This window comes from Bos grunniens, chromosome 11, assembly GCF_055505025.1.
Source record: "Bos grunniens cultivar Pamir isolate PY7600 chromosome 11, Bosgru_T2T1.0, whole genome shotgun sequence".
Lineage (NCBI taxonomy): Eukaryota > Metazoa > Chordata > Mammalia > Artiodactyla > Bovidae > Bos > Bos grunniens.
This window is the reverse complement of record NC_141175.1, coordinates 39,788,946-40,032,738: the sequence shown is the minus strand read 5'-3', so window position 1 is coordinate 40,032,738 and position 243,793 is coordinate 39,788,946. Positions and strand designations below refer to the sequence as shown.

At 41.7% G+C, this 243,793-nt stretch overlaps 2 protein-coding genes across 29 annotated transcripts; both read right to left on the bottom strand.

Annotated features, from left to right (window-relative positions):
- Positions 1-2,650: 2,650 nt before the first annotated feature.
- Positions 2,651-31,573, bottom strand: NFU1 (NFU1 iron-sulfur cluster scaffold). 4 transcript variants are annotated; one of them, XM_086326252.1, is made up of 8 exons: positions 31,498-31,573; positions 28,897-28,997; positions 25,306-25,441; positions 19,440-19,506; positions 17,690-17,804; positions 13,012-13,072; positions 8,176-8,350; positions 2,651-2,825 (listed from the first exon to the last, which is right to left on the bottom strand). In XM_086326252.1, exons 1-8 carry the CDS (start codon positions 31,557-31,559, stop codon positions 2,781-2,783), a joined length of 762 nt encoding a protein of 253 aa, XP_086182378.1. In that variant the 5' UTR covers positions 31,560-31,573; the 3' UTR covers positions 2,651-2,780. The 4 variants fall into 4 exon arrangements, with proteins under 4 accessions (XP_086182378.1, XP_086182380.1, XP_086182379.1 ...); XM_086326254.1 differs by lacking the exon at positions 19,440-19,506; XM_086326253.1 differs by lacking the exon at positions 28,897-28,997.
- Positions 31,574-43,309: 11,736 nt separating this feature from the next.
- On the bottom strand, positions 43,310-215,064 carry AAK1 (AP2 associated kinase 1). 25 transcript variants are annotated; one of them, XM_086326220.1, is made up of 22 exons: positions 214,840-215,064; positions 214,152-214,540; positions 141,622-141,740; positions 122,285-122,393; positions 120,681-120,823; positions 109,969-110,090; positions 108,564-108,645; positions 107,932-108,064; positions 104,877-104,980; positions 103,126-103,205; positions 98,617-98,771; positions 96,897-97,186; positions 92,696-92,956; positions 88,421-88,653; positions 86,740-86,897; positions 85,162-85,266; positions 79,005-79,100; positions 68,151-68,252; positions 66,978-67,079; positions 65,486-65,596; positions 63,807-63,917; positions 43,310-53,316 (listed from the first exon to the last, which is right to left on the bottom strand). In XM_086326220.1, exons 2-22 carry the CDS (start codon positions 214,315-214,317, stop codon positions 52,202-52,204), a joined length of 3,897 nt encoding a protein of 1,298 aa, XP_086182346.1. In that variant the 5' UTR covers positions 214,318-214,540; positions 214,840-215,064; the 3' UTR covers positions 43,310-52,201. The 25 variants fall into 25 exon arrangements, with proteins under 25 accessions (XP_086182346.1, XP_086182347.1, XP_086182348.1 ...); XM_086326221.1 differs by having other exon boundaries at positions 88,421-88,650; XM_086326239.1 differs by lacking the exon at positions 43,310-53,316 and adding an exon at positions 58,948-62,897.
- Positions 215,065-243,793: the final 28,729 nt, after the last annotated feature.

The following is a 243,793-nucleotide window of genomic DNA, read 5'->3' as shown; positions in this document are numbered from 1 at the left end:
AGAACTTTCTAATAGACTTTCTCTTTCAGTTCACAGGCAGAGCTGGGTCATGTATCCATACTTAAGAGGCTTCTCTGGTGGCTCAGCTGGTAAAGAATCCACCTGCAATGAGAGAGACCTGAGTTCTATCCCTGGGTTGGGAAGACCCCCTGGAGAAGGGACTGGCTACCCACTCCAGTATTCTGGCCTGGAGAATTCCATAAATTGCATAGTCCATGGGGTCACAAAGAGTCAGACATGACTGTGTCCATACTTAGACTAATGACTGGCAAAGAAAAAAGGAGTTAAGATGTACTGAGTTAGACTAGTCATAATTTATCCCCTGGGACTGAGCTGAGACCTATCTTCCCTGGGCACAGGGCAAGCAAATGGTAACTGAGAAGACCTCTCAGTCAGAAGAAAGCCTCAGTGTAAACTCTCTGGCTGAAAGAAGGGTAGGCAGCCAAGAACTTCTACAGTGCTGTCCGCACAAAGCACTGCCTGCCTCTGCCCCATTCCAGCTAAGGCCTTCCTTCCACTTCACACTCAAGTCCTACTTAGCTTCCTGCAGTTCCCAAATACATCTCACAGCTTCCAGATTCTGATTACAACACTTTGTGTGCTGAGAACGTTCTCCACCTTTCCTCCTTGTTCCTCATGGCTGCTCTGTTTTGTAGAGAATCTTTCCAATAACTTGGCCTCTCAGTTCTGTGAGTTCCTATATTCCAGTAACTGAATCTCCCACCCCCACTCAGCCACTTATTTTGTGGCCAGACCCAAGACTGATTAACTGCATCTCCTCCACAATTTCAATTTCCTGTAGCTTCAGCTAAAGGGCAGGTTACTGTGCCTAGCTTACAAAGTAATTCCCAAAGTCTAACCTAAATTCATCTATAATGGCTCCTGCTGCTGCTAAGTCACTTCAGTCGTGTCCGACTCTGTGTGACTCCAGAGACGGCAGCCCACCAGGCTCCCATGTCCCTGGGATTCTCCAGGCAAGAACACTGGAGTGGCTTGCCATTTCCTTCTCCAAATGCATGAAAGTGAAAAGTGAAAGTGAAGTCACTCAGGTTGTCTACTTGAAAGTTACACAGTCGTGTCCGACTCCTAGTGACCGCATGGACTGCAGTCTACCAGGCTTCTCCATCCATGGGATTTTCCAGCAAGAGTACTGGAGTGGGGTGTCATTGCCTTCTCCGCTATAATGGCTCAGGAAACAAATTCTCCAACCGCAATGCCCGGTTCTATGAACCAAAAGAACAAAAATAAAAACTTCTCTTTCCACCACTCACAAATGCTGGAGTTCTTTTTGTTTCCATCCCTATGTTAATCTCCACACTTTTGGGGAAGAAAGTTCCAAAGATCCAACGTACTTATGTTTCCTTTCCTGGTACTGTCTATGAACTGCTGTCTCTGAATTCCTATAGAAAAATAAGAAGGTGAAAGTGAAAGTCACTCAGTCCTGTCTGCCTCTGTGACCCCATGGACTATAGCCTGCCAGGCTCCTCTGTCCATGGAATTCTCCAGGCAAGAATACTGGAGTGGGTAGCTGTTCCCTTCTCCAGGGCATCTTCCCAACTGAGGAATAAACCCAGGTCTCCCTCATTGCAGGCAGATTCTTTACCATCAGAGCCACCAGGGAAACCCCATCAAAAACAAGAGAGACGTGTAATTTGCTATTTGGGTCATCTGAGAAAAGTTACCCCCATGGCGTAGAAAGTTGTTCTTGTTCAGTTGCTAAGTTGTGTCTGACTCATCGCAACCCCATGGACTGCAGCAAGCCAGGCTTCCCTGTCCTTCACTATCTCCTGGAGTTTGCTCAAATTCATGTCCATTGAGTTGGTGATGCTGTCTAACCATCTCATCCTCTGCTGCCCCCTTCTCCTTTTGCCTTCAATCTTTCCCAGCATCAGGGTCTTTTCCAATGAGTTGGCTCTTTGCATTATGTTAATAGAAAGATAACTGTCGAAATTTCTGGCATGGCACACTAAAGCAGTTTTTCTCAATTCAGCCTGCTGTCTTGTAATCAATAGAAATTTTGTCCACATTCTAGGACTTAGTTCTTTATCAGTTTTCAGCATTGTGATCCTTTTTCTTTTTTTTTTTTTTTGGTCTTTCAGTGGGAAGTTACATGATACTACGTTGGGAGCTACTAGCCAGATACCATTTTTAAAAAATATTTTATTTATTTGGCTGTATGGGGTCTTGGTTGCAGGACTTGGGATCTTTCACTGTGGCATGCAGGCTCAAGTGCTCTGTGGCACGTGGGGTCTTAGTTCCCTGATCAGGTATCCAACTGCATCCCCTACGTTGCAAGGTGGATTCTTAATCACTGGACCACCAGGGAAGTCACCAGATACCATTTTAAAACTAAAATTGTTTAGCGTTTAACAAGGTAAAAGTTCAGTAAAAATAGTTTAAAACGTCTCATAAAAAGTGAAGCCATTTTAGAATATCTTAAGATTCTCCCTATTTACTTCTGTATTTAAAGAGTAAATAACTCAGATTGGGGGTAGGGAATGTATTTTAAACTGCTTCACACATTATGCAAAGAAGGAACCATGAGAAATGAAGAACAAAAATAAAAATATCCCTGGACAAAATCCACGTGTACAGAAGATGATTCAGGATGTTATAAATAACTCATATGAGGTAAAGCAAACATGCAATATTTATATATCATTCTCTGAAGAAAGGACATATTTTATTAATCCTCAAGTTGCTTAGCAGATTAATAATAAAAGCTTAGTACATATTATCAACAAGTCCAACTGCAGGGCCCACAGAAAACTCAAATGAGTTTAAGGTGAGTTTGCTTCTTTTTCATCTGATTCATCATCCATAACCTAAAACAAACAACAAACAAACAAACAAAAAATACAGAATTAAGGAGTAGAAATTGCTATTTTCATGATTTTAATATTACTTGCTTACCTAAAATACTCTGCAACAGTACATACCAATCCAGTAAGAATAAATCTATCAACAGCCCCAAAGCACAAGGTTTACATAAAAATCTGATATTCTAGCAACATAAAAGCAAACTGAATATTCGGTTCAGTTCAGTTCAGTCGCTCAGTCGTGTTGACTCTTTTCAACCCCATGAACCGCAGTACACCAGGCCTCCTTGTCCATCACCAACTGTTGGAATCTACCCAAACGCATGTCCATTGAGTCGGTGATGCCATCCACCCATCTCATCCTCTGTCATCCCCTTCTCCTCCCGCCCTCAAGTTTTCCCACCATCAGGGTCTTTTTAAATGAGTCAGCTCTTCGCATCAGGTGGCCAAAGTACCGGAGTTTCAGCTTCAACATCAGTCCTTCCAATGAACACCCAGGACTAATCTCCTTTAGGATGGACTGGTTGGATCTCCTTGCAGTCCAAGGGACTCTCAAGAGTCTTCTCCAACACCACAGTTCAAAAGCATCAATTCTTTGACACTCAGCTTTCTTTATGGTCCAACTCTCACATCCATACATGACCACTGGAAAACCAATGCCTTGGCTAGATGGACCTTTGTAGACAAACTAATGCCTCTGCTTTTTAATATGCTATCTAGGTGGGTCATAACTTTTCTTCCAAGGAATAAGCATCTTTTAATTTTATGGCTGAAATCACCATCTGCAGGGATTTTGCAGCCCCCCAAAATAAAGTCAGCCACTGTTTCCACTGTTTCTCCATCTACTTGCCATGAAGTGATGGGACTGGATGCCATGATCTTAGTTTTCTGAATGTTGAGCTTTAAGTCAACTTTTTCACTCTCCTCTTTCACTTTCATCAAGAGGCTCTTTGCTTCTTCTTTACTTTCTGCCATAAGGGTGGTTTCACCTGCATATCTGAGGTTATTGATATTTCTCCCGGCAATCTTGATTCCAGCTTGCGCTTCTTCCAGCCCAGCGTTTCTCATGATGTACTCTGCATAGAAGTTAAATAAGCAGGGTGACAATATATAGCCTTGACGTACTCCTTTTCCTATTTGGAACCAGTCTGTTGTTCCATGTCCAGTTCTAACTGTTGCTTCCTGACCTGCACACAGATTTCTCAAGAGGCAGGTCAGGTGGTCTGGTATTCCCATCTCCTTCAGAATTTTCCACAGTTTATTGTGATCCACACAGTCAAAGGTGTTGGCATAGTCAATAAAGCAGAAATTGATGTTTTTCTGGAACTCTCTTGCTTTTTCCATGACCCAGCAGATGTTGGCAATTTGATCTCTGGTTACTCTGCCTTTTCTAAAACCAGCTTGAACATCTCGAAGTTCATGGTTCACATATTGCTGAAGCCTGGCTTGGAGAATTTTGAGCATTACTTTACTAGCATGTGAGATGAGTGCAATTGTGTGGTAGTTTGAGCATTCTTTGGCATTGCCTTTCTTTGGGATTGGAATGAAAACTGACCTTTTCCAGTCCTGTGGCCACTGCTGAGTTTTCCAAATTTGCTGGCAGATTGAGTGCAACACTTTCACAGCACCATCTTTTAGGATTTGCAATAGTTCAACTGGAATTCCATCACCTCCACTAGCTTTGTTTGTAGTGATGCTTCCTAAGGCCCACTTGACTTCACATTCCAGGATGTCTGGCTTTAGGTGAGGGTGAGTGATCACACCATCGTGATTATCTGGGTCGGGAAGATCTTTTTTGTATAGGTCTTCTGTGTATTCTTGCCACCTATTCTTAGTATCTTCTGCTTCTGTTAGGTCCATACCATTTCTGTCCTTTACTGAACCCATCTTTGCATGAAATGTTCCCTTGGTATCTCTAACTTTCTTGAAGAGATCTTTAGTCTTTCCCATTCTGTTTTTTTCCTCTATTTCTTTGCATTGATCACTGAGGAAGGCTTTCTTATCTCTTCTTGCTATTCTTTGGAACTCTGCATTCAAATGGGTATATCTTTCCTTTTCTCCTTTGCTTTTCACTTCTCTTCTCACAGCTATTTGTAAGGCCTCCTCAGACAGCCATTTTGCTTTTTGTATTTCTTTTTCTTGGGGATGGTCTTGATTCTTGTCTCCTGTACAATGTCAGGAACCTCAGTCCATAGTTGGTCAGGCACTCTGTCTATCAGATCTAGTCCCTTAAATCTATTTCTCACTTCCACTGTATAGTCATAAGGAATTTGATTTAGGTCATACCTGAATGGTCTAGTGGTTTTCCCCACCTTCTTTAAGTCTGAATTTGGCAATAAGGAGTTCATGATCTGAGCCACAGTCAGCTCCTGGTCTTGTTTTTGCTGACTGTATAGGGCTTCTCCATCTTTGCCTGCAAAGAATATAATCTATCTGATTTCGGTGTTGACCATCTGGTGATGTCCATGTAAAAAGTCTTCCCTTGTGTTGTTGGAAGAGGGCGTTTGCTATGACCTGTGCATTCTCTTGTCAAAACTCTATTAGCCTTTGCCCTGTTTCATTCTGTACTCCAAGGCCAAATTTGCCTGCTACTCCAGGTATTTCTTGACTTCCTACTTTTGCATTCCAGTCCCCTATAATGAAAAGGACATCTTTTTTAGGTGTTAGTTCTAAAAGGTCTTGTAGGTCTTCATAAAACCATTCAACTTCAGCTTCTTCAGTGTTACTGGTCAAGGCATAGACTTGGATTACCATGATATTGAATGGTTTGCCTTGTAAACAAACAGAAATCATTCTATCATTTTTGAGATTGCATCCAAGTACTGAATTTCGGACTCTTTTTGTTGACTATGATGGCTACTTCATTTCTTCTAAGGGATTCCTGCCTACAGTAGTAGATATGGTCATCTGAGTTAAATTCACCCATTCCAGTCCATCTTAGTTCACTGATTCTTAGAATGTCGATATTCACTCTTGCCATCTCCTGTTTGACCACTTCCAATTTGCCTGGATTCATGGACCTAACATTCCAGGTTCCTATGCAATATTGCTCTTTACAGCATCAGACCTTGCTTCTTCACCAGTCCCATCCACAACTGAGTCTTGTTTTTGTTTTAACTCCATCCCTTCATTCTTTCTGGAGTTATTTCTCCACTGATCTCCAGTAGCATATTGGGCAGCAAGTTAATTAAAACATTGGTCTGTGTTCCTTGTTCCAAAGGAGGTTTCCAAAAGCAGAGTCTCAGGTGGACATAGAGGACCATCATGATGAACTGGTATTTCCTAGCTCTATGACTAATATACAGAATTGACTTCTTTTGTTTTTATTTCAAAAGCATCTTATTTCCTTAAGCATAGTCCTAGGGAAATATACCAAATTGCTATTGCAAAAATATGTATTAGAAAAATGAATCCCTAAAAATGGTAAAGAGATTATACCTTTATAGTTGCTAGAAAATATACTAGCAACTAATCACGTTGGTCTTACTCAGATAAAAGTTCATTTTAAACCTTAGAAAAATATGAAGATTTTCATTTCAAGTTAAGTTACGGAAAAATACTAATGAATACTCGAAGGAAAAAATAAAAGGATTAGTATCTTTTCATGAGTTAATATATTACTCAGATAATAAAAACCAACTCCTCTGGAAAAGAAAAGGGTTATATAAACCTAAGACTATTTTTTTTCTTAGCCACACCTACTATAATTAAAACCAACTCAGGTTTATAATCCTACTGCCAATTCATCACCCAACCCTGGACAAGTGAATAAAAACCTTCCCTTGTCAATCTAGCAAAGTGTTAGCTATTTTTTTAAAAAGGCATACAGAGGATAATGGGGCCAAAATTAATTTTTTTTAAATCTAGATGAATCTGGTTCTGATCTGAGACAATCAATTCCCTCATAGTTTCTTTTGCACTGAATAAAAAATGGATATTTACTTTCAAGGAACTGATATTTTTATATGCAATCTCAGCAATATCCAATCAAAAAAATTTTGTCAATCAACTTCTATTTTAGGCAAAATATTCCTAAATTTGGAATAATGTTTCTAAATATTTAACGAAAACTAGGTAAACATGTACAACACACAAGGCTGTTACAGAAGAACACAGAGACCTAGGTATGATTATAAATCTCTCAAGGAATTATCCATTACCAGAAAGCTGAAACAGACACACAGAAGCTTTGCACCAAAGAAGGGCTTAACTCCAACTGAAGAACTAATAAGAACTTCAAAGAGGAGATGGCATGTGTTGTACCACAGGGACAGGTTTAAGTACTGCCCAGAAAAAAGTGAGTCTCACAGGAGCTGAGAGATGATGCCTTCTCCTTAAAGGCACAGAATTACCTGAAGCATTTTTTTTTTCAAATTTTTAATTTTCATATTCTCTTTCCTTCCTTGATAATGGCTCTCCAGAAGGCCTTGCCTCTTGGTTGAGAATTACAGCAGTGAAGGTCACTATTACTGCTGAGAAAAATACTGGTACTATATTCCTTAGATATCTTTGGGCAGGAAAAAAATGTCGACATCAGGCTATAAATAAAGCTCTAAAACTCTATCTGTAACTGTACTTTGTACAACAAAGTATGATTCTTTGAAGGGCTTCTTGCCTGCATGTTTAAGAACAAGAAGTATTTAAATGTGAAGTAGTGGAGGGGCTCCCCTCATGGTACAGTGGATGAGAATCCACCTGCCAATGCAGGGGATCCAGGTTCAGTCCCTGGTCCGAGAGGATCCCACATGCTGTGAAGCAACTAAATCTGTGAGCCACAACTATTGAGCCTGTGCTCTGGAGCCTATGAGCCCCAACTACTGCAGTCTGCATGCCCAAGAGCCCACACTTTGCGACATGAGAAGCCACCTCAATGAGAAGCCTGTGCACCAAAATGAAGAGTAGCCCTTGCTCATTTCAACTAGAGAAACCCCACACACAGCAACAAAGACTCAGTGCAACCAAATATTAATCAATTAATTAAAAAAATATGAAGTAGTAGAGCTCTTCCACTGAAGACTGGTAAATGTCATCTATAAAATTCCATGATGTTTCCCTTTCATAATTTTTCTACAGCCAGAACAGCAATATGCCCTCTGTTTCCCAAGTACAAAATGAAAGTGACTTATTTAATATTAACAAACCGTGTTGTTAGAAAATAAACCATGTAATATTTGGAAAACTGCTGAGCAAACAGCAGGGAATTATTAACATAAAGATAATTCTCAAAGAAGGAGCCTGATAATAATGGTAACACAATGATATAGCAGTTGAAGAAAATGTCACATCATGAATTTCTTTTCTTTCCAAAAACTTCATTTTAATATTAAATCTAAACTGTCATACAATATTGGCATACCTGTTCTACGCCTTCTACTTCTGGAATATAAAACTGCAGCATGTTCTGAATTCCATTTTTCAGAGTAATGATTGAACTGGGGCAGCTGGTACAAGAACCTTGGAGTTTCAGCTGTACAATGCCATCTTCAAAGCCTTTATAGATTACATCTCCTCCATCTTCCTGCACAGTTGGCCTGTAGACACAGAATATTTGTGATATATTTAAAATAATATGTTTTTATTGAAAAAATACAACACAGAGCTTAGATTTTATATTAATAAATTCACAAAGTTAGAGCCACTCTTATAAACAAGAATAACAAGTTAGTAGCTAGTCTCATTTGTAACTTTCAGATAAAATGCCAATTCATTCATACAAGAACTTTATCTGCTTATTGCATTTTAATCTTATTTATCATTTAAGATTTCAAATTTCCTAATAATTATACTGATTACCTAAGATATACTCATTCACTTCTTTTAAGTAAATGGAGGGAGACTGACATGTGCTGGCTTTCTTTTTCCAGTTAAAACTTTTCATTGAAATATAAATAATTCAAAAAAATGCATAAATCACGTAAGATCAATTAAGTATATTTTAACAAACTGAACATATATATGTTCTAGACCAAGAAACAGAACACTGGAACCCCAGAAGTCCCCCCTATTCTTCCTTTTTACCACTCCTCCCAACCAAAGGTAGCCATTATTCCAACTGCTATCACCACTGACAAATTCTGCCTGCTTTTTAACTTTATAGTTTATAAACATAAATTTCATTTAGAAAGCACAAAGTATTAACTTTTTTAATCTGGCTTCTTTTTCTCTTTGCAAGACTCATCTACATTGTGGCATATAGTAATAGTTCATTCAATCTCACTGCTGCAGAGTATTCCATTAAGTGAATATGCCAGAATTTATCTATTCTTTTTTTAATATCTAGTTTTTACTTATTTATCTCTTTGGCTGCTCTGGATCTTAGCTGTAGCATGTAGGATCTAGTTCCCTGACTGGGGATTGAACCTGGGCCCCCTGCACTGGGAGTATGAAGCTTAGCCACTGGACCACCAGAGAAGGACTCATTCTATTGCTGATGGACATCTGGGTTAATACCAGCTTTTGGCTTTTACAAATGGCACAGCTTGGAGATTTTTTCAAATATCCTATGGCATACTGCTGCTTCTGCTAAGTCACTTCAGTTGTGTCCGACTCTGTGCGACCTCAGAGACGGCAGCCCACCAGGCTCCCCCATCCCTGGGATTCTCCAGGCAAGAACACTGGAGTGGGTTGCCATTTCCTTCTCCAGTGCATGAAAGTGAAAAGTGAAAGTGAAGTCACTCAGTCGTGCCCCACTCCTAGCGACCCCATGGACTGCAGCCTACCAGGTTCCTCCATCCATGGGATATTCCAGACAAGAGTATTGGAGTGGGTTGCCATTGCCTTCTCCATATGGCATACTAATAAACTACAACTAAGAATGTACCCAAGAGTGAAACTGCTCACCAAGAATAGGCTTATGTCCAGATTTAGTAGCTACTGCCAAACAGTTTCCCAAAGTTATTTAAACTTATATTCCCACCAGCAGTACACGAGAGTTCCTGTTGCCCTGCAAACTTGCCAACAATTGGTGTTGTCAGTTTTAATAATTTTAATCATTCCAGTGGATATGCAGTGATATTTCATTACAGTTTTAATCTGAATATCTATAATGAGGTTGAGTACTTTTTCATGTTTACTGTCATTTGGTTATTGTTTTTCATGAATTGTTACTCCAGTGCTTTTGTGAAGAGACTGCTCCAGTCTCTATTTGATTGTCTTTTTCTTAACATTATGTAAGAGATTTTAAATATATTCTGACATACATATTATCAATGTCTTCTAATCTGTGCTTTGCTTCTTCATGGTAAGTGATATCTTTTGACTAAGAAGTCTTATTTTTATTATAGTCTACTTTATATGTCTTTCTCTTAAGTTTTCTTATGGCTTGCAAAAAAAAAATTTTGCCTATCCAAAGGTCATGCAAAAACTCTATTTTAAATTTCCTTTGCGATTTCTTTGTTGACCATTGGTGTTTTTGAAGAGCACTGTTTAGTTTCCAAATATATATAGATTATGTAGATACCTTTTGGTAATTGACATCTAGCTTAATCTAACTATAGAAAATAATATTTTCAATGATTTCAATCCAGAAAATTTGTTCAAGCTTGCTTTATGATTTAGAATATAGTCCCGTTTAGTAAATCTTCCATGTACACTTGAAAAAAAATAAGCACTTTGTTATTGTTGGGTGTAATGTTTCATGTGTGACAATTTAGTCAGGTTTGTTAATCACGTGTATAAAACATTCGTATTTTTACTCATCATTGTATGTGTTTGCTCTACTTGTTCTAAGAGAGATGTGTTGGTCTTCCACTGTAATTGTGGATTATCTATTTCTCATTTTAGTTCTGTCAAATATTCTTCATCTATTCTGAAGCTCTTATTAGATGCATATGCTTAAAATTAGTGTATATTCCTCACAGAAATTACCGTTTTATTATTATGAAAGATTTCTCTTTATTGCTAGTAATGTCTTTAGCTATAAAGTATATTTTGTCTGATATCTGTACAACTATACCAGCTTTCTCTTATCCATTCTTTGCATGCTATATATTTCTCCATCTTTCTACTCAACCTTTCTTTGTCCTTATAGTTAAGTTATAGTTAAGATACTGTCCTTATAGGCAGTATATAGCTTTTTTCAACAGGCAATCTGACAATTTTATTTCTTGTTAATTAACCTATATACAAACTCCAATACTTTGGCCACCTCATGTGAAGAGGTGACTCATTGGAAAAGACTCTGATGCTGGGAGGGATTGAGGGCAGGAGGAGAAGGGACAACAGAGGATGAGATGGCTGGATGGCATCACCGACTCGATGGACAGGGGTTTCGGTGAACTCCGGGAGTTGGTGATGGACAGGGAGGCCTGCCGTGCTGCGATTCATGGGGTCACAAAGAGTCGGACACGACTGAGCGACTGAACTGAACTGAACTGAATACAGATTAGTGCACACTTCCCAGGTGGCTCAGTGGTAAAAAATTCGCCTGCCAACGCAGAAGATGTGAGTTTGATCCTGGGTTGGGATGATCCACTGGAGAAGGAAATGGCAACCCAATTCAGTATTCTTTGCCAGGAAAATCCCATGGACAGAGGAGCCTGGCAGGCTACAGTCCATGGGGTCTCAAAAGAGTCGGACCCAACTGAGCACACACAGCTCAGCAAAATACATTATACTGTTATTAATTCCCAGATATGCCAAGAATGAAGAACACTTACTCTTATACTTAGCACGTTATATTTTTGTCACATATTTAAATTCTACATATATTAAAAGGTCTACAGGATATTGTGAGACTTTTTTTGTCACATATTCTATGTCTATCATTTTTTTTTTGGCTGTATTTTCCATTCTCTTTTCTGTGCTTTAACTGGATATTTCCTACTGCCCTATTAAAATATTCCAGTACATTAATCTTCTCTCCAACAGAATCCAGTGTGACATTCAACTAACCTAATGAGTTCTTAAGTTTAGCTATTGTATATTTTAGTTTCAGAATTACTTTTTCTTATAGATTCCAGTCTTCTGATGAAATTCATCTGACTTTCTGTTTTCTCTAACGTTTTATTCACAATCATTTTAAAGATCATGTCTGATAACTCTCACATCTAGGTTATCAATGGATTTGTTTTATTTTCTGTTGGTTCAGTTTCCAAATTCTATGCCTAGTAATTTGGGGGGCAATAAATGATGGACAACGAATATGAAGAACTAAAGTGACTTGGGATTATATTATACTAGAAAGGGTTCATCCTATCTTGTGGCACCAGCTTAACCCTCTGTGGAATTAAGTTCATTCAATACTGGCCTATAGTTTCACAAGGCTTGGTCTACCTCTGGCTTCTCTCTTTCAACGGTATAGTCCTCTAGAGAACCCAACTAAGAGCCTGGATGTTCTTTGAGGCCCCACCCTCCTTGACAGATACTAAACTCCAAGTTTTATCACTCCCAGCACCATAAAACTGCCAAAACTCTGCTCAGGTTTTCAACTGTCTTTTGTTTCACTTAGTCTCTTTCCTTTCACAGCTAAAAACAACTAAGTGCCTTGTGGGGAGAAGCTCTGAGTGCTGAGGCTTACATTTTTCTTTCCTCTGGGGTCTTGCTCCTTAAAGTCAAAGCTTCATTCTTCCAAATCTCAACAAATTTGCTGAAAGTTAACACAGTTTCTCTGTTTCTCAATGGCTGCTCTTTGCCCACCTTCTCATACTCTAACCTCACACCAAGAATGAGTAAATACCCCAAGAGAAGCTTCAGTGTGCTTCCCCTCTCTACAGAATCTTATTTGCTTTGGCAGCTATATCATACTGTCCAACAACAAACTTTTTGTGTATTTTACCTAGATTTTTTTGGAACTCTCAGCAGGACCATTGGTTTACTATAAGCAAAAGTGGGGCAGCAGCCTGAAAAGAGGTACTCCTCTCCTCACAGTTCTCCCAAACACTGTTAAGTCATTTTCTTCTTTCTAAGAAATTAGGTATTATAATAATATCAAATCCAAACAGTGACCATGAAAGATAAATTACATAAATTACTGACTATATTTAGACAGAGTGTTATACATTTTGGAGGGACCTTTCCTGGTGGCTCAGATGGTAAAGAAACTGCAGACTTTAGAATTCAATTTCTGTGGTTACCTATTTTGTTTACATTAACTTATACTTGTTTTGGAACTCTACTACAACCTCAGAGACAACCAAAAATTTATTGCTACACTGTAGTGTATCTGATCTCAGGTAGAAAGATGAACACATACCGTATTCTAGTATCTAACAATTCCTTAATCATTGCCACAACTTCATCATCATCTTCAGATCCTAGAAACAATTACAAATAAAACATATCAACAAAAGAAATGTTATATCCATGCAAGTACAAATATTAAAATAAAGTGACTTTAACTTAATGTCTCATTAAAAAAAGCATAGAACATGCAACTTGGTATAGTGAAATAAGTGATAGGGGGAAAATGGAAGGATCATTCATTTGATTCTCTGAAGAAAAACTAAGGTGCACTGATCAACATGGTGATAACTGTGAATATACTGAAATAACATGATCTACTAATGATGTTAGGGTTTTAATTTTTTGGTCAATATATTTGTAAACTTTCATCCTTCTCAAGGATTGAAAAGGAGCAAAGAAAAGACATTGCCTGGATCCTGATGAAAACTTTGAGACAAAAAGGCACTTTTTAAGTCTTTTTTAACTACTTTTTAAGTTAAATTTTTAACCCCTCAATTTAGTGGTTTTCATGATGACAATCATACTAAGTACAGATATAAGCCTTATGGAAATTCTAAAATGTTCTACAAATCTGAACAAAAACCTCGTTTTTTTCATTTTTTTCTTTTCTAGAAAATTTATTTAATTTTTTATTTTTAGCTACACTGGGTCTTCGTTGCTGCACACGGGCTTTCTCTGGCTGCAGGGAGCAGGCGCTACTATCCAGTTGTGCTGCATGAGTTTCTCACTGCGGTGGCTTCTCTGTTTTGAAGCACAGCCTTTAGTGTGCATGGGCTCAGCAGCTGTGGTGCAGGGGCTTAGCTGATCCGAGACATGTGGAATGTTCCCAGTCCGGTGATCAAATCTACATCCCCTGCATTGGCAGGCTGATTCTTAACCACTGGACCACCAGCAAAGTCCATTTTTGTTTTCCTTTTTACTTTGTAAGGTTATATATAGATCTTCACATATGTCTATCTTTATGGGTTTTACATTTAGTTGGAAAAAAATCTCTTTTATCATTGGGAAAACTAAAAATACAGCTAATTCAAATTACATTGCGACAGACACTAGGATTCTGGCAACAATATAAATACCAACATATTAATATTAAATTATATCAACTTTGATTTTTTTAAATAAACAGAATACAATTAAGTTAAAATTCTCTTACATCAGCAAACCTAAGTTCCTTTTGCCATCATCACTTCTATAGGCAACTGCTATCATTAGTTTAGTATATACCCTCCTTCTAGTACATGTTTACATTTACATGTCTATATTTACATTCACTGTTATGTATCTTGCTTTTTTCTATTTGCTGCTGCTGCTGCTAAGTCACTTCAGTCGTGTCCGACTCTGTGCGACCCCATAGACGGCAGCTCACCAGGCTCCCCTGTCCCTGGGATTCTCCAGGCAAGAACACTGGAGTGGGTTGCCATTTCCTTCTCAAATGCATGAAAGTGAAAAGTGAAAGTGAAGTCGCTCAGTCGTGCCTGACTCTTAGCGACCCCATGGACTGCAGCCCACCAGGCTCCTCTGTCCACGGGATTTTCCAGGCAAGAGTACTGGAGTGGGGTGCCATTGCCTTCTCCTTTTTCTATTTAATATAGACCTAAAAGGTTTTTCTGTATCAGCATATAAAGATGTGGCTCAATTTTCAAAATAAATGCATAGTGATTTTTATATGAATTTGTCTTCTTTTGGCTAGTTTTTAAATCATTTGTTTCCAGTTTGCTGCTATTTCTAACAATCCTGCTACTGATGTGTTTGTGTAAAGTATTCATCAGTGCACTTTTGCAAATATATCTATGAGGTAAATTTCTAGTGTTGGGTCGACAGCCTTGTGTTTTTTTACATTTTGGCAGAGGTAGTCAAAGGCTCTCAAAATGATATATCAGTTTTACATATATACCTATCAAGAATACATGTAACTATTTCATGTATTATTTAAAATCTGCATAAATGGTATATTTGTTAAGAATCTGTAAATAAACACTTCAGTCTCCTTTTACCACTTAATATTTTTTATATCTTTTCACATCAGATCACATCAGATCAGATCAGTCGCTCAGTAGTGTCCAACTCTTTGCGACCCCATGAATCGCAGCACGCCAGGCCTCCCTGTCCATCACCAACTCCCGGAGTTCACTCAGACTCACGTCCATCGAGTCAGTGATGCCATCCAGCCATCTCATCCTCTGTCGTCCCCTTCTCCTCCTGCCCCCAATCCCTCCCAGCATCAGAGTATTTTCCAATCAGTCAACTCTTCGCAGGAGGTGGCCAAAGTACTGGAGTTTCAGCTTTAGCATCATTCCTTCCAAAGAAATCCCAGGGCTGATCTCCTTCAGAATGGATCTCCTTGCAGTCCAAGGGACTCTCAAGAGTCTTCTCCAACACCACAGTTCAAAAGCATCAATTCTTCGGTGCTCAGCCTTCTTCACAGTCCAACTCTCACATCCATACATGACCACAGGAAAAACCATAGCCTTGACTAGACGAATCTTTGTTGGCAAAGTAATGTCTCTGCTTTTGAATATGCTATCTAGGGTGGTCATAACTTTCCTTCCAAGGAGTAAGCGTCTTTTAATTTCATGGCTGCAGTCACCATCTGCAGTGATTTTGGAGCCGAAAAAAATAAAGTCTGACACTGTTTCCACTGTTTCCCCATCTATTTCCCATGAAGTGATGGGACCAGATGCCATGATCTTCATTTTCTGAATGTTGAGCTTTAAGCCAACTTTTTCACTCTCCACTTTCACTTTCATCAAGAGGCTTTTGAGCTCCTCTTCACTTTCTGCCATAAGGGTGGTGTCATCTGCATATCTGAGGTTATTGATATTTCTCCCGGCAATCTTGATTCCAGTTCGTGTTTCTTCCAGTCCAGCGTTTCTCATGATGTACTCTGCATATAAGTTAAATAAACAGGGTGACAATATACAGCCTTGACGAACTCCTTTTCCTATTTGGAACCAGTCTGTTGTTCCACGTCCAGTTCTAACTGTTGCTTCCTGACCTGCATACAAATTTCTCAAGAGGCAGATCAGGTGGTCTGATATTCCCATCTCTTTCAGAATTTTCCACAGTTTATTGTGATCCACACAGTCAAAGGCTTTGGCATAGTCAATAAAGCAGAAATAGATGTTTTTCTGGAACTCTCTTGTTTTTTCTATGATCCAGCGGATGTTGGCAATTTGATCTCTTGTTCCTCTGCCTTTTCTAAAACCAGCTTGAATATCAGGAAGTTCACGGTTCACATATTGCTGAAGTCTGACTTGGAGAATTTGGAGCATTACTTTACTAGCATGTGAGATGAGTGCAATTGTGCAGTCGTTTGAGCATTCTTTGGCATTGCCTTTCTTTGGGATTGGAATGAAAACTGACCTTTTCCAGTCCTGTGGCCACTGCTGAGTTTTCCAAATTTGCTGGCATATTGAGTGCAGCACTTTCACAGCATCATCTTTCAGGATTTGGAATAGCTCAACTGGAATTCCATCACCTCCACTAGCTTTGTTTGTAGTGATGCTTTCTAAGGCCCACTTGACTTCACATTCCAGGATGTCTGGCTCTAGGTCAGTGATCACACCATCGTGATTATCTGGGCCCTGAAGATCTTTTTTGTACAGTTCTTCTGTGTATTCTTGCCATCTCTTCTTAATATCTTCTGCTTCTGTTAGGTCCATACCATTTCTGTCCTTTATTGAGCTCATCTTTGCATGAAATGTTCCTTTGGTATCTCTGATTTTCTTGAAGACTAGATCCCTAGTCTTTCCCATTCTGTTGTTTTCCTCTATTTCTTTGCATTGATTGCTGAAGAAGGCTTTCTTATCTCTTCTTGCTATTCTTTGGAACTCTGCATTCAGATGTTTATATCTTTCCTTTCTCCTTTGCTTTTCGCTTCTCTTCTTTTCACAGCTATTTGTAAGGCCTCCCCAGACAGCCATTTCGCTTTTTTGCATTTCTTTTCACATTGGTATCTCCTAATCAAGTTCACTCCTTTTAACTGCTAATATATTTTTAAAATATTTCAATGAACATATTGAAATATGCTTCCACATGTTGTCTTGTGTACATTTATCAGACTCATTTAGAGTATATATCTAGAAGTTAAACTGTACCATTTAAAGGTGATTATACAAATGTTTGTGTGTGTGTGTGTAGACATATGTGCACACGTGCATGCTTAGTCACTCAGTCGTGTTCGACTCTTTGCAGCACCCCTGGGGGGACTGCAACCCCCCAGGCTCCTCTGTCCATGGGATTCTCCAGGCAAGAAAACTGGGGTCGTTATTATCTTTAATAGTGTGTTTAGAAATTATTCTAAAGTAATTAAGGCAGAAAGTTAAACTTCTGTTAAATCTGAGAGAAGGGCAAGCTGGTGAGCATTATATTATTTTGAAAACAATAAAATATTATGTTATATTATACTATACTATAATATGATAAATATTATAACAAATAATAGTAGTTTGAAATTTTTATAGTTGAAAGTTTTAGTTTTTTATAATATATTCCATGTAAACACACATTTTATAAAATGATGGGTAAAACTAGTATACATGAGGTTTTATCCCCTCTGGAATTGGTTCCAGCGCTCAATAAAGTATAATGACAAAAATCTGTTTCCCATGCTTTCAGAAATCAAGACAAATGTGAAGAAACCAGAACAATTTTTTAAAAAAGCTAAATATTAATTCCCAACATATTACCTGCTTCTCCTGAAGGTGTTTCTTCAGTAACTAAAGGTAAGCCAGATGCAAAGAAATCCATAATTGTGGCATAGATATCTGGTTTCAATAAATTCCAGTCTAATTCTTCATTCTCCTGTAAATATTTGAAGGAAAACATTACATTTTCATCCAAGAGCAAAGACAAAATACAAAACAATAATGTGAATCTTTTAGGACTCTTTCCCTATTTATATTCTATAACATGCAATAGCACTCATTTCTAGAAAATACGTCAGTTACTATTGAGGAGCTAGCTTATAATGACTTTTAGAAGATACAATCTTAGAACATATCCCATTCAATCATTCATCAAACCTGTATTAAGTGTGGTGTGTGTACATGCTCCGTAGAGGGGATATCAAAATGACTAAATGATACTTTTTCATAAAGTAAAAAGAGTTGGATTCTATTTTTAGAGTGGATAATAAACAGACTTCCCATTCTTTTAATAAAATAGGATATAACTGCTTGATGAACTATACAGGATATCCTATGACTATTTAAAAAATTCAACCTATGTATATTACTTAAGAGCATCAAAGACATAACTGTTGAACCCAAACTATAACATGTCTCATCTATGGCTACTATGCTAGAGGACTTGTGGACTGTCAACAAGATTGGTATCCTTAAGAAACAATCCATAGCCTTCCCTGATGTGCAGTGGATAGAAATCTGCCTGACAGTGCAGGGAACATTGGTTCGACCCTGGTCCAGGAAGATTCCATATGCCTTGCAGCAACTAAACCCATGGGCCACAAACTACTGAGCCTGTGCTCTGGAGTCCACGAGCCGTAACTACTGAACTCATGTACTGCAACTACTGAAGCCCACAAACCACAAGAAGAGTGGCCGCCGCTCGCCGCGACTAGCGAAAGCCCACACAACCAACGAAGACCCAGTAAAGTAAGAAATAAAAATAAGTAAATCAGTAAGTGTAATCCTTCCAAACTGCTTAAGAGGAGTTCATTGAATACTTTTGATTTTGATGCAAAACTGGACAAGAGATTAAGTTCAGCACATATATATCAATTATAGATTTAAAAGAATATGCAGTTTAAATTTAAGTAATTCATTTCTCATTAATCTAGTACACTTAAAAATGAAAGTCTTTTGTACCAAATATGATCTCAGATATTGGATGGGTATAGCATATTTAGTTTGATTTTTTGACATTAAGAGATTATCCAAGTGTTACAGAAGTACACAGCCCACTGCTCTCATCTGTGAAGCTCTAAAGTCTCATTGCGGGATGGCAGGCTGACACAAAAATGTGCCAGGCGCCATTTTATAAATGCTCACTGTGAAAGAAGACAAATATTCAAGCATTCTGTTGGTCATATATATATATATATTTGATATATATATTAACATATATATATTTGATAATTTATTTACTTCTTTTTGTAGTCTATCAGTGTAAGCTAAGAATTAGTAAAAACAATACTTGGAAGCCTAAATTTTAGTCCTGCCAAGGTTGAGTCTTGGACACTGCATTTAACTCTCTGAAGCTTATGTTTTTCTTTCTTGAAAAACAAGAGATCTAGAAGTTAATTTCAACTTGTGAATTCTATTAAATAATTATCTTGAGAAATATGAGAAGTAAACTTGAGATTTTTAATAACAGCATGTGTAAAACACATTAAGAATGGATATTCTGGACAGCAGCATTGGACTCAGAAAAAAGCAGAAGTACATCACATCTTGTTTTATATAATACTCTGCTTACCTTTGTGACAGTGATGAAATCTGGTCCAAAAAAGACACTTTTTACCCCCTCAATCCTAAATAACTGCCTGTGAAAAAATAAAAACTGAGAGATAATAACTCAGTTGCATCTGATACTTTTGCAGCCCCATGGACTGCAGCCCGCCAGGTTCCTCTGTCCATGGGATTTCTCAGGCAAGAATACTGGAGTGGCTTGTCATTTTCTTCTTCAGGGGATCTTCCCAACCCAAGAATTTAACCCATTCTCCTGCATTGCAGGTAGATTCTTTACCTCTGAGCCACTGGGGAAGCCCTGGGGAATGACAAAACAGATTGGGAATAACCATACAGTATATCAGATCTTCCCCAGTGTCTCAGCAGTAAAGAATCCACTTGCAATGCAAGAGACGCAGGAGACGTGGGAAAATCCCCTGGAGGACAAAATGGCACTCCAGTGGCACTCCAATATTCTTGCCTGTGAAATCCCAAGGACAGTCTGGCCTAGGGTTATAGTCCAAAGGGCGGCAAAGAGTGGACAGGACTGAGTAACCGAGCACACACAAACTTTGTATCAACAGTATTACTTGGCAGTAAAGAGAAATGAACTACAGATCCCTACAAGAACAAGGATGACTCTCAAAATCATCATACTAAATCAAAGAAGCCAAACACAAAAGACTACATGGTTCCATTTATATGAAACTCTAGAAAAGGCAAAACGGGAGTAGACGGTTAGGTAGCATCACTGATTCAATGGACATGAACATGGGCAAACTCCAGGAGATAACTGAGGCACAGGGAGGGCTGGTGTGCTGCAACCATGAGGTTGCAAAGAGTTGGACAGAAGTCAGCAATTTAACAATAGGGTAAGAAGATCAACAGTTACCAGTGTGAGAGATGTATTAACTATCCTTTCTGTGGTAATCATTTCACAATGTGTATGTGTATCAAATCTTCACACTGTATACCTTAAACTTATACAATGTTTTGTAACAATTACATCTCACAGAAGCTAGAAAAAACATTGTTATTGGATTAATTGATCATTTTTTATTTGGTTTTATCTTTTTTTAATTGGATAAGTGTTTTACAAAGTTGTAGTTTCTGATATAAAACAGTATGAATCAGCTGTAAGTATACATATATCCCCTCCCTCCTAGAAAAAACATTTTTTAATAAAATTTTAAAAATTAAGTCATTGCCATAAAAAAAAGTTACCAGGGAGGTAAAGCAAGAGGAGACTGAAAACAAAGGGAAATGAGGGATCTTTTGCTGTGATAAAAATGTTTTATATTTGTATTTTTTTGGTGGATACACAATTGTATATACTTAGCAAAACCCAATAAATTGTACACTGGAAATTCCGTGATTTTTATTGTACATAAATTATATTTCAGTAAAGCTAATTTTTAAGAGAAAGAGGGGCAGATTATAATTTGAAAAACCCTTCAAAGGATTTTGAAATACGGCCTCCCTCCCAGTCACTGATACATGTACCACATCTAGCAGACACTAGAGCAGTATCCTTTTCCCCCAACTTTAGGAATAAAAGCTGACATACTCCAAGGAAGGTCACAGTTTTCCTTTTCTTTGTCTACCATTGCAAGAATGTTATCAAAATTACTGCTTTGAAATTGCTTAGGAATTTTTCTGAAACAATGTCAGCTAAGTCCTTTACACAACCACTTAATGTTAAATCTGCAAGTCGTCACAAAGTTTTTGGTTGCAGCTTGCTTGCTTGCTTGCTAAGTCACTTCAGTCGTGTCCGACTCTGTGTGACCCCATAGACGGCAGCCCACCAGGCTCCTCTGTCCCTGGGATTCTCCAGGCAAGAACACTGGAGTGGGTTGCCATTTCCTTCTCCAATGCAGGAAAGTGAAAAGTGAAAGGGAAGTCGCTCAGTCGTGTCCGACTCCTCACGACCCCATGGACTGCAGCCCACCAGGTTCCTCCGTCCATGGGATTTTCCAGGCAAGAGTACTGGAGTGGGGTGCCATCGCCTTCTCTGGGTTGCAGCTTATGATGCAATAAATCAAAACACAGACCTCTAAGTAGGACCCTTGATTAGCACTATTAGCAAAACTTCTTTTTCCTCCAAATGAAAGCACATTGCAAAAGAAGACACCTGATCTATGTCAGGGGATGCAATGGTAAAGAATCAGTTTGCCAATACAGGAGACGCAAGAGGTGGGGCTTCAGTCCCTGGGTTGGGAAGACCCCCTAGAGTAGGAAATGGCAACTCGCTCCAGTATTCTTCCCTAGAGAATCCCATGGACAGATGACCTTGGCAGGCTGTACAGTCCATGGGGCTGCAAAGAGTCAGGCACGACTGAGCAACTGAGCACACACATGGGCCATATCATGGAGACTGCTTGTAGCAAAGAGTTCAGAAGTTCTGTCCCTAAGAGAAAGAAAAAGCTGAAACAGGAGTTTGAAGCATTATTATAAATGCTTTGTCATTTAGGTTATTTTCCTTGGGACAATTTCAACTCATCAATGTAAACAAAATATGATACCTAGAAATGAACATACTCTCCCAAAGGTAGTCTAACTTGTTCTGAATACAAAAACTATTACCTCTCTTATGCTAGACACTAGGACTCTGTTTGACTGACTTTTTAAAGCATATTTCTAACATAATTGAGAGGTCAGATTCTTCTATCCCATAACTGTGCTAGGCATTTAAAAAATTTAGGCACACAGCTTAATACTTACTCTTGCTAGATTTTATCTTATTTGCTTCAACCTATCATACAAGCCTAATAAAACTTTTTAAAATGTCTCTGAATTTTGTCATCCAACAGATAAGCAACCTATCATCTGAAAAACTGATAATTATATCTTATTAATGTTGCTGGTTTTTAAAATGTCTTGAATAAACACGCCAACTACAGAGATTCAGAGCCCTTTCACATGTCCTTAGAGGTAGGTCTACCCTCTACTTGTATTTCCTCATCTTCTCTGCAAGGCTAGGAAAAAACAAGTCAAATGCCTCCCTGAAGTCAGACATATTCCTGTTTACTCATTCACTCAACTAATATTTGAATACCGAGTAACAGACACCGTTCTAAGCATTAGGGACACGGTGACCAGTAGGACAGACTGGTTTCCGTCCTCATGTTTACAGCAAAAATATTCTCTGCTAAACAAAATAAGATTGACTGAAGATAACAAATTCTGTAAACACAAGAAATGGGTGAATTCTAAAAGATTAATTTGAAAAAGGTTTTGGCCAATTGAACATCTGACAATGATCTCCAACCAATTTATAACTGAATCAATTTGGGCTTTTTTATTTTTACATTTTTAAAAATACTAAATATGTGAGCTTATATCTGATGTACACATTTCAAACTATTGGGCTTTCCTAATAGCTCAGCTGATAAAGAATCACCTGGAATGCATGAGACCCTGGTTTGATTCCTGGGATGGGAAGATTCCCTGAAGAAGGGAACGGCTACCCACTCCAGTATTCTGGCCTGGAGAATTCTCTGTTATCAGTTTGATATACATTCTTCCATACCTTTTTTGTCAGTGCATTTTTGTGTTTTCTTTTCATACACATAATAACATACTGTATTCACTGTTTTGCAACTTGCTTTCTTCACTAATAGTATGTCTTAGATGTCACTCTATTAACAGTAAATATGGTTCCTCCTCATCCTTTTCAATATCTGTGGGCTATGGATGGACAAAGTTTATCTAACTATCCATACTGATGAATATTTAGATTGTTTCCAACTTACTACCATTATCAACAAGGCTACAATGAACACTACTGCACACAACTTATGTATATACGTGTTAATTCTTTCAGGCAGTGTTTTTCAGACCTACCAGTAAGTTGTAAAATCAATTATGTAGTAACCAGGATTTTATTCAATAAAATAAAACAGAACATAATAATATAAAAAGAAAGGAAATATAACCAAGTTTCATACCTTATAAAGGCAAAAACTGCCCCATCAAACACTTGTTTCATATATATATATACACACACACACACACACGTATGTGATTCATATATATATACACATACGTATACACAGATATAGGTATATCTTTGTATGTATACGTGTATATGTGTATAGTGCATCATCATATAAAATATTTCTTACTGTGGCTTGTATTAAAAAGCACAAAAAACAAATGTGCTAAGATATCTTCCAAGAAGTGGCATGTTTAGGTCAAAGGAAATTTGCACATTGATTAACTAGAAACTTTAAAAACCATTCTTGAGATAAGCATATTTCTGGCTCCCCTAAATGAGACACATAAAATGGCTGTGTGTATACAGAAACAGTTATCTAAATTTTCTCAATATCCTTGGCAATCAGTATCAGACTTAGGTTACCAAAAATTTCAATTGATGTGACTGACTTTAACATTTTTATTTTAAATGATTTCTCTAGCTATCAGTTTAGAAGGGGTTTTATAATTTTATCCTTGTGGCTTATCATCTGACATACATTTAATATGTCTTTATCTAGTGAATTTAAAAATTGTCACCACTGAATGTAAATTGGTACAGCCAGTACGGAAAACAGCAAGGCAGTTCCTTAAAGAACTAAAAATAGAGCTGCCATATGATTCAACAATCCCACTGCTGGATATATATCCAGAAAAAATGAAAACTCTAATTCCAAAAGATACATGCATCCCAGGATTCATAGTAGCACTATTTACAATAGTCAAGACACGGAAACAACCCAAGTGGCCATCAACAGATAACCGGCTTAAGAAGATGTGGTACAATGAAATATTACTCAATGATAAAAAGGAACGAAATAATGCAATTTACAGCAATATGGATGGACCTAGAGAATATTATACATAGTGAAGGAAGTCAGAGGAAGACAAATACTGTATGATACCACTTAAATGTGGAATCTCAAAAATAATACAAATGAATCTATACAAAACAGAAGCAGATTCAAAGACAGAAAATAAACTTATGGTTATCAAAGGGGAAAGGAAGGGAGCAACAAATTAGAAGGATGGGATTAATGATAAAGACTGCTGCTGCTGCTGCTAAGTCACTTCAGTCGTGTAGCCCACCAGGCTCCCCCGTCCCTGGGATTCTCCAGGCAAGAACACTGGAGTGGGTTGCCATTTCCTTCTCCAATGCGTGAAAGTGAAAAGTGAAAGTGAAGTCGCTCAGTTGTGTCCGACTCTTAGCGACCCCATGGACTGCAGCCCACCAGGCTCCTCCATCCATGGGATTTTCCAGGCAGGAGTATGATAAAGACTACTACACGTAAAATAGGTAAGCAACAAGTATATACTATGTAGCACAGGGAATTACATTCAGTATCTTTTCATAACCTATAATAGAATATAATCTGAAAAGAAAAATTAAAAAATCACTTTGCTATCCACCTGAAACTAACACAATATTGTAAATCAACTATACTTCAATAAAAATGAATAAAAACTGTCACCACTCGTTTATTAAAAATTCATGCCACATCTAATAATTATCATCATTTATAATTCTGAGAGGACTGTTTTAGAAACTACTCCATTTTGAAGCATCTAGAAGTTCAGCTATCCTTGAGAAAAAAATGAGCACATTTTTATGTTTTTTAAAAAACAGCGTTTTAAGATTTAGGATGGATATCTGCCATATTACCATTTTGACAGATTTTTTAAAAGTAAAAATATAAATTCTATTTAGTCACGCTACAGATCTCTTAAGTACATCACTTTTCAAGAGAAGAGTTTCTTAATATCAAATCTTGTTTTTCTTTATTGTTTACCTGAAAAGAAAACAATCTTTATACTGAAGAGATGCAACACACATAAAAGTGCAATAGCTAAGGCTACCTTAACTCCTGAAGTCAGTTATTTATGCTTCTCAGTAAAAGCAAATAAAAATAATACTATACCTAGCCAGAGGGGAGCGAAATGCTGTAGCTGGTGTGGGAAAATCCATGGTCCTTGTCTCGAGAACTGGTTTTCCTGGAATAAACTTTAAACTGTTGGGATTTGGGGTATCTTGTGTTTGAATAAACATGTATCTCACTAAAAGAGAAAAAAGAAAAAGGAATGTTATTCTAGAAAAAAATACTAGTTAACAAGCTTATGGACTATGAAGTGCTCATTTTCAGAGAACCAAAAGATATAAGAAAAATTAGAAAACAAAAAAATAAAGCTTTCTTGCCCAAGCTTACAAAAGAAGACTTGTTAAAGATAAAAAGCAAATTTATAAAAATATCTAGGATAATTACATTGAATTTTATATTAATATTATTTATATAGTTTTGTTACTCCACAAACTCTAGCAAAATCGTATACCTAAGTAGGAAGGCAGTCTTCGATGTATTCTCTTTGGTAATTCAATACCAAATTGGCTATAATTACAAATCATCATCACTTGCCAAAGTGCTAACATCAAAAAAAAAATTATCATAATATTTATTTTATGCTTACTCATTACATGTCAGATACAGGGTTGAGTGCTTTAAATATATTTAAGCCTTTAACAATCCTATGAAGAAGGTATTATTGTTCCTACTTTACAGAAGAAGAAACTGAGACTTAGAAATTACTTGTTAAGTTACTAAAAGTTAAATAACTTGTCCAAAGGTATAGTGACATTATAAATCATCATATAAGTGAGACTCCACGTGAATTACTTTTCAGGATATTTTAAAATTATCTTCAGAAATTCTTCTGTTTCTTCTCAGGCCATGATTAGATTGAGAATAACAGAATCCTGAATTTCCTACCTTGCTATTATGATAACAGCTTGCAGGACAAAAAGATAATACTGAGGTCTTAATAGTTTACAACTATTAAACAGGTTCTGGTTATTTATGATAAAAATAAACTTAGTTTAAAAAAAAAAAAAAACCACCCAATTCTCACCTTAGAGCAGTACATGGAAATAGGTTAATTTATTGAGTAATTATCATGTGTTGCATATGGTGCTAAGCACTTTATGTGAGTTATATCATTTAATCCTTACATCCTGCCAAGGAAGCACTGTTTTTATCCTAATTTATAAATGACTAAACTAAACCTCAAAGTCTCCCACCTAGTTAAGTGACAGAGCCTGGACTCAAGCCTGGCCAGTTCTGCAGCACGTGTTTAACCACTGTGCATAGTGCCACTTCAAACTTACTAGTGCCAAGCATAAAAGAAAAAGATATTTAAGCTCAGTCTTTCTACCCTGTCATGATCCTCACATCACCTGTCTTAAGAAAGAGTAAAATATCACAAAGTAACAGTTTTATTTTAAATTAGAAAATGATAAAATTTGGCAAAACATATGGTTGGTATAAAAATACTTAACTATTACAAAAGAACATTCTAATTTGACAAATGAGATTCTTTCTGCACCTCTCCAGACAATTCCAGCTAACTGATGATGAGTCATTTTCTTGGTAAAGAAGAGCAAAACTCCCATACATTTTGATTAAGTCGCTGTCTTGTAAAGATATTGGTTGGTGACTTGGTGCCAGGCAAATCCTATTAAGGAGAAAAATTTTAAATGATAACCTCCAACATTGAAGTACCAGGTTGGCCTGAAAGTTCCTTTAGTTTTCAAATAAAAAAATTTAAAGCTGTAACAGTTTTTGCCTGGTCATCAAAGAAACATGTGGTCTTGTGTTATCCTGATGGAAGATTATGCATTTTCTGTTGACTAATTCCAGACACTTTTCCTTGACTGCAGCTTTCAGTTGGTCTAATTAGGAGAAGTACTTAGAATTGTTTGGTTTTCCAGAAGGAGCTCATAATAGACGACTCCCTTCCAATCCCACCTTTGGATAATGACCGACCTTTGGTGTGTTGGTGGTGGTTTATTTAGCTTACCCCACAATCTCTTCTGCTCCACATTATTGAACGGTACCCACTTTTCATCGCCTGTCCAATTTGTTTTAAAAATGGAACATTTGCATTATGTTTAAGTAGAGAATTGCTCGCCAAAATACAGTCAAGAAGGGTTTTTTTGCTTAACTTATGTAGAACCCAAATATAAATGGTTTGGGTTATATAACCAACCTGGTGCAAATGATTTTCAATTCTTGATTTGGATATATTGAGTGTGTCGGCTATCTCCAACATGGTATAAAACTGACTGTTCTCAATTAATGTCTCTATTTGATTGCTACCAACTTCAACTGGTCTATCTGATCATGGAGCATCATCCAGTGAGAAATCTCCAGTGTGAAACTTTGCAAACCACTTGGACATATGTGGTCAATCATACTACCTTCTCCATACACAACATAAATCTTTTTTTTGCATTTCAGCTGCACTTTAACCTTTCTTGAAATAATAAAGTATAATATGCTGAAAATGTTCCTTTTTATCCTCCATCTTCAATATTACAGTAACTATAAAAAGTTCTTCAAATTAGATAAGCTTTTTAAAAAATGCATGCTGATATGGCAGCTGTAGAATACAATCTAACAAAATTGTTTTGAATGAAGTTAAAAACAACTAAGCACTATTAAAGCCATCTTATGGTAAAAAAAAAAAAACAAACATTTTGGCCAACCTAATACCTGATTTAAAATATTTATACTTCCAAGCAGTAAATTCCTCTGACAAGGGAACAATTTTTCAGACGGAACATTATAGAAAAAGCTGCCACCACTTTCTGTAAATACACAGAAAATAAGGTTCTTTTAACCCTGTTTCTGACCAATCAGGTAACAGATAAAAAAGTAGACATAATCTCCCCCCAAAATACAGATTAATGGTTCCTGACGTCAATATCAAAGACTAAAATAAGCAGGTTTCCAACTTGAAAGCCTAGATGACTACATAATTCAGTTCCATAAAATTTAAGTCTAATTAAAGTAGCTTAAGGTGAATTACTATTTATGCCCAAATTGCTCTGTGATTCAAGCAAAGAGTCAAGGAAGGCAATCCTATTTTTGCCCCAGGATACAGGGGAGGTAAGGTCTCTACCCTGATCCAACTCATGCCATAAGACACAGTCGGCCACCCTCCAGAGAATGGCCATAAGCAGTTCAAGACAGCAATGGAAATGGAGATGGGCCAAGAGCTGAATCCAAACTCTTACAGCTCCATAAGCAAATCCAAACTCTTACAGCTCCATAAGGTAGGCATTCACAGACAGACAGACAACACACCCTTGCCCCAAGGTTCCCTAACCACATGACTGTGGTCACATTGCAAAAATGTTCAAATCCTATCTTCATACCCATTTGTAACTTCTTTTTATATCTCCATTTCAGAAATTACTTATTGAGCAACTCTTATGTTCCAGAACATGTGTTACACAACATGCTAAGATTTCACAGATTTACTGGACACTGTACTCAGGATTCTTGAAATTTAATGCCAAATGATATGTGTAAGCAAATAATTAAAGTGTGATTTATGATAGAAAAAATGTTATATTCTTTTCATAAGCATCTGAATAGAAAATTTACAAATTCTCATTGTTTATGACCTACAAAATTTCGTTCCGGCAGTTTGCTCTAAAAGAGATGAAATTTTACCTGTGTTACATAAGGTTGCAGGGAGTGGGAAAAGCGGTCTTTGGACAAACTGATGCAGAAGCTGTTTCTTAATTGTATATGGATTCGTTACATGACAGAATCTATATTTAAAAACAAAAATGACATTTTAGGAGATAAGCTCAAGTTTCTACTTCTCATATATTAAAAAAACCACAATGAAAATAATAACCAAGATGAATTTTCATTTTCCATCAACATTATTTCCACTCCCTTAGGCAAGCAATATCTGCAAACAATTTAAAACAAGAGCTCAAGGGGAAATGTACAACCTTGAAAACTGAGTGTACACAGAATATTGTAATATTTGGTGTAAAAGTTACAGAGTATTAGCTATGCATGAAGGAGGCAAAGCTACAAACTTTTTCCTTTTTCAGATACAAAAACAACTAGGTAATAGAGTCACGTGGTTCAAAATTCAAAGGGAATAAAAGTAAATACAGTGAAAAGTCTCCCTCCTTTTCGGTCTCTACCACTATGTTTCCCTGGAAAGAGATCAGTTCAATTCAGTTCAGTCGCTCAGTCATGTCCGACTCTTTGTGACCCCATGAATCGCAGCACGCCAGGCCTCCCTGTCCATCACCAACTCCAGGAGTTCACCCAAACTCATGTCCATCAAGTCGGTGATGCCATCCAGCCATCTCATCCTCTGTCATCCCCTTCTCCTCCTGCCCCCAATCCCTCCCAGCATCAGAGTCTTTTCCAATGAGTCAGCTCTTCGCATGAGGTGGCCAAAGTACTGGAGTTTCAGCTTTAGCACCATTCCTTCCAAAGAAATCCCAGGGCTGATCTCCTTCAGAATGGACTGGTTGGATCTCCTTGCAGTCCAAGGGACTCTCAAGAGTCTCCTCCAACACCACAGTTCAAAAGCATCAATTCTTTGGCACTCAGCTTTCTTCACAGTCCAACTCTCACATCCATACATGACCACTGGAAAAACCATAGCCTTGACTAGATGGACCTTTGTTGGCAAAGTAATGTCTCTGCCTTTCAATAACCTCTGCTATTTGTTTTGAAAGGCATTTCAAATGCCTCCAAAAGTCTAACAGAAAGTATACTATTCTCCACCAAACTGCTAAAGAAGTCCACAGCCTATGTGCTTTTTGATTGGAAACATATTGACCCTGTTTTGTATTTCACCCTGAATATAATCAGAATGGAGTAACCAGAGTTAGAAAATTTCCCAGGTGTTGACTGGCTATTCTTTTCATGGATTTGACAACTTAAAAACAAAAGGAGAAGGGAAAAACAAATAGTACTGGAAAAGGAAACAAAAAGAGACGTTAGTTGTGAAAATTTTAGAAATCTGATGTAATTACTTTAAAATCCAGTTTACTTTAAATATTAATACACCCATCCATTCCAATTTTTATTTCACTGAGAAATTTTAAGCATATTTATGATCATTTTTTTGTTTTTTACATTTCTGATTCTTTTCACCTGCAAAAAGGAGGGGCTGTCTTCATTTCTGTCCCTAGCCACTAGCCTGATGACTTACCTCGGTTCCTCATTTCTAAGATGAAGTTAATATTTACAGCTACCTCATAAAGATTAAGGCAAAGATGGATCCAAATAATCGATGTAAAGTGATTAAAACAGTGCTAGGCCATGTAGTACAATTGTTTATTAAATGGAATTCAGGTTTGGGGTGAAGGTATTTTTATCTATAGCACACTCCCTAAATCTTGGATACCTTGGACTATGGAAGGGCATCAAGGATGGAAAAGGCAGAAAGGACAAATAATCTGAGAAGAAATGAGTCTAGAGTAATAAAACAGTAAAGGTGAGTTAAATTATTTCAGGAATAAGAGAGGGAGACAAGAGGTGACTAACAAAAAATCCTTCTGCAAAGCTAATTTTTTAGGAAATGCATTTCAACTTTAAAAGCCTCATTAGCACTAAAATCCCTAACACTGAGGAGGTCAACCTTTGTTAGGCTCTTTGCTCCTTTTGTTCCATTCGAGAAATCAGGGTACAACGGCTACTTAAGCCCTAGGTGCCTTTCGCCTAATCAATGTTGACAGATGTCAAAGACAGTGCAATAGAAAGAGGAAAGACAAGGAAACCAAGAGGGTTTAGCCGGTAGGAGTGGGCGGGGGAAATCTAGGGTATTGGATGCACATGAGTTCCATCACTTCATTGCTGTGTGACCTCAGGTCACGTTCCGTTTCCGGGCTTCACTGAGAAAATGATGACATTTTGTCTGACATTCTGATTTTGTTTTTAAAAGGCAGAGGAAATGCACATGGTAGAGGAGCTGGAGGAGCCACGATTTAAAAAGAGCTCCTCAGTGGGGTCCCTACAGTCGGTCTCTGAGAGTCTCCCCACCGCAGGGATTCAGGCACCGGGTCTCGGAGCTTGGGACCAGGAATGGCACGGTCCGCCAGAACCTGGGTCGCAGAGCTGCGTCACCGAGAGCTGCCCACCTCTAGATTCAAGTCTAACTCGGCGATGGGAGTGAACCTAAAAGCAAGGTCAGGGGCACTTCTCCCCACTCGGTTTAAGAGGGGGCGAACGGGACGACCACCGCTCAGATGGCTAAGCCCAGCGGCACCCCTATGCAGTTCCGGGATCACCACCTACCGCCTCCGCAGCCCCGCGGCAGCGGCAGCAACTCCCCAGCCCAGGCGGGCCGCCGCCGCCATCTTAGTCCGAGTGCGCAGGCGTAGGACAGGACGCTCGCCCACCCCCGCCTCCCCCTGCCTTCGAAGCGGTGCCGAAGCCCCGCGCAGGCGTGAGCGCAGGCGCAGGTCAGTTGAGATCAGGCAAGGCACCGGGAATAGCGCACCCTACTGGCCACTCGCGGCGCTGCTGCGGACTGGCCCGGCGGGCTTGAGTCTGGCTATTTGAAACCAGTTCAGTCAGTTCAGCCGCTCAATCGTGACTGTTTGCGACCCTATGGACTGCAGCACGCCAGGCTTTCCTGTCCATCACCAACTCCCGGAGCTTGCTCAAACTCATGTCCATGGAGTCAGTGATGCCATCCGACCATCTAATTCTCTGTCGACCAGGTCTCCTGCCTTCAATCTTTGCCAGCATCGGGGTCCTTTCCAGTGAGTCAGTTCTTCGCATCAGGTAGCCAAAGTACTGGAGTTTCAACTTCAGCATCAGTTCTTCCAATGAATATTAAGGACTGATTTCCTTTAGGTTGACTGATTTGATCTCCTTGAGGTCCAAGGGACTCTCAAGAGTCTTCTCCAACACCAGTTCAAAAGCATAAGTTCTTCCACGCTCAAGTTTCTTTATGGTCCAACTCACATCCATACACGACTACTGGAAAATCCATAGCTTCGACTAGACGGATCTCTGTGGGCAAAGTAATGTCTCTGCTTTTTAATATGCTGTCTAGGTTATCATGAGAAACGCTGGGCTGGATGAAGCACAAGCTGGAATCAAGATTGCTGGGAGAAATATCAATAATCTCAGATATGCACATGACACCATCCTTATGGCAGAAAGTGAAGAACTAAAGAGCCTCTTGATGAAAGTGAAAGAAGAGAGTGAAAAAGTTGGCTTAAAATTCAACACTCAGAAAACTAAGATTATGGCATCTGGTCCCATCACTTCATGGCAAATAGGTGGGGAAACAATGGAAACAATGACAGTCTTTATTTTTCTGGGCTCCGAAATCACTGCAGATGGTGACACAGCCATGAAATTAAAAGACCCTTGCTCCTTGGGAGAAAAGTTATGACCAATCTAGACAGTATATTAAAAAGCAGAGACATTACTTTGCCAACAAAGGTCCGTCTAGTCAAAGCTATGGTTTTCCCAGGAGTCATGTATGAATGTGAGAGCTAGGCTATAAAGAAAGCTGAGCACTGAAGAATTGATGCTTTTGAATTGTGGTGTTGGAGAAGACTCTTGAGAGTCCCTTGGACTGCAAGGAGATCCCACCAGCCCATCCTAAAGGAAATCAGTCTTGAATATTCATTGGAAGAACTGATGCTGAAGCTGAAACTCCAAAACTTTGGCCACCTGATGGAAGAACTGACTCATTGGAAAAGGCCCTGAAGCTGGGAAAGATTGAAGGCAGGAGAAAAGGGGGATGACAGAGGATGAAATGGTTGGATGACATCACCAACTTAATGGACATGAGTTTGGGTAAACTCTGGGAGTTGGTAATAGACAGGGAGGCCTGGCGTGCTGCAGTCCATGGGGTCACAAAGAGTCGGACATGACTGAGTGACTGAACTGAACTGAGGTTGGTCATAGCTTTTCTTCCAAGGAGCAAGCATCTTTTGGTTTCATGACTGCACTCACCACCATCTGCAGTGATTTTGAAGCCGCCCAAAATAAAGTCTGTTACTGTTTCCATTGTTTCCCCATCTATTTGCCATGAAGTGATGGGACCGGATGCCATGGTCTTTGTTTTTTTTGAGTGAATTTGAAACCATTACTTATCTACTTCATAAGGTTGGGCAATGGGGGGGGGAGCTGGGGGGCAGGTAGAAATTCTTTCGATGACTGCACAGGTGTCAGGTAAGCACGAGGGACTCTGCATGCATGCGCGGAACCGTACATTTCTTTTCCTAGTGCTGCCTTTGCACTACCTGATTCTGCAGAGCAGAATGCTGTTCCCCATCCCTAACCCTGCCCATTACCTCCAGTAAAATCCTTCTCGCCATTCAGCCCCAGCTCAGAAGTCACCCTGTAGCATCCTCTGAGAAGATTCTCGCCTTCCTCCAGCCAGCTAGCTGCCTGCCTTCCTTCTGTGAGGCCCATATGGCTCTGGATAAGGCTGGGCTTGTGGATTCAGCACGCACAGAGACTCACTTTAGTGCGGAGCTGCCTTCTTCTATATAAACATGAGTACTGACTAGTTTGCAGAGCACAGTACAAAGTTCATTATCTATTTTCCAGAATCTTATTGGGGTATACAGTTTTTTCTAGGACAGCAGTTCTCGAAGGGTGGACTAGGGGCAGAAACCTCATGGGAATGAGTGGGAAATGTGAATTATCAGACTGCACATTAGAACTACTGAACCGCAGTCTCGGGAGGTGGGATCCAGTAATTGGTTTTAACAAACCCTCCAGGTGATTCTGATGCAAGCTACCTTTGAGAGGCACTGCTCTAGAATATATACAGTGTATGGCAACGAGTAGGAGACTGACTGAGTGACTAATACTTTCACTTTTCCCTTTGGTTTTTGAAATGGACACAACACACCTGTTGTCGGACAGGTTGAGACCGCATCCAAGGGGAGGCATTGAAGGGAGTGGGGGGGGCTTCAGACTACAGCTGGTCTAGGGCTGAAAAAACTGAGTGCAGTTTACATACTCAAGGCTGTATATTGGCTTCATTTTTTTCTGACCCGTTTTAGACTTCAGTGTCATCCACAGCTTGACCCTTTACTGTCTTCTAGACCTTGAATCAAGTGTGCAACGTGGCTCCTCCGCCCAAGAACATACCCCAGTTGCTGCTGCTAAGTCACTTCAGTCGTGTCCGACTCTGTGCGACCCCATAGAAGGCCTCCTACCAGGCTCCTCTGTCCCTGGGATTCTCCAGGCAAGAACACTGGAGTGGGTTGCCATTTCCTTCTCTAATGCATGAAAGTGAAAAGTGAAAATGAAGTTGCTCAGTCGTGTCCGACTCTTAGTGACCTCATGGATTGCAGCCTACCAGGCTCCTCGTCCATGGGATTTTCCAGGCAAGAGTACTGGAGTGGGGTGCCATTGCCTTCTCCACATACCCCAGTTAGGAACCATCTTTTCTCTCACCTTCAACTTCTCCATCTTTTATCTACTCCTTCCTACAAGAAAAATCCTGCCTTGCCCCAAACCGCCTTCAAATGACTTTTTCCTCTTGCAAAGTCGACTGATGTAAGTGTTGCCTACAGTTGTAATCTCTAGTTTCTCACCTCCCACTCCTCAAACTGGCCACAGGAAACCCAGAAGAAATGCCCCATACAAGTGATTCAAACTACCAGGAGGGTGCGACTCTCTCTGAGCCCACGCATGTGTCTATACACACGTACTCTTTTTTCCTCCTAATAAATACTTTACTTACTACTTTCCATCTCGATGTGGAATTTCACTGCCACACAGTGACAGGCCAGGCACTTGTCCCTGGCCACTGTTCCTGGTGGTCTAGTATCTGGGATTCAGCACTGTCACTGACACGGCCTGACCTCAACCTCTGGCTGGAAACTGAAATCCTGCTTCAAGCTGCTGGAGCCTGAGGCACCCTGAGATCAAAACCACCAAAAGCAGCCTTCTGTGTCCCACTGGTACAGGGAGGGGACCTGCTCTAGTCAAGACCACCCCCATCAACCATGTTGCTGAATTTGAAGGATTTTTCTTCATTTTTACCTTTCTTGACCTCCAGAACATCAAATGCTGAGGGTCTCTCCTTCCTTTAATAATCTCATTCCTTAGTTTCCCTGGCACTACTACTGCCAATTGTGCCTATTACTTTTATGATTACTCCTCCTTCTCCTTTGCAGGGTTTCATCTGCCTGCCTCTTAAGCACTTTGGGGGACCTCATTCCTGGTACTCTTTCCCTTTTTTGTGTGTGATTAATTGACAAACTTCAATTCAGGTGTGTGTGTTAGTTGCTCAGTCGTGTCTGACTCTTTGCAACCCAATGGACTGTAGCCCGCCAGGCTCCTCTGTCCATGGGATTTCTCCAGGCAAGAATCCCTGATGGCTCAGGCAGTAAAGAATCCAGCTGCAAAAAAAAAAAAAAAAGAATCCAGCTGCAGTGCAGAAGACATGGGTTCCATCCCTGGGTTGGAAAGATCCCCTGGAGAAGGGAATGGCAACCCACTTCAGTATTCTTGCCTGGGAGATCCCATGGACAGAGAAGCCTGGCAAACTACAGTCCATGGGGTCGCAAAAAGTCAGACACTGTTGAGTTCAAACACAGTTATCTTAGTGAACTCATTTCTATTCAAAATACTAGTTATATGTATATATATTTTAACCATTCTCTTTACTAGCTACTCTAAAGATTTCCATTTCCTCCTCATTCTTGGCAGATTTTACTTTGCAGAGAAAAGGTGGTGGTGGAAATGGACTTTCTAAACTATTAGAGCCTTGCCCAATCTCACATACTTATCTCTTTCTGTTGAAGGCATCCAGAATATACTACTTCAGGAACTTTGTTTTGAACTTCCCTTATCTACCTAAAAATAGAGCCTCATAAAAGAATTCAGCTGTTATAAATCCTCTCCCCAGTAGTCTAGCAACCAGGAAAGATGGACTCCTATCACTGAAGAGGGGAATTTGGCTTAGGAATAAGAAAACACCAAAGCAGACATTCTCACAAAACTATCTTATCTCTATTCTCTGAAAAACCTATTTGTCTTTTCCTAAAAAATCATTTGTATTCCCATAGGTCTCCTTCTCCCCTTCTCCTTCCCCTTGCCCTTCTCTTTGATGGAAGAAATGTTCACATACTGAAGTATGGGGAAGTTATTCTGGCTTATACATAATTTGGCTTGGACTTTATGCTAACTAAAACAGTCTGTCTTATCACTTGTCAACCATACATTGTACACATACTTTAACCATTCAAAGAATGTTGCCCACCGTCTATTACATAAAGGACTAAGTCACAACCCACTGCTGTGACTCACAGTGGGAGCCCTGAAGGGAATTGAGGGGGGTGGGGACCAAAACATGGTGAGGCATTCCGTGTTTTGAATAAGCTGGCTCCCAGATAGTTGAGATGCATACCTCAGGAAGAATGTAAATGACCCTACATTCTTACATCTTCCCATATATAGAAAGTCACTAAAATCATTAATTTGAGGTATCTGTCCTTTGTGACTAGCCGTAATGTTTTATCAACATCTATGCGAAGAGTTGACTCATTGGAAAAGACTGATGCTGGGAGGGATTGGGGGCAAGAGGAGAAGGGGACGACAGAGGATGAGATGGCTGAATGGCATCACTTGACTTGATGGACGTGAGTCTCAGTGAACTCTGGGAGTTGGTGATGGACAGGGAGGCCTGGTGTGCTACGATTCATGGGGTCGCAAAGAGTCAGACACGACTGAGCGACTGATCTGATCTGATCTGATCTGATGCTTGATCAGTGAAGATGTATATATTTTCTAGTCAAAAATTATATATATACTGGCGCCTCCCCTACCTCTTTGGAACAGTATTCTCCGAGCTACTCAGAGGTGGTTTCTCAAGCTATAATCTTTAGTTTGGCTTGAATAAAACTCTCTTCTATTCTTATTTAGATTGTTTATTGATTATTTGCAACAACACCTGATTAAGACAGTGTATAAGCTCCAAATTCTAAACACCTCCTTGAGTTGTATTTTTCTATTAATGCTCATGTAAGTACGTGAATAAAAATCTTTTCCCTGTAATAACCTAAATGGGAAATGAATTTGACAAAGAATATATACATGTGTATGTATAACTGAATCACTTTGCCATATACCTGAAACACATAATATTGTTAATCAACTATGCTTTGTGTACAAAATCGGAAATAAATGCCAATATTAAAAATTGTTAGGTAAAACACAATCTCAGAGGGAATTGTGATATTACCACAAGGTCGTGCCATTACAGCTGGTGAATCAAATAGAAATCGCTTACATTGATTGAGCACTTACAGTGGGCCATCTTTTCTAAGCACACCTCGTAATGATCTAGATCATGGACATTTAATGTCACCATTTTACAGATGAAGAGACTGAGCCCCTTAGAAGCTCAGTAATGTTTCAAGATCATACAACTAGAAAGTGATGGACAGAGTTGTTCAGTTGCAAAGTCATGTCCAATTTTTTGCAAACCAGTGGACTGCAGCACTCCAGGCTCCTCTGTCCTCCACTATCTCCTTTTGTGAGATATGTTTTCTGGGAATCTTTGCTTTGGTGTTTTCTTTCCTGGAGTTTGCTCAAATTCATGTCCATTGACTTGGTGATGGTCTCTAACCATCTCTTCCTCTGCCACCCCCTTTCCTTTTGCCTTCAATCTTTCCCAGCATCATCAGTATCTTTTCCAATGAGTCGGCTCTTTGCATCAAGTGGCCAAAGTATAGGAGCTTCAGCATCAGTCCTTCCAATGAATATTCAAGGTTGATTTTCTTTGGAATTGGTTTGATTTCCTTGCAGTCCAAGGGGACTCTCAAGTCTTTTCTGCACCACAATTCAAAACCACCTATTCTTTGGCAGCCTTCTATATGGTCCAACTCTCATGACTACTGGAAAAACCATAGCTTTGACAATATGGACCTTTGTTGGCAAAGTGATGTCTCTGCTTTTTAATATGGTGCTTATGTTTGTCATAATTTTCCTTCCAAGGAGCAAGTGTCTTTTAATTTCATGGCTGCAGTCACTGTCCAGAGTGATTTTGGAGCCCCCCAGATAAAACCTGTCACTTCTTCCATGTTTTTCCCTTCTACTTGCCATGAAGTGATTAGGACCAGGTGCAAGCCTAAGCAGTCTTTTTTTTTTTTTTGGCCAGACCTCACAGCATGTGGGATCTTAGTTCCACACCCTGAACAGGGATGGAACCTGTGCTCCATGCATTGGAAGGTGGGGTCTTAGCCCCTGGACTGTCAGGGAAGTCCCAGCTTAAGCAGTCTTAACCCATGTTCCTCACCACCATCCCTCAGCACCCGGTGTCCATTGTCTTTTGTCACTATTATAGGAACTATTGTTAATTTCTCTTAGAATTTTGGAGAATAATTTTAGTGTCTGGACTGGTTTCCCATTTCTGCTGTTACAAATTATTACGCACTTTAGTGGCTTAAGACAGCAAACTTTTCTCTTACAGTCTGGGGAGTCAGACGTTGACAGTCATTTTCATTGGGCCAAAGTCAATACTTGGGCCACCTGATGTGAAGAGCGGACTCATTAGAAAAGGCCCTGATGCTGGGAAAGACTGAAGGCAGGAGGAGAAAGACGACAGAGGATGAGAGGGTTGGATGGCATCACCAACTTAATGGACATAAGTTTGAGCAATCTCTGGGAGACGGTGAAGGACAGGGAAGCCTGGCTGCAGTACATGGGGTCACAAAGAGTTGGACACGACTGAGCAACTGAACAACAAAAAGTCAGGAGGGCTGGTTCCTTCTAGAGGCTCTGAGAGGAGAATCTGTTTCCATCTTTTTTTTTTTTTTTACTATCTAGAGGCTACCTCTATTCTTTGGCTTCCTCTATTTTCAAAGTATCACTTCAATCCTTGTTTCTGTCATCACATCACCTTCTTCTCTAACTTCTCCTTCATCTCTAGTAAAGAATCCTCTGATTATGTTGGGCCCACCTGCATAATCCAGGATAATCTCCCCATTTTGAGATCCTTAACTTTATCGCATATGCTTAATCCCTTTTGCCAGGTAAGGTTATCATTCACAATTTCTGGGGATTAGAACATGGACATTTTGTGGGAGTGGGGAGGTATTATTTAGCCTACCACAGTGACTATTGGTTGTTTTTTTTTTAATTCACTGGTACTATAGGGTAATTCTCCTTTTCTACCCTAAAAATGTCATCTAGTATTTGTTTGATGATATTACTAATGAGAACTGGAGGGAAAAAAACACATCCATATCAATGATATTGGAATGCAAGTTAGATATAACAAGATATGGAGAAAGCTATTAAGAGAGATAGGTCTTTTAAGAAAAAATTATAAAAAAAGACTGGGGATCAGGTATGTTTTATGGGGGAAGGAGTAATACAGCTGTACTGTGTCCTTCAATTGTGGATCATTGAAGGTCCTTATATAAAATGAAACCCCCCATTCTTTAAAATGTATCTTTTGTTCTTTACACCGTGCTTACTTTTTTTTTTCCTTTTTACTTTACAATACTATATTGGTTTTGCCATACATCAGCATGCATCTGCCATGGGTGTACACGTGTTCCCCATCCTGAACCACCCCCCAACCTCCCTCCCCATACCATCCCTCTGGGTCATCCCAGTGTACCAGCCCCAAGCTTCCTGTATCCTGCATCAAACCTGGACTGGCGATTCGTTTCTTATATGATATTATACATGTTTTAATGCCATTCTCCCAAATCATCCCCTCCCCTTCCTCTCCCACAGAGTCCAAAAGACTGCTCTATACATCTGTGCCTCTTTTGCTGTCTCGCATACAGGGTTGTCGTTACCATCTTTCTAAATTCCATATATATGCGTTAGTATACTGTATTGGTGTTTTTCTTTCTGGCTTACTTCACTCTGTATAATAGGCTCCAGTTTCATCCACCTTATTAGAACTGATTCAAATGTATTCTTTTTAATGGCTGAGTAATACTCCATTGTGTATATGTACCACAGCTTTCTTATCCATTCATCTGCTGATGGACATCTAGGTTGCTTCCACGTCCTGGCTATTATAAACAGTGCTGCGATGAACATTGGGGTACACGTGTCTCTTTCCCTTCTGGTTTCCTCAGTGTGTATGCCCAGCAGTGGGATTGCTGGGTCATAAGGCAGTTCTATTTCCAGTTTTTTAAGGAATCTCCACACGATTCTCCATAGTGGCTGTACTAGTTTGCATTCCCACCAACAGTGTAAGAGGGTTCCCTTTTCTCCACATCCTCTCCAGCATTTATTGCTTATAGACTTTTGGATCACAGCCATTCTGACTGGTGTGAAATGGTACCTCATTGTGGTTTTGATTTGCATTTCTCTGATAATGAGTGATGTTGAGCATCTTTTCATGTGTTTGTTAGCCATCTGTATGTCTTCTTTGGAGAAATGTCTGTTTAGTTCTTTGGCCCATTGTTTGATTGGGTTTTTTATTTTTCTGGAACTCTTAACCCACTGCAATCAGTCCCCACCACTTTACAAGAATTGCTCTTGCCAGGATCAATTGCCTCCTACTGGACAAATCCAACAAGCATTTTTGTCATTACGTCTCTCTGGCATTTAACACCTCTGCTTATCCTTGAAATGTTTTCCTCCTATAACCTTGGTGTCACCTTCTGTTTTTCTGCCTATATTTGTGGCCCGGTTTCTCTCATGGAATTTTTTTTTTTCCATTTATGCTTTAAATGTAGATATTCCCAAAGGATGTTAGAAGTGCTCTTCTCCTTACTCTACATTCTCCTTCATTGATCTCATCTATATCTAGGCATTCAAATACCACTACCACTCACTGTCAGGAGTCTAGACTTCTCTCCTGACTCATACAGCTAATGACTATCTGGACAACTTCGCTTTGATAGCCCCTACGTAGGCCCAGGACATTTTGAACCTCTGTAGTGGTTTCATCGAATGCTTTTTGTTTTTAAAAGATTTATTTATGGTTACGCTAGGTCTTTGCTGCTGCACAGGCTTTCTCGTTGCCTCTAGCAGGGGCTACTCTCAAGCTGCGGTGCACATGCTTCTCATTTCAGTGACTTCTCTTGTTGCAGAGCATGGTCTCTAGGCGCATGGGCTTCAGTAGCTGTGGCACGTGGGCTCAGAAGTTGCGGCTCACAGGCTCTAGAGCATAGGCTCAATAGTTGTGGCCCATGGGTTTAGTTGCTCCGTGGCATGTGGAATTCTCCTGGACCAGGGATCAAAACTGTGTCCCCTGCATTGGCAGGTGGATTCTTAACCACTGAACCACCATGGAAGGCCCTTATCCAATGTTTTTGAATAAAGATATTTTAATTGGGCTAATATTGATGAATTTTCATCAAGAAATTCTATAAAGCAACTCCATTAAGTCAACTCAATTCTTGGATCAATTTCCTATGCACTGAATTTCCATTTTATTGTAATTCTGTTCATTGGGATCTGGTCTTTTCTATAAGCATTTTACAATGGAAATTTATTAGTCAATTTTTGGTTCATTTCAAATTTTGCCAATAGATTCTGCTACTGAGTTCTCCTGCGGCCACTATATCTAGTAAATTCCAACTTCCCAAATCAAAATTTCGATTTAAATTGCCATGATTTCATGCTTTCATCAATTTATGTGTAGTTTTAGCTGCTTTGAATTTTACTTAAACTGAATGATATTCACTATAAACTGAAAAAAGGCTGACAGTTTATATTTAATTTTGGTTAAGAGAAAATTGTGATCAGTTCCTCCCAGATAATGAAAGCTTTCATTAGAGTGAAAAATAAAATATGTGCTTGGGGTCAATAAGTACTGCTCAAAAACAGGATGTGGTATGGGAGATCTGGTCCTTGTATAAAACTACTAATTTCACAATACCTGACTTTAAGAATTCCACACGCAGCGATGGTATTGGCCCCAAATTTCAGCCCTAGAAAACTGGGCTGCCTTCTGAAGAAAATATTTGGAGTCCTTTTGGGTCTCTGGGCTATGAAGAAGTACTTGGTTTCCTTCCATGAAAGGTGACATAATTCAGTACAAGGAAACATAAGGGGAAAGATCTTTGCCTTCAAATCCAGAGAAACAGGTCTAAACCATCAGCTCATGGCTTTCCCCCGGATCTTACTCTGGCTCCTCCCCCTTGGATCTTGATTAGGGCACAATATAAGGGCACTTCCTTCCTGGCTGGTCTCTCACCAACCCATCTCGGGGCTGGCAAAAGTGAGTCATTAAAGGGTGAATGAATGCAATCAGAGATCACCCTGTGGGAACTGGAGCTTTTAACTCTGGCTCTGGCTCCCATTAAGGCAGAGATGACTCACCACAGGTAAACTCCATCCACTTCTGCAGAAAGCTCTGACTCCTGCATCTCAGTGGGAGTATTGCATCTGAAAGGGTTTCCCCCAGAGCACTCTGAGTCACAGGTAAGGAAGACTGTGCTTTTGGTTAACTTGAAATACGAAAAAACCATAAGAACTTCACATTGTGGAATTAGGTATATTTAAAGATAAATGAATCAGATCTTAAAATAAATCTTCAGAAAAAGTAGGCGAACTCTTGTTTTACTCATGCATCTTATACCAGAGTTCTTTGGCTCCCTGAATTTTCCTTGAACACCATACCTGTGAACTCAGTCCAGTGGGTGTCAGGCTCATCAAAGCTCTGTTATTTTCTCAGATTTGGAAAGGAAACAGGAGGCAGGTTTTCCTCACAGCATGAATTTTAAATTTCTTAGGTATAATCCATTTCCACCCAAGATTTCTCTTTCTAGTTTCTTATGGTCTCTTTTTAGAGATTTTTTTTTTTTTTTTTTTTTTGAAAGCTGCATGTTGATGCAGGTCACATTCAGGTAACACATTTTAGAAGTTCACAGGAAAGTTTACATATTAGGGAGCTCTGTGATTTTCCCAGCTCAGTCCTTAGGCTCCATTATCTTATTTCATTTATGTCTCCACAAACATCCAGATGAAAAGTGGGTCTCAGGAAATAACTGCCAGCATTGGAAACCAATTCACCAACCAACCAACCAAAAGCTGTTCTTTGAAACTTAAAAATGTAGAATAAAGCTTGGTACTAAGTGAAAGACACATATGGAGCCCTTCAGTCCTAGGAAGATTTGACTTAAGGAATAATGCAAAGTGTAAATCATTTATTTTAATTAGGTCCATTTTAATAAAGTGTACAGAAGTTTACATCTCAAACAATTATCCTTAAAAACTAGCAGATACATAAGATAGACCACACGAAGGGTGCAATAACATAAATCCAAGAGTCTGCAAAAAAGAGGTATTGCAAAAACTGTTAAGATTGACTCTATAAATGTCTCTTTCCCTTTCCCATGTTCATAGTCCTTGAGATTGCATGCACATACTGTTTTCTGAGGTCTGATGACCTCAATATTCTCACAGTTGAACTGACCTCCTCATTCAGTCAACTCAAAATATAGTCAGTAAAGGGAGTTCACCTCTTCTTCCTGGAATGAGCATGGTCCTTGGCCTGTATTCCGTTTCTGTCTCCTAACAAATGACGTTAAATGTTCCCTCTGAATTTCAAAGTAACATCTTACAGGCCTCGTAGTGTTCTAGTCACTACTGCCCTCCCAATACCACACATGAACGAGGTGTTTAGGTCAAACGCTATTGAGTTTCATCCTTGTGGATGAAAAAAGCATGCTTACTGTGGAAATGAGTCTAAAGCAGCGGCTGCTTTCTCTCCCCTTCATCTAGAACAATTCCAGTTCTAGATCACAAAGTTGTAGGTAAACAGCACTGAATTTACTCATTTCAAACATCTACTGTCACCTCTTGCTATTCTTTGGATGCCTTCATCAGGAGGTCTTTAACACCATGGCAGAAAGCACGAGGATACACACATGCACACACTTCACGCACACTCCTCAAGTAGGAGTCTTTGGTTGACTCAGAGTATAACTGATTTGCCATTTCAGAAACGAAAGGTGATATTGTCTTCTCTCGCCCCCAAAGTCTCACTTTAACTGATATTGGGGAAAAAAATATTTCTGCAATTCCTTACCAAAAGGAATCACACAGATCCCTCTAACATGTATATATGGTTCTCTTATAATGCAATGTAGATAACATTGACTTGATTTCAAGAACAAAACATTGCTATTATAAACTCAAGATACTGTCACTCATATTGAGATTGCTGAGAAGTAGCTCAGACTAAATTTCTTATGGAATTACAAATTACCTTTTACAAGTTGTTCTAGAGTCCCTTCATGCATAAACCTGCCCCTGTGTCCTAGGAGAGCACGGGGCTTTTGAGTTGTGTCTCTGAAGAGTAAGGCTGGGCTTCTGCCAACCTTCCTTCTAATCCATAAGATATGGGGAAGGTGAACCATTTCATTTTTATTTAGAATTATTCCAGTGTGATATTATCACAGGCTAGGCTGAAATTTAAGAAGAAACTGTTTAGAGTAAAAAGGAAGGTAAGTAAAAATCAACATGATCCTTCAGTCTTCTCTTTCATTCCCCACTTATTGGTATGGTTATAATAGGGGAATGTCAAATGAGGAAATGAGCAAGCAAGGTAAGCCACATAGACTTGCAGCAATAGAGAAAAACCAGAAAAGACCAGGTCTGTCAGTTTAAGGATGGGATCTTAGGCATTACACTTAGGCCTGATTCTTAATGAAGGTCAAGGTGCAAATGAGGCTAGCAGGACTGTAAGTCAGACAGCAGGAGGCATCCTGGCAACTGAGACACCGTCAGTGTGAATTCCCACAACAAGGGGGAGCAGCCAAGTTGTTTTCAACAACCTAGCAAATTTATCTTACAGTGAAAGAACACAAAAACAATCCCCAACTAGATACTACTTTTTATTTTCAAGCATTTTGAAATTTTCCGTTAAGTGAACTTCACAAGTTTGCAAGTGTTCTGCTGGTTAAAACCAATCAATCAACAAACAGATAGTTGACAGTCATTTGGAAAGGCTAAGAATTTAAATTACATGATTCTATTTAAAATCTTCATGTTTACTCCAGAAGGCAAGATTGGAGGGTCAGAACTCAGGAATGGCTGTGGGCATCTAGAAGGTGCTCCTATCTCCTTAGAAGGTCTTTTTAGTGACTCTCCTATGTACCTTGCATCAGAACAATCTGGTTTCATATAAAACTGCATCTGTGTGACCTGCAGCCATTCCAAAGCTGACTGGCCTGTGTTCTCCAATTTCAAATTCAAAGACACAGCAGAGAATAACATTTTCCTTATTAAAGGGATCCCAGGGGCCCCAACTTAAGTAGTATCCTTCCCGCTAGAGTGAGTTAGATCTCACTCTTCTCTGAATTTTCTATTTGATACAATGCATACATATTATGTAACCTACGTTTTGCCAACTTTTCATTATGGAAACAAATATAGCATGAGTGAATTTCTATTGCCAGATCACTCTGGTGATTACACCTATCTTAAAGAAACTGAAATCTGTTACTTTATGTCAGTGAAATGTCCACCAAATAGTTGAAAACGTTGATGTACATGTATTCTAAAACTTACTAAATAATGGGTCAATAAGATATTGGTATTTTTCTTAAAAGTTCAAAAAGAAATCTTGGTCGCCTGGCTACACGCAGACCTAATATGGGGGTGTAAATACGTACACACCAGTCCACACATATGAAATTTTCAACTCAACAATGAGCCCAAAATGAAAAAGAATTTGTGGCCAAGATATCACTGAATCCTGTCCAGCACCTGCTGTAGCATCAAATTTTGTTCATTTTCCATTTTCCAATCTAATAAGGATTTGAAGCTAAAGGGCTCTCGGTGTAAGCCTGGTGGCTCAGCCAGTAAAGAATTCGCCTGTAATGAAGGAGATGGAAGAGACGTGGGTTCAATCCCTGGGTCGGGAATATCCCCTGGAAAAAGAAATGGCAACCCACTCTAGTATTCTTGCCTGGAGAATCTCATGGACAGAAGAGCCTGGTGGGCTCCAGTCAGGAGTCGTAAAGAGTCAGACACGACTGAGTGACTAAGCACACACCCAAGAGTGGGCCTAAGAAATAGATATGCTAAACATTTTTCACCACACGTAAGATAACTTCATTAATTCAATACTGTGTGTTAGTCGATTAACGTGGATTCTTTAAGAGTTCATCAGTGTATGCTGTAGGTCAATGTTTTATGTCTAAATATATTGTGGCTCATTGCACTCCACTGAAATGAAAGGTCACAGGTTCCTGCATTCTGTTTCATATGTGTAATGCATATAAAACAGAAAACAAACTAAACAAGGAGTGCAGCATTTTGTTCACTATATGTTTTCTTTTTCTCTTTAATGTTAGCTTGCTGTAGTTGTTGGAAACATGCATTTGCTATTTAATTCAAAGCACTCTGAGCACTCCTGATTTCTTAAAGCTAAATTTCCCAGATTTCAGGATGGCCTCTACAAAAATCTTTTATCTTTATTTTTAAAATTTTATTATTTTTTTTGCCCGCACTGCGTGGCATGAAGGAGCTTAGCTCTCCATCCAGGGATGCAACCTGTACCCACGTGCATTGGGAGCAGAGACTCAACCACAAGACCACCAGGGAAGTCCCAAGAACACTTTATCTCTACATGATGCATTTAACCTATATGATCCAAAGATGATCAGCACAGAATCCACTAGTTATTCGCTAATAATTAATGTAATCCAATAATCCAAAAATGTTCATGCATCATTAAGGAGACAACAGTAATTTATGTGTGTCTATATTCCTTGTTCAAAAAAGGTATTTACAAAGTCTCCACCCAGCATAGGTCTCTAGCAAGAATAAAATAAAAAAGGGTTACAAGCTCAGCTTGACAAATAATTCAATTATGTAATAAGATCACCATTTTATTGATTTCATCTTGAGAACAAAAATGATCAGGAGGGATTGATCAAAAAACCAAAGAAAAGTAATTTCACAGGGCTGTTACAAAGGTAATCCTGAGTAGTTTCAAAGGGTGAATTAGAATGACCTTCTACTTTAAGAGTTTCTAGGATGAACCTTACTTGAATATTCCCATCTTTTTCACTTCTGAACAGTATGAAAAGGCAAAAAGGACGCTGAAAGATGAACTCCCCAGGTTGGTAGGTGCCCAATATACTACTGCAGATGAGTGGAGAAATAACTCCAGAAAGTATGAAAAGGTGGAGCCAAAGTAAAAACAACATTCAGTTGTGGATGTGACTGGTGATGAAAGTAAAGTCTGATGCTGTAAAGAGCAATACTGCATAGGAACCTGGAATGTTAGGTCCATGAATCAAGGCAAATTGGAAGCAGTCAAACAGGAGATGGCAAGAGTGAACGTCGACATTTTATGAATCAGCAAACTAAAATGGACTGGAATGGGTGAATTTAACTCAGATGACCATTATATCTACTACTCAAGGCAAGAATCCCTTAGAAGAAACGAAATAGCCATCAGAGTCAACAAAAGAGTCCAAAATGCAGTACTTGGACACAATCTCAAAAATGACAGAATGATCTCTGTTCGTTTCCAAGGCAAACCATTCAATATCATGGTAATCCAAGTCTATGCCCCGACTAGTAATGCTGAAGAAGCTGAAGTTGAATGGTTCTATGAAGAACTACAAGATCTTCTAGAACTAAAACCCAAAAAAGATGTCCTTTTCATTATAGGGGATTGGAATGCAAAAGTAGGAAGTCAAGAAATACCTGGAGTAACAGGGAAATTTGGCCTTGGACTACAGAATGAAGCAGGGCAAAGGCTAATAGAGTTTTGCCAAGAGAACGCACTGGTCATAGCAAACGCCCTCTTTCAACAACACAAGAGAAGACTCTATACATGGACATCACCAGACAGTCAATACTGAAATCAGATAGATTATATTCTTTGCAGCCAAAGATGGAGAAGCTCTATACAATCAGCAAAAACAAGACCCAGAGCTGACTGTGGCTCAGATGAACTCCTTATTGCCAAATTTGGACTTAAATTGAAGAAAGTAGGAAAAACCACTAGACCATTCGGGTATGACCTAAATAAAATCCCTTACGATTATACAGTGGAAATGAGAAATAGATTCAAGGGATTAGATCTGAAAGAGTGCCTGAAGAACTATGGATGGAGGTTCATGACATTGTACAGGAGGCGGTGATCAAGACCATCCCCAAGAAAAAGAAATGCAAAAAGGCAAAATAGTCATCTGAGGAGGCCTTACAAATAGCTGAGAAAAGAAGAGAAGCCAAAGGCAAAGAAGACAAGGAAAGATATACCCATTTGAATGCAGAGTTCCAAAGAATAGCAAGGAGAGGTAAGAAAGCCTTCCTCAGTGATCAATGCAAAGAAATAGAGGAAAACAATAGAATGGGAAAGACTAGAGATCTCTTTAAGAAAATTAGAGATACCAAGGGAACATTTCATGCAAAGATGGGCTCAATAAAGGACAGAAATGGTATGGACCTAACAGAAGATATTAAGAAGAGGTGACAAGAATACACAGAAGAACTACACAAAAAAGATCTTCACGACCCAGATAATCATGATGGTGTGATCACTCACCTAGAGTCAGACATCCTGGAATATGAAGTCAAAGTAGAACTTAGGAAGCATCACTCTGAACAAATCTAGTGGAGGTGATGGAATTTCAGTTAAGCTATTTCAAATCCTAAAAGATGGTGCCGTTAAAGTGCTATACTCAGTATGCCAACAAACTTGGACAATTCAGCAGAGGCCACAGGACTGGAAAAGGTCAATTTTCATTCCAATCCCAAAGAAAGGCAATGCCAAAGAATGCTCAAACTACCCCACAATGGCACTCATCTCACATGCTAGCAAAGTAATGTTCAAAATTCTCCAAGCCAGGCTTCAACAATAAGTGAACTGTGAAATTCCAGATGTTCAAGCTGGATTTAGAAAAGGCAGAGTAACCAGAGATCAAATTGCCAACATCCATTGGATCATTGAAAAAGTGAGAGAGTTCCGGAAAAACATCTATTTCTGCTTTATTGACTATGCCAAAGCCTTTGACTGTGTGGATCACAATCAACTGTGGAAACTTCTGAAAGAGATGAGAATACCAGACAATCTGACCTGCCTCCTGAGAAATCTGTATGCAGGCCAAGAAGCAACAGTTAGAGCTGGACATGCAACAATAGACTGGTTCCAAATCGGGAAAGGAGTACGTTAAGGCTGTATATTGTCACCCTGCTTATTTAACTTATATTCAGAGTACATCATGAGAAATGCTGGACTGGATGAAGCACAAGCTGGAATCAAGATTGCTGGGAGAAATATCAATCACCTCAGATATGCAGATGACACCACACTTATGGAGAAAGCAAAGAAGAATTAAAGAGCCTCTTGATGAAAGAGAAGAGTGAAAAAGATGGCTTAAAATTCAACAGTCAGAAAACTAAGATCATATCATTTGGCTCCATCACTTCATGGCAAATAGATGAAAAAACAATGGAAACAGTGAGAGACTTTATTTTTTTGGGCTCCAAAATCACTGCAGATGGTGACTGCAGCCATGAAATTAAAAGACGCTTGCTCCTTGGAAGAAAAGCTATGACCAACCTAGATAGCATATTAAAAAGCAGAGACATTGCTTTCCCAACAAAGGTCCATCTAGTCAAAGCTATGGTTTTTCCAGTAGTCATGTATGGATGTGAGAGTTGGACTATAAAGAAAGCTGAGCACCAAAGAATTGATACTTTTGAATGTGGTGCTGGAGAAGACTCTTGAGAATCCCTTTGACAGCTAACCAGTCCATCCTAAAGGAAATCAGTCCTGAACATTCATTGGAAGGACTGCTGTAGAAGCTGAAACTCCAAAACTTTGGCCATCTGATGTGAAGAGCTGCCTCATTTGAAAAGACCCTGATGCTGGGAAAGATTGAAGGTGGGAGAAGGGGATGACAGAGGATGAGATGGTTGGATGTCATCACTGACTCAACAGACATGAGTTTGAGTAAACTCTGGGAGTTGGTGATGGCCAGGGAGGCCTGGCGTGCTGCAGTCCATGGGGTCACAGAGTCGGACACAACTAAGTGACTGAACTGAACTTTCACTCCTGCTCATGCAGGCTTGTGCACTGATAATGACCAAGGTAAGAATTTGGGGTGCAAATTTTCATACTCGTTAGCCAAAATCAGTCAATTAGAAAGATAATTCAACGTCCACTGTTACACAGAAAATTCAGAAATGATCATTGGGAGAAAAGCCCAGTGAACATTTAGCATCCTCAAAAGTAAAGGGCCAGCACTGCTGAAGCCTCAGTTGGAAAAACCACTGCTAGGAGCCCTGATCCACTGCCAATTATTTACCTTTTAACTTGGACAGCTGAAATAGGTGGAGACTAAACTAGAAAAAGTCTTGAGAAGTATCTGTTTATATTTTACTGTCAAGTTCCCAGAATTTCAAATTTAAAAATACGACATTTAGTCAATGTCAATTGAGTCTGGCATTCAGGCTTGATTCTCGGATGAATTTCCCATAATTCTTAAGTCATTACTCTTGGTTGGTGAGCAACTCTTCTAACTTCTCCAGCTAATAAAGAAATCATGAACGTTTACTAGGAGTCACAGGGAACTTTCAAGTTGAAACATGAAATTCTTTAGCAGAAATCTTCCCACTGAGATGTAAGTTTCAACTTAAGGCACTAATAATAATAAAGGGCATGAGAACAGTCAAGAATAACTTAGAGCTTTCCAGAAATAGAAGACATCTCAAAAACTTAAGTCAAGCACCTGTCTGACCTGCTTCACCATCCGAGGGGACAAAGAATGGAAAGGTTCTTGTGGCTGACTGGTTCAGCTCTTTTCCATTCTCCCAAACTCATTTACGTCTCAGGTTTCTACTTCCTCAAGGGGCAGACGAAGGTGACAAGGATGTGGAAAAACAAAAAGCAAATCTAGTTTGTAGCCTAGTCTCATGATCAATTAATTTTGTAATGACAGCATGGAGTGCTCAGACCTAAGATTTTTAAAATTACTTGATTACTTTTTAAAATTACTTAGACCCCAAACCCAGTGGTTGTAACTGTAACAAAGGGTTCTTTTCTATTGTTCTCAGGGGAAACTGTATAAGGATAATTTTTCAAGACTTTGTAAATGAAATTTGTTAATAGCAAATTCTAAAGGAAAAAACAATCTACTTAGAAAATTCCATTCCAGAAGGATTTTCCTACTCATTCCAATAAATTAAATTTTGCCATGAGAAAAGAAGGCAATAAAAACAGGGTTCAAGGAAGTTAGGTTAGGAGAACAAATACCAGCAAATGAGTGATTGTACGCAAGGTGGGACAGGATTTACCTAAAGGAAGAATGTTTCCTGTGCAAACAGACATGTACACACACAGCTGTGCACTCACATGAATTTTTAAAGTGTGCACGTGGGAGAAAGCTCCACATTAGCAGACACCAGCACAGAAATCTCATCTGTTTGCATTTCTGCAAAGGAAAGGATCTAACACACGTTACACACCCACTGACACTCATGCATGAGGACCAGGGTGGCCTACACAGACTCAAATCCAGAGAAGCTTTCTAAGAGTTGCTGGTTTTAGAGGAATGATTAGTATCTCCGGGATCACACTTCCTTTTGATGAGCAGAATTTTTATCTTGTGCTTCCTTCCTGAAATGTACCCTTTTCAAGAGTATGAAACCAAGTCTGGGAGGAACTCATCTTAATTCCTCATTAGACATGACTCAGAACAGGAACTACAGGAATCAAAGTAGCAATAGCATGGCCCCTTTGGGAAGTTATTTCTGGATTTACTGACAAGTAGTTTGAGATTAAAACAGTTTCTAGGCACACAAGAGAAAGCAGAATTCTGGGTGGAGGTGAAGATGGACACGCTCACCGAAAGTCCAGAAATCAATATAAACAAAAGCAATGAGCATAACTTAAAGGAGTTTCAACTAAGTATCACCTCGACTGAGTTTGTTGACTCAAGAAGTTCTGCTCTGACTCATGGAACTGAAAGAGAATAATTGATATAATCTTCTCAGGAAGGCTCAGCTGGGAGTGATGTGGTGGGTATTGAGGGTAGGGTAGAGACAGAGGCCTGAGGCTCAGGCATGGTTCCTAAGGTTTTTGTTTGCCTGATTTCGAAGGAAAGGGTGCTAAAGCAAAAGGATCAGCAGCTGGCAGCTCCGTAGTCCTGGAGGCAAGGGATGTGATGGAAACGGAGCCAGCTATCGACTGCTTATTGGTTTGCGAAACAATTTTGTAGGCAGCGATGGGCTGGGCTTCTGGATTCGGCTCATCTTCCGGGCTATAGTGACGGGAATATTTGGATAAAGACTGGGGGCGGAATGGTTTGCCTGCCACGGGGCCTGAGACAGCTTCTTTCTGGGGCTGAGGTCCTTTGTTTCTGTCATTAGGATGGGCCCCAGATTCCAGGGAGGAGCCCCTGGAAGAGATGCTGTCAAGATGGTCTGCTGCTTGTACAGGATGGGAGGGGAGGTTAGACGGCTGGGCAAAGCCAGCCATGGAATACTGAGCTCGGGCAGACGGGTACACGGCTCGATCGAGGCCCGGGAGCAGAGGGATGTCATCGGTCTGACTGAGGAGACCGGGCTGCTCCTGGGCGGGGCTCTGGGCAACTGTTGACTCCTCCATGCCTTTCTTCTTGGTAAAGGGAGCTCTCAAGAACACATCCGTCTCCTCTGGCTGGGAAGGGGCCACGTTGCCCTTGGAGACAAAGGGGGCTTTGGCAAAAATGTCATCAGCGGGAATCCTTGAGCTCCGGAAGGGGGCAGTGGCGAACACATCTGGCTCACCGAGTCCATCTGCAATTGGCTGAATGAGGGCTCCGAATTGGTTCTTCCTCCCACCTTGCGAGGCCTTGGCCTGCGCAGGAGTGACCTCCGGCTGAGTGAAGGGAGTAGCTCCTCCTAGCTTCCCCTGCGGAGGCTTGCAGCTCTCATCCTCTTCTTCTGACTCCAAAAGCAGAGGGCGAGAGCCACTGCAGTCCAGCATGTCCCCCTCGAGGTCGGTCCCCTCCTCTTCGCTGCTGTGGAACGAGCTGTTGCTGGAAGGGCCATCTCGGGCCAAGTAGTCAGATTCCAAAGTGTTCTGAGTTTTCGTGCCAGGTACCCGGGAGGGGTCCGGGTATAGGGGAAGGCCTTTAACACCTGTCGATTCTTTAAAGTGCTCTACAGTTATTACAGGAGAGGAAATGGGCTCTCTCTGGAGACCTAGAAAAGCACAAAATGCAGAATTAATGCACTGGTCCATTCAACGCTCTTTGGAACACTCAATGGTCAACCCGCAGCAGGAACATTGTGGGACCAAATAATGGATGTTGAAAATGGAAAAAGGAAAAACAGAACAAGAAAAGTCAGGCAAGGAAACGGCACACAAATTGGAACACAACCAATCAAGGTCTCACATTTCGGAACACGAGGAACAACGTGGAGGAAAGGAGATGAAGGTGTTAGGCACACAGACATTCAGCGTTAACTATGCAATGCTCCTGCACGCGTGGGGCCAGGCACTGACACCTGCTCTACCTGACTGGCTCTGGATGGAATGAAAAACCCAGTCCCTCATCTCCACATCTACCGTGACAGTTCTGGCTGATGCAGAGATACTGTCTGGGGACAAACTCAGTTCAGATCTGATGTGTGGTCACCTGCTCCCCACCGCCTGTGACTGAAAACTGCACCTCCCCCCTCCAAAAAAAGCAGCAGAACATGGCTGCTTGATAAATACACAATTACTTGATGATTGACATCATAAACACTACTCAAAGAGTATAAGAGTGCCCCAAATATGAATGCTGAAGGCACTTTTCAAAAGGGAGACATAATCAATATCACATTTAACAGATCACCTTCAGCTGGAGTTGCCCTGGAATTTTGTTTTCAGTCTTCCAAGTTAGCAAAGATCTCCTCTGCTTAAATGTATCCGTCATAAGCTTCTTTAAGCAAAAGGAGGAAAATGCACAGGTAATTACAGAAGTATTTGCAAATGCTAATATGCTAATCGATTTCTATCTAGGTAGAGGTGCCTCAGGGTGCTCTGGCTTTCAAGATCAAACAGACAATTATCAGAATGCAAGAGAGCTTACCTTCCAAAAATATTAGCAGGTTAGAAGTATGTCATTGGGCACATGTTAGCAAGAGGGCAGGAAAAAGGCATATGTAACTAAGCAAGAAGAATCCAGAGAAAAGGGTGATTGGGGGCAGAGGTATCATGTCATCATGGGTTTCCCAACCCACCAGGGGAAGAAATTACAGGTACCATGATTTGGATTCTATAGATGATTCAGAACCTCTGTACAGAAGTAATTCAATCATCCTCTCCCCACATTACCCTCTCCCCTTCTATGCAAACCATTAGCTAGTAGAAACATCTGCTAACAGTTTTCCCCTGCTAAAGTTTCTGCTTGAATTAAGCACACAGAACACAGCAGAAGCGGCATCAAAATCAATTTATTGGGAAACGAGTTAGAGACATTACATTGTAAAGTGATGTAGAGAGCGATCTGAACATTTTAGGAGATATTGTACAAAAATACTATGTTTCTCTGAATCCTGTAATTTTTTTAAGCAGTGCTTATTTTTTATTTTAGTGCTTCTTTTTAAACAGTTCTGACCTTAAGTATTGTTTTTGGAAACAAAAGTGCCCCCCCCCTACCCCTTCTCTTTTTAAAACTGTGAATGTATTTGGTAAATTCCAATTTAGAAACTCTTTAAGTTAAACTCTGTACTGGTGCCAAAAGACTTTCTGAATAGTTTTTGAAGAGGATAAATGTTTCCTTGCACTGTAACTTTAATATGTGCACCTACACGCTGATAGGCAAGCGTTAGTCAGGGAACAGGAAATAAATGGAATACCTTCTCCCTTGAAATATATGTGGAGGGACATAACTCTGACCTCTCAAGCAAGCATACTGATATTAGATCTGTCACAGTGATCCCCAGATGATGGTATCTGGGAGGAAATTCAAAATGCAGTAGGGCAGGGAAGTTTTCCAAATTTAGATCTGCTAAGCAAAGTGGTAGGAACCACCCCTTCCAAACTCCTTGAACCACTTTCTAACATAGTATCAGTTGTACGAAGTTTTTAGTTCTCAAAACTAAGGCATGGCTTCTCATCTCCGAAAACAACCCTAAGTGCTGATGCAGTTCTGTGGGAGAGCAACATATCTCTTAGGAAAGAACTGACACATTTAGTCAAGCCAATGATCAACTCTGGCCACCATATGGACCAACAATGAAAATGAGCACTAATTTGACTGGAGCTAGTGTTTGGGGGAAATTTTAATGGAATGCAGTCAAATCAAATTGTAAGCACTGCCAAGTTGCTTCAGTCGTGTCCGACTCTGTGCAACCCCATAGACGGCAGCCCACCAGGCTCCCCCGTTCCTGGGATTCTCCAGGCAAGAACACTGGAGTGGGTTGCCATTTCCTTCTCCAATGCATGAAAGTGCAAAGTGAAAGGGAAGTCGCTCAGTCGTGTCTGACTCTTAGCCACCCCATGGACTGCAGCCCACCAGGCTCCTCTGTCCATGGGATTTTCCGGGCAACAGTACTGGAGTGGGGTGCCATCGCCTTCTCCAACTGTAAGCACAGACCTCCAAAAAGCAGTTACCTATAGAACGTGGGCGTCTTGGATGCCTGCAGAATTAGATGACATTTTGAGAGCTGGAAGGTACCAAGTAGGGGTGCCCATATCCAGAGTTGGAGAGGCTGGAAGGGCATTCCTAGCCTATATAAACTATTTATGTTAAAAAGCGAGTTCTTGGTCGACTGTAAATCTGCCAACTCCAAGCATATTCCTATGACTTTCATAGTGAATAATAGGAAAATCATACCTAAAGTTTGCAACAACTTTTTAAAAATGTACATAGTCACAAAAATACTATAACATTAAGTTTGACGGGAGAACTAGTATCCAGTTCTTCAAAACAAGACCAGACCTATTTGATCTCTGAGCATAAATCTGCTCTATAGGATTGGAAAAGTACATTTAAAGGATTCTCCTGAAAAGGCCCAATCTGTTAACCTTTCCATTCTTTTTAGAGGAGGTGCAGTATGACCAAGGCTCAGAGCAACTGCCCTTTGCAACTCTCCAAGCCCGGCATTCTGGAGACCAGAGACAAGCGGTGGGTATAGGGTGCGCAGACATCCACATCCCCGCAGGGAATTTTGGTAGTGGCAGCCCAAGAAACAAAGCAGTCAAGAGAAGGAGGAATTCTAAATAACTGTAAACAGAAGACAGACATTAAATCTTGTTGGCGGTTAGAGGGTTTCATTTTTTTTTCCCCTTAATATGAATGTATTATTGTAGGAAGGGAAAACATATGTTTTCAGGGTGAATAGTCCTTATATGTGAAGATAGCCTTGTACTGTTGGAAAAACATGTTGGAAGCCGTCTGCCTGTGAGCGATGAAAGATTTACACTAACTTAACCTCAGTGTCTTGGCCCATTTCCTTTTCGAACCAATGGCTATGCATAGCAGACATCCTGTGATCATAAAACTCAAAAAGCTAGCCAGTTGTTCTTGGGGTGTGGGGTGATGGGGCGGGGTGGCTGGGCTAAACCCCAGGACCTGACCTCACAGAGTCAGGGTCTCCCTTATCAAGCATAAGGATCTTCCTTATCATGAAGTTTAAGGTGAGGAAATTTTGTTCTAATTCTCTCAAATTAAGTCATGTCTCTCTCTCTCTTTTTTGGTTTAGCACATTAAATTAAGCAAGAAGTCAAAACACACTTCTTTTTCTTGCTTTGATGTAGGGACTATGTGAGAGGTAAGGTCAAGCACACTGTTCCAACGCTTCCACTAGGGATAACTCCATTTTAGTCTATTTTGAGGCTCCAAACTACATCAATTTCAGTAAAGAGCTTATATGCTTTGAAGGAAAGACATACTCACAAGTATCTGATGATTTTGCAAAGACTGTCACCAATCCCCCCTTAATTTCCCAAGCAACTCAAAGTGCTGAATGACTTAGAATAGGTTACCCCTGGAAATTTTATCTGATGGACACAGTGAAGGCCAATGTTCCCTTAAAAAAGAAAAATCGAAATCTGAAGACTGAAATTTCAGGCTGGATCTTCCTGAGTGCCATATATCATAGGTGACCAGAATTTCACTTTCTCCCATACTATAAAGTGAAATAACAATTAGAAGAAGCATCAGAGACATACTTCTTGCCCCAAACTGGAAATTAAGACTTGGGAGTACTGGAAAACCTTCTCAGTTAATTAGCAAATAGAAAGCAAAATACATCCCTTCCCAAGAACTTCAGAAATGCAGCACCAAATGAAATCCACACTCTTTCAGAGTTGAATCAGGGAATCAGGAGATGTGCTTCAAATGCATAATTTCCATGACCTTTTGCTTAGACAATAAGATCAAGCATTTGGTTCTACCATATGCTGTGGCGTTGCACTAAAACCCATGCCTGGGAGCTAACACTGGCTAGCGATGCTGTCTCTCAAGCCAATGGGGCAATTAAATGAGAGAGATTTCTCCTTGGGCATAAAACTGCTGTTGCCAAGACAAAATGTTTAATTAAATTGGCCTGGGTACATCAATGATTAAATTCAAGGAGGGCAGCTGCAAATGTGTGCTCCCTTTAACAACTCCACGTCTGGTCGTATCAAATGCAGGCTCACAGGGGTTTTCATCTCCATGACCACAGGTGAAGCCAGGGTAGGCAGGACTCATTAAAACGTCCTCGGCACATCTCTCAGATGTGTTTGCACAGCACTCGTGCACAGGTGCTTATTGTCACTCAACAATGTGTTTAAATCCTTTCTGTAAAAGTGGCTTTTCAGATCAAGAAAAGAGCAGCTATTGTAGGTTATTTATAGCTCTGAACATCATGCTCCCCGTTGAACAGATAAAAGTCTTTATTTTTCTGTATGTTTACATAAGAAATTTGTTTACAGACTTTTTTTTTTTATACAATACTTGCGTAGCAATGTTCAAATTTCACATTTTTTACTGTATAAGATAGCTTCATGTACCTCTGTTTGCTTTGTCTTCTTGGGGAGGACAGGAAAAAGGTCTATGGTAAATACACATATACTTGATGAGGGGGGTGTGCAACAGGGCAGAAGAGACTCCCAGGGAAACAGTGAACTGAGGCCACTACATCAGAGTGGGAACCAAGGAGACACCTTCCATTCTAGCAACACCACCACTTCATAATTCTGCATAGATCAGCTCTGACCCAGAACCTCTCTCCCTGATCATCATGAAAGGAAACCCAAGAGAAACAAAATAGTATCATGTTACAGTTCCTTGAAATGGAGGCCATCTGGGATTCATTCTGACTCAAGAAATCTAAGCACATCCAGCTCCAGGAGCATTACTAGTGGGGAAAACGAAAAGGCTAACTTTGTGTTGGTAAAACTACAGTCTCTTGAGAGGAGTAAAAGATAGCTTTGTAATATCTGGAGTGTTTCAGTAAAGGTACCATGTTAAATATCCATCTAACAATTTCTTTATCCGGCAGCCTCTGACTAGCTGAATTCAATACTTTGGGGGCAATCCTGTCATTTTATCTCCAAACTTTAAGTGCATGGCTACAGAATTCTGAATCTTACAGACTGAGAAAGTTAGACTCCTGGAACTACAGCTAAACATCAGCATGGGAGACTTCGTTTTGGCCCAAGTTATCTACAGGGTGTATCTTGTCAGCTGACTTCATAGGCTTCCATACCGCTGGGCTGAGGTCAACCCCAAAAGTCCCCTCCTTCCCCCAGCACTGCTGAAGGCAGAACTGTTCCCGACCTGGGGAGAAAGCTGTGTTGGTTTGAATCATTTGTCAGGGGAGCTCCCCAAAAAGATCAGAAACAACACTCAATAGTTCATCTTGAGAAAAACAAGTTCTTTTCTGGGTTTGTTCCCCTATAATTATTAGCAATCCAAATTCCGTAATTCTCACTTGGGAAGAGGCAAGTCCGGTATCCAATGACATTAAACAAACTGACAATCTCTTTCAGAGGTATTATAAAACCCGTATTTTTCAATTTTCTAAGCCATACTAAAGACCGGCAAAATCACACAAGTTCCTTTATTCAGAATATTAAAGAAATTAAGACTGATTGTTGTCACAGTCCATTATAAGGTCTTCTCTGGGAATTTTCAGTGGATTATTCTTCTGACTATCTTCCATTGTAACCACTCTTCAGTGTAGGGGAGTGGTTTTGCTTTTTTGGAAACATCAAATGTTACTTAGAACCAAGACTGGTGAAAAAAGGGTAAGAGCATAGGTTCAGATGCTGAAAGAGATACTAATTAGATAATAATACAACTGATTTTCTTATACTTTTAACATAAATGGTGGCAGCATCATTAAAATAAGTATTATTTTCCCAAGTAAAACTAGATGCCTTTGAAGGGAACACTCAATTAGATGTCACAATTTTGATATGTCTGCTAAAGAAATCACTAACTATAATCATATTCACAAGTGTCCATTTAAACCTTATCTCCTCTGAGGCCTGTGTTTTCACTGGGACTTGAATTTGGTGATCTAGTTATCTGAATGCTGTAAAGGGGAAAAGAAAAATCCAATTTGTGATATTTTCTGGTTTAGTTACTATTTTGCACAGTTGGAATATATGCTTACAGTACTTGCCCATTTTAAAATAGCAGATCCTTGATTACACAGTTTACAATAATTGAAATCTGACGCTGTTGGAATAGGTAGATGCATGTGTGTAATATTAAAAAAAGGAAAATCTGTCCAACATTCTCTGATGACTTAGGGGTCTCTTCAGGTAACCAAGAAGCAACCCAGGTTAGCGAAAGCCTATTGTAATTCTCTAAAATATAAATACTACTATAGTAATAGTAAGAGCTACGGAAGATAACTGAAGGACATCAGGATTATCTAAATCCTTCATAGTCCTCCTAAAGCATCAAAATAAACACTGAGAACCCTAGAATTCTATAATCTTAAAAACCATCTGGTTCAAAGTCATCACTGTGGTAAGGAGCAGTTCTAAGAAGTGAAGCTCCTGCTGAAGGCCACTTGGCCAGGGACTGGCAAAGGTCAGGAGGAGCTCCCAGGGGGCCTCTCCTGCCCGGATCTCTTCTCCCACCACCCACATCTATGAAATGAAGTGGATGAACTAGAATAATCTCTAAGGTCCCTCTTGTAGCTCAGTCTACAGTTTCAAAATTCTATCAATTATTAGCATACTATGCTCATCTCAAATAAACCCTTTTAGCTCAGGGATGGTGCTATAAACAAAAGGAGGCCCCATTTATTGAGTCACTCACATGTTTTCTTTAACAGAAAAATAGTTCTATCCTTTGAAGACTTACTCCTAAAGAACAAACTCAAGATAATTTCATGTCATTATCCCCCTCAGGCTTCCTTCCTCCACCCAGTCTCTCTGGTTTCTAGTCTGTTCATTTTTATTAACATTCTCTATTAAGCTTTACTGAGCCAGATGACTAGATAATATATCTCAATGTAATTATGGGTAATACATGAAAAGGACAATTGAGAGACAGCTAATTTCTAAACTGTACTCTTCATGGCTTCAATTACATTAGGAAGCTAGATATTTCACTGTATTTCTAACATGTATGTATGGAAAAAAATCAGATTGGAAAACACAGGCATAAAACATTATTCTTATTTAAAAATAAACTATCTCCTTCATTAGTTTACATATTCTTTCTATGTCTGGGAAAAAGTACACCATTTTGATCTTCAGTAATAATCCTGTCCATAAAAGGGCAAACCAAGTCCCATTTTCACTGTCCAGTCAAGGAGAGCTTTTCAAGCATATCTTTTTTAACTCTCAGTAGGAAGGTTGTACCTCCCTCAATTCTGGGAATGATTCATTATCCTAACAGAGGCCTGTACGTCATGCATCTAGTTTCAGCTGGCACGGATGTACTTAAAGTCAGAAGGAAAACTGAAAAGTTCTGACTTTTCCTCTGCTGCCTTTCAAAGGCTTTTGAAGCTTGACCTCTGGGGTCAAAGCTTGACCTCTAAAGTACAGTGTGTTGCAGGCTGTTGTTGCTGTTCAGCTTTCTTTTTTCCCCTTAAAGTGCAAACATGAGGAAGCAGAAACAAGAGTACTAGACAGGGAAACAAGCAAATGGACCTGGAATTTTATTGGTACAATCTGATCAGCTAAGAGGTTCCCTTTTGACCGTGGAAATGGCACTCTAGGAAGAGAACCAAATGGGGCTCTCTGTGCCCACCTCTTATCAAAGGATGATTTGATATAACTGCTTTGCATGTAAGGAAAAAAATATACTTTAGTGAGGAAGGACATGTACAGAGGGTGACCATGAGGCATGTTGTCACATCAGTGCAGGGGCCTTTATTTATTTTATGAACAATATTCTAAGGCTAGTGAGAAACTGCTTTGTTTTTTAATCTAAGAAGCCAAGGAAAACCAACTGAACATATTTCACTGGCTGTATCCTTCAGTTCAAACATCAGAGAAAGAAAGGTAAGTAGCCAGAGTCAAATTGTGCCTGGTGTGTCTGCATACTTATTTCTGATTATCTGAAAATAAACAACATGCTTATTCTACAAAGACAGAGGACCTGCTGAAAGCTTATAGCAACACACAAGTCTATTCAAAATGATTCCATATGTTACACTGTAGGGCTGCCGTGTAGTTAGTTATACAAGGGAAAGAGATCAAAACCCTGTACAGACACCTGATATCGGACTTGAAACGCCAAGTGGAAACAGAACTATTCAGTGTCTTCATTTATACACAATTTACAATATTTGATTCAAAATAAAAATCACAAGAAAAATACATCTGTTTCTGCTACAATTCCTTCCCTTCCCTCATCCACCCCCCAGTGAAAAGTCTTCTAATAAAAGGTATCATATTACCATATTGTCTTGTTTTGGTCTAATTCTGAGATCCCGGCTTGGGATAGTTAAACACTAAAAGGAATGGCAATACTTGGAATTTATATAATGTACACATTTTATCCAAGGATCTCAAGTACTTGCGGTCACGTCTCCAGATCTGAGAAATCACGGTTCAATGGAAGCCAGAATGCTGGAAGGATGCTGGGCAGGTTGCATGGGGTGTAAAATCTCTTGGCTAAGTCTATGATCAAACAAGGTCAGAGTTGGTTGGCTAGAGCTGGGCTCAATTTCTCTTTCCGGACATAAACCATCAGTCAGTTTTACCCTCTCTTAAACCACACACCCATCTCTAGGTTACTGCCTAGAGTCAAGACCAACTGAAGAAGCCATGTCCTCAGGATAATGCAGCAGGATAGAAAAGCAAAAACAGAGAAACACATTCATCAGCATCTGGCCAGAGGAGATGGGGTTGGGAGGATCGATTTGGGAGGCCATTCCTAGCAAGAATGAGACAAAGGTGTCAATTCACTAGTTTCAGTTACAGTTAAGCTTGTGGTGGAGTCGACTCCAGCGGAGGTGAAGCTCATGGCATCTAGCGCTTGATGTAAGATAATGCTATTGAAGACGGGTAATGAGAAAACACAGCAAACTAACAGGGAGGAACTGGCCAACGAGTATCTGGAGGGCCAAAGTGATTTTCTTTCCTTATCATTTCTATGGGAGAAGGCAAGGGATAGAAGATCAGGGCTAGAGGGCCCCTTATTTGCAGATTAAAAAAAAAATCATTTTCTTATAACTCCGTAATGAAAATGTATATTACGGTATGAAGGTTACAGAACTGCATCTGCTACTGGGTCACGGCTACAGGTCTATGAGCTGATCCACCAGCAGCAAAGACCTGGCTAGGTTGGGAAGACTGGACTCAGAGCTCCCACTGCTGTTTCTAGAGTGCCCACCTGGAAGTGGAGAGATAGGAATTCAGTACAAAACACAGAGGGTTAAGGTTTAGATGTGCAGAATAAGCAAAGGAAAAAAAAAACAAATCAAAACAAAAAAATCCTGGAGAAGCAACAATTTACATTTTGAAAACTCTTACATGTTAATTCTTAAACATATAAATTAGTTGTCCACCACCTCCCACCAAAAGTTCGGGCACTGTGTGCACACCACACTGTAGGCAGGAGATCTTGCAAAGAGCATGCTATTTTCAAATGAGTATTATTTTGCCTGAGAACTGCTGGCTGTACATAATTTCCAGATAATATCAACTCACTTCCCTGATAAAGTAAAATCAGTACCTTTTGATTTGGGGAGGAAGCAGTTATTAAGACTACTGCAATAAAAACATGCTTTAAGAATACATAGATGGTCTTATGGCAATTCAGTGCTTTATGGCATGTTCAAATAACAAAGAGGAAAAAAAGGATACTCCACAAATGTCTAAAAGATGCAAAATGGTGTCAAAGCACCATTATTAATCTCTTTGGAAAGAGTATTTATCACAGATTGTTCTAATTATGATAAAAAATGTTCAGTTCATTTTTTGATATAGATCTTCAGGTTTCCATTTACTGAAGATCACTATTTTTAGCTTGATACTTTGTAAAAACCAGCTTTTAGTCAAACTATTAAATACTTTCCTTCTCTCTAAATAAATACCACAGTCATGCTTTAAGATACCTATACTAGTATCTTTATGTGTACTTCCATCTATCTATACTGGTCCAGCCCACAATGATTGTTATTACCCCCAATTTCTTTCATTAAATGTTAATGCTTCCCCCCACTTTCTACATTAGGTACATTACTATTTTGAAGAGAGCTGGTATCAAGCTCTTTTCTTTTCCCCAGCCTCTCTTTCTTACCTTGTGGGTTTTTGGTTATCAATACAGGAATAGGGTCAAACTCATCTTCTGCCACCTTGTCCGAGCCCTCAGGGACATCAAAACCTGAGATGAGATTACTATCTTCCGCAGCTTAATACAGAACGCAAGTACACAAGCAGAAACAACAGAGGCAGAGATCAGCAAATGAGAGAACACATCAGAGCAACTGCACAGTCACTGTTGCTTTTAAAGATGAAAATGCTTATTCTCCTGCATTGAAATAAAAGTAGTAAAGCTGGAAAACTTGAGGAAATAGAAAAAAAATGCTTTAGAGCTAGCCGTGTTAAGACTTTTATAAATGAGAAGGGAGAAGGGTTACAGGAAGAGTTCTCCCTACCTTTATATGGTCATTAAATATAGTTATTGTGAGAGATCTCTTCAACATCAGTAATTCATAAAGGCATGGGAGTTAAGTCATTTACCTTCTTCATTGAGCTAACAGAGGCTGGACTAACAACGCTAGAAAAACTCAAAACCAGAGGTAGCAGGGAGATAATTAGTTGCCCTTTAAGAAGTAACCACTGTACGAGCTAGTGCTAAGTCACTTCAGTTATGTCTGACTCTTTGCGATCCTATGGACCATAGCCTACCATACACAGACAAAACAAAACAACATACTTCTGAAAGGCCACACTGCCCTGTGATTGGGAAAACAGAGATTTAAGGCAGAAGTTTGCTAGAAATTCTTCTCCATTCTACAAGCAAGTGCTAGCTGAGCACCAGTTTTGCAAGTGATGCTTCTCTGTAATTATGCATCACAGCTGACACACTCCTGTCAGACATAATTGGCTAAATAGGAAACTTGTCACTACACATTCTATAAAAACACAGTCATTTTAATGCTATCAAGGATAAAAACAAAAACTCAGCTATTACCATTGCAAACTAAAGGCTAACTATTTTTCAGTCATATCAGGGAGGCTTCCTTCCTACATTTCCCTCAGAAAGGACTTAACAGCTATTCCTTTTATATGTATTTGCTCCTTCTAGAAAACCACTTTCACTGTCTGAGCCCAGAAAGTTTACTGGATGCCCATGTTCTGTGTCTGCCACTCTCACAAACCACTCAATGAACAGAACTCAATTCAAGCTATTTTTCTGTCCAGCAGAAGTTCAAACCAGTATTAACACAAGACAAAGAAATAAAACTAGTAGACTAGAAAGAGAAATATAGTAATTAATCATGACTCCAAGGTTAACTAAAATTCAAACCTTTTCTGAGTTCAATCTTTGAGGACTCACTTTTGAGGAACAGTGCTTTTTTCTTTATTATAGTAATCACTACCAAAAAACTTAAAATCTGATTAATGAAACAGTTTTAGGTTCTAAGGCCACCCAGTATCTAATCAGAGCCAGTTCGTGGACAGTCAGTGATCTCCCTGAGCTGACTACAAAGGCATGTAGCTGTGTCTTTAAGAGAAAGCATGGGATATCTGCATTAGAGGTGACTGTGAGAAAGCCACACCTCCACAATCTGCCATCCCAGCCTGATTAAATATTCTTAGTGAAAGGAACTTTAACACAGGGGCTAAAAGTACAAACTCGAGTTTTCCACTCAAGGAGGTGGTTAGAAAACTTCACTAGCAAAGACTTTTGTTAAGGGAAATTCTCTTCTCCTCTAAGGATACATGTGGGCTCGAGAAGAGGAAAGTGTTTACCTTTATGGGCCGGAGCAGAGATGGCTATGGGGGCAAACTCTTCCAGAAGGTCAGTAGTGGGGTTAGAAAGCAGAGAGCAATCAATCAGGGAATCTTCCCCGGTGAGAGAATCTGAGTCCAGATTAACAGCATCCCAGGTCAGTGACGGCATTAAATGGCACACACAACAATATCACAGGTTAGGTCTTAGCTTTTGAGTTATTGCATTTATATTATACATATGAGCCAAGGCGGGAGGAAGAAAACCAAAAGAAACACGTTAAGCACTCTGGATTTTCATCTACAGAAACATGTATTTCTAAACTCTTAACAGTAATATATAAATATGGAAGAATTTTTTGCTTGGAGGTTACTGGTTAAGCAAGTAAATGGTTTGGATGCCAATAAAACTTTGGCAACTCAGTTCTCAGCAAATGCTGTTTGGGAAAAAGGACTCCGCAGCTAGAGTTTCACTTAAATCTTCCCTAAAATTTCATTGAAAACATTTATTACAGGATGAGGTATCCAAGCTGACAAGAAGTGGGTTATCCCTGGCTTCTTATTAGCAGAATATGACATGATTAGATAGCACCTTCTAGAACTCAACCCGATGCCCATTCAAAACAGAATTATCTTGTCTCTTATTAGTACTCTTTAAATTTGAATTGGTCCTCTGAGCACATGACTTTGTTTTAGTTAAGGAACAGAGGAAAGATAAAATTCAGAGTTCCAAGTATTTCAACATATGAATTGTTTTCTGCAAAAGTTTTCTAGGAGAAAACAGCCAAGTAAGCACAAGAAAAAGAACTATATTGTCTCCTATCTTAATTCTTTTTTAACCTGGTTGAGTTTATTCTCATATTTCCCAGACTTCTAATTGTTTCTATTCCAAGTTGGCATAGTGGACACTTTTATCAAGGTAATTACGGACTCGACAAAATGAAGGTTAGCAAATCTCTATTTAAGGAACTGTAGTTAAGGAATTCTACTAAGAGTGAACTTTGAAATTGGGTTAAAAGCAATGACAAAACTAGGGAAGATTTCAATTTTGCCTAAAATTTAATAACAAATCATCTAGATATGATCAAAGCTCTGGGCTGGGAACAGAATGTTAACATACATAGCATGAGTTCCCATGGACATGACAGATACTGTTGAGAGAAAGACTGCTCAGTACCCTGGAGGAGTTAAGGGTATCCTTACAGCACAGTTCTTTCATTAAGAAACTAGAGAGAACCTGAAGCAGTGAAAAAATTCTTAAGACTGAAACCAAAGAAAGCTCAGGAATCACTCTATAGAGAACACGGCCTCAAAAAGTGCTCCACTCTTTATCAAGGAAACACATCCCTCAACATCTAGAAGCTGGAGCTATAATGATGCAGAGCATCATTGTGGGAGGAGCTAACCAGGCTGAGAAATAAATAAGCCCAGGACCACTGGCTGCAAGCAGAACATCTGACTCAGCGCTGCTGGCACTGACCAGTCCCTGCAGCTGTAGAGACTCCTGACTGACCTGTGCGGTTCGAGGTCACAGATTCCGTCTGAGATGGGAGGCGCTGAGGCACCGGGGGCTCCAGTCCTGGTATCAGACTCTCAACAGCAACATCAGCTTTTTCTTTTGTGACAGAGCATTAAGAGAGGAGAGGAAAGGGTGAGGAAAAGGGAATCAGAAGGTTCTTGGGATGATTCTGCAAAGGCTTTCTTCTGCAATTCTCTAAAATGCCCATCTCGGGCAAGATGGAAAGCATGTTAAGATTCTTTCTTTTTCTTGATTTGAGTGTCTGGGCTACCCTGACCAAGCAGGCACTACTGTGGTTAACCATTGTGTCTAATTTTGGTGATTCTCAGTTTTCATAAATAAATGCAGAACGGGAGCCACCCCAGCAGACCTCTTACATGTCAGAAGACATAGGCTGAAGGCACGTTAATGTCTTCCGGGAATTGTGCTTTTCTTAAGGGATAAACTTAGGGCAAACACGTTCTGTGTCTTGCAAAGGCAACTGGTCCATCCTGAGTCCCATGCCATGATGTAGCTGGAGGTACTCTTTACCATGCGACATCCCCCAGCTGGAGGCGCATCTCTCTGAAGGGTCATGGCATTTCTGAGTTCTGGGACTTCGTGCCCCATAGTACAGGGACTCCAGATATTTTATGGGTTTTGCCTGCCTTGTGGTTGGAGCACAAGAAAATGTAAAAGAAAGCAGATCAAGCCACCAGATCAAGATTCTACTCCTGGTGCTTCACCATGAGGCAAATGTTTTCTCAGTTATTGACACTTGGCACATATGGAGGCCTTCTAAAGAAGAATCTGCTACAGGCAAAGACCACCTCAAAACCAACTTCTTTCACAAAGCTTTTGCAATGAAATGTCAATTTTCCCACATTCCCCTTCATTCATAAGAAATTCACTCTAGAAATCTCAGTGTTTCAAGAAAGGCATAAATAATAGCACTCCCTTCTGCTGCGGGGAGGCAGAGAAAACACTCCTTTGGAGTGATAACAAGGGAAATCAACTAACCCTGGCTTCTGGTTCAGCAGAAGGCAATGCTTCAACACCAGGAGGCTTTTTAGCATTTCTACTCCTCTGCAGGGTTATTCAGTAGGGAACTGTTAACCAGTGGGTTGCCATTCTTGAAACAGACACACATCTCATGCACAACAGAAGACACAAAGAGAATGACTTTACCAATTACAGCATCAGAAGTGCTACCAAAAGGATCTGTCATAGGCAAGAGGTCAGGGAGCAGAAGAGAAGTGTCAGGAGATTTGAGTCCCTCAATTAGTTTTTCTAGGTTGGGCAGAGAAGTAAAGACAAAGCAAAAATGCAATGAGATATTCAAGTAAGCCAATCATTTACCATATCCTATGCAAACATTTGAGGGATCAAAATTTTATACAGGTTCAGCATAAAAACAAATAACTGCTAGTATCTTGTTAAAACCATGCTCTCAAAGTTTAAAAATGATTATTTCCCCAAATGAACTAGTCACTTTGTAAGGCATTCAAGATGCTGCCTTAAATGTGTTTGTTTTTAAATTTGCAGTATAATTTACACTGAATAAGAATACAAGTTACCAATTTTAAGAGTACAATTTGATGAATTTTGACAAACGTACACAGAAGCACCACTGAAATAATGAAGCAGAAGGTTTCCATCACCCCAAAAAGGACCTGTGTGCCCCTCTCTGGTCAATGCCTTCCTCTGAGCCCCAGGCCCTGGCAACAACTGATCTGCATTCTGTCCTTGTAGCTTTGCTTCTTTTCTGATGTCCTTCATTTAGCATGATGCAATTGAGATTCCTCCATGTTGTGGTACATATCAGCTGTTTGTTTTACTGCTGAGTGTCACTGTATGAATGCACTTCATTTTGTTGATTCATTCATCAGCTGATGGACTTTCGGTTATTTCCAGCTTTTAGTTATTAAAAATAAAGCTGCCATAGGGATCCCTATAGCTCAAACAGTAAAGAATCTGCCTTCAGTGCAGGAGACTCGGATTTGATCCCTGGGTCAGGAAGATCCCCTGGAGAAGGGAATGGCAATCCACTCCAGTATTCTTGCCTGGAGAATCCCATGGACAGAGGAGCCTGGCGGGCTACAGTCTGTGGGGTCATAAAGAGTCAGACACGACTGAGCGACTACCAACTATTACTACTAAAGCTGCCATAAACATACACATATGAGTTTTTGTGTGTTTGTATCTCCTTCTGAGCTTAGTTTTGAATCTCTCCCCTTTTTTTGAACTTGCACTTAGAAATGGTTTATAGCTCACCAAGAGAAGCAATGAAACCACACCTAGGTTTAACTTCAACAATCATTTACTGTCCGCCAACTTACAGCTTGTGACACTCCCAGTACTCATTATTAAACTGTCAAATCTTATAAAATTCACTTAAGCCTGCAGGTGGATTACTTCTGATGTCTTTTGGCTAAAGAACAAAAGGACATTAGAAGCCACCAGATTTGTCACACCTGATAACTTAATGTGTGATAACATGCACACTGTTTCCTTCCAAGACAAGTCTTTATAGACAATTCTTTCAACAACTCTCTACCTTTTAAAAGTAGAGCATTAACTTGACACAAAATAATGAATCACAGACTCTTAGAGAAAGAAAGGAATTAAGAGCTCATACTTCCTTTAACTTACAGAGACTGAGTGAGACCACACAAATTCTATTACTTGCCTAAGTAAAGGCCTGTCAACAATGTCTTTTCTACCTCAGAAATAAAGTGCCATTAAAATAAAACTAAGACATCTAAGAAAAAGCAGTGACAACTGTGTGTATATAATATCTTAATCTGTATTCTTCTAGGCTATTAGGAATAGAGATAAGCAAAGATGAAACAGATATTCACTGAGGGACAGAAGCCAGATTTTAGGTGACCTGTAATTGAGATGATCTGTAACTGCACAGGTGAAACAAAATAATGGATTTTAGTGTCTAGGCAAGATAACTTGCTTTGGTACAATTAACACTGCAGAAAAAGCCATTTTTATAGGTGAAACCAATTTACCATTTTTAGAAAGTATAATATGCGGATATATTGGAATTAAATACCAGTAAGCGACATTTCTCATTGATACCTAATTTATATTGAAGGAAGGAAGGAAAGAAGAAAGCAGCCTCTGAGCAGCAGAGGATGAAACTCAGGGTTCTAACCAAGTACACGAACATAATAACATCAGCATTACTCTTGAACTACAGATGACATGGTGAGAAAAGATGTTTAAAGTTTCTTGGGCAATTTTCTGCATACTGGCAAAAGTAAGATGGTTTTCCCCCCAAATCTAATTTTTCATTATTCTGAGCACTGGCTTTGGTTTTATTCCCCCCTAACAAGGACCTTTCACGTTAAAAAAAAAAAAAAAGTGATGATCTGCTTTTTTCACTTCTAGCACTCAGACATTTGCAATCTTATGAAGTCCTGGACAAAAGGGAAAGAGCCCACATGTCTTGCTTGTCTTTCACCGGAGGCCTGTTTGTCTTGGCCTGTCCAGTGAGTGGGTGTGACTCTGGGGCTGTTCCTGAAACGGATCTCCTTACCTGTAAAATGCAGACAGCTACCCCCCAACCTTTTCGTATTAGTCACTCAGACATCATCTCTAAGCCTTTCCCCACACTCTCTGTCACAGTAGCAACTTTCTGGAACACTCTGCTTTCACTTCTCTTACAGCCCTTGAAGGCAGGGAAGGTAGATTCTTAATTTCTGATCCCCAGTTCCCGGTTCCCTCTCGTCCTCTGTCACATCTCTGCCTTTTGGCTTCATTGGAGAGGTGGGGAGGACAGAGGATCGATGGCAGAAAGGCAGGTCCTTCAACAAGAATCTAATTTTTTATTAGCCATTAGCAAAAAACATGAGAGGGTAAAAGAATATGTGTGTGCATGCGTGCATATGTGTGTTTATGGTGATATATAATGGGGTGGGGGTGGGTTAAATGGCCATGTTTAAGAAGGCTTTATTGACCAAACCTCAAAGTAACAGGCTGCTCACATAGATAACCTGTATGGTCACTGCTACTTAAGAATATTCAAATATGGGAACTAGGGAAGGAGAAGCAGGGATCAGAGTTAAAACTAGGCACAAAACACGGAGTGAGAGTCCAGGCCACAGCCTGTGCAGAAACAGCTTCTTTCACTACCAGCACTCTTGCTGAGAGTGGGCAGTCCCTTACTCAGTGCTATTGTAACAAAGGTTGTCGCCTGCATTTGCAGAGTTCAATGCCAAACATTCTCATTCATTATTCACAAAACCCCCTGGAGTTTGGGAATATCCATGCAGTTGAGAATGGACATCAGAGACCTCGAGAATGTGTGACCTGTCCAAGTCACAGATGGGACATGGCAGAGGCTGGACTTGACTTCAAACTTTCCTCCCCATGCTGCACAAAGGGTCTGCCTAGCTTCATTACCAGAGAAGGGGTTTTCACAGACATGGTCTCATGAACAATGGTTAAGTTATAAAAGATATGTTAACACTGGAAAGAACTTCAGATCTTATCCAATTAGCCTTCTCATTTGCAGATGAGGAAACAGCTTCAGAAATGTGAAGCCACTTGCCTAAGATCTTCTAGCAAATAAGTCACAGAATTAACTAGGACTAGGACCCAGATCTTTACATACAGAGATTCATCCTTCTGGTTTAACTAAGGCTTCAACTGCTTTAAAGTGCACAGACTCAGGATTTGCCTGGTGGTCCAATGGTTAAGAATGTGCCCACTAATGTGGGGGACATGGTTCAATCCCTATCAGGGAACTAAGATCCCACATGCTTCAGCTAAGCCTGTGTTCTGCAACTACTGAGGCCTCGTGCTGCAACTACTGAAGCCTACACGCCTACAGCCCATGCTCTGCGACAAGAGAAGCAACTGCCACGAGAAGCCCACACACTTCAACCAGAGAGTAGGGCCCACTCGCCACAACTAGAGAAAAAGCCTGCACAAAGCAGTGAAGATGCAGCACAGCCATAAATAAAAGTGTACAGACTCCTAGAAGATAAATTTTAAGCTGTTACCGGTCATTTCTGGTCACTGTAAATGGAGAAATTGACGAGAAATTATAAGAGAAATTAAAAGAAAGGCTACAGGAGGCTGACAGCCTCTAAACCACAGCCTAGATGCCTCCTAAGTGTATCAAGGTCTGGTTTTGATATCCCTCATTTTACAAATTATTGCCTCTCTCACATTTTTATAAAAACACTCTGAGGCTGTGTATTATGACAGAGGAAAGAGTAGAGAGGGTGGTGAATCTAGGAAACTGGGAAGTATTCTTTAGGATTCAAAACCTTATGACCAAGCCCCACACCACCGTATGACTTGTTGCCATCTAACAAAGAATTCTATAGTTTAACTTGAATAATGGGAAGTGGCTTCCCTGGGAGCAAAAACAAAACCCAAATTCTGGGACAGCTCATACTTGAAATGCATAGAGGCTCACACTCTATTTCCCAATTACACAAAGTGACAGACCAGTGAAACCAAGAAATAATTCATAAATTGCATTTTGCAACGATCGAATCATCCCAAGAAACATTTTACAAGAGTTTTCAATATCTTCTGTGTTAGAAGCAAAAGTCCATGACTCCATCTTATTGCAGTATATGTGAAAAGCAGTGGACAATTATGGATAGAAGAAAATGATCCAGTTTTATATCAGTTCCTAGGCTGACTCTGATATTTTCAGATCCGGCTTCAGATTCTACATGTGTGTTGGAGGGAAAGGGGAGAAAATTCCTGGATTTGAGGAGGTTATTATTTATCTACTCTGATTGTAATACTGTACATTTTCAGCTGGAGTCTGCAAAATCCTCTCAAATAAATAAGCAACATGAAAGAGCCAAAGGGCCTGAGTTTACATTAGTTACCTAATTTTTCTAAGCATCAGTTTTCTCACCTGTAAATACAGGTTAAGAACTACTTTAAAAGGTTGTCAGGATTAAATGGGCATATTTATTAGAAATTAATGTGTGTGTGTGTTTATAAATTGAAATACTTAGCACATAAAAGAGGTGTGAGATTACAGTAGTGAAAATGGGTGAAATTCTAGAATTTTCTCAAATGCCTTGGTATGAGAATAGAATAAGCAGAATTCCTTGAATAATGTGAAGTGGGAGGTGGAGGCAGCATGTAGAGAGGAAAAACAGGTGAGGGAGGTGGGAGGGGGGTTCAGGTGGAGAGGACACACATATGCCTGTGGCCAATTCATGTCAATGTATGGCAAAAACCATCACAATAAAGTAATTATCCTCTAATTAAAACAAATAAATTGATTTTTTAAAAAGAATAACATTAAAGGTAAAAAAAAAAGAACCAGGGGACCTGGGTTCTGCACAAAGTTTGTGTGGCACTTTGGGCAAATCACTGTCTCTCTCTGGATCTAAGTCTTCCCACCGATAAAATGAAGATAAACTTAAAGATGCTATCAACCTCTAAAAGTTCAATCATACAATATGAGGGGAAAACCAGAAAGTAGGAACTGGTTGCTTAGAAGACAGATAGCTGAATGATGACACTGGAGCTCTGAACTGGTACTGACGGCAGAGAAGGACACCCGGAGGACTCCTCAGTGACATGGGCAGGAGCTAAAATGAGTGGCCCCAAGGTGGCAGGTTTTGGGCAATGCAGAGAGCTGTTCATCCTGCAAACTCAGCTCAGACATGCCCAGCCGGGTGAACAGGGAATGAGGCTGGGGGGAATATCTAAACTTGCTTCTCATTTGAAAAAAGAACAAATTGCAATTTTTTTTTACCCTAGTATAAAAATAATATCTGTTTACTGTATAAAATTTGGGAAATATAAATAAGCTACAGGATAAAAGTTAAACTACCCCAAATTTCCCTTGTAGAGATAGCCACTGTTAAGTGTTTTTTGGGAAGATATATTTATTTTTGGCTGCCCAGGGTCTTCGTTGCTGCACAGGCTTTTTTTCTAGTTGCGGCAAGCCAGGGCTACTCTAGTTGCAGTGTGCAGGCTTCTCACTGCAGCAGTTTCTCTTGTTGCGGAGCACAGGCTCTGGGACACGTGGGCTCAGCAGTTGTGGCTCCCGGCTCTAGAGCACAGGCTCAGTAGTTGGGGCTCACAAGTTTTGTTGCTCTCCCTGACCAGGGATCAAACCAGTGTCTCTTGCATTGCAAGGCAGTCTTAACCACTGGATCACCAGGGAAGCTCCACTGTTGAGTTTTAAACAAATACTCTTTCATTCTTTTCCTATATAAACTGATTGTTCAATGAATATTTAAGCATACTCATGTCTTCATGGAGATAATGTATTAGAAAGGAACTGCTGTCAATAAGGAAGTAAAATCTCAAAGACCACATTATCCACCCCAAGAGCTGTACTAATGATGTTCCCACAAGCAGGATCAGAGTGTGTCCATTTTCTGATCCCTTCACTAAGCATGAGGCACTGGGTTATTTCCATCTTTACCAAGCTGACAGCAGAAGCTGAGCACCTCACTGCTTTATAATTGGTATATTATATATACCAATTAAATGATAGTAAACTTTAAAAAAATATTCCTTACTGATAATTCATACTTTATTTTATGAATTGTCTTCTCTTATTTTCCCGTTGGTGGTATTTTCCTATCACATTCTCAGTACTATAATCAGTTCTTTCCCAAGTCTCTAGGCTTCTCAAAAATGAGTCAGATTAAGTCCTTGGAAAAGCACTGAAATCACAGTTAAAAGACTGAGAAGGTAGACTGCTAAAGAAAAATGGATGCAGAATTAGTTAGCCTGGACAGTGGAGACCAAGACTGCTTTTGAAGGAGAGGACTGTTAGAACTTAGAAATGAAGGAAGGAGTGAAAGGGTCTTCTCTGAGCACCACCCCTCTCCTTCAAAGTAAGTCAAATGGCGTCAGGGACTAGGAGAAGAGAGGAGAAGGCAACTGCTGGAGCTGGGGGCAGGAATTCATCCATTTCAGATGTAGATCCCTCTCCTCTCAAGGTTTAGTTATTGAAAACATATATCACAAAAAGGGTAATAAATTCTTCATAAACCAGTCTAAGGATAGATAATCAGAACCACTTCCTGGCATGAGACCAGGGAATACTGCAAGTTGTAAAATTTCTCTCTTAAAATCTCAAAAATGAGGATAGATATCTATTTATACAGACTAATAAGACTAAGGGCTTGCTCAGGGCCCATTCCAACCCTAATGAGAAATAGGCATGAGGAATAAAGCAGAATGAACTTAAGACACAGAAGAGCCAGATGCAAGCCTCATCAAAAAAGATGATATGGCTGCTCCAGCTGTGTGGCTTTGGAAACTGTATGTCGTGTTGACTTGGGGTGTGAGCCCTGAAGTCTTGTAACAAGAGATTCTGTTTTTAGAATTTAGCCACTCTAAACAGCTCCTATCACTGAGAAACCAGGCACTAAACTGTGACATCTGCACGCTGGAATCAAAAGTCAATCTCCATGACGCATTCTAAGTCCATTTTAGAGAACTGAATCTGTGGGAAGAAAAACTTTCCAGAGTAAAGACACGCACTCTGATCTACTTTGGACCTTTTAATATCACAAGATGGCAGTAGGAAGTGAGGAAGATGCCAAGCAAATAGCTCTGAGAAGAATGCCAATCTTAACAATAAACTACTAAGGAAATGCAGCTTCTCTTGCCTGCTTGTCGAAAGAAGACAGAGGGCTGTAAGCCAAGAAGTATTTTTTTTTTAAGTTATTAATTCTAGGAAGTAGTGCTCATGGGGCAACTAATGCGTTCTTGCTTAGTCTTGTGGAACACTGATGTCAAAAGCTCAGTATGAAGGGGTTGCTATAAAAATCCTTTCCTCAAACTCTGAGCACTGCTGGCAGAAATGTAAAGATGTATAGTCACTGTGGGAAACAGTATGGTAGTTCCTCAGAAAACTAAAAACCGATTTACCGTACGTCCTAGAAATTCCATTTTCGGGTACATACCCCAAAGAATCTTGAGTTTTGAAGAGACATTTGCACAGTCATGTTCACCGAAGCATTATTCACAACAGCCCAAAGACAGAAGCAAACCATGTGTCAACTGACGGATGGATGAGCAAAACACAATAGAATATTATTCAGCCTTAAGAAGAAAGGAATTTCTGACATATGCTACAATATGCATGAACCATGAGGCATTATGTCATGTGAAATGTTAGTCGCTCAGTCATGTCTAACTCTTTGCAACCCCATGGACAGTAGCCTGCCAGTCTCCTCTGTCCCTGGAATTTTTCAGGCAGGAACAGGGTTGGAGTGATTTGACTAAAACCACCTAGCTACTAAGTAGCTAGAACCAAGCTCTTACATGTTCAAATCCGTTCCTGTATTTCCCTAAACCTTAAGGTGAGCTCTCTAGTCAAAGGCCTGATTGACCTGGGATGGATGCAAAGGAGACCACTAGCTGCCTTGGGCTGTGGGCCAACAAAGAGCAGGGAGCTCAGTCACACAGAATTAGGGCCTCCCTCCCTCACTCACAAGGCAAGAGACTGCGTGACACACCCACCCATTTGTATTATCTGTAGGCTCAAAGGATATTATATGTGTAAACATTTAAAGAGCATAAAATAAATGTCAAGTCATAGACACAGTTGTCAGGAGACTGAGGTTCCATGACTCTCACCACCAGGAAGGATGAGTGTGGGAGGGGAAAGCGCGTATGTAAAACCAACCAACCAATACACCTGACCAGTGTCCACCATGGGGTGGAGAGAGTGACCAACTGCTTGCTTTGAGGGGCAGGAGACAAACCCGCAGTCTGCCATGGGACCAGAGACCCTAAATTCTCAGCCCTTTCCTTACTGCAGTATTTCAAGATGCTGCGGAAGGATATGGGGACAAAGAGCTATAACTGAACACTGCTGAATGTGCCACAGGCTGGGCATTGAAGTAAATGAAATATTCAGACACAACGGTCACATGCCATCCTTAGCCCAAATTCCAGACAGCAGCATGAAAAGAGGGAACTGAGGATCTGCTGAGCTTAGCTACTACTTTCATCCAGGGGTTTGGCAGCTTCCTGACATGTGGGCTGTGGGCTGTTTATATCTCCTCAAACAGTGGGTAGCAGGCCTGGATCGGGGTTGGCAGAGTCACACATGGAAGGCTATGGAGCTAGGAGTCTGGGGTTCGGTGTTTGGGGACAGAAATGGAGAGTAATGGGACCACCAAAAGCCTTTCAGCCTCAGGTTTTGTTTAATTTATTCATCTGATCTGCAAATACTCAGTGAGTGCCAGCTATGCCCAGCACTATTCCCGACACTGGCAGTACATTGGCAAATAAGACAGACAAAGTCCCTCCCTCAGGACCTGATGTTCTGGTGGGAACTGAACAAGCAAACAAGAGGCAATGAAGAAGCAAAAACAGACAATGTCACGATAGGTGCTGTGAAGAATAAAGCCAGGGAGCGTGACTGACAGTGCCCACAGGACCACATTGGGCCTCACTGAGAAGACAGCATTTAAGCTCAAGACCCAAATGTCGACTGACAAGAAGGAAAACCTTTCCAGGCAGAGTACCAGAAAGTGCAAAGGCCCTGGGGTGGGAATCAGGTCAGCTTACTGAAGGAAGAAATGAGGGGATGAATGCTCTGAGCTCAGGGCAGAGGGGCAGCCAAGGGCCAGAATCATTAGGGCCTTGTGGGTGTGGTAAGAAGCCTGGATTTTTTGCTCAGTGATTTGAGAATTCAAAGGAGTAACATGTATGATTCATGCTTTCATCCTCTGGCTTGTGCCAAGAGGCCACCCTTCCAGCTTCTGCAGTTCATGGGCTATCTGGGTAAGAACAAGGCATGAACCTGAAGGGGTATCTGCTTGAAACTGGCCTGTCTAGGCCCTGCCAGGCATACCTGAAAGATGCAACAGAGAAAAGGACCTCCATTTGACACCTTTCTTTTCATTTCTTTAACTACCCTCCCTGAGTCATTCCTTAATTATTTTAAGTATTTTTGACCTACCTCCAGGTCCAGCCAATACACAATACTACCTGATTAAGGCAAATTTCTGCTTCTTCTTAGAAGGGTCAACAAACTATCTAAAGAAATAAAAACTGTCTTGGTACCCCTAGCTGTGGGTCTGTTTTGTAAGTAGAGGATTTCCACATCACAATCCCTTCCAATAATGAAGCAATCAATCAAATAAATCCCTCTGACATTTTGAGAGAGAAGAAAAAACCAAGCAGATTCTTTTAGTTCAAGAAATCGACAGGAGTAAGAATGAGGAAAAAGAAAAACTATCAACAGCAAAATGACCTCCAGTTATTTCTAAGGGGCTGGATCTATTTGCTTTTTGAAAGGGACTGATCAAGAAGGAAAGGGCAACTTCTGTCCCTCACATCATGCGCCTCTTCCCCTAAGAGAATGAGGAGGGGAGCAAAGGGAAATCTTTGGCATCATGAACCCCAACTGGAAAGCATCCAAGCATTGTTTTGAAAGCTGTTTCAATCAGACCACGCTAACCGTTTCTTACTTTTGCAGATTGCTTACTTAAAAATCAGTACACGACAGATTGTATGGGAGATGAGAACTACTTATCTTGATGATGAAAAGTCAAGCTCAGACAGTGGAAAGTAGTGGAACCTAGGTCTCCTGACTCATTCCCTATCAAATTTTATTATGTATTTTTATCTTATAAAAATCAAAGCACATTAGAACAAAACAGGAACAGGAAGTCACTCATAATCCAATCAGTATACTATACTATTAGGATTTTATTCCTTCCATCATGTGCTTGTAGGTTCCCCCGCACATACACTGTTAACATCACACTGGACTAAAAGTTGTTTGCAATACACATGCCCTTTACATCACCATTAACACAGTCGAGGATATGAAACTTAACATTGGTATGATGTGGAATACAATTTGGTATAATTTGAGCTGAATTTACTGTCTTTGCTAAGGATAAGTGCCTTCCAAGTGAATTTTGGCCCTTTTATTGAGACACAGTAAAAATATACAACAGTACCTATTATTAGGTCTTGGACTGCAGGTTGTTCTCACAGTCTTTAAAACAGAACTCTCAAGAGGCCCTGTGATGTAACTTAACTTCAGTTTTATTTACCTACCTGGTGCATCAGGTACTTGAAGAGGAATGAAAGGATCAGATACACTTAGAAGAGGAAGGCTAGAATCCATAGTCTGCCCACCCTTCCTTTTTTCAGCTGGAGTTGGTTGGAGGGGAAAGAAGGGTCAAGGAGACAGGGAAAAAAGAGAAAAGCAGAAAACATCAAGTAAATCTAGATGTATTTACCATCTATTAACCCAACTCAAATTATAAAGTAAGTCTAAATTTAGAGACAGAATAAAGAGAAATGAGTGGATATAATTCAATGTAATAGCAAAATACGTATGAGATATACACTCTGGTCCTTGCAGCACAGTCTGAGATGCAGTTAATGATAAAACGAGAATAGCTGTACATCTGAAATTTCTCTTCTTCCTTAGATACTGCAGTCTAGAGTGATCCCTTTCAGAATTCCTACAGCAATACTAGCCCCATCACACATTTTGGTAGGTAAACAAACTCTATTGTGTAATCTAGAATATGTGTATAGGTACTTCTTTTGTACCCATTTCCCTCTTGAGGTCCTTTGGGGACTGAATCCTGTTCTATCACCAAATGTCTAATGTAATGCTAGGCAAACAGAGAGACAGAAAGAGATTTCTTGCCTATTGCAAGGTTAGACAAGCCCTAACCTCTGGACAACCTCTACCATACTATTGGCATTCACTTTGTATTTGGCAAACTTACAGATTTACAAAAAATCTATACACCTTAAGGAATACCAGAGCTTGAAGGGATCTCAGGATTTTCTAGCACAATTTTCTTATTTTTCAGAAGAGAAAATGAAGCCCAGAAGTTAAGAGACTAACCAGAGGTCCACCAGCAGATCCATGATCAAAACACAAGTCTCCTAGTTCCTACTTTACCATGTTGTACCTTGCATTTTAATAATCAGTTTGTTTCTGAATTAAAATCTAATCTAGCCTTTTATAAAGTGGATGTACAAAAAAGTTTTAATTTTCAAATAATTATAGAATCATAGGAAGTTGCAGTACATAGAACCCTGTGAACCAGCTTCCCCCAGTGGCGAGTTCTTATAATTATAGTTCATTATCATTGATGCTGGTGCAATTCTGTTGACTAACCTCTATCCCATTTATGTAAATTTTCACATGTATTCATTTGTGTGTATGTGTGTGTATACACACAGTTCCTTGTAATTTGATTCTATGTATAAATTAGTCTAAATACCACAACAATAATACACAACTGTTCTATCAGACAAAAATCTTCCCTGTACACCCACTCCTTACTCTTCTCCTAATCTAATTTTGTCATTTTGAGAATATCATTAAAGTGGGCTTCTAACTAAGCTTCGTTAAAGGCTGATGGAGGAAGAGAAGGGTAAAAATCACAGCTTTTAAGTCTTTGAAATATATTAAAATGAGATACAATGAAATATATTCAAAGAAAAATAACAAACTATGAAAAAATATATATAGCATAACTCAATGGCAACCCACTCCAGTGTTCTTGCCTGGAGAATCCTACGGACGGAGAAGCCTGCAGTCCATGGGGTTGCACAGAGTCAGACATGACTGAAGTGACTTAGTAGTAGTAGTAGCATAACTCATTTTGAAAAATGTATGTATGCAGAAATAAAACTATGGACGTAAATATTGTAAAACGTTAGCAACGCTTTCCTCTTGGAGTGGGGTTATGAGTTTCTTAATCTTGCTTCTTTGGGGTTTTAGCAAATGAACGTATATAATTTATCAACCAAAACCTATTTTAAAAAAAGAGGTACAATGTCAAGTTTTAATCATCTGCCCGTTTCTCCTCTAATGTCATCTGCCCGTTTCTCCTCTAATGTATGGACATAGTTTAGTAACATTTTTGCAGCTTTTACCATAAAAATGTTAATGATAACCCTTGTGTCATCCTCCCCACCTCATTGCCACATTTCCTGCTTAGCTCCTCCCTTGGTTGGTTAGAAGGTCTAAAATCAGTGAACCATCTGAGCTTGATTAGAAACCTTCCAGAAAATATTGCCACCCTGAACTTCATCAAATGGGGACATATTCATTTCTGGGACTTAGATATAATTTTCTTTCATTTGTAAAGAATGAAGATTCTTCTTCATTCACACTACAAATATGAACATAGAGAAAATACCAAATGTTCACAGAAAATGCTGCATAAACCGAGAGAAAAAGACGTTCTGTTATGTCTGCAAAAGCTTAATGTCATTGATTTATAAGATTTCTGAGATGTGTTTATGACTACAACTACTGTGCTGGGCTCTCAGGTACAAATCTCTACTCTGTCATTCTCCACCGGGGACCTTGGGCAGGTCACTCAGGCTCTTGTGGGCTGTTGTGAGGGATCACTGGAGATAAAGTGAATAAAAGCACTTACTGGGCTTAGTGTGTAGCAGGTATTCAACATATGTACACTTTTATTACAGCCCTAATTTTACTCAAATATGTGTTTTCTAATTGTTGGGCCTTTAAAAAAACTGCTATTTATAGTCTTCAAAGTAAGCATAAAGGGGAGAAGACACAAAAATAAAAGCAAAAAACAACTCTTTAAAAAAACAGTTTATACAGACAAACAACAAAACATAAGATATATAATAAGTTAGAATTAGGCATTAAAACTGGAAGTGGATGGAAAATGATTAGGAACGTTTGTCATTAACATTGACGAATCCAAGCTCCTATCCTTTGGCAGAAAGCAACTCCTTTCCTTCACTCAACAAGACTGTACCGAGCCAAGCACTGTACTAAATGCTGGGATTCAGCAACAAAGAAGACTCTCCTAGAGCTATCCACGACCCTCTTTTCCTACCCACACCATACCTGGTCATCACTGTGATGTTTCATCTCAAGGACAATGACCAATGCTTTATACATCTGGTATAGTCAAACTAAATATCCAACCCTGAGCACTTTAAGCCAGACCAAAATACCAATAAACTTAAAAATTCTACATCCAGACAACAAAGCTAAAAATAAAAAATAACACACAAAAAGTTTTAACTATTTAATATTTGAAGTGTACACCTTCCGAATAACTCCAATGCCTATTTCAAAATACTGAAAACATCATATGAAGACTTATGAGATACAATTAAAACTTGAGTTTTTTCTTACAAGGGAAACACACAGCTATTAGAAAGCACTCTCAATAACAGTATAATCCTCAAAAGGTGGGGTAGGGTGGGCAACTGGAAAAAGGCGACAAGGGAGTAATAAATTATGTGTGAAAAAGTCTTCCTGGAGATTACAGTCTCCCTCCCCACACTCACGCTGGTTGAAAATCTCTCTTATATTGAGAGAAAAACTCTAAATTTTTTTTTAAAGAATTAAAAAATTTACTATGTATTCTTTTTCAAATCAGCAAAGTGGGCCTAAAAAAGGGAACTGCAATCAAAAAGATAACGGCAACAGTCAAAGAATTAGAAGACAGAAAAACAGTTCTATAGAGTTATCTTTGAAAGATAATAAAATAGCAAATCTCTAGTTAGAGTTACCAAGAAAAAGAGCAACACAAATGCATACAATAAAACTGATGTATGGCAAGAAAATACTACAAAAGATTTCAATGTGCTCTTCCACCTTATTAAAAAAATTTTGAAACTATAGATGATTTTGTAGGAAAATATTACTAAATTTGCCTTATTATGAGGCAGAATACCTGAGAGAGGAAGTTCTAGAGCCAAATGTTAGGACACTAGCTGTCCTAACTCTGCTATTTACTAGCTATGCGACTCTGGGAAAGAGACTAGTCTGTACTCAGTCACCTCAACCATAACTGATATGCAGATGGTATGGCAACCTTCGAGGGTTGTTGAGAGGGTCAGATGAGACAATACTTATATAGGACAAATGACAAACTGTAGGATTGCCTACAATATATGACACATGAAGTGCTCTTACATATTAATAAGAATAAAACAAACATAGAACAATAAAAAAAAAGGACACAAACAACACAAATTCCAAAAGTAATAAAAATGGCCAGTAAACAGTGTCCTCTATCTAAAACCTCTAAGCTGGTCTGGGTAGGAAAATGAGGTGAAAATTACTCATCTATTGTTAATTGAAATAAAATTTGATTAGCATTCTTGGAAAGTGATTTGGATATAGGTATCATAAAGCCTTAAATACATATATATCTGTTGATTTAGCAAATAATCTCCTAGAAGTTATCTTAAGGAAATGGTAAAGGATATAAATAAAAACTTAGCTTCAGGAATGTTTACATGGTGAAAATTAGTAACAACCTAAGTATTCGTCAGGAGAAGGAAATGGCAACCCACTCCAGTATTCTTGCCTGGAGAACCTTGTGGACAGAGGAGCCTGGTTGGCTGCTGTCCATAGGGTCGCACAGAGTTGGACACGACTGAAGCAACTTAGCATGCATTGAAGAAGGAAATAGCAACCCTCTCCAGTGTTCTTGCCTGGAGAATCCCAGGGACAGAGGAGCCTGCTGGGCTGCCGTCTATGGGGTCGCACAGAATCAGACACGACTGAAGCGACTGAGCGGCGGCAGCAGCAAGTATTTGTCAAAAGTGATGTTAAAGACAATGCTATTATTCTTCCACTAAAAATCATGTTATAGACTAATATTTATCAACATGGAAAACTAATTCCCATATAATGTACACAAAATGAATAACAAACTGGACAACAGAAAGCTCCTCCATAGTAAGAACCTCTGTAGTTACAGAGGCCATATTATCACAATGCAACTAAAATATATCTTAAGTAACTTTAGGGTAAAGAAATCAAAACTTAAAAATGTCCAGAAAACAAGAATAAGACAGCATTACGTATTAAATATTACGGAATGACAGCCAAAGTTCTAATAAGAAATAAATTTATGAGGTTAGAAAAACTACTAACACACATAGAGAAAGCAGGAAGAAAGAATATAAAGAGTTAAAATCAGTAATTAATCAATATAATTTAAAAGATCAATTTTGAAGGATATCAGATTCCATATCCTACAAAGAACATAATCAAAACCTTACATCCATTGCTGAGGAATTTATAACAGTAAAATGTTGACATAAAATTAACGTTTAAGAAAGTGGTACTTGGTTAAATATATTAGGATATATCCACATAAAGGAATTTTATGTAGACAATTTAAAAGTTACATTCGAGGAGTTTCTCTAATGATATAAGGGAAAAAATGCTAAATTTTTAAAATAAAAATCAGGCTTTAAAATGTGACTATAAAAATGTATGCTGGAGTCATAAACTGAGGGTGAAAATTGTGTACAAAACTGTGGACACCTGTGTGTTCATAAAGAAGAAGATCCATAACTTTCCTCAGATTCTCAAAAGATCTCTGTGACCCTAAAAGGATTAACTGCTACTGACAGACATCAAAATGGTATCCAAAATGTTATTTCTTGTGTTAATTTCTTGGGGATAAGATCATGGAGCTTTTAACTTTCTTCTCTGTACTTTCCTATAAATTACTAAATAAAACATATTGTTTATTAATAAAAGGGAAAATTAGGTTTTTACTATTACTTCGAGAATTTTTTAAAAGTCTCATTTAAAAAGACCTCTCTCGTTCGATGCACGATACTGGATGCTTGGGGCTAGTGCACTGGGACGACCCAGAGGGATTGGTATGGGGAGGGAGGAGGGAAGAGGGTTCAGGATGGGGAACACATGTATACCTGTGGCGGATTCATTTTGATATTTGGCAAAACTAATACAGTTATGTAAAGTTTAAAAATAAAATAAAATTAAAAAAAAAAAAAAAAAAGACCTCTCTCTCCCCCTAGAAGCACAGACACACATGCACAAAAACAAGCACAGCAGAATCTCAGATATAGGACAGAACATCTAATTCTCAGAATCCTCCCAGTCATTCCAAAGAACCTAAGCAATTACAAGACAGTAACAGAGTGATGTTTCTGAAATTTAGAAATATTTGCTTAAAAACATGTCTATGGACTTGAGAGAACAAATCCTGTATATTACTGCCAGATCATTCTGACAATCTAATTCAAAGAAACTCTAGATCATTTTTCAATCCCCATCTTTTTTTAGGAAATCTTTTGAATGAAGGAAAATATGTTAACCCCAGGATCTGGGGCTCGCTGGCATGCTAGGGTCATCTGTGGACTGGAACCCAGTAGTGGGAAGGTAACAACAGTGAAGTCTTGAGTTACAGGTGTCTGCCATACTAACCAGTTCCAGCAGAAAATGAGGAAGCAGCAAAAGCATCACCTTGGGTTGGTTGAAAGCCTGGGATCAAACTCTCAGCAGAGCCTCCAAGCTTCTCAGGATACTTGCCTGGAAGGACAAAACACCACTCAGTTCATCCCAGGAGAATCCCACAATGCACACCCAGGCAGGAGGTGAAGAGCATCCTCCAAATTGACATCACTCTTGACTATTTTTACTGCAGAAAGGCAGCACCTTGGCTATTCAAAGGTCCTTATCTAGCCACTGCAGTAACTGAGAAACAGCTGAGCAAAGAAAGGAAGTCTGAAGCCCTGAAGCTTGAGCATATTACTCACAGCAGAATGCCTTCAGCCTTCACACTGAGTCCATTTATCTCTACATAATTCTAATGAGTGTGATAATCTGTTTTCCACATTAGAAGCAGTCAGGAGAGCGAGTGAGAAGAAAGATGGCAGTACTGAGATGTTATGAGGGATGGGCACAATGACAACAGCTTAATGTAAAAGCCAACAGCTGAATAACAAGAAGAGTGACAGGAAATTATTAAAAAATAGAGACAAGAATTTTAAAACTAGGGCGTCACTTAATAGAGTGCAAAATACTAATTTTCAGTAGTCCATGAAGGTGTTTCTATTTATAATCTAGAGCAATAGGTGGTATACATAATGATAGCACAAACTGACAATGAATGTCAAAGGAAATTAAATCCTATTCCCTATGAAGACTAAAAACAAAAGGGGGCAAGAAAGCATATGGATTTTGTTGTTGTTTAGTCGCTAAGTCGTGTTCAACTCTTTTCGACCTCATGGACTGTAGCTCGCCAGGCTCCTCTGTCCATGGAATTTTCCAGGCAAGAATACTCGAGTGGGTTGCCATTTCCTTCTCCAGGGAATCTTCCCAACCCAGAGATCGAACCTGCATCTCCTGCACTGGTAGGCAGATTTTTAGCACTGAGCCACCAGGGAAGCCTATACATATTTTAAATGATGTCCATAAAATAACAAAACTAAAATGTTTGATCAAAGCTCTTATCATTCACTCTATTCTGATCATTCTTTTAGCCTGTGCTTTTGTTGACACTAAGGTACTTTTTTTTGAACTGTATCATATTGGAGAATTTTTCCCAGGGTATATACTGTTGTTTTCTGGCGAGGAGGGAGGGAGAGAGAGAGAGAGAGAGAGAGAGAGAGAGTGAGTGTGTGTGTGTGTGTGTGAGAAAGAGTGTGTGTGTGTGTGTGTGTGTGTATGTATGTAGGCATCCTGCCTTTCATATTAGCCGGTGGATTTGAGGGTGCTACTGTTTGGAGATGCCATCACACACCTCTAAAGAGTAAATGTACTTGACACTATCATACTGATCTCTGCTACCAAACCTGTCCTAAATGTTTCCAACTCTCCCTGCTGCTCCCACAACACAACCAGGACTTCCTGAGGACAAAAAGACTTCGGCGCTCTGGTGAAAATATAAATTGATTTGCACACATACTTCAAAGTCAAGTCTTGGGTCCAAACCTACATTTTCACAGGCATACCCCTCTAGAATTAAGGTTCAATACCCTCAAAAAGATACTGATTACTCACCTTCCCCCAGCTTGGCAAAGTCCTTGTTTAGCAGTTCTTCAGCTGTCAGTTTGGAGAAATTGTCGTCATCAAAGGGATTCCAGGTAGAACCTTCTGAAGGATTATAAACATTTTGCTGGGAGGCCCGAGGGGAGCCTGAAGGAGTGGTGGTTGCAGACCTAGGTAGGTTCCCACCCCCACGAAATAAAAAGATACATGAAGGTTGAAAAGGGTCAATCTATTCTTCTTGTTTCAAGATTAAATTATTTTCTAAGTCTAACTAACATCTTCCACAGTATTTTTCTAAAAGGTCTTCCCGAGGCAATGGAAGTTTCCACAGATGCCCTTTCCACTGTGTGAAACAAACATCTCTCTTTCTTTTGTGATTCACTATCTCTCATTACTTCTTTAATCTCTCACTTATTAGATTTTTGGCCTCATCTGTGAGTTCTTTCATTCAGGATCCCAAACCAACCTGTTGCTGGGCTCGTTCACCCTGTGGTGACCACTGTAACAACTGGCCCCAGAGGGGCTGAGGCCTATTCTGGCTGCCTCACATCTGTCAGGGTCCTGCATCAGTGGACACCATCACAGTTAAAGAGCAATAGAGACAGTTTCCACCATCCTGGGGCTCCTGGGTGTCATTACCTAATTTCCTCTTAAGTCTCTCTGATGCCCTTTGCATTTAGCTAATGACTTAAAGATTTTAACTTTAGCACATGGTTCCAAGAAAGTGGAGAAGGCAGTGGCACCCCACTCCAGTACTCTTGCCTGGAAAATCCCATGGGTGGAGGAGCCTGGTAGGCTGCAATCCATGGGGTTGCTAAGAGTCGGACACGACTGAGCGACTTCACTTTCACTTTTCACTTTCCTGCATTGGAGAAGGAAATGGCAACCGACTCCAGTATTCTTGCCTGGAGAATCCCAGGGATGGGGGAGCCTGGTGGGCTGCCGTCTATGGGGTCGCACAGAGTCAGACACGACTGAAACAACTTAGCAGCAGTAGCAACAATGACTTAAAGATTTTTAACTTTAGTACATGGTTCCAAGAAAATTGAGGGTTTGACACTGCATTTACGCAACAAACACTCATTGCAATCTACTTGATGTCAGGCACAGAGCCTGTCACCAGATTTACTAAGCTTGGTTAAACCATGGTGCTTGTTACGGACGAACCTACAGGCCAGGTCAGATAGACATACAAACAAGTAATACAGTGTGAAACATGCTCAAAAGACAGTTCAGACAAAATTATATATGATACCAGAGGAAGGGTCAAAGAGAAAATAACTGTGTACATGGATCTTAACGAACAAACAAGCAGTTCCTAAGTGGAACAGAAGGAAAGTGGCAGTTCTACCAGTGTGATATAATAGGCCTTGATCTGTTAACCAGTCAGTTCAGATATTATTCCACAGAAAATGGGGAGTCAAGAAAATGTTATCGGCATGTAGAGATTTGGTCAGATCAAGAATTTAGAAAACACTCTATACGGTATGGGATGGATGAGAGACTGAAACAGTGAGGCAAGTAAAAAATTATTTTTTAAGATCGGTCTGATCTATGCACTACAGGAAAATTCAGTTTCTCATTAAACCCAGACACGCACCCCTAAACGTACATCCATACACAATTATGTACATAGCAAAAATTATACAGCAATGGCCCCCCAGCAGCCCTTGCCCACAGAAGCAGTACATACTTGGACTTATTGAGACTGGCCTCAGCTGCAGCTGCTTGGAGCAGCTGGGTTGATTTGCTGGCAGGGACCCCAAAGACTGCGCTGTGGGTCACGTCGCTGAGAATTCGCCTGTGCCCAGCACGCTGGGCTTTGGGGGATGATGGAGGAGTGAGAGATCCGAGTTTCTGCCCCTGGATGGTAGGAGGTGGGGTTGTCTGAACCTTTGGCTGTTGTCTTACTGGGGCTTGAATCTGCTAGGAAGAGAGATGAAAGTGTTCAAGAGAGGGGAGATGGGTGGGGGAGGAGAAGAAAAACAAATAAGCAGACAAGCATAACAAAAAATGCCATGTGAGAGCTAACATATGGCTCAAATGGCACAGTTTCTCAATAACACCCACACTGTCTAGGCTTCCTTGACAATCTGAGATGCAGCCTTGAGCCTGACACCAACAGAGTACTTACCTGGTGCTTATATATACATTTCAGTCTTCATCAGCAATAATAAACAAGGTAACCATACGCAAGTCGACCCAAAGACTGCAGAAGTCATCCCTAGGTCTAAAGATCTAGAAAGTTTCCTGAAGGACAACTTTCTGCTTTCAAAATTCGTTCAGAATGCCTCCAAAGGGTAGGCTTCAAGCATTCCACTACCAGAGTCACAAGCCAACAAAGGCTCACCTCCAGCTAAAACACGATTGAGCTGAGTGAGTTCTGCTAGGAGATCCCTGACTTTCTGACAGAACACAGACTACTAGTTAGAAATAAGTGAGACAGAATTTCACTGTGATTAAGAAATGGCAGTTCTTTTTTGCTTTTGCTGTTAACACTCTGTTTCGTTGACAGGATGGGTCTTACAGGATTCTGTTTCTGCAGTGACCTCTGAGAAAATGTAAGCACGGGGGCAGTTGGATTAATCTGTCAGAATCTTCATTTTGGAAATGGCACCAAAGAACAAGGTAGAGGATACAATAAGAAAAAAATGTTAAAGCCCTTGACGATGACTGACCTAATAATATGAGATGTGGGCCTTTTTTAGAAGGAAGGCAGGATGCACAGTCACCAGAGAAAAAAAAATTGGAGGGAACATCCTTGTTCCCATGTGGTGAGTTTTTAAGCATAAGCCATGATCTACAAAGTTCCATGTCAAGAAAATGATCAAATTAAAAAGGTTAAAGAGGAACACCTAATCCTTTTCTTACTAACTGCCAATCCAGAAATAAAGGAATTTAAGACTATTCAAAGCCTCAGGGGTTGAACTATCCCTTCCCTCGTCTCTCATCTCAGATTGGAGCTGTCCCTCCATGCTGCAGGTCAGTTCCTACATTCTATGTCTTCAAAGGCTGGCCCTGGGAGAGATTCCAGAAACTAGTGTCCAGCTACTTGGGTCAGGATGCTGACAGCCTGGGGGTTTCTGTCCTTATACTGACTCAGGCTTTAATTTTACTGAGGCAAGCTATGTGCATGTAAGAGTACACAACCACTCACCAACTGAATGAAGGAAATAATATAAGGTTCTAATGTTGATCAAATTAAGGTCAGAGGGTAAAGCACTTTGCATCTCTGAGGGAGAAGCAAAGTGCTCTGTGAAGCAGCCCAGAGCTCCAGCTCCACAACTTCCTCAGGGCTCCAGGAAGCAACAGCCAACCTAACTAAAGCCAGTCCCCGCAGGGACAAGAAGGGATTTAAGGACAGAACTAGATTTGCTTATTTCTTGGAGTTTAGGACATCCATTACTCTGAAAAGGGTACTTAACTGTTGAGGCCCTTTATTTTGAAGAGTCCAAACTACTCGGAGAACATTTTCCCTTCTTCTCACCTATTCTCCGCATGCCGCACACTGGAGAACACATGCTTCTGTCATGACGACACCTTATCCTACCACAGCTACCAATTCAAAGTGGCTGCAACCCATCCAGCCACATCCCACAACAGCCTTATCAAGCAGTTTTACTTCCCATCAGAATCTCAGACTGAAGACTCAAGAGGGATCTTAAGACAGCATGGATTCCAACTCCCTCGTTTTAGAGACAATAAGACCAAAGCCCCCTGAGGTTAAGTGCTTGCTCAAGGTCACAAGGTCAATTGAGGGCAAAATCCATGTCTCGACTATCGCTCAGGACTCTCTTTTTTTGCACAACGATGCTTCCTCATCCAAAAATGAGATTCTAAAGGAGGAGAGAGACACATAACACAGGGGGAGAGAAGCAAGGTGGACTCAACATGTCTATCTTGCCAAAGATTTTTTAAAAAGCAAAACTATGAAAGAAGTATAATCACATCAAGAAATATAAGAATACAGACAAGGGGAGAAAAACCACCTCAACTTCCACTCCACTACTCTAGTACAATTGTTCTTATCTTTTATTTGGTATCTTATATTTATGTCTATTTTAAGGACATACTCTTCCTGTAATTTCATCTCTCCTTTAGCATTACCCCATGAGCTTTTCCATACTGTTGTACAGACTTTTATAACCGTGACTTTTAAGGACTGCATAGTTAGGTTGTTGGAATGAGGAATGTTGCTTCCATGCCTGTGCTGATCATTAAGACTGCAGTAAACCTCTGTGGGATACGGCCACATCCCTGCTGCGAAAGGGCTGCATGGTACAATTTACATTCACTTACCTGGTTCTCTAGGTAAGTCCTATAAAGTCATGGGAAGAAGGGAAGGGTCAAGGCCAGGAAACTCTCTGGCTCCTGGCTGAAGCCCATTCTGCTCTTGTCCCCTCTCCGTACTCTTAACCAACTACCCCTGAACAAAGTGCCCAGGTATTTTTTCATTCAAAAAACATGGAGAAGGATCACAGTTCATTCCCAGAAAAGTGGATATTTTGTCCACGGTCAGCAGAGAGGGTTCCCGTGAGAAGTGTACAGTCAGTGGCAGCACTGTCATGACCCTGGATGAGCACTGCTGGTGCCCTTGAACACAGATCAGGATTCTTCAAATCTTGCCCCAGCTCTGCTGCTGTCAGTCTGTGTATCTCGGGTGATTCCCATTCTAGCCTGGACCTCAGCTTCTAATTCCATTACAGGAGGACTGGATGAGACAAAATCTCAGCTACATGATACGATAATTTTTTAAAAACTGTTTTTCCATTAGCAAGAGGAACTCTGTTACTTGTTAAAAAAACAGAGAATGATCGTCTACCACATGCCCGCAGGAAGATCGAGCTATTTCAGAAATGAAGGTGTAAAGACACTGAGCACACATTTAGCTGAGACTCAGAGAAGACAATCTATTTATGGCGCTGCTTACTTTTGAAGGGATGTAGGTTTTCTGGTTTAAGATCGATGACAAAACTCTATTAGAAATCAATCCTTAGAAAGACAGTTTCTTACTTTTCTTTGTTTCTCTGTTGGTTGGACTTGCCCGGGAACAATAATAGCTGTGATACTCTATCAACTGGGGATGTAAAACACCCTTTTCCATCACTATAAAGTTTTCTATTACTGTCACTCTGTGAGTACAGAATTAAGGGCACTCATTAAAAGCCAAAGTATCATGTGCCTGAGGATATACCCGTGGAGGTGAATCAGAAGAGTGTGTAGAGGTCCTGATTCTAAACTCAGCCAATATATAGAATGAACATGCCCAATTTCTAAACTGACAGGATGGCTCAAATAACAGTCAGACACTCTGGTGCCCAGAGGGGCATCAGGCCACAGCAAATGGTCTCAGCAAGCAGGCTCTTGAAGGTACTGCATACTCATATGAAGTGGCCAGTAATGTCATTCAAGACAGAATAAGCACAACACGGTCAGAACTCAGGGTTAAGGTGGGGGGCCTCCATGAACCTTCTGAGACTGGCAAGGCCACAGTGGTCACACTGCCCTCTAAAGACAGGACAGGGATTGGCTCTAAATCTACTTTGGTCTCTGACTGCTTGACACTGGCACCGGAAGACACAAAGGACAGCTCCTCCCACTGGTCTAATATTAGGGTGAGAAACAAGAAAGTTTGTCTTCTATTGATCCCACACTCCTAATTTATCCCTCTCCCCTCCTTTCCCCTTTGATAACCATAAGTTTGTTTTCCATGTCTATGAGTTTATTTATGTCCTGTACACAAGTTCACTTGTCCATCAGCAACTTAGAATCATTTTTCTAAAACCTTAAGCTTCTATAGAATACTTCATCCTTTTCCTGGATACACTGGGAAAAGATCAAACATTTTAACCACCAGGGTGGAGAGCAGCCAAGCCTTGGTCCAGCAGCTCCCTCACCAGCTGCTGCCACCTCTTGCCCACCCTTTCCCTAGCCCTCACTGCGGGCTCCTCTTCTGGCTGACTCTCACCGCTGGCTCCTGGGCAGGGGCTGGCGAGGCTGCTACGGCCGGCTGTGCTTGGGACTGCGGTGCGGCCGCTGCTGTCGTCTTCTGCTGCAAGGCAGCCTGCTGAGTCAGCAGCTGTTGCTGATGCAGGGCTGTGGCCAGCTGCTGCTGCTGCTGCTGCTGCTGGTAGAAGTTCTGTATCAGCTGCTGTTGAGAGCTTCCTTGAGATACCACGGGGAACTGAGCGATCACTGGTTGCTGGGCTGCTGGGTGTACTGCCTGAAACTGAGTAGGGGAAGGAGGCCAGGAAGGAGGAGGTGAGTAAAAGCCTGTTTCAGAACCATACTCCACAGAGGATGAAAACGCCTCAATGACAACTGAGACCAGCACGGAAGGCAAAGGCAAGGGCAGGCAGGCGTCTTGTGGCTTGGCCGGAAAACTCACGAGGGTAACCGCAGGGCACCGCGCTTAAACACAGCAGCACCTTCCGCTGCAGCCACTGCCTACCTGCCTCCTGCACTGCAGACTGGCCTCCAAGGGGTTTCCGTGCCTGGCCTGAGGGCATCCATCTGACTTACATCTTGTGACTCCACATGCTGCAGTGTAACAGAAGCTAACAAATGAACTCCCAGTCACAGAAGTTATCCCTCTTACAAAGGGATTTGGAAATAGCCAGGATTAAAATTCTTCCCTACATGAACTGGGCAAAGCAATGATGACACTGAAGAGAATAACCTAAATGTCAGCCCAGCTAGTAAGTCCTCTCAGGCCTTTCTGAAAATTATTTCCAAATAGCTCTCTTCATTAAACTTCCACCTTTAAATATTCAGAACACTCAGTATACTCTACTACTTAATGATATTTTGTCTCATACTAGCAGCATGGTTTCAAGTTATATTCTTTTGTAAACTTCCTAAGGATAGGAATGCTTCTCTTCTCCCCGCCGCTAAGGACTGTGTGTCAGACACAAAAACACAGCTTAAAAAATGGCCTACTGATGCACAAAAATCAGGATCTTAGTTTTGAAATCCCAAATATTGTTAGTTATAAAATTAACTGGGAAGATACTGTTTGTCTACTTGGGCAAAGTTAAAAGAGTTAGCAAAAAAGGCAGATGTCAATAAATAGCTTACTTACAACAGCAAAATGCTAGAAACAACCAAATGTCTGTCAACAGGGAGTGACCAGATAAACTACGCTAGACAGCCTTAGGAACACTCTCAAGTTGCAAAGAGAAATGACGGATACCTCTATATGCGGGATGGAAGGAACAGAATACTGCAGACTGAATTTTGAAACTATGCAAATGTTTTAAATTCTCACAAAACAAAATTAAAACAAAATTACAAAGTAACAACTAAAAAGCAAAACAAAGCAAACAAACTTGTATATCACATAAAAATATAAATCAACTAAGAATTATGTTAATGTTGTTAGGAATCAAGATTTCCAGATGAGACAAATACAAATAGAAAAGCCAAGAAGTTAAAAATCCTGTAATTACAAATCTGCTTTAGAAATATAAATTCGAATTCATGATATACATTTTATTAAGAAAAAACCCAAATACATGCCCTAACTGTTCACTGAAAAGGTCTAAAAATAATAACCAACCTATTAGCAAATGGATATGCCTAGCAAGGGAAATAGCTGAGGAAAAAGTGGAAGCAGTGACAGATTTTATTTTCTTGGGCTCCAAAATCAATACAGATGGTGACTGCAGCCATGAAATTAAAGGATGTTTGTTCCTTGGAAGAAAAGCTATGACAAACCTAGACAGTGTATTAAAAAGCAGAGACCCTTTGCCAACAAAGATCTATACAGTCAAACCTATGGTCTTTCCTTCAGTCATGTATGGATGATAGAGTTGGACCATAAAGAAAGTTGAGTGCTGAAGAACTGATGCTTTCAAACCGTGGTGCTGGAGAAGATTCTTGAGAGTCATGTGAACTGCAAGGAGCTCAAACCAGTCAATCCTAAAGGAAATCAACCCTGAATATTCATTGGAGGGACTGATGCTGAGGCTGAAGCTCCAATATTTTGTCCACCTTATGTGAAGAGCTGACTCATTGGAAAAGACCCTGATGCTGGGAAAGATTGAAGGCAAAAGGAGAAGGGCATGACAGAGGATAAGATGGTTAGATAGCATCACCGAGTCAATGGACATGAGTTTGAGCAAATTCTGGGAGACAGTGAAGAACAGGGAAGTCTGGCATGGCTGCAGTCCATGGGGTTGCAAAGAATCGGACATGACTTAGTGACTGACCAACAACAACAAATCCCTAGCAGCAAGACTGTGGTCTCTAAATACCATTTCCATGAAAGGGAAACAGCTCTTTAGAGAAATGGCTGACTCCAGGTCAAGGGAAGAATGATCCTGGAACAGCCTGTTACATCAAATAATAAAGGCATATTAAAGCTTATTGGAGTCAGAGCCAAAGGACCCAGGAGCCAATTTGAAGAGACTTTCACTGGCCAAACCTGGGACAGTTAGAACAAATTTTTTAATAGTAATGTACAGAAACATATCAAATATATTGGGTTGGCCAAAAAGTTCATTTGGGTTTTTCTGTAACTTCCTACAGAAAAATATGAATGAACTTTTTGGCCAACCCAATATTAAGATGCATGAATTCATAGTGATACTAAGAGCAAACAAAATCTTCATTGTTCACCTTTGGATGGTACCAGGAACAAACTCATTATTCTGAAAACTGGGAAACACAGGGAAAGAGTCATGCATTTTTTTCTGCCTTTTCTGTACAAACAGTACCTCAGGATAAGCAAATACTTGATGAAAAAGTTCTTTACAGAAAAATTCCATCCCCTAAATGAAGATAAAATGCTAGAGTATCAGTACATTATAACCTCTAAGGAATTAAGGGACTTAGGAAACAAACTGAAGGCGAATATTAAGTGACTGGATCACACAAGACAACACCAAATACACTGATTGATCTTAATATTAATAAAATAGAGGACAACCAAACTGCAGTTCTGCTTTCCACAGTTTCAGTTACCCATGGTGATCAACGATATGAAAATATTAAATGGAAAATTCCAGAAATAAGCAATCCGTAAGTTTTAAATTGCATGCTGTTCTGGGCAGCGTGATGAAACCTTGCACCATCCCTTGCACCTGCCTAGGATCTCCAACCATTGACATCATCTGCTCCAGACACCCAACCATCAACATGGCTCCATGATCCAGGATCCCCTGAAGCATATGATCCTCCCTCTGACCCATGGTTGGAAGATCAACAGTAGCCTAAAGTTATGTCACAAAGTCCATGTCATTCACCTTACTTCACATCATCAAGTAGGCAAGAATATTTTGAGAGAGACTACATTCACATACTTTTTATTACAGTATATTATATTGCTATATTTTATTATTAGCTGTTACATTAATCTCTTACTGTGCCTAACTTATAAATTAAACATTGTCATAGGTATGTATGTATAGGAAAAAACATATTATATATTGGGCTGGTACTAGCTATGGTTTCAGGCATCCACTGCAGGTCTTAGAACGTATCCCCCACAGATAAGGTGAGACTACTGTATGTCTCCTGATGTGATGTAACCCGAAGAACAAAGAACTATCATCCTGAAGCAAGTATTGAGAGGCCTCAAGAAATTACCAGTTTACACAGGCGGTGGTGGGACATATTAAACAGCACCATGGGGCTGCTATCCACCAAATTCAGGATGTGGGAAATTCCACAGGACAAATGACCCAGGTTCTTAAAAAAAAAAGGGGGGGAGGGGGGCTAAAGGAGGAAAAAAAAGAAGAGAAAGGCACCTATAGATAAAAGGGGACATAAAAATGTATGATTAAAAAACGTGAAAAAATATACAAACCAATTTAAATTAAGACACATCAGAAAGAATTAAACACTACTGGATGATAAGAAATAGCTGTTTTTTTGGCTCAGTTTGAGAACAGTGTCATGTCAGGAAAAAAGAATCAAAATTGAGCCCTGAAAAACCAGCTCTCTTGCTGAGGGTCCTCAACAAGGTGCAGAATTCCCCATGGCCTGAGAAGAAGAGTGGGAGAGGTGCGAGTGATTCAGCGAGGGCTCCACTATATCAGGCTTCAGTGTCTACCTGTGTGTGACAACGGTTTGTCATGGCTCTGTCTTTCCAGGGCTTCTCAAGGAAGACCCCTGTGCCTAGTGGACCTTGTCACAGATCAAAGTGAGGGTCAGATTTACCACCTTACCTGTGGAGCCTGGGCCTGCTGTTGTGGCTGCTGGTAGAACGTGCCCGCTGGCTGCTGTGCGGGCGGCGCTGTCTGCTGCTGCTGCTGCTGCTTGAGGAAGAGTTGCTGCTGGTGCTGGGGCGTGGCCTGGGCCTGGGTGGGCAGAGCCTGGGCCGGCGCGGAAGGCGGCTGCTGTGAGGTGGGCGGAGCCTGAGGCTGCTTGGGCTGAGACTGTGGTAGGGGTTGACTGGGTGGGGGCTGGGTTTTTGGTTGAGGAACACTGGCTAAAAGACCAGGCTGATTGCTGGATCCTGCAAAGAGAATAAACTCCATATAAGGGCTCAAAACTTTGAAACTCTTGCCAAAGCAATAAAGAAGGGGTGATCTGTGGAAAGATAAATCCCATGACCCATGGGCTCCTCACTGTTCTTGCACCTGCAAGTCTCTTCCTTCTTGCCAAACAATGTGCCTCATATTTTTCAAAACACGGTTCATTAACAGGGTTCAAGACCTGTCTCCAGAAAGTCGTCCCTATTCGCCGTCCCATTTAGTTAATCACCCCTTTAGTCAGCACCCTGAAAATCTACATATTCAACTGGCCTTTGATGCGACCATACATAAACACAATCTTTGTCAGCCTGCTGCAGCACAAAAGCATTCTTTGCTGGTTTACATGTATGTTTCACAACCCCAGTCTGCATGTCTGATTGTTAGTAAAGCAGCTTCCTGGAGAGTGATAGCTGTGTTCAGTTACTTATAATCTGGATCAATCCTCTTCACAAAAATAAACTCAGTCAGCTCATCAGAAACAGAATGTCAAAACATGAAGAGGTGAGAGATACCTCAAGAGACACAGCATTAAAGAAATAATTCGTCCGTGTCAAAAAAAAGTTTTGTTTTTTTTTAAAAATATGAAGTACATGAAATAGAGAGGCAGGTATGGGATGAATGGACCACGGGCTTCCCAGGTGGTGATAGTAGTAAAGAACCCACCTGCCAATGCAGGAGATGTAAGATGGCTCAATCCCATAAAATCAGGGCCAAGACTAGAAAAAGTAGAGATAACAGGCTTCAGTGGCCTTGGAGATCCACTGGAGAACTCAGTGAGAGCCTTCCCTTTTGCTGGTCACTTAACGTACAATTTCAATGGCAGCTCACCTCTTGTTCCTCAAGGAAAACCTTTATTCCTTTTTAAAAAAAAAAAAAATTCTTTTTTGATGTGAACTATTTTTAAAGTCTTTATTGAATGTGTTATAATATTATTACTGTTTTATGTTCTGGATTTTTGGCTGCAAGGCATATGGAATCTTAGCTCCCTGGCCAAGAATCAAACTTGTAGGCACTCCCTACATTGGAAGGTGAAGTCTTAACCAGTGGACCACCAGGAAAGTCCCAAAGTGTAAAAGTGAAAAGTGTTAGTTGATCAGTCGTGTCCAACTCTTTGCGATCCCATGGACTATAGCCCTTGGGGGTCCTCTGTCCATTGAATTCTTCAGGCATGAATACTGGAGTGGGTAGCCATTCCCTTCTCCAGGGGATCGTCCCAACTCAGGGATCAAACCCAGGTCTCCCATATTGCAGGCAGATTCTTTACAGTCTAAGCCACCAGGGAAGTCCCAAGGAAAACCATTATTCTTTATGTGCCTCTAGATTTCATTCCAGGAAAAACCAGGTTTCCCAAGGCTTCTCTGTCCAGGATAACAGAGAGGTGTTCCACGTTTCAAACAGTCTTGTCACTGACCTGCGGCCTGAGGCGGGGGCTGAACTGTGGCCCTCTTCCGAGGGGTCAGGGCTGGTTGGATGGGGAGGATTCCTGGGTTGGGCTGAGTCTGCCCAGCTTTAGGCCTCTGGCGGGGTGCAATTGACGTCTCTGTAGTGGGAATGGGATCTGTCAGTCTAGAAAAAGAAAAGGAGGGGAAAAAAAGAAGATTCCAGTTAAAGTATGGGAAAATGGAGAAGGGGTAGACAGAGTATATAATGGATAAGCTTTCATCTCCACATTTACCGAAACCACCCAGATTCACTTAATTGACATTTCCCAAAGGATATTTCACAGGATGTTATATTACTATGTGTTATGGAAAAAAAAAAGTGGGCAAATAAGTTTTAACATATTGATCAAAATACACCAAGCAGATTTCTGACTAGCAGAACATTTATGTGTGAATGTGCATAGAAAACCTCAAAGAGACCATTATATAGAATGCAGTGTTTCTCAAAGCTTTTTTGATCTTGGGACCATCTTGCCTAATAGTTAACCAGAAGTTCCTAGAATATACTTTGGTGATGATGCAAAAAGGGGTTTAAAGTAGGTGGTTTTCAGATGCAGAGGGACTCAAAATTGATTAGCACTAGCTGTCAAAATGGTCTCTTGATAATAAAAAGCATCAACTGAGTTAATCCAATAAGGCAACTAAAAGGAACAAGTAAGTAACTCAAGACACAGGATGTGGGGAGTCTGACAGGAGCTCCATTTCTTTCAGTACACATATTGCCTTTTTTCATAGTAACAACAATTTTTAGCTGGGCATAGGGTCACCCATAGTAAAAATCTCATTGCCCAGTCTCACATGTAATCAGGTATGGCCATGCATCTAAGTTCTGTTTATATCCCTAATGGGATATATACAGATTGTTATGGAGCAGTTTCTGGGAACTTTAAGAAACTCCATGCATGCTCTTTGTCTTTCTTCTTTGGCTATTCCTTGATCCTACTGCTTGGAAGAGGGATGGCCACAACTGCCATATCAGTCCATGAGGGCATGGCCACAACCACAAGGATGGTAGAGTGATGAGCTTAAAGCAGCCTGGGTACCTGACGGCTTTGTCTAACAGAACTCTGTACCAGCCCTGGACTACTTTGAGAGAGAGAGAAAAAAAATCTACCTTATATAAGCCACTGTCATTTGCACTTTCTGGAACTCACTGCCAGACCTAATCCAAGTAAGTACAGAGTGTGGTCAGCTTGCTCTCTGTAATAGTGCTGCCACTCAGGTGGTAGCTTCCTTTGATTCTGAGCAGTTCAGGCAGCTGGCTGCTACCTAACTCAGGTCACAGTGACTGTTCTTTGCAAATACACTTCTGGGAGTTATAGCCGAGATGAAGGCCAAAATAAACAAGCTTCGTGAATATTTCGAAAATATGTCTGGCACAGTCTCCATAAAATTCAAAATAGGAAGTCAGGCAGAGCTGGTTCTTCCTCATGACATACCTCCAAGACAGGTCCATTCCAGACCCTGAGGCTTTTCACTAGCTTCTTGCTTTCATGCTGGGGGCGGGGGGCAGAACTGGTAATAGAAAAGCTACCACACTGGGGGAGGCTATGATCTGGAGAAGGAATCAGGGAGGAAAACGGGATAGATGTTGGGGAAGAGGAGAAAGGGGTATGAAAGATCAAGTTCAGGGTGAGGGAGGTAAACAGGCTTCTGTAGAAAACCAAATGCCAAGAACTTCTGTATTGGCCTTCTAAGGGCAATATTTTTTACAATCAATGGAATCTGGAGTCAGAGAAAACTCTACTTGAACTCTCATGCTTGTGCACAGCCGCCTACTCTTTGCAACCCACCAGGCTCCTCTGACAACGGGACTTTTTTTTTCTAGGCAAGAATGCTGGAATGGGTTGCTACCTCCTTCTCCAGGGGATCTTCCTGACCCAGGGATCGAACCTGTGTCTCCGAGCTCCCCACTAACTAACTGCAACAACAGGCTTGGCATCGAACCTCTTGGCCTGGGGTCCCTTATGTATACAGTGGTGTGTGTGTGCTAAGTTACTTCAGTTGTGTCGGACTCTTTGAGACCCCATGGACTGAAGCTTGCCAGGTCCCTCTCTCCAGCGGCTACTCCAGGCAAGAATACTGGGCTGCCATTTCCTCCTCCAGGCATACAGTGGAGACAATAATGCCTACATTATGAGGCAGATGTGAACACCAAATGTATCAACAACTGTAAAACCATTCCAGAAACTGAAGAGTGCTCAAAATGTCAGTTTGCATGGATCTCAATATGTTGTACGAAGATACAGTCTTGAAGACAGGAGATCTGGCTCTACACTGCCTTGTGTGATCCTGGGCAAACCACTGCGTGTGCAGAGGAGAAAGAGTGAGGATGCTGGAGCTGTGGGTCTTTCACTAACCACATACTGACTGATGACCTGGGCAACTGACGTATACGTCTCACTTTCCATATCTTCACTTGTAAAGTGAGACCAGCAACAACCTCACAGGTTTGTCTGAAGGGCTGAAGGTCACTTGACATATGTAAAGTACCCAGTATGGTATCTGGTGTATATGATGCCTCCATGAATAGGGCTACTTTAAAAATAAAGTTTGAAAGAAAAACCCACCTCTCAGCACTAGGGAGTGAATATGATCATGGAAATGAAATCATAGCATATTATATATTGGACAATGTAGACCCAAATCTCTTGGCTCTAAGATTTGCATATTCTTTCAGCATTACTGAGGTCATACAAAACAATAGTTTGGGCATCATGGAGTTTACAAAAGTTTGACAGTCACAGGTAGATTCGATGTTCATGTCTGCCTCATGATGTAGGTATCATGTTCTCCATTTTACACAACAGAGTACCACTCAAATGTCAGCGGGTGATAGAATTCTTACAAATGATTATGCTTTAGTGGGAACGGATCTCTGTGTAGCCTCTGTACATACCATACCTGAGCCGAGTACAAGATTACCATAAGACCAAAATCAGCCCCAAAAGCAACTCCCAAAAGTGAACATGGCAGACTCACTTAAGATATAAACAAACTGCAAACAAACATCATGGAAGCAGTTAGCTAAGTTTGTTAAAAACCAGTCTTATTATTTTACTACCACATCTGGAATAGCCCCAGGCATTTTATAAATGTTCAAGAATTTTTTAAAACATAGAAGTTTAAAAGATACTATTCTATTAAAATTCACACATCTCCACCTAGGGTGCTTTGTTTGTTTTTATATCATTTTATTCATTTTTGGCTGTGCTGGGTCTTCGTTGCTGCTTGGGCTTTCTCTAGTTGCAGCGAGCGAGGGCTATTCTTCATAGCGGAGCGCGGGCTTCTCACTGCACTGGCTTCTCTTGTTGCGGTTCATGGGCTCTAGGGCATGTGGGTTTCAGTAGTTGAGGCTCGCGGGCCCAAGAGCACGGGCTCAGGAGTTGTGGGTGCATGGGCTTAGTTGCTCCAAGGCATGTGGGATCTTCCTGGACCAGGGATCAAACCCATGTCTCCTGCTGATTTTTTACCACTGAGCCACCAGGGAAGTCCCAATAGGGTGCTTTGTTGATACAGTTTGTGCTAAGGTGCCTTGCCATGGGAGTGTGGTAGGAAAGTGGGATATAAACATTTTTCCAGACCACCATGAGAACCTGCCATTCGGAAGGCACGGCAGCCATGAGGATGTGCCTTGCAGATCTTCGACTACAAGGGTGTAAAAGACCAAGAACTGAAACTGAAATCCACTAGTGCTCCTGAAATCCACTGCACTGTGTGCTCTGAGGCCACGCTTCCCAGAGGCTGCTCTCAGCCTTCATGTCCTAGCCACAGGGTTATTAAGCCAGGCCCATTCCTACAAGACAGGGTTCCCCGATGACGCACCTTCCTTACATTGTATGGCAGGCAGTCCACGTCACTTCGAACCAATCTTCAACTCCCCATCTCTGGGTCACTCCCTCACTGTTGGGAGGCTCTCTGATGGCTCTGATGGCACCCTCTCTATTTTCTCTCACAGGGGCATTTCCCCTAATAAAATCTTAGCTTCTTAACTCTTCCCTTGGCCAGCTTCTTAGAATATGGATTAGTTAAGATCCACAGGCTTTTTTGCTCTTCACAACTCAAATGCTTTTGACCTGTCCTTGCCCAATGTGGCTAGAGCCACAGAAAGTAAGAATTCCTGGAGATTAAGGTGGTGGACCAGGCTATGCAAAGGCCAGGACATGAGTTTAGGACAGACTTGTACTAGCAATGTTTAAGATCTGCTGTTGCCCTGTTCTGAATTATCTGCACCTATTCCCATGCAAAGGGAACAGCCACAGGGCTCTTGATTCTCTTTCAGATGTAGATCACTGTATTTTATTGTATTCCAACTGGCAGTCCCAAAGAACAGTTTCTGCCTGGGGGAGACAGAGCTTCCTTTCCTGTTCTGTGCAGCCTCTGGCCCTGGCAGTGGAAGAATCAAGAAACACTAGGCGCCCTCCCCTACTACTGGAGCAACAAGCAGTAGGATACTTGCTCACTCAGGCATTTCTTACCTGGCCTTTGGCTGGGTCTTCTTTGCAGCTGCCTCACTGGCTTTCACTGGTTCAGGGAGCTTTGTAGGAATGGGAGAGTTCTAGAGAATTGAAAGAAAATTTTAAAAGGATATCACAGACTTTTTTAAAAAATTGAGATGTAACTGACATACACTCAATTAGCTTCAGGTATACAATAGCATTGATTTGATGTTTGCAAATATCACAAAATAATCACCACAATCTTTGTCTAGTTAATATCTATCATGTGGTTATAAATTTTTTTTTTCTGGTGATGAGAACTTTTAAGATTTACTCTCTTGGCAGCCTTCAAATGCAATACAGTATTATTAAGTAAGTATAGTCACCATGCTACACATTACATCCCCAGGACTTACTTATTTTATACCTGGAAGTCTGTCCCTTTTGACTCCCTTCTATTTTGGCCCACTTCCAAAACTTACTTTTTAAAAACAAGTTACCAATCTGAATGCTTGCAATTCTAATCCACGTTATTTAACATCATGAGTGAGAAAGTGAGACAGCAAAAGATATCATATCGTGTTAGGTTAGTGCTCAGTATCCCGTTTTAATCTGAGAAACCTGAACTATGGAAAACTGGTCATGAAAGTAGCTTTTAGGAGGCGCCTCCATTTCATTCAAGCTTTCGGGTGTGGGGGAGGGTGATTCTGCTAGGAAATTTCTCCTCATTTCTCTCCCACCTCACAAACATTCTTCTCCCAAGGGAAAGAGTAGCTTCCTTGACTGATAAGACTGGGAGAGAAAAGGGAGCTAGCCTGGCCACCCTCCCCTCCCCTCCTTTATGAAAGAACATGTCTCTCAGGAATCAGGGACACTGCTCAGTCATGCAGAGCTAATGGTAGGGATGCTGACTGGTCAAGCCACACTCTCTGACTCAGTTTTATTCGTAATGAAACCAATATGCTGAGCTCCATCTGAATGATTCCCACGTCTGATTCCAAATGTGGCAGTGAAGGACAAGTGTTATTTATTAGCAGCTTCAAACCCTAGTAGTGACATCAGAAGTTCACCACTGGAGAAACTGGCAAGACAATTTCCAAGCAGAAATTACTTATTACAGCGTCTATTAGTAAAATACTCAACAAAGTTGGATCATACTATGACATGAGAAATATACCAAGTCTGTCAAAAGCATGCCTGCAAGCACTGTACTCAGAAAACTGAGTGTAGAGTTTAGGATGACTACGAGCAGAAAACCTTCTGATGGCTGCAAAGTGTGTGGGGAGGGTAGAAGAAAAGCGTGTGGGTTACAGACTGGTCAGCAACAGAAGCAACATCGGGAAAGCTCCACTACAACGAAGGAGCAAAGGGACAACAGGCTCACGTTCCACCAAGCGCAGGGGCGAGTCCAGGGCCTCGCCTTTGGAAAGCAGCCTGCCTAACCCCCTCTAGGTAAATACATGGGCCAGTGACTCTCAGGGAAGTATGACTGCTGACAGGGTAAGGCTGGTCAATCTTCACCCAAAGTGTTCAACTCAATTCCTAGGGTGCTTGGGTGTACGTGTGCTTAGATGTATGTATGTGTAATTGCCTCAGTTTTATAATTAAATTCTATGGGAAAGCTGGATTCTATTTAAAGCAACTGCTTCATAGTTAGCTTTGTTTGAATGCCCCTTACTAGAGAAAGCAAGGAACACTTACATTCATTTTAAACAGCTGACTATTACCCCAGGAACACTAAAGGACAATTCAATCATGTTTACTTCCCCTAAAAAGTACCTCTCACATACCTGTACATTTGGAATTGGGCATTCTTTCTTGAGTAGTTTAAATGAGAAGTAGGAAACCTGGTAAATATCCGGCCTTTTGTCAGGGTCTGGTTCCAACATGTACCCTAAGATAAACAGACATGAATTTGTTTAATGATACCCGAAGAGTTATTACATTAGCTAAGAGGCATAATTTCTCTATTACCAAAATTCTGTTGTTTTAAAATTACTTCTCAGAAAAGTCAGAGAGTGCAATTAGCCCTCTTCCTCCCCTCTCAGAAAGGGAAGCTCTGACTTTCCTAAAATTTTAAATATCCGCAAGAAAATAATGCTTTTGAATTGTAACAAAAATACTTTAAGTTCAAGTTCTGTGCACTGCACAACAGGGACTCAAGTTCTCAATGTGGAAGTTAACACATTCATCTTCTGGTTCCTAGGAAATTCTGGCCTCCTTCTTTCATACTGTCAGCTAAACAAATGATTGTTCTTGATAATTATAACCTAAACTCAGATTTCAAGAGTGTACTTATCATTCTTTTGTTGGAGGTATTAGCTGGTTTCCCATCTAAAAGAAACTGCAAGATAACAATACATCTCTACTTTTATCGTGATCTATAGATCATGTGTCTGTCTCCGGTCTTTTAAACTTCTGCCCTTTCTGACGCTGGAAAAATCCCCGGGGGAAAAAAAAATACTGAGAAGACACACACACACACACACACACACACACACACACATACATACAAACAGTAATGTGAGGCAATGTATTGCTTAAGTAATCAAATGAATGGTTTGGACACTAAGTTGAGAAAAGACTGATGAGGCTGCATCCTGGTGAAGGGCTTTGCAGAAGAGGCAGGAGCTGAGCTGGTCCTTGAAGGCAGGAAAAAAATTTAGTGAGTCAAGGGAAACACAGAAAAAAAGAATTCCAGGTAAGAAAACAGTCTGAGAAAAAATGGACTGGGAGAAAGGCAAGAGAACACTTTGTTGCAAGGAACAGATGAGCCAAGAGGACAGGACAGAGGTTTCCTCATCAGAGAATAAAGGGAAATAAGGTGGGGAGAACGAAGCCAGAATATGCGGGACCATTGACAAGCACGAGGTTTAACTGAATAGGGACGTGATAGGGTGGCATTTTATAAGATTAATCTAATAGTGAAGAGTCCCTTGGACTGCAAGGAGATCCAACCAGTCCATTCTGAAGGAGATCAGCCCTGGGATTTCTTTGGAAGGAATGATGCTAAAGCTGAAACTCCAGTACTTTGGCCACCTCATGCGAAGAGTTGACTCATTGGAAAAGACTCTGATGCTGGGAGGGATGGGGGGCAGGAGGAGAAGGGGACGACAGAGGATGAGATGGCTGGATGGCATCACTGACTCGATGGACATGAGTCTGAGTGAACTCCGGGAGTTGGTGAGGGACAGGGAGGCCTGGCGTGCTGCGATTCATGGGGTCGCAAAGAGTCAGACACGACTGAACGACTGATCTGATCTGATCTGATCTGAGGGTGTGCTGGACAGACGGAAGAAGGGGAGAGGCTGGCCAGTTCACCAGTACATGCATGAGCTGACAAGGTTGGAATGTATTATGGTGGCAGTGATGAGAACAGAGAGAATGTCATGAAAACAGGAGAAACTTCAGAGAAAGCATTAATGCTACCACTTAGGAAATGACTGACTCTCTTTTTTTCTTGCTGGCCAGATCCAAAGAAAACGTCACATTTCAGTCATCTAGGCTTGGATGGTGACACCCCTGACAGAAACTGAAAAGCGGGGGAACCTTGTGTTGGAAGTGAAAGGGTATGCGGGGGGGAATGATGGAAATGTATGAGTGAGGGTGACAACGGACTCTTCCAAAGTTTGTAAAGTGAAATAGATCAGAGTGTAGGAAAGATGTCATATTATACACATTCATAGAGTTGTTTTTCCTAATACAAATTTGTTGCACAAAAGTAAAAAAAAAAATTTATCAAAAAATACTACCATTCTAGCAACAAATTTGGCCATTTTTTTGCATATTTCTTTCCAAGCTCATTTATAAAGCTGCCATTTTAGCACAGATATAATGCTTTACCCCCGAAAGCAATCCAACAACCATTAAATACCATACTCCATTTCTTCAAATATTGCCCCTACTTTTGTATTAATAAACAGAAGAGATTAATTGATAAAACTAGTATAACGGAACAGGTGGTCACTTAGAAGCTAAAACTATCTTAACTTGGGTACAATACCTATCCTTTTTGAGGTACTGTTTCCTTGTTTGTAAAATAGGGATAATTATATTTACTATATACGGTTTTAAGAATTAAATGAGGTACAAGTAGGCCTTTCACAAATGTCAGATGCTCCACTCACACTGGCTTCATCTGTTTTCTCCAGTGCATCCCCATTTAGGATTTACAGTCTGTGATTGTTAAATGTAGATACTGAACGTCTTGACCAAAGTAAAAATATAATAAAAATTTGTTACTTCAGCATTCCAGTACAAGGGTTTGAGTAAAGCTTACTTACTCTGCCATCTGATTAATGAACATTAGTTCATATGCTTACTATGAACGTACAAAAGAGTGAGGAATCTTAAAATCTTTTAAAACATTTAAATGCCTCTTATCGAAATCCAGTGATGAACCTAAATGAGAGGAAAAAACTAGTTCCACTGAGGTATAGTCTCAATTATGAATTCACTTCAGCCAATGCATTGCCATCATTTTAATTTGAGTTGCTTCCAGTTTTGCAAAGACGAATTTCTTATCACTTGATCTGAGTCAGCTGGACTCCTTTGGTACCGGAGCTTTCACACAGACTGCAAGAGAACAGAGCAATGTTCTGCAATGCTCAAAGCCCAGTAAGGATTTCTGCTTGGGTGGCCGGCCCAGGTGGGAAACCAAGTGGCAAAAAGACTCACAACTGTAACTCAACACCGTTACATCATCTTTGAGCAACCAATCATTATCAATTGATTTCTTTATTTTTCCATCCAACTTATCACTCATGGAATCTAACCCCTTTATCTTCCATTCCATTTCTAGAGATCAGAAGTAAAAATGTGAAACCAGAACCTTAAAATACTTACTAATTAGGCAGTGCATGTCTTGGGAATATCGAGAGTTATCAGGAATTGTGAAGTTTCCATCACAAATTGCCACTTGACTCTCCCCAAATGGCAAAGTGAAGTAACATAATTTATACAACAAACATCCGAGAGCCTGAAAAAATAAGAGAAGCAGAGTGCTATTAGAGGTTTATTTACCATAACTGAAAATGGGATTACTGAGAGATACTGGCACCATCCACATTTACTAGCCGATCTAAACACTAGGCATTATTAACCTATTTGAAACTTGAATTTAGAACCCAATATCACTATTTACCTGCCATTATTTCTACCATCATTACCCAATTGTGCTTCAAAAGAGAACAAGTATTCAGCTGGTTCTGCCCTTAAGAACTAGTAACACATGTGAAGACCACCTAAGTAATGGGCAGGTGACCTGAATAACTTTCCCAGAGGTCTGAAGTCATTGTCTTTGACAGGCTTCAAGAAGCAGTGGCTGATCACCTCGAGGCAAGAATAACCCTGAGGGGTAAGTAGACAGGGATGCGGTACAGTGGCTTCTCTGGCTAAGGCACTGTCTGGATTAGGCTGGGGAGTTTACAGCCAAGACTACTGACATCTGAGATGCAGATAGCTTTGTTGACACCTACCCAAATGTCTGCCTTCGTCGTGATGACCTTGCCACTGTACAGGTTGACCATCTCTGGTGCGCGATAGGACAGCGTTGTGTACCTACAATCAAGAGATTCATTTTTTTGTTAAATATGTCAATGCTATAATTAAAAACCAGGGGTAGCAGAATTACTTTTTAAAGAATATATGTATCAGTACAGTCAAGTTCCCTGGGAGCACTCAGGAGAAGAGAGGACGGGACGTTAGTGCTGGTGGGATGAAGAGCTGTCCTTGGCACACACCACACCCTTGAAGTGCCATCCTCTCACTCTAAGAGCAGGTGGACGCAGACACTAAGGCTTTAAATAAACCCTAAAAGCAACTTTCCATGGGTCCTTAAATAACAAAATTGTCTCCTATAAATCCTTATTGTCTGACACTATATTTGGCTGGTTTGTTTTTTAAAATATACAGTAATCCCCTAAGATGCGGCTCGACACAGAGATGTGACGCTGGCTGGGACACTCAGGATAGAAAATGGGCCCTGGCTAGGCAGGAAGTGGGCCCGGAGCTGGATGGGTCTTTGCTGATGGAATAGGGCTGAGACAACAGCTTTTCTCTCTTCTCTGGCTCAAGAAAAGAGAAGTAGAAGTTCATCTTCAAAGTGAGAGTTAGTGTTACCAAGCCTGCAATTTGTGCTGCTTGAGCCTCTAGAGCCCAGAGGGCTCTGTGGCTTAGATGCCCACCAGGGCCTTGGACCAGAAGCCCTCCTGCCCCAGGCTGGGTTGCCAAGGGTGAAGCAGGAAAGGATCAGGATATGTGCGCACTCTACACTGCTGATTTTTAGCAGTAACAGTCAGCGCTGCTGCCTCTGAAAAATTTAACACTCTGGACAACAGGGGAAAACAGCCCAGGTTCTTACTGGAGTAACAAATCTAAACAAGCTGTTTCTCATGTAAGTCAGTGATTCAATGTCTGTAGAGACTTTAATAGCCCTGCTCACCATTAATTCCACTAAATTGCAGGTTAGCTCCTTATGAGCAGGAAAAAATATACAGCAATTTAGGGTTCAGTAAAAAGCACAACCGACTGACTGGTAATGTCACAGCTGCTGTGATCCCACTGAAAGACATCACAGTACTTCCATGGTGTGTGAACCTTTTTAAGGGCTCTGGGATAAAAATCAAAAGATCTATGTACCACAGGACCATTGATAAAGTGCTATAAAATTCCTTCGTTTTAGTCCACCGATCAATGATTGTGAATCCCCTCCCTATCCTCCACCTAAAAATCAAGCAACCCAACTGCTAATATGATGTTCTGAAATGAGGGACAACTGACTGGCACCACTGTCTTTTCACCATGACCCTCTCAATCATAAGCTGAAAGTAAAACTGTTGATCTGATAAGGGATAAAACTCCGAGAAAGGAGGAAAAGCTTACTTCTTAATCTCATCTTCTACTGCATTGACTCCTTCTGTTTGTGGATTCTGGAATTTGTTGGTAGCACTTCCAAAGTCACACAGGACATAGTGGCCTCGGTCATGCAAGAGAATATTCTCAACCTGAAAAACATTGTGCAACCGCCCATTCCAAGATATTGTTTAATACTGGTTTGAAAATTTGGTGTACATTACACATAAAGGTTTTATTTCTGATAATCTCATCAACATGCATAGGAAAGTTATTCTCCTCCAAGTATATCAACAGGGGTCATTCCAAGTGAAATAAAAAGAGATGCACAGTAACAGAGGAAAATGAGAGTGGGGAGCGGAGTGCTGAAGAGGAAATTCCACAGTGGGAAAGCCAAGAGTTCCATTTTTCTGGATTTCTAGCCACACTTCTCACCTCTGCAGAAACAGCCCTCCTACAGTACTTTCAAGACCGTATCTTTTCTCCTGCCTTTTTTTCAGTCTAGAATGCTTCCGATGATCACCAGCTCCTTACCCAGCTATCAAAATCCCATTCATCTTTCAAAAGTGAAAGGGAAACTGTTAGTTGCTCAGTCATGTTCGACTCTTTGCAACCCCAAGGACTAAAAACCCGCCCAGCTTCTCTGTCCATGGGATTCTCCAGGCAAGAATATGGGAGTTGGTAGCAATCCCCTTCTCCAGGGGATCTTCCCAACCCAAGGATTGAACCTGGGTCTCCCACACTGCAGACAGATTGTTTACTGTCTGAACCACTCTAGTTCAAATGCCACTTCTTCCTTGAAGCCGTCCTCAGAAAAATGTCACCCTTTCCCTACATTCCTTCAGTACTTGGTTCTTCCTGATATCAGTGATTTCACTTAGACCTTCTAAACATACATATCAATTTGTTTACCATGGTAGGTAAGGATTTTCTGAATTAATAAATATTTGCTATATTTTAGTTATTTCTCAAAGTGATTAAAGGCCTGTGGGCAAATGCACAGTTCTCCTGTGAAAGTACCATCCTTCTATTTTTGTAGATGTATTCTCTGGGCAGTGAGTTAGGAGTTCTGGGTAGGAGGGAGCTTCCAAAGACCAGAACCTAGAGAAATTCTTGGTGTCAAAGGATTCTGCCAAAGATATAACAATTTCTAAACATGGGCACTACCGTACTCAAGATGCATTAATTTTTGGCAGAGGTGAATTGAGCTCACTGGTGTGCTGGAGGACAGACCTGGCTATGTGTGGGCAGTAAAATGGTAGCCAAAAAATCTTGTTAGATCAATAAGTCCGTGGCCTCCATTGTCTTTTGTCTTCAGCCTTCCAAAGACTGATCACCTTTGGAAAACAAAGGTAAGAGTAGACTAGAAGCTCCTTAAGGACAAGCACAGATATTTGTCATCTTCTCTACCAATGCCTAACATGATGCTTGGAATAGAAAATGTTTGTTGAATGGAATAAAGTGAAAAAGAGAAATACATATGACACACTGTGTGTGTGTGTGTGTGTGTGTGTGTGTGAGAGAGAGAGAGAGAGAGAGAGAGAGAGAGAGAGAGAAGCTGTCGGAAATAAGACAGGAGCCACCAAATACCCAGGCCCCGACTACTAGTGGTTCTTTTAAAAATATCTTCCCAACTATGATGTCTCCTGTTTCTATACTTTAATTTTTCTAGGATTATAGATTATAAAAATTATAGTCTACATTGTATAAATATAATACCTAAAGTCTTTAAAAACTGACTCTATAGTTTATTATTCCTTATTCCAACTGAGTGTCACTCACGATATATTATTGTGAGAGGCTCTGCCACTGTTGCTGTTGATTCGTGCTCCTCAGAATTCGTCTGTGGGAAGCCTTAAGAGGCCTGAGTTTAGGTCTATTATTCTTCCAGGAATAACCTACTTATGCACCTGGGGCACTAATAACCTACAATCACTTCACAAAATTGTAGGCGCTACAGTTTTGACCTTGGGGTTTTAGCCCTTCAGGCAGTGTGAACTATGACCATAAACTTGGGCGGATATGCTGTTGTGGTTAAGAATTCTTAGGAGAGACTTGTTCCCCAAAGACAAGACTGAATCAGGCAAATATTTCTACCATCTACAGCTTTTTATAATGCTCATCAGTTTAATCTATTTACACAAAGTGAAACAGTCAAGCTATCCTGAACGCATACTCACTTCAGGAATCTAAAGTAACTCCAACAAGGCAACACTAATATTTCCAGTGGAATTTAGAGATTTTAAAAAGAATAGCTACTATTTACTGACTGACTGTCTCATCGCTTTACATGGATTATCTCATTCAATCCTTACAGTAACAATATAACAATAATCCCCGTTATACAGACAGAGAAAGTGAGGCTCACAGTGATTAAGCAAGGAAGTGCACCTAGGCAATCCAACTCTAGAGAAGGACAGGTAATTGCCTTTCTGCCAGGGCAGGGGGCAGAATAATTACCCAAAGCCCCCCATTCCCACCCTCCTACCTGGTAGGGATGACTACACTCACCCAGTGTCCTGGCTACAAGCATAAGGACAGGGGTTTCTTAATTCTTTAAGCTCAGAAATGCCCCTATAATAGGAATCCAGTCAATGAGGAACCAAATGTCCAAACAATACTCAGGCTGATTTGCTCAATGTCTCCTAAGCATTTCCTACAATGACTAGTTTATCTTTTTATTCAATTGCTCCCTCTCTGCTAGTCAACTCCTAGCCATTCTTCAAGGCCTTGCTCAAGTCATAACTCCTCAGGAAAACATTCCCTGGCCACCCTACAAAAATCTACAGAACTTGCTACGGCTAGAAAGGATTGACAAAGTGAGACCTGGCCAAACCAAGCAATGCCCATAGGTTACCTGGCCTCTTGTCTATGGCTGTTGTTTTGCTCCAACAGCAGAGTCAAGCAGTTGAGACAGAGCCTATACAGCTGACAAGCCTCAAATATTTATTCTTTGGCCCTTTGAAGAGAAATTGCCACCTCTGGTCTTTACACACATAAGGGACCTCTAACTCCTTTATTCACTGTCAGCAACAACCCTCCTTGTTGGCCTCTGCCACCCTACAGGGATCATGTGAAACCATGTTTCTCCCATTGGATATGAGTAGTCCCTTCCCAAATCAGATGCTATACTTCTAATCCTAGAATATACAATCTAGAAAATTGAAAAGCCAACTCATATCAAAACACAAACAAGGTCATTCTAGGGACCAAAATCTCTGTTGGGAAAGGGAAGAAAACTGAGTAGGCAAGGGACAGAATAAAGATGATGCACAATGAGGCTTTGTTTTTGTTTTCTACCCAGACCTTAAAAACTTGGTTTATATTTCTGGTTAGTTTGACTGATAGAACTCAGGAATTATGCTACATTTAACCTGGTCCCCACCCTGCCTTCCTCCTTCCCACAAAGATACCACTGTACAGAACTATATTCATAGGAAAACCAGAAGAAATTAACGGTGTGTTCAAAAACAGACAAGAGAACCAGAGATATCAATGGAGTGAAAGCCTGAGAAATATCAAAGAACTATCGATGCAGATGAGAAAAGTAATCCCTGCTTTGGCCACCGTGAAATTCTGTGGGGAGGATCAGGTGAGATTACAGAGGTGAAATCGCCTGGCAGCAGCCACAGCTCCGCCCCCTCGCCATCTGTCCCTGTGACCTGTGACACTAGTTAGTGACAACCTCCAAGCTCAGGCGGCTGCTGCCCTCCATCAGCAACAGCACCGTCACTAACAAAACACTTAGCACAGAGCACAATGTGTGGCAACCACACTGGACTTGGGGTTCAGAAGACCTCGGGGACGATTTTAGATGTTTGGCCTTGAATAAACCTTTAAACCTCTTTGGGCAGATTTCTTATCTGTAAAGTAAAGCTGGTAATAATTCTATTACTGTTCTTATGAAACAAGGAAGAGAATGACCATGAAAGCACACTGCAAGTCTCCCTGGACACATGTAAGATCATTCCTTTATTAGAGAAATACATTTGAACTCCTACTACCGCCTATTATGTGCCAAGTACTTTTCTAAGTTCCACAAATAAGGCTGTGACTGGAGCTTAGGGTCCAGCTGATGATTTAAAAAAAAAAAAGTATATTTGCCTGGTACTGATAAACATTGTGGGGAAAAAAAACCCCAGCAGGTTAAATATATGTCAGTTAAGACGGATGCCACTGTAAACAGCACATTTAGGAAAGGTCACTCTGGTGAGGGGAGCCACCATGAACAATCTGGGGGATGAGCATTCTCATTAGAGACCGGCCAGCAGGAAGGCACGGTGGTAAGAGCACCTGTAGGGAGACTGAAGGAGACCGAAGCAGAGACAGGCCTCTGTGGCTGGGGCAGCACAGTCCTAGGGATTGGAAACTAAAAACGTGGGACCGGGCACACTATGGGCTAGCACTCTCAAGAATGAGGAGACGAGATAATGCTGGGCCTTGGAGAAAGGGCAAGACGCAGGTTAAGTGGAACCAAGAACAAGAAGGCATGGGGGGGGTGAGAGTAATACAATGGTGTCAGCAACTAGTAGCACTTAACATGTGGGGCCCAACCCTGCCCCACGTACTTCCTGACATTCTTCCAAGGCCTCACTGTCCCACTTGATACGTGGGAGAACGGAGTGCAGGCAGAGGTCACAAGGCTGTGGGGGCAAGATTTGGGCTCAGGCCGCCACACCGCCGGGACTGCACCCTCCCCGGCTGCACTCATGTGCAGAAAGGAGACGATGAGGGCAGGTACGACTCTGCAAGTGTGAGATGACCAGGGCTGAGAGGGATTCAATGAGGAAGGTCGACAACCAATTGGAAGTTCATACACCAGCTTCCAGAAGCTTCAGAGAAACTGCGTGGTGACTTTGTTTTTGGCCAGGTCCTTTAGGAAGTCAGGTGAATGCTGGTTACCTTCGCTCACAACCTCCCATCTAGAAGCTTGTTGAGCGTTCAAGCTACTGACCTTATTCCGCAATCAGCCTGAGAGGATTATTAAAGCTGTCACTCCCGAACTCTGCTCAGAGCTTCAGCTAAAATGTCTAGAAAGCCACCTCCTTCTGACCTCTTCATCTTGGTATTATCCCAAACAAAACAGCATCCAGGCATTCAGCCACAGAGTTTATTACCACTAGAAATTGTGGAGCACTAGGTGAATGCAGGTTTTCCAACCTGTGATTCAAAAATAGGACAAGAATCTTCATGCTACTGTACTTCATGAGATCCAAAACCTCTTTTCTGACAGATGAGGAGACATTCATGACTTTTTCAACCTAGAATGTACTTACTAAGTCTTATTCCTTTTATCCCCCTTCTTAAAAGCTTGGGCAAACGGCATGGTAAAATATAGCAAAAACCAAACAAACAGAAACCACACTGAGGGTCAAAAGCCTTGGCCTTTGTTCTGATTTGTTCAATGAGTTTGCTGTGCAGGTCACAGCCTTTCTGAGCAGAGGATTCCCTGTTGGTAAAAGGAAAGCGCTGACTTACGTGACCTTCCCAGGAACATAATTCTATTATTTGCAATGAAGACCTCTGTCAGTCCTCAGAGAGACAATTTTAAAAAAGGGAGGAAATAATGAAAACGTAAAATAATGTATTTGAGGAGAAACATTCAGTAAAGACTAGAACTTCTGTTTTGGTTATTTTTCAGAACATATGCTGCTTAAGGACAGGGACTGCTGTCAGCTTATTTCCTCTCCGGAATTTGAAAGAAAGACCAAAAAAAAAGAAAGAAAGAAAGACCACACACGTGGTGGGCAGGGCAAGAGGGGCCTTCTGAGTTCCCCACAGGTGGCACTGGCTCAGCACCCTCATCCACAGCTGGCCTGGTCTGTGCTCCTTCCTGTGTCCCACGGACTTATTCCCAAGGGCGCCTCCTTATCATGTGGTAACTCGGGTCACACAGAAACAAGAGAGACCAGCCACGGGCACGTTCTCTGACCAAGAGGAGAACAAAGAATTTCTTGGCTCTGGCCACCGCTAGGACCTTGCTGGCTGGTACCAGCCATGATAGGGAGCGCAAAGAGGCCGAGGCCTTGTGACGCAATGACAGAGCCAGGGCAGCAGGAGGTCCAGGGGACTTCTCACTCCCGCCTAGCAAGCTGGCACTGCAGCAGGCAGATGTGACTGCCCGCCAAGCACACAGCAGTAGAAATCAACAGAATCTAATAGGCCAGCAAAAGCGTCCAGATGGCACCTAGATTTGGGGAGTTTGGGAAAGCATTAAAAAAAAAACACAAAAAGACAGGTAGGAGTCAATGACTAAAATCAACAGCAACAGGACTCCTCTAGACCAATCACAGGGGCCCCTGTGTACGTTTTGTTTCCAAGGTCAAGGAGAAGAGGAAACAAAGTCTCCCGAACCACAAGTGGCAAACCAGTGGCATACCCGGTAGTCTTCAGTACTGACTGAACACAATTACTGTGCTCCTAGACTGGAGTGACGGGTGACGGAGGGGCAAGGGCCAGGGCCTAAGGCAGGCTGGGAAGACAGTGAAGCAGCCACTCACTCATGGCCCGGCCTCACCCTCAGAGCCCAGTGTGCTCCCAGGTCCTCTGCTCAGACATCTCACAGGCTGCTCAGAGCAGTCAGGAAAGAGTCTGGGCTCTGGCTGCTTGAGACCAACCACCTACTGTGTCCCCAGGTAAGATGCTGAACTCTGCCTCAGGTTCCCGTCATGGGCAACCTTCTCCGCCACCTCAGAGCAGCACCACGGGGCACTAGTATGCTGGCCACACAGAAATTGGGCAGGTGCTATTTATGGGTGTGGAGTGATGATCATTTAGGCCTTGTTTAGTCCAATAAATGTTGGAAAAGTGACAATGAAGGAAGACTTTGTTTAAAACGTACGAGTAGCACTCTCTAAAACAAGGCTCTGTAGCCCCCTTGGCCTCTTCCTTGCTCTCACCTCCCTGGGTGTCTGCTCAGAATTTTCTGAGCCAAGGATGTGCCTGAGCACTGATGCGCATGTTCTCCTTTAGCCCCACCCAGGCCCTAACAAGGCTGGTGCTGTTGTCTCTGCTGCACAGACAAGGAAGCTGAGGCTCTGAGGCCAAGTGATGGGAGGAACAACCCAGGAGCCTGAGGGTCTAGGAGAACACGAGGTCAGGGAAAAGTCACAAAGGAGTCAAAGACTACAGGGAGGAGAGCAAGACGGGGATGGAAACAGGAGGAGAACAAGTCGGAGATGGAAACACGTCCTGTGCATCTGGAAATATGAAGGATGCTTATTACTCACAGAGCTTACAACTCAGTTGGTACCAGTTACATGGCTACAGAACCAGAGTTCTCATATGAAATCGAACCCCATCTGACATGGAGGGGTGGAATGGGACTCTGGAGGGACCCAAGCTCATACAGGTCACAGAAGTAGTGTTGATACAGCCAGGCCATACTTCTCCAACCCTTTTCTTGGCCCCTCATAAACTGTTCTTCAAGATAAGTGGCAGGGACAAAGATCAGGTCCTAAAATGTTGGTACCCCTGCTACTGCTAAGTCGCTTCAGTCATGTCCGACTCTGTGTGACCCCATAGACGGCTGCCCACTAGGCTCCCCCATCCCTGGGATTCTCCAGGCAAGAATACTGGAGTGGGTTGCCATTTCCTTCTCCAATGCATGAAAGTGAAAACTGAAAGTGAAGTCGCTCAGTCATGTCCGACTCTTAGCAACCCCATGGACTGCAGCCTACGAGGCTTCTCCGTCCATGGGATTTTCCAGGCAAGAGTACTGGAGTGGGGTGCCATTGCCTTCTCTGAAAATATTGGTACCATTGCTTATTTTGAAATATACACTAACAGGCCCAAGAATTTCACTCAATGTTAAAACAACTAGGAAAAAAGTGTCATCACCTGAAACTAACACAACACTGTAAATCAAGTGTATTTAAAAAAAAAGGAGTGTCATTACATTCTTAGAGAAGTGGCCTACAGTCACTCTGGCCTGCTTTGTAACCAGCCAGGTACCAGGCCCTTACCCACCTCCTCATCTTCAAACACCTTCTTGTTCCCTCCCCTCGGCAGTCCTTAGGCCCTGCTCTCTGCCTGAAATACTCTTCAGCCTCTCTGTGACCACCCATATCCCACCAGTCTTTCAAAATTCAACATTTCCAGAATATCCCAATCACCACTGCCAGATCTCATTATCTGACCACATACTAAGAGACTTTGTATTTCACTTCTTTAAGTTTCAGTTCCAAATATTTCACTTATATGCTCTCACCAATACTTTTACATTATGAGCGAAGGGACCATGTTGTATCTGCACTGTCCTCACAGAATTATGTTTTGTATGATGTGAGGCTCACAATATTCACAGATGTATACTTGTTCTGTCAGAAAAGGGGCTGACTGTGAGCTGAGGTGCACCGGAGAAGGCTGTCTTAGGCATTTGGAGACTTTGCACTCAATAGGACAGAAAAATAAAATAGGGCAAAATCATGAGCTAGTGTGAAGAAACTGGAACCTTGTAAGTTGCTGGCAGGATGTAAAATAGTGCAGTTCCTTTGGAAAATAGGCTGGCAGTTCCTCAAAAAGTTAGAGTATCCACTGCTACTGCTAAGTCACTTCAGTCGTGTCCGACTCTACTTGACCCCATAGACGGAAGCCCACCAGGCTTCCCCGTCCCTGGGATTCTCCAGACAAGAACACTGGAGTGGGTTGCCATTTCCTTCTCCAATGCATGAAAGTGAAAAGTGAAAGTGAAGTCGCTCAGTCGTGTCCGACCCTCAGCAACCCCATGGACTGCAGCCTTCCAGGCTCCTCCATCCATGGGACTTTTCGGGCAAGAGTACTGGAGTGGGGTGCCATTGCCTTCTCTGAGAGTATCCATATGACCCAGCAATTCCTCTCCAAGGTGTGTACCCAAGAGAACTGAAACTATGCGCTCACGTGAAACCTAGTACATGAATGTTCACAACAGCCTGAGTCACAATAGCTATAGCAGAAACAACTCAGATGTCCACTAACTGAGGAATTAACAAAATGTGATATGTCCGCACAATGGGATGTTGTCACAAGAAGAATGCAGTACTGACATATGCTACAACATACATGAACCTGGAAAACACTGCTTGTGAAAGAGGTCACATACCATACAAGCCCATTTAGGTGAAATGTCTGGAATAAGCAACAGAAAGTAGACTGGTGGTTGGCAGGGCTAAGGGAAGAATAAGAAGTGACCCCTAATGGGTACAGGCTTTTGGGGGTGGTGGTGATGAAACTTTTGATGAAGCTTTTGTGGGTGGTGGTGAGGGGAGATGAAATTTTCTGGAATTAGACAACGGTAATGGTTGCACACCCTTGTAAATATACTAAAACCCACCAACATGTACATTCTAAAGGAGTAAATTTTATGGTATGTGAATTATACCTTAATTAAACTAAAAACCATCCTCATAACAGAAAAGCTAGTATGCTATTGTGATCCTCAAACTTTGAAATATACAAAAACCAACTGGGGTGCCTAAGATAAAAACTCCCAGGCTTCCCTGGTACCATCACAAACACTGTGGCCCGGAAGATTCAGTGGGGACCCAGCAGCCCGCATTTAACAAGCATGGGAGGGGATGATGATGTCAATGTTAGCCATGAAGCATGTTTCAGGAAACATAAGTATAATCAAAAGAAATTGCAATTTAGAATCAGAAGAGCTGGATTCAAATTCTGGTACTCCTCCTTCCCAGTTATACGACCTTAGTTAAGTCACATAACCTCTCTGCTCCTAAGTTTCACTGACCATAAAATGTTAACAAGACAGTCTCTCACCCAAGAGACAGTGTGCATGCAGTGTCAGAGTACACGGCACACAGTCAGTGCTCCAAAGATGCTAGTGAACCCTGACCAGGTGCCAATTCCATTCAACAAACGTCATCAAGTGATACAGTCTGAAAGGTCCAGTGCAAGGGAACAGTAATTCAGTTCAGTCACTCAGTCATGTCCGACTCTTTGCGACCCCATGAATTGCAGCACGCCAGGCCTCCCTGTCCATCACCAACTCCTGGAGTTCACCCAAACTCACGTGCATCGAGTTGGTGATGCCATCCAGCCATCTCATCCTCTGGCGTCCCCTTCTCCTCCTGCCCCCAATCCCTCCCAGCATCAGAGTCTTTTCTTAGCAGGACAAAATTTTTAAATTATCAATTAATGGATTTTACAAAATATAAAATAGACTTTAAAGACTAGGCACTGCTGTTTACAAACTTTAAATTAGCATATTACTACTCTTCATGACTCTAAAACAGTGAATTTTGGAGTTTATTAGGAAAAATAACAAAGATGTGTTCAGGCATTTGGCAATTATAAAGAACTTCTGAAAGCTACTTAATAATAAAATTGATACTATATTGAACTGTATGAGCATGCATGCTAAGCTGCTTCACTTGGGTCTGACTCTTTGTCACCCTATGGACCGTAGCCCCTCAGGCTCCTCTGTCCATGGGATTCTCTAGGCAAGAGTACTGAAGTGGGTTGCCATGTCCTCCTCCAGGGATCATCCCTCCACCCAGGGACCCAACTTGCATCTCTTATGTCTCCTGCATTGGCAGGCAGGTTCTTTACCACAAGTACCACTTGGGAAGCTCTATTATACTGTACTGTTCTGCTATTTTTTTCTCTGTGCTTTCTCTCCCCAAGCAGAATGTCAACTCATAATTTGGTACCAAGCCTGACGCTTTTCCCATACCCTCATAACATTTACCCCACTCCTGGAGCAGGTAGAAAATACTCTGTAAGAAAGCTTCAGGGTGATCTGTTACCTTCAGGTCACGGTGGATAATAGGAGTTTTGCACTGATGCAGGCGGGCGACAGCTTCACAGGTGTCACAAAATATCTGGAGTACTTCATTTTCTGTAAAACCTGTTTGCAGGCGCTGGTTCATTAGGTTGACCACTTGGCCTCCTGAAAGGGGTGCAGAGCAGAGGAAAGGTAATAAACATTCAGCCCCTTCACTTATTCAAGAGAATGAATGGCTGTCCACAGAGGAGCAATCTGGATTCGGCTAATTACTGGCTGAGCCAGGATTAAACCCCAGTATCTTGATTCCCAGCCTGCGACCTGTTTTCTACTGCTTCAAAACAGTTTCTTCATTTTATAAAGCAGTTCAGATGTGAGCTGCCCTCATTCTGTCTTCAAGATTAGCAGCAGAACTGACAACATGGTCCTGGCTCTGGTTGCCTGGTTATACTGTCCCTGTTGTGCATCAGATGGGGCCACAGGTTCAACTTGCTGTACCTTTTAGTAAGAATCAGATTGCACAATAGACCCCAGGAGGAGGAAGAAGACAGTTTGATAGCCTGTACTTTAGGAACAGCTTGGTCTCTCTGGCTTTACTGCCTGCTGCCTGGCCTGCAGAAATGCTACATCAACACTTAACGCCTAGGACTGAAAGACTGATGACCTCGCTTAGAAAATTACCCAGCTCCCTGGATTCTCCTACTACCTCATCTGTGAACATTTAACTGTCCAAAAAGGAATGGCCAGGAGGAAACAATGCGGTACTATTTTATAAAGTCAGGCTAACAGCTGTTACAGTAAAGGCTGGAATTATTGGTTAACATCATGTTTTTAGGATTAGCAACATATTTAATTTATGGACAGTGTCTTGAAAGGCAAGGACAATGTTAGTGGAACCAAGGGTGATTACAAAACTGGGCACCAAACAGTGAAAAAGCGACCCAAGAATGTAAGTGGCAGCTGCTAAGACCCAAAAAGCTGAACCTCCAAACAACAGCTGTATGAAATACAGTCAACTCTGAATACATTCATGCTCCAGCCTGGGTTTCCCAAGATAAATACTGCTCAAAATGCTAAGCTTTCAACTACTTAACTACTGTTAACAGCAGCATGATTTGAATGGAGCCTTATTGGCAATCCAAACTGGAGCAAGAAGAGGAGGGTCATTTCCATTAGACAAAAAGGATTCTTTCCCTCCCAATGCAAGGATGGTGGTGTGGGTGGAGAAGAGAACACACGAGTGAGGGAAGCTGAATTGTTTCTTTAGTCCATCTGGAGTCGGGTCTTTATTATGTGCCTTCATCATTTGCTTTAAAGCATCACAAAGAACACATTCATTCTCATCCTCATACATCCACATTCACGTACAAGCACCAAACCTCCCAAAACCTAACAAAATTAGAGTTCTGTATTATCCACCAGTATTTGTGCCACTGATCTTTGACATTGTAAGACTAACCAAGAAGTCACAGGAGGCTCTGTCTCTCTCAGCCTCTTTGTCTTCCCATCCTTAAAACCAGAACAACATACATTAGAGTACAGTTCCTGTTAACTGCAATGACCCCACCCCCTTGACAATCAAAGTCCTAGAGAAATGAAAGCGTACAATCTGGCTCATGTACTTACCCCTGCAGAAGTCCATCAGGATGAGAACTTCCCACACATCACCGCTACTCACACTATTGATACTGGAGTCAATGTAACCCACGATGTTCTTATGCCCCGACAGGTCCCTCTGTAAAGAGTTGAGAAATAAATGATTCGTTACAGACACCAATAGAGACAGAACGAGCCAGGTTTTTCCATTAGCACAGACAACTTAAATACACAGACCAACATTGACAGTGAGCAGAGGTCAGACTAAGAAACAGGGTCAAGAGAACATTTCCACTGGTCTCTGAGAGTCATGGCCATATCTTCAATAGCAATTCTACAATCCAACTAAACCATAATGCTCTCCTGAGTTCAGTTCAGTTGCTCAGTCTTGTCTGACTCTTTGAGACCCCAGGGACCTCAGCATGCCAGGCCTCCCTGTCCATCACCAACTCCCAGAGTTTACTCAAACTCATGTCCATTGAGTTGGTGATCCCATTCAGCCGTCTCATCTTCTGTCATCTTCTTCTCCTCCTGCCTTCAATCTTTCCCAGCATCAGGGTCTTTTCCAATGAGTCAGTTCTTCACATCACATAGCCAAAGTATTGGAGTTTCAGCTTCAGCATCAGTCCTTCCAATGAATATTCAGGACTGATTTCCTTTAGGATGGACTAGTTGGATCTCCTTGCAGTCCAAGGAACTCTCAAGAGTTTCCTCCAAAACCACAGTTCAAAAGCATCAATTCTTCAGTGCTCAGCTTTCTTTATGGTCCAACTCTCACATCCATACATGACTACTGGAAAAACAACAGCCTTGATTAGATGGACCTTCGTTGGCAAAGTAATGCCTCTGCTTTTAATATGCTGTCTAGGTTGGTCATAACTTTCCTTCCAAGGAGTAAGCGTCTTTTGATTTCATGGCTGCAGTCACCATCTGCAGTGATTTTGGAGCTCAACATTCTCTTGAACTAGATTCTAAAACCAAATGGTCACAGGCTGCCTACTTGCTCAGGGCATCAGTCTTCCCTATAAGCCAGAAGCGAAGACTCTCATCTCTAGAAACACTGCAGAGGGGCTTAGAGGAGAGCACAGTACAAACTATTTAAATATGTGAATTTTTAATTCAGAAAAATGAAACTGATCATTTTTTTCCCCGGTTGTAAGAACAACAAGTGAATTCAATTTGACTTTCAAACTATTCATACTGTTTTTCTCTCTTTAGGAAATATACGAAAAGAATAACTGCTTTTTAAAGTTTTGGAGGGACTACAATGGCAAGCATTTTGCTCACAATTAAGCCTTTCAAGCCAACCAACTGGGATAGAAGATGGGTTGTTTCCAGCTCTCTGGTTAGAACAGCATATCTCAGGGCTGCTCGTGGAATTAATGTTTCAACGAGTACATATTGAGCACTTCTCATGTTTCAGGACCCATTCAGGCACTGGAAGTTGCCTCATCCCTTGGTATGGTTACTTCAATATCCATAGAGGCAAACCTTCCTGAAAATGATGTTCAAAATCCAAGGTCAGTGAGCAAAAACTGAGCAAGCTGGGTAATAGAATTTATGCACAAATACAAAGTAAGGCCCTATTTTTAAACTAGTTTTAATAAATTGTTTTACTTCTGTTTAATAAATATACATGGGAGGGAGGAGGCGAGAAACATGTGGTTCTGTAAGAGTTACCACAAATTTGGCAATTAGAACCATGAGAATAGTAACCCCCACCACACTGACTGGAGACCTCAGCTGTTCCAAGTGATAAAGTCTCTTTTAACGGGAAAGTACATACCAAAACAAGAGGAGGCTTCACAGTATCAAACTAACACACCTGAACTCTGAGCATACAAATGAAAATTTCTTAGCACTTTCCTTGGAGTGAAGGAGTAAGAATGACTACTGCCTCAGAAAGGTAGAGCAAAGGTAGAAATGGGTCCGCTTCTACTGGCAATGGGGAAATCACTGGAGATCTAGACAAGAACAGTTTCGGAGAAGGAATAAAATGAAAGAACAATGGAGCTGGACTTGCAAAGAACAGGAGTGGCGTACGTAGAACCAGTGACTAAGGATGACTCTTACCGAACATTTTGAGCCGAAAAGGAGCAGCACTGAGGGAAAGGAAAGGGTGGGAGAGGACTGAGCACTGGAGAGTGGCAGGAGCCAGGAGAGACAAGCTTTAAGATACAGAAGAGGATGGGGATAACTGATGCAACAAGGTCCTCTGAGTAGAAAGGGTCAGGATTAGGAACACTGTTAAAGGAACTGGTCTTTCAAAGGCATTTCTTTCCTGGCAAACAGGAAGGAAATAAGGATGGATATGCATATTGGTTTAAGGCTGAGGGAAAAAGGGAATTTGAGGGAGTTCAGATCCATTGTTCCGTTTTGGGGTAGAATGCAAGATTATCTTCCAAGCGTTAGGGAATGAGAAAGAAGCCTGATGAGAGAAATAAAAGGATTCGAGCAACTGCTCTGGATAATTGACAAGGGAGATGATGAGACAGAAAAGCAGCCGCTAAAACTGAAGTTTCTCTAAACAGAAAGTGATTTCAGGGCTCATGTTTTAGAGGACTGTGCTTCTCCCTGCTTCTCAGTCTTATCAACTCTTCTAGAACTTGTTTCCATTTACACAGTGCTAGAAGTAGGAACATGTAGACAGAATTTCTTTGAAACTAAAATGGAGCAGAAGATCCTGTTCTCCAAATGTTCACAGAAAGGAATGAAAGACTAATGTTTCTGTATTTAACTGTTTGGGAAAATAAAAATTAGCAAAGTCGCCTCTGAGTTTCTCTCACCCCAAGAGGAATAATTAAGAATCTGGAAGGAAAATAAAAAGCAACTGATAGAGCCAAGAGGAGGTCAAGAGCTATTAGAGGACACACACTGGATAATCAGTATCTGTAGATGGCATCTCAGAACAGTATGCCACGACGCTGGATGATTGGTCCAAGGCCAAATTCCCGTTCACCATGTCTTCTGCAAAGATCTAGAGATACGTTCAAGTAGAAAAGACCATCTCTTTGGAGGGAGACGATGGCATTTTACTTTTAATGGCTTGGAGTCCAGGAACATCTCAGATTTTAGAGTAAAATGTCACTGGTTTGTATGTGATAGAGAAGATCTGTTTGATTGGCTGGGAAATGTAGAAAAAGGTCAAGAGGAAATCTTACTACAAGTTGAGATAGGCTCACATTTAGGGTCCAAGTGACAGCACTTCTCAACAGCAACAGGTGAGAGGATATCCAAGCTTTCCCTGGCTTGAGTTAAAAGACCAGCCCCACACTTACAGGAGAGATCTGGGCTGGAACCCACAGGGGAGGCACCTCAGTTACTACCTGTTTACTCAGGAAAAGGCAAGGTATAGGAAGATGCTCTGATGTCCTTGGTTACAACTATTATTTGGAGTATTGAGATAAAAGTCTACTTGCTAAGTCAAAATCTGATTTTCAGGGGAGTGGTGAATGTTCGGCTAAACTCTGATCAGCTTATATATTACATTAAATCATGGAAGCGGTGATAAGTCTAACGACACTGTATTGTCATTCTAAACTATTTTTATTTATTTATTTGGCTGCATCGGGTCTTAGTTGTTGCACTCTGATCTTTGTTGTGTTATGTGTCCCATCTTTCACGGCCACACAAAGACACTCTAGTTGTGGCAAGCAGGCTCAGCAGTCGCAGTGCATGGGCTCAGCTGCTCCATGGTATGTGGGATCTTAGTTCCCCGACCAACAATCAAACCTGTGTCCCCTGCATTGGAAGGCAGATTCGTAACCACTGGACCACCAGGGAAGTCCCTAAACTTTAAATTAACATTAAACCACACTGATAAACATTATTAGAAGACCTACTTTATTGAATATGTTAGGGGAAGCACACTGACTGAAACCGCCCACCCTGGCCAGGCCCTTTAGTAACCATTCACATGAGTTGTTTTATGACAGGAGATCCTGGTAAAGAATACGGAACTAATAAGCCACCACCAAGTGGAAGAGTTCGGGAAAGGTCAAAAGGAGACACCACATGTCCGTCCACTTCCCAGAATCCCTCTCGCTAGCATCCATCTTGGCTGGGTGATGCGTGCGCCACCAGGAAAGACTCTGAATTAGAATAACTGGCCAAAGACAACCCGGAAACCAATCCATCACCATAAAACCCGAGACTGCGAGCCACGTGGCAGAGCAGTTCTCCTGGGTTCCCTTACCCTACTGCTCTCCACCCGGGTGTCCTTTCCTAATAAAATCTCTTGCTTTGTCAGTACATGTGTCTCCTCGGACAATTCATTTCCGAGTGTTAGACACGAGCCCAGTTTCAGCCCCTGGAAGGGGTCCCCCTTCCTGCAACAAATAGATATTTAAAGTATTTGTAGTTAACTTAGTAACTTTCATAGTTAAATGCTTGAAGTGATGACAAACTTTTTTCATAAACACACACAAACACTACCATTGGAAAATAAGGCCTTCTACCGGATCCTACAGAGGATCAGAAACTTTATCTGTGGTCCTAATTAATGGTCATTCATTGGAAGGGCTGATGCTGAAGCTGAAACTCCAAAACTTTGGCCACCTGATGCGAAGAACTGACTCATTTGAAAAGACCCTGATACTGGGAAAGATTGAAGGCAGGAGGAGAAGGGGACAACAGAGGAAAAGATGGCTGGATGGCATCACCGACTCGATGGACATGAGTGTGAGCAAGCTCCGGGAGCTGGTGATGGATAGGGAAGCCTGACGTGCTGCAGTCCATGAGGACACAAAAAGTGGGACACGACTGAGTGACTGAACTGAATTAATGGTGCTTGTAACGCAGAACAGCATTCTATCCCGAGCTTCAAATTTTCTGCAGCAGGAAATTCCTACTAAGAATCTTAAAGCCTTACAAGAGAACAGAGGCCTCAATTCCTAAGTACATCTATAAAAACCTTCATTTTTATGTTCAAGAAAACAAAGAAGACAGCATTCTAAGTAGCATATCAATATGTCACTCACCTCAAAATAGTCAAGTGAGTATGGTATGTAACTAACTCCCTTATGTATCTTTTGCTCAGACCACTCTTCCTTGGAACATCAGCATGACAAATTCCTGCAAATTCCTGATGCTGATAGTGCTTGCATTTGCATACAATAAGCTTCCAAAGAGGTGTATTTACCCAAATAGTCAACGATTTCTTATTTTATGACACAGCACTATTGCTGCCAACTTCTAGCATTGCACTGTGATTTCACAAACAGTTTGAACCAAAGTTAGCTTCTTTCCCAAAGTTGCTTTGTAAAAGTCTTCTGTCTTACTATTCCTCTCCCACTCCTCTTCTCTATAACTCTAAATTTTCTCTGTACCTATTCTCTAAAACTCTAAATTTCCTTTATAACTATAATTCACAAGCAAACAAAAACTATCAAATCCGGTGCAATAGTGAAAAGAAACGCTTTGAGATCTAGACTAGCGCTGGAGTTTCTACTGAAGGCTGTCGTATCTGGGGCCCTTGTGGATTTCTACCACATGAGTCCCAGATATAATCCTGCCTACACTTACATTTATGCTCCCTTTTCCAAGTCTTACTCGTTAACTAATCCTGTATTTACAGAACAGATCTTTAAAGTCACTTAGAGTCTGATTCTAGAGTCATGCTGCTCAGACTTTAATGAGCAAGTGAATTACTTGGGGGCTGGGGGGTGGGGTGGGGTAGGGTTGGGGGGCTTCTGTTTGAAAACAGATCCTAATCCAGTAGCTTTGGGATAGAGCCTAGGGTGTTTCTGGTCAGTGGCACCTAAAGTGCCAAAGATCTAGGGCAGTACTCCTCAAAATGTGGTCCAAAACATTTTCTGAGTAGAAACAAGTTCATAAGGAGATAAGAAGCTTGCTCCAGGACATAAATCAATCTGCTCACTAAGATGACTTTCTTTTCCTAGTGAGACTCCACCCATGAGGGAAGCAGTTCATTGATTTATGTTCTAGGACAAGATCTTCGTGAAGCATACATTGATCGACAACTGATTTTTGACAATGATGCCAAGACTCAGTGAGGAAGAGAACAGTGTTTTTCACAAACTGGTGCTGGGACAACTGACCATCTATATGCAAAAGAATGAAGTTGGATACCTACCTCACACCATAAACCTCACAACTCCTCAAAATGGAACTAAGGAGAACCGTGCAGGGCATGTTCCCCCAAGTATAAAACCAAGCAGTTAATGATTAGGACAATAGAGTCACAGACTCAGTGTCTGATGCACACTCCTGAGTTGTTTTATAAATACTATAACTGCAACCAGAGGAAAAAAAAACTAACTGCATGATGAACCAGACTGTGTCCATGACATAAGCTGCTCCATCTTGAGCAGCACTGAATCTATGTTTAGCACAATTCCAAGAACAGGCCTCAAGAGAATGGGATTAACATCATTGCTTGTAACAATCTGAATCATTCTGGGCATTAAAGTAATTGTAGCTTGCTCTGCCTGTCTACATAAGTAGGCAACTAAAACTGTCAGCAAAGAAATGCTGATATCTTCCACTCTGAGAATATGGTTCCCTATGTCAATTTCTTCTACAAAGAAGTTATAGAAGATGGACCTTTGCCCCTGCTGCTGCTGCTGCTAAGTCACTTCGGTCGTGTCCGACTCTGTGAGACCCCAGAGACAGCAACCCACCAGGTTCCCCCCTCCCTTGGATTCTCCAGGCAAGAACACTGGAGTGGGTTTGCCCCTAATTCCACAGAAATGGAATGACGTTGCACCGTAGGGAACTGAGGGCAGCTCTTTTGCTTCTTTCCGGTTTGCTCATTTCTCTTTCCCTCCAACTTTGAAATAAACTAATTAACCTGTTGATTCTTTTCCCAGATAAAAAAAAAAAAAAGAATTAAGTAGTTAAAGAATGACTAGCTCTCTATCCCCAACAGCCCCCTTAGCAGTCTTGCTCGCAGATCACATGGCAAGATAACATGTGAAGAGTCAGCAGCCTGCATACAATGGAGAAAGATGCAGAACCCAACCTCCTGCCTTAATGATTCACTGAGATTCTCCCTTCTTCCCCCACCTTCCATCTCCTGCTTTATGAACTGTCATGGTTGACCAGAACCTTCAGAGTTGGTCTCAGGACATATTCTCCCCAGACTGGCCACCTTCTCCTGAGACTGTCAGCTTTTCTGATTAAAGCACTTTGCTTTTCTTCTTTGAAAATACTTATTTATTTGGCTGTGCCGGGTCTTAGTTGCAGCATGCAGGCTCTTTTAGTTGAGGCATGGGGATCTAGGCATGTTTGATCCCAGGGATCAAACCCGGGACTCTTTCACTGGGTGTACAGTCTTAGCCACTGGACCACCAGGGAAGTCCTTAAAACACCTTTCCTTTCTATTGACACTTGCTTCTCAATTATTTGCTTTTGAGCATCGAGCAGCCAAACCTGAATTTAGTAACAAAAGTGGACCACAAATCTAAAAAATTCCTCAAAGAAAATACATGTGCAAATCTTCATGATGTTGGGTTAGTCAGTGATTCTTAGATTTTGACACCTAAAGCATAAGCAATCAAAGAAAAAACAGATAAACTTCATTTCATCAAAATTAAAAACTTTTGTGCTTCAAAGGATACTATCAAGAAAGTAAAAAGACAGTGCAAAGAATGGAATAAAAACTTGCAAATCATTCATCTGATAAGGGTGCCAGTTCAGTTCAATTCAGTCACTCAGTCATGTCCGACTCTTTGCTACCCCATGAACTGCAGCACGCCAGGCCTCCCTGTCCATCACCAACTCCCGGAGTTCACTCAAACTCATGTCCATCGAGCCGGTGATGCCATCCAGCCATCTCATCTTCTGTCATCCCCTTCTCCTCCTGCCCCCAGTCCCTCCCAGCATCAGAGTCTTTTCCAATGAGTCAGCTCTTCGCATGAGGTGGCCAAAGTACTGGAGTTTCAGCTTTAGCATCATTCCTTCCAAAGAAATCCCAGGGCTAATCTCCTTTAGAATGAACTGGTTGGATCTCCTTGCAGTCCAAGGGACTCTCAAGAGTCTTCTCCAACACCACAGTTCAAAAGCATCAATTATCTGGTGCTCAGCTTTCTTCACAGTCCAACTCTCACATTCATACATGACCACTGGAAAAACCATAGCCTTGACTAGATGGACCTTTGTTGGCAAAGTAATGTCTCTGCTTTTTAATATGCTATCTAGGTTGGTCATAACTTTCCTTCCAAGGAGTAAGTGTCTTTTAATTTCATGGCTGCAATCACCATCTACAGTGATTTTGGAGCCCAAAAAAAAATAAAGTCTGACACTGTTTCCACTGTTTCCCCATCTATTTCCCATGAAGTGATGGGACCAGGTGCCATTATTTTAGTCTTCTGAATGTTGAGCTTTAAGCCAACTTTTTCACTCTCCTCTTTCACTTTCATCAAGAGGCTTTTTAGTTCCTCTTCACTTTCTGCCATAAGGGTGGTGTCATCTGCATATCTGAGGTTATTGGTATTTCTCCCAGAAATCTTGATTCCAGCTTGTGCTTCTTCCAGCCCAGTGATTCCCATGATGTACTCTGCATAGAAGTTAAATAAGCAGGGTGACAATATACAGCCTTGACGTACTCCTTTTCCTATTTGGAACCAGTCTGTTGTTCCATGTTCTAACTGTTCTAACATGTTCTAACAGTTCTAACTGTTGCTTCCTGACCTGCATATAGGTTTCTCAAGAGGCAGGTCAGGCGGTCTGGTATTCCCATCTCTTGAAGAATTTTCCACAGTTTATTGTGATCCACACAGTCAAAGGCTTTGGCATAGTCAATAAATCAGAAATAGATGTTTTTCTGGAACTCTCTTGCTTTTCCATGATCCAGCGGATGTTGGCAATTTGATCTCTGGTTCCTCTGCCTTTTCTAAAACCAGCTTGAACATCAAGAAGTTCACAGTTCACATATTGCTGAAGCCTGACTTGGAGAATTTTGAGCATTACTTTACTAGCATGTGAGATGAGTGCAATTGTGCGGTAGTTTGAGCATTCTTTGGCATTGCCTTTCTTTGGGATTGGAATGAAAACTGACCTTTTCCAGTCCTGTGGCCACTGCTGAGTTTTCCACATTTGCTGGCATATTGAGTGCAGCACTTTCACAGCATCATCTTTCAGGATTTGAAATAGCTCCAATGGAATTCCATCACCTCCATTAGCTTTGTTCATAGGGATGCTTTCTAAGGCCCACTGGACTTCACATTCCAGGATGTCTGGCTAAGGGTCTAGTATCCATTTTATACAGATGACTCTTATCAAAGAGCATATGATAAGAACAAGGAAAGATGCTAAACACCATTAATTACTAGGAAAATGCAAAGCAAAATTATAAGATTATCACTTCATAACAACTAGAATGGCTGTAATAAAACACAGAAACAATAAAAAGTGTCAGTAAGGATATGGAGGTTGGAACCTGCATACATTTCCAGTAGGAATGTAAATAGTGCTGCTTCTATGGAAAATAGTTTGGCATTTTCTGAAAAAGTAAAGTTACCATTTTGCCTTGTAATTTTACCCCTAAGTATATATCCAAGAGAAATGAAACATTATGTTCACAAAAGCTTGTACACAGATGTCGGTAACAGCATTATTCATAATAGTCAAAGAGTGAAAAAAACCCAGCTGTCCATCAGAATAAACAAAATGTGGTATATCCATATAAAGGATTCCCAGGTGGCTCAGTGATAAGAACCCGCCTACCAATACAGGAGATGCAGGAGACATGGGTTCAACCCATTGGCTGGAGAGATCCCCTGGAGGAGGAAATGACAACCCACTCTAGTATCCTTGTGGGATAAAATCCCATGGATAGAGGTGCCTGATGGGTTACAGCCCATGGGATTGCCAAGAGTCAGACACGACTGAGCGACTGATCATGCATGCATGCATACCCATAAAATGGAACATCACACAGTCACGGTAAGGAATAAAGTACTGAAACACTACAACATGGATAAACTTTGAAAACATTAAGCTAAGTGAGAGATGTCAGACACAAGATCTTATTGTATGAGCCCTTTTATAAGAAATACACAGAATAAGTAACAGAAAGCAGATTAATGGCTGCCAAGGACTGGGGGCAGGTGGAATGGAGAGTGACTGCTAGCGGGTGTGGGGTTTCCTTTCAGGGCGATGGGAAAAAAAAATTCGTAATTTGATAAATGGTGATGGGTGAATGATATTGTAAGTAAAAAAGTCCCTAAGTTATACTTAAATTATATTTATATTTAAAAGGATGAATCTCAATTTACAAAGAAAAGTAGTATGACAAGATGGGAAAAAATAAAAATAAAATATACAAGGGGGTAAAGAAAAAGAAAATAAGATCTTTTGACTAGCACTGATCTAAAGCAGTCAGGCAGTCCATGCATGAATCCCTGCTCTAGCCTTTTGACCAGAAATTTTCCTAGATTAAGGTGACTTTCTTGGGCCTTCAGCCCATCTGCAGACAGCCATTGCTGTTGATCTTCTTTCAGTTCAGTTCAGTTCATTTGCTCAGTTGTGTCCAACTCTTTGCAACCCCATGAATTGCAGCACGCCAGGCCTCCCTGTCCATCACCAACTCCCGGAGTTTACCCAAACTCATGCCCATTGAGTCGGTGATGCCATCCAGCCATCTCATCCTCTGTCATCCCTTTCTCCTCCTGCCCCAAATCCCTCCCAGCATCAGGGTCTTTTCCAATGAGTCAACTCTTTGTATGCGGTGGCCAAAGTATTGGAGTTTCAGCTTCATCATCAGTCCTTCCAATGAACACCCAGGACTTATCTCCTTTAGGATGGACTGGTTGGATCTTCTTGCGGTCCAAGGGACTCTCAAGAGTCTTCTCCAACACTTCTTTACAGCCAGCTAAAAACTTCCACCATCTGATTCTAGACTGTCTTCTTCAGAACAAAAAGAACAAGCTGCATCTATTTTTTCACTTTCCAAACAACTGAAATATTATTTAGACTTACTATTATTGAAATATTATTATTTAGAAAAAAATTAGAAGTTTTTTTCTTCTCTAGGTTAAACACACCCACTTCCTTTGACATGGTTTTTAGTCACACCACCATTTTGGCTGCTCCCACACTTAAACACTTCATTTTGTCTATATCCTTTCTGTAAGACTGGCCCCAGGGAATGAATGAAATATGCAGGCCTGGTCTGACTCATGAAAAGCTGACCAGCACTGTCACTCTCTATTAATTCCATTAATGTAACTAAAAATTATATTCCTTTTGGGGGGCATCCACATCATGCTATACAATCATATCAAGTTAACTGACCACTAAAACTTTTAAGTTGTTTTCTATTTGTGCTGCTTTTAATCTCTACCTTCCCAGAACTGTGCTTGTAAGGTTGATTAGAACAAAAAAAACCCCAAGTATATGACCTTACCTTGCTATTTCATCTCATTATAATCAGTCCATTGCTCCAATTTTAAGGATAATTTTGATCCTAGTTCTATCATCCAATGCAGTTATTATATTGTCCAACTTTATACTTGGCACACAATTAATAGATATGTCTTCTACTTCTTTAGAGTAGAAGCTATTTATTAAATGTAAAACAACAAAGTTAATGGTAAGCTGCAGTGCTTTTTTCTTAGAACGTTCCCTCCAAACTAGTAGCACATCACTGATCAGAGACCATTACAAACAGTAGCAATTACACTCAGTATCCAGCCTAGACTCTCCATCTTGCTCACAGATCTCTGGTGAATGCCTTTATTCAAATGACACAGTCCACAGTCACTGGATCTATGGCACTCCCATGAGCTCCCTATCCAAAAACCTTCCCAAAGGAGGACATGATGGTGATAGCTTGTCCTTACTCAACCTGAAGGCTCTTTGGATCCTTTCTTACTCATCTAAGTGACTATAAAACAGCTTAAAATTTAATTAAAAAATGAGTAACACATTAACTTCAAAAACCAAAACACAGCAGACAAGTATTTTCAAATCCAGTCCCCATCTCCTTCAGGGAACCCTCCCCTTTCTCTCCCTTCTTCCCTTCTGCCATTCCTCTTTCTCTTCCATCCTTTCAGTGTTTTCTCAAGCAAATTTAAATGATATGTATTATATACACATATAACTCAGAGAGGTAGGGCTGAGCGTCTATTGGACAGAAGTTGGAGTCTGCTGCTGCTGCTGCTAAGTCGCTTCAGTTGTGTCCGACTCTGTGCGACCCCAGAGACGGCAGCCCACCATGCTCCCCTGTCCCTGGGATTCTCCAGGCAAGAACACTGGAGTGGGTTGCCATTTCCTTCTCCAATGCCTGAAAGTGAAAAGTGAAAGTGAAGTCGCTCAGTCTTATCCGACTCTTCGCGACCCCCTGGACTGCAGCCTACCAGGCTCCTCCGTCCATGGGATTTTCAAGGCAAGAGTACTGGAGCGGGATGCCATTGCCTTCTCCGGTTAAAAATATTGCACAGGACTTTTGATTAACAGTAGTAGCAAATTGTTTCAAAAGTTGAATACGTGTATTTATCTCTGCTTCCTTCAAAAGCCTTACTAAATGATGTAAAGTATTTATTTTTAGAAATGAATGAAGTAATTTATTTTTGGCTGCACTGGGTCTTCGTAGTTGCAAGTGAGCTTTCTCTAGCTGCAGTGTGTGGGCTTCTCATTGCAGTGGCTTCTCTAGTTGTGGAACATGAGCTCTAGAGCGCATGGGCTTCAGTGGTCACGGCCCCCGGGCTCTAGAGTGCATGGGCTTCAGTGGCCATGGCCCCTGGGCTCTAGAGCACACAGGCTTCAGTGGTCATGGCTCCCAGGCTCTAGAGAGCACGGCCTTCAGTGGTTGTGATCCCCAGGCTCTAGAGCGCATGGGCTTCAGTGGTCGTGGCTCCCGGGCTCTAGAGCACACAGGCTTCAGTGGTCATGGCTCCTGGGCTCTAGAGTGCACGGGCTTTAGTGGTCGTGGCCCCCGGGCTCTAGAGAGCACTGGCTTCAGTGGTTGTGGCCCCCAGGCTCTAGAGCGCATGGGCTTCAGTGGTCGTGGCCCCCGGGCTCTAGAGAGCATGGGCTTCAGTGGTCGTGGCTCCGGGCTCTAGAGCACACAGGCTTCAGTGGTCATGGCTCCCAGGCTCTAGAGAGCACAGGCTTCAGTGGTTGTGGCCCCCAGGCTCTAGAGCGCATGGGCTTCAGTGGTTGTGGCCCCTGGGCTCTAGAGAGCACAGGCTTCAGTGGTCGTGGCTTCTGGGCTCTAGAGCACACAGGCTTCAGTGGTCATGGCTCCCAGGCTCTAGAGAGCACGGGCTTCAGTGATTGTGGCCCCCAGGCTCTAGAGCACATGGGCTTCAGTGGTCGTGGCCCCTGGGCTCTAGAGAGCACTGGCTTCAGTGGTTGTGGCCCCCAGGCTCTAGAGTGCACGGGCTTCAGTGGTTGTGGCTCACGGGCTTAGCTGCTCCACAGTATGTGGAATCTTCCCAGACCAGGGATGGAACCTCTGTCCCCCGCATTGGCAGGTAGATTCCTATCCACGGTACCATCAGGGAAGTCCAAGTGTTTAATTTTTAAAAAGGCATAAACAGAAGACTTCTGCTTCTGGGAAGGTGAAGTAGATGTACTTTTTCATTTCCTCCTGCTAAGTACACTTATTTTGTACATTAAACTGAATTTAAAATAATTGACTTAATAACAAAAGTCTGAAATGCTGAGTAGAAAGCAGACTGAATAGGAACTTTGGGGCTCAAGGAACAACACAGTGGTGAGCTGCCTGGGTTTTCTTTTTGCCATATGTTTCCCCGACTGAAAATTGAAGAAGCCAGCAAACTGAAACCACCAATGGGTGCAGACCTAAAAAGTCTGCCCTCCCCAGACAGACCCAGAAAAGGGGCAACCCAGTAAGACAGAACTCATAGAAACTAACTGCTCTATGCCAGCCAAAAGCCATGGAAAAAACCAACAGCCCTGACCCAGCCATGCCAGTAAAGACCAAATGGAGAGCCTAGACTTCCAACCTCACTAGTCTGCAACAAATCCCTCCAACCTTCCCTTCCGGGTAGGCAGTGTCAGGAGAGGGCTGAGTCAGGACCTTCAGCTCTGAGGTGCTAGGAGAGGAGGCCAAGCAGAGAGTCAAGACTTCCACAAACACCAAGTAGTAACAAGGTCAACTCCCACCACCACGGTATCCACTGAAGCCATAGAGCGGATAGCAGCAAGGCACTCCCACTTCCCGGCCAGGGAAGGATCGGTGTAAGCCTAACAGGAAACTAGAACTTTTACCTCAATCCAGTAATAATGAGAAGCACTTTCTGGGGTGAAAACAGAGGCCCCACAGGAAACCTGAACTTCTACCTCCACCTAGTAGTAACAAGAGGGCTCTTTTCAAGTCCCATCAATCCTCCGCCAGAGCAGAAGAAACCAGGCAGAACAAGAGGTTGACAGACGATTCAGAAGCTCATAGCACAATATGAAAGTGTTGATATTGTCTGTCATACCAAGAACTAGGAAGATCTCAAGCCACATCTATTGACAAGACAGCAGTCGATAGATGCCAAAATGAAGGTGACCAAGAAGACAGATTTGGGCTTCTCTGATAGCTCAGTTGGTAAAGAATCCAACTGCAACGCAGGAGACCCTGGTTCGATTCCTGGGTTGGGAAGATCCCCAGGAGAAGGGAAAGGCTACCCACTCCAGTACTCTGGCCTGGAGAACTCCATGAACTGTATAGTCCATGGGGTCACAAAGAGTCGGACACGACTGAGTGACTTTCACTTCAAAAAGACAGAATCATCCAGTTATATTAAGCAGTTATGACAAAAGTGCTTAGACCAGCAATTAAGGACATGCTTGAAACAAATGAACAAACAGAAAGCCTCAGCAAAGAAACAAGAAGTGTCATCAAAAACCCAGAAAACCTAAAGAACCACCAAATGGAAATTTTAGAACTGAAAAATGCAATAACCAAAGCAAAAAGCACAATGGATGGGCCCATCAGCAGAATGGAAGGGAGACAGCAAAGAATCAGTGAACTGAAAGATGAAACAACAGGAATTACCCAGTATGAACCAAAGATAGCAAACAGATTGAAGGGGGAAAAAAAGGACAAAATTAATATGCCTAAGAACAAACTGATATAAATAAATGATTGAGTAAATAATTAAATGAGGGAGATGTGCAGTAAGGTTAGAAAAGGAAGTTAAAGAGAAACATATCAGAAAGGAAAAAATAAAACTGCCTCTATTTGTCAATGACATGGTGGCGTACATAGAAAATCCTAAAGATTGGAGAAAAAATTCATAGAACCAGTAAACAAGGTCAGCAAGGTTACAAGATACAAAATAAACACAGAAAAATCAACTGATTTTCTACATCCTAGCAGTAAAAATATGAGCACTGGAATTAATTATCCCATACCATTTATACTCACTCAAAACAAAATCCAAAACCAAGGTATAAATCTCAGAACACATACAAGGCCTGTATGCTGAAAACTACACAATGTTGATGAAAGAAATCAAAGATGTAAATAAATGGAGAGAGGTGCCATATTCATTTACTGGAATACTAAACAGAGAAAAGATGTCATTTCTCCCCAAATTGATATACCAGTTTAATGAAATTACAGCAGAACATTCTGCAGATATAGATAAGATTATTCTAAAATTTATGTGAAAAGACAAAAGAATGAGAATAATTAAGAAATAATTTTCAGAAAAAAAAGAAGTAGGAGGAATCAGTCTGATTTCAAGATTTATTATAAAGCTATAGTAATCAAGGCCGCATGGTGCTGGTGGATGAACAGACACAGAGATTAATGGAATAGAACAGAAAATAGAGAAATGTCTGGAGATCAACCCTCACAAATAAGCTCAACTGATTTTTTACAAGAATACTCAAAGAAGGAAAGATCACCTTTTCAACAAATGAACACCCACAAACAATAAAATAAACTTCACCCTAAGTCTCAAGCCTTAAAGTTAACTCAAAATGGCTCACAGACTTAAATGCAAAATGTAAACACTTATGAAAAGAGTAAATAAATAAAATCTTCAGGACTGAGAGCCAGGCAGAGTTCTTAGAAGTTACACCAAAAACACAATCCCCCAAAGGAAAAACTAATAAACTGGACTTCATCAAAATCCCAAACAAAACAAAACCAAAAAGAAGGGTCTTAGAAATTAAAAAGCCTGATATATAAAAAAATGCAACAGTTTGGTTGAATACAAAGTTGAGAAAATTTGCTGGAAAGTAGAAGGATAAGACAAAGAAATGAAAAATAGAAGGAAGAAAACAAAAAGTCAGAAAATCAGTTCAGGAGAACTAACATCCAAATACTAGTAGTAAAGGAAGACAGAAAAGGAAACCATCAAATGAGACCAACTGAAATTCTCCCCACACAAGGATATGAGTTTGTAGATTAAATGAGACCACCAAACAACAAACATAATAAATTAAAAAATGCATCCACCAAGATATATCATCAATTTTGTAACACTGTAAGCAAAGAATTTACAAATTTCTAGGGAGAGAAAATGGGTCACAGCCAAAGGACAAGGTATTAGAATGACTTTGGATTTCCCAAACTCAACAATGAAGCTAAAACACAGTACAGCAATGCTTTCAATATCTCAATGATACTATTTCCAATCCAGACTTTTACATGCAAACTACCACATGTGTGAATGTAAAACAAAGATACTTCCAGACCTGCAAGTTATCAAAAACTGACCTACAGTACATCAGGAAGCTCCTGGAGGACGAGTTCCACCAAAAGGAGAAAGCAGAGCGAAAAGAGGAGGCGACAAATCTGACAAGAAAGAGAAGCAAAAAGAATGGCTAGAAAATCCCAAGATAAGACAGTAAACTGTCCTAGAGAGCAACCAACTCAGATTTCATCAAGTCTGAAGACTGACAGAGATCTCCTCAGGATGATAAAACAGAACATGTTCAGAAGTATTTTTAAAAGGATTTAAACAACTTGGGGGAGAGTTTGAAATTGTGCAAAAGCACACAGAAAACTGAGATTTAAAAAACCTAAAAAACAAAAAAAAGACAATGATTAATTCCAGTGGGGAGAAAAAAAAGAAAGGAATAGTCATCATAGTCCACTTAGAAGATTCGGCAATAACAATGTTTTCTTACATAATAATGTAAAAACTAATATTAACATAAATGACAGATTGCCAAACTTATGGCTATTTTGGAAGAATAGAAGTGAGAATAATGAAAGTATTTGGAGGGAAGGGCATGTAGGGATGAAAGAACGCCAACTTTTTACTTTGCATAGTACATATCGCCTAAAATGGACGGGGAGGGGAAAACAACTAGCAACATCAGCTTGTTACTTAGAAATATATCAAAAGAACCCACTAAAAGTGGTGGCCTCGGGGACCTTGCAATGGCACAGGAGGACCCCTCAGGGAACTGCTTGATGTTTTTTGTAATAAGCTTACTCCAATTATTTGAGTGTTCAAGTTTTGGAAAAATATAAACTAAAAAATCAAATTCTCATTGCTAATACATGGCTGCCGCAGAATGTGAACCATATAATTTAATTCCAAATCAGGTCCATTAATTTATGAGCTCCTAAGGGGCCCACGACTTCTTAGTTGCTTTACTCCAACACCTGCCTAGCACAAAATAAGCCCTCCAACCTCGTTTCTGAATGAGTGGGAGAAAGTTAAAGAGTGAGATTAACTCTAACACCTGAAAATGAATGAGAAAGGCATTTTGGGCAGAGGAGAGAGCAGAAGCGAAGAGGGGAAGTGGAGTGTGAGAGCTGAGCAAGGAAAAGGGGCGGTGGGGGTGGAGGAACACCATCCAGGAAACACTGGGTGGAGAAAGGGAAACACAGCAGCGTGGCTGTTGGGAGCCAAGTGGCGGGCAGCGGGAGGACACTGGCGCCTGAGGACAGATCCACACGGCCCTGACTATATGTCTATCAGCCTTGGGGGTTTTTTTGCTTGCTTTGCAATGATGACAGCAACATTTATTTCTGTCAACAGTTTCTTCCCAAATAGTTTCAGCTTTATGGAATCTACATATCACCAGGCTCTCTAAAGTCCTGAGCTGTACCACTTGTTACTCTACAAGCAGCCACTGAAAGGGCAGTCGCACAATGGCAAGCAAAGCCTGGGGGATCCCCACGTTGCCACTCACCCATTTTCTGGACCTCTTTCTTAATGCGCTTACCAGGAGCATTAAAATGCAGGGTACAAAGGAGCCATCACCCCTAGGTGACATGTGCGTCTGCTACAATCATTATTCATATATTCATTTCATCCAAAGTTTAACTAGTTCCTTTATGTTAGGCAATGTACTGGAATACAAAAGTCTCTGGTTTCAAATAACTTACTTTCTAAATTACTTATAAAATAACATGATAAGGAACATAACTGACACAAACAAAAGTACTGAGGAAACACAAAGGCATAATAAAGGACTACCCAAATTTCTTAAATGTGTAATGTCGAACAGAAGTTAAAGAAAGCGAACACTCCAACAAACTCCCATATACACATCACCCTGCTGGTGCAATAATCAATTCATTGCCAATCTTGTTTCTCTTCTAAACCCACTCATTTGATTTCAAGAAATCACATTATTTCATCCACAAATATTTCATCAAATATCTAACAGATGGGGTCTCTTTCTTTAAACACAAGAAGAACCTAAATCCTGAAAACTGAGGATTTATGAAGTGAGATATAATTAATATATAAAAGGCACAGATTTTAAGGTGCCCAACTGAGGTCTGACAATTGTGCAGCCATAACCACTACCCAAAACAGGATACAGAACAATGTCCGTGGCCCAGAAAGTTCCCATATACCCCTTTCTAGTGAATTTCTCACAACCAGATAGCGACTTTCTGATCTCTATTACCATGGGTCACTTTTGCTTATTCTTAACCTTTTATAAATGGAATCAGAGTATGTATGCATAAACATTTCTAGGCAAAAAAAAAAGAAAGAAAAAGGAGAAGCATTCTGGGGGGAAGGATGACATGGACAAAATACAAAGATGTGGAAGACTACATCATCATTCACAGAATGATGAAGGACTTGAGAGGGTTGAAAACTAGGACTGGTAGCTGATAGATGATAAGACTACAAGAAGAGATTCGTTGGCAACCTCAGATCTCTGTAACTATTAATAATTCTGGGAACCAAGCTGTTAAGTATGTTTTTCCCAGTGCCTCAAACTATTTCTCTGACCTGAAAACTGGTCAGTTCTCTCAATATGCTTCTACTCCTCAACTCTCCAGCTGAGAATGACTGAGGCAGGAGCAACACCCTATGTCCCTTGGCTATTCACTCCCATCTTGGGTGAGGCCTCACTGTCATCTCAGGGAAGGAAAGAAGCACCCCCCGGGGCTTTCTTATGAAAGGGCATAGTCCCTCCCCAACATTTGAACAAGTGAGCCCAAGTCTGATGGGCAACCTTACCATTATCTGGATTTCTCTCTTGCACACCTGGAGATCATGCTCGTTGTTGACAAACATGCGTTTCAAGGCACATTTCATTCCATTGCTCGTCCTCACCAGAAACACGATGGCAAATCCACCTGGGAGAGAAACACACACACAAGCTCTTGTAAGTCATGTTGTAGAAGTCAGTCGAATGACCATGAGGCTGCAGGCTGCTGATGTCACTGCTAATGGTTCTGATGCCATCGTCAGCTAGGCCTAGGGCTGGTCTGGCACAAAATGCATTCTTAAGAGTCTGGGACTCAGAGGTATCGTTTGTGGGATAGGGTAGCAAGAATCAGAAAAACTGTTCCTGAACTATCTAAAACAAAACAAAATAAAACAGAACAATAATAGATAAACAGATGAATGAAAAGATGAAAAAAAAGAACCAACTACATTCCAACTGCTCTCCTGGGCACTCTGTCGTCGTGAAGTCGTGAAGTCACTCAGTTGTGTCCGACTCTCTGTGATCCCATGGACTGTAGCCCACCAGGCTCCTCCATCCATGGAATTTTCTAGGCAAGAGTACTGGAGTGGGTTGCCATTTCCTTCTCCAAGGGATCTTCCCAACCCAGGGATCGAACCTGGGTATCCCACATTGCGGGCAGACGCGTTACCGTCTGAGCCACCAGGGAATCACTCTCCTGGGCTCTCTGAGCTCTTGTTAATTCATACCACAATCCTATGAAGCCAGGTGATATTCTTCCCTGTAAGACAATTACTCTGAAGAAAACAGAGGCTTAAAGAGATTAGATTCAACCAAGGACTTCTTTAAAAGAAAAAAAAAAAAAAACACCTAAGTCCAATACTTAAACAGAGAGGCTTGGAAATTATTTCAAAAACCGTTTTAAGATAGTTGGCAATCAATTTCGAGAATCTCCTTCCCTTCCTTTCTTCTCATCCCTCCTCACCTCATCCCCTGACTAATCAACAATACACTTGGAGGATTACTTCTGCCCTCCCTACTTCATGGGCTGTTGAGAAGACACAGACACAGTTAGGAAAGAGCTACTCTACACAGCAGCCACCAGGGAAGCACGATGATTACTGGGCAGATTTTTTTAATGTCTGCTCTAACCCTTCTCTAAAACACAGTTCATAATTCATTAAAAGAGATTACTGTAACTCTAACAGGAATCCTTCAATGCTCTAAACTGGTTATACTTTGGTGTTCCACAAATTCTTAGAACCCCTAACCTTGACCTCACTCTTCAAACACTGTCAGAGGCCTTCAGTGCCACTGTTAAAAAGAGTTTGGGTAGATAAGGTGCAGCAAAGCTATCAAAGGTGAAGCTTTGGGATAAGCAGCAGTTACATCAGACTTAGTCTATCTGCCTGCTCACACACCTGCATTAACTTAGCTTGTACTACCCTGCACATTGACCCTGGGTACTGAAAAAAACTGCTAGGCTGTTCTTTGCTGAGCTACTAGGGAAGCCCTCTTTGCATGGAGGTGATGACTAATTGGATGGAGCTGAACACAGAGAGAAGTCAGCAGTACAGGAACTTGAGCTGGGGTTATGGCATAGTCCTGGGGTGAGACAGGGCCATTAGTAGTGATTATAGAGACCTCAGGCCTGTGATATAAGACCCGGGTCCCAACCATTCCACTCGAAATCCTTGAAGACCCAGCAGCCCTCCAGCAGCTGTCTGTCGATGTTCTCAGTATTTCCTGTTGTATCTTTATAATAACTGTTCTTTTTCAAATTAACTTGAGTAGGATTCTGTTCCATGCAACCAAAGAGAACCTTAATCATGCAGCATTGTTGCATTTTTTCACAAAGCACACACATAATTCTGTGTTAAAAAAATTTTGAACAGACTCAAATGTTCCAAATGTGCGTTTTGATAATGATTTAGCAGAGACTGCAAGTTTGTGTATTTCCTGTCATGGTGCTCTTCAGTACTCAGATAAACACTACAATTTACCATCCAGTCTTTCATTTCAGCTGTCATCTCTCTAATTTTTGTACCTCAATAACATTTTTCATTTTCTTATAATAAAGTCCACTCACACTGCTCAACTGTCGATTTAATTCTACAATTTTGAGTACTTACCACAAAAGATTTTTAAAACCCTAGCATGCATCGACAATAGATAGAAGTCTAACACACATGCAAAAGAATGCAATTCTAAGATGCATATTTTTACATTTTAATTTTTAGGATCAGAATTTTCTTCTAATAAATATGTACATTTAATGCAGTACTATTTGTCTTCCCTTCCCCCCTCAAAAGCCATTAAATTCATGATGTCTCTTATAAGCAATTAAACTTGGAGAAAATAATAGTATTAATGTAAATGATAAATTATACAATTTCCACGCATAATCATAATTGTTGTGTGAACAATACAGGTAGGTATTTCTTTTACAGATTTTGAATTTCTCTTTAAATCACAGAACTGCAGACTTTGCACCAGCCATGCTTCTGTGCTGTGCTCAGTTGCTCATTCATGTCTGACTCTCTGCAACCCCACGGAAGCCTGCCAGGCTTCTCTGACCATGGGATTTTCCCAGCAAGAATACTGGAGTGGGTTGCCATTTCCTTCTTCGAGCAGTGCTGCTACAGAGTGTTAAGTCCTAGCATTTTGCTTTATGGGGGAGGAACCACATTTTTAGGACCCAATGGCTAGTTGTGGGCAGAACCTGGACCAGTGTTATTGTCCTAATTATCTAAAAAGTGTTCTTTCCACTTAGTGAAAACTGCAATACTCATTTAGATCACAAGGAGACACGTGACAGCGCTGCAGAACGGAAGCTGGGAATGACCAGTTCCTACGGTTCTGACATGTGGCACCACCAAAGGGCAAGGTGAGCCTGGAGGAGCAGGCTGGTGATGTGGCAATTCGAGATAACTGCCACCAGGTGGGAGCAGTGCAGCTTTCTTCACCAGGTAGCAAGATGACATTTCCAGACAGGACTAGAGAATCAGTTCCAAGGCCTATGGCAGGATCCAGTCAAGCGTAACTGGTTGAGAAATGCCAGCCCAGACTCTCAAAATCTGTGACCAACATTAATCTACAGACAAAGAAATGAGCCGCTATGCTTCCCACAAACAGAACCACGTTTTAGGCATCTATGCCTATTAAGGGGCTTATTTGCAGGCACGTGCTGCATGCTAAGTCGCTTCAGTAGTGTCTGACCCTTGAAGACCCTAAGAACTGTAGCCCGCCAGGTTCCTCTGTCCATGGGATTTCCCAGGTAAGACCACTGGAGTGGGTTGCCATGACCTCCTCCAGGGAATCTTGCCAACCCAGGGATCAAACCTGCATCTTTTATGTCTCCTGCATTGGCAGGTGGGTTCTTTACCACTAGCGCCACATGGGCACTTGCAGGTAAGAAGCATTTAAATCACGGCTTAAAAACTAAAACAGAAATAATATTGTAACAAGGACAATAAAGACTTAAAAAAATGATCCACATTAAAAAAAAAATCTTGAAAAAGAAAAAATCGAAGCCTGATAGGATTTGTCAGTTTAAAGATGTTAGTCACTTTCACCACATGGCTGACTAAGAGGAGTGTAAATTTCAGGTAGAGCGCAAACAGCACGAATCTTCTTCACCACAGGCCCACATCTGCCACGCGTATCAGGGTGAGAAGAGGCTCGGCCACAGCTGAAGAGGGTATGGGGATTACAGAAGGCAGCTATCAGGCTTCAAGAGAGGTGCTTACCTAAGACTGAGTTGCATCCCTACATCTTGATTAAATGGAAAAATCTAAAGCTGAGCTGGGGAGAGTTTGCACAGAGGGAAGAAAAGCTAACATTCAGCAGAGCCTGTGCCAGTCTGCCCACTGGAGCCTGTGCCAATCGCTCTGCCTACTGGCATTTTTTAAAACACTAAGATAATGTTCAGGATTTTGCTGAAATCCATTTCTTAGGAAAATTCATGGATGTATTGAATTGTAACAGGAAAAAGGATCTGACCCATTATGTGAGGTAAGGGAAAGAGGCAGGACAGGATAACTTTGACAGACTCACTTTTACCAATTCATTTTAAATCCAAAAATATTTTTATTTCCACAAAGAAACATGCTTTCTCCCACTTTCCCTAAAATACACAGTACTCTTGGCCTCACTTTCTCCCTCTAATTTCTGATGATGCAGATGGGTACTTTCCACTCACTATATGAATTAGAGGTTTTGTGTTTGGTTCCCCTCTGTATCTTCATGCCCAAGAACAGTGCCTGACACATAGTGAGTCCTCAAAAATGAATTAGCTTTCCTCTTAATGAGAGATTAGAAAAGACTACAGAGAGTGGTGGAGATTGTGGAAAACCAAAGTATATGGTCCATGTAAAGGAGCAGCTTCTATACAACTCAAGTTAATTATTGCCCTGTCACAATGCAAGAGATGAGAGACTCGGGTTAGATCCCTGGGTGGGGAATATCCCCTGGAGAAGGAAATGGCAACCCACTCCAGTATTCTTGCCTGAAAAATCCCATGGACAGAGGAGCCTGGTGGGCTACAGTCCATGGGGTCTCTAACAGCTGGACAGGACTGAGCAACTGAGCACACACGCAGAGAGAAATATGGACCCTGTTCTAATACCAACACTTGGTTTTATTGGTCTTCCTATTTTAGCCATTCTGTTGAGTGTGTAGTGATATTTAATTGTGATTTTAATTTGCATTTCCCAATAGATCGCTTATCTTTCAACTTCAGGATTACCTGCTTCCTACCACTGTCCTGATAAAAGGCTTTAATGAGCACAGTATCAACGAGTCACCAATGAAATTACTGAGATATGAGATAACTTGGACTTCTACCTCTCAGGCAAAGATGACAGAAATGGCTATCTATCTCTGAGGGAAAAAAGGAAAGTGAGAATTTGTAATACATGAAAGAAAAAGTGAAAGTGTAGTTGCCCAGTCGTGTCCAACTATTTGTGACCCCCTGGACTCTAGCCTGCCGGGCTCCTCTGTCCATGGGATTCCTCAGGCAGGAATACTGGAGTGGGTTGCCATTCCCTTCTCCAGGGGATCTTCCCGATCATCCAGAGATTGAACCCAGGTCTTCGGCACTGCAGGCAGATTCTTTATCATCTGAGCCACCAGGGAAGCCCTTTGTAATACAAAGAGAGGGGATTATATAATTGCTAAAATCTTGTTCAACTTTAACATCAACAGGAGATCATGGTCATCAACATCATTATCTGGACTGAAATCTTTTAAACAGAACCTTCTCAAGGAGCCTGATCATGCTATTCAACACTGGCAATGGGGCTTTTGAAGTAACTGTAGTACAGCTCCTGGCTTTATCTAAAATAAGCAATCATGCTAGGTGGTACCAGGCCCTGGGGGCTCTTCTGAATGAATTAAGACACCAGTGACTCCACTTAGCAAGGAGGAGTGAGGGATGGGGAGGGAAGGTGAGTGAGAAGAGAAGGAAAGCACCAAACTGATGATCTGAGCAGTGATATGCACAGAGATAGGGAACAGCTGGGCAGACAATGAGAATGATTAGACCGTGAAACAAAGAAGCCCATCATGGTGCTGAGGCAGGGTTTCTGGATTTGCTGCCAAAGAGGTTTTTGGTGGGTATTTAGCAATCAAGCCTGGAGTCTGGGTTACCAACATCTGCGGCTTGCTTATTTCCTGAAGGTAAAAGGAAACTTCATTTCCTATCATGGGTCCCATCCACACCTTGAGGAATGGCTTCCACTTGTGTGAGAGGAAAGGAAACAGAAACCAGAGCCAGAGGAAACTACAATGAGGGAAACTTCACCCAGACCCATACTCTGCTCACGTCCTCCACTTCTCCACCCTACACGTTCTGTGTTTCTCTTTCAAAATAAGGTTTAACCCAATGACTGCTATTTACTTAATGCAGTTTCTCTTGGAACTAACAGAAAGCTAGCATAAAATAAAACAGCTTTCTGAAGCTTCACTGAAGAATCAGACAGAGAGAGGACTTCCCTGGTGGCACAGTGGATAAGAATCCGCCTGCCAGTGCAGGGGAGTCAGGTTCAATCTCTGGTCTAGGAGGATTCCATATGCCTCCAAAGAGCTGAGCCCACGCCACAACTACTGAAGACCACGTGCCTAGAGCCCGTGCCCCACAACAAGGGAAGCTACCGAAATGAGAAGTCCACCCTCCGCCCCTGAAGAGTAGCGCCTTACCCCAAAACTAGAGAAAGCCCACGCACTGCCATGAAGATCCAGCGCAGCCAAAAATTAATTAACAAATAATAATCAGAGAGCGAATCCAGTTAAAGTGGTATTAACCCAGGAGATATAAAAGAAAGGACAACACTGGGTAAGTTACTGGATCTCTTTGGTCTCCATTTCCTCAACTGCAGAAATTAAGACCAAATTAGTGGTATTTAAATGAATGGGTCCCTCGGAGACTTAGGATTACAGGAGATGCTGCAGTGGCTCTACATACAGCTTCCTTTTATCTGCTGAATATTCATTCTGAAAAAAGGGGGGAAACTCTGCTTTAAAGGAGAAAAAACCCAAAGAATATTCCATATCCCTATATAAAGGTAAGGAGTACAGCACTGTGAGTCACACAAACAGCCTTTACCTACAAGCCTACCACTGACACATATGTGCACAGGCAGCTACAGAGGTGGGAGTGGGGGCAGGGCCACCAGATCCACTCTATACTGAGACCGTGGAGTATTCCTGTGGAGTCCAGCAGGTTAGGTTCAAACCCTGGCTCAGGAAAGCCACGGTCTCCCTGAGGCCCGATCCTTTCACCTTTCAAGGTCGGCTGAGATTCACCTCTTAGCTTTGGGGAGGACTGAATGACAGGCGAGACACCATCATATCCATAGGAGGGATATGATGAATACAGGTTGTCTGGCCTTACCTCCTCCCCACCCAAATCCTCTGTATTTATGGTAGATACAAGTGGTATCTAAATGAATGTCATTCAAGTTTTAAATCTGGAGTATCTTCTTGAGATAAAGGGCATAAACTCAAATACCTACAGGGGCCAGACAGACCATCTAAAGCAGGGAGATAGTGCAGGCATAACAAAGTGTTCAGAGGGAGCCTGCTGATGGGAGATCATGAGCAGGGGCGGACCCAGGCAAACGAGAAAGGGCACACCCCGTTCATGAGGCGGTGGCTTCTCAGTGAAGGCCAGCTGTTGCCATGGAGGAATGTGGGCTGAGGGCTGCCAAGTTTTTTGATTTCCAAAAGAAGCTCGATTTTTAGGAGAAATCTCCTGATTTTCAAATCCTGGCTACAACTGTAGAAAAGCTCTTCACCCCTGTGCAAGTCAAGGAAACCCATTTCCAGGCTAGGACTGAACAAGACAGCCCAACTTCAACTTTTACGAGAGTCCTGTGAAGTAGCGGGACATGTATGACCAACTCTACTTGACCAGCTGGGCAACTGAGGCACAGAGAAAAGCCCAAGTGGCTTCCCAGTGCTGCCACCTAGAGGAAGGGCCAGAGGGCGGCAATCCGGGCACACCAATTCCTGGCCCTGACTTTGGTCCACTCTCCTTCGCTGCTGACTTTCCCTCCCCACAGCAGACCCTACAGGACACCTCAGTTACCAGGGAAGGTATGGGAAAAGACATGGTGAAAGGCAAGGGACCTGCCCAGGGCTTGGCCTCCCTCGCCGGCCTGGTGGGAGGGAGAACTTGGGTGTAGTGTCTGTGAGCTCCCGCAGGGAGTGACAACCAAGAGGCTGACAAACACCCATCCACAACTGATTCACATTTTGCCAAAAGTTTCAGAAGGAACGAAAGTTTTCTAAACTCTATAACAGATGGCAAGGAGCACAGCAAAGATTCTGCAGGAGAAAAGGTCAATCTGCAGCATTTGTTCAACACTGATTTCAGTGGGGACTTGGGGTTTGTTTTTTTAACGTCAATCTCGCCTAACTCGCCTCAAATTAAAAATCGCCATGTGCCAGCTTCCTTCTGGGGAACGTGTCAAAGCAGTCCCTGCCCCAGGCAGAAAGAACACCCAGACAGGGGATGACTGGGGGTTCTCAACCTCCTCTCTCCCCATCGGGACCTGTGGGCACAGTCAGACACTGGCAAACTCTGACAGTGCTCCAGAAACATCAACAGAACCCAATCACAGCCACAGCCCAGGTTGAACACGGGGCAGCTGGCAGCTGGCTCTTCCTTTCTAGAACTGTAACAACTGGGGAACACCTGCAGTTCGGGGGTTCTCTCTAGGCAAAATTCTCCTCCATCCCCCAAAAACTGCCAGAGAAGGTACCTGCCTGTGTGGAACAAAAGGTCAGAGTTTAAGAAATTAGGAGGAGGGATAGTTGAGTTTGGGATGAACATGTACACACTGCTACATCTAAAACAGATAACCAACAAGGACCTACTGTATACAGCACAGGGAGCTCTGCTCAACGTTATGTGACAGCCTAGATGGGAGGGGAGTTTTGGGGAGAATGGATACATGTATATATATGGCTGAGTCCCTTTGCTGTTCACCTGAAACGATCACCACATTGTTACTTGGCTATTCTGCAATGTAAAATGACAAGTTTAAAAAAGAAAGAAAGAAAGCCGGTTGGCTCACACACAGCAGAGGCTTGTGAATTACTGCACGTAAAACCAGAGCACACTGGGCCTGGACTGTCACCATCGGAGATCGACCAGACAAGGGCCTTTCCCAGAGCCACCCGGCCGTCTTGTCGGAACTGTTTCCATGGCACTAGCTGTCTAGCAAATGCAGAAATGGTGAGAGACATCAGCAGGGCCGAGGTCTTTGTTCATTGATATCCTCAGGTCATGCTGAGCCATTTTCTCTTCTCTATACTACAAGCCAGGGTGATCTTATAAAAACAGAAATTGAGTATCATTCTCCTGTTTGAAAATCCACGTGGCTTCTGGCCCTCCTTAGAAGGAAACTCCAAAGGCTGACATGGCCCGCAAAGCACCCCATGATATGATGTGAGATCTCTCTCTCCAGCCTCATTCACATCATAGCCTCTCACTGCTCACTCTGTTCCAGCCATGATTGCCTGTTTTCTTCCCACATGTTGCTTGTGCTCCACGCTACCTAAAGACGGCTATGCATATCCCTCCCTCTGCCCTATTCACCTCATTCCTGGCCTGAGCAGCTCCCACGAGCCATCCTTCATGTTTCAGGCTCGATGTCATCTCCCCAATGAACCTCCCCTGACTGCCCCAGTCCCCACTCCCTTCCTCTTCTGATCAGGTTACATACCTTATTATACACACACCCTCCTCTTTTCCTTGTGAACGTATCAGAAGCATAATTCAATACTTAGGTAGCTAATTCCTGGTTTGATGGCTTCTTTCCCTGAACCCTGTAAACTGCACAAGGACAAAGATGACAACTATCTCACTGTGGCCTGTGTCATGAAGCACAGTGCCCGCTGCATAAGCAGTCCTCAGGTGTCTGCCCAGCACCCTAAGGATACCAACAAAAACAAGCAAACAAAACCAAAAAGCCCACACCACACCAAACTGAGACACACTACACAGTGCCAGCTTTTCAGGAGGTTAGAATCTAGCAAGGGGAAGAAGGGACACATTTTGAGAAGGTCCGTGGGTGATGAGGCAGCCCATCCACAGAGCAAAACCAGAGTGCACAGCCCAGCACAACGATGGGTCCTCTGAGACAAAGCCCACTGGATGGTATTCTGGGGTAACGAGTACAGGTGCAATCTCTACAGAAACCTCTGCACTGTCAGAGTGCCACTTGTTCCATGAGTGATTCCTTCTTTTAAAAAGAACACTTGAGCTGAAAAGAAAAACCCTCTTCAGTTGAGAAGGAAAAGAAATCAAAACCCCCATGCCCACTGCTGCCTCATCCCTCAGCTGAAGAGGTGAAGAGCCTCTTGGGCAGGAACTGTCTCGCCCCCGCCCTCCCTCAAGCCATCGGTGCCAGCTGTCTTCTAGTAAATGGTGTGCAAACCTGGAGAGCAGCTGGGACCGGCCAGAGGGCGCAGAATCTGTGCCCAGGTTTGTCAGCCCCCACCACAGACACCCAAGCCCCAGCTCGAATCATTTCCACCAACACTTTGTTTTTAATACTTATTTTATTGTTGGCTGCCTTGGGTCTCAGCTGCAGCGTGCAGGCTCTTCACTGCAGGGCGCAGACTCTAGAGCCTGTGGGCTCTGTAGTTAGTGGTACAGGAGCTCTCTAGTCAAGACATGTGGGCTTAGCGGCTCTGAGGTATATGGGATTTTAGTTCCCCAACCAGGGATCAAACCAGCATCCCCTGCATTGCAAGGAGGATTCTTAACCACTGGACCACCAGGGAGGTCCCTCCACCAACACTCCATGTGTGTTACTCGCCCACTTTCTCCAAAGAACTGCGAAGTCAAAGTTTGGCTGACATTCTTTTAGCTTCCAACTGTTAATTCCAGAGCATTCCATTCTAACTTCATGCTTCAAAGCTTACTTCAGTTTCTGCATTTTGTGCTTTCAGAGTAAGATCAGGTTAACCAGCTCTGTTTCAGAAAGAGCATTTTCTATTGTGGTGATTTGAGCTCAGCAGCCAGGCTAAGCTGTGTCTTTTGTTCTCCTGGGACAGGCACTGACATCAAAGGTACATAATAGAAGAGTTTTCAATTCTTTGGTTTCATTAGAACTGATTTTCAAACACATCTGCTTTGTCCAGGTCACCCTAATCTCCTCGACCCTCCTGGTTATGAGGGAGACAAGTCCCCAACCTGGAAAGCAGGGTGACATTCTCTCAGCTCCCAACAGTTAATCACAGCCCATTCCAACTTCATTTCATGCTAAAGCCTTTTTTCTGAAGTTCAGGATGTCTGACTGGACTGCCCATCACCGTCCACCAGCTCCCAGGTCTTAGACCCCTTCCCCAGTACCTGTGCACCAGCTCCCAATCTCCTTACCACCCCAACTCTCACCATTACCCAAGTCTTAACAATTCTATCCCTTAAATCTCTCTGGAATTCACACTGTTCTTTCACCCCTGACACTCCTTCATACGCTTCTCTTTTCCTATCGGAACTAAAATAGAGTTCTTAGTGTCATGCCTTGGATCTCTTTCCAGTCTTAAATTCGTATCTAAAAACTCCTCCCTCTTAAAAGGATTCATTAACTTCCCAAAGTCAGAATAAAGACCAACTTCCTGAACGCAGCAGTATGCTAAGAATCTTTATATTTTCCCCCATTTTATTTTGAAGAATTTCAAACACACAGCAAAATCAAAAAGATCATACTTTCATATGGTGAACCTCCCTATGCTCACCACCTAGAGTCTACAAATTGTTAACATTTTGCTACACTTATTTTATCACATATTTATCATCTGTCTATGTAATCATCAACTCATATTTTTGATGCATTTCCAAGAAAGGTATAGACCTTGGTGCACTTCACCCTAAACACTTCAGCATATCTTTAACTACTATTCAGAATTTACAGTTCTTTTGGAGGGGCTGGGTAGAAATAAAATCTACTTACAGAGAAATGTATAAATCTTAAGTATATTATTGGATACGTGTTGATGAATGCACAGTCAAGTAACCCAAACCCCTAACAAGATATAAAACCTTTCAATCACAGAAAGTTCTCTCAACCCCTTCCCAGATAATCCCACCCTCGTATCCCCCACAGATGCAATCTACTTCTAGTTTTATCAACTTTAAACCTTCATATAAATGGAATCATACCATATGTGCTTTTTTGTGTAAGGATCTCTTATTTAACATAATAGTTTATACTGGTATCAGTAGTTCGTTGCTCTTATTGTTGACCCATGTATCTTTTCTCTTATTGATCAACATTTGGGTTATTTCAAATGTGGAGCTATTATGAACAAAACTCTAAACGCATTCTTTTACAAGTCTTTTTGTGTCATATGCTTTTATTTTTCTTGGGTAAATACCTAATGGTAACCCACTCCAGTATTCTCGCCTGGAGAATCCCATGGACAGAGGAGCCTGGCAGGCTACAGTCCACGGGGTCGCAAGAATCACACACAAGTTAGCGACTAAAACAAATAAGAGTACAAGGGCTATACCACTGAGTGGGTGTACGCTTAGTTTTAGAAGAAACTGCCAGACCTTTTCCCAAAGTGGTTGTACCACTCTACACTCCCACCAACAAAATATGCTCTAGACCTTGATAACCTGAGTACTTCCTGTCTTCGCCCAGAATCTATCTTCCCATGCTCTCTCCTCTACCACCAAGCTTTCAGAACTAGAACTTTTTTGCTGCATGTCATTCCCTCTGCAGAGAACATTCTGACCCAATCCTCTGCTAGATAAAAGGAGTTTAACATTGCTAAAATAGCACCTCTTCCATGAAGTCTTCCCTTTCCCTGATAATTGCCCCCCTGGCTTTCTTTCCCTTTTTTTTTAAATTAGAGGATAATTACTTTATCCCCCTGGCTTTCATTATCACACATTTGGCCTGTACTTTTACTGCTGCACTCAGCACAGTGTGTTGTGACCTCCTGTGACATGCTCATCTCCCTAGGAGACAGGCTAAAGCAAAGAAGGAACCACTCTTTCTGCCTTGGCAGAAAGACCTGTTATGTCACCATAGTACTTTATTATATACTATATGATACTTTGTATTTCTTCATAAAGTATACTATGTATACTTTAAGGCTATCATTAAACAGGGCTCTTAGGACTTTGAATACTATGCAAGTGTATGAACAACATTCCACATTATTCTCTAGGTGGGGCACTTGAAAAATGAGTCACCAAAGAAAATTAAAATGGCAAGAAGAGCTTCTTGTTTCTCCTGGAGTCCTCAGGGCTAGCACGGTGTTTGGTACGTTTGCTGCTGCTGTTCTTGTTGAGTCACTAAGTCGTGTTCGACTCTTTTGCGAGCCTCTGTCTATGGGATTTCCCATGCAAGAATACTGGAGTGGGTTGCCATTTCCTTCTCCAGAGGATCTTCCTGACCCAGGGATCGAACCTGCATCTCCTACACTGGCAGGTGGATTCTTTACCACTAGCCACCAGGGAAGCCCATCTTGGTACACAATAGATGATTAATAGATATTTCATAAATTAATAGCAATGTGAGAATGCTACTTCCCTGCTGACAATACTCCTCTAGCCCCAACCACCTACAAGATGAAATCCTACCCTTAATGTAGCAGACGAGGCCCATGAGAGTCTGGAGCCCACACAGAGCTGAGGGACTGGACGGTGTCCCCTAGTGCCTCGGTGCTTTTTGCTCATGTTCTGTATCTGGAATGCCTGCCTTCTCTTTAATTAGTAAACGAGTAGCTGTTAGTCCAAGTGCAACTCAAACCTGAGCTCCTATGTGAACTTTGACCTAACAGAATGCCCATCCCTGCCTTATTTTCTAACCCTGATTATATCTCACTTGTCTGCAAACCAGTCTTTGAGGACTATAATCTTTCACTCACAGGGCAAAGATTTTACTTTATTTTTATTCACTGTAGGAAACACATTGGCCTAGCTTACCACATGCTCTACCCCATGCTGAAATGATGGTCAGATACATCAGATGGCTGCCTCCTCCTGGCCATCACTACCCGGACCAGGATCAGGCAGCAGCCACACACTCTCTCTTGAGAATCTGAGTACCAACTTAGGAACTGGAATCAAGACAGTGTGGGACAACCATGTGGACCAGGCTGGTAGCTACTGTCAGTCATACCCATGCTCACAAATAATCAGAGAAGAATGTTTTGTCAAAAAAAAAAAAGGGCAAGACATCAGAGCAGACACTTGGAAGAAGCTGCAATTCGAGACTATGAGGCTCCAAGAGGAGGGAGATGGGCAGAGACACCTGATAACTTTCCAGTACTCACAAAATCCAGCTTCACTTCCTGCTGTTGGGTTCTGGAAGGTTCCTTTATATTTATTCAATGCATTCCTTTTGACTTACTCTAATTTGAATTAAATTTCTGTTCCTTGCAACCCAATGACCCTAAGACACCTTGCACCAATATATTTATAAAATACATAAGCTCTGATACAATCTAAATTTTAATAATTTTAACCATACAGTTTCCTTTAATAGAAAACATCCAGAACAGAGTGTTAGAACAGAGTATTAAAAATTATACTTGAAGAGTGAGAATTCTTAAATTAAAAACTAGATTTAGAGATTTCCTTGGTGATCCAGTAAGACTCCATGCTCCACTGCAGAGGGCCTGGGTTCGATTCCTGGTCAAGGAACTAGTCCCACATGCCGCAACAAGAGTTCATATGCTGCAACTAAGACCAACACAGTGAAATAAATAAATACTTTAAAAAACAAACAAAAAACTAGATTTACATGAAAACAGAAGCTGCATTAACATACAAAGCTCTAAGTAAGAAAATGATGAAAATCCATCTGGGAAAGGGCAGATACAGGGCGCCTGAACAAGGGAGATGGTCTGTGCTGCAGCCTTCCTTGGGCTCAGAGACAAGGAAGTTGGGGAGTTGGGGAGATAAGACCCCCCAGCACTCAAAGCACTCATTACTTGGGGAGGCCGAGGAGATGGTTTTTACCAGAGATCATCAGAAAGCAATCATAAAGAAGAGGATTTAGTTCTCAGACGGAGTGGGGTCCTCAGACTGACAGGGTGGAGTCATTCACATTAAGTGAAAGAAGAGCCCAGCCATGGACCACCCTGGGGAGGCCTGTCAAGAAGGTTAAGTCTCTGCAGGGCCCTGGAGGACCCGGCACCACACAATGCACTGAATCTACGTGGGGAAACTTCCTCTACCTTTGGTGTAAAGCCAGGGTTGAGATTAAGGTGAGTGGAGTGAGATACTTGCTATAGGCACAAAAAGACAAAGTCAGTATTGATGATTTTGTTCCTTCTGCCTCAGGCTGCAGTACAGCTGGGTACATGCATGCCCAGTCACTTCAGTCGTGTCTGACTCTGTGTGACCCCATGGACTGTAGCCTGCCACGTTCCTCTGTCCATGGGATTCTCCAGGCAAGAATACTGGACTGGGCTGCCATGCCCTCCTCCAGGGGATCTTCCTGATCCAAGGATCTTGTCTCCTGAGTTTCTTGCGTTGGCAGGCAGGTTCTTTACCACTAGTGCCACCTACAGCTAGGTACAGCACTATTAAACTGATACCGGTTTTATTTTAAAATATTTATTTATTTGGCTGCATCAGGTCTTAGTTTCAGCATGCAAGATATTTCGTCATGGCACATGGATTCTCTAGTTGCAGCGTGGGCTCAGTAGTTAGGGCACTCATACTCAGTTGCCCTGCAGCATGCGGGATCTTAGTTCCCTAACCAGGGATCGAACCCACGTCCCCTAGATTGCAAGGCGGATTCTTAACCATTGGACTACCAGGGAAGTCCCTCTTGTATTCATTTTTATCTTTTAAATATTACATTAAAACACTGCTGTTGACAACTAAGTTTTTGGGTGCTCTCTTCAGTTCCGCACTGAGGTGAGTGTCTCACCCTAGCTCTGGCCCAACATGAAAATGCTGTCTGTACATTAGAGAAATCTGCCCGGGCACCATACTGTCCTTCCCTTCTGCCCCAGGGAAGACCTGAGAGCTCAAGACATTCCTCAGCGGGAAAAGAGAAACTTGGTGAGGGACTCCAAAGGAAGTGGGAGCTGGGAAACCCAGCAGAGAAACAGAGCTGTGGAGTCAGTTTCTGGCTCTCAGTGGGAACTACAGTGATGCTGTTAAGTTCCAGGGATGGCCAGCTCCCGAGCTCCTTGGCCACAGCTGAGATCAAACTAGACCTAGGAGCCAAACAACATAAAGAAACCAAGCTTCACTGAAGCAGAGACCAAGTCTGAGCAGTCCAGACACCAAAATAGCATAAGCTTATCAATTAGATCAATAATGAGTACCAGCTAAAACAGAACAGAGCAATACGGGTTAGGGAGAAAGAGGAGTCTTCTAATAATCAGGGTCTTGGGGGCATCTCATCAAAGGGTTGAAGGAAAAGGCTATGGGGTCAGTGCAGAGCAGCCAGAAGCCTAGGGGGAAAATACCTGAAGCTTAACTAGGAAAGTGCTCACTCACTTGGGAGCCTGGACAGACACCAGGAGAAACCAAGGTGTCACAGGGTTCTAAGATGTTTATGCCCAACAAAGAAGGGAGAGAGATCTGAAGAACAGATCCAGCCAAACGGGAAGTAGGAGTTCTGGATACCACCCAAGCATCCAGTTCTGTTAAGGCTACAGTTCAAATAAAGTTGAGGGGAGGGAAAAAATGAGAGCTGAGTATTCCCCAAGCTATATCAAACAGTCTGAGTTAGGCAGCCATACCTCCTGGTAGGAACGTCAGCTGGAATTGCTTGGAAAGAGACATGGAAACATGTATAAAAAGCCCAATAGATCTTTTGACTCCAAAATTTCACTTCTGGGAATCTATCCTAGGGAAATATTCTGAAATATTCACAAACTGTGTACAAAAATGCTCAAGATGAAAAAAATTATAGCATGAAAAATGGAAATTACTTAGATGTCCAATAAGAAAAGATTTGGTTTAAAAAAATGAAAGCTTGTTCATATAAGAGAATACTACATAGCCATTAAAATACTGAACATTTTTAATGTTAAAATGTGCACAATATATTCAATAAAAAGAATAAGATACAAAGTTCTGAGTTTATTAAGAACAGCTATGTAAAAATGCATATCTGTTGTGAACAGACTAGAAGAAAATACAACAAACAAAATGTGATGATTAAAAATATGCAAAAAATTTTCTAAGACTGAGTTACCTGGGAGAAATTACATTATAGATGATTACTTTCTTCCTTATCCTTTTATTTTCCCGATTTTCACTAATGACCATATATTACCTTTCTTAAATTATTAAAAGAAAAAAACAAAACAAAACACACTTTTTGTTGTTTATTTTTAAAGAAAAACCTGTGCTCCAAAACCTGGGAGGCATATTACGAAGGTATTTCCATTCCTAAAACAACCAGGAAGGAGCACAGCAAAATCGACCAATGAATGAAAATCCATGGGGACAAAATTTCTTCTGCCCCTGGGGTAAAACCAGGACTGGGACTGGGGTGAGGAGAGTGAGGCAACAGCCTGGGGCATGAAATTTATACAAGTGCTCAAAAACTCAATTATCAAGATACATAGCATTTTAATGTATTTTTAAGTGCAAATAATGGCCAAAAAAATCCAGAATGAAAAAAATTTCAATTTTAAATAAAGACAGGATCAGTACTGATTTTTTGTTTTGTCTTAGACTCCAGTATGGCTGGGCACAGAGCTGTTACTGATCCTGTCTTTACTTTAAATTCTGGTATTTTGTTGATCCTGACTGGCTAATTGCCTAGGATTTCCCAACCCTCCATGATGGTCAGGGCAGTGAGGTGGAGCAGTCCCTGAGTGCTCCGATGGCGGTACTAGGTGGGAACCAAAGAAGAAAGATGACGGCCTTGAGAGGGTAAGTAAGTGGTCTTGAGAGGAATCTAGAAGGCCCCATGAACTCTCCCAGGTTTCCCCAGACCACGAGTCTAGCTCGACTTCTCTTTTCACTGACTTTTCATGATTAAAATATATGACTGACACCAACCATAAAAGGAGCATTTAGTCCTTAACAAAGTACTATTTTTAAATATTTATATGTTGGCAATTATGCTTGAGTTTCATTGCGATACAAACAAATGATACACACACAAACATTCAAAAAGTGAATGCCGGTGAATTATAAAAATCAGCTCAATTAACCATGCTTATGAAAAGTTCTTCAAGGCCTGAGTTCACTTGGTGACAGACAGGCACACAGACCTAGAAAACAATGACCTCTGAGTTCAAAAACTCAAGTCATTCACTGACCAGAAGCATCACCACCCTACACAGCTGGCTAAAAAAACTTCTCTGTTGTTAACACCAATGTCATCAAAATATGAAGAGAGAGAAACACACATACAATAAAACACGCCACAGCATTAGGGCCACGTGGCCTATGCTCCATCTACCTTTGCATCTTCCATCTACTTGACAGCACATCTGTTTAGGACACATGCAAAAATAGCACGATCGAGATTCAGCTCTGTGCCAGGCATCTTTGCACGCACCCACTAATTGCATCCTCATGACAACCCTGTGAGGCAGTATTATTATACTTGCCTATCTGATGGGGAACCACAGGCTCACTCTCTAAGCAGGAGAACCTCAATAGCCTAGGCATGTGCCCTGTGCCCCGGATCTGTGCCTAGGAGGCCCATTTCCTAAAGCCCACCTACATAGCATGCTTCTGAAGTCTCCTCCAAAGACTTCCCTGGTGGGCCAGGGGCTAAGACTCTGGGCTCCCAAAGCAGGGGCCCTGGGTTCAATCCCTGGTCAGGGAACTAGATCCCATACGCCGCAACTAAGAGTTTGCATGCTGCAGCTAAAGATCCCACATGCTGTGACTAAGACCTGGCAGAGCCAAGTACATAAATAAATACTAAAAATAAATAAATAAATAAAGTCTCCTCCAGCACACTCTTCTGTGATTTTCCCATCCAAATATCCATCATCCGTTCAGAGACTCAAGTCCCGTTTTACCAATAAGGAAAGTGAGACAGAACAAAGCAACGAATCTAGTGAACTTTCCACTCTGACCTTTGGTACCACCCAGTTAGAAGTGGGTTGCTGTGCTGGCCTGAGGAACCAGGCTGCTCTGTAAAACACTGCACTCCCCTGCAACGAGGGAGAAATGGTACCCTCGTGTTAACTCTTCCTACCTGGTTCCATTCTAGGTGACCCCCCCAACCCCGTGACAGGGAAAGCTGAGCGACAATATGGGAGAGCGCCAAGTAACTCCTGGGGCGTCAGTTTTCAGCACATCTTCTACCTTTCAGCAAAGTGGAGGAGATCATTTCCCAGACCTGCCTGCAGGACCAAACTGAGGGAGGGATTTCAGCTACAAGGCTTGAGTTACAGTTGCTCCATGCTGGCCCTAATCCCTATTCTCTTGCCCTTTGCAGTAACCCCAACAGCAGAAGGCAGTCTGCAATCTACATCATGGCAGAAAGGAGACCAGGTACTGGCAAGAGACCTCCCTTGACCAGCCCCCGCTACATCCATCCCCAGGGCGGGTGTAAGGGACCCCCCCCAAGCAGTGGCACATTTTGATGGGGCTTACATTTTACATCAGAGCGGCAGTGGGGCTGGAGGAGATGACATTCATATGCTTAAATTCAAAGTCTTTTCACCACCCTCGGTTTATCTCTTTGACCTTCATCTTCACTAAAGTGCCTTGGGAAATTTCGGGCACTGGGGAAACGTGGTCTTTGCCAGAGGGGAAGGCCTGTGTGAAGGAGGAGGAAGGAGAACTCATCGCACTTGCCTCCCACGACCAGGGCTGGAAAAGGAACGCGGAACCTTACCTCTCAGTGTTCAAGCAGTAATTAATCACCTCAAGTCCAGGGTTTGGGACCAAGTGAAAAACAGTTAGCAGAAGACAAAATCCGACCAAAGTTTACGTGAGCAAGATATGTGATGGAGGTGTGGGAACTGTTTTCAGGAAAATTCTAAACAGAAAGATGCCTCTAGGCTTTTCTCTGGATGCTGAATATTAAGAGATGCTGTCTGGGCTGAGCCTACTTCATTGTAATTAGTGATTCAATCCTAGGAAACCTGAGCGTCCACTGCTGAGCACATCGACAACCTGGCTCAGACAAAAGTTCAAAGGCACTGAGATCCTATTCCCCAGTATAACACCTTCTCCTCATGCCCACAGATCTATAGAGTACAACTACCCACTTTTGTTTCTAAAATTACCCTCAGGGTCAAAAGCATCATTTAAGAAAATCTCAACCCCCAAAGCCGTCATCTCCCTTCCACCATCCTTTCCTACCAACAGTTCTCAAGTCCTAAAAAATCCTGAATCCACCCCGAGTCCCTCAACTTTCACAGCCCTCTCTCTCTTCTAAGTTCTCTGGATCAGTCCCATCCTTGCCTCCATCCCCCTCCTGTCTCCAGAGACCATCACTCCCGCTTTAAGGACTTCATTCCAGTAATGATCCCTCCTCTCTTATATTTTCAGTTGATTCTCTCTACCGCCTCTCTCCTACCAATATTTAAACATGTTCCAAGTCTCTCTGATATTGGAAAGAAAAAAAAGAAAAAAACATCTCTTCACCTTTTTCTTGATCCAAATGGCTACCAGCCCTTTCCTCCCCTTCCTTCACAACCAAATATTATCAATTACCGATACTCTTCTCTCCTTCCATATTCTACCTCCCAGTCATTCAGAAAGTGAAAATGTGAAAGTGAAAGTCGCTCAGTCGTGTCCAACTCTTTGGGACCCCATGGACTGTATAGCCCATGGAATTCTCCAGGCCAGAATACTGGAGTGGGCAGCCTCTCCCTTCTCCAGGGGATCTTCCCAACCCAGGGATCGAACCCAGGTCTCCCACATTGCAGGCAGATTTTTTTTTTACCAGCTGAGACATAAGGGAAGCCCGAGAATACTGGAGTGGGCCTTCTCCAGTGGATCTTCCTGACCCATGAATTGAACCGGGGTCTCTTGCATTGCAGGCAGATTCTTTACCAACTGAGGTATGAGGGAAGCCAGTCGTTCAGAAACCTCCTGTAATCTGGTTTCTGCCCTCTCCAAGGCCTGCTCTGCACATCACTAGTTTTCAGATGCTATCTCACCTGACCACCACGCGTACTTTTCATCAGTGACAGTCTTAAATCAAGAGCTTTCCCTCTGGGCTTCCAAAGAAAAGGACACAGCATGCTCAGTTCTTCTATCTCTGTCCACTTCTTAATCTCCTTTAGAGTGCCTCATCTTCTTCCTGTTCTTAAATGCCAGTGTTTCCAGGGTTCAGTCCTGAGTCATCTCTGTTCACTCTATAAATGCTCCTGAAGCAAGTTTACCCTTTAAGCATTTCAGTATCCTTTAATTATATTCACAAGATTAACTCTCCCTAGACGTCCAGACCCATATTTGACTTTCTCAATTAACCTGATAGACATTACCACTTTTAATTTTGACAAGTACTCCAAACTCAAGATGTTTAAACTGAAATCAAACCCCATATGTCCCTCCCACTCGTCTCAAGCCTCCTGTCCCATGTTTCCTATTATCATGAATTCAAACTCCAGCTCCCACACCTCCTATCTTCAACAACTCCCTCTCCCCAATATCCAACTAATTACTAGAGTGCATTGATTTTTCTCCATCTCTCTCAAATCTGCTTACTTCTTCCCATTTTCACTGCCATTGCCTTCTTTCAAATTCTCCTCATTTTCTTCCTAGGACACAATTTCTTAGTAGACTTTCAGAATACAGCTTTGGGGAGTCTGCTTGATTCAGTGATTCACCTGTCTCCAGACACTCCCTTTCCCCCACCAGGCATGTTTTACTAATACCATCAGCCTCATCTTTGCCAGAATTGATGGGACCAGTAAGGATATCTGGCTCAAGCTTGGGCCAATCAGTTTCTCGCCCTCAGAAACGTGGAATTTGGTGTAAGTCCATGTAGGCAACTTAAACTGTGACAAGTTCAAGTGGGAGCTGGACAGTAGCCATATTGAGCCACATGGATGAACAAACAGGGAAAGTCCACCCACAGAGAGGAAGAGAAAACCAAAGCAAGAGCAGAGGTATGAGAGAGACAGAGACACCCGCCGACCAAGAGCCTTCTTGTTCCTCCTCTCAGACCCTCCCCACAGCCAGCAGCGCTCCTGCTCCCAAGTTCCCGGAGAAAGCTCCCCCCACCATATCTTTTGAACATTATCCTTTTGTGTTTCAGCTAGTTTACATAGGTATCTACTATGTGCCTATAAAAGTCTTGATCAACACATCTGGAGCAACTTACTTCTCTTCACTGGGTCTCAGGTTCCCTCACCTATAAAACTGGAAGACTGAATTAGAGGAACTTCGTGAAGGCAGTAAATAAGTATTAATGCATAACAGCTTTCAGGCAGAGTATGTGTCATTACTGTATTCAGTGTACACATAAAACGATGGTCACCACTTGCCTGAGGACAAGGACAGTCAAATGTATATTTTAGGATTGTGTTTTTAAAGAATCAAGCTTTATTAAAAGATGCTGAGTTTTAAAACAAATAAAAATAGCCTATTTTAACTCCAAGTATTTTATTCATGTCAATTTTCAACCCATTTACCATAAGTGTACATTTTAAAATTACTTCCTTTGTTAAAGTCCTGAATTAAAACATTTCTCTGCAGTTTAGTAGCTCTCATTTGGCACTCCACAGGTGGGCCAGTCAATTTTCAGATGGGCCATTTCTGAACATGTTTAGAGAATGACCTTCACTATTCACTCTCATATTATTGCAGAAAAAAAAAAATAGATTCACTTTACAATGCCGCACTGAATGCAGTGCACTGTTTTTAAAAAAATCTTTGGTCCTCTTAGCAGGCTCTGGATAAATTCATATGTCACTTATTAAGTATCCAATATACCAAGTACATATTACATCCCTGATAAAGTACTTGGTAAACATAAGCTAAATGCTGATAAAGAGTCTGATTCAGTAGGTGTGGGTAGGGTCCTGGGATCTTTTTTTTTTTTTTTAAGCTTCCCAAAAATATAGATCACAGGCCAGTGTGGGGACCCCTGCCCTAGGATCAGGGACATTTCAAATCTTTCTGAAGTAAAAAGGGCAGTATACTAAGAATACTTAAATAGAATCAGAGTATCTCTTTGTATGAAAACCTGGGTGTGTGACTAAATTAAGCAAAGCCCTACCAGTAGTCTAGGGGTGAGAGAGGAGGTCAGGAAGTTTGGCCACGCTGGCTGTCTTTGTCCAGGGGAGGAAGCTAATGACTCTGCAAATTCCTACTCTTCTAAAAAGGTCTGCCACTGGAGAAAACAAAATATACCATAATCCAGATGTTAGATGACTACGCAAGATCCAATGCAGAGACACTTCTTTGCCAGATGTCAGCTCAATCTGAAGTGTGCATGCCAGCAAGGACGAGAAAAGGACAGAGGCTATCTCAAGGTTGTTTCAGAAACATGGGCCGATAAGAAGTGGTGACCAAAGAGAAAAGAAGAGGCAGGTTCAGTGAGGAAACAAGACTTCCTGTTCCAAAGTCTTTGCAACCTCATGGGAAAAGAATGCTGATGTCCAGAACCTTAAAACTCTTCGCTGCTGCTCTGAAGGCCCTGCTGGAAGTTAAGACACCAGTTAACACACCACACAATGCCTGGAGAGTTACATCCATGAGTTGTGCAATTACACACCCATCTAATCATATGTCACTGCCACAGAACTGCTGACAACATATCAAATAAATCTCTACATGAGCGATACCAAGGGACAACAGAAAGAAAAGGGCCAGAAGTCAGGAGACCTACTCTAGTCCAAGTTTCACAAAGGACAAGCTACGACCTTCAGTAAGTCACTCCACTCTTCTGGGCCTCTGTTTTCTTATCTGTAAAATAAGTGTGGCATCAGATTAAAGAATTAGAAAAATTTCTGACTTTTGGAGCTGGGCGTCTGTCATATTTTGGTGATTCTTTAGGGACAGGAAACATACCAAACAACCTCCTAAATTCTATGCAGGGATTCTGAATGATCAGTTCTTTAAAAGACAACACTGCTTTCATACTGGAAGGTAGTGGATGAGCAGCAGAAAAAAATAAAAGAAGCTCTCTGACAGGAGGGAGTACGAGTTAGAATTGGCAAAACATTATTTCTTCTGGGATGTTTGCTAAAATCACTTGCTCATTTTCCCGATACAGGCACACTTTCAAAACCCGAGAGCAAAGAGATTTTCTGTTAAAGATTCTTCTAAAGGGTGTTTAAAAAGTTTGATATTTTCATTGAAAGTCACTCCTTGTATGTTTAGTGGACGGCGTGTTAGCATCCTTCTGGCTCTCAACCTCATGGCTGACAGTGCAAAGACTCCTTTCCAGCTAAGCACAAAACCCACAGCAGCTCTAAAGACACACTACCCTCACCTGTCACTTGCCCGCCAGTTGCAGGAATTTTTCATCTGATTCCAAGCTCTGAGTCCCTTCAGAGGCAACTCAACCAAGTCCCTAAGCACAGTGCCTTACATTCAAATTCTACATTGCCCTAGCCCCATTTTTTTTTCATAGTTCCTGAATTTAGTATTTTCATCCATGATGCAAACTACCCATTGAAAAAAAAAACAGTAGACTTTTCATTCCTTATCCTGCATGGAAAAAAAGATCTCAGTTATTTCTCCAGGTACACTTGGAGTTTCTGGCCATGTTATGACGGTCACCTTCACCTGGCTGTGTGTGTGTATGTGTGTGCTCGGTTGTGTTCCACTCTGCAATCCTAAGGACTATAGCCCGCCAGATTCCTCTGTCCATAGGATTCTCCAGGCAAGGATAACGGAGTGGGCTGCCATTTCCTATTCCAGGGAATCTTCCTGACCAAGGGCCTGAACCTGCGTCTCTTGTGTTTCCTGCGTCGATGGGCGGGTTCCTTACCATCGTGCCACTTGGGAAGCCTTCACCTGGCTACCTCTCCTCTAATACACAGAGCCTCTTCTACAGAATAACTAACCTTCTATCACTGATCTCTATGGTAAGGCATAATAAATGCTTAGAAACCCTCAAAAGCTGCTTCATCCCCCTTCTCCACAACCTACCAATCTCCTTCAAGAAAGGCAGTAGTGTTTCCAATGCCATTTACCTACACCACACACACACACACATCCCAGACACACACACACACACCCCCCAGCTCCCTTAACAATCTAGAATCCTCCTCGAAAAACATAATCAGGGAATCCTAACCAGGCAGGCGTGACTCCTAAGCAGATGGCAGGCCTCATAATTAGGTCATTACATAATTCCTCTTCTCCAACCAGCGTCTCCACACTTCCCTCAAAGATCCTGCACTGAAGTGCTTTATGCTGTGCTTATTTCCACTGGAATTTGCTCTTGAGAACACAGTATAGTAATACCGTGTTTTGACAGAAGTAAGGAAAGAGGGTAAGAGAGAGTGGGAGAAGTCAGAGTCAGAAGTTGCTTTCAGCTTCAGTTCTGAGTAGTTCAGACTTGTATGGTAACCTCTCTTGGTGCCTTGGTTTCCCACCCTGCCACATAGATTCTCGCCCATCCCTGGCTGCCTCAGTTCCATTACAGGACCCACACATAAATGTTCTTATCATGTGATTCGATTTCTACAGGCTACTCCACCACATTTACGTGTCATGTCAGGCTCTCAACAACTCTTCACTGAGCTAATAAAGACTGCCCAAGGAGGATCCACATGCACGCGAGCAGCTGCTGCCCTCAGTCAGATCCCAGGTTGGCAACAAATCAGGTCTGGTCTTGCATTTCCCCCAACCTCCACCTCCAGGCCCCCAGAGATCTCATTTTCAGCCCCTCCACCCCACTCCCAATGCAGCTTTCTACTCCGGTTTTGCTTCTCCTTGAGTTATCTACGCTCCAAAAATCACTGCTGCCTTCGCCCAACAGCAAAACTGCCATTCTTACTGATCAGTTGGTTTGGGGGGAACCTGGGGTTTCATAGCTGGTATTCGTATGGATAGTCTACAATTTGCAAAAGTCATTCAGAGAGATGTTCTCATTTCCTCATTACAATAAACCTGAATTATCATTTTGTACATTCAGAAACTGAAGCCCAGTTTCTGATATTATCAAAAGTACTATCAAAAAAGGAAGGCATATAAAAATTGAAGCTATCTCTTAAGATTTAAAGAAAAGACTATTCTACTAAAAAGGAGAGATTAGTGATCTCCAGTTGACATGACGTACAATGGGAGATATTTCTGAGCTGGAGGTCCACCCCGCCCCCTTCCACTTCTGGTTCCCCAAGAACCTTAACTTAGCATTTATGCTTTGGTCACCCTGAGTTTTCCAAGCCCTGACACTGGCCTGGGACAGTGGCTGTGTTGGCACCTGGTTTCCATGTGTTGGCCTAGAGACTCCGTGCCTACCCTCACACCTCACTTCTCAGACTATGACCCCTAAGCTCCCATCTCTGGAGTCATGTGTCAGGTCCTATATTTCTCCTGGACTGTGTTTTTTTTGTTTTTTTTTTTTTAAGGCTTCTTTTTTTAAGTTAAAAATTTTTTTCTTTTTTTTTTAATTTTGATTGCGCTGGTGTGCAGGACTTCGTCTAGCTCTGGTGGCAGGCTTCTCCTGCTGTGGAACACAGGCTCTAGAGCACGTGGGCTCAGCAGCTGCAGCACACTGGCTTCTCTAGTTGAAGTGGGCAGGTTTAGTTGCTCCAGGGCACGTGGGATCTTAAGCTCCTGGACCAGGGATCTAACCAGTGTCCCCTGCATTAGAGGGCGGAGTCTTAACCACCAGACCACCAGGGAAGTCCCTCTCCTGGATTGTTAAATCAAAGCCCTGATTTCTAAAACCTACTGAGGAGATCAGAAATCAAATTTAAGAATCACTTATTTAAAAAGTAGGTTTCAATTAAATCAAAAGGTTTACATATGCTATGGCATGTGGTACAAGGAAAAGGACATGACCTTTAGGTCAGAAGGTTCTATGACTAAATTTCTAGCAACAAAACTTACTTGTTTATGTAACCTCAAGAAAGTTATTATGTCTATTTTGTAGACCAGTCATCTTTCTCCCCCAAACTATTAGGAAGCATTAAAGAAAAAAGTATTTGAAAAAGGGCCTAGCACAGTGCTAGGCACACACGGGCCTCCTCCTTCCCTTCTCAGTGACTGGAGGGACATGCTCCCTGCCCTCTGCTGCATTCACTGCCCTGAGGGGTCTGGGAAAAACTCCAGAAAATATGCAGCCCACAAAAAGACTGTAGGATGAATCACAGGACTGTGAACTAATCAGGAAGCACGGAAAAGAGATCAGGGTGTCCACCAGAAGGGTAGGTTTTGTCCAAGCACTGGGTTTTGAAAATAACTGTTCTTCAGCTTTTCAGGCCTTTTCCAGGTGAGATGCTTAAAAACGAACTGAGAACAAAGCAGTCAACTGAAAAGCTGTGGGCCTGTGAACCTAAGGCAAAATGGGTGGCTGAATACCAGGCTGGTAATGAGGCAGAAAGGCAGGCAGGAGACTTCTGGAGCTGGGAAGCCAGGGGCTTGAAAGCCACTTACCGCAGTGTTAACAGGAACCGTGTACACAGCTTGGAGGATCTGAGAGAGGGCCTGGCCATGATTATATTCCGAAGGCTTTATAACACTGATGAAGTTGGGAAATCGGGGTTCCAACTGTGGCGTTGCATTAACCAACTATGTAGCCTTTGCCTAAAATCACTTCAAAGGCAGGGAAAACATTTTCTCTTTGCATATTCTGAATCACCTGGAATAACAAACGGTCAGTGCAGGGCAAGTGCCGGACTGAATGAAAGGACTATCTGGCTTCTGAGTTCTCTGGGCCTCAGTTTCCTCTCTAAGAGTGTCGGAAATATCTCCAGGGCCTTCGGGGCACACATCCGTTCCACTGGGACAGTTTCTCAATTCTAGTAGCACATCTGAATCATCTCAGAAGCCCCAGACCACATCAGAACCCACCGAGATTCAAAATCCTCGAGATGGTGGGTTTGTATTTGCTTTCCTTTTTTTTTTCCCCAGCCTCCACAGGTTGACAGCTGGCAGTGAGAACTAATACACAGGCTTTCAAATGCAGCGCTTTTTATGAAACAAGGGAATTGAGGCTGAGTCCCTGCCTATCCCTGCCTTTCTGCAGAAATCAGCAGCTTCATTTTCTAAAGCAAGCCTATCTTCTAAAGAGCATGGCTCTGGAGTTAGATCTGGGTTCAAAGCCCAGGTCAAACACTTTACAGTCATGTGATCTCAGCTCATTTATAAGATGAACCATCAGTTACTCCACAGATATGTCCTGAATATCACATGAGGTAGCATCCTGCAACGCCTGGCACACACATCTAACCTCTGAGGCGGTCGACAAGCATTCACCCCATCTCCCCTCACCCCTACTGTCCATTAAGTGGGTGTCTGACACCACCTGCAGCCCTCAGCAACACTCTGGCTAACAGGAACTTTTGCTGATATAAAATTTGCTCCTTTTTTTAGTATTTGTCAGGAGCAATGGCTTCTCCATCCCTTACATTAAGAGAAGAGACTAAATCCACCCTCTTCTTAAACTAATGAGTCTCTATATCACAAGGGTTTGTTGTCAGCAAGATGGTTTCAGATGAGGCAAGTATCCAGAAATCCAACCTCCTGAGTGGTCAAGGCAAGGCCCAGTCCTGGGTGCCTGTGGCATTTGAGCATATGTGACAGCATCCCTGGTGCTCAACTGTGTGACTTTGTGACGCCTAAATTCTGCCGTTTGAGACTTGCTGCCACAGCTCCATGCTTTTTTTCCATGTAGGTTTTTATGGTTTCCATTAAACAAGCTGCTTTCTAGTGAGTTCTTCTACATTATTTATCTTTATCAAATGGCACATCTGATCTGTGGATCAAGGTTTACTATTGTTAGGACTATCCTAGAACATTATGTGGGAGAATATTTTATAAAGAGCTCGATCTGGATCCTCCAACGGAATCAATGAAAGAACTGCTACTAAAAAGTCAGCCTCTGATTTTCAAAAGCACTTTCATCGCTTTTTAGATGTCTTTCAAAAAAGGTGGAATCAGTCTTGAGAGCCGTGCAAACAATATGCTCATAATGCACACGCGGGGTCAGTCTTCTTCTTTAGCCTAATCATAACCATCGTTAGCGTCATCTGGGTTAAGGGTCAGAGTACAGATGAGAAACCAGGGCTTTCACTGAGCAACTTTGGTCAGAGCTGGGGAGGGGGTGGGGGAGCACAGATGTGCCAGATTGGACAGAACTTCACTAGTCCTTAGACCAGGCAACAAGTTAACACTAGGTAGAAATGCATCAGAGTTGGGAAATAAATCAAGTAGAGCTCAGACAAACAGCAGACTGCATGCCGGACAGAGCGGAGAATACAATTATTAGACTGTGAAGCTAGCTAGTGATCAAGCACTGAGGTACAAAGTCAAGACTTAGAAAGAAGATGAGCAAAGAAAGGAAACCTAGGGGATATGAACAGGGGAGATGCAATATTCCAACTAAAAGAAGGTAAAGGAGTGTTGGGTCTGAGGAGTTAAGCGTCCTTGAAGCAGAGAGTAATCTCGAGTTATGACTGGCCCCAAGCACTCAGGGACAGATAACAGAGCAACTGGACTAGGCTGTTCAAACACAGGACGTTTGTAGCTCCGAGTCTGTTTCAAGGCAGCTTCCATTTTACCCCATAGAAGAAAGGCACGCAACAACATGAAAAGAAAACATGCTCTAAATGGTTCAGATAAGGTAATCTACAGAAGCTAGCTCTGTGAGGCCAGGGAAATAAGTCAAAAAAGCTCTCTATGACTCTGCTCAGTGCATGGGGCAACCAACAAAGAAGGTCAGACATGCAGAAGAGCTGGGGGCTTCATTCCCCATTCCCTGAAAGAAGCTAAAAGCAAGGCTCCGCCCTCTTACACCAGCCGGTCATTCTCTGCAGTTTCCATCCTGGACAAGGTATAGTAACTTCCAGGTCACTTCAGTGCAAACTGGAGCCTCTCTCTTAAACACCCAGTTTCAGATGGTCTTAACACAAAGCCCTATCAGGGACTTCCCTGGTGGCCCAGTGGTTAAGAATCCACTTTGCTCACAGAAATATTAATATGTCTCATTATAATTATGTATAATTTTCCTTTGCCCCTATATTTCTTCTGATTTTTGCTTAATGCATCTTTGTTTCCTTGTTGTTAGGTGTCCAATGGTGTATGATGTCTATCTTCTTTGTGAATTGTATCTTTTATCATTTAAAAAAAATGGGCTTCCCTGGTGGCTTAGACGGTAAAGAATCTGCCTGCAATGTGGGAGACCTGGGTTCAATCCCTGGGTTGGGAAGATCCCCTGGAGGAGGACATGGCAACCCACCCTAGTATTCTTGCCTGGAGAATCCCCATGGACAGAGGAGCCTGGCAGGCTACAGTCCATAGGGTTGCAAAGAGTCGGACATGACTGAGCAAGTGACTAAGCACATCATTAAAAATATTCATCTTTGTTTCATTTAAAATAAATAAATAAAAGAATCCACCTTGCAATGCAAGGGACACAGGTTTGATCCTTGGTCCAAGAGCAGCAACTACTGAAGCTCACGTGCCTAGAGCCCATGCTCTACAACAAAAGAAGCCCGCACACCGTCAAGAAGAGTAGCCCCCGCCCGTGGCAACCAGAGAAAGCCCCACATGCCGCAACGAAGACCTAGTGCAGCCAAAAAATTTAAAAATAAACCTATAAAAAATTGCTCTATCAATAACAGCAGAAATGCTAAGGATTAAAGCAGGGAACATTTAAGGCCTAGAAGAGGAAACAGCACACATTCCAAGAAGGCTATGGAGAGAAACTGCTATATGCTGAGTCTCTATATCCACCCCCAGGTTGCTGTTCCGCAGTGCCTGTCCTTCCTGGAGGACAGAGCAGGGCAGGAGTGATTCAGCATAAGCCATCCCCGCTAACCTTGTTCACAGTCAACCTAATACAGCAGGCTTAAATGTCTCTACATTTTAACTGGCAACATTGAGATTTTGCACATTGCAAATACAACATAAATTCAAAACAGTTTTTAGGCTTGCATGATTTCTCTATTTAGAAATCCCAACACCTAATGGGTACTATGCTTAACCACCCATTAACTGGATAACACAGAAGTTTCGACTTCTCGAAAGCTTTCTTTTCACAGTTGTAAAAGGGGAATAACTATCTTTCCTAAAACTTTAAAGTTAGTGGGAAGATCAAATGAGATAAAGCATAAAAGAGATTTAACATAATATAAAAATGTGATGTCTTTTCCAAGCCCTATGCCTACCTTCCTGAAAAAACACTTAGAATTTTGTTGGAGAGATAAGATATGAAACAATACGGCAAAAATCTAAGTCCATGGAAAAACAAATGTTAGCTGAAATTGGTAGGAAAAGTTTCTTGGGACAAATGCAACTCTGGATGGATTCGTAAGGACTGGTGATTTGGAAAGGCAAATCCACTTTGCAGGTCCAGATTTTATAGTGCAATTACTTAAGCTGTAGTTAGAAAATTTATAGTTAGGAAGTTAACATTATTAATATCATTGTAATTTTATTACTCTCAATGACTTTGAGAAATAGGTAGCTTTAAAGCATAAAGTAGATAAAGAACTCAATTCAAAAGGTCACAGCAGCAAAGCAAAAAATGAAGTCCAATTTAGTACCCTATGTTACCTGGCTCAATTAGGGCATGAAATAATTGGAAATCAATCAAAATTAGTAGGGTCTACTGATCATCCACAACATCACTTTGCTTCCACGTAAGAGATTTTGTCAAGTGCCAACAAAGTATAGAAGTACCATTCCTACAACTCACGGTGAATTTGGACAGGAAAAATAAGACCACATTTAATAAAGAAGTCTCTGGAAATGACTTACAAATAACTTTTTTTCTGGAACCAAGAGTGTTAAAACCAGTTCTGTATTTCAAACCACAACGACCACAGACTGTCGGTGTTGTTATTCAGTCACCCAGTTGTGTCTGACTCTCTGAGACCCCATGGACTGCAGCACACTAGGCTTCCCTGTCCCTCACCATCTCCTGAAGTTTGCCCAAGTTCAAATCCATTGCATCGGTGAACAGACAGTCTAATGGAGCTCCAAGGGGAAAGTTGGGGCAAGATATTATCAAGGGATCTGCTGACAGTCTTCCTAACATTTTATTAATAACTCCCAGTTACCTGCTCCTGGTTCCCCTACTCCACAGAGGGGTCAATAAGAGAAGATGAGGAAGTGAGGCAGAGGACCAGAGTGACTGCTGAACATAACAATTATTGGTGATTTTAATACTCCTTTCTCAGTAACTGATAGACCAAGTAAACAGGAAAGCAATAAAGAAGATTTGAACACCAAAGAACAAACCTGACCTAAGTGACATTATAAGGACACTCCATTTAACAACAGCAGAATATATTCTTTTCAAGCACCCACAGAAGACCAAGATTTGCCATAGTCTAAGCCATAAAACAATTCTTAATAAACTTAAAAGGATTTAAATCAAAGTATGTTCTCTGACTATAGTGATCTTAAATGGAACTAAATTAGAAATCAATAACAGAAAGATCTCTGGGGAAATCTGCAAATATTTGGAAACTAAATGAAACACTTCTAAATAACCCACGGGTCAAATGACAGTCAAAAGGGAAATGAGAAAGTATTCGGAGCTCAATGAAAATGGAAACATAACATGCCACTAAAATTTTGATAGGTTGCTTTTGGTTTGGATGAAATTATTCCAAATTTCATCTAGGGAAAAAAAAAGATGCACTAGAATACGGGAACAGTCAAGATGAGGGTGGGGGCAGTTTGAATGGATGATGGAGAAGCTGGCTCTACTAGACATCAAAATTTTAAAACATATAATTTAGATATAAAATTATAAAATGTTTTTGTTATAAGAACAAAGGGAAAAATGCAAAGACCTCAAGAATATGCAAGAATTCAACATATATGTGCATACTTTGCTCTACGGTACTTAACAAATATTGCCTTTTTATAAAAATTGAAGGTGTGTTGCAATCCTACATTAAGCAAATCTATTGGTGCCATTTTTCCAACAGCATTTGTTCACTTCACATGTGTAAGTCACATTTTGGTAATTCTCACAATATTTCAATTTTTTTTCTTTATTGTATTTGTTATGGCGGTCTGTGATCAGTGATCTGTGATGTTGCTACTATGATTTACTAAAGGCTCAGATGATGGTTAGCATTTTTTTTAAATAATGAAATATTTTAAATTAAGGTATATGCATTTTAAAGACATAATGCTATTGCACATTCAATATACCATAGTATAGTTATAAACATAATTTTTACATATATAGGGAAACCAAAAAATCTGTAAATCAACCGATTACAACATGTGCTTTATTGTGATGCTCTAGAACTGAACCTGAGTTATCTCTGAGCTATGCCTGTACTGGAATAATTCAATAAAAATTGTTGCTAACTAGTCATTTGGGGGAAAAAACTCAATTCCCTCTATCATCCAAATACCAAATTAATTCTATGTTGACCAATTAGGAGTCACAAACTCAAATGCCCATAAGGATCATGTTGGTAAAATGAAACATTCACATCTAAATATGTGGGGCATGAGACAACTGGGAGTTGTGAGGAATGAAACAAATTAGACGATACATGTCTTTACTGAAAGGTACTTAAATTCCAACTGTTAAAAACACCATGCTGAGGGAAAAACAACCCCAAAAATCCACCTCTTGTAGCAGGTGAAATGCAGCTGATTAGATAAAAATGTTTGCAATTTCTGATTTAAATGAAAACACTAAAACTATAAAACTACTAAAAGAAAACTAGTAACCAAAGGTGGGGAAGGTTTTCTACAAATATAATATGAAAGGAGTAACCAAAAATTTTACTGATTTTCCTTCATTAAAATTTGAAACTTTCCTGTGGTAAACAAAACCCACAAAATAGGTTAAAGATGACTGAATTTGAAAGTTTTACCATAAAAAAGGTACACAAAAATAAAAAATCAGCACAGTCCTACCTGAGATTCACCCACCTGGGTTTTAAAAATCACTCATTTAACACTCTTCAAATTATGAGGACTGGTTTAGATCTTGCGTACTCCATGGATAGATGTCTTAAGACAACAGTTACCACGCTTGTGCACTGAATAGTCAATGTGTTATGTTCTTTGTTAGTTTATAAACAGTAACAATCTCATGCATCACATTCTCTAAAAATATATTTTTTTTGGTCAATGGCTTCTTTAGCTTTTACTGGTTTTTTTTTGGATTAAAAATTGAATTACATAAATGTAGATTTAAAAGAATTATAATATCAAATATTGATCAGAATACAGTGAAAGGGGTACTTAAGGTGACAGAAGTGCAGTCTAACAACATACATAGGAAGCCTTTAGAAAGTACATATCTGTTAATCCAATAATTCTCCAGGAACTTTATCCTCATGAAATGTGGAGGAATGTATATTTAAAGAGGCTATATGCAGAGTTAATAATAACTGAAATTGGAAACCTATATATACAACAATAGGGAATTTGATTAACTGGAACAGGTATATCCATGCACCCTAAAAAATGAACATCTATACTCATATATGGGAAAATACTCACATTATATTGTTGAATTTTTTAAAAGCAGCCTTCACAATGTGAATACAGTTAAGACTACTTAACTGTAGACTTAAAAGTAGTTAAGAGGGTAAATTTTATATTATAGGTTTTTTACTACAATTTTTTAAATTGAAAAAAAGGAGGGGAAGCAGGCTTCATGTTCTCACACAAAAATTTGGCATAAACACAAATCATATATTTCTTATATTATAGAAATATGTATTTTTATTTATACATGGGAAAGAGCTAGGGAGCTAAATAACAATATGCCAAGGGTAGTTAAATCTATTTTGTTGTTCAGATGCTCAGTTGTGTCCAACTCTTTGCTACCCCATGGACTACAGCACTCCAGGCTTCCCTGTCCTTCACTATCTCCTGGAGTTTGCTCAAACTCATGTCCACTGAGGTGGTGATGCCATCCAATCATTTCATCCTCTGTCACCCTCTTCTCCTCCTGCCTTCAATCTTTCCCAGCATCAGGGTCTTTTCCAATAAATCAGCTCTTTGCATCAGGTGGCCAAAGTACTGGAGCTTTTAATCTACAGGTCCTAAGATATGGACTATTTTTTATATATTTTTTCTTTGTTTCTGAATATTTACAATGAACGTGAATTAGCTGTAGTAAAGGTTTTCAGGATAAGTTGACTCACATCTTGATGTTCCCAAATTGTATCAATACACTAGATAAAATTCCACCTTTTATTGTTAACTAGTGAAGTCACTGCAAATACCAACCATGTGTTCCTTACTCAACACTGGGGTGCCCTTGGAAACTACAGGCATATATAACACTACTTTCCCCACTCACTAAGCAACTCCAGACAGCAATGCTTTTAACTCTTCTGTCAGATTTCATGCTTTTTGTCTTTACTCAGTGGCTCCTGTTATCTCTCACTACTGTTAGGATGGTGTCTTTCTCTGTTTTAATTTATTGCTTTTAAAGGAGCTGTAACCAAAAGTGCCAGGAGCACATTAATTTAAAAAAGAGAAAAACAATTAAAAGGCTGAAGGAGGTCACAGAGTCTATCCCATGGCACAAATGAGAACAGCCATTTTTATGAAACATTTTTGCTGCCCCAAAAGTTTTCTCTGGGAAAGGGAGGTGGGGTGGGGGTATATTTCAAAATTCCAATGTGTTTAAGCCATTCAACTGCTCTCCACCACGACAAACATACCCAGTGACATTCACGGACCAGACATATGCCCCTGGACTCAACGAGGGCAAGCTGGAGCCGGAGCATCCTGCTGGCTGTGTAACTCCTGAGGGGTAAGAGCTATGCCTCCACGGTGTCCCTTGGCAACAAAGTCCAAATCTGAGCGAGAGTCAGGTTATTGTGGAGATAGACTTTAATTTATTAATGTGTTTATACATGAATGTATATCAAAGTCACTGATTTAAAATCCAGTGTTTTATATTTAACAACATGACATCATTGCAAAGAGCTGTGCTTTCAGGGTTACGGCTGTCAGGAATGTGCTGAATAAGAGGGACATGACCACGTCCAATTACTATCATATCTCATCTCCCTGAGGTCTCATGGACAGAAGTCACAGCTTTCCCCAGAAGGATGCTGGTGAGGTCAGAAACGTAGAAATATTGAGAAACAGTGCACTACAAAAGGGCAAGGTAAGCCTGTTGAATAAGGGAGTAGGGAAGAGCAGCTTCCCTGAACCCACACTGACCCAAAGAGGCCAACTTCCTGTGTTACAACTTGCCATCTAACTTCTAGTTCAACGAAAAAACTACAAGGCACTGTAACCAAAGACCAGAAGCAGACACATGGCTGTTAGGAATGCCTGCAGACCAGCACCGAGACAGCTATCATGTGCTTAGCTAACACTCCTGGAGGCAGAAGTTTTCCTAAGGAAAGTCCAGCCATTCTGCCTAACCATCCTCTCAGCTTCTGGTTGAGACATTTACTAGAAAGGGTGTGCTGAGGCTGCACATTCTTACCTGTGTGCCTTTCCTCATGATATCCCTGCCAATCCAGCAATCAAGGCTCATTTTCCCCAAAAGTCTTGATTTTTTTTTTTTTTTGCTTTATTCATTCTTGTTTCTTTAATTTCTATAGCATCTAACTGTAAAAACTGGCAATTGATTACATACCACCTAGTATTTTAAAAATTTCTTCCATTATGCCTAATTCTGGGCTCTAACATACACAAACTGGCTTCTGTGACTCATGGAACTGCTGCCTTAGCACAGCAAAGGATCCGTAACTGGGGCTCAGGGGATTAGATTAGATGGGCCTGGTAGCCAGAAGCAATGCTTGCTCACAAGTGATTCAACACAAAGGGAGTTTACTCTGGCCTCTGACAGACATCATCTTAATCAGAACCAAAGATAAGGGCCAAAGAAAAAAAACCGAGCCACAGGCCAAAGACCCAAAGAGCACTTGTGACCAGAATAAACTGGCTGGATCTTGAGCCCTGGATGACCAAACCAGGAGCCCAAAGGTTACAAGTTACAGGAAATACCTATTCTCAAGAGTGTAACTACAGTTAAATTAACATAACTTAAAAACAAACCCAAAGACCACAGGCAGTGGTTTAAAAAAAAAATGTGGCTGATCTGCCTAATAGACAGTGTCCCTTTCTGTTGCTTCACTTTAGCTCCAAGGGGAGGAAAAATCTGTATTCACTTTGAGCATCCTTGCCTCAAAAGACATGATGTGTGCTAAAATTAGTGAAAGTTTGATGAGGAACAGGATATTTATAGAGTCAAAGTATTTTCCTACAAAATACTTATTAATTGCAAAGTCAAAAATAGTAACTTTACAGTACAGAAGCCTGGCAGATACCATTTGACTAGGTGATTAATCACCAGTGACAGGGCAAATAGATGTCACATGCCTCTTGATAACACGCACTGAGAAGGGTACAACATCACTGTGGTAGTCCACCCAGAATACATGACCTGTGTCTAATCACAGGAAAATCAGACTCCCTAAACTAAGGGACATCCTACAAAAATGAACCGGTCTGTACTCTTTTTAACATGTCAAGGTCATGAGAAAGCAAGATTAAGAATTTATTCCAGATTAAAGGAGATTTAAGAGACATGGCAACAAGTACAATGTTTGACTCCAGTTTCCACTGGACTGGGAAAAAATGTTTTTCTTTTGCTATAAAGAACACTGGTGGGACAATTGGTAAAACATGAACAAATAATTTGAATGTTACATCAAAATTAATCCCCTGATTTTGACAACTGTACAGTGGTTTGGGTTTTTTTTTTAAGGAAATACACACTGAAGTACTTAGAGGAAAAAAGACGTTTTATCTGTAACTATCAAATCGTTCAGGAAAAACAAAGTGTATACAGATAGAATGAATAGCAAATGGAGAAATGTTAGCCTTTGGTGAATTTGGGAAAGGGTTTACAGGAATTTTTGTACTGTTTCCGTAACTCTGAATTATTTCAAAATTTAAAATGTTAAACAAACAAACAGAAAGACAAGATGAGTTAAAGATCAGGCCTTTCGGCCTAAAGATCTAGGATTCTAAAACCAGCCTTTCTGCTTTGATATGACCTGCAATGATAAGCATGGATTTGAGAGCCATGCAGATCTGGTTTCAAATCAATAAGCCATGATCAAACTAAGTTCACAATAAATGATATTTATTATTTCAAAATTTTAAGAAACCAAAAATATGGAAGGTTTTCATAGTTATTTTATAAGAGCAAGTAAGCAATTTTATGGAGCAAGAAGGAACAGCCCTAATATTCAATACAGATTATTCCATTTATGAATAAAGATACAGAGATACTTGATGAAATGTTAGCAAATTGAATCTGGTAGTATGGTAAAAGAATAACAGATCACTGCAAAATCAAGTTAGTTCAGAAAAACAGGGGCAGATGAATGGATGAATATCAAGAAATCAATTAAAATAATGCACCAGTTAAAAAAGTCAAAAAAATTATAAATTCAATAAAGAAATATTTTCAATAGCTGAACACCTCCCTGATATTTCAGTGTTTATTTTTCCAGTGGGACATTTATAACTTTTCTATTATAAAAGCAATTATGATTATTATGAAAAGTTTCAAATAACGCAAAAATGGGTAGAGTGAAATTTTCCTAAATAGTCCACGATAAGTAAGACTGACTTACTGGAATAAGTCTTTCCAGTTTGTGAAAGTATATTTTAGGTAGATAGATAGGAAGCCAGTGAGCAAAAAGAGAGAAAATGCCATTCCGAGAACCCCAATCTGAGAAGGCAGGCTTCTGTCCCCACCAGTTACTCTATCAGTAACTGTGCTCTTGAACAGCACACCACAGACAAAAACGATCCACAGCAGAGTCTCCCTTTCTACTGTGAGTCACTTGAAAAAAGTTCTCATTACATATAAAGAAGCTCTCCTCACTACTCAGATACTACCCATCCTCAAAATCAATGGTTTAAAGACAGGAGGGGATTTCCCTATTGGCCCAGTGGTTAGGACTCCACCTGCCAATGCAGGGGGCGGGGGTTCGATCTCTGGTCCGGGAAGACCCACGTTCCTCAGGGCAACTAAGCCCGTGTGCCACAACTACGGAGCCTGTGCGCCTAGAGCCCGAGCTCCACAACAAGAGACGCCACTGCAATGAGAAGCCTGCGCAGCATCACTGGAGAGTAGCCCCTGCTGGCTGCAAAGAGAGAAGTCCTCACGCAACAATGAAGACCCAGTGCAGCCATAAATCAATAAGGATGGAAGGATAAAAAAATAAAGAGATTTTAAAAGACAGAAGATTTACATATGAAATTTTAAAGATGGGAAAATTAGAAGAATAAGGCAATCCTGGGCAGAAGAACCCAGGTTTAAATCATCATTACCATCACCATCACCCGCTTTGAAATTACACAGTATAAAATGCATGTTATTCAGCGTTCAGTTCAGTCGCTCAGTCATGTCCAACTCTTTGCGACCCCATGAATTGCAGCACACCAGGCCTCCCTGTCCATCACCAACTGCCGGAGTTCACCCAAACCCATGTCCATTGAGTCGGTGATGCCATCCAACCATCTCATTCTCTGTTGTCCCCTTCTCCTCCTGCCCTCAATCTTTCCCAGCATCAGGGTCTTTTCAAATGAGTTAGCTCTTCGCATCAGGTGGCCAAAGTACTGGAGTTTTAGCTTCAACATCAGTCCTTCCAATGAACACCCAGGACTGATCTTCTTTAGGATAGACTGGTTGGATCTCCTTGCAGTCCAAGGAACTCTCAAGAGTCTTCTCCATACACTTGTATTTAAATTCTCTGGAGTTTCAGGGGTTGGTAATAGTTTTTCAGAACTCAGACAATATCACTCAAGTAAGTAATGGACAGAAAAGAGAAGTAGGAGGCTCCCTTGCTGGTGCTACTCTCTATGCTGGAAACTGAGGCATTTTCCAATAATAAAGGGCACAGAATCCAACAGGCAGGGCACCCATTCCCAATTCAGAAGAACTTGTCCTGCAAAAGATAAAGAGCCTTCCGAAACCAGGGACGTTAAAGAGTCTGATGTCATCCCTTCAGAACAACCAGAGCTCAAGGTTACGGTAACCTGACTCCCCAGTATTATTTTGACCAACTTCATAAAAACAAAAGCTGCCTTTGATGCATTTCAACGCCCGGCCACCTCACCAGAGAATCAGATATTAAAAATTAATCAGGCTAGCAAGGCAACACTCAATGTCAGGCAGCTCTGCATATGAGATGGAGCTCTATCATCTTTTGTAGCCATGAACTTCTACAATTTAGATCATGGCCTAGTCCTCCAGCTGTGTCTAATTCTGGTTGGTCAGCTCTGCTCTGGTTAGCTGGCCCTAACCCACCTTCTTTGCTTCCTGCCTTACTGCAGTACCCGTGGACAATCTTCACACCGTAGCGAAGTCCCAGCCATCACCTCTACTCTGAAACAAACATCGACAAGACTGGGATTTCACTAGACGGGGAAGGAAGAGAGGAACATTCAGGCCAAGGCACAGACTTCAAAAGCATGCTGAAAATGGATGACTGAGGAAGGGCCAAGTGGTCCAGCGGATGCAGCTTTCCTAGAGTGTCTAGCACTAGGCTCTGTCTCTCCTGAGCTCCACACACCACCTGCACACCAGGCTCCCCATATGGCGTTCTTCAGATTCCTGAAACCTAACATAGGATGGCCAAAACCTTTCTCCTCCTACACTCTAAATGTTGGCTAATAGAGCCACCATGCATTCAGTCAAGCTTAAAACCTCAGTCATCTCAGATTCTTCCCTCTCTGTCTAGACATGCTGTCCAAATACATCAACAATTTGCATCAATACTATTCCAAAGTGGTCTTGAATCCATTCCCCACTCTCATTCCTACTGCCACTAATCTCAGCTGTATCTTTCACCTGGACTATTGCAGAACCGTGGTGTAGGTGACCCAAACTCGGTCAGCTCAATTGCTGCATCACTACGAAGCTTTTCCCAGCCCCCGCAGTTTGTCTCCACCTCCCACCTCCCTGCTTTCCTTGCTCGCACAGTGCTTTGTACCCATCTCCACCACTACAAAACCTGCACACAGTATGATCATTACATAGAACATGTCTGTCTCCTCCACTCAAAAACAAAATTCTCAGGCTTCCCTGGTGGCTCAGTGGTGAAGAGGTCTGCCTGCCAGTGCAGGAAACACGGGTGCAATCCCTGGTCCAGGAAGATCCCACATGCCATGGAGCAACTCAGCCCATGAACCACAGCATGTGCTCTAGAGCCTGGGAGCAACGACTCCTGAAGCCGTGCACCCTGGAGCCTCTGCTCCACCGCAACGAGAGGCCTGCACACTGCGGCTGGAGAGTAGCCCCCACTGACCACAACTAGAGAAGAGCCCGCACAGCAGTGAAGACCCAGCACAGCCATAAATAAATAAACATTTTAAAAAACAACAAAATTCTCAAGTGTAATCGCCATATTTGATAACTTGCCAAGCATCTTATAAAGTATCTGAACATGGCAGTTCACAATAAAATAGTTTACAAATTAAAATCCTAAGAAGTTGCCCTGCTCTAGCCTCTCCTTCACAAAATTTTCCTTCTTATACTTTTTTCTGTTTATTTTGAAATAATTACAGATTCATAAGAAGTTAGAAAAACAGTACAAAGAAGATCCATGTACCCTTTGTCCAGTTTCCCCCAATGGTAGTATCTTACCCAACTCGAGTACAATATCAAAACCAGGAAACTGACATTGGCACAGTCTTTGGACCTTACTCAGATTTTACCTATTTTACATGCACATGTATGTGTGTGCATGCAGGTATAGCTCTATGCAAGCTTATCACATGTCTAGACTCGCGCAAGCCCACCTCAATCAACATACAGAACCGCTTCTCCCTTGTGCTGCCTCTTTACAGTTAACTCACCCTCCCCCCTACTTTTTCCCTATCCCCCACCACCCTAACTCTTGGCAACCACTAATGTGTTTTCCATCTCTGTGTGTGTGTGTGTGTGTTGCTCAGTTGTGTCCAACTCTGCAACCCCACAGACTGTAGCCTACCAGGCTCCTCTGTCCATGAAATTCTCCAGGCAAGAATACTGGAGTATGTAACCTTTCCCTTCTCCAGGGATCAAATGTTCCCAACCCAAGGATCGAACCCAGGTCTCCTGCATTGGCAGGCAGATTCTTTACCATCTGAGCCACCAGAGATGCCCTCCATCTCTATAACAGACTTAACAGCATCCCACTGCAGCCAACAGAATGAAATTCACAGATTTCAGCATGGCATTCAAGGCCTTCATGACGTGGTCTGGACCGACCGCTCCAGCTCGTTCCTCACCTCTACCCTACTGAACCCACTATTCCAGCAATATAAGACAACTCACCACTCTCAGAACATGTTTGCACTTTCCTGCCTTTGCATCTTTGCTTGTGTTGTTCCTATAACTATTATAGTCCCTCCCTGGTTTTCCACTCGGAAAAAACATCTTCAAAGCCTCAGCTCAAATGTCATATTTATAAAAAGCTCTTCCTGACCTCTAACATCCCCAAGGAATTGGTTTTTCTCTTCTCTGTGATCCCATTCTTACAACATTCAGATCACAGAATTGTGATGTACCCACATCTTCTACATTTTGCCATGATCTAAGGGAACACAGGGAGAGAGAGAGAGAGAGATATATATATATATATATGTATTATTCTCTTCTGTCTTCACAAGACCCAGTGGTTTGACTCAATAGCCTTTCACAAATCCTTCCTTTGTGCTATCTGTCACTAGCTGCACTAAGTGCTAGAAATGCAAAAATAAATATACTCATAAGGGGCTTATGAGCTGGCACGTCAGTGCCCACCTCACTGAAGACACACAACAGAAACTTCCTGAATGAATGAATGCTGAAAATCTGTGGATCCCTTGAAGACATTTCTAAGACTTAATGATCTAGAGTAGACATACACCATCCATGATCCTGATGCTGCTGAGTGATCCATCATTGATCATTCAACAAGAGGTCACTGAGCGACTACTATATGTTAGGTATTTTTCTAGAGATAAGAATAATATAGGGGAGCTCTCTTTTCTTTAACCCAATCTATCAAGCCAGTCTCTGGCATCATCAAGGGTGTGGGTATAGCAGAGACAAGCCAGGACCACTCAGCAGGAGTGTTGTGCAGAAGGGATGGCAAGCCTCTTAATTTCATCAATGGAGTTGGTAAAGAGAACGTCTACCTTACAGGACACCTAGGTAAGATAGAAACAGGAGGATAGGTATCTCCTGCCCCTGGTTTTCTTTAAAATAAGCCAAGGGAAAATAAAAATAGACAAAAACCTGCATCTGAGCCGAAAATCAGGAAGGACGCCATCCCACCGGCCCAAAACTTTGAGGAATTTCCATTAGATATTCTTTCTCTAAAGAAGCAGTGTGTTCTGGCAATCAATGTAGGACCAGCAAAACACATAAAAGGAGGGGGCAGCACACAGAGAACTGCTACAACACAGGCCAAGGCCCACAGCAGACGGCCTCCCGCTGAGCCCCGGACAGGCGCCACCCCACCCACCCCCGCCCAGGCCGCCTGCCTGGCAGAAGGAGTGCCACCAAGGGCTGGGCCTAGGCACAGGCAGTCCCAGTGCAAAGGCAGCCAACCTAAAATCTCCCCTGTTCCTTTACTTGGGCATGGAAAAGTTAAAATAGATACTTATAGATATCTCTGTAAGAATCCCTCTCTCATGAGATTATGGAGATGGCTGCAAAACTCTATTCAGAATAAGATTTAAGGAATCAACGTAACTATGATACTCATGTTATTTAAAAAAGGGATTTCTAAACCAGAAAAGACTGAATGGAAATTAAAACTCTGAATGCCGACTGAAATAGTAATGGAGAAAAGGAATAGTAAATTGAGTGTTATAGAAGAATCAAATTAGTAAAGTAAAACTTAAAATCCTCAAGAACTCAGAATAGAAGTTTAAAAAGATAAAAATAAAGCAGGGATTAATTTTTAAAGTACAGGATAGACAGGACACCCCTGGTGGTCCAGTGGCTAAAACCCCAAGTTCCCAATGGAGGGGCCCAGGCTTGATCCTTGGTCAGGGAACTAGATCCCACTAGTTCCCTTGGTCAGGGAACTTAGATGCCGTGACTAAGAGTTTGCAAGCTGCAACTAAAAAGATCCCACATGCTGGAAATAATCCCAGTGCCACCAAATAGGTTTTTTTTAATTTTTTTTTAATTAAATTACAAGATAGAGAAAAAGGTATAGCAAGTTTATAGCTTGAGCTTATCAAAAAACTGCCAATAAATTCAGCAAAGTTGCAGGACACAAAATCAACATGCAAAACTCAGCTGCATTCCTGTACACAAAAAATACAATCCAAAAGGTATATTTAAACAATCCCACTTATGACAGCATCAAAAAGAACAAAATATTTAGGAATAAACTAAACCAAAGGGGGTGAAAGACTTGGATGCTGAAAACCACAGTACTAACAATTCTAAAAGAAATCAGAAACGACATAAGTAAAAATGGAGAGACATCCGTGTACGTGAACTGGAAGGCTTAATGTTATTAAGGTGTCAATGCTACCCAAAGCCATCTAGATTTAATGTAAACTCTATCATAATCCCAATAAAACAGAAAAATCCTCCCTAAAATTCATATGAAATCTCAAGAGATCCTGAATAGACAAAACAGTCTTAACAAAGAACAGAGTTGGAGGTCTCACACTTTCTGATTTCAAACTTAGAACAAAACTATGGTAATTAAAACAATGTGATACTGGCATAAAGAGACATATTGACCAATGGATACAAGACAGAGCCCAGAAATAAACCCTCACATATGGAGTCAAATAATTTTTCAACAAGGGTGTCAAGTCAATTCAAGGGGGAAAGGGAAGTCTTTTCAACAAATGGTGTTGGGAAAACTAGTATTCGTATGACAAAAAATGAGGGCCCTCAACTTATAACATATACAAAAATTAACTAAAAATGAAACAAAGATCTAAACATGAAGCGCTAAAATCAAAGGCTAAAACCAAAAGCCAACCCAAAGAATGGGAGAAAATATTTGTAAATCATATAACTGATAAGACACTAAAATCCAGAATATATAAATTCTGCAATTCAGTGATAACAACAAAAAAACCCATTTAAAATGGTCTATTTACAAATAGACACACGGCTTGAACAGACATCTTTCGAAAGAAGATACACAAATGATTAATAAGCACATGAAATGATCCTCATTATCACTAGTCATTTGGGAAATGCAAATCAAAACCACAACGACATACCACTTCGCACTCAGTGGTGGTGGTGGTGCTGGAGGTTTAGTTGCTAAGTCATGTCCGACTTGCGATCTCATGGACTGCAGCCCGCCAGACTCCTCTGTAGATGGGATTCTCCAGGCACTCAGTAGGATGGCCATTATAAAACCCACATACACACAGAGAGAGAAAGAGAATAAATACGGGCAAGAAAGTGGACAAACCTAACCCTTGTGCACTGCTGGTAGGAATGTAAAATGGTGTAAACTGAGGTAATAGTGCATACCAACACTTCACAGGGCTGTTGAGAAAAACGAGATGATTCCAACAAAGCACTCTCCACATAAGCTCTAAAAGTTAGCTCTTAATATTATTATGAAGATGACGATGAGGATGGCACAGCTGACCAGCAGGCATCTGACCAGAAAAAGGACTGTATTTCTGAATCACTATCATTTTTGCATGGTATTTTATTGATAAAGTCCTTTCTGTTCTCTTAAGGGCCCTTACCCCCTTCACCATTCAACCCTTCTAGGACTGAACTACATGCTGTATAATTTTTACCCAGCAAATCTCAATGATGCCCAAGGAAGCAAGACAGTCACTGGAAAAATTACTAACTAGTATATTCATACTAAAATGGAAGATATGACCTAGTTTAATTAAAAGCACCTCAAGGAACCTCCCTAGTGGTACAGTGGATAAGAACATGCCTGCCAATGCAGGGGACACAGGTTTGATTTCTGGTCCGAGAAGATGCCACATGCCACGGAGCAACTAAGCCTGTGCGCCACAACTCCTAAAGCCTGTGTGCTGCAACTACTGAAGCCCATGTACCCTAGAGCCGGTGCTCCGCAGCAAGAGAAGCCACAGCAGTGAGAAGCCTGTGCACCGCAAGGAAGAGTGGCCCCCTTCGCTTTAACTAGAGAAAACCCCTACACGGCAACAAAGACCCAGTGCACCAAACATAATAAATAAAAATTAAAAATAAATTAAAAGCACCTCAAGGAATACCTCTAAACTCAGCAAAGATTCCAGAGTCTCTCTGTCCTTCACCCTACCTACGATGTCAACTGTGTACATCTGCCAGTGTTTCTCTAGGCTTCCCTGCTGGCTCAGACAGTAAAGAATCTGCCTGCAATGCAAGAGACCCAGGTTCAATCCCTGGGTCAGGAAGATCCCCTGGAGAAAGACATGGCAACCCACTCCAGTATTTGTGCCTGGAGAATTCCACGGACAGAGGAGCCTGGCAGGCTACAGTCCATGGGGTTGCAAAGATTCAGACACGACTGAGCAACTAACACACAGTATTATTTGAGAAGTGCTGATTGGGCTTTTACGTCCTTCAGAAGTATTCTTATCCACTGGGGGGATCTCCATTTTAACAAAGTAATTTAACCACTGATAATGGCTTAGAGGAGGGCATGGCAACCCACTCCAGTATTCTTGCCTAGAGAATCCCATGGACAGAGGAGTCCAGGGGGCTACAGTCCGTGGGCTCACAAAGAGTCAGACACAACTGATCAATTAACACTACACTACTACTATGATGGCTTAAGCTCTAGATCTGGCAGGAAATCAAGAAAAGTCCAATGAAAGTAGGTGATTCAAGGTCTCAGGAGGCCTATCTTCTCCCCAAGTCCAATAATAATAGGTGCTCTTGGCAAGGAAAAGCAGACACAAGCATTTGAAGGTATATGCTTTGTGCAGTCCCAATGCCTCTGAGAATCACATCCCAAAGCATGTGGCCAAATATCAAAAGCCTAGCAAGGAGAAAGGTCAAAGGGAAAAGGTCACTGCTGGGCTCTGGCACCATCATCGGCTGAGTCAGCTCAGATGACAAGCAACAGAGAGTTACTTGATAAATATTAAGATTACTAAAATACACACTTCTGCTTCATTTACTGTCCATGATGGGGATAAAACAGTACCACAGGAAAGCAAAGCACTGAAGAGAAAGCATCTAGAAGGAAGGAGAGAAGGAAGTAAAGGGGCTTATGGAAGGAAAACCAACAGGGCATTATACGGGAACAAGTTAGACAGAGATGAGATAACGTCTCATCAACTATCTCTGGTGAAACCAGGCCTGGTCAGGCCACCTCAGTCCTCTCCCTGTGGAGCTAGCAATTCAATCCAAGAGCTTCCAGGGAGAATGACAGCAATACCGCAGGTGCCCATGTAAGGGGTTCAGCCAAGCTACTCTCCATAGCACCTCGTTTCCTTTCCCTGCCAGGTAAAAAAAAGGTTTTCGTGTAACTCCAGCTTCTTGTCTCCTCCACCCTTGCAGTGACCTGAGTGACAGCCCAGGTCCTAACCCCAGAAACCTGTAAATGTGACCTTATTTGGAAAAAAGGACTTTGCAGATGTAATTAAGTTAAGGATCTCAAAATGAGGTCATCCTGCATTATACTGGTACACCTGAAATCCAATGACAAGTGTCCTCAGACCAAGACACTCACAGGAGAGACACAAAATGAGGAGGAGACTGTCACGTGAAGACAGGGGTAGAGATTGGAGTGATGTAATCACAAGTCAAGGTGCCATCAGGGGCTGCAAGAAGGAAGGAAGGATTCTCCTGACAGCCGCTGGACGGAGTGTGGCCCGGCTAACACCCTAGTTTCAGACTCCTGCCCTCCAAAATCATGAGCAGATAAATCTTCATCATTGTAAGCCACCCAGTTTATGGTCATTTGTCACAGCAGACCTAAGAAAATAATACGACCTCAACCACGGCAGGAAAAACAAATAAACAAACACTCTGTGATACTCCTTCTTCGTGGGCACTTTCAAAAACCTTTCTTCCAGGGAATCTTCACTTACACAGTCTAACCAAGGCAACATCGCATCCACCGGTGGTGTGCTTTCCAAGTGGACTTGGACCTCTGCTTAGCCCTCATTTCAGGGGCTTCAGAGAGAAAAGGGCTCTGCAGTTCAGTCCTGCTCGGCATCCAGCCCACCTATCCCACCTCATCTCACTCAGGCTCTGATCCTTACAGATGACACAGATGGACAGCGGGGTATGTGATTTTGCTTCTGAACTAATTTGAAAGGAAATATACTCGTCCTACTTGTATGACTCAAAAGATAAGGGCAGATCACAATGCAAGATGTTTAAGCAGCAGCTTGGGGCGTTTGCCTGGGGAGTTTCTAAAGGAACGTGACACGCAGGATGTCCCAGTGGATACGGGGCAGGGACAGGTGCCACAGTACCAGTCCTCTCCTCCCCACTGCTGGGTCTTGGATTTCTCTTCGTTTATTTTTACCCTGTGTCTTTGAAACTATGAACTTGCTGCCTTTATATGAAAGAACTAAACATACACACACACACACACACCACACAAACACACACCCGGACATCAAGAAACTGTGACAGTCAATTCTGCTCAACAGCTACCCCCTCTCCTCTCTGCTAAATCCCTTCCAGGACTTGACAACTAAGTGGTGGGAGTTCAAAAATGTCTGCCTCTCCAGGGCCTGCTCATCACAGTCCAGGCAGTGCTTTCAACAGTGTCCTTTTGAGTAGGGTCTCAAAGTATACTTGGTGAGTGACCAGTCTGCATATCAGACAGTAAAATACTACCATGGTAAATTTCATGTTATGCACATCTTTTACCACAATGAAAAAAAGTTTTCATTTTGTTGAAAACCACACTGAGATACTACTTTGTACCTACCAGGATGACTACTATCAAAAATTAAAAATAAAAAAACAAGTATTGCCAAGGATGTGGAGAAACTGGAAGCTTCATACTGTGCTGTTGGGAATTAAAAATAATTCAATCTAGGGCTTCCCTGGTGGCTCAGAACTAATGAAGAGTCTGCTTGCCAATGTAGGAGATGCGAGTTCAATCCCTGGTCTAGGAGGATCCCACATTGCTGTGGAGTAACTAAGCCCATCAACTGCCGAGACTGTGCTCTCGAGCCCGGGAGTCGCAACTACTGAGTTCATGTGCCACAACTACCGAAGCCCGTGTGCCCTAGAGCCCATGCTCTGCGACAAGAGAAGCCACCGCAATGGGAAGCCTGAGCACTGCAACTGGAGAGTAGCCCCTGTTTGCTGCAACTAGAGAAAAGTCTGCACAACAATGAAGACCCAGTGCAGCCAAAAAATAAAATTATAAAAAAAAAAAAAAGTTTAGCCTCAAAAAGCTAAACACAGAGTTACCATATAACCCAGAGATTACACTCCGGAGTATGTACCCAAAAAAGCTGAAAAAGAATTTTGCTTTTAAAACCAAAACTTGTACACAACTGTTCACAGCTACATTCTTCACAATACCCACAAGTGGAAAACAACCCACATATCCAATGACGGGTAAATGGATAATGGAATACTATTCAGCCAGAAGTGGAATGGAGCACTGACATATGCCACAACATGAATGATCCTCAAAAATATTAGGCCCAATGAAAGAAACCAGCCACAAAAGACAATCATATACTTGTATGAATCCATTTATGTGAAACACCCAGAATAGGTAAATCCATAGAAACAGAAAGCAAATTGGTAGTCCCAGGGGCTAGGGAAGGAGGAGATAGGGAGTTAACTGCTTAACGGGTACACGTTTCCTTTTGGGATGATGAAAATGTTTTGGAACAAGACAGAGGTGATGGCTGCACATTATAAATGTACTAAATGCAAATGAACTATTCACTTAAAAATTACGTTATGTGAATTTCACCTCAATTGAAAAAAACTTCCCTGGTGGCTCAGATGGTAAAGAATTCACCTGCAACGCAGGAGACCTGAGTTCAACCTGGTCATGAAGATCCTCTGGAGAAGAGAGTGGCTACTCACTCCAGTATTCTTGCCTGGAGAATTCCATGGACAGAGGAGCCTGGAGGGCTACAGTCCATGGGGTCGCAGAGTCGAACATGACTGAGCAACTTAGCATAAAAAAACCCAACACTGTCATTAGGGTTCAAAGAATACATATAGAACATTTTTAATGACTTAACTAATCATCAGGGTCTAAATCAGGGTTTCTCAACCTGAACACAATTAACTTGGGGCTGTATCATTAATTCTCTGTAGTGAGGGGCGGTCCTGTGTACTGTAGGGCGTTCAGCAGCATCCCTGGCCAATACTCATTTGATGCCAATAACACACAGTCCACAGGGTTGCAAAGAGTCGGACACAACTGAGAGACTGAACAACAACACACACACACACATCCCTCACTGAATTGTGACAACGAATACTATCTCCAGATACTGTTAAACATCCCTTGGTGGGCAAAATCGCCCCCAATTAAGAGTCACTGGTCCACATGAAAAAAGGGCTCTCCCAGCACTTACTAAGAATCTGTTCTTTTTCAATCCCTGTCAGCCTGACAGGATGACTCACTGTTTCCTGCCAACCCTACCAGCCACAAATGACCTATCTATGAACTTCTGGCACCTGATTATATGTCCTGTCTTCTACTTCCAATTCCCCCAAACCACTCACAAGGGCCCTGGCTAGGCTGCTTTCTGCCTGCCAGGCCAGAGCTTATCCAGTACCCTTCACCTAGTCCCCAGCACATGGCTCCATGTCTCCATTAGCACCCAAGAGACAGAAGGACATTCTGAAGTCACAGGTCAAGGAAAAAGCCAACCTACCAGTTTTACAAGTAGGACAGAGACTTCCTGTGCCCAGGTGCACGTTCCCTAATCTCAGCAGCTAATTAAAGAACAAGAGAAGTCCTCCACATCAGTCCACCCCAAACAGAGAGACAGCTGAAATGACAGGCTGAAAGTCCCTAGTCCTAGAAGATATGACTACACTTTCAAGAACTTTGATGAGTTGTAACTTTGGGGAACACAATCCATTCAGGCTCAGTTGCCTTGACATTAATCTTTCACAAAGCTCCCAAACCTTGAGGAGAGAAATGGATCCTACTTCCATCTGAACCTATATAGCTTGGACAGGTCATTTAATCCTCTGGGCATAGGTTTCTCCTTTGCAGGGTATGTGAGTTAGGCTGTTTGAATTCTAAATTTAATGCACTATTTCAATACCTACTTACTGTATCTACTTATAAATATTAAGATCATACATAAACATAAGCAGAAACCTAAGAGAAGGCAATGGCACCCACTCCAGTACTCTTGCCTGGAAAATCACATGGACGGAGGAGCCTGGTGGGCTACAGTCAATGGGGTCGCTAAGAGTCAAACACGACTGAGCGACTTCACTTTCACTTTTTACTTTCATGCACTGGAGAAGGAAATGGCAACCCACTCCAGTGTTCTTGCCTGGAGAATCCCAGGGACGAGGGAGCCTGATGGGCTGCCATCTATAGGGTCGCACAGAGTTGGACACGACTGAAGCGACTTAGCGGCAGCAGCAGCAGCAAGCATGCCCTTAAGGAGTGCAAGTTGGGTTGGAGGCAGGTAAAAAAATAACTTAGAAGGCCCAGAGAGGGAAGGAGAGGGGACAGAGAGAGAGACAATAAGACAGAACAAAAACTAAAGAGGTACGTGCCAAGTGCCTTCGAACGTGTGAGAGACCAAACATCAAGAGCAAGTAATCATGTGTAAAAAAAAAGTCAACAGACACTGCCCACAGCCCCTCCATTGGTGCAGCAGGGGAAGTGAGGAGCTGAAGTACTAGGGGTATGGAGGAGGCAGCATTTAATGGGGGCTTCCCAGATACTATTTTGGTTCTTGAATAACGGGAAATATGCAAGATACCATTTCTAACTCACAGACTGAGCAATTTTGCTGACACAGTCAGACCTTTTCCTTTATGTAAAAGCTGAGTAAAAACTCGGGGACGTATTCCTTCATTATTTAGCAACCCCCGAGGTAAAGGGATTTCCTAAGAGTTGAGCAGTGTGACAAAAGAGAACAAAAGAGACAACCAGCCTGACCAGGAGGGTTGTTAAGGGTAAAGGTGAGCAGAAACCCCTAGCAACAAAATGCAAAAGGCACATTTTGAGGATGTCTGCACAGTGACCATTATGAGGTCTCCTGTCTTGTTCTTTTCAAAGCCAAGACCCAAGGGAGAATTTAAAATATATATATTTATGTTTATGTACTTAAATATATGATATATCATACGTAAATATATAGGCAAATATAAGTAAAAAGAAAGTTTATTACTTCTAATAAGAGAAAACACAAAGATGTCAAAAACTGTAAATTACACAAAAACAACAATTTAGCTTCATAATCTGGCCAAAGATATAGCATCCAAATTGCCCTGCCTGCTCTTGAGCCAGTCATCATCGCTTGCATCACCAGTCTGCTGATGCCAGATTTTCCTACACCTCAAGATCTTCGGAGCAGGAGATCACGTTTTTAACTTGTTCCCCTCAGCTGATTCCAGATCATTACTCCCACCATCCACCCTCATGTAAGGTTCCTGTCCCTCTGAGCTCAGCCACCTGGCTCAGGCGGCTTCCACCCTACCTTGCCTTTGTCCCTCCACCCTCCAACTCAGTTTCCAACATTCACTGAAGCCTTTGGCACCCGAGCTTCCTCTCATCACAACTCCTGCCATCATACTGGGCAGTTTCACAATCTACGAGGATGACTTATTCCTATACTTCTGCCTCCAGATGTCTTCAGGACTATGATCTTTGGTTCTCAACCACCTACACACATGGCCACACCCCAGACCTTACCAACACAAACCTTAAGTGACAACTGTTCACTTTCTGACACTCTCCAAGCCTCCAGCTTCTCGTGCCTTCACTCTGGGCTGAACCGTTCTTCAAACTCAAATATCTTCCAGCTCTGACTCTTTCATTTTCTCCCAAACAGCTCTCTCCTCACCCCCATTCTAGCTCCATGGTTGATAATCTAGACCACTCTTTTGACTCTCTGCACCCCTGGCCTCCTAAAATATCTAAATCTGAAAGTATTAGCCGCTCAGTCGTGTCTGACTCTTTGTGACCCCATGGACTGTAGTCCACCAAGCTCCTGTGTCCACGAAATTTTCCAGGCAAGAATACTGGAGTGGGTTGCCATTTCCTTCTCCAGGATCTTCCCAACCCAGGGATTGAACCCAGGTCTCCTGCACTGTAGGCAGATTCTTTACTATCTGAGCCACCAGGGAATATTAAAGGCTTTATCTAAACCTGGGTCAGTGCTAAATCCACCTATTCTGCCCCTAACCCTAGGCTCCTGAGTTCCAGCAGAGAAAAACCATGCAGTCTTGCAAAGTGGCATCATTATTCACTCACTGTCTTCATCCTGAGTCCTACAGTTGTCCTTGGACAACTCCCTCTCCCACTCTTCTCAGTGACTAACCCAAACCCTCAGCTGCCTCCTCGCCCCCATCCTCACCACAACCCTCAAAAGACAATCCTGCTTCCTCATTCCATAAAACCAAGACCATCTGCCCCGACTACCTTTAAATTCCTATCTCCCCATATATTTCCAGTCCTCCCACGACAAGCTTAACACTATCCATGTTGATTCATTTATCTCCTCCTGTCTCAGAGGGTAAAATGTCCTCCTTTTCCAAGGATCGCCCTTGATCCCATTCATTCATTCATTCATTCACCCATTTAGTCAAGAAATATTTTCTGAGTGTTCTAGGCCTGTGAACAAAACATACAAGCTCAGGAAGCTTACATTACATAAAGTTAGCTTTATTACACAAAGAAGGGATACAATTAATTATAGAGCATATCAGAAGCAGAGAAGAGGAAAGGGAAGAGCTAGGGGAGGGAGAGCTTACAATCTTTAAGAGAAGGATCAGAGACGGACTCTGCAAAGGAGACATTTAAGCAAAACAGGCAAGGGACAGCAAGCTTTGGAGCTACTAGAGAAGAATATAGTAGGCAGAGGGGAAAGCACAAAAGCCCCAAGGGAGATGCATGAGTGTCTCCTACTTTAAGGAACTACAAGGAGGCCAGTGTGGACAGAGTGCAACAACCAAAGAGGAGCGTAGAACACAGACAGAAGAGAAGTCGTTGTGGGCCAGAACGTAGCACTTTCTAGACCCACATCAGAGTCTGCAGTTTTACTTGCAGTGAGATGGGGAGTCATTGGATGGTTCCCGACAAAGAATTAACAGGAAATGACTTGCATTTTAAAGGATCCCTCTGGCTACTGTGCTGAGAGCGGGCTGAAGAGGCTTGGGTAGAAGCAGAGGAACTGGAGAAGAAATAGCCAGTGTAATCCATGCCAACAAAAGCTGGGCCCAGGGAAACAGCAGAGGAGGAAGTTAGAAGTGGCTGGATTTTGAATCCACTGTAAATGTAGAGCAAACAGGATTTTCTAATAAACCGGATGAGAAGTAAGAGGGTTTTGGCCTGAAACTATAGAAAGACTGATCGGATGGCTGAAAGAAAGGTTTCTGGCCTGAGTAACTGAAAGAAGGGAGCTGCAAGGCAGAAAGATGAAGGTCTGTCTCCTCCAGTCTCCTTGGGAACCTCATTCCGTTAGACGACTGCCTTCACTCTTGTTTTAATCTCTCTCTGTGTCTCCAGATGCCTTCCTATCAGCTTATTAACATCCCCAAGCATCACTTGATCCTGTGCCCATATGATCTCTCCTCTCCTCTCCTATTCACATTGCTTAAAAAAAGAGTCGAGACTTGGTGCTGCTATCCACCAGCTCACCACTCTTCTAAAATTGCTCGTGAGGAGGCCAGTGCCATTCCTTTGTCCAATCCAGAGGCCACTCTCCGGTCTTTATAATACTGGACCATTCGGGGGCAATTGATCCTCTTTATTCCTACTTTTTAACTCTGTAGGGTGCCTGGTGCATGAGACACTGCAGTACTGATTCTCCTCATACTTCTGGATATTCTTCCTGTTTCTTAAAGCTTTCCTTACTAAACTTGCCCTTAAATGTTGCTAAAACTCAGGACTTCCCTGGCAGTCCAGTGATTAAGACTCTGAGCTTCCAACGCAGGGGGCCAGGGTTTGATTACTGGTCAGGGAACTAAGATTCCACACGCTGTGCCGTACAGCCAAAAAAGTGTTTACAATGTAGTTAAAACTGAACTCCGTTCTCAGCTCATTGCTCTTCTTACTCTTGACTTTTCAAACTTGAGTACAAGTATCTCTGCATGAACAGCCCCAAACAAATCAGTTTCACAATATTCAACTTCCTTAAGCTATTCTTTACTAAAAATGACTTGCCCAAGTTCCCCCAAGCCCATATTCCACTTTACCATAAATAAATAACTTTTGTAAAAGACACACCATTCAGCCAATTCTCACTGCATCTCCCAGGGGGTGAAAAACAAAAACCAAAGCTCTGTGTATAAACTCAGGGCTTCCTGTATTTCTCTGACATATACTTCTGCTAAGGATGAAGCATGGTATTAGAAATGTGATATGTTGGTCCATGTTGGGATGGTATGAATTCAGGTGTATAAGAGAGTGGTAAGATGAAAGAATTTTAACAGATCCTAAGTGAGATGTTGGAAGAAAAGCTATGACCAACCTAGACAGCATATTAAAAAGCCGGCACATTACTTTGCCAACAAAGGTCCATCTAGTCAAGGCTATGGTTTATCCAATAGTCATGTATGGATGTGAGAGTTGGGCTATAAAGAAAGCTGAGCATCACAGAATTAATGCCTATGAACCGTGGTGTTGGAGAAGACTCTTGAAGAGTCCCATGAACTGCAAGGAGATCCAATCAGTCCATCCTAAAGGAAATCAGTCCTGAATATTCATTGGAAGCACTGATGCTGAAGCTGAAACTCCAATACTTTAGCCACCTGATGTGAAGAACTGACTCATTTTTGATGCTGGGAAAGATTGAAGGCAGGAGGAGAAGGGGACGACAGAAGATGAGATGGTTGGATGGCATCACTGATTCAATGGACATGAGTTTAAGTAAGTTCCGGGAGTTAGTGGTAGGAAGGGCATGCTGCAGTGCATGGGGTCACAAAGACTTCGACACACTGAGCAACTGACCTGAACTGAAGTGAGATAAGCAGAAGCCCCAACAGAAGTCCAGCTTAGACCCCAGTCAACCTACGGAATCGTGAGACATAATGAAGTGTTGTTTTAAGCCACTAGGTTGTAGGGTAGTTTGTTATACAGCACTAGGTAACCCAAACACACCAAAACTGATCAAGTCAAGCTCATTCTCTTCCCTCATTAAATCTGAGTCTTCTGTCCTCTTTCAACCTTCCTCTCTTCCTGAATAATATAGCTCAGTCAGTGCCACTTCTGTCTTAGGTGCCTGAGCTCTCATACTAGAAACATGATATCATTCTTGATTCCATCTCTCCTTCAATCTCTAAACCCATCCAATCAAGCACCAAGTCCTGATGACACGGCTTCCTACATATTTGTCTCTACTCTTCTCTGTTCCAATCGCCACTCTGCCACTCGAACCCTCACTGCTTTTCACCTGGATCATGGCAACAGCCTCCTAAATGTTCTAAACTGCTCCCTCCTGTCATCCTCCACAAATATAACCACATTGCAAATCTGATCATGCCATTCCTTTCTAAAAACACTGCGTGGCTTCTCTATTGCTCAAAGATAAACTTCAAATTCACAAAGTCTCTGTGAAACAGGCTCTTTCTCCTCAGGCCTTTTCAAGTACGACTGCAGACAAAAATCATAAAGACTGACATATTTGACTGCACAAAAATTTAAAATATCTGCAAAAGCCCCACCTTAACAGAAGGTAAATTATAAAATAGAAAAACAAAAATCTGATACACACACACACACGATCACTATCTTAAATAGGTAAAGCGCTTCTATAAATCATTAAGATGAGAGCCCTAATAGAAAGGAATAAAGAAACATAAAAAATTCACCACAAAAGATATATAAAGGAAGAAGGAAGGAAGAAAAACGAAAGAAGGAAGAAAGGAAAGGGGAGGAAGGAAGAAAAAGAAAGGAAGAAAGAAAACATGTCCAACTTCATAAAAAGATACAGTTCTGGTGGAAGTATATATTGGTTTAATCTTTCTAGAGGCTATTTCATAATAGGTACCAAAAGCTAAAACATGCATATCTTTTGATCCAGCCATTTCACATTAAGAAATTTATTCTAAGCAAGTAATAGAACAAGTACCCAAAGGCTTTAAAAACATCCTCATTGCGGATGTTTTGTAATAGCTATAAATAACCTAAATGTCTAATAGGAGATTAACTAAATAAATCACAAAACATTCACACAATGGACTAAAACTGTTGATGCCTACATTTAACACAAAAGACAAGATATATTGCTAAGTATATTGCAAACTACAGATGATGATGTAAAGCATATTCTTATTCTTAAAAAAAGAGAAACAAGTCTGGAAGATACACACCAAAACGTTAACAAAGGTAACCTATGGGATTACAGGTAATATTTACTCTTTTTATCTGGCTTTATCTTCTGATTATTCTACTATACTATGGATTAATTTGTTCTAAGAAACTTTTAAATACTTCTGGATTGCTTTCTTCCATATCTCCCAAAGATTATACATGGAACTAGCATTCATTTCATTCTTTCCAGTCTTCCAGGTCCAACCCCAAATACCATATGAGGGTCTCCAGCAGGGCTCTTATTGAGATATAAACAGATAAAGGATTGAACAGTGGGTTATAATCCTGGAACCATCTCTGTGGTTTCAAATAAGCCAAAAGTGAATGACTACAATCGTATTCTAATGGTGCCTGAAATACTGCCTTCCACAGAAGTGTGGAGAAGGGGCTGAGAAGGCAGCAAGAGAAAGGACAGTAGATGAAAAGGAAAATGGAAGAGCGAAGGCCCTACGGCATTGACAATTTTTCAGGCAAAAGATTCTAAATACGTTGTATTAATAATAAGTATCAAATGGTAACTCGTTATCTCTTTAGAACTCAACATTTCTAGAACAGACATAAAAAAGTGGTTTCTGTGCCAACAAGAGACCTGAAGCCCATGCTCAGCAGCTCATGTACTTCAATTAAATTTTAGACCCTCAAAGGCTCTTTATTGTTACACAAGGTTCTAACAAGCTTAGTCACCTAGTTTCAAAGTCCACAGCAGACTAAAAGCGGCAAATTAGAGAGGCACTAATTCAGGAAGACACTCTGGTAGCAGTAAGAAGTGACAGGTGACAATCTTTTAAGAAAGGAACCAGAAAACACTGAAAAGCACAACATGAAATTCAAAAAGCCTAGCAACCCAGGGCCAATTTATTCAGGAGCAAATTGTCTCGCCCATATCATGCAAAGGCCCTAACAGATCTGTAACAAAACAAGAACATTCTAATAACAATGCATTTGAGAAATAAGAGAACAGGAAGATGTTAGAGAAAGCAAATTCACCATCATCTCGTTCTCATTTTACAGACAAGAACCTGATGATGGACAGAGCTGGGAAGCCTTTTGTCCAGAATCCAGGGCATGGTGGTCACCAGACAGGTTCAGATCAAGGGTACTTTCCGCCTATATTATGCTGCCTCTGTGGTATATAATTCTTTTAATTTTTATTTGTTTATTTTTGGCTGCACAGGGTCTTCGTTGCTTTGCATGGGCTCTAATTGCAGCGCGCCGGCTTCTCATTGTGATGGCTTCTCTTGTTGCGGACCACAGGCTCTAGGCGAGCGAGCTTCAGCAGTTGCAGCACGAGGGCTCAGCAATTTTGGCTTGCAGGCTCTAGAGCGCTGGTTCAGCAGTTGTGGCACAAGGGCTCAGCTGCTCCTAGGCACGTGGGATCTTTTGGGACCAGGGATCAAACCTGTGTCCCCTGCACCGGCAGGCAGATTCTTACTCACTGCACCACCAGGGAAGCCCAGTGGCATATAATTTAGAAGACAGGAAATACATAATGCATTTCAGAAAAAGCCCAATTCAAAATCGTGCATTTTTCAGAACTGATAAAACATTCAGGGGTCAGGACAACACGTATTCTTATTTTGAGTCATCTCAAATGGGCTCTCCATATGACCAGGCCATTCTTCTACTTATTCTCAGTCCTTCTCTCCATAAACCTAGGAAACTCCTCCATATCCTTCTTTCCTCTCTTGAACCCCCAACTCAACTCCCATCCCACATCATCCAAGAGAAAACAGAAGCCATGAGGCAAGAACTCCCTCAACTTGCCAAACCTCACCAATTCCTTCTCCTGCATCCCCATTCTTACTTCTCTTCCTTCCAGGTCAGTGAATAAAGTGCTCTTTCTCCTCTTCAAGGTCATCTGTTCCATAAAAGTCCATGACTCCATCCATGACCTGCCATCACCTCCTCAGCCCTATTTCAATAGTAACCGTCCCGTACTACATTTCCAACTTCCTCCCTAGTGGCCACTTCTTTTCCACTTAATGTACTCAAGACTCTTCCACCACTTAATAATAATAAATTCCTCCTGACTCAGCATCCCCCTCACTTCCCATTCATTCATTTCACTCCCACCTAGATTCCACTCCATCACTCCACTTAGAATGTTCTTAACAAAGCTCATGAATGATCCCCGTATTTTCAAATCCAAGAGATGCTCTTCCATCCTCGTCCTGGGTGACCTTTCTGCTTTCTTACACCCTGATGTATCCACACCCTTCTTACTTTTAAATCTACTTAGTATTCATTTCCCTCACTCACTCTCTCCCAGTTCTCCATCCATATCCTCAGCCATTCCTTCTGCCTCCTCCATGTGCTCACTCATTCATTCAGCTGGTTTTCATCTGAGCTTTTAGATGTACCAGGCCCTAGCCAGGCACTGGGGACAGAGCAGCAAACAAGTCAGTCAAGGGCTCTGCTTTCATGGAGGTGAAATTCTAGTGGGGAGGAGATAAACAACGAGCAAGAAAAATCAGCTGACATGTGCTACCTGGCAAATTAAAACATGATGGGTTCCTTATAATGGATGGTCAAGAAAGGCCTGAGATGAGATTTAAATGAGTGCCTATCTGTTCCAAAAGTTACACACAGGGATTAGTTTTAGGCACCACCTCTCCAGACTCAATTTACAACTGAACTGCTTGTGCCATATTTATGAAACTTTCAAAGGCCATATCCTCTTTGACAGATATAAAAATCGCATGTCCTCTCCCCACCTCAACCCCTTGCATCTACAATTTGACTCTTTAGAGGGTAAAACCACCACTCCCCACTCTCACTGAGGTTCCCTTCTTTCCTGGCTGGACTGGGCATTTCCAAATTATACATTCCCTTCCTATCTGCCCCTTGCCCCTATGCTCACTACCCTGCACACACGTTGAGAGTCACTGTCTAATTTATTGCAGGCCAACAACTACACAGGGCTTCCCTTGTGGCTCAGCTGATAAAGAATTCACCTGCAATGCAGGAGACCTGGGTTCAATCCCTGGGTTGGGAAGATTCCCCTGGAGAACGGAATGGCTACCCACTTCAGTATTCTGGCCTGGAGAATTTCATGGACTGTATATTCATGGAGTCACAAAGAGTCGGACACAACTGAGCGACTTTCACTTCATTTCACTTCTACAACTACACAAGCTAGAAAATTAATGCATGCCTTGCTTAAAGATAAATTCCAGTAATATCTGAGTTTTTGATACTTGACCTAACCTTAGTTTTAGAGTTCCTTTATAAAGTTAAGATATTTATACCTCACAGCTCTACTTTTGAGACTGACAGTATTAGGTACCCATAATAGAATCCAATCAACAAAGAGAGATTTACATGATTTTCTGGAAGATGTCCTATTTTGCTTTGTATTTTGTTGTTTTTCAACTTCACTGAAAAACTAGAAGATTTCTTATGATTGTAATGAGGTTCCAAATACAGAACTATTTTTTTTATTAAAAGAGGGATAAAGGAGGTCTATACCTCTCAAATCTAGTTCTAGTGCCTGCCCAGTGAATTATTCTCCAATACCCACCCTTGCACTGTTCAAATTTAAGAGTTCTTAATTGCATACAAAATAAATCTAAGGTTTATATCCTGCCTCCTAAGAACTATCTATCTTACACTAGAAAGTAGATATAACTGAAGAAACAGCAAAATAAAAGTGTGAGATTACAGGCCCAAAGAGTCAACAGAGCCAGCAAGACTGACAGGCACTGGAGGACAGAAGGAAGGAATGTCCATCTGACAGCTGCAGTGAGTACTGAGGTGAGGCAGGACAAAGGATCCGTGGATTAAGGTAGGTGGGTGGGCTGGGAAGGGGATCTCAGATGCAGGGGACACCATCAGTAGAGCATTGGAAACAGCTAAATCCATGGTTCATGGGAGATGAGTGGGAGCACAGGCCTGAATGAAACAGGAGACCTGTGTTAGAGCACAAAGATGTGAAGGTGGACGTGCGCCTGGAGGGCAGGCATTCCTCTGGCAGAGAGACCCAGGATACTAACAACAACCTGACAGGCTGGGGGAGTTAGCTGAACACACATGGCTTTTAAGTGGGGAAAAAAATAAAATAAAATCTGAATTTCTCCTCTCATTCATCCTGGGGTTTTGTAGATACTGTGAAAAATTTAGATATATAGATATAGAAGATACAGATATCTACCTATAAATATTATCTATTCATTTATCACCAAGACTCTAGCTCCACCAGGTTTTACACAGCAAACCAAATACTGCTTGATAAAAACAAAATTCATGCACCTAAATACTAAGAGTTACTGTTTGCAGACTGACTACATGCTAGACACTATGTTAGGTGCTCTACAGAATTTCATCCATTCTTACAACCACCCAGGGTGTTATCTGCATTTTGTAAATGACAAGCCAGGATCTTAATAAATTCCCCACCATCACAGGGATGGGGCCAGGATTCAAGCCAAGGACTGCCCACCTCCAGTACCCATGCTTTTAAACTAACTCTGAAAAGTCCTCTAAGAAGAACACCATGGTGCTCCCCTTGATCTAGGCAGTCAAGGAGCAAAGACAGAACTGAACATCAGGTTTTCCTCAATCTTTACTGAGCTACACCTTCTGGTAAAAACAGGGTTTTCCATAGCCGAAAGGTCAGAAAGAATTATTTCTTCCAACACTGTCCACTCCCCCACCACCAAGATTCCAGGGATTCTAAAAAACAGTAGAGGACAAAGGTCTGTGAAACAGGGCTAGGAGGCTACCCCCAGGGGAAATTAAACAAGTCTAACAAACCTGTAAGATAATCAGCACTTCCTGAACCAAGAAGATTCACTGACCAGGGTAAATGAGTCAAGGATACTAGCAGGAGACTTGCCACCTCTGTAAAGCTGGGAGGCCCCTCTTCTTTCTTCCTGTCCCTGAAGGGTAATAAAGTCTCCATTTTGTTCTCAAATTCATGCTCAGTTCCAGAAGGACAATAATCTTTCTCTCACTCTAAAGGTCCTAGTACAATAGCTATAAGCGTCCTTAAAAACAGGCGCCAAACAATTACATGGCATTATACTGCTTTCTCCAGGACTCAAGCCCCAGATGAAAGGCATCATTATTTAAGATCATTATAATTACAAATGATAATCCAACATCAATGCTATGCTTGGCCTTTTATTACAATAATATAGGGATGCCATGAACTCTTTCATCTAATAATCTCTTGGCTCTTCAGAAATCATAAATGACACAGCTTCAACTGGCATGGCCTTCCATTGGCTGCCAAAGTTAACTCAGAGCCCAAGGAGAAAAATGGCCAGATCAAGCTGATTCACTCACAGCGCATCTCAAATGAAACTCCAAGTTTTTACTCTTTTAACTTTGTTCCAACTTGGGGACTCGCCCTCTGTCAAGGCTCAAGTCTCAGGCAGAAGGATTCCTCTTTCCTAACAATTGTTCATAACTCAACAGAAGAACTGAGACTGCTTAAAGTACATAATAGACTAATGCCATAAAGCTAATAAGGAGGTATTAGGGGAAACACACTGACTGAAACCGCCCACCTTAACCAGGCACCATAGTAACCATCTGCATGAATTATTTTACGACAGGAGGTCCTGGTAGGGAACACTGAACTAGTAAGCCACAACCAACAGGAAGAGCTCAGGAAAGGTCAAAAGGAGAGGCCATGTGTCCTACCACCTCCCAGAATCCTTTTCACTGGCATCCATCTTGGCTGGGCAATGGGTGCGCCACCAGGAAGGACCCTGAGTCAAAGAGATTGGCCAAAGACAACCCGGAAACTAACCCCATCGGCATCAGACCCGAGACTAAGAGCCACATGACACAGCAGTTCTCCTGGTTCCCTTGCCCTCTTGCTCTCCACCCAGGCATCCCTTTCCAATAGAGGCTCTTGCTTTGTCAGCATGTGTGTCTCATTGGACAATTCATTTCCAAGTGTTAGACAAGAGCCCCCTTTCAGGTCCTGGAAGGGGTCCCCCTTCCTGCAACAGAGGGAGAAAGTAGGCACAAAATCTTGAAGGCAGTATAGCCTCAAAGTGCTAATATCCATTATTCCTGAGTGATTCAAAATCACATAGAATAAAAAAGTTTTGCTTTGGGTGTACACACGGAACATATGATTTATCTATGTAAAAAACTTTGTTCCTCAAAAGAGACTAAAAATGTTGCAACACTTACTTCAACTTTACTAAGAATATAATGTACAAAGGTGCAGAACTAGATGTGTTCCCTAGAACAAGGTTCCTCAAAGACGGAGTCCCAGAGAAAAGACTCAAGAACAATGACACTCCAGAAAACCTCGTCTAACCACTTCAGTCCTCACTGCTCCCTTTCCCTCAGCCACCCAGAATTTAGAGACTACACCACACACTCCAGCATTTCAGTAGCTATTGTCTTGTGGGGTGCACTCGTTTCCCGTGTGTTGGTCACGTCAACTGGGAGGGCAGGATCTGAGGCTTTGATTACTTCTCTGCCACAGCATTTCTAACAGAGCTGGGAGAAAATACACTTAGTAAACCTTGCTCCTCCTGGCTGGCAGGGCTAGCTGTGTCTCATGCACTCTGTGTTACACCCACAGCCTCTCACTTCATGATCACAGCAACCCAACAGAGAGAGAAGGACATTTACTACAAACCAGGAAGCAGAGGCTCACGATGGTTCAACAACTACCTCAAAGCCAGATGGATAAGTAGTGTAAGTGGAGGAACTTGAACCCAAGATCATTAGCTGCAAGTATTAGACTCTTCATGAAAATTCTTCCTCGTACAAAGGATTATCGATATCTTCTCTCATAACATTCTGACCTTTATTATCCCTTCCCAACTGAACCTTGTTTTGAGTAATTCAATTCAGAAAGTGCTTCAACCCCATTTTGGGGTTGCTCAGATATGGGAATTTGGGGAGAATTTTTTTGAGCTCATAATTCACAAATAGTCAGTAGACAGCATTGTTAGAATCTCCTCAGCCAGGACCCACACAGACCTGCCATTCTACCTCTGCTGGTGTGTTTGTTGGTTTATTCTGGAAGTAGTTGTTTTACACAGAAAATTACATAGAGACTTTTAACCATAGTAAGTTAAGAAAGATTGCTGGCTTGCTGATTCTGAGAAAATGAATTTAAAAATTAAGTGACATGCCTGAGTCACACAGCAAACTAGACCCTTCTAAGCCGTGCTGACTCCTCTCTTTCCCGACACTGACCAGCATATCATGCTGAAGACCTTGACACTGCTGACTTCTGGGGTTGGATAATTCTCTGTTGAGGGTAGGGGATCAAGTGCATGGTGGGATGTTTAGCAGTACCCCTGGCCCATACTCACTAGATGCCAGGATTACCCCGTCCTGTGACAATCAAAGGGGGCTTCCCCCGTGGCTCAGCATAAAGAATCCACCTGCAATGCAGGAGCCACAGGAGATACGGGTTTGATCCCCAGGTCGGGAAGATTCCCTGGAGGAGGGCATGGCAACGCACTCCAGTATTCTTGCCTAGAGAATCCCCATGGACCGAGGAGCCTGGCGGGCTACAGTTCATAGGGCTGCAAAGAGTCAGACATGACTGAAGCGACTGAACACGCACCCACACATGTGACAATCAAAAATGTCTCCAGACATTGCTAATTGTTGCAGGGACGGGGTGGGGAGGGGGGGGTGTGTGTAATCACCCTTGCTCCACTGCTCTAGACCAGTGGTCTTCAGAGGTACAACAATCCACTGGGTTTAGAAAGAAAACATGAGAATATTTATAGTAACTGTCATCTTAAAAAACAAGATTAAAAAAAAAAAGACAAGACCTCATCTTTACTAATAGTTAATACAAAATCCATCTCTAGCACTCCCATTGAGTCCAAATGGCAGTCACACACCTCAGAGAAATACGACAGGATCCTGGGGGAAGAAGGAAGCTCCGCAGCAGAGGCTGAGATGCACCGTCCATATGCTTAGTTAAGTGCCTTTACTGATTACATTTGTTTTAAATGGATTAGCCCTCATAAAACAAACAAGGGGATCAAAAAGATTCCTGAGAGAAACCTTCGATAAAAGATAACACAAGCATACATGAGCAACAAGACAATGTTCCGGGCATCCTCTTCATTAGTCACACGACAATGCAGAAACCACCACAGTCTAATAAAACATGACAAGATTCACTCATACCTGACTGAGGTGACTTCAAGTATGGATCTGCATCCACTATCATAAGTGATGCACCTCATTTTAAGTATATACTGTGCCTTCAGGGTCCAGCCAACAATAGCAGGACGTGACATAAATAAACAGACAGACATAAATGAAGGGACAGACTGTTTGTAAACCGACAGTGCTATTCTATTAAAAAAGTTTATGAGACTGTTTTTCTAAACCAACACTGCCCACTACAACTTTGAGATGACATTTTCTGCATCTGTACTGTTCAAAACTGTAGGCAGTAGCCACATGCAGCTACTAAGCAAGTGAAAAGTGGTCTGATGAACTAAATTTGTATTTTATTTCAGATCATTTAAATTTTAATAGCCACATGCGGCTAGCGGCTACTTCATTGGCCCACACAGTCCGGAACCACTAGTCCTGGACCGCACAGTTGTGGACCACCGTTGCCTCAAAACACCCAGCTCGCAGTGAGCAGTGCATTTTTCCTGCTTTTGTATCTTTGGCCGTGTTACTCTTTCTGCCTAGAATGTTCTGTTGACCCTGTCCATCTAGCAATAAGTTCTTATTTTTGAAGACACATTTCAAGTATCACCCTTCGTTAGCTTTCCCTGACTTCTTTTCACCCAAAAATCAATGGTCCCCCATGTCTGTCCCCCTGGCCCTGTTCACCCTTTATCTTAGCATTGAGAGCTATTTGTTCGTGTGTCTGAAGTTCTGTGAGTGTGAGTTCCTCAAGGCAGAACCGTGTCTTATTTAATCACTGCATGATATCCAGCACAGAGTGGGTGCTCAGGGACGATTACTGAACCAACAAACCCAGGTCTCCCAATCACCCCGCAGGGCTCCCACCACCACACCGAACACACCGGAAGATGGCTCCAGAAAAGGAGGCTCAAGGCCACGCTTTGCTACTTCAAGTGCTGGATGCTACTTCAATAGACAATTCCATTCCTATGATTATCACTGTTTGGCTCCTGCAGATGCAGATGTCACAGAGATTTCTTAAGCATCCATCCTTTGAAGAGGACAAGATGAAGGTGCACAGTCAGTCCCCTTTCTGAAGTGTCAACTTTCAAAGACGGCAAGTTAAAATGACTGCTCTGATGCAGGAGTGTGTTTTCATGTGTACTTTATTAGTATTTACTGAGCTTTTCTTGTGTACTCTACCCGCAGTTTTAGCTCCTGAGGTATAAGTATAGCCTCCTCCCAGACCCTCCTACTCAGAACCCATGGGAAACTGATTCTCTCTCTTCACAACCTCTCATTAAGTGAGCCTGACTTTGTTAGAAAGACCAAAGGAAAGGCTTTGAGCATGCAATGGCTTATTCTGGATTTCATTTCTGAATTCTAGATTTGGCTATATTTAGCAAAGCTATAACCGTCATCATGCCTGAAGCCAGGAAGAAGACACCATTCACAAACCACCCCCTGAAAATCTGCAGTTGCCACTAAAAGACCAGACTTCCCAGCAGGCAAAGACATCTGAAGTGGGAGGGGTCAAATTGGTGATTGCGTCAAGAGAAGACCTCACAGGCTTCTAGCCAACCTCCCAGCCTGCCACTGAAGCTCTCTGTGACCTGATTTCCTTTTCTTTTCTCTCCAACACACCTGCTCTGGTCAAACATGCTCCTTTTCTCCCCTGTCCATTCCTTCCTGTAACACTGGTCATCTCACTCCCCTACCTGCTTCAGCTTCAAGCTTCTTGCATCTATTTGAAGCTTCAGGACCTCTCTTCCCCAGACACCAGCCACCTCCTCGCCCCACTACTGGCAAAGGGCTGAGGCATAGAAGGAAGCACTGCCTACTGGACAGCTAGGCAACAGTTACTCGGACGGCCCAGGGCCACTGGGGAAAGCGAGCAGCCAGTGCTGTCAGGGAGAAATGGAAAAGAATTTCCTTCTACCACATTGTATCCTTCTTTCCTTGATTCTGGAAGGGAAACTTGTACCAACCAAAATGACACCACCAGACTAGTTGGTATTCCCAGAACTCACCACACTGTCTCCCCACCCCACACTTTCGCACACGCTATTCTTTCTGCTTGGAAAGGCTTGGGTAACCCTCATTGGGAACCTCTGGGTAATTTACATTCCTGTTTAAATGACACTTCATCTGGAAACCCTCCACCCCAGGGCCTTTCTCCTTTATCATCTCATAACATCTTTTTACCATCTACTCTATATCCAGGACCATGCTAAGTACTGGACACTTATCTTAGGATTATTCATTGGTTTATAGCAAACCCGTCAATCCTAAAGGAAATCAACCCTGAATAACCACTGGAAGAACTGGAGCTGAAGCTCCAATACTTTGACCACCTGATGCGAAGAGCTGACTCACTGGAAAAGACCCTGACGCTGGGAAAGACTGATGGCAGAAGAAGGGGACAATAGAGGATGATATGGTTGGATGGCATTACCAACTCAATGGACATGAATTTAAGCAAACTCAGGAAAGTAGAGGACAGGGACGCCTCGCCCGCTGCAGTCCATGGGGTCACAAAGAGTAAGACATGACTTACTGACTGAACAACAACAATGAGCTCCTTAAGAGCCAGGCCCAAGTTCCATTCATCCTCTAGCTTTGGAATCTAATACAGTGCCTGATACAGAGAAGGCATTGACATTCCCTAAATGAATACATGCCTGCATCATTCTGATACTGCTAATACATATTTCTGACATACACATATATAGATACACACACATTTGTTGGTTTAGCTGGTTTCAAATGTATTTTTTAAATGTCACTACTTTGCATTGTAAGTAGGAGAAACTGTCAATGTTTACTGCCACAGAGACTTAACTGGGTAGTTCTCATTAACCCTAGACCTGAATTCTTTTAGTGGAGGTCAAAATACTGTTCTGAGGGCCCCCTGGTCCACCTTATATAAACCTACGCAGTTCTGGAATGTTGTTTTGGACACAGCAGGTAGTCAACGTTTACCTGTGTCTGGAGCTTAGATGTAAAGCCTCATTTAGCCAAGGAGGTGTGATAAAAGCATAGCTTCTCAGACCTCCTTTGAGCATTGCTCCACTTTTCCCACTGAGCTTGTTCTGGAAGCTTAAACCAGATCTTCCCTTGACATCCCATGCCCGTTACCTCAGACATGTTTTAGTATCTCATTATGGTATCTTTCCTGAGGAAGCTAGAGAAACAATATCCAACCCTGAGCCAGCCAAGACAAAGCCAGATCCTCTGAACTGGTGATGGAGAGCCTTCACTTCCCCAGACAAACCCCCTAGGACTAGTTAGTGAGACAGGGTGAGCAGGGCTGAAGCCACTGATCTTCCACTCCAGCAGCTTGTCCTTGGGGTTCCTGCGATTCCCCCCAATAAAGGACAGACCAAACCGACATGAGAGAAAGAGGGATGGTCAGTGGGAATAGGTGGTAACAGGGTATGTGCTTGAAGTCCACCGCATCACCCCTCCCTGAACTACCCGGCCACTGCCCTGGGCACCTGATGTACGACTCTCGGCCTGAGACACCCCTGGCTAGGATGGGTGGCTAGGTCAGCACCTGGAGCCTCAAAGGAGCATGGCTACCCCAAACATCTCTTGATCCCTTAAGGAGCCATGAGGCCTCTGCAAAGAACATTTGGCTCTGCCCACACACAATGGGGGGGGGCGGTGGGGGGGAGTAGCTGCAGTCAAGCTAGCCTTCACATTGCCCCAACGCCTCCTTAACTATCTGCCTATATGGCTGAAAAATAATAGCTCCCAAATATTGAACATCTGAAAAATGTTGAGTAATTTACATATGTCGCTTCATTTAATCTTCAAGACTGCTCCCTAGGGCAGTGGCTCTGAAACTTCAGCTTGCAGCAGAATCTCTTCAGGAACTTGTTAAAACCCCACAGCCACACAGCCTCTGCGGTGAGGCCCGAATTTGCATTTCTAACAAGCTCCTGACCCAGGTGCCACACTTTGACTACCACTGTCAGAGAGATCGAAGACAGGCTGGAAATGTCTTACCCAAGGTTTCACAGCTGGTCGAGAACACATCCAGAATTTGAACCTGGATCTGCCTGATTCCTTGGAGAAGGTGATGGCACCCCACTCCAGTACTCTTGCCTGGAAAATCCCATGGATGGAGGAGCCTGGTAGGCTGCAGTCCATGGGGTTGCAAAGAGTCGGACACGACTGAGCGACTTCACTTTCAGTTTTCACTTTCATGCATTGGAGAAGGAAATGGCAACCCACTCCAGTGTTCTCGACTGGAGAATCCCAGGACAGGGGAGCCTGTTGGGCTGCCGTCTATGGGGTCGCACAGAGTCGGACGTGACTGAAGCGACTTAGCAGCTGCAGCAGCAGCTGCCTGATTCCTTGGGGGCTTCCCTGATAGCTCAGTTGGTAAAGAATCTACCTGCAATGCAGGAGACCGTGGTTCGATTCCTCGGTCGGGAAGATCCACTGGAGAAGGGACAGGCTACCCACTCTAGTATTGCCGGGCTTCCCTTGCGGTTCAGCTGATAAAGAATCCGCCTGCAGTGCAGGAGACCTAGTTTCAATCCCTGGGTTGGGAAGATCTCCTGGAGAAGGGCAAGGCTACCCACTCCAGTATTCTGGCCTGGAGAATTCCACGGACTGTATAGTCCATGGGCTCCCAAAGAGCTGGACACAACTAAGCGACTTTCACTTTCACTGCCTGATTCCACAGACAGCGCTGGTAAACACCTCACTGTAGGAGTGAAAGTCTGCCTTTCTCTTGTTTTCCTAAATTCACTGACAGCTCCTTAAAGGCAGGCATTACACTTTAAACCTCCCTGTATCCTCCTTCTCAGACCCTAGTAGTACCTTTGTACTTGGTGGGTACTTCACAGGCACTTTGTATACTGGCTCCTCCATAGCTATATACATGTGTGTGTGTGTCACTCAGTCGTGTCCAACTCTTTGTGAATCCATGAACTGTAGCCTGCCAAGCTCCTCTGTCCATGGAACTCTCCAGGCAAGAATACTGAGGTTGGTTTCCATTTTCTCCTCCAGGGTATCTTCCTGACCCAGGGATCAAATTTGTGTCTCTTTATGCCTCCTGCAATGGCAGGAGGGTTCTTTACCACTAGCCCCACCTGGGAAGCCCAAATAGTAGTGCTTTTGCATTGGCTGGGAATCAAACCAGGGCCTCCCACATGGCAGGCAAGAATTCTACCACTGACCCACCAATGCTTAGCACCAATTCTCCAGGCAAGAATAATGGAGGGGGTGGCATGCCCTCCTCCAGGCAATCTTCCTGACCCAGGGATCAAACTCATGTCTCTTTCATCTCCTGCAATGACAGGCAGGGTCTTTACCACTAGTGCCACCTGGGAAGCCCAATAGATTTCTAAGAGCCACAAATTCAAATTCAATCAAAGAACATAAAGAGGGCAACACTGCCAACCAAGTTTTCCATGGCCCTCCCTCTTGCTACTCTGAGTGTCTGTGCTGACACTGAACCTGGATAATTCCAACTCATCCTTCAGTCAGTCACTTCCTGCAGCAAGCAATTCTTGGCACTCTAAAACTGCACCCTAAGTTAATTTCCATGATGGCTCATATCGCTTGATTTTAACTGGCTGTTTTCCATCTCTCAAAGTAGTATGTAAATCCTAGCATCTAGTTTTAAATTATATTCCCCAGAACCTAGCACAGTGCCTGGTACATCGCAGACACTCTATCACTGTTTGTTGAATGAATGAATGAACACGGAGCTGCAAGCTCTCAGTTCCATTTAAAAATAAAAGGGCATGATGTACAGTTCTCAGGGATGAATTCTGGGGAAGAAAAGGGCAGCAGAGATGGAAAATTTGCCTTTTCTCTTCCCCATCAACTCAGACTCTGAGAAGTGGCACCACTTAGGGTTACCTCCTCTCTAACGAGACAACATCCTAGCTGAACAAAATGTTTCTGGGCTATAAGGTCAGCAGAGGCTGTTGAGAGGGAAGGAAGGAGCTTGGTGCCCCCTCATTCCTCCCAATTTCTCTCTCACAGACACACTTCTTCTCCATTTCTCCATCCCACTGCGGGCCAGGGCTCTGGCACAGGGATGAGACAGATCAGATTCAAGGGTGCGGAGCTGGCAGCGGGCACAGAAGCATCTCCCATCCTGCACCAAAGCCCACAAGGAAGGATCCAAAGGGATAGTGACTCAGACCCCGGATCAAGTCCAGCTAGAGCAGCACTGAGAATGGAAAAGCGCGTCAATTTCATAAGGACATCCACTGCCAGATGTTTTTTTTAAGACACTGTTTTTAAAGTAAAGACTTCAGCCATAAGCCCAGAAAACTGGGCCCAGCTGAATTCCATGCTGATACAAGCTGAGAGCCTGACACAGCTCCTTCCTCCTCCAAGCCCACCAGCAGCAACACTCACCGTGACAGGCAGTTCCCAGGCCCGGGTCAGGACCCTTGCTCCAACCTTAGCTTGCAAAAAGGCTCCTTCCCCAGCAACTGAACTGTTCCCCCACCATGCTGCAGTAATACAGGCCTCCCCTTCCCCCATCCCTTGTCAGCCGATAAAACAACCTACAGCAGGTTGGCCCCATCCAATTAGTTTGAATAGCTTCATGCCAAGGAAATTGCTGCTTTTATTAAAAATAAAAGCACACTCGGCAGGCAATGGGCTGTGAAAAGTATGAGTCTGGCATAATTATGAAGGTCAAGGTTAAGGTTACCAAAAGAGACATGCAATAATTTCCAGAAAGCCTGGGGGATAAAGATATATACCTACATGTCCGTAGATATAGAGGAACACACATGTAGGGAATTTACATAGTAGATCTATATAACATCCTCTCCAACAGAGAAAAAGCAAAAATCAGATGCCACTCACAAGTAATTCTTTTGGCAAAACACTCACACACCCCAAAATCAAAAGACAAGAATAGGAAGAAGGGCCCACTGGACCGATTTCAAAATAACCACATTCATTCCATGTAATTTCTGTTATCCGAACTGTATCCTGGGGACCTGATTACAGTTAGGTCAGGAAACAAACCTAGTCAAACCCACCAAGTGCCTTGGCTCTTGGAAAAACACATTCTGATTCCCTGAAAACCCTCTCTTCCTTCTAAGCCCTGCTCAAGGGAGAGGGAAAGTTGGGTGGGAGGAGAAACCCTCTTAAAGGTTCTCCAACCCCACCCTGCAGCCCTCACATCAGTATTTCAAGTTTTAGGAGCATCACAAGCCCCACACCCTACATCTGATGTGAAGCTTTGCACTTTCACACATACGTTTTTCTCGTCTGATCCTCACAATTCCATGAGGCAGGCAAGAACTGTCCCGTCAATTTTTTTTTTTTTAAATAAAAGGCCACCGAGGTAAACAATTTCTGGCAAACTCCCCCCACCCCATAAAGCCCTGTCACTCTGAAATCCCCGTTTCAAATTTCTCAAGGACAAGGATTCACAGGGAGGGAGAAGGATGGGTGAACTGGGCAAAAGCCATTCATACATTCAACAACTGGAAACCAGAGTCTTGCTGCATCAGCACAAGATTTTAATTTACGGCGCACCGAAAGAGTCCCACCATACCTTCCGCCAGCACCTCGTCCACAGTGACCTGCTGTCGCCCAATGCCAAAGACCCTTCCGATGTAGCCGCTGCCCAGGCCCGAGGTGCTGCCCCCTCCTCCGCTGGAGCCGGAGCCCAGGCCAGAGCCACCCTGCTCTCGCCTGGAGTCGAAAAACTTCTTCATCATGCGAAAAGGAAGCAGGAAAGCAAAATACCGACGGTTTCTGGATTTTTTTTTTTTTTTTAAACAAGAGATCCAAGGAGATTTCTTCTCGGATTTCAGCTCGGAGAGGAGCCACCCGAATCCGGCCGTGGGGGTGGGGGCTGAGGGAGGATGCCTATAGGAATATGCGTGTCAATCGCGCGGCGGTCCCCTCCTCCTCAAGAGAGCGATTCGTGTAAGTTTAAACCTGCGATGACAGAGGGAGAGAAAGAGGATGAATCAGTAACACACTTAAAAATTCAACTGCTGAGTCCTAGGGGGAGCAGAAGCCACCATCCTGGGGAAACGCTTCATGAATTTTCCTAGAGAGAAAAACCCTGGGGCTGAAAACGCATCCCCGGCCCCAGAACCCAGGACTCCCGTGCCCTGGGCTCTGAAAAAGGAGGAATTCGGGCCGCCCCGGGCAGCGCTGACCCAGCGGGCAATGCCTCCCCTCCTCCCCGGTCTCCCTGCCGCCCCGCGAGGCAGCATCCCGGCGGCACCCACTTGAGATGGCTCGGCGGCCGGCGCCCAGCTACCAGCCCCGCAACATTGTCACGGCCGCCGGGCCGGCCTGCGACGCGGAGAGGAGGAGGCGCTGCAGCGAGAGCCGGGGCCGCATTCGGCGCCCGCCCGCCCGCCAGCTGATCCCCGGAGCGCCCGGCGGAGACTGACCCGCCGCCCCTCCCCCGCGCGCGCTCCCGCCCGGCTCCATCCACCCAACCAGGAAGTGAACCGCCGCCGGAAGTGCCTTCCCGAGCGGCAGGGCCAGGGGCTGAGGCCCCTGGCGGCCTCCACTCTGTCACCAAGAATGAGAACGCGTTGTCGGAGAGAAGGGGAGTCGGGAAACCGGGTCTCAGTGCGGAGAGAGTTTTGGAAAAGAACGTTGATATTGCCCGATCCGTAGAGCACCATGGGAAAGGTAGTTCGCTGCAGCCTAGCGGCTGGACTACAACTCCCAGAATGCCCTGGAGGAGCGAGAGAGGCGGCTGCGGTGGCCTTCTCCGCCACGGAGGTGGTTAGCGGGGTGGTGCATTTGTGGGGTTTGGTTATTTAAACACATCCGGTAAAGAAACTGCCAGGGACTAGGGTTTCCACCCTGCTGCATGTTCCACCCTTCTGGAGCCATCTTATTTGTGACTTGACCTCCCTGCACAAGGGATTCTGGGGATTGTGGTTTCCAAACGGATCGAGGCTGACACCTGAAGGACGCCGCTTAGCCGCTTAGCCCCTAGCGGGTCCTGCGGGGCTTACCGACGTCACCTGGACAGAGGTGGAAGACCGAGGACGATCGGGAAATTTTCGCTGGCCGTTGGTGCCTGGCCACACCTCAAAGCTAACCCTAACATAAATAAAACCAGAGCCCTTCCTCCTCCCAACTTCAAAAGCAGCTTTTGCTCACAGATGTTGAGAACAGGCTCAGCGGTCAGCTTTGAGCTAGGCACTGTGAAAACCCTTAATAAGACGGTGCCTTTTCAGGACATTTGCAGGCGAGACTCAAACTGAGAAACTTAGAGAGCGTATGTGCGGAGCAAATCGTAGGCTACCAGGAGACCCAAACCCTTGGCTCGACCCCAAACTTCGGGGCTTGTCTGACGGTGATCCTTAATTCTTCCACCTTTTCTGATGCTGTGGTTTTGCCTGACCTTCATTTAACCCCCGCCCACACGAGAACTCTAGACTGACTGTTATATCTTTCCTCTTCAATATTCCCGTTTTGATGCTTATTTTTACCCTGATAACGCCCGAGTGCGCAGAATGGAGGTGGACAGTGTGGTTTCCATCTGCCAAAGGCAGAAGATTTGGACCCTTCTTGGTACCCTTCTCCATCCCTAGATTTCCAGATAGATGATGCTGACAGTAGTGCCAAATCCTTTCGCATCCCCGCTCCCCAGATCCATGATTTTTCAAATCCTGAATATAAGTTATTTCTCACCTCCACTTGCTCCCTATTTCTGAGACAGCCCTTTTGGCTTGTAAATTAGTCCTAGAATTTTTTCTGCAGGCATTTGAAGAGAGTAGAAAAAGGTGCTCCAGGGCGGGGCGACCGGCGGGTGGTGAGGTTAGGGGGATGGTGTTCTTGGTTTCTCTTAAGTAAAATTTAAATTTTAAATTGAACTGTGACTGAATTGACAGAGGTTTCTGCTGCTTCCTCTTCCTCCTCCTCCTCTTTTTTCTCCTCCCTCTTTTCTTTCTCCCTGTTGTCCTCCTCCTCTTTTTTGTTCATCGTGTTTCAAGTAGTATCGTAGTTAAACTATCAGTTAAACTTCCTGTGTAGAGACAGCATCTTTTCTTCCGGAGGGAGTCGATGTTGTCACCTCAGTTCACAAATCGGCGCAGCCACCTCCAGGGCAGAACGCAGCACCTGCTAAGACAGCCCCTCGAAACAAACCCAAGGGAGGCATGTTCTCTGCACTTTCCTTAAAAGGCTAGATTTTTTCCCAAGGAAGTTTGGAATAGGTCTTGAAATAGATGGGAGAGCTAATTTGAATTAGATTCATTGACCTCCATCTTTCTCTGCACCTACTGATCTTGGCTTTTTTAAAGACCTGTTGGGTCCTAGAATCTGTTGCTATCTCAGTTTTTACTTTCCTAGACTTTCCTGTTAACCAGACTAGGCCAGAATTCAGCAGATCCCCAGTCTTACTTCTAAGATACAAAAATGTGTTTTTATCTTGTAGAATTAAGGTAGCTAACTTGTATTCATTGAGCGTTCATCTGGATGCTTTGATCAGAATCTGAGGGAAGAAGTTTTACAAAGAAGAAAAAGAAGGAAAAAACAGAAGACTAGATTTTTTTGTCTTCCATTCTCTTGGAGACTAATGGCAGTTATACTGACAAAACCACAATTTTTAATGTTTTACATGTATTAAGTTAGTGAATTCTCATAACAACACTATGAAGTAAGGTACTATTGTTAGTTTCACTTTATAGATGGGGCACTGAAGCATAGAGGTAAGTGACTTGCCCAAAGTCACACAAATAGTAACTGGCAAAACCAGGACTCAAATCCAAACATTTTAGCTGCAGAACCCAGTGCTTAGCTAGCAACACCATACTGCCTACTTAAAGTAAGAAGCAAATCTATAAGCAGCATGGGACCAGGAGATAGGAAACCTCTACCACTCCATAGCTGTGCCCCTGACCACTTAGAACTCTGGACCTATTTTCGCAGCCAAAAAGCAATAGCTCTCTTACAACGCTTAGTAATTCTCTAGTTCTTAGTGCAAGGTAATCAGATCAACCACTGTAATCTCAAGATTCCTAGCACACTTACAGAAGTATGATTTGTCCAACCTGGCCTTGCATTTCTATTCAACTTTTCAAGTATATTGTCACCTCTACTCAGAATCAGGTAACAGTCATCTACTTATCTCCTTGAACATCCAATATGATAGTTTATATAGAATGTGTCCTTACCAGTATTTAAATAAACCAAATAATCGAATTCAAATGAAATGTGACACAGAAAACAATCTGATGAGGGTGGAAAGATTGTTTTGAGGTATTATAGACCATTTTGAACTTGCTCTAAGAGATACTAATGAGAAATGTCCAATTGAAACGAAAAGGAGGGACTACCTAGCTGGTCCAGTGGTTAAGAATCAGCTTTGCAATTCAGGGGATACAAGTTTGATTCCAATTGGGGGAATTAAGGATCCCAGATGCCTCAGAGCAACTACTGAGCCCATGAGTCCCTGGGCCACAAAGAAAGATCCCACGTGATGCAATGAAGATCCCACATTCTACAGCTAAAGACCCAAGCAGCCCAATAAATATATGAATTGTTTAAAAAAGGGAAAAGAAACTGATATTTACTATGTATCTTCCACATGCTAATTGCTGAATTAGGCACTTAACACATTACGTTGTTTAATCCTTATAGATGCAGATCTGCACCTCTGCAAAGTAGATACTATTATCTATTATATCAAAGTAGATACTATTCTATCAATACTATTTTCCCGAATTTTATAAATGAACTATGAAAATTTTATTAGTAGCAGAGGAATGCACATGGTTTGTTGGGTTTGGAGGAAATAATTTGGCCTGTGATATGGCTAAACCATGTCACAGTAAAACCCAGTTATGGCCAAGTGTGGTTAATTCCTCACAGGAAGTCAAAGAGAAGGGGACCAACATTATTTAAGGACATTAACTAAGGCCTGCACTGCAGTGGATATTTAATCATATCATGCAGCCTTCACAAGACACTTATCAACGTGGAAGCAGGCTGACTGGGGTTAAAGTATGTCAACTGTGGCTACACACAGCCTGGTAAGGGCAGAACCAGAATTACAATCTGACTGACCTCAAACCCAGTCATTTTCTGGACACCATATAACCATTCTATGTTGCTGTCTTTTAGTCTGATGGAACTTATTAGAAATGCAAATTATCAGGCCCCACCCAGATCTTTTGAATAGGAGGGAGGGGCAGAGGTGGCAGTCTCTTGGCACCACCCATCCTGGTGATTCTGATACATTTTCAAGTTTGAGAACCCTTGTTCAGCAGAAGGGACAGAGTAACAACCACGTATTTTCTTCAAAAAGATTTCTTGGTTTTTGGTTTTGTTTTCTGAGTAGAAAAGTAATTATATAATCATCAAAGACAGTATGAAGAATAGAAGTCAACTCAGAATAAAATCATTCAGAGATATTTACTACTGACTTTTTTTTTTTTTTTTTGCATTCGCTGTTTTTATAAAGCTCAAATTTACAAGAATCTCTCAACATTTTCCAGTCCAGTGCTCTATTGTAGATCTAAGACCCCTTCTCCCTTCATTTGCCCCATAAATCTTTCAACTACACCGTCTGCTGTGTCCTGCTACTTACTGTTACTACAGCACTTTGGATGTACATTTGGCCCCCTATATTTGAGGGTTGCACACTGGAGGATTAAACCAAGTACAGACGGAAAATATTCAGAAAAGAAAATTATATAAAGTTCCAGAAAGCAAAACTTGAATGTACCTTGGCCAGCAGCTATTTACATACATAGTATTTACCCTGTATTAGGTATTTTAAGTAATTTAGAGATGATCTAAAGTGTATGGGAAAGACTAGAGAAGGCAATGGCACCCCACTCCAGTACTCTTGCCTGGAAAATCCCATGGATGGAGGAGCCTGGTAGGCTGCAGTCCATGGGGTCGCTAAGAGTCAGACACGATTCAGCGACTTCACTTTCACTTTCAACTTTCACACATTGGAGGAGGAAATGGCAACCCATTCCAGTGTTCTTGCCTGGAGAATCCCATGGACGGAGAAGCCTGGTAGGCTGCAGTCCATGGCGTCGCACAGAGTCGGACACGACTGAAGTGATTTAGCAGCAGCAGCAGCAGCAGCAGCAGCAGCAGAGATCTCTTCAAGAAAATTAGAGATACCAAGGGAACATTTCATGCAAAGATGGGCTTGATAAAGGACAGAAATGGTAGGGACCTAACAGAAGCAGAAGATATTAAGAAGAGGTGGCAAGAATACACAGAAGAACTGTACAAAAAAGATCTTCACGACCCAAATAATCACGGTGTGATCACTCACACTCACCCAGAGTCAGACATCCTGGAATGTAAAGTCAAGCGGGCTTTAGGAAGCATCCCTACAAACAAAGCTAGTGGAGGTGATAGAATTCCAGTTGAGCTATTCCAAATCCTCAAAGATGATGCTGTGAAAGTGCTGTACTGAATATGTCAGCAAATTTGGAAAAGTCAGCAGTGGCCACAGGACTGGAAAAGGTCAGTTTTCATTCCAATCCCAAAGAAAGGCAATGCCAAAGAATGCTCAAACTACCACACAATTGCACTCATCTCACACACTAGTAAAGTAATGCTCAAAATTCTTCAAGCCAGGCTTCAGCTATTAATACATGAACCATGAGCTTCCAGATGTTCAAGCTGGTTTTAGAAAAGGCAGAGGAACCAGAGATCAAAGTGCCAACATCTGCTGGGTCATCAAAAAAGCAAGAGAATTCCAGGAAAACATCTATTTCTGCTTTATTGACTATGCCAAAGCCTTTGACTGTGTGGATCACAATAAACTGTGGAAAATTCTTTAAGAGATGGGAATACCAGACCACCTGACCTGCCTCTTGAGAAACCTATATGCAGGTCAGGAAGCAACAGTTAGAACTGGACATGGAACAACAGACTGGTTCCAAATAGGAAAAGGAGCACATCAAGGCTGTATATTGTCACCCTGCTTATTTAACTTCTATGCAGAGTACATCATGAGAAACACTGGGCTGGAAGAAGCACAAGCTGGAATCAAGATTGCCGGGAGAATTATCAATAACCTCAGATATGCAGATGACACCATCCTTATGGCAGAAAGTCAAGAGGAACTAAAGAGCCTCTTGATGAAAGTGAAAGTGGAGAGTGAAAACGTTGGCTTAAAGCTCAACATTCAGAAAACGAAGATCATGGCATCCGGTCCCATCACTTCATGGCAAATAGATGGGGAAACAGTGGACACGGTGGCTGACTTTATTTTTCTAGGCTCCAAAATCACTGTAGATGGTGACTGCAGCCATGAAATTAAAAGACACTTACTCCTTGGAAGGAAAGTTATGACCAACCTAGACAGCATATTAAAAAGCAGAGACATTACTTTGCCAACAAAGGTCTGTCTAGTCAAGGCTATGGTTTTTCCAGTGGTCATATATGGATGTGAGAGTTGGACTGTGAAGAAAGCTGAGTGCCAGAGAATTGATGCTTTGGAACTGTGGTGTTGGAGAAGACTCTTGAGAGTCCCTTGGACAGCAAGGAGATCCAACCAGTTCATTCTAAAGGAGATCAGTCCTGGGTGTTCATTGGAAGGACTGATGTTGAAGCTGAAACTCCAATACTTTGGCCACCTGATGTGAAGAGCTGACTCATTTGAAAAGGCCCTGATGCTGGGAAAGATTGAGGGCAGGAGGAGAAGGGGACGACAGAGGATGAGATGGTTGGATGGCATCACCAACTCAATGGACATGGGTTTGGGTGGACTCTGGGAGTTGATGATAGACAGGGAGGCCTGGCGTGCTGTGGTTCATGGGGTTGCAAAGAGTCGGACACGACTGAGCAACTGAACTGAACTGAAAGTATATGGGAGGATATGCATAGGTTATGTGCAAATACTATGACATTTCATGTAAGAGACTTGAGCACTGGCAGATTTTTGGTATCTGAGAGGGTTCCTGGAACCCACCCACCTCGGATTCTGAGGGATGACTATACCTCCATCTATAGCCCATATCAATTTGTACTGTCATTATTGGTTTACATTCATCTTTCTTTCCTTAGCAACCGACTCCCACACATATATAGTGAAGTGAAAGTTGTTCAGTCCTGTCCAACTCTTTGCGACCCCATGGACTATATAGTCCATGGAATTCTCCGGGCCAGAATACTGGAGTGGTAGCCTTTCTCTTCTCCAGGGGATCCTCTCAACCCAGGGATTGAACCTAGGTCTTCCACCTTGCAGGCAGACTATTTACTGTCTGAGCCACCAGGGAAGCCCTGGTGATAACATAGTGAGTGCTCAGTAAATACTTTGAACAAATGAATTTGTAATTTAATGAAAAATAAAATAAATTAGCTGAAACATATTCAATCCTTCTTATTAGATTGATGATTCCTAATTAGTTTGAACTCTAAAAGTCTGATTAAGCATAGAAATGTTCTTTTAGCAGAATTCCTTCATCACAGATGTTGTTAGATCTGAAAGTCCAAGTTTGATACCAGTGAATCTCAAGGGATTAATAAAGTATATATTAATATATAATATATTAATAAAATATAAGAGTCCTCTTAGATAACATGAAAAGCAGCTGAAACATGTTCTAGGTCTCTCGTATTTCCCCTTCTCCTGTATTTTCATGTCATTAATTAAACTTAATTAATTAAGTTTACCTTGGAATTCTCATCCTTCTCCAGCAACTACCATTTTTCTGTACCTCTTTCCAGCAATATACCTCAATGCAATTGTCTATTCTTGCTGTCTCTACCAATTCTCCACGTTACCATGTCCAATAGACAGCTCTCAGTCCTCATCTTCTGTTAAAATTCAATTTATTTAAACAACAAGGAGATAACAGTTCATTCTTTCTGCCTCCTACCCCTCCCATCTTTGGAAATCATCAACCCGTTCTGTGCATCTAAGAGATATATACATATATGTGTGAAAGTGAAGTCGTTCAGTCACGTCCGACTCTTTGCGACCCCGTGGATAGTGTAGCCCTCCAGGCTCCTCCGTCCATGGGATTCTCCAGGCAAGAATACTGAAGTGCGTTGCCATTTCCTTCTCCAGGGGATCTTCCCGACCCAGGGATTGAACCCAGGTCTCCCACATTTCAGGCAGACGCTTTAACCTCTGAGCCACGAGGGAAGCCCTACACGTATGTGTAACAGAGATCAAACAGTATTTGTCTTTCTCTGTCTGACTTACTTCACTTAGCATAATGCCCTTGAGGTCCATTCACATTGTGACATGTGGCAAGATTTCCTTCTTTTTATGGTTGATTAATATTCCATTGTATATATATACCATAATTTATCAGTTCATCTATCAATGAACACAGGTTGTTTACATAGCTTGGCTATTGTAAATAATGCTGCAATGTACAAGGAGGTGCATATATCTTTTTGAATCAGTGTTTCTTTTATTTTCTACAGATTAAATACCAGAAAGTGGAATTGCTGGATCATATGGTAGTTCTAATTTTAATTTTTTTGAGGAAACTGCATACTGCTTTCCATAGTGGCTATCTATTACATTTTGATAGGTTGGGATGGTGATCATTGTTTTCATTGTCATTGTTTAGTAGTTGTTGTTTGGTCCCTAAGTTGTGTCCAGCGGTTTTGTAACCCCATGGCCTGTGTAGCCCACCAGGCTCCTCTGTCCATGGGCTTATTTAAGTCATTGTTGTTGTTGTTTAGTCACTTGGTAGTGTCTTTGTGAGCTCATGGACTGCAGCACGCCAGGTTTCCCTGTGTTTCACCATCTCTCAGAGCTTGCTCAAACGCATGTCCAATGAGTTGGTGATGCCATTCAACCATCTCATCCTCTGTCATCCCCTTCTCCTCCTGCCTTCAATCTTTCCCAACATGGGGGTCCTTTCTAATGAGTCGGTTCCTCGCATCAGGTGGCCAAAGTATTGGAGCTTCAGCTTCAGCATCAGTCCTTTCAGTGAATATTCAGGGTTGATTTCCTTTAGGATTGACTGATTTGATCTCCTTGTAGCCCAAGGGACTCTCAAGAGGCTTCTCCAAAGTCAGTGAAGACTTTTTCAAAGACTTTCTTTGATAAAAAACTCTCCTTGACCAAACTTGAATCAGTACCTTGCAGTCCTTTTTTTTCAACTAGACTTTGACCTTGTGCTCTGTCCTTGGCCCAACTAGTTTTAGCAAAAATTCTGATGAGTCAGTTTAGTGAAAAATCCCCCAGCCTTGATATTACTCTGAATATCTGGTCAAATTCCTTATCCTTCACTCTCAACATCTTATCACCTTAAGCTGCCTTAAGGCAAGAATCCTGTTGAGTCTTATCAGCAAGAATCCTCCCAGCCTTAATGCTTCCTCTAGTAATTTTCCATCCACTGATCCCCACCCTGCTCCTTAACTTATCCTGGTTGGTTTGGATTTGAGCTTTGTCTCTCTCCCGTACCCGACTTACGAGGTGGCTCAGACGGTAAAGTGTCTGCCTGCAATGCAGGTTCGATCCCTAGGTCGGGAAGATCCCGTGGAAAAGGAAATGGCAACCCACTCCAGTACTCTTGCCTGGAAAATCCCATGGGCGGAGGAGCCTGGTAGGCTGCAGTCCATGGGGTCGCTAGAAGTCGGACACAACTGAGCTACTTCACTTTCACTTTTCACTTTCATGCATTGGAGAAGGAAATGGCAACCCACTCCAGTGTTCTTGCCTGGAGAATCCCAGGGACAGGGGAGCCTGGTAGGCTGCTGTCTCTGGGGTCACACAGAGTCGGACACGACTGAAGTGACTTAGCAGCAGCAGCAGCAGAGTCCATTTCTTTAAAACTAGGCTGGTCAGATTTTCCCAGAGAAGATACTTCTAATATCCTGCCTGGTGGGTGAAGACCTGGTCACCTGTGTTGGAGGATCCAGTTGGGAGAGATACCTAAAGGAAGCAGTGTGCACCATACAACCATCCCCTAATATTCTCAGCTTCAGTGCTGTACGTTGGCTTTTCGCTTTACCGTGTATTTTCCAGAGAAGAAACCCTTTGTTTCACCCTTTTCAGATATAAAACTCCAGTCTTTTTCCAGAGTTGGAGGGGACAGTCACCTGGTCACTCAGTGTGGGGGAGAGAATCAAACTACTTCTTTAAGGTATTTTATGGGTTGTTAGGAGGAGCTAATGGACACCTAGCCAGATGTCTTCTTAAACTGGGACTCAGTGCTTTCATTTTCACTGCAATGGACACATTAAAGAATTGAACTAAGATGTACTTGCTATAATCGACATAAAACATAAATTGAGATTTCTGAAATAGTCAAGGAGAGCAGTATGAGAGTCCCATCCTTACTGAGTCACTTACTCTTTTTTTTTTATTGTGAATGTTTTATTTAGTCATTTTTGTTTACAACTGAAAGTCTGAGCATTCAAAATTAACATCCTTGCCCATGAGCTTCTTATAGACACCAGAAAATGTTTCAACTTTGTGTTTCACATTGTCTGCTGTGCTTCATCCAAATGAGCCTTTAGGAGCTGGCTGCCATCCAGTTTGACTTGGATTATCTTGCCCATAATCTCACTTGGGAAAAACCAAGTCATCCAGGATCCCATTGTGCCCAGCTGTTAAGGCGCAGCTCCTGAGATATTTTTGCTTATTTTTTGGTACAGCTTTTTTGAGTTGGCTTAGGTAGAATTCTCCTCTGGACACTAAAGACAACATGCTTCCCATTGAACTTTTTCTCCAGTTCACGTACTAACTGGACTTGGGTTTTCTGAAAAGATTTCAGTTGAGGAATGGGAACAAAGATTGTAATAGCTTACTAGCCACCACCAACTTCATTTTCTCGGCTCCTGTTGTATTCAGCTTCCTTAGTGGAGCCCTGAGTTCCAAGTTGATCTCAAACTCATGGAGAGCCTGGGAGCTGCCAGATTCCAACTCCTGCTTCTTGCCATTGGGCTTCACAGTCTTAGTGCTCAGAACTGAAAGAAAATGAAAGTGAAGTCGCTCAGTCAGGTCCGACTCGTTGTGACTCCATGGACTGTAGCCCACCAGGCTTCTCCATCCATGGGGTTTTCCAGGCAAGAATCCTGGAGTGGGTTGCCACTTCCTTCTCCAGGGGATCTTCCCCACCCAGGGATCAAACCCAGGTCTCTTGCATTGCAGGCATACGCTTTACCCTCTGAGTCACCAGGGAAGCTCAGAACTGAACATGGCCTAATCCTTTCTTAAGAGGCCAACACTCATTTGCCTGGCCAACACCTGGCCTGAAAAGAGCATGGCATGGTTTGTTTGTTTGGCTGGTTGGTTGGTTTTGCTGGGTCTTCACTGCTGCTTGGGCCTTTCTCTAGTTGTAGAGAGTGGAGCTACTATCTGTTTCAGTGCACAGGCTTCTCATTGCAGTGACTTCTCTTGTTGCAAAGCACAGGCTCTAGGCTCTAGGCGGGCTTCAGTAGCTGCAGCATTCAGGTTCAGTTGTTGAGATGTATCCTTGAGATCTTTTTGCCATCAGTCCATAACCTCTTGGTTGGATTTTGACTTTAGGTTTGTGATCTGTGTCTAGGGAACAACAGAAAGCTATATCTCATTCACACAGGCATTAACTCTAGGACTCTGGTCTCAGAACTTCAGCTCTGATTGCCTGAGCGAACATTCAAACACTCACAGTTAGGATGTCCTCCTAGAGGTCTTATTCTGACTCTTTAGAATTATGATGCTTAGGGTGTGTGCTCTATAGATGAGTACCAGCCCATTGACTGGTCCATGGTGAGATAAGTGCAGAAATTAAGAATAAATATTTATACTATATAAATTACATATAATTTACAGAATATTTGAGACACTTTGGAAATGAAAAGGGGGATATGATTCTGCACCTCCAGTTCCAATGTGTGGGCTTTTTCCACTCACCACCTATTCACTGACACTAGTTAAGTGTCCTACAATTTTACTCAATTGTACTCTGACATTTACTCCTTGGAGATAGCATCAAATCCCACAAGTTAAGGACTCAGTCCTACAAGACTGAAACCCCTGTTTCTGATGCCAATCACAAGTTCAGGTCATCACATATGCTTCTGACTGACTGGTTATGAATCAAAGGTTTAAGTGACCCCACTCTTTGGGTTCCATTAATTTGCTAGAGCAGATCATAGAACTCAGAGAAACATTTTGCTTATTAGCTTATCAGTTTATTATAAAAGAATATAACTCAGGAACAGTCAGATGAAAGAGACACACAGGGCAAAATATGTGGGAAGGGGCTCAGAGCATCCATGCCCTCTCTTAGAGCATCATCCACTCTCACACCATTGTCTTACAGCTGGCTATTCACCAACTTAGAACCCCAGGTTTTGAGTTTTTATGGAGGCTTCATTACATAGGCATGGTTGATTGAATCATTGGCCATTGGCAATCATTCAACTTGCAACCTCCTTCCCTGATCCCCTTCCAAGAAGTGGGTAGGGAAGGGGACAGGGTGACTGAAATTTCCAATCCTCCAATCACACAATTGTTTCCTCTGATAACAAGCCCTCATCCTTAGGAATTTTCCAAAAGTCACTTCATTAATATAAACTCAGATATGGTTGAAAGGGACTTATTGTGATTATCAAGACACTTCTTTTGTCTTCTCTCTTAGGAAATTCCAATGGTTTTAGGAGTTCTGTGCCAGAAACAGGGATGCAGACCAAGTATATATTTCTTATTATAAATCACAGCATCATAAGGGACTTCTAATAATTATGCCAGAACAACAGATATTACCTGGACTGTCAGGCAAAGAGGAACATATGGTCACCTCCTCCATAGGTCTCTCTGGTGGTAGAGCCCTGTGGTACGCCTTTCAAATGACCTCCTGAGCCTCTCTTTTCCTAGGTGTAGTAGTAGTAGTTTAGTCACTACCCTAATTTCCAAATTCCAGGCCCCATGCCCCTGCCCTGATAAGATAGCCCAGCAATTATAGTTTTGCCCACCACTTCCTAAACCATTCTTGGAAATTGGCTTATAATTGGACATGCTGTCTTGCCTACTTGCCCCATTCTGAGACTTCCTTCCCGTGACTGTCTTCCCCCAAGAGGGTATTTCTGAGAGCAGGCTTCAGTCTTCAGCCGTACCACAATGAGGAGTCATAAAATATGATTCATGGTCATGATAATTAAATAAACTACTGAGTGCAGCAGTAGCTTCAATTCATTAGAAATTTCAGAGTTTAAGTGCTTCTTGGCAAATATTTTCTAAATAGTCCTGGTAGATTTAACAAGAAGTCAGAGATTAGACAATGGGAAAAATCAACAGTTTTTCAGCCAACCCTCTGCTAGGAGCATCTGTGAAATATCATGCATTTCTTGGGAATTATTATAGTAGTCTTCAAATGTTTTCACTAACATAATCACTAAGTTCATTTTTAAAAACCCTATATTCCTTGATACATTTTAAAGCTGACATATAAGAATTTTCATCACAAGTCCAAATAATTACAAAGGATATAATTTATGCCATCTTATAAATACTGTAATTTAAAAATGAAACTATTCCATCACTCCTTTTAATGTATAGAATGCAGACAAACTACCATATATTTAATAGAATATAAATACTCACCATCATCCATTTAAAAATACTCTAACTTCTTCTACAACAACTAAGAATTTCACAACTATTCTTTTTTCTTCTAGAATGCATATTTCTAATTCCCCCACAGAAGCTTATCCTATAGTAATAAATGCTTGTTTTTTTTTAATTGATTGGATCATTTTATTTCTTCACACTAAAAACTAATTAATTTTTAGTTTTTAATTTCCTATAAGTATAAATTTCTAAGTGTTTAAATAATTTCTTCTGGTTGACAATTAGCAGCTTTATACAACTAATTAAAACAATATAAATGTAACACAAATTTTGATAAATTGACAAAAAGTAGAAATATATTGGGAATGCATTTTTTTTCAGTTATTTATCGATCTTTAAGGCAGGGAATACATTTTTTAATTGATGTATTATTGATTTACAATGTTGTGTTAGTTTCAGGTAAATAGCAAAATGATTCACCATATATTTTATATATATATAATACATGTGTGTGTTATACAGTTGTTCCTTATTATTTATTTTACATCTAGCAGTTTGTATCTGTTAACCCCAAACTCCTAATTTATCTTTTCCCCCCACCTTTCTCCTTTAGTAACCTAAGATTGTTTTCTATGTCTGAATATGTTTCTATTTTGCAATTAAGTTCATTTGTATACTTTTTTTTTAAGATTCCACATATAAGTGATATTGTATGATACTTGTCTTTCTCTGACTTTATTCGCTTGGTATGATAATCTCTAGGTACAACCATGTTGTTGTAAATGGCATGATTTCATTCTTTTTTATGGCTAGGTAATATTCCACTGGGGCTTCCCAGGTGGCTCAGTGATAAACAATCCTCTTGCCAAGCAGCAGACATGGGTTCCATCACTGGGTCAGAAAGATCCCCTGGAGAAGGAGGTGGCAATCCACTCCAGTATTCCTGCCTAGGAAATCCCATGGACAGAGGAGCTTGGTGGGCTACAGTCCATGAGGTCACAAAGAGTCAGACATGACTTAGCAACTAAACGACAACAATATTCCATTATTTGTGTGGGTATATACATATGCATGACATCTTCTTTATCCATTCATCCACAGATGGACACTTAGTTTGCTTCCAAGTCTTGACAATTATAAATAGTGCTGCTATGAATATCAGTGTACACGTATCTTTTTGAATTATAGTTTTTATCTTTTCTGAGTATATGCCCAATACTGTGATTGCTGGATCATATGGTAACTCTATTTTTAGTGTTTTAAGGAACTGCCATACTGTTCTCCTTAGTGGTTGCACCAATTTACAGGAAATGCATTTCTTTACAAGATGAATAGGGCTTTTAAATTTTTAGTGCATTAATCCCATCAATTCTATGTCTAGTTTTTATTTTTATAGATGTAAACACTGGGAAAACTTGTTCAGTACATACCCAGATGGGACTTGAAGTTTCCTTCAGCAGAACCACTTATTTCCTTTCATGCCTGACATATAAGCCCCTTCAAAAATGGTATGGGATCTAGTCTCAAAAACTACTTTGAACGATATATCAACTTTAACTTGATTCATCTTTTAAAAATCTTATCAAAAGCAAAAAAAAAAAAAGAAAAGAGAACTGAGCGACTGAGCATACACACACACATACACACACATAAAGATTTAACACACAACTACTATTCTTTCCCTTAGAGCCACCTAGTTTAACCCAATATTTTCAAGACAGGTTGAAAAATTAAAAATAATGTTAATTTCAAAGCACTCTTTCCAATATAATATTTCTTAATAAAATTCTATTTTTATAATCTGATTTAAATATACTTTTGCCAAAACTATGGAGATAGATTTTACTCATTTAATTTGTAAATTCATTTAACTTAAGTACTTCTTGTAATCTAAATAGTAAACTCACTCTTCTTGGTCAAAGCAACCATGTAAATCACACTTACTTTGTGAGAAAAGTCTGGCTTCTTTTTCCCCCCTTAACTTTATTTACAATACATATACAGTATGTGTTTATATGTTTCAAGAAAGATTACAAAGCATTTGGAGGTAAATTATAGATAGTATCTGGAACATTACTGAAAACAATTGAGATTAAAACACTATAGATCTAATATAATTGGCCTTTTCCCTTTTTATAGTATAAAACAAGATGAAAAGAATATACTATTTCTTTATTATTTATTTTGGAATAATGAGCTAGCATGTGTAGCTGAAGTTACAAAAAAGTTATTTATTAAATGAGCATGAAAAAAACATTGCATGCTTTTTGCTAAATATGTGTGGCATGTATCAAATACAAATGTTTGGCTTCTCATGTTAAGAATCATGTATAAAAATCAGACAACGTTTTAGTTATTATGTTCAAACTTTCCTTGTGTATCTAATAAAAAAGAAAGGTACTGCTAAAACTAATTGGCCTGGCAGCTGACATCTACTTTTAGTTTTTGTTTTTATTCAGTTTTAGAAAATATTAAATAATTAGATTAAATAAGATAAAGATTGACTATAGCTGCTTTATAAAATAGATTTTAACATATTGATTCACACTGAATTTTAAACAATTAAAATCTTCATCTAAAATGATATATCGTAGTCTCAGAAAACAGACAAATTATGTTGGAGTTGTACTGCTTATTCAGTTTGAACATGCTTTTCTTTCCAGCCAAGATATTCTAAGGATGACTATTAAGAGTTTCCTAAAAGAATTGCTTGTATTTTAAAAAGCTGCTTATAGACTTCAATATTTTTCACCAATGCTTTCTTTGCTTTCCCCTCATGAGACTCCTCCTAAAAAATGTTGTATCCTATGTTACTCAGTTATAAAAAAAGAACACATTTCAGTCAGTCCTAATAAGGTGGATGAACCTAGAGCCTATTATAGAGTGAAGTAAGTCAGAAAGAGAAAGACAAATATTGTATATTATTTGCATATGGGATGCATGCATATGGAATCTAGAAAGATGGTACTGATGATCTTATTTGCAGGGCAGCAGTGGACACACAGACATAGAGAGCAGGCTTGTGGACACAGTGGAGGAAGGAGAGGGCGGGAGGAATTGAGAGAGTAGCATGGAAACATATACATCACCATATGTAAAATAGATATCCAGTGGGAATTTGCTGTGTGACACAGGGAGCTCAACCTGGTGCTCTGTGACAATCTAGAGGATGGGATGGAGAGGGGGATAGGGGTGGGGGTTCAGGAGGAAGGGGACATATGTACACCTGTGGCTGATTCGTGTTGATGTATGGGAGAAACCAACTCAATATTGTAAAGCAAATATCCTCCAACTAAAAAATATTTAAAAAATGATGCATCTTTGATAATCGTCGAAGAATAGAAGAGGCAAAGTCATTAAATGAAAATTGTCATTCCTCCCCTACATTCACACTGACTTAGATCTATCCCAATGGGAACAAAATATTCCATTTCTAACCCCGAGCTTTACCTTCAACAGAAATAACTATAACATACAAAGACTTAGAGCATGCATTTGGTAACTACCAACAAAATTCTGTAAAGCAATTATTCTTCAATTAAAAAAATAGATAAATTTTAAAAAGTAATAAGATGTTTCCCAAACCAGTTGTTTCCCATAGTCCTTTTGTTTGGCTGTCTGGGAGATTTCACACAGTGAGGTAAACGACGACACCTATGCCTTCCATTTGTAAAGTGGGAGAAAGACTATTGTGAAAGGGCAGGTAGAGAGTTAGCACATACTTTTACCACAGGCAGGTCGATTTTAGGACACAACTCGTATGAAAATGGAAAAATCTTGAATTAATGTTTCTAAAATTGTAAGTCCACATTCCCTTTGGCTTACAATTTATGTCTTCTCCTATTGAATTACTATACAGTGAAGATTCTTTTGTTGTTGTTGTTAATATTTATTTATTTGACTGCATCCAGGCCTAATTGCAGCACACAGGATCTTTGCTGCATCATGCAGGATCTTTTGCTGTGGCGCACGGACTCTAGTTGTGGCACATGGGCTCCAAAAGTTGTGGAGTGCAGGCTCAGTTGCTCCAGGGCATATGGGATCTTAATTTCCTGGCCAGGGATCAATCCCACACCCCAATCCCATGGACAGAGGAGCCTGGAAGTCTACAATCCATGGGGTTGCAACTGTGTTCGTGCCTGGAGAATCCCAGGGACGGGGTAGCCTGGTGGGCTGCCGTCTATGGGGTCGCACAGAGTCGGACACGACTGAAGCGACTTAGCAGTAGCAGCAGAATGACTGTCAGTTCACTTCTTTTTCTTTTTTTAAATTTATTTTTAGTTGGATGATAATTGCTTTACAATGTTGTGTTGGTTTCTGCCGTACACCAGTGTGAATCAGCCATTAGTGTACATGTATCCCTTCCCTCTTGAACCTACCTCCCATCCCCCCCATCCTACCCCTCTAGGTTGTCACGGAACACCAGGTTGAGCTCTCTATGTTATATAGCAACTTCCCACTAGCTATCTATTTTACATACGGTAATGTATATGTTTCCATGCTACTCTCTCAATTTGTGCCACCCTCTCCTTCTCCTGCTGTGTCTACAAGACTGTTCTCTATGTCTGCGCCTCTATTCCTGCCCTGCAAATAGGTTCATCAGTACCATTTTTCTATATTCCATGCATGCATGCATGCTCAGTTGCTCAGTAGTCCAACTCTTTGCAACCCCATGGACTGTAGCCCTCTAGGCTCCTTTGTCCATGGAATTTTCCAGGCAAGAATACTGGAGTGGATAGGCGTTCCCTCCACCAGCTAATTTCCATATATATGCATTTTCTCTTTCTGACTTACTTCACTCAGTTACAAGCTCTAGGTTCATCCACATCAGTTCAACTGACTCAAATTTGTTCCTTTTAATGGCTGAGTAATATTCCATTGTATATATGTACCACAACTTCTTTATCCATTCATCTGTCAATGTACATTTAGGTTGCTTCCACGTCCTGGCTATTGCAAAGAGTGCTGCAGTGAACACTGGGGTACATGTGTCTTTTTGAATTATGGTTTTCTCAGGGTATATGCTCGGTAGTGAGATTCCTGGGTCATATGATAGTTTTATTCCTTGTTTTTTAAGAAATTTCCATACTGTTCTCCATAGTGTCTGTATCAACTTCCATTCCCACCAACACTGGAAGAGGGTTCCGTTTTCCCCACACCTTGGCAGGCAAATTTTTGACTACTGAACCACTGAGAAAGTCCCTGCATAGTGAACATCCCACATTTTCCCCTCTCCCTCTGGTCCCTAACTTTTCTGCAGTACTTATGCTACTAAGACATTTTTCAAAAGTTAAAAAAGTAATAGGTTAAAAAGCAATAGTGTAAAGTTTAAAAATAAAATAAAATTGGAAGAATAAAAAAAAATAAAATAAAATAAAATAAAATTCAAAAAAAAAAAAAAAAGCAATAGTATTTATAATGGAACAATTCCCATTACAAATACTTAGAAATGCTGGATAAAATATAGGTAAAAGTCTTTAAAAATATAGGTGAGCTTGAAAGAGAGAAGTCTGCAAATAATAAGAAAGGAAGCAGGTGTTGAAATCTGAGGGAAAAGATTCCAGCCACTATTGCAAATGAGTAGTGGGGGAGTTAGAGGGAACTACCTAAGTTAGGGACTTGGATTTTAAGGCATATGCAAAAAATAGAGGACAGGGATCAGGACCAGAATAGAGGACATGTCCTGGACCAGGAAAGGAAACCAGAACAGAAATCTCTCTGAGAGGCTGAAACTGCCAAAGGGTAGCACCCTCAGTGAAAGGATAGTAGAAGAAAATCTGCTCAGCAGCACAGGAAGGTAACAAGGAAATCCATATTCCTTTGCCCATACACTGGTCAAGGAAAAATGTTTTCACTGAAACATTGAAAACTCAGGCCTGCTTCTCACAGCAGTTTTGACTTTGATTTAACACTACCTTGGAAGTCCAGCAATCCCTAAGTTAAGAAATTAACATAAAAATTGACCCTGGGCCAATGGAAAACCCTGAGGCACTTACAGAAGCAAATGTAACATCCTGAAGGGACGATACTTCACCTAAGGGCACATGAGGTTCTCATGGAATAAAGCCAATCCAGGCAAAATAGAGTTTTTATAATAAAAGAGGATGAAATACACAAAAAAGAAATCAAACAGGAGCTCACTCAGGAGACTAAAGCAGAATTAGAGCCCTAAATTTCTGAAATATTAGACTGATAATCTAGAAAAGAATATAAAATGAATATGCCTAAAATAATTAGACATGAAAGAAATGTTTTTAAACCCCTGCTTGTTGGCATTTGTTAACATTGCACTGGCCTAGGTAAGCTATGTGGCCAAACCCACAGTTAGAGGAGGAGGGGACTACAGAGTTACATGGCAAAGGCTGTGAAGACAGAGTCCTTACTGGGGGGCATTAACAGAACACAAAATTGTGTTTATTATTGTTTTGTTGTTGTTGTTATTTAGTCATGCCTTTGGCCACCTGATGCGAAGAGCCGACTCACTAGAAAAGACCCTGATGCTGGGAAGGACAGAAGGCAGGAGGAGAAGGGCACCACAGAGGATGAGATGGTTGGATGGCATCACCAACTCAATGGACATGAGTTTGAGCAAGCTCCAGGAGATGATGAAGGACAGGGAGGCCTGGCGTGCTGCAAACCTTGGAGTTGCAAAGAGTCGGCAACCACAACACAACAACAATTTGTGTCTGACTCCGAGACCCCATGGACTGTAGCCCGCCGGGCTCATCAGTCCATGGGATTCTCCAGGCAAGAATACTGGAGTGGGTAGCCATTTCCTTCTCCAGGGGATCTTGCCAATTTAGGGATGTTTATCTGTTTAATAAACTCCATATAGTTCATTTCATCTTCAATTGTCACTCCTTCTCTTAAAGTAAAATTTATTCTATTGTTATAAGAAACATATAAGAAACAAATCAGAATAGACAAGCAAAATGAATGTAAAGAAATATGATAATGACCCTCACAGAGACAACCACTCGATGAATAGTCTTCTCAATTTTTGTCTGTCTCTACCTCTGTATATGTATGTATGATTATGTCTAGATTGGTTGTGGAATTATTTTAAAATTATATAATATAAACATTAATTTAGAACAGCTATTAGGTCTCAATGAAAAGTCATGTTTCACAGAATGATATATAAAATTCATCTGCACATGGAAAATCCTTGTCTTCAGGCACAGACTTTTACACTATATGCAGCTTTCATCTTTTGAATGAGATGCCTCTTTAGCAATTGTATCTGCTGGTTTTCATGTGGTCACTGATATTACTACATGCCTTGTGGGATGATAAATGTTTACATTTTATGAAGTTATATGTTTATCATACATTTTCCTGAGAAATTAAAAACATTGAATTTTTATTAAACATGCACTTTTTTTTCCTTTGAACTTATTTTTGTTAAAGATCTTATTGCGCAGTGTTACAAGTGTTACCAAACAATAGCATAAATAAACAATAATATATTATCATCGTGCAAAGAATGGCAAAACCTCTGTGACAAGCATGGCCAATCTACTTTCAATACACTCTATTGCAGCACTGTTCAGTCTCTATTTCCTGCACATAATTCACATAATCTAACCTGGAATTTCCCAGGTTTCCTACTGACTGGTGGCCTAGCAGGCCTGGCACCGTTGTGTGGTATGCCAGATAGTCCTCAGGGACTGCCACATCTAATACTTCCCCACCGCCCCCCAAGGTCACACAGAGTTCACTGTCCTGACCTGATTTTATCAGTAAGTACCCAGCATGTTGTTCTTGAAAGAAAATTCACAGCTACCATGCCTCCGGAAAGGATTGGGAAAAGAGTTAACCAGATTATTGCTTGTTATATTCAATTTTAACCATGAGTTGCAGTGAGAATTCTTTTCGCTGCTGATGCATCACACGCACTAGAGCTGGCAGAAACTGAAGTGCAAAGTGTGGTGGTGGCGGTTTAATTGCTGAGTTGTATCTGACTCTTTTGCAACCCCATGGACTGAAGCCGCCAGGCTCCTCTGTCCATGGGATTTCCCAGGCAAGAATACTGGAGTGGGTTGCCATTTCCTTCTCCAGGGATCTTCCCGACCCAGGGCTTGAACCCACGTCTCCTGCCTTGGCAGTAGGATTCTTTACCACTGAACTACCAGGGAACTCCCAAAGTAGAAACTCATGAGTTTACCAAACTCATTCTAGCATATTGTGATGCAATTATTAATAATAGTACGTGGTTTTAAAAAGTGACAAATCTGAGACAGATGTCAAAATGGATGGCCGTTGGACCACAGTAAACCTGAAGCACTGTTGCCCTAATTATAAAGCTGGTAATTAAGACAACGCATTGTGGGCACAATGATAGATAAATAGACCATTGGCAGAATAGTCCAACTGACCAAAGGATAAATGGAAACTTGATACATTATTGACCTGTGAGGAAAGAGTATTTCGTCCTGGGAAATCTGGTTATCTATGTGGAAAAACATAAAAGTGGAGTAGACCTTTACCTTACACCAATCATAAAAATTCAACTCAGAATTGACTTAAGTGTGAAGGGCAAATGTATAAAATATTCAGAAAAAAATGAGTGGAAGAGCTTTGTGACTTTGAGGTGGGAAAGATTCTTTAAATGAAACACACAAAAAATAAACCTTTAGGAAACAAGATTGATAAGCTTAATGACATTAATATCGATGACTTTTGTTCATAAAAAAATAGCGTAAAGAGAGTAAAAAGAGAAGCTACAAACTCAATTAAAATATTTGCAATTCAAGTAACAGAAGTTTAAGATCCAGATAAGAAAAGAACTCCTATGAATCAACTAGAGAAACACAACACAATAGAAAAATGCAGAAAAAGACATGACATAACATTTAACAGGACAGAAAATATGAATTTCAATCAGTCCACAAAAAGATGATTGATCTCATTTATAATCAGGGACATGCAATATGAAACCATAGTAAGATATTATTTATCACAGCTATCAGAAAGTACAAAGTTAAAATGTCAGAAACTGTCAGGTGTTGATGAAGATGTGGAGCAGTTAGAACTTTCATTCACTGTTTTTGAGACTGTACATTGCACAAGTTTGAGGAACAGTTTGGTATTTTCTGTTAAAGATGCACAAAATAACCACTCAGTGATTCATTCTTATGTGTATACATTCTAGAGAAAATTTTCCACGTGTGACCAGAAACAAGTGGAAAATGATCTTCAGATCAGATCAGTCGTTCAGTCGTGTCCAACTCTTTGAGACCCCATGAATCACATCACGCCAGGCCTCCCTGTCCATCACCAACTCCTGGAGTTCACTGAGACTCACGTCCATCGAGTCAGTGATGCCATCCAGCCATCTCATCCTCTGTCATCCCCTTCTCCTCTTGCCCCCAATCCCTCCCAGCATCAGAGTCTTTTCCAATGAGTCAACTCTTCACATGAGGTGGCCAAAATACTGGAGTTTCAGCTTTAGCATCGTTCCTTCTAAAGAAATCCCAGGGCTGATCTCCTTCAGAATGGACTGGTTGGATCTCCTTGCAGTCCAAGGGACTCTCAAGAGTCTTCTCCTACACCACAGTTCAAAAGCATCAATTCTTCGGCGCTCAGCCTTCTTCACAGTCCAACTCTCACATCCATATATGACCACAGGAATAACCATAGCCTTGACTAGACGGACCTTTGTTGGCAAAGTAATGTCTCTGCTTTTGAATATGCTATCTAGGTTGGTCATAACTTTCCTTCCAAGGAGTAAGCGTCCTTTAATTTCATGGCTGTAGTCACCATCTGCAGTGATTTTGGAGCCCAGAAAAATCAAGTCTGACACTGTTTCCACTGTTTCCCCATCTATTTCCCATGAAGTGATGGGACCGGTTGCCATGATCTTCGTTTTCTGAATGTTGAGCTTTAAGCCAACTTTTTCACTCTCCACTTTCACTTTCATCAAGAGGCTCTTTAGTTCTTCTTCACTTTCTGCCATAAGGGTGGTGTCATCTGCATATCTGAGGTTATTGATATTTCTCCCAGCAATCTTGATTCCAGCTTATGCTTCTTCCAGTCCAGCGTTTCTCATGATGTACTCTGCATAGAAGTTAAATAAGCAGGGTGACAATATACAGCCTTGACGGACTCCTTTTCCTATTTGGAACCAGCCTGTTGTTCCATGTCCAGTTCTAACTGTTGCTTCCTGACCTGCGTATAGGTTTCTCAAGAGGCAGGTCAGGTGGTCTGGTATTCCCATCTCTTGAAGAATTTTCCACAGTTTATTGTGATCCACACAGTCAAAGGCTTTGGCATAGTCAATAAATCAGAAATAGATGTTTTTCTGGAACTCTCTTGCTTTTTCCATGACCCAGCAGATGTTGGCACTTTGATCTCTGGTTCCTCTGCCTTTCCTAAAACCAGCTTGAACATCAGGAAGTTCATGGTTCACATATTGCTGAAGCCTGGCTTGGAGAATTTTGAGCATTACTTGACTAGTGTGTGAGATGAGTGCAATTGTGCGGTAGTTTGAGCATTCTTTGGCATTGCCTTTCTTTGGGATTGGAATGAAAACTGACCTTTTCCCGCCCTGTGGCCACTACTGAGTTTTCCAAATTTGCTGGCATACTGAGTGCAGCACTTTCACAGCATCATCTTTCAGGATTTGGAATAGCTCAACTGGAATTCTATCACCTCCACTAGCTTTGTTTGTAGTGACGCTTTCTAAGGCCCACTTGACTTCACATCCCAGGATGTCTGGCTCTAGGTGAGTAATCACACCATCGTGATTATATGGGTCGTGAAGATCTTTTTTGTACAGTTCTTCTGTGTATTCTTGCCACCTCTTCTTAATATCTTCTGCTTCTGTTAGGTCCATACCATTTCTGTCCTTTATCGAGTCCATCTTTGCATGAAATATTCCTTTGGTATCTCTGATTTTCTTGAAGAGATCTCTAGTCTTTCCCATTCTGTTGTTTTCCTCTATTTCTTTGCATTGATCGCTGAAGAAGGCTTTCTTATCTCTTCTTGCTATTCTTTGGAACTCTGCATTCAGATGTTTATATCTTTCCTTTTCTCCTTTGCTTTTCGCCTCTCTTCTTTCACAGCTATTTGTACAGCCTCCCGAGACAGCCATTTTGTTTTTTGCATTTCTTTTCCATAGGGATGGTCTTGATCCCTGTCTCCTGTACAATGTCACGAACCTCATTCCATAGTTCATCAGGCACTCTATCTATCAGATCTAGGCCCTTAAATCTATTTCTCACTTCCACTGTATAATCATAAGGGATTTGATTTAGGTCATACCTGAATGGTCTAGTGGTTTTCCCTACTTTCTTCCATTTAAGTCTGAATTTGGCAATAAGGAGTTCATGGTCTGAGCCACAGTCAGCTCCTGGTCTTGTTTTGGTGACTCTATAGAGCTTCTCCATCTTTGGCTGCAAAGAATATAATCAATCTGATTTCGGTCTTAAAGCATTGTTTTTAATAGCAAACAAAATGTTTTGCAGAAACCAACACAATACTATAAAACAATTATCCTTTAATTAAAAATAAATAAATTTAAAAAATCACATTATGAACAAAGCAATTAGAAACTTATAGATTGGAGATCAATTGTGGAATATTCATGAACTGCAGTTACATGGATCAAAATTGTTGAATGTAAAACATATTACTGAGTGAAAAAAATTCTCTAAGAAATAAAGAACAGTTTAATTTCATTTATATAAATACACACATTTCAAAAACTGCAAAATGAAACAGTATTTTGGTGATAATCTACATGTATAGAAATAGTATAAAAGCATGCCAGTGAATGACAACACCACTTTCAGGATAATAGTTACCCTTGAAGGAAACAGCAACCCACTCCAGTACTTTTGCCTTGAAAATCCCATGGATGGAGGAGCTTGGTGCAGGCTACTATCCATGGGGTCGCAAAGAGTCGGGCACGACTGAGCGACTTCACTTTCACTTTCACTTGAGGACAGAAGGCTTCTCTGGTGGCTCAGACAGTAAAGAATCTGCCTGCAATGCACGAGACCCAGATTCGATCCCTAGGTAGGGAAGATCCCCTGGCAAAGGGAATGGATAACTTCTCCAGTATTCTTGCCCAGAAAATCCCTTGGACACAGGAGCCTGGCAGGTTACAGTCCATGGGGTTGCAAAGAGTTGGCAGAAAGAGTCGGACACAACTGAGCAACTAATACTTTCATTTTCCTTTTGAGGGAAGGAAATGGATTGGGGAAGAAATTCATGTTCCAACCATGTTATTACTTTATTTCTTTTTAAAAAATCTGAAACATTTAAAAAAGACTGAAACATTTATGGAGATGTGGGATGAAGCTGGTGGTGGGAACGTGAGATGAAGCTGCTGGTAAATATATGGTACTCAGTATATTATTTTCTTTTTTCTATACGATCAGTTGACGTACATAATAAATCTTTTCAGAGACAATAAAAAATGCAAAGGAGAAACTCACTGATCCCTGCCTTCCTGGTGGGAGCTGACTTCTCTACGTTTTCCTCCTTTGCTCAGCTGGCCTAGCCTCAATCATGGCTGTGGGCGGCAAGGCTTCTGCTGCGGTTCTTCCTCCCTGCAGACTGAAGCACTCACGCAAACAGGAGACTGCACTGAACCTGGCCCATGCCAATGTTCTTGCTCTGTGTCATCCCTAAGGTTAGCCAGTAGAGCTATGGGGCCAGAGGAGGGGACACTGGATCCCTTCACACACTCCCCTAGCCAGCTTTCTACTATGGTTCTCATACTGAGCCCGGCACAAAGAAGGCGTCCAAGACGTGTTTGTTGAATCGACCTGAGAAATTGTCAGCACATCAGTGAGCTGCTGGTAGGACATGAAAACAGTTACGTGGTGATGTGGTGTGTGCCAGCATCTGTTGTGTTCCCTAGTACGGTCAGCACTCTAGCTAACATTCTCTGGGAACTCTGGCCCATATGCAGGAAGCTGACAGCAGGTATTCAAAAATTTTAGGATTTGGGCTTAATTTCAGATAAGCAGGATAATCTGGGCTCTGTGCCAAGGAGAAACAGATTCTACTGTCTTTTTCTGCCTTTTCAGCATCTCAAGTTCTTATACCATCCACCCATATACAACTTTCTTCTTTAGAAAGTCATCTGAGAAACGCAAAAAGCACCATCTCACTCTTTTCTATTTCTATTCTGATGTGTAACCAATGGGAACCAACTGTGATAGAAACGGAGGATTATGAATTGATAAGAGCAATCTATTTCCATTTGTTTTTGTTCCTGGGCAAAATAATGAAGGAAAATGTACCGGATGCGTAGAAGTATAATGTACATTTTCTGGGTCAGCCTTTCTATAGGGGTACTCAATTATTTCTGTGTCTTTTTTCAGAGAGGAAAAAATATGCTTTCCACATTTAAATTGGTTGGACTTGGGAAAAGTTTTTATGGGAATGATTTTCTAGGAACATTGAGATACAAAATAATATCAGCCCTTTTTCCTCGACTTTATTAATCTGTGAATTTAGTATCTATTTTCTGCTATCCTCTTACAAACAAAAACTATGTGTTCTCCAACTTGATAACACCATTGATAATTTTTTTCAAAAGGTCACATTGCAAAAAGTATATCACTCTAAAAGTAAGCCATTTTTCTTTTCCTATGTTCTTACTTTCCAGTCTTATTCTATACAAAGGCATTCTTTTTACATAGTGAATCACAGCATATAGATTTGTATTCTGCTATTTCATTTAGGGTATAATATGACTTCAAAATAAAATGGCACATGAGTCTCATGACTTTATAATCATGCTGATGATATATTATCACATATACAGTCACATAAAATAGGTAAAGTTTTGTATATTTTAAAGTATCTCTATGCATTTTATTGTATGTGAATGTTATGTGTGCACTCTCAGTTTTGTCCTACTCTTTGCAACCCCATGGACTGTAGCCCACCAGGCACCTCTGTTCATTGACTTGTCCAAGCAAGAGTATTAGAGTGGGTTGCCATTTCCTCTTCCAGGGGGAATGTAAATAAATGTCACCTCTATGTAAGAAACATTTGAACTTTAAAAAATTTATTTATTTATTTATTTTTTGCTGTACTGGGTCTTCGTTGCTATGTGTGGGCTTTCTCTAGTTGCAGAGAGCAGGTGCTACTCTTTGATGTAGGCATGGGGCCTCAGCAGTTGAGACATGTGGGCTCTAGAGTTTGGGGGCATATGGGATCTTCCCAGACCAGAGATCAAACCCTCGTCCCCTGCATTGGCAGGTGGATTTTTTTTCTTCTTGTTTATTTAATTTCTTTAGCTTTGGCTGTGCTGGGTCTTCATTGCTGCAAGTAGGCTGTCTCTAGTTGTGGTGAGTGGGGGCTACTCTCTAGTTGAGGTGTGCAGGCTTCTCATTGTGGTGGCTTCTCCTGTTGCAGAGCACAGGCCCTTGAGCAGAGCTCAGTAGTTGCGGTGCTCAAGCTTAGTGGCCCCGAGACATGTGGAATCTTCCCCAACCAGGAATGGAATCCACGTCCCCTGCACTGGCAGGAGGGTTCTTAACCACTGAACCAGTGGGCAAGTCCGGCAGCTGGATTCTTAGTGGACCATCAGGGAAGTCCCTGATTTGGATTTTTTAAAGTTGGCTCTTTCAAACTAGCAGAGCTCTCAACCAAGATAGAGAAGAAATTTACTTAGGGCTTAAAACCAAACAAAGTTGAGTTACCTATTTGAGTCAAATCACAAAGTTAAAAAGTAGAATGGTGGTTACCAGGAGCTGGGAGTAGGGGAGATTGGGGAGTTACTGTTTAACAGGAGTCCCTGTTGGGGAAGAGAAAAAGGTCTGGAGATGGATGTTGGTGATGGTTGTATAAAAATGTGAATGTACTTACAGCCACTGAACTTAAAAATTATTAAAATGGTAAATTTTGTTTGTGTATTTTTGCCACAAAAAATGGTTTAAAAGATGAAACAGTAAACTAAATGTTTACTAAACTAACATTTAGTTTACTAACATTTACTGCCTCAAATTTGTTTTGAAATGTGACTATTTGTAAATAATAAATACATTAATGTTAAAATGCATTGGGTTTCAGAATAGTAGGTTCAGAAACAAATGAATAAAGGAATTTTGCCTTAAAAGGAAATTAAAATGAAACTTAACAGGTGTGATTTGTAGATTCAGGGGAAATGAAGAAGACTTTGAAGCTATGGGAGACCCAGATGATTGGTGATTAGTTAACTCATCCAAAGTCTGTCTTAGTCCATTCAGGCTGTTATAACAAAATACCAGAGACTGGGTGACTTACAAACAGCAGATACTGATTTCTCACAGTCCTGGAGGCTGGAAGTCAGAGATCAGGGTACCAGAGCGGTTGGGTGAGGACCCTGTTTTTGGTCCGTTTTCTTGTATTGTCAAATGGCAGAAGTGAGTAGGGAGCTCTGTGCATTCTCTTTTATAAGGGCACTAATCCCATTCATCAGGGCTCCACTATCATGACCTAATCACCTCCCAAAGCCCTCACTTCCAGATACCAACACACTGGATGTTAGGATTTCAACATATGAATTTAGGAAGGACACAAACATCCATTCTGTAGCAAAGTCTCACACTTAGAAATGACAGAGACACGTAAAACCCGTGATTTTTACTAAACTGGAAAAAAAGATTAAGGTTTTCAATTCTCCTATGGATCTGGATTTTTAAGTGTTATGTTTTAAATGTCACATAGGATTTGAAGTTGTTTTAAAATTTATTAAATATGTATTGTTGTTGTTCATT

Coding starts and splice junctions, on each gene's coding strand:
- AAK1 (XM_086326220.1), bottom strand. CDS start 214,317: ATGATGAAGAAGTTTTTCGACTCCAGGCGAGAGCAGGGTGGCTCTGGC. Junction 85,267..86,739: donor CTTTGCCAAGCTGGGGGAAG/GTGAGTAATCAG, acceptor TTGTCCTTCCAG/GCAAGTATCCTGAGAAGCTT. Junction 68,253..79,004: donor TCAAGTACCTGATGCACCAG/GTAGGTAAATAA, acceptor TGCCCAACCTAG/AAAAACTAATTGAGGGACTC.
- NFU1 (XM_086326252.1), bottom strand. CDS start 31,559: ATGGCGGCGGCGGCCCGCCTGGGCTGGGGAGTTGCTGCCGCTGCCGCG. Junction 17,805..19,439: donor ATTTCATCACTGTCACAAAG/GTAAGCAGAGTA, acceptor AAATATTTACAG/GAGAATGAAGAATTAGACTG. Junction 13,073..17,689: donor AACACCTTCAGGAGAAGCAG/GTAATATGTTGG, acceptor AATTGTTTCTAG/GATCTGAAGATGATGATGAA.